The 280,866-nt window shown below is 46.8% G+C and overlaps 2 protein-coding genes across 2 annotated transcripts; both read left to right on the top strand.

The window, feature by feature from the left end:
- The first annotated feature begins 109,708 nt into the window (after positions 1–109,708).
- SERTM2 (serine rich and transmembrane domain containing 2) lies at positions 109,709–110,804 on the top strand. Its single transcript, XM_060249560.1, has one exon. The coding sequence runs from the start codon at positions 110,118–110,120 to the stop codon at positions 110,394–110,396; it is 279 nt and encodes a 92-aa protein (XP_060105543.1). The 5' UTR covers positions 109,709–110,117; the 3' UTR covers positions 110,397–110,804.
- Positions 110,805–146,000: 35,196 nt separating this feature from the next.
- Positions 146,001–278,258, top strand: ALG13 (ALG13 UDP-N-acetylglucosaminyltransferase subunit). Its single transcript, XM_060249109.1, has 32 exons — positions 146,001–146,140; positions 152,626–152,788; positions 157,210–157,348; positions 158,249–158,354; positions 159,187–159,315; positions 161,664–161,780; positions 162,076–162,134; positions 162,983–163,088; positions 179,967–180,293; positions 183,429–183,512; positions 187,107–187,157; positions 188,403–188,449; positions 210,711–210,783; positions 211,531–211,612; positions 212,896–213,076; positions 213,464–213,539; positions 215,377–215,482; positions 217,208–217,272; positions 220,182–220,279; positions 226,034–226,140; positions 228,088–228,325; positions 232,214–232,324; positions 234,818–234,974; positions 237,888–238,023; positions 239,783–239,818; positions 239,946–240,001; positions 242,798–242,860; positions 244,233–244,401; positions 262,518–262,643; positions 269,224–269,264; positions 271,003–271,186; positions 277,314–278,258. Exons 1-32 carry the CDS (start codon positions 146,060–146,062, stop codon positions 277,583–277,585), a joined length of 3,786 nt encoding a protein of 1,261 aa, XP_060105092.1. The 5' UTR covers positions 146,001–146,059; the 3' UTR covers positions 277,586–278,258.
- Positions 278,259–280,866: the final 2,608 nt, after the last annotated feature.

The raw sequence follows: 280,866 nt of genomic DNA, 5'->3' as shown, positions 1-280,866 counted from the left end.
GACATTCCACCTCGTATATCTGCAATGTCATGTTTATAAATTCTACACTATGGGAAGCCAAATCATGGATTTTGATGCAGTTTTTAATATTTACAACTTGGCTAAAAGTTTTTGCAATTTAATATAATTTTAGGGTTTTTTGTAATTGACAATGATGCTTCCATATCACTGAAAGCCAGTTTGGTATAATGGTTAAGTGTGCAGACTCTTACCTGGGAGAACCGGGTTTGATTCCCCACTCCTCCACTTGCAGCTGCTGGAATGGCCTTGGGTCAGCCATAGCTCTCGCAGGAGTTGTCCCTGAAAGGGCAGTTGCTGTAAGAGCTCTCTCAGCCGCACCTACCTCACAGGGTGTCTGTTGTGGGGGGAAGAGAAATGTAAAGGAGATTGTGACTGCTCTGAGACTATGAGATTCAGAGTAAATCCAATATCTTCAATATACACTTTTTTTAAAAAAAAATCAACTTTTTTGGTCACCTATTTTGTTCTAGGTCGAAACCCCCCCCCCCCTTTTTTTTCAACTGACTGTTTTTATTAAACTTTTAAAAGTTAACAGCAGTTGCATACTTCATATTTATAAAATACCTGACCTTTTAATCCCCTGCCCCAACAGAAACCTATACAAAAAACAGCTATTAGCCCTTTCAAGACATCACCGTACTGGAGAAACAAGACTCTACAAGTCCAGCTTTTAAAGTAATTTCCTAAAAGATGCCATGTAATCTGAAAATGCCTATGTGATTGCCAGCCTCACAGAAAATGCTTGCTGAATTTGTTATAAGACTGAAGGGTTCTTTTCTGATTACATTTTAAATAATGGGAAGGAAAATCTCATCAAAGCCATCAAAAGGGATCACGTCACTCTCAGGGCAGAAATGCACAATCCACACACACACACACCTCATACAGCCAAGCTTACGCTGAGTTACTTAACTATCCATTGTGTGGAACTGATAGCCCCCTCTTTACAAAGGGTATGAAATATATATTCTGATGACAACAGGATCGTGGCAACCGGCTATTGTCCATAGGTGGTGGGGCAGGGGTATGTAAAGGAGGGCTTCAATGAATTTCTGCCAGGCCCCAAGTCCTGCACTTACCGAATCCCAACAAGAATTGAATTAAACTGCACTGGGGAAATAGATTCCAGTGGAAGACCGGGGGGCCCTCAAAGCAACAAACATTTGGCAAGAGGGAAAGAATATCAGAAGAGGCCCTTAATGGGGGATATTATACAGTCGGCCAATATTCAGCTCACAACACTCGATGCACATTATCTCTAGGGGTGTCAGCAGATTCGGAGAACTGGAAGTTAATTAATCATCAATCTTTTAACATCAATCTATTTCATGAATTGGTTAAATCTGCATTTTTCCAAAGCCTCAGTATGGATGCTTTTTTTCTTTTTCTTTTTAAAGATCAGAGCAGGAAGCATCAGAGAATTTGCTATTCCGTTACCAAAAAAGGCATTCATTGTTGGAAGGGGAAGGCCGTGTTTAAAACAGTCTTTTTCATTCCCTATTAATAAGACATATGGCAGCCCTCCCCATTAACAATTCCTCCTCTGATTAAAGTTAGCCCTCTGTTGAATCCGAGTACCATATCAGAGAGCCAGTGTGGTGTGGTGATCAGAGGGATGGTGAACCAAGAGCTTGGAGACCCAGATTCAAATCCTTACTCGGCCAAGGAAGGTCACTGCATGACCAAGGATTGTCAACCTAAGGTGGGGGATGGAGGTCCCCCAAAATTACAACTGATCTCTAGATAGTAGAGATCAGGTTCTCTGGAGAAAATGGCCTTATACTGCATGGTATAATACTTTACTGAAGTCCCTCCCCTCCCCAAATGTTGCCCTCCCCAGGCACTGCCCCCAAATCTCCAGGTATTTTCCAAGAGAGAGTTGGCAATTCTATGACTCTGGCTAGTCATTGTCTCTCAGATTAATCTTTCTCACTTCTTTTCCCTCTGAGGATAAAACGGAAGAGGGAGAGAATGGTGTAATCTGCTTTGGCTCCCCCACCCCAGGAGAAAAGCAAGGTATGAATAAAAATTAAACAGTGGCTCAGTGGTAGAGCATCTGCTTGGGAAGCAGAAGGTCCCAGGTTCAATCCCTGGCATCTCCAAAATAGGGTCAGGCAAATAGATGTGAAAAACCTCAGCTTGAGACCCTGGAGAGCCGCTGCCAGTCTGAGAAGACAATACTGACTTTGATGGACCAAGGGTCTGATTCAGTATAAGGCAGCTTCATATGTTCATATGTTCATATAAACATCCTATATGTATAAAAGTGCTATGGTATTGACACTTTCTGGCTCTCCTATTGGTTGCCGGGCGCATTCCATAAACCATTGGCCCATCAACCGCCCCTCAAGTTCAATTGTGTGCCATTGCTTGAGTCCACTGCTCTCTCCTGCCCACTATCACTTACCAACTCTGTGGCATTTGGAAGAGAAAGCAAGCGGCAGCAGCAGGGAGATGGTGGAGAAACAGGGAACAAAGGTGGTAATGTGACTAGGTGGCAAGTGTCAAGAATGCTTCTTGCCATGAGTACTTCCATTTTGGTCCAGACTTTGTGACCTCACTGCTATGTTGCTATATTTGCTTGCTGGCTAATCAAACGTCTGTAAAACTTACAAGTAACCTTTTCTCATCCTGAGGTATGTGGTACACCTAAGCATCAAGTCCAGCCACACTCAGAGACTCACTTTTGACATAACTTGGTATAGCTGGAAATGATAACAAAGTGGAGATGGTTCACCGAAAGAGGGGAAAGGCACTTATTGCTTCTAACTTGTAATGGTCTGGACCTGATAGTATAATTGCCTGTCTGAACCTGAGGAACTCACTTCTACCAAGACACAGCCTTGGCACTGTAACATCTTCATAAACAAAATAAACCTTATATGATTCACCATCATAGAAGCCTTCCTTGGAGGGGACTGTTCAGCACTTGACAGCAAGGCCTGGCCCCGCTGGCAGCATTTCCTCAGAGGCCATGGTTGCTGCCTCTTTCTTATCACCCTCCCTCCCCTCAACCTCACTCCAGGACAGACAAGGATTGGGCCACTGGGGAAGCTGCTAGGCAGTGGCTGTTGCTAGCCAACCAAGCTTGGTTCCATCAGTAAAGGGAGAGGCCTCAGCTAAATGTCCACGCTCCACAGCTGCTATTTTCCTCAGGGGGGGAGAGATCTGTTGTCTGCAGTTCAGTTATGATACCAGGATATCTTCAGGCTCTACTGCAGATCTGTCTGCTTGCTATTGTTCAGCAGCAGCCCCCCATGACAGCCATTGTGACATAGGAGTTAGTTCTTGCTGTGAAAGCTGCCTGGGTGATTTCAGATCAATGATAGATTTTCAGCCTAACCTATCTCACAGGGTTGTTGTGCAGATCAAAAGGGGAAGAGGAGAATGATTTATGGTCTTCACTGAGGAGAAACTATTTATTTTTCCTAGGTAGACGCTGCAGGGAGAGGGGAGGAGATGGAAAGCTGAAGTCAGAGGGGGAGATAAAGGTAGCTTTATGGTTGGCTGAGAAGGAAATAGAGTTGCCAACTCCAGGTTGGGAAATTCCTGGAAATTTGAGGGGTGGAGCCTGGAGAGGCTGGTTTGAGGGGTGCGATCTCAGACAGGTACAATGCCATAGACTTCAGCCTCCAAGAAAACCATTGTTGCCAATCTCCAGGTGAGGAAGGAATGAAAGGCAAAGCCACTATGTATGAATATACAGAAATATCTTAATGAATTAACATACAATTGATACCTTTATCTTACATCTAGTACTTATACCTAATAAACAATCGCACAGTTTATGTAAGAAACAAGCACGGAACAGATGCAGCACTGAAAGGACTATCCAACTAGTAAAGTTCAAGATAGCGATACAATCACAAAATTGAGCATATCAGACACTAGGACTTCATTTTTGCCAAAGGCTTTGTCTAAGCTTCAATAATTCATAGAACTAAGTTCCTTCAAAAATTCAGTGCTTCTGACTCTTGAGTTCCTTCCAACACGTTTCAGGGCTTATAAAGCAATAAGTTTCAAGTATGATCTCAAAATGTTCTAAAAACTTTATTCATACAGTATTGAAGGGGATGGTTCTGCAATTATGTAGCAAATTAAGAAACAGAGCCCAGTTAATTTCTGAAAAGTATATATACATAACATGCATCTAAGTGGAAGTATTATACATAGCTTTCAGCCTACAACAACTGATCAGCGGTATATAGAATTCTATATCTTTAAGAATTCTATATCTTTTAAGAAAGAGATACTCAACATACAGTTGCACGGAGTTACCTACATAAAGCTTGAAAGCTAACTCTTTCCTTTAAGAAGAGTTAGCTTTCAAGCTTTATGTAGAGAGCATTGTGCCAGCAACTTTCAGAAGGCTTTTGCATCTGTTAAATAAGAGTTTCAGATCTGGCTTGCTCCTAAATTAAATACTTAAGTGATAAAAAAGAGAGCGCATTTTGCCACCTAAATTCAGGCAACGTTTGCATCTGGTTAGGTTCAAGACTGGCTTGAATACAAATTTAAACACTTAAGTGGCACTGAGAAGTAAGTTCTTAATCAAATATATAGATCTATCTATCTATCTGTCTGTCTGTCTGACTGACTGACTGTCTGTCGTAACTCCCATTCAGCTTTGTGTTGTATCTTATTATAATTACCATGGTTAATTCCAGGATGCTAATTCTGAAGGAAATAAAGAGGTTGCAGAGAGCATTTTGCCAGACAAATCCAGAAGGCTTTTGCATCTGTTTAGAGACGAAGTTAAGGACTGGCTTGCTCCCAGTACATACAATGAATTGTACAAGAGGCTGATAACTTTGAAATATATAGCAAGGGTGGCCAGCGGTAGCTCTCCAGATGTTTTTTGCCTACAACTCCCATCAGCCCCAGCCAGCATGGCCAATGGCTGGGGCTGATGGGAGTTGTAGGCAAAAAACATCTGGAAAGCTACCGTTGGCCACCCCTAATATATAGGAATACCCAAGGAAGACTTGGACAAAATGAGCCTATATCCGGGTGCTTATTAAGGGATAGACTTTTCTTTGTAATATTGTAATGTTATACTTATTTATAATGCAACAAAAGATTTGTAAGATTCTTGATAAAGTATTCTGGATAAAAGTTTTATTAAATGTGTTAGCCAGCACATCACAGTGTTTGTTTGTAAATATCCAGGCGGGGCCTGGAGACCTCAGAATTACAATGGATCTCCAGACTATAGAGATCAGTTTCCCTGGAGAAAATGGTTGCTTTGGAGGGTGAGCTTTATGGCATTTATGTCCCTCTGAAGTCCCTCCCTTCCACAAACCCTGTCCTCCCTAGGCTCCACCCCAAATCTCTAGGAATTTCCCAACCTGGAGTTGGCAACCCATTGCTTAGCAAACTTCAATGGATGCAGGGTGGAGCTAGTATCATTGCACACTTGGCATGTTGGAGTGGGAAGAGGAAACAGAAGCCATCAAAATGAAAACCAAAGCAGAAGTTTTAACAACCAGGAGCCATGGGAAGATTATCCAGTAAGCCACCCAATTTGGTTCTCTCTCTTCCATTTATTCTTGACTTAGAAAAGGCAGTGGAAATTCCTAGGCCCTCAAAACCACTAGAAAGACACATTAATCCAGTAGATTTCAGTCAACTAATAGAGGGACAAATGAGGACATAAGACCTGGAAGCAGTTGTCATTGGCTCCTAGCTTGTAGCAAACTACATCATGAAGGTGGCTTAGCAGATGTTCATTTCCTGTAGAAATGAATGTATAAGGGTAATTAGGAGGTTCCCAACCTCTGTGCATTCAAGAACTCATTTGCTCCGAGGTTCTGTAAGCATACAATCAAATGTCTCTACTAGGATTCATGCACAAAAATGGAAATTGAAGATCACACGTATACATTTGAGGGCATGCACATTGCGCAAGCAGGATATTTAACTTAGGAAAATTTCCCTCCGCGCATTCATTACTGCACTTAATTAACATCTGTACAGGCTTTGCAGTGTAAGGACATGGGCTGAGATTCCTTGTGGATGATGTTTTGTGGAGCCTTTCTATTTCTGTACATCTGAGACTGAGAGATCAGGTAGACACACAGCCCTGGGTGACACAAGACTGTCTACGAGAAAACGAGATCTCCCAGCAAAGATGCAAATCAAATTACTTTGAGCTGCTAACCCACAAACATTGTTGGCAGTTCTTGGGCGAGGCTTTTATTTTTAGGGCATTTCTGCACACCAACAGTCATAATTCATCACTAAGGACCAATCAGAATGACCCACTTAAAGCACAAAAGTCCTGAGTCATAACAATTCCTAGCATGGGCAACAGATGTCTCCCAAAAATACAGTATCCCAGATACCGTTCCAACCTCATGCTCTTATTGAGAGCCTTTTCATATACTGTATTTGCCAGCGAGTGTTCAATGGACAAAGAGATATACCAGTATATGTGCAGTTTTAAACACAGATTTGGAATTCACACTTTCCATGTTTGGGTGAACACTTTGACCCTTAAGTGGTACATCTAAAAAGCTGTACTGCATTAAGAGAATCTGAAACTGCTTAACCGCACATCCCCTGTGAATTTAAGAGAATCTAGCATAATTGCCCCCATCTGAGGTCCCAATCCATGTTTGGTGTACTAGTTTGGTTTAGTAGTTAAGTGCATGGACTCTTATCTGGGAGAACGGGATTTGATTCCCCACTTCACCGCTTGCAGCTGCTGGAATGGCCTTGGGTCAGCCATAACTCTCGCAGAACTGTCCTTGAACATCTGAGAGCTCTCTCAGCCCCACCTACCTCACAGGGTGTTTGTTGTGGGGGAGGAAGATAAAGGAGATTGCTAGCCGCTCTGAGATTCAGAATGAAGGGTGGGGTATAAATCCATCATCATCATCATCATCATCATCATCATCATCATCATCTTCTTCTTCTTCCTGCACACCTGTTATTTTTTTTAAAAAGTACTTGAGGGGTGCATAAATGGAACTCCAGGCTGCTCCTGAATTAGTGCTGAAACAAGCTTAAGCCTGCGCTTTCTCTGCAGCTTATAGTTCTGGCAAATAAAGAAAGAAATGGCTCCTGTTCTAGAGTAGAGTAAAAATATTCTGCATGGAAGTTCTCACCCTCCTTCTTTGGCTAGTACTGCTAGAAAAAGGAGTACCAGAAGTTGTCCCTCTCAGATTGGAAACTGACGGCACTGTGAAGTCAACAATAGCGTAAGAATAGGCTCCCACTGTGTTATGTGCATTTCTAGCTCTTCTTATTGTAGGGGAATAAAACCTGAATATGGTCTCTAAAAGTTCAGAAACTGGGGCACATCCCATCAAATGTCAGTGATGATGGGATGAGTTCGAACATTTAATTTTTATTCATCAGAGAGAAGTTGGAATTGGTCTGAGGGGAGTAATTCTTCACTGGTTTTCGTCTTTGGTGTCTGACTGGATTGGTCAGATTGCTATATGGCCATAGGAATCAGATCAATCCATCTACACTAGCTCCCAGTTTGTTTCTAGGCCCAATTCAAGACCTATAAAGCCTCATATGTAGGGTTGGGAGATCGGGGAGGATGGGACTTACCCAATGGTGTCCATCGCCATAGCATCGCTTCCAGCTGCATAACTAGAAGTTACATCAGTGTAGGTTGGGACACTCTAGGATTCACTGAAACCACTGTGGTTACCATAGAGGTTTGAGTGAATCCTAAAAGGTCCTGCAACATGAAGAAGACCATAGATTTATACCCTGCCCTCCTCTCTGAATCAGAGTCTCAGAGTGGCTTACAATCTCCCTTATCTTCTTCCCCCACAAGAGACACCCTGTGAGGTAGGTGGGGCTGAGAGAGCTTTCAGATGTTCAAGGACAGCTCTGAGAGCTATGGCTGACTGAAGGCCATTCCAGCAGCTGCAAGTGGAGGAGTGGGGAATCAAATCCCGTTCTCCCAGATAAGAGTCTGTGCACTTAACCACTACACCAAACTGGTTCTTATGGTGACATCACTTCCAGTTATGCAGCCAGAAGTGATGCTGTTGCACCAATGCTCCACCCATTTCACTCTCCAGCAGAAGTCAGGGGTAACAGGCAGGAGGTTGCCTGCCAAGTGTGCAGCCTGGCCTGCTTGCCTCTACGGCTTGGAACCAGAATTACTGGAGCCTACGGGGGTTTACTGGGCCTACTGGAACTGGTTCCTTTCCTCTAGTGTTTCCAGCCTCATGGAATGCACTCCCTGAGGAAGGCAACATCTTCGGAAGTTTTTAGGAGGCGCGTAAAGCTGTTTTGTTTCTGAGGGCTTTTAATGGGATTTAGCAGCCTGAATAGCCCTGACCAGCCTGAGCTCATCTCAGTCTCGCAAGCTGAGGTGGGAGACCACCCAAGAGGACCTGGGTTGCTACACTTCTGAATGACAAACCACTTCTGAATGTCTCCTGCCTTGAAAACCACACGAGGGGCTGCCATATGTTGGTTGTGGCTTGACGGCACTTGGCTGTTATTTTTAATATTTTTATTATTTTAATATTTTTTAATTTTAAACTATTGGCTGTTATTTTTAATATTTTTATTATTTTAATATTTTTCATTTTAAACTATTATTTTTAATTGTCAAAAGGGAGTTGGGAGTTAGACTGTATTAATGTTTTTAGAATTTTATGGATTTTAATTTGTCTTCAAATGTTATTATATAATGTATGTATTGAATTTTATGCTGTTAGCCGCCCTGAGCCGCTTGATCGGGGAGGGCGGGATACAAATAAAATGTGACTGTGACTGACTGACTGAATCATAAGAGTTGGAAGGCACCTTCAGGGCCATCTAGTTCAACCCCCAGCACAATGCAGGAAATTCACAAATACCTCCCCTCCACCCACACCCACCCATGTAGCGATCCCTGCAGGCTCCATGTCCAGAAGATGGCAAAAAAAACCCTCCAGGATCCTTGGCCAAATTGGCCTGGAGAAAAATTGCTGCCTGACCCCAAACTGGCAAACAGCAACTCCTTGAGTGTGCAAGAAAGAGCCACGAGAACTAAGTATCAAATTGCCCCTGTATAAATCGATGGTGCGGTCTCATTTGGAATACTGTGTACAATTCTGGTCACCGCACCTCAAAAAGGATATTATAGCATTGGAAAAAGTGCAGAAAAGGGCAACTAGCATGATTAAAGGTTTGGAACACTTTCCCTATGAAGAAAGGTTAAAACGCTTGGGGCTCTTTAGCTTGGAGAAACGTCGACTGCGGGGTGACAGGATTAGAGGTTTACAAGATAATGCATGGGATGGAGAAAGTAGAGAAAGAAGTACTTTTCTCCCTTTCTCACAATACAAGAATTCGATGAAATTGCTGAGCAGTCAGGTTAGAACGGATAGAAGGAAGTATTTCTTCATCCAAGGGGTGATTAACATGTGGAATTCACCGCCACAGGAGGTGGCGGCAGCTAAAAGCATAGCCAGCTTCAAGAGGGGGTTAGATAAATATATATATATATATATATATATAAATAAAGATAAATATAAATATATATAATAATATATATATATTATTGGCCACTGTGTGACACAGAGCGTTGGAATGGATGGGCCATTAGCCTGATCCAACATGGCTTCTCTTATGTTCTTACTTGATGCAACCCTTCCTGGCGGTTTTCTCATATTTTGCATGTTTTTAATTTTATAACTGTGTGCCAGCTTGAGCTGCAAGCAAAAGGCAGGACAGACATATTTTAATAAATAAAATCAACAAAAAGCGGCAGAATTTGGTGAATACAACACAAACAGCCAAAATGATAAGTTGTCCTTGGGCGTAACTTGCACCAGATATGCATGCGCCTTGTAATGCTGAATCAATGCGTGTCCTCAGGCAGGTAAAGATGGGTGCCAGACATTCCCCAGGAAAGTGGTGAGGCCCTGAAGAAAGGAGCCTGCTGGCAGGAGATGAGGAATCAGGAGCCGGGGTGTGTGTGGATTCCGGCTGAGCTCAGCTGCCGGGTGCCAAACACCCAGCTGTCAGGCTACATACTAGGCATAATTGCCATTCATTGGTGTGTGCAGCTCAACCTCCTTTTACCGGCAAGAACAGCTGAGAAACTAAGATTGCTCACAAAGGCTTTGACAGCACAATTTAGGGAGCAGGCGGAAAAATGGGGGCTCACTGTCACAATTTTTGCACCCTGCTTCACTTCTCATTCGCTAGGCAGTGGATATTATGGGATTTCTCTGCAAGTAACCATTCTGTCCTTCACCCATTGTTCTACCTCCCTCTCATTCTCTGTCTCTCTCTCTCTCACACACACACACACACAAACAAACTCAGGCAGACATTATGGATCATTTATCAAGGGTTGCGATAACCACCATGCAGTCTCTCCAATAAAATTCAAAGGTTAAAATACGATGCCCAGATTAAAAAAAAAAAATCCTATTGCATTCCTCAAATCTAAGGCTGTGCGCGCATCTTTGATTCGCACTGGGAACTCTGGCATTTTGATGAAATGCCTCTTTTTAAAAAAGAAGAAAAAGAGCACAGATACATTTGCACAAGCCTGATGCTTAAACAATGGAAGAACTTCCCAGCTGTATTCCCTCCTTCTAGAAAATCTTCTGCCACAGACAGCAAGGAGAGAAGGGCTTGGTTGAATCATACGGCAATACAGCCTGGCAAAACCAGGAATAATCAATAGCTGAAGCACACTGACCTCTGGCTGAGAGATGAGAATCCAGAATCGCCCTCCCCCACTAAATTGGTCCCAGTGGCCATTCAGCCCAAACTTTGCACTAGAGACTATATCTGGTGTTTGTTTTTAAATACCAGCTCAGTTCCAGTCAAGAATGGGAAAGTGGGGAGGGGGATACACTGCAAGTACCCCAAAAGATAAACCATCTTAGCTAATTCCCATCCACAGGAGTCCTTGGTGTGTGAGATTCAGGCTCAGGTGCACCTATGCAGTGGAAAAATCAATAAGAAGCTTGTGGCACCTTAAAGGGTATTCTATGAACTAAATGCGAAAATAATGGGAGGATGTACTTTTGCAAGGCATAACTGGTTTAATTGCTGCTTGTGCCCGCCCCGTCACACCAGGGACTTCCAGCCTCTTTGAGCCTGTGGGCACCTTCGGAATTCTGACACAAAATGGCAGTTTAAAAGGCTGCAACAGGAGGAGGAGCCAACCACAAAATGGCTGCCGTACCTTATCTTCAGTCACACAGCGAAGATCTGTGAGCTGTAGTGGCGGCGGCAGCTAAAGCAACGTTTTTTTTAAAAATGTGCACAGCCAATTAAATCTCCAGTGGCCAAAAAGCCCCACCTGACCCTGCCCACTTTCTAAAAACACTTGAGGGGAGCAAGGAAAGGTGTCAACCCCGCACATTTCAGAGGAAGAAGACGATGACATTGGATTTATATTCCGCCCTCCACTCAAAGGTCTCAGAGCGGCTCACAATCTCCTTTATCTCTCTCCCCCACAACAGACACCCTGTGAGGTGGGTGGGGCTGGAAAGGGCTCTCACAGCAGCTGCCCTTTCAAGGACAACCTCTGCCAGAGCTATGGCTGACCCAAGGCCATGCCAGCAGGTGGAAGTGGAGGAGTGGGGAATCAAACCCGGTTCTCCCAGATAAGAGTCCACACACTTAGCCTCTACACCAAACTGGCTCTCTACCTTGAGTTGCCAACTCTGGGCTGAGAAATTCCTGGAGATTTGGGGGGGGGGGGTGGAGCCTGGGGAGAGACTTTAGCAGGGTATAATGCCACAGAGACCAACTTTAAAAGCAGTCATTTTCTCCAGGGGAACTGATCTCTGCCATCTAGGGTTGCCAGCCTCCAGGTGGGACCTGGAGATCTCCCGCTTTTATGAGTAATCTCCAGGTGGAGAAAATAGCTGCTTTGAAGGGTGGACTCTATGGCCTTGTACCATGCTGAGGCCCCTCTTCTCTTCAAACCTCACCCTCTCCCAGCTTCACCTCATAGTCTTCAGGTATTTTCCAACACAGACCTGGCAATCTTATGTGTCATCTGGAGACCAGCTGTAATTCCAGGGGATCCCCAGGCACAACTTGGGTATTAACAACCCTATTTCCAGGGATCATTTTGTAGAAAAATAGGTGGTGGAGTTCATTAGCATAACTCATTACCACATGCCACCCCACCACCAGCCAAAAGCAACCTGATGCAAGAAAGGAGAGCCCCGGGCAAGCAAGGCTTGCTTGGGCTGGCTAGAGATCCAACCAGCCCAAGCAGGCCTTGCTCACCTGGGGCTCTCCTGGGCTGCCCCCCCGCCCCCGCCCAGTCAACTAGCCAGCAAGCCACCCACCGCCAAGAATCACAGAAGACGTGGAGAAAGGGTGGCGTGGGCTTCTCCGGGAATTAATGAGGGCTGCTGGGGGCGTGGCAAAGCCCCTGGTGACTGGCTGGCTGCCCACTCTCCTAATCCAGGGATTGTTATGCAGCTGCACCTACTATTCAATCTACAAGGTAGGTGGGGAGGAGGAGGGGGAACCCTCAGAAAGGTTCAGGAGCTGCGCTCCTGTGAGCTCCTGCTGAATCTGAGGCCTGCCTACCTCTACCCTACACCATTCATGAGTACAGGACTGTTTCTAGTCGGGGGGACAGCTGGGGAAGGGAGAAATGGGTGGAAGAAAGACTACACAACCTTTCCTTCCTTGAAAATTCCCTCGTAACACAAGACAAGCCATGGTGGAGGAGGTCAGTAGCCCATCCAGTGCAACACTCTGTACCACCCAGTGGCCAAAATTCAGGTGCCATCAAGAGGCCTATCAGTGGGGCCAGGACTCCGGCAGCCTTCCGCTCTTGCCCTTCTCACCAGCACCAAGAACACAGCATCACTGCCCCTGATATAAGAACATAAGAGAAGCCATATTGGATCAGGCCAATGGCCCATTCAGTCTAACACTCTGTGACACACAGTGGCCAAAATCCAGGTGCCAGCAGAGGGCTGCCATTTTCCAGGTGGGGGACTTCTGCTTTTGTGGGCTCCTGCCCACTGGTGGCCAGCGGGAGTAAATTGCCCCCACCCCAGAACTGATATAGGCATGCTGGTGATGTTGGTGGGGTGACACTCTGATTTGGGGGCAAAACTCTATGGTCTGAGGGTGGTTTTACCATAGAGTTTTGCCCAAAAACCAGAGCATTGCCCCCAACATCATCAGTGTGCCTATGTATCAATGTCATGCAATATCCCCACCCACTCCCAGAATGTTCCCCATCTCCCTGCCAGCGTGACTATCAGATTTGACAACTCTTTCATCAGGAGAGCCAGTTTGGTGTAGTGGTTAAGTGTGCGGACTCTTATCTGGGAGAACCGGGTTTGATTCTCCACTCCTCCACTTGCACCTGCTGGAATGGCCTTGGGTCAGCCATAGCTCTGGCAGAGGTCGTCCTTGAAAGGGCAGCTGCTGTGAGAGCCCTCTCCAGCCCCACCCACCTCACAGGGTGTCTGTTGTGGGGGAGGAAGGTAAAGGAGATTGTGAGCCGCTCTGAGACTCTTCGGAGTGGAGGGCGGGATATAAATCCAATATCTTCTTCTTCTATCTTCTTCAGGAGGCCCACCAGAAGGGCCAGGACTCCAAAAACCCTCCCCCCTGTTGCTCCCCAAGCACCATCTACACTTTGTGGCTAATAGCCACTGATGGACCTCTGCTCCATGCATCTCTCTTGAAGATGTCAGTGCTTGTAGCTGCCACCAATTCCAGCAGCAGCAAATCCTACATATTAATTACTCTTTTGGGTGAAGAAGTTCTGTACTAGCTCTGAAAGGAAAACACAGAGTTGGGGGCGCCATGGTTGTATCCTTAAGATGCTCTCCGGCCCCCCTGGTTTTCTGTAGCCATGAGCAATGAAAATTTCATATGAAGTACCATCTACAGTAGACTGAGCCATGGAAATTCAGAGGGCTCAGGCGAATAAGCTAAGCCACAAGGCACAGAAAGAGTCCTTGGCCAAAAACCAGAGAAATGTGTCTCTCAATGCCAGACGGAGGATGGTTTTCTAATATGCGCTGATCAGGGCTACATGTTTTAGCTGAACAGGGCCCTTCCCAATCCCACAAGCAGGTCCATATTTAAAGCAACTGATTCCATGAGCAGGTTCCTCCTTTACTGGGTAGGACCCTATGGCTCCATGCAGCTAATGGCAGTGCCTTGCTCCAACGCAAGAGGCTCCCTGCTCTTGAGAAAGAGCCATCTCTGGAGGAGCAGATCAGGGAGACACAACTTTACTGGCCATTCAGTGTTACTCCGCTCGAGTCCCACCACTAGGAGAATTTTCAACATTTATTCAAGCAGCAGAGCATCATGTACTGTTTCCTGCCACCACTTCCAGTCCCTTCAGGACACGTGCACCCAGGGAGGGCTGGAGCTAGGCTTGCCAATCCCCAGGTCCCAGCGGGGGTTCTCCCGCTTTCCCAGGCTCCTTCCTGCCCCCAGTCAGCTGACCGGCAGGGGGAAGTCCCGCCCCCACAGCCACCATGTGACTTTCCACCTCCGGAGGCTTCAGTCTCTGCTTGGAAAGGCTTCCTCTTGGGATGGTGTGTTTGTGTTACTTTGAAGAAGTTGGCAGCAACTCGTGAGTAGAGAGGTCAATCCCTCGCTTCGGAGTCGCCTGAAACAAGAGGAGGGGGGAGGGAAATGTCTGCTGGGCACTCCATCATTCCCTATGTGGAGATCGATTCTCATAGGGTATAATGGGGAATTGATCTGGAGGTATTGGGGACTCCGGAGGGGTTGTGTTTTGAGATAGAGGCACCAAATTTTCAGTATAGCATCTAATGCCTCTCCCCAAAATACCCCCCAAGTTTCAAAACTATTGGACCAGGGGGTCCAATTCTATGAGCCCCCAAAAGAAGGTGCCCCTATCCTTCATTATTTCCTATGGAAGGAAGGCATTTAAAAAGGTGTGCTGTCCCTTTAAATGTGATGGCCAGAACTCCCTTGGAGTTCAATTATGCTTGTCACACCTTTGCTCCGCCCCCAATATCTCCTGGCTCCACCCCCAAAGTCTCCTGCCTCCACCCCCAAAGTCCCCAGATATTTCTTGAATTGGACTTGGCAACCCTAGCTGGAGCTGGCTTACCCTCAGCGAGGGGAGCTGCCAGCCAGGGCCCAGTGTTTCTGCCAGAGCTCCTGGCCACAGAGCCTCCAAACCACATTCTGCCAGGGAAGCAATGGTGGAGTTCCTTTCTGCACAGAACGCTTGTGTTGGTCTTAAAGGAGCCACTGAACTCAGACTGTTCTGCTTTATGTAGGCACATAAGTGCACAGATAAAAGACAGCAAAAAAAACCCATTCCTGATCCCATCCAAAAATGCTGTTGGTCTCCAAGCTGCTACTGGACTTTAATCAAATCCTTGGCTAGATTATTCCTTCTGCATGGTGTTTTGCTAAGGTGTGCACATACACTCCTGTGCATCAGTAACACACCAGACAGAAGAACCTTGATGTGGTGGCCATACGTACAATCATATCTAGACTGCTTTTCCTGCAGTGTTTCAACAGGAGAAAACAAAGTACACGAATGACTAGAAGGAACTCGAACCTACAGCAAACTGCATGCCAAGAGCTCAACAGAAAATTCAGAAATAAAAAAGGGACTAAGTGGAGGCTGTCCAGAAACAAGGCCAAATACTTTGGAGCATCAACACTTAGTGATGAGCCCAGACAGTGAGAATTTTGGAAGCTATAGCATGCTGCTGTGAAGAAGTATGGGATCCTTCCAGGAAGTCACCAGGGATAACCCTGAGGGGCTCTTGCATGTATGGTGGAGGCATCAGGCATTCCAAGGGACACGGTGACTGAAGCCGTTCATTGGAATGAAACAGAGCCCAATTCAGCGTCCAGCTGAAATCAATGGGCCTTAAATGCTGCTGAGAGCATGATGGATGGCAGCCGGGAGTGGAGGGGGGCGGGGAAGGCTGACTTGCTGGCAAAGATTTCAAGATTAGTTCCCCGGAACAAGTCTGCCGCTCTCACTGGCCTCACCTTTCAGAGTTCCAGCTGCAACTACAAGGCATCTCAAGAAGGCCAAGGGGCAAGAAGGCCAGTCTGGAGAAGGAAAACCCCTTCTGGCCAAGGGGCATCGAGTTCATAAGGTGTCTCAGTCCAGCAAAGAAAACAAAGAACCCAAACCGCATCAAGGGGATGGCGCACAACAACCAACTGACTGCACCGAAGAGCCTCCCGCATGGGAAATAGGCAACTCACACGGGAGCATCTGATCGGGATTCATCTGCTCCCTTTTGAGCTGGCCTGATCCGAGACACCTTCCGGACGCCAAGCTGCCGGTCTGGACCCTGCCATGGGGTAGCTTTTCCTGGACAGCGTAAGCAATGCGATGTGAAAGCTTATAGTGCCTACTCTTTCATTCATTCTTCTTAATGTTTGAGGCAGATGACTATCTCACACCAAGGCAGAAAAGGCGACTGCGGGGACTGGAGGGAGAGGTCTTCATTGTTTAATTTTTCATTAATGCAGATGGCCTTGGCTCGGCCTATCGCTTCTGCCTCAAGCTTTGCTTACTCAGGAATCCTTCCGCAATAATGGCATCCAGTGTGAAACCAAATGGTTTTCAGTATCAATTTTTTTTTTTTTTTTGGTGGAGACAAAATTTTCAAATGCACATGGGGTTTCCTTGGTGACAAACAGCACTAAATGTAAGTGATGAGAGGCCATCCTATTATCCTAAAATATCAAAACGAAGAGAAGCCCTGCTTCAGATAGAAATCCTTCCCAAATTCACCCCATCTGAAGATCTCCCTGAATTCTGGAGCTCCAAATCATCTGGTCTCATTTCCAAAGTAAGTTGACGTGTTAGGACTTTGTCACTGGTCACTGATTCATTGATTTAACGTTAGCGATAGTCTGTCTTTCCCACTAGGCCCCAAGGCGGGCTACACAGAGAGAGTCGATACAATGAGCAGGATGAGACACTCAAGAAATAATGCAATAGGATCACAATTGTAAAACCACCCAGAAGTCTACAAACAGAACTGAAGTAAAGCATAAGCACTAACGTGACACATTAAATAATGAGCTGTACACAGTAGTATAATAAATTACAGTCCCTAATAATTTTTCTAAGTAACTTAGTCAATCATTTAGTCTTCTGCCATGTACATAAAACACACATGGTGCAATGACGTCACTTGAAATGATGTTATTATGTTGCTGATGCTACACATGACACTCTAGGTTTGGGGCAAAAACTCTATGGTTTTTTTCAGCTACAAAACCATACTGTTTGCCCAAAACCCAGAACATTATTATGCAACATCAGAAGTAATGTCATTGCTTCAGCAATACTCTTTGGGGCTGGGGTCCCCTCCCCCCTGCTGGCCAGCGGTTGGGGGGGGGCATATTACAGCCCCGAAGACTGTGGGATCCTCTTGACCAGACTGGGGATCTGGCAGTCCTAACATTGCAAGTCAGCCCTCTTGAATAATTCCCTTTTGCATCGCTTGCAGAAAGCCAGGAGAGAAACAGCCTCTTCCTGTCCTCTTCAGGCAGCCCCATTCCAGAAGGTGGGGGACACAAAGAACATAAGAGAAGCCATGTTGGATCAGGCCAATGGCCCATCCACTCCAACACTCTATATCACACAGTGGCCAGTATATGTGTGTGTATTCACACACACACACACATATACATTACTGTGGCTAATAGCCACTGATGGACCTCTGCTCATTTTTATCCAATTCCCTCTTGAAGCTGGCTATGCTTGTAGCCACCACCACTTCCTGCGGCAGTGAATTCCACATGTTAATCACCCTTTGGGTGAAGAAGTACTTCCTTTTATCCGTTCTAACCCGACTGCTCAGCAATTTCATTGAATGCCCACGAGTTCTTGTATTCTGAGAAAGGGAGAAAATGACTTCTTTCTCTACTTTCTCCATCCCATGCATAATCTTGTAAACCTCTATCATGTCACCCCGCAGTCGACGTTTCTCCAAGCTAAAGAGTCCCAAGCATTTTAACCTTCATAGGGAAAGTGTTCCAAACCTTTAATCATTCTAGTTGCCCTTTTCTGCACTTTTCCCAATGCTATAATATTCTTTTTGAGGTGCGGTGACCAGAATTGTACACAGTATTCCAAATGAGACCGCACCATCGATTTATACAGGAACATTATGATACTGGCTGAATTGTTTTCAATTCCCTTCCTAATAATTCCCAGCATGGCGTTGGCCTTTTTTATTGCAATCGCACACTGTCTTGACATTTTCAGTGAGTTATCTACCACGACCCCAAGATCTCTCTCTTCGTCAGTCTCTGCCAGTTCACACCCCATCAACTTGTATTTATAGCTGGGATTCTTGGCCCCGATGTGCATTACTTTGCACTTGGCCACATTGAACCTCATCTGCCACGTTGACGCCCACTCACCCAGCCTCAACAGATCCCTTTGGAGTGCTTCACAATCCTCTCTGGTTCTCACCACCCTAAACAATTTAGTGTCATCTGCAAACTTAGCCACTTCACTGCTTACTTCCAACTCCAGATCATTAATGAACAAGTTAAAGAGCATAGGACCCAGTACTGAGCCCTGCGGCACCCCACTGCTTACCGTCCTCCACTGCGAAGACTGCCCATTTATACTCACTCTCTGTCGGAGCGGGAGTAGCAGAGTGAGGGAGATGACTTGCCCGACACAGGGCTTCAGGAAAGAAAATCAGGCAGACACGTGCAACTAGTGCCAAAAGGTGTATTAACATATATACACAACAAGTGCTCTCTTGTGCAGTCTATACAATATCACCTCCACGGACAAAGTGCTTCGCCTACCCACCATCTCACAGGGAGAGACCTGTGTGATGCACACACAGATCATATATAGTCCAAGCAGCCAATCCTGGCCGTGCTGACTCAGCAGATTGCATCACTTGGCTTCTGCCGGCTCAAGCCGGTCTGCTGATCAGGTCACTGTGACCTAGCCTGGCAGCTAGATCACCAGCTGTCATACTGTAGCTGTCAGACTGGGTTTATGTAGATTCTTGCTCCAACACACCTCCTAATCTATTTAAACCCAGTGCACCAAAACACTTTACACAGTTTACATACATGTCCACCAGCAACATTACAGTTCATATTTACGTAGCTCGGAACCCTTTCCGGAATTCGTTCAGGAACTCATCATGATTGTAAAACACATCATCGTGTTCCTGTTCAGCCAGCTCTTTCAGACGCTTGGCTTCAGCCTCCTTCTCCCTTGCCTCGCACTCTGCCACCCAGGCTTTCCATTTCTTAGCCTTTTCTTTTAACATTTCCTCAAATCCGGGTGGGTCTGGATTGACAGTCAGAGTGACATAGGGACACTTGTACCTAGCGGGACGTTGGCCCTTGGTGGACCTGGCAGACACCCGTGGCCCTGTGCTTGGACCAGCTTTGTCTTCTTCGGGTTGCTCTGTTCCCACCTCCTGGGCTGGTTGCTCTGCCCCTGTAATTGGGTGTTGAACCTCCTGACTCTCACACTTTACCTCCAGTTCCTGCATTTGAGGCTCTGCCTCCTGACTCTGCTCGTCAGGCTCTGTGCCAGCATTCGGCTCACCTTCTCCAGCCCCACTGGGTGCCACCTCCTGGGCTGGAGTTCTGGGCTGCGCTCCAACATCGTTATCGCTACTTGGCAGCAGGACAAATTGTTTCTGCAAGGAGTGCAACCTTGGCCAGCTGCTTTCTTCATTGAACTGGGCACTCTTACTAAGTGTTATCTTGCTTTTGCTATTGCAGAAACGATAACACCTGGCCCTTGGCTTGTAGCCCAGAAAAATTAGGCTCTCTGCCCGGACATCCCCCTCCCCGCTACTCGTGGAGTGGATGCCAACCCGAGCCCGTGACCCAAAGACTTTTAAAGAACTCAAATCTGGGGTCTTGTTCAACAGTAACCTGTAAGGCACATTTTTCACAGTATTACACCAAACCCTATTTTGCAAAAAAACAGCTGCATGTATGGTTTCTGCCCAATAGGTCATTGGCAGTTGTGCATCCTCTAACATGCAATACATCACATTCTGCAATACAGCCCCATGCCCATTTTCTCGGGGCGTTGCCGGGTTCGTCAGACGGTGGGCGATGCCCTTGTTCTCCAGCCAACGTTTCATCTGGTTAGATAAGAATTCCCCCCCTCTGTCGGTTTGTACAGCCAGGAGATTAACCCCTAATTGTCTCTCCACTGCTTTGACCCACTTGGTGAATGTCTTATACACCTCAGACTTATGCACCATGGTGAAAACCCACGCGTACCTCGTGTGGTCGTCGGTGGCCACCAAGCAGTATCTCCTCCCCGACAGACTCTTTGGCAATGGGCCAATAACGTCTAAATGGACTAGTTCCAGGGCTCGTGTGCTTTCCCTTGAGCTTTCTTTAGCAACAGCACACGCCTTGCTTTTGGTCTTCTTGCAGACCTGGCAATCCAAGTAACATTTGCAAGGATTTACTTTCAAACTAGGCACAAGCTCCAGGGTTCTCTTTAACGCCCTAAATCCGCAGTGCCCAAGTCTCCTATGGAGCAAATGTATACAATTATTGTGCACAGGCTCATTCGACACCTGAGCCACCTGGGCACAATCACTCTGGACCACATACAGTTTACCTTCCCTCTTTCCTGTCACAAGCAACTTTCCCCCACCTCCCAGGATTTTGCAGCAGGTTTTCTCAAATCTCACCTGGTATCCCTGGTCAAACAGTGTGCTAACACTCAACAGGTTAGACTGCAGTGAGGGTACATACAACACATTTTGCAACATACATTTCAGTGCAGGAAATTCCACATTGCCTGAGCAAACAGAATTGGCAGTGGTCCCATCAGCCAATCTCACATACTTATGCTCAGGACTGTCAATGTTTTTCAACAACTCCTTCTCGCAGCAGAGATGGCTCGTTGCCCCGGAGTCTAAAATCCAAGCAGACCCTGTGCTCTCTACTGCAGACGTGACCAGCCGGGTTGCTTCCTCACACGGGCTGGCGGTCCTCCGCTCTCGCCGCACACGCCCCCGCCTCTTCTCCCTCTCAGGGCAAGCTCGGAGCAGGTGCTGCGACGACCCGCATCCATAGCAGCGACGGACTGCAAACGCAGTCGGCTCCACTTCCTCCACCTTCGGACGCCTGCCAGCAGCAGAAGCTGGCTCATTCTTGGCTGTCTTCCCGGACACACCGATAACGGCACGCTGCCTGGCCGACACCCCCGGACAGCTCACGGCCGCAATTCTCTCTTGGAAGTCAAGCAGGTGGGCACAGACGTATTCCATGGTCAGGGTCGCTACGTCCACCGTCTCCAGAGAAGTTATCAGGGGAGTGTACTCAGGTGGCAACGACGACAGCAAAATGTACACTCTGTCGTCTGGAGCTACAGTCTTGCCTCTTGCCTCCAGCTCAACGAAACAGTCCGTTAGCCGTTTGATGTGATCTTTCACACACCCTCCAGCCGGCATAACGGTGCGGAACATCCTCCTTGTCAAGGCCATGAGGGAACCAGCAGTGGTACTAACATGCACCGCACTCAACGCGTCCCAGGCAGCCTTGGGAGTGTCCTTCCCTCGCACATAAACCAGCTGGTCATCTCCTATAGATAGCACTATGTTGGCCAGTGCCTTATCCGATAACACAGTCTCGGCAGGAGATAAGTCAGCAGGGGGGTTACTCACGAACAGCCATTGCCCTTCACGCTTGAGGTAGTGTTGCATTCTCAGGCTCCACACCGCGTAGTTGGCTGAGGTGAGCTTCTCAACGGCTACTCCAAGCTGTTGCTGAGCCATCGTGCCGACTCCTCCTCACAGCTGGCTGCCGACGTCCCTCTGGCTCTCAAACAGAGAACGGTGGTGCTTCTGTGTCCTTCACCGGCGTTCCTCGCCTCCGGCTCTTTCCAACCTCACAGTCAGCTCAACTCTCAACTCTCTCCTCCGCGCAGCGGAACCGCCCTGGGCCCATAACCCTGTCGGAGCGGGAGTAGCAGAGTGAGGGAGATGACTTGCCCGACACAGGGCTTCAGGAAAGAAAATCAGGCAGACACGTGCAACTAGTGCCAAAAGGTGTATTAACATATATACACAACAAGTGCTCTCTTGTGCAGTCTATACAATATCACCTCCACGGACAAAGTGCTTCGCCTACCCACCATCTCACAGGGAGAGACCTGTGTGATGCACACACAGATCATATATAGTCCAAGCAGCCAATCCTGGCCGTGCTGACTCAGCAGATTGCATCACTTGGCTTCTGCCGGCTCAAGCCGGTCTGCTGATCAGGTCACTGTGACCTAGCCTGGCAGCTAGATCACCAGCTGTCATACTGTAGCTGTCAGACTGGGTTTATGTAGATTCTTGCTCCAACACTCTCTGCTTCCTGTTAATTTGCCAGTTTTGGATCCACAAGAGGACCTGTCCTTTTACTCCATGACTCTCAAGTTTTCTAAGGAGCTTTTGATGAGGAACTTTATCAAAAGCTTTCTGGAAGTCAAGGAAAACAACATCTATTGGGTCCCCTTTGTCCACATGTTTGTTTACCCCCTCAAAGAACTCTAACAGGTTAGTGAGGCAAGATCTTCCCTTACAGAACCCATGCTGAGTCTTCCTCAAAAACTCAAAAGATGTACCAGCAGTTACTGATTTTGTCCATTGCTAGGTTGGCACCGGCAGAAGACTAGAAACGGCACTGTGGGCACAGGTACTTCACTGCAAATTCCTTTCCTTCAGCTCATCATTCTTCTCCCCCCCCCGCCCTCTCCAACGTTATTAATGTCCATCTGCACGCTGATAGAACACCTCTGATTACCCAGTTCTGGAAAGGATGAATCTCCACACATGAAACTGCCTTATACTGAATCAGACTATCTGCATATCAAAGTCAGTATTGTCCACTCAGACTGGCAGCAGCTCTCCAGGGTCTCAAGCAGAGGTCCTTCACATCACCTGCTGCTTAGTCCTTTTTAACTGGAGATTTCAGGGATTGACCCTGGGACCTTTCATATGCCAGGCAGACATTCTGTCACTGAGCCACAGCCCCTTTCCTTAACCTATCGTGTTAAGGGGTACTCCTGGAAACAGAACTGGACTAGAGCCATCAGACTAGAGGTCTGAGGGCAATGAAGTCCCTTCAGAGCCAGAGTCCACGGCTGAATAGCCAAGTCGGGAAGCACCCAGCAGCAGTGAGATATATCCAGGCGGGCAGCCGTGTTGGTCTGAAGCAGTAGAACAAAGCAGGAGTCAAGTGGTACCTTTAAGACCAACAACGTTTTATTCAGAATGCAAGCTTTTGTGTGCCAGAAGCACACTTCATCAGACAATAGGATGGAATGGAAAGCAGTTCTTAATACAGAGAGTGGACAGGAAAAACCTCTGAGAAAGAAATGTCCTCATTTTAACCCAGCTTTGCTAACATTACAACAGATTTATTGCACTTCACATTTAGGATACCTAATGACATAGACATCAATCTGCTATTCTGAGGTTTATTGCCTTTGCTGTTGTTTCTACCCAGTCACCACAAGCTAGCAATCACCAGACCCCAACTTGTGATTCTTTTAATCTGCTGAAAAACATTTCCATGATTTTGCATACTAATTCACTGCCCACTCTCTCTCCATGTAGGACTGCTTTCCACTCCCTCCTTTTGTCTGACGAAGTGTGCTTCCAACACACAAACGCTTACGGTTTGAATAAAACTTTGTTGGTCTTAAAGGTGTTAGTGGACTCCTGCTTTGTTCCCTCAACAGTGAGAGAGGGGTGCCAGCTCTGGGTTGAGAAATACCTAAAGATTGTGGGTGAAGGGGCGTGGAGCCTGGTGAGGGCAGGGAACTCAGTGGGGTACAAAGCCATAGAGTCCACCCTCCAGAGCAGCCGTTTTCTCTATAGGAACTCATCTTAGCTATCTGGAGATCAATAATAGTGGGAGAACTGGAGCTTGGAAACACTAAGCAATGAGGCAGCCAGAAGCGCAGAGTCAAGGTATGGATTCCTCCCCCCCCCCCCCAACAGTTTGCTGGAGAGTTCAACTGCCCCCCCTCCCCGCACCTTTCATATTCCACTGCTCCCCAACCTGCCTCTTGCTGGAGACTGTCAGTCAGCTCAGCCTCCCTCCCCTCCTGCCAAGCAGCCTGATTTGGCCCAGTGGCTTCAAGCTGCAGATCTTCTATAGAAAAGTAGTAAATTTTTGCTTCATTGTGAAGCTGCCTGCCCTTAAGTTTTATGCCTAAAGCAAAGCCAATCTGCAAGATTTCTGCCAAGCAAAATGTTAGAAGAAATCTCAGATAGGGGGGGGGGAAAAACCAGTACAAAATTGCAGATAGGAGCAGGAACAAAATTTCTCGGGGTCCAGTTGCAGAGTCTCTGACAGCCTTACACTCAATTCACTGACAAAAAAGATAAAATATTTCCCTCCATGAACTGAGCCTCTCTGCTCTGGGAGCCATTCCACAAACTTTCTTTTTTGCACAATTCAGCATCTTGGAACAAACCAAAAAAGCCACCAGCCTAGCTGGAAAGAGCACACTGACTGGTTTTCACCGGGAAAGTGCAGGAATGACATTCAAAGAGATTATGGAAAAGATCAGTCAGCTTCTATTGCTTCCTTTGGCTTTGTCTTGGGAGTTGCGGTCGGAGTCGTGACGGACTGCAGTCCCTCTCCCAGCTAAAGCCGTGATGTGACTCTGCTTCCCATTAGCCCAACACGCAACAGGCCTTCCACGGATTAAGCAAACCATAAAGCATCTCCAGGCCTGGCATTTGAGCCTGGAGTTATATAAATTGAGTTATATAAATATAACCTCAGAAAACGGAATGGAGATCATACATACTTTCCATTCAGCATGGATGGAAGAGCCAGGCTGCATCCGAAAGGGCTCCACACAAGAATTCTGCTCCCTTCTCCTTCTCTCTATCCAGGTGGGCAGAGAGGGCAGTCTTGCACGTGGGCACTGGGTATGAGAAGGAGGGTTTCCAGATCCCTAGTGGGACCACAAGAACATAAGAGAAGCCATGTTGGATCAGGCCAATGACCCATCCAATCCAACACCCTGTGTCACACAGTGCCCAAATATACACACACACACACACTGTGGCTAATAGCCATTGATGGACCTCCGCTCCATATTTTTATCCAATCCCCTCTTGAAGCTGGCTATGCTTGTAGCCGCCCCCACCCCCTGTGGCAGTGAATTCCACATGTAAATCACCCTTTGGGTGAAGAAGTACTTCCTTTTATCCGTTCTAACCTGACTGCTCAGCAATTTCATCGAATGCCCACGAGTTCTTGTATTGTGAGAAAGGGAGAAAAGTACTTATTTCTCTACTTTCTCCATCCCATGCATAATCTTGTAAACCTCTATCATGTCACCCTGCAGTCGACGTTTCTCCAAGCTAAAGAGCCCCAAGCGTTTTAACCTTTCTTCACAGGGAAAGTGTTCCAAACCTTTAATCATTCTAGTTGCCCTTTTCTGGACTTTTTCCAATGCTATAATATCCTTTTTGAGGTGCGGTGACCAGAATTGTACACAGTATTCCAAATGAGACCGCACCATCGATTTATACAGGGGCATTATGATACTGGCTGATTTGTTTTCAATTCCCTTCCTAATAATTCCCAGCATGGCGTTGGCCTTTTTTATTGCAATCGCACACTGTCTTGACATTTTCAGTGAGTTCTCTACCACGACCCCAAGATCTCTCTCTTGGTCAGTCTCTGCCAGTTCACACCCCATCAACTTGTATTTGCAGCTGGGATTCTTGGCCCCAATGTGCATTACTTTGCACTTGGCCACACTGAACCTCATCTGCCACGTTGATGCCAACTCACTCAGCCTCAACAGATCCCTTTGGATTGCCTCACAATCCTCTCTGGTTCTCACCACCCTGAACTCTTCCAGAATGACAAGCCATCTCCGGACAACAAAGACCAGTTCCCTATCAGAAAATGGTGGCTTTAGAGGGCTGGCTCTATGGGATCACACTCCTATTGAGCTCCTCCCTCTCCCAAAACCCTGCCTGCCAGACGCTTCACCCACAAACTTCCAGGAAGTTCCCAAGATGGAGTTTGAAATCCTAGATGGGAGAGGCAAGGAGACACGATGCGACTTCACCACAGGCCAGCGTGGCGTAGTGGTTAAGAGTATCTGGGAGACCTGAGTTCTAATCCCCTCTCAGGCCATGGAAACTTATTGGGGACCTTGGGCCACTCACACTCTCTCAGCCTCGCCTACCTCACAGGGTTGTTGTGAGGATAAAATGGCAGAGAGGAGAATGTTGTGAGCCACTTTGGGTCCCCACTGGGGAGAAAGGCAGGGCACAAATGAAATAAATCAAAAAACCAAAGAGGGCTCTGTTTTATCCAGCAGCCAGGTTAGCACTACCCATTCTTTTCAGCTACTGCAACCTGGGATGAGTCAGTGGCCTCCCAGGTAGAGGTGGCCCGTCCACCAGGCAGAACCAAGCGGCTGCCTAGGGCACATGCCGGGGCAGCGCCAAATTGGGCCCTCCACCACCCCCACCCTGCCCCTGCCTCCCGGGCAACTGATCTCACCCCGGAGGAGAGGCCCTTTGGGAGCTGGAAAGAGGCCGGATTAAGGAATGTGCTATTTGCCTGTGCTCTGATTCAGTATTTGCTTAGAATAATTTCCCACACATACAATATGGTACTAAATGTTGGAGTGAGCAATTCAGTATGCCTGGACGTCACCCCAGAGTCGGAAATGACTGCTGCCTGCACAGAGGACTACCTTTACCCTTTTTTACAGCACTTTAAGGGTGTAAAAGGAGCCCCGTGGTGCAGAGTGGTCAAGCTGCAGTACTGCAGTCCGAGCTCTCTGCTCACGACCTGTGTTCTATCCCGGCAGAAGCTGGGTTTTCAGGTAGCTGGCTCGAGGTTGACTCAGCCTTCCATCCTTCTGAGGTTGGTAAAATGAATCCCCAGCTTGCTGGGGGAAAGTGTAGATGACTGGGGAAGGCAAGGGCAAACCACCCCGTAAAAAGTCTGCTGTGAAAATGTTGTGATGCAACATCACCCCAGAGTCGGAAACTACCTTTACTTTTAAGGGCGTATAGGTGTGGGATGGAATGCCTCTCTTTGTCTTATCCTGGCAGCTGCCCTCTGCCCCCCTCTGTCCTCTCACAGTCTTCACATGGCCTTCCATGGAGCCACACACCTCTTTATGTCTCTCTTGTAGAGCCAATTCCCTCCTACTCCCACACACATGATGCCAGACAAGCTGGTCATTTGTGACAGGGAAAGCACTTTTTAGTTTAGGCTTCTTTCTCTGTTTTTGACTGCAACCTGAATGTGAATTGGATCCACTTGAATGTCAGTTTATCTTTGCAATATACTTCTCAGGAGATTTATTTACAGCACTCAGTATCACACTTCTATGACTGGGCAAACACTGCTATGTTAACCAACTATCCCAATACTAAATCCCCTGATAAACTCCATATTCCTTTAAAAACCTTTAAAATCAGGTCTCTGCTGAAACTTGCTACTCATAGTTACCTCTTTAGGTAAAAGACCTCAGCTGAGTTTGATGCATTTGGAGTTCACACAGAACTGGCTTTATTGGTAACTATATCCTAAGACAACAAGGCAGGGCTTATGGGAGCCACTTGTGGGAAGGGCGGGATATAAATCTCGAATAAATAAAATAAAAATAAAAAAGGGCTTATATGCATGCAAAAAGGGCCACCTCCCAGCTTCCCGTACCAAATCACAGCGGTCAAGTTATGCGCCCTGACCACTCATTGGTTACTTTAAAAGAGTCCAGATCTCAGATGCGTTGCTAGCGTTCCCACGGTTGCCCAGTTGCCTGCGAAAGTTTCCCGCCATGCATAAGGTCCGATACATAACAGAAGAGGAACCACCAATCCAAGAAGCTGAGGCAGTTCCCTGTCTCTTATAATGTTCGGTTCCACCTTGAACTGCTATTCCTGTGTTTCAGATGAAGCTTAGCAGGGCTTTTTTTTTTGTAGCAGGAACTCCTTTGCCTATTAGGCCACACCCCTCTGATGTAGCCAATCCTCCAAGAGCTTACAGGGCTCTTATTACAGGGCCTACTGTGAGCTCCAGGAGGATTGGCTACATCCAAAGGTGTTCCTGCTACAAAAAAAGCCCTGTGGCTTAAGAAAGTGGGCTTTGAGCGAACAGCTTGAGTCGCATCAGCAGCAGCTTGTGCAGCAGCCCCCTGGTCTACTACCAGCTGCTGCCGCTCAGCATTGCTGATGAGGGGAGCAGGACCCAGGGCCTTTCCCCGAAAGGTAAAAGCAGCAGGGAGAGCCCAGGCTAGCACAACCTCTTCAGCTCTCAGAAGCTAAGCAGGGAGGCCACAAGGAAGCCCAGGGTTGCGATGCCAAGGCAGCCACCTCTGTTTGTCCCCTGCCTTGAAAACCCTACGGGGTCTCCATCAGTTGGAGGCAAATGGCAATTTTTAACAAAAGCAAACCCCTTTTGGTGGAGTGGAGGTGGGATGGTGACGGCAGCCATGGGGTGCTGAGACAAGGAAGGCGTGGGGCCAACTGTCATGTGGATGCATCACCGCAGCTGCCTTTAAACGCCTCTCAGCCACAAAAGCTAGACAGATAATTCGTCACCACTTATGTGGATGGAGCTCGATTCATGAATTTCCATTGCAATGACCACACAGAAGAAAACAGTGCCACCCTGTGGCAACTTGCAGCCTTGCAAGTCATAGGCTGTGATCACACACTCAGTAACTTTCGATTCACTTTCTACGCACTTTCCAGCGGGGCTGTATTGTGTGCACCGGGAGCCTGAAGCTTTCACGTGGGCAAAATGCCTTTTCCCCCAATGGCCTAATCCCTGTGGAGTGCAGAGGGGATTGTCAGTGTTCAAGGGAGGCATCTGTGGATTTGTGACACCGGCAACTTTCACTTGCGTTGCAGAACTATGCTCACAGCTCACAGAAACAAACTTCCCGCCACACTTTCCAGCAAGGGTCCTCAATATTTTTGAGCTTGCAGGCATCTCTGTCACTCTGACACTGAGTGGTGGGCACTGGTACAACCATACAATGGCTGCCACAAGAGAGACAACCTGGCCCAAAATCTCAGGGAATGAAGTCATGCATGACTCTAACATAGGGTTGCCAAGTCCAATGCAAGAAATATCTGGGGACTTTGGGGGTGGAGCCAGGAGACTTTGGGGGTGGAGCCAGGAGACATTGGGGTGGAGCCAAGATCAAGGCTGTGACAAGCATCACTGAACTCCAAAGGGAGTTCTGGCCATCACATTGAAAGGGACGGCACACCTTTTCATTTCCTTCCTTCCATAGGAAATAATGGATAGGGGCACCTTCTTTGGGACTCATAGAATTGGACCCCCTGGTCCAAACTTTTTGAAACTTGGGGGGTATTTTGGGGAGAAGCACTAGATGCTATACTGAAAATTTGGTGCCTCTACCCAAAAAAACAGCCCCCCCCCAGAGCCCCAGATACCCACAGATCAATTCTCCATGATTTTCTATAGGAATAAATCTCCATAGGGAATAACAGAGTTCCCAGCAGACATTTCCCTCCCCTCCCCCCGCTTTCTGACGACCCTGAAGCAGGGGGAGGGCTTCCAAACCGGGGGATCCCCTGCCCCCACCTGGGGATTGGCAACCCTACTCTAACAGTAGTTCTTCAACATTTCAGACAGAAACTCTGTTTTGTTTATTTGTTTCCAAAGACAAATCCCTATTGGAAGGCGAATTTTGGAACCCATACCGTGGCATACAAAAATATTCCTCCTTTGCCTTCGGATCGCTTAAGGCAACAAGAGTGTAAATAACTCTGGGAGAGGAGAGAGAGAACTGCTTACCGATTGCAAAGAACGATGGAATCCATCAGATCAGCCAACCAAGATCCAAGCAAGCAGAATCCCCACTGTTGGGCTGCTTCGTAGAGCCCATAACGAAGTGAAATAGGGACAGTCACCAGAGCAGCTCCATCCACCAGAGAACACAACTTGCATTTGTAGCCTCCATTATTTCCCTCTTTGGGGCAGGCGATACAGACACCCCAAGGTAGAGAAGCCTGCTGGATTTCTGCACCTGCCAGAGAGGCTTCTCTTCTCTGTCTTCAGCAAACTCCCAATATTCCCTGTAATTTGTTCACAGAAGCACAGAGCAGTAAGTAATAAAATCAACCCCAGCCAACACAAATGGAGCCCCCTTTCCTCTGGAAAGCACTTCTCTCCAGGATGCTTGAAGCTCTGTTTAATGGGATACCTCTTCATACGATTTAAAAATTCTCCAGGCCAATTTTGCCAGGGATTCTGGAGAGGGGGTGGGGGGTGGGCTTTGCCATCTTCTGGGCTTGGAGCAGGGGTCCCTGCAGGGACGGTGAATTCCCTGCATTGTGAATTCCCTGCATTGTGCAAGGGTGTTGAACTAGATGACCCAGGAGGTCTCTTCCAACTCTGTAATTCTATGAGTCTATGAAATATTTCCTTGTACACAGTTTATCTGCAGTCCCTCAAGGAAGATCCCTGTGCTGTAGTGGCAGCAACTGCCAAAGCGAATTCTTTAAAACCTGCACGGCCAATCAGACATCCAATGGCCAGTCAGTTTCAAGATGGGACAACTCTGAATATCTTTGGATGCATCTGAATTACTGTGTGAACCTCAGCTTGTAATTGGTGAGCAGGGCATAAACTAGAGCATAATTAATTTAAAGGGCTTAATAATTAATATAAAGGGCTTCCCCATACTGATGAGCTATACCACTAGTATTGGTCCAGCTTCTCCTTCTCCTCTGTTACTGTTGTTCAGTCGCACAGTCGAGTCTGACTCTTTGCAACCCCATGGACAAAGTCATGCCAGGCCCTCCTGTCTTCCACCATCCTTCGAAGTCTGCTCAAATTCGTGTTTGTTACATCAGTAACACTGTCCAGCCATCTCATCTTTTGCCGTCCCCTTCTTCTTTTGCCTTCTGTCTTTCCCAGCATTAGGATCTTCTCCAGTGAGTGCTTCCTTCTCACTTGGTGGCCAAAGTATTTGAGCTTCAGCTTCCGCATCTGACCTTCCAGGGAACAGTCTGGGTTGATTTCCCTTAGGGCTGATTTGATCTTGCAAGAGTCTTCTCCAGCACCACATCTCAAAAGCATCTATTCTTTTGCGCTGGGTCTTCCTTATGGTCCAGCTCTCACAGCCATACATTACTACTGGGAATACCATCGCTTTGACTATACGGACTTTTGTTGCAGCAAATCTGCAACTATTTCAGGATTTGCCCATATAAAAGTTCCCACAAGATGGCAGCGCAGTTATAATTTTATCAATCAGAGGGCCCCGAAATCAGGGATGGATCAAGGGTTAGAATCAAATATTTTATTTATTGACTTTATTTATAGTCCGCCTTTCTCACTGGGACTGCAGGAGGATCACACAGAGAGGTCGATACAGTCAGTAAGATGGGACAGTCAATAAACAAAGCAATAAAATTTGGGTTGTAGAACCAATGAGAAGTGTAAAATTGAACCCAATAATTTATCCAAGTTACATTGCAAAGTCTTTTATGCAGTGCTACCCTATTGCTTGAAGAACAAAATCTTTCTTTGATGAACTACGTATAAAGGCATCAAGGCACAAAACAACGCAGAACACTCTTGACACCAGTGCTCAGCACAGTAAGAAGAAGATGATATTGGATTTATATCCCACCCTCCACTCCGAAGAGTCTCAGAGCGGCTCACAACCTCCTTTCCCTTCCTCCCCTACAACAGACACCCTGTGAGGGAGATGAAGATATTGGATTTATATCCCACCCTCCACTCTGAAGAGTCTCAGAGCGGCTCACAATCTCCTTTCCCTTCCTCCCCCATAACAGACACCCTGTGAGGTGGGTGGGGCTGGAGAGGGCTCTCACAGCAGCTGCCCTTTCAAGGACAACTCCAGCCAGAGCTATGGCTGACCCAAGGCCATTCTAGCAGGTGCAAGTGGAGGAGTGGGGAATCAAACCCGGTTCTCCCAGGTAAGAGTCTGCACACTAAACCACTACACCAAACTGGCTCTCCAATACTCAGTAACAATACTCAGTACTAGTGCTACAGCTCATCAGTATGGGAAAGCCCTTCATATTAATTACGCTCTAAATACATGCCAGTTTAGTTTATGGCCTGCTCACCAATTGCAAGCAGGGGTTCATACGGCAATTCAAATGCATCCCAAGATATTCGGAGTTGTCCCATCTGTTGATTCCACTGTTTCTTTGCATGATTAGACCTGTTGCACAGCTCTCATCTCACCACCTATCTGCAGCTGCCAGGGCCTCCAATTTTTAAGAAAGCACGCAGCAAAATGGAAGAAAAATAGTATGAGATATTTTTTTTAAAATTGAGATTTACTACTTAGAGTTGCAGTACATCTTCAGTGTTGATCCAGGAACCAGTTAGCCTTGAGTTCAAGGTTCTGCGATCACTCTTGAACAGATGCTGCTGACCACACAGGCACAAAAAGGCAGGCAACAAAGATTGTCTGATGTCAGCTTTTTAAAGGATGGGTCCAGCTGTATAGACACAAGGAGATGTATTGCAAGCAATTCTGTAATTTCTCAAAGTAGATCAGTTTCACAACACTGGGACATTGCATTTTTTTTTTCTGGTAAATGAAATAATGCAGATTTTGAACTAGGCCGAACTAGGCCAGAAGAGAAATGAAAGAGGCGTGAAGCTGCTTAGCAAAGGACCACGCTCAAGGAAAACTTCACCAGGGATCATCAAGGCATAGAGGTCAAGGCTTTTGCTGTATGTTGCCTCCTGGCTCTCGGATTCAGAGGCTTGGTGCCTCCAAATGTGGAGGTTCTGAATATGTGTGTTTTCCTTGTCATGCTACGGGGCGGGGGGAGGACGGATGGCTGCTGTTGGAGGACCAGAGCAGGGAAATCTGCTACATGGAAGCCCCATTTGTAGGTATCTGGGGCTCTGGAGGGGCTGTTTTTTTGAGGTAAAGGCACCAGGTTTTCAGCATCAAATCTGGTGCCTCTCCTAGGGTTGCCAAGTCCAATTCAAGAAATATCTGGGGATTTGGGGGGTGGAGCCAGGAGACTTTGGGGGTGGAGCCAGGAGACATTAGGGGTGGAGCCAAGATCAAGGCTGTGACAAGCATCATTGAACTCCAAAGGGCGTTCTGGCCCTCACATTTCAAGGGACGGCACACCTTTTCAATGCCTTCCTTCCATAGGAAATAGTGAAGGATAGGGGCACCTTCTTTTGGGGCTCATAGAGTTGGGCCCCCTGGTCCAACCTTTTTGAAACTTGGGGGGTATTTTGGGGAGAGGCACTAGCTGCTATACGGAAAATGTGGTGCCTCCACCTCAAATGACAGCCCCCCCCCCCCAGAGCCCCAGATACCCGCAGATCAATTCTCCATGATTTTCTATGGGAATAAATCTCCATAGGGAATAACAGAGTTCCCCCCCCCCCCGCTTTCTGACGACCCTGAAGCGGGGGGAGGGCCTCCAAACCGGGGGATCCCCTGCCCCCACCTGGGGATTGGCAACCCTAGCCTCTCCTCAAAAAATTTTTTTTTAAGACTGTACCACGGGGTCTGTCACGACTCAGGGGGGTCTCACCAAGTGCTGCCCCCACTCTGGGTTAAGGGTCTCCCTTGAGAAGGCCCAGAGTCCCCTCCCAAGCCCTTCCAGGCCTCCCTTAGCTAGGCCAAAGAGGCATGAGGACCAGGCACAGTGAACTACAACAAAAAGGTTGATTTTAAGGTCAGTGCAATATAAACACACGTTCAAATGTGTCAGTGCAAAACAAGGTGCATAGAACAGTAAAAGGGGTGAAGGGAAAAATAACCAAATGCCCTAATGTGTCTGAACTTACTGTCCCTAACTGTCTCAGTCAGACCTTGGCCTACTCACCCTACCACATGGGATGAGGGTCTCTCCCTGGCAGCAGCTCTTCCTCAGCTCTGCCTCCTAGGAAAAGAACCCCCCCCCCCACTTCCTGGGCTTGGCCTTTATATTCTCTTCCCAGGCCCCACCCCTCTCTGGGCCTGTTTCCCTCCAAAACCCTGCCACCCAATCAGAGGGGCAGAGGGGATCCTGGGAAATGTAGGCTCTTCTCAGTACTCCTAAGCAGGCTTCCCTGGGGCCTGCAGGCCTCGCTAGATCCAGGATCAATTCTATGAGCCCCCAAAATAGGTGCTCCCGTCCTCCATTATTTCCAATGAAAAGGCCTTTAAAAGGCATGCGGTCCCTTTAAATGTGATTCCCAGAACTCCCTTTGGAGTTCAATGGTGGTTGCCGCAACCTTGCTCCTGGCTCCACCCCCAAAGTCTCCTGGCTCCACCCCCAAAGCCCCCAGATATTTCCTGAGTCAGACCTGGCAACCCTGGGGCCGCCCCGCCCAGCCAATCATGCACCGCCCCAGACTCTCCACTCACCCATGACGTGTGTGGATCCTTCTTTCACCAAATTGACACGAAGGAGCATCAGCTGGGTTAGAAGCTTGACTACTAAGGATCCTTTGGATGGAAACTGGCATGCCGTGAAAACTGGTCTGACTTCAGAAGTACTGATACTCTCTTTCCCCTTTGACCCCCTCCCGCCCCCGTATCTCCTCCCACCCAACATACTATTAGGATGGCCAACTCTGGGTTGGGAAAATCCTGGAGATTGGGGGGGGGGGGTAGGGTTGCCAATCCCCAGGTGGGGGCAGGGGATCCCCTGGTTTGGAGACCCTCCCCCCGCTTCAGGGTCATCAGAAAGCGGGGGAAGGGGAGGGAAATGTCTGCTGGGAATTGTATTATCCCCTCTGGAGATTTATTCCCATAGAAAATCATGGAGAATTGATCTGCGGGTATCTGGGGCTCTGGGGGGGGGCTGTTTTTTGGGGTAGAGGCACCAAATTGTCAGTATAGCATTTAGTGCCTCTCCCCAAAATACCCCCCAAGTTTCAAAAAGATTGGATCAGGGGGTCCAATTCTATGAGCCCCAAAAGAAGGTGCCCCTATCCTTCATTATTTCCTATGGACGGAAGGGATTGAAAAGGTGTGCCGTCCCTTTAAATGTGATGGCCAGAACTCCCTTTGGAGTTCAATTATGCTTGTCACAGCCTTGATCTTGGCTCCACCCCAATGTCTCCTGGCTCCACCCCCCAAAGTCCCCAGATATTTCTTGAATTGGACTTGGCAACCCTAGGGGGAGGGCGGTCTGCTGAGGGCAGGGTTTGGGGAGGGGAGGACCTTAACAAGGAATGCCATAGAGTCCACCTTCCAAACCAGCCATTTTCTCCAAGGGAACTGTTATTATCTGGAGATCCATTGTTGTACCAGGAGATCTTGAGAGGTGATCGGTTTTGATATGGGTTGCAGAACTGACAAGAAGTATAAAAACAGAACCCAACCATTTATCCAAGTAACATTGTGCAGTCTTTTATGGGGTGCTTCCCTATTCCATTAAGAACAAAATCTTTCTTTAATGAACTATAAATTAAGGCATCAGGGCACAGCCTTGATGTTACAGCCATGCAAAATAATTAACAGGTAAGTCTTGGGATGGTCCAGAAAGTGCTCTTCCTAGGTTTCCCAACTTCCAGGTGGGGCCTGGAGATCCCCTGGAAGTACGACTGACCTCCAGGCAAGAGAGAACAGTTTCCCCAGAGGAAAGGTCAGTTTTGGGGGGAGGGAGGAGTCTGTGGCGTTATCCCTGATGAGGGTCACTCCCTTCTCCAAGCCCCACCCTTCCCAGGCTCCACCCCCAAAATTTCCAGGAATTTCCCAAACAGAAATTGGCAACCCTAGTTCCCAATCCTGAATCATGACAGGAAGCCTAATGCGTAAACTTGGAAAGGGGCAGATGGATCTCAGACCTCCATTTCAATCCTGAAATGTTGCCAGACTGCACAGAGTTCGATTTCACCTCTGGCTCACTCCACTCACCAGGACTCGGCAGCCCGGTGGGATTTCTTTTAGATGTTGCCATCTAGCGTTGAGGAAGGGGAACAGCATTTCTTGTTTGGCCTTCCTGGGCAGGATAAAATATCCCAGCCGTACATTCAAACAAAGCACATTCCTGATAAGCAAGGGCTAGCAGTCAGTTGCTGCCAGCCGAGACTGGCACTCTCTTCCTTTGGGCAGCTGTCATTTCTTACGCCACCCTTCACGAAGCTTACTGCGCTGGCCCAGGAACACAGCTAGCCTTGAGCCGAGCTAAGCTTACTGGAAAGCGCTCCTTGCAGCTCTGTTTGGGAATCCAGACTTGAGACATCAGTTCAGGACAGAGCCCCGAGGACCTGGGCCCATCCCTCAGCGCACAGAGCTGCTTACCGGGACAGCTGCAGCCTCTCGCTCAGGGTTCCCTTTGGGCCCTCTGCAGCAGCCTCGAGAGTTTGGGCTGGCTGCGTAGCGACCTGGTATGTTACTCACAGTTACAATTCCCAAGCCAGCCAACAAGTCAGCTCCCTGCATGTGGGGTTCTGCCTCCTATACAGCCTTTAAGTTCAGCTACAGCAGAAAGCACCACTTATTTGGCCATTCTGGAGAATGCAGGGGTGGGCTGAAGGCCCAACAGATGTGACGCAGGTTGCCTGCAGTACGGGTCAAATCAATTCAGAGTCCTCCTCTCGCCAACTGTATGAAAAACAGAACCTGTCCCCATGTCTCTCTCACAGTTCACTTGGTCTTGACTACGGTTGCCAACTCTGGATCAAGACATTCTTGGAGATTTGGGGGTAGGGTTGCCAATCCCCAGGTGGGGGCAGGGGATCCCTTGGTTTGGAGGCCCTCCCCCCACTTCAGGGTCATCAGAAAGCGGTGGGGGGGGGGGATGACATATCTGCTGGGCACTCCATTATACTCTGTGGCAGGGGTGTCAGACTTGCGGCCTGGGGGCCAAATGAGGCCCCCGGAGGGCTCCTATCAGGCCTTCAAGCAAGTCTACTTCCTTCTTCTTCTCTCTGAGTTCCTTCTGCATCAAAGCTTGCTTTGCCAGGCTTGCTCAATCACACAGGAGCTACATAGCAATGCCTCTATTTTCTCTATCGACTGAGGTGCCTCCCTTGGAGAGGGAGAGCTTGCTTTGCCAGGCTCTCTCAATCGCACAGCAGAGCTACTGAGATAAGCTTTTCTTTCTATAGGCTGAGGCTCCTCCCCCTCCTCGTCTCCCGGGGGGGGGGGAGGGAAAGAGCCAGAACTTCTTTTGCCCAGTTCCCTGGATTGCACAGGAGAGATACAAAGAAAGCACCTTTAAAAAAAAAAACCTCTGTGTCCTTTATAAGGTTAGTATTTCTGCTTCCTGGCATTACATTTTATGACACACATGACCCAGTCCAACAAGGTCTCATTTATGTCAGATCTGGCCCTCACAATAAATGAGTTTGACACCCCTGCTCTATGGAGACTAATTCCCATAGAGTTTAATGGAGAATTGATCCATGGATATATCTGAGGTTCGGCGGGCTGTTTTTTAGATAGAGGCACCAAATTTTCAGCATAGCATCTGGTGCCTCTCCTCAAAACACTCAAGTTTCAAAAAGACTGGACCAGGAGGTCCAATTCTATGAGCCCCAAAAGAAGGTGCCCCTATCCTTCATTATCTCCAATGGAGGGAAGAAGAAGAAGATAGAAGATATTGGATTTATATCCCGCCCTCCACTCCAAAGAGTCTCAGAGCGGCTCACAATCTCCTTTATCTTCCTCCCCCACAACAGACACCCTGTGAGGTGGGTGGGGCTGGAGAGGGCTCTCACAGCAGCTGCCCTTTCAAGGACAGAGAGCGGCCTACAATCTCCTTTATCTTCCTCCCCCACAACAGACACCCTGTGAGGTGGGTGGGTCTGAGAGGGCTCTCACAGCAGCTGCCCTTTCAAGGACAACCTCTGCCAGAGCTATGGCTGACCCAAGGCCATGCTAGCAGGTGCAAGTGGAGGACTGGGGAATCAAACCCGGTTCTCCCAGATAAGAGTCCACACACTTAACCACTACACCAAACTGGCATTTAAATGTGTGTGGTTCCTTTAAATGTGATGGCCAGAACTCCCTAAGGAGTTCATCATGATTGTCACATCCTTGCTCCTGACTCCACCCCCAAAGTCTCCTGGCTCCACCCCCAAAGCTCCCAGATACTTCTTGATTCAGACTTGGCAACCTTATTTGGGGGCAGAATCTTGGGAAAACAAGGTTCGAGAAGGGGCAGGGATCTCCATGGATTGTAATGCCCAAGAGTCACCCTCCAAGGCAACCATTTCCCCCAAGGGAACTGCTCTCTGTAGTTTGAAAATCAGTTGTAGTTCTGGGAGATCTCCAGGCCCCACCTCCATGTTTGCAACCCCAGTCCTGACATACGACGCTTCTAGACTTTATGAGAACGGCCAGGGCTTTTTTTTTGTAGAAAAAGCCCAGCAGGAACTCATTCGAAGAAGAAAAAGATATTGGATTTATACCCCAACCTCCACTCCGAATCTCAGAGTTTCAGAGCGGTTTACAACCTCCTTCATCTTCCTCCCCCACAACAGACACCCTGTGAGGGAGGTGGGGCTGAGGGAGCTCTCCCAGAAGCTGCCCTTTCAAGGACAACTCTGTGAAAGCTAGGGCTGACCCAAGGCTGCTGCTGCAAAGGAGTGGGGAATCAAACCCAGTTTTCCCAGATAAGAGCCCGCGCACTTAACCGCTACACCAAACTGGCATATTAGACCACACCCCCTGACTCCAAGCCAGCCAGAACTGCATTCCTGCACATTCCTTAGGGTTGCCAAGTCCAATTCCAGAAACACCTGGGGACTTTGGGGGTGGAGCCAGGAACAAGGATGTGACAAGCATAATTGAACTCCAAGGGAGTTCTGGCCATCACATTTAAAGGGACAGCACACCTTTTTAAATGCCTTTATTCCATAGGAAATAATGAAGGATAGGGGCACCATCTTTTGGAGCTCATAGAATTGGACCCCCTGGTCCAATCGTTTTGAAACTTGGGGGGTATTTTGGGGAGAGGCACTAGATGCTGTACTGAAAATCTGGTGCCTCTACCTCAAAAAATAGCCCCCCCAGAGCCCCCAATACCCACGGATCAATTCCCTATTATTCCCTATGGGAATCGTTCTTCATAGGGAATAATAGAGTGCCCAGTAGACATTTCCTTCCCCCCCCCATGCTTTCTAAAGGGGGGGGGGCCTCCAAACCAGGGAATCCCCTGCCCCCTCCCTCTCACACACACACAAATACTTACTAGATTTTCTTCCGGAGAACTCTACTTGCTGTGAAAACGAAAGGAAAAAAAGGGAGGGGCTGTTCTCCGAAGCCCTTCCTGTTTCCTGCTTCCTGCCCAGCCTTAAAGGGGCACACATTTTACAAACGACTCAGGAGCTCTACAACAATATGAAGCCTATACGTATGTTCTCCCCCCACTCCAGCTAGGCTTCCCAACCCCCCCGCCCTGGCGGGGGACTCCAGAATTTATAGCCTCCTCCCCCGGTCTCCAAAAGTCCAGAAGCGGGGGGAGGGGGGGAACTTCATGCCACTCTCCGGAGAGAGCCTGCCTGATTCCCTGCACCCACCGAAGGCTCTGCACTGGAGTCCAGTCCTCACCCAGGCATGCTAAGCAAGAGCCGAAAAAGAAGGGAAGGGAGGGGGTGTGTGTGTGTGTCCTGTCCTGTTAGTAAAGAAGATTTGTAGAGGTGGTTGGTGTGTAAATAAACATTCCTTCCAGGCACACAGAGAGGGAGATCTAGCAAACATTTTCTCGTCACACAAACCTGCTCTGTGCCTTCACTGCAGAACAGAAAGGCATGAGGTGTTCTTGATGAGATTTTGAATGATGCATGAACTGATAAACTGCCTTGCCCTCAACCTGTCAGCAGCAACTTCTGCAGAACTTTGCAGTAGAATACTTATTGAGAACTTTTGGGGTTGTTTTGCCTTTAAGAAGAAAAGCCTCTCTTCCAGAACAGGAAGTGCAGGCAAGGAGTAGTCTTCTGACGCTGTTTTGCTCTGCGACTAAGGTGCTTTCTAAAGCTTGATTTTAAATGATTTAAGGTATCGGGTTAGAGTGCTTAAGTTTTCGTTTTATGTGCTTCTCAGCCGGGCTGGGCTAAGCGCATTCCCAGCCTTGTGTTCTTGTGGAGACTGTTTATTTTTTCATTGTCTTATCTGATTTATTGCCTCCTCTGCTTTTATTGCCTTTGGCTACCCCATGTTCAGCTTAACTTTGGTATATGCTGGCCCGGGTGTCTGGAACATTCTGAAGAAATTTGTCTTAATTTTTAAAACCTTGCTAAAACTTTGAACCCAGTGGCACCTTTAAGACCAACAAAGTTTAATTCAAGGTATATTTTTTCATATGCAAGCATATTTATTCAACTGATTTGCAGATTACAGAAGTCATTTTCACTTGAGAAAATGGGTGTTAAAACTAACCTATTTTTATTTGCTAGCATTGTTTTGCTGAGTTAATTATCCTGCTCTCCTTCCCCCCCCCCTTAAGATATAGCAGGTTTTTTATCACAACAAACACACCAAACAAACCAATCCTATAACGACTGGGGGGAGGGATTTTCCAGGTAAAGATCAGATAGTTTGACAGGAATTGTATTTTTTGTGAAAAGGAAGCAATATAGTTTATTGCATTATGAATATGTTGGTTCTAGATGACTTTTAAACATATTTTTGAGCAATGTTTCCTCTAAGCTGAGTTAGTGTGAGCTAGTTCAGTTTTTAGTCTCCAGCTCACACATTTTGGTCTTAGCTCAGGAAAAATGGCCCCACATGAAACTAATTTATGCAGGAGCTCATGACTTCAATGCCAATAGCTCACAAAGTAGATTTTTTGCTCACATGACCCCACAGTTTAGAGGGAACATTGCTTCTGAGTCTCAGGTGTTCTAAATGCAGTACTGCAGATATTGTTTTGATATTGTGTTCTTTTCTAATCCCACTAAATGAAAAGATGAATAACTGATACTTGAAAGTATTTCCTGGAATTATGGCATATCTCCAGATTACAAAGTCAATTTCTGCTGGAGAAAATGGATGCTTTGGAGGGTGGACTTTGGGAGCATTGTAATCCACTGAGTTCCGTGTCCTCCCCAGGCTCCACCTCCAAGTCTCCAGGAATACCCCAACCTGGAGCTGGCAACCCTACTCCTGCCTCTGGTCAGTGACAGGTCCTGGCAACCCTAGAGCTATTCTATTACATGATGGTAACCAGAGCTGCTTATTAGGATTTTTGGTAGGGGTGATATATGCAAACCTCCACTCCCAATTGTTAGACATAGAGGAGGACATAATATGCTCTAGTGTGCATATAAGAATTTTCTCTGGTGTGAATTATCTTAAGCTTCCAAATTGCCAAGTTCCTGAAGCATAAAGAGCTACAAATTCTTTTTTGTGGCAAAGAGAATGCAACTGAGAAATACCTGACCACAGAATTACCAGAGGTATGATAGAGCTACTTAGGCTTGTAATTGTGTTTGACCTGAGAAGACAGCAGTAACTAAGTCTTACTAGGTTGGGAATGGCTTCCACTGTTTAAGAGGGAAGCCCATATCTGTTTTGAATTAAGTGACATTATTTAGCAAGCTTTCATCCAAATTTGTCAATTAGAATCTTATCATTTGAATTGAGTCTAGCACTAAAGTCTCTCCCCCCCCCTTTAGAATCAGGTGTGCTGGAGTATCTAATAAAAGTTCTTCAATAAAAAATTCAGATTAATTACAGCACCTTGCTATATCTGATCATTTTTGCTGGGGAGGGATATATACATTTAGTATTAGAAGAGACCCCATTTTGAAGTGTAGGAGGATAGCCATTGCCCATGGGTTTGGATTTTTTAGATGGACACATTCAATTTAAGTGATGTAGAAATTAGGATTCCTAAACCCCCGTGAAGGGTTTTAGAGGTGGGGTTTGATGCAGTGTGCTGGAAGTGATATAGAGGAGTGAAGTTCAGGAAGTGACATCACTTGACCTTTGACTTGGAAGTGATGTCACTTCCTTGCTCCTGGCTCCACCCCCAAAGTCCCCAGATATTTCTTAAATTGGACTTGGCAACCCTAACTCCAGCCTTCCACCCCCACCTTGCTTCCCGATTTTTAAAGAGCGGGGGATGAGGCTGCGAACCCACGAGTCCCCCGCCAGGGCGGGGGGTGGGTGGGTTGGGAAGCCTAACATTCCTGCTTAAAAAAAAAAAAAAAGCCCTGAGAACAGCACAAGAAAACAAATCTTTCCTTGGCAAGGAACTATTTATTTAGCATGACCACTCTCTCTGACATTCTGTGGCTGGCTCCACTTCCTGTAGCAGCCATTTTGTAGCTGGCTCCACGTCCGGTGGCAGCCATTCTGCAGCTGCACCCCTACCACCCTGTGCCAGAATTCCAGAGGTGCCTTCAGGCTTAAAATGCCTGAGGACTCCTGGACTAAACTAATTCCATCTCACCCTTTTTGACCTAGTTCCCCCCTGTGCACTTCATATGCACACTGCCTGCTGATTACAAATGAAAGCAGCCTAGTTCTCTCGCAATGCCGCAAAACTGGCATGACGCTTCCAGAAGGCACATTCTTGCAAAACGAAACAAGACACAAGATGGACCACTTGAAACAGCGGGGAGGGGAGAGGCGGTCGTTTGAGATGCTCCTCCATGTTAAAAGGCTCTTGCAATCTGTAACCTACTATATTAAGGGAGAAAGTTTAGCTCAGCTAGTCAAACGACGTGCATGGGATTTGATTTCTACAAAAAAAGTATTCAGAAGCATTTCCCCCCCCCCCCCTGCTCCCTCAACACACCTGCAAGCCTGAATGTGATGCCTTTCTCCTGCATATGTCGAAACAACTCTAGGATACCACCAAATAAAAACGTAAACTTTTGTGTGCATGCACAGGAAAGCTTACGTTCTGAATGAAACTAAGTTGGTCTTAACGGTGCAATCGACTCCTATTTTGTTCTACTACTTCGGACCCACATGGCTGCTTATATCTAACCAAATAAAAAAATATTAGAAAATGATTCAAGGGCTATTCCAAGCCAGTTGTCATGGGTGCTGGGGGCCCTGCAGAGGAAGCCGAGCCTGCAGAAGAAACTGTGCCCCTGCCACCTGCACCGGTGCCCCTGCCTCCTGCTGAAGAAGATCCAAGCCCCCCTGCCTCACCCTCTCGGGTGGCTCGTGTGCGTGACCGCCTTCGTCAGGACCTCAGGGATCGGAGGAGGGCGGCACGTTCACCAGCAAGACGCTCCCTGAGCCCTGAGTTTTGAAAGGATTCTGGCCCTTCTAGGAGTGAGGATGCTTGAGTCTCAGCAGGATCCTGGCCGCCCTCTGAGTCAGCAATTAGCCCAAATGGGCAACAGACAGCAGAGGGCTATATAGCTGTGGGCTTTGGGAGGAGGCTTTGTGGAAGCAACTAGTCACTTACCTGATGCTCTAGCATCCACTTCGGCTTCTGACTCTGGCTTTTGGAATCCCTGATTTTGGCACTGACTTCTGGACCCCCTGACTTCGGCTTCTGAACCTCTGACCTGCGATACCTGGACGGTGATTTGGCTTTGGCGCTTTGGACCTTCCTTGCTACCCAGCTACAGACCTTGGACTGCCCCTGGACTTCGCCTGGCCTGGCCCCAGCCCGTGACACCAGTCTGGGCACAGCTTCCTGTTCTCCCAGGAGAGTAGGCTTTCCTCCCCTCCCCATGAGCTGGAGGGCTGATTGATTGGCAGCTCCTCCCACTTCCCCATTTTACCCCCTTTCTTTCCTGTTTTAATCCCATAATTGTCACAGGCCCCTAAGAAGGGTTGCCAGAGCAGCTCTGGGTTGGGAAATACTTGGAGAATTTAGGGATGGGGTGGGGGGCAGGGTTTGAGGAGGGGGGTGACCTCAGCAGGGTGCCATGCCCTCTCTTTCTCACTCCAAAGCAGCCATTTACTTGGGGGGGGGGGTCTGTTGTCTGGGGACAGGGGTGCCAGCTCTGGGTTGGGATTTTACTTTTTTTAGAGCAGACCAGATTTCACAGACATTCTCCTTGAGAGGCAAGAAAGCATTCTGTTCATAAGAAAGAAAAATACTTCGGACATTCTCAGGAACCTGTTGCCCTTCACTCATTTCGCAATGATTGTTCCCTTGGGGGGACATCACTCGCTCAGAGGCACTGCCAAGTTTACTTAATAGCTTTGAAGGTCCTTGTGCGGGAGTCATCACTCACTGAGTAGGGTTGCCAACCTCCAGGTGGGGCCTGGAGATCCCCCGAGCTGTGATCAGACAGGCAGGCCGGCAGTTTGGCCCGATATAGTTATTTTCCCCTAACAGAGTAAATGGGCTTGGTCACTCAGCCATATATGCCGGCCATCCCCCAGTCACACTAATCCTGTCATAAAGCGAGCTGGGGGTGCAGTAAATAGACAACAGTTGGATTCCAGTGTTAACGGATCCTCACACATTCCCTGGCGTGCGCTCAAACCGGTTTGGAAGTGTGACCCTTTAGTTCTGGTTTCATTGATCTGTTTTTTTAAAAAAGGTAGACCATATGCACGTGGGTGCTCATGTGCAAGAAACGTTTTCCAAAAAAAGGTCAACCATTTAAAAAAAAAAAAAAAAAAGACCAGATCACATGCTCTGTGGTTGGCCAGCAGCACAAATCTGAACAGTCGACCACAGAAGAAGCATGCTGTGCGGCCGGATCAGGGTGGGAGGCTGACGGAAAATCTCCATGACAAAATGCCACGGAGTAATTAGGGGTGAATCCCAACTGCCCCAACCTGTTGGTCTGACCGCAGCCCTAGCTAGGGCCTGGAGACCTCTGGGAATTACAACTATCTCCAGACAACAGAGATCGACTCCCCCAGAGAACACGGCTGCTGTGGAGGTGGATTGAGGGCCGTCCTCTCCCGCAAGCCCCACCTTCCCCTGACTCCAGGAATTTCCCCACAAACAGCCGCAGAGTGGCCTGCTGTTCTCCTCCACCCCAAATTTGCAGAACATTCTCCTTCCAGCTGCCTGGTCATCTCACCCGGCTTGGCTTCTTTTGACTTCCTACTTCCCAGCCGGGCTTTTCATTTTCCTGCATTGGTGAGAAGCTGTATTTTGACAACACACTTTCCCATCTAGCATTTTTTGAAAGTTACCTGCGGCTCGGTGAGGACAGCCATAAATAAAAGCCTCCCCCCTTTTTTTTCCAAGAGAAAGCCTCATCGTGGGCCTGGAAACTCTCAGAAATTGACCGATTTTTCTCTCTCAGGAGAACATTTCCATTTGCTTTTCTCAAATAGCAGCTATTAGCGGCAGCTGTATTGGGCAGATAAGGGAGGGGGGATCTGTCATGCTCCTGGGCTCCAGAGAAGCCTGCCTAGGAGTGGCTCGTGGGCCTACATCTCCCAGGATCCCTTCTGTCCCTCTGATTGGGCGAAAGCACTTTTGGAGAGAAAACTGGCCTGGAGGATGGTGGGACCTGGGGGGACAGCATAAAAGGTCAAGCCACAGGTAGGGAGTCTTCTCTCTGGGGAAGGCAGCAGGAAGGAATCCTCGTCCAAGGAGAGTGAGTGAGTCTATTGAGGTGAGAAGGAGGGAGTGTTTAGGTTAGGGTTGCCAATCCCCAGTGGGGGCAGGAGATCCCCCAGTTTGGAGGCCCTCCCCCACTTCAGGGCCATCAGAAAGTGTGGGGGGGGAATGTCTGCTAGGCGCTCCATCATTCCCTATGGAGACCAATTCCCATAGGGTATAATGGAGAATTGATCTGTGGGTATCTGGGGCTCTGGAGGGGCTGTTTTTTAAGGTAGAGGCACCAAATTTTCAGCGTAGCATCTGGTGCCTCTCCTCAAAATACCCGCCACGTTTCAAAAAGCTTAGACCAGGGGGTCCAATCCTAGGAGCCCCCAAAGAAGGTGTCCCTATCCTTCATTATTTCCAATGGAGGGAAGGCGTTTAAAAGGTGTGCCGTCCCTTTAAATGAGATGGCCAGAACTCCCTTTGGAGTTCAATTATGCTTGTCACAATCTTGCTCCTGGCTCTACCCACAATGTCTCCTGGCTCCACCCCTGAAGTTCCCAGATATTGCTTGAATTGTTCTATCTATACCAGGAGTGTCGAACTCATTTGTTATGAGGGCCGGATCTGACGCAAATGAGACCTTGTTGGGCTGGGCCATGTGTATACCTATTTAAGATTAGGTAGCTGAGATATATAAACTTTATAAAGGACACAGACAAACACAATTAATTAAAAAACAACAACTTAAAATACGCTTTAAAAATTAGCACTCATTGGTCTTAAACATGGTTTCTTTGTATTTCGCCCATGGGAACCAGGGAACTGGACAAAGGAAACTCTGGCTCTTTCCTTCCTTCCTCAGGGGACTGGGGGGGGGAGGCTCAGCCAATAGGAGGAAGAAAGGCTAGGCTAGGGTTGCCAAGTCCAATTTCAGAAATATCTGGGGACCCAGATTCGCGACTCGCCGCACTCCTGGCCTGCCTCCACCCTCCCCTTCTCTGATTTTACCTCAGAGGCGGAGCGGGCGATGGCGCTGCGCTGCTGCCGCCTCTTCTCGGCTTTATCTTAGCTGCTCCTCTGAGATGGGCTCAGCCTGAGCCCATCTCGGAGGAGCAGCTACGGTGAGCGGAGAAGAGGCAGCAGCCGCACAGCAGCGTCGCCCGCTCCGAGATGGGACGGCTCGCCGCGCTCCTTGGTGCCGTTTCCCCCCCCCTCCCCGCTTCCGTTTTTTGGGGGAGCGGGGGAAGAGGCTGGAAATTCTGGGGTCCCCCGCCAGGGCGGGAGGGTTGGGAAGCCTAGGCTAGGCTCAGTAGCTCTTCTGTGCAGTTTATAGAGCCTGGAAAAGCAAGCTCTGTCTTCCCCCCTTCCTCCCTAAGGGAGGAGCCTCAGCCATTGGAGAAAATAGAGGTTTTGCTTCTAGCTCCTGTGAAATTGAGCAAGCCTGGTAAAGCAAGCTGTGATGCAAAAGGAAGGAAGAGAGAGGGAGAAGGAAGCAGAAAACAGTTGCTCCAGGGCCTGATTTGGCCCCCAGGGTGCATGTTTGACACCCCTCATCTATACCATGGATGTTGAACTCATTTGTTAGGAAGGCTGGATCTAATACAAGTGGGACTTTGTGGAGCTGGCCATGTGTGTCATGAAATGTAATTCCAAGTAGCAGAGATATAAACTTTATAAAGGATACAAACACAATTTTTTTTTTAAACTTAAAATACAAACATACACCACACAGGCTTAAAACTCTTTTGATATTTTGCTTAAAATTGAAAGGTGGGGAAATAGTGGGATTTGGCAGTGCCAACAGTGATCCTCACAAACAGAGCCTGCCTGCCTGCCTACTGGCCTGCCCCTTTGCTCCAACGGTGCCAGTCAAAATGGCCAGCCACCAATGGCCTCCAACGCTTGACTTTGCTCCTCTGTCCTTCATGCTGAGGTGTGTCACCAGCCATAAAGCCACAGGCAGCGGTGGCAGCCAGCGTGCCAAGCCACCAATGGCCACTAACAGTTAATTGCACTCCTCCCTCGCTTCCCCCTACCACACCAGGGCACTCACACACAGCCACTTTCTAGTGTCCATTGTATTCCTTGTCTTAAAACAATTTATTGTAATGTATTGTAACAGCATATCATCATTTGTCGTTAAATGTTAATACACATATAAAAAAAATTTCTGCACCCCACCCCCTCTTTTGTGACCCCCAACAGTGCATGCCCCCTTATCAAACGTCCCCGTATTTTTATTTAATCTCATTTATTATAAGGTAATAAGCTCTGTTCATGAGAAAATCTTTCTCCGAAAAACTCAAAAGTTATAATCCCTCTTCATGTTATTTCTTCTTAATTATTGGGGGGGGGGGGTTATAATCCAATAATCATGTCTTTTATACTGTAATCCATATATCGTTTCTTTAAAAATTAACCATTGTCAAAGATCACCAAACGTCCTTTAACGTTCCATTGTTTTTCAATGTATTTTTGAAACTTTCCCCAGTCGTTTTTAAATTTCTCTAAATCTTGTTCTTTTAAGATTCTTGTACGTTTGTCCATTTCACTCCAATGCTTAACTTTCAAAGTCCATTTGCATACTTCTGGTATTTTGCCTTGTTTCCACATTTGCGCATATAATGCCCGTGCAGCTGAAAGCATATGCCAAATTATTGTTCTATCTTGCTTTTGAAATTTTTCCATTTGTAATCCCAACAGGAAAATATCTGGTGCTTTCTTAATATTATATCCCAAAACTTTCAAGATCTCCTGCTGAATCATTTGCCAGAATTGTTTTGCCTTTTCACAAGTTCACCACATATGGTAAAAAGATCCTTCATGACATTTACATTTCCAGCATCTATCCAACAACTGATTGTTCATTTTTGCCAATTTCTTAGGTATCATGTACCATCTGTATAGCTTTTTGAAGCAATTTTCTTTAATGTTTTAACATGTAGAAATTTTCATAGAGTTCTTCCATAGGTGTTCCCACGACTCCATCTGTATTTCCTTATTTATACTGATCGCCCATTTTATCATTTGTGATTTAACTACTTCATCTTCTGTAGACCATTTCAATAATAGTTTATATGTCCTTGAGATCAGCATTTCACTTTCTCCAAATAGCATTCTCTCCAGTTCTGTTTGTTCTTGTCTTATTCCATAGTTCTTAATATCCTGTTCAAGCAAGCGCTTTATTTGTTGCAGTTGAAACCAATTATATTTATATTTTATTTCTTCAGCTGGTTTTAATTCCACTTTGTGTCCATTGTATTTCTTGTCACAACAGAGCTTCCTGCTAGTAGGACCAATATTTTGCTACTGTTTGGGGAAGGAGGAGCCCCTCTGTTGGCAATTAGCAGTGCAAAGTATGGGTAACACACACAGAGCAAAAAATATCAGCGTAGTCTTATTGCATGAACATTTGAATCTGCTACATACAGAGGTCTGCGCTGCTGGCATTAGACCTGCGATGGTACAGAAGCCAGAGAAAGAAACAGGGAGGGCATTTATTTAAAAGGGACTGAAAATCATACCGCCAATACTGTAATGCCCTGTACAGATCTATGGTGAAACCTCACTTGGAGTACTGTATGTACCATTCTGGTCACTACATCTCCAAAAGGACGTTGCAGAGCTTGAAAAAGTTCAGAAGAGGCCGGCCAAGATGATGAGGGGGTTAGAGCACCCTCCCTATGGGGAAATCAAAAGAGTTTCCTGCTCAACATTAGGAAGAACTTCCTGACCGTTAGAGCGGTTCCTCAGGGGAACAGACTTCCTGGGGAGGTGGTGGGCTCTTCTTCCTTGGAGGTTTTTAAGCAGAGGCTAGATGGCCGTCTGACCGCAATGAAGATCCTGTGAATTTAGGGGGAAGTGTTTGTGAGTTTCCTGCCTTGTGCAGGGAGTTGGACTAGATGACCCTGGGGGTCCCTTCCAACTCTAGGATTCTATGAAAGGTTGAGTTTAGAAAAGAGATGATTAAGGGAGGGACACGATAGGTTTATCAACTACGCATGGGGTATGGAAAGCAGGTCCAACTTTCTCTCCCTCTCCCTTAATACTAGAGTTCGAGGGCACTGGAGAAGTTGATGGGTGGTAAATTCAGGACAGAGAAAAGGATTATTTTTTTACTGAATAAGCAACTAAATTGTGGCATTCATTCCCAGAGGACATGGTGATGGCCGAGGAAGGGTATAAAAGTGGGCTAGGCACATACACAGGGCTGGATTAGCAATTAGGCCAAGTAGGCATTGGCCTATGGGCCCCCAGGCCAACTCCCCCCGCCCCGCAGATTTCCCCCCTACTTGCAGCCCTCCCAGCCGGCACACACAGCCAGCAACTGAGCCGCTCTTTGCCCTACTTGCCTGGTGCACCTGCTGCAGCCGTTGCTGCCATGTTTGCCTTTCTCTGCCTCTCTCCTGCATCTTAGCAAAAGGAGCTTTTAAGAAGGTGCCTGCAGGCTGCAGTGGGGGTTGTGGGCGACGGGGCAGGTGCTCCGACTCCGGGATAATTTGCAAGGGGGCCCCCAAGATTTCAACTGCCTAGGAACCTCCTCAGATTTCAATCCAGCATTGCACATACATAGAGGACAGGTCCATTAATGACTACTAGCCAAGATGACTAATGGGAATCGCCGTAGATTCAGGCGGGGAAGCCATGTTGGTCTGAAACAACAGAACAAAGTCTGATTCTAGTGGCACCTTGAAGACCAATTAAGTTTAATTCTGGGGAAGAAGAAGAAGAAGAAGAAGAAGAAGAAGAAGAAGAAGAAGAAGAAGAAGAAGAAGAAGAAGAAGAAGAAGAAGAAGAAATCGGATTTATATCCCGCCCTCCACTCCGAAGAGTCTCAGAGGGGCTCACAATCTCCTTTCCCTTCCTCCCCCACAACAGACACCCTGTGAGGTAGTTGAAGATATTGGATTTATATCCCGCCCTCCACTCCGAAGAGTCTCAGAGCGGCTCACAATCTCCTTTACCTTCCTCCCCCACAACAGACACCCTGTGAGGTGGGTGGGGCTGGAGAGGGCTCTCACAGCAGCTGCCCTTTCAAGGACAACTATGCAAGAGCTATGGCTGACCCCAGGCCATTCCAGCAGGTGCAAGTGGAGGAGTGGGGGATCAAACCCGGTTCTCCCAGATAAGAGTCCACACACTTCACCACTATGGCTGACCCCAGGCCATACCAGCAGGTGCAAGTGGAGGAGTGGGGAATCAAACCCGGTTCTCCCAGATAAGAGTCCGCACACTTAACCACTACACCAAACTGGCTCTCCAAGCTTTTGGGATAAGCTTTTGTGTGCATGCACACTTCATCTCACTAGTTGGGTAGCAACCTCTGAATCCCAGTGCCAGCAGAGAGCATCAGGGGAAGATCTTGGTCTCTCTACCCTGTTTGTTGTTGCTCTTTCAGAATAAGAGTCGGTTTGGTGTAGTGGTTAAGTGCGTGGACTCTCATCTGGAAGAACCGGGTTTGATTCCCCACTCCTCCACTTGCACCCGCTGGAATGGCCTTGGGTTAGCCATAGCTCTCGTAGGAGTTGTCCTTGAAAGGGCAGCTGCTGTGAGAGCCCTCTCAGCCCCACCCACCTCACAGGGTGTCTGTTGTGGGGGAAGAAAATGAAGGAGATTGTAAGCCACTGAGACTCTGATTCAGAGAGAAGGGAAGGGTATAAATCTGCAATTCTTCTTCTAACTGGTTGGCTGATGTGCAACAGAGAATACTGGGCAAGATGGATCAATGGTCTGAACCAGCTGGGCACCATGTTTGTTCTTATGCCAGTATGCCGATGACACCAGTATGCCGATGACACCCAGCTCTATCTGTTGATGGGGGGCCAGTCTGGCTGCACCCTGAAAGATCTGGAGCCGGCATTGCAAGCCATGGTGAAATGGCTCAGGCAGAGTCAACTGAAATTGAATTCAGTGAAGACAGAGGTCCTGTGCCTAGGTCACGGTAGAGAGATCCCTTTGCCGGCCTTTGATGGGACACCTGTGGTGCCAGCTCCAAAGGTCAAGAGCTTAGGGGTGTTCCTGGAGCCTTCGCTGACAATGGAGGCCCTGGTAGCAGCCGCTGCCAAATCCGCATTTTACCACCTTAGGCAGATAAGGCAGTTGGATCCGTACCTGGAGCGCAACGACTTGGCAACAGTGATTCATGTGAGGGTCACCTCGAGATTAGACTGCTGTAATGCCCTCTACATGGGGCTGCCCTTGACTCAAATTCAGAGGCTGCAACTGGTGCAAAACGCAACAGCCAAGTTGTTAATGGAGCTACCTGTACGGGAGCACATTCAACCTGTGCTGGAAACGTTACACTGGTTGCCTGTGGCATTCCGGATTCGCTTCAAGGATGCTGGTCATAACCTTTAAAGCCCTAGATGGCCTGGGACCTGTCTACCTTCGGGACCGCCTCTCCCCACACGTACCCCAGAGAGCACAATGTTCAGGGTCCCAAGATCTTAAGATCCCCAGACCGAAAGAAGCTTGGCTGTCCACCACTAGAGAAAGAGAGTTCTCGGTCATAGCCCCCGCTCTGTGCAATGCCCAGCCCCAAAACATCAGGGCCCTGCGGGACCTGCCACAGTTCCGCAGGGTCTGTAAGACCGAACTGTTCAGACTTACCTTCAACATAAGAACATAAGAGAAGCCATGTTGGATCAGGCCAATGGCCCATCCAGTCCAACACTCTGTGTCACACAGTGGCAAAAAATTTTATACATAGACACTGTGGCTAATAGCCACTGATGGACCTGTGCTCCATATTTTTATCTAAACCCCTCTTGAAGGTGGCTATGCTTGTGGCCGCCACCACCTCTTGTGGCAGTGAATTCCACATGTTAATCACCCTTTGGGTGAAGAAGTACTTCCTTTTATCTGTTTTAATCCGGCTGCTCAGCAATTTCATCGAATGCCCACGAGTTCTTGTATTGTGGGAAAGGGAGAAAAGTACTTCTTTCTCTACTTTCTCCATCCCATGCATTATCTTGTAAACCTCTATCATGTCACCCCACAGTCGACGTTTCTCCAAGCTAAAGAGTCCCAAGCGTTTCAACCTTTCTTCATAGGGAAAGTGTTCCAGCCCATTCTAGTTGCCCTTTTCTGGACTTTCTCCAATGCTATAATATCCTTTTTGAGGTGTGGCGACCAGAACTGCACACAGTACTCCAAATGAGACCGCACCATCGATTTATACAGGGGCATTATGATACTGGCTGATTTGTTTTCAATTCCCTTCCTAATAATTCCCAGCATGGCGTTGGCCTTTTTTATTGCAATCGCACACTGTCTTGACATTTTCAGTGAGTTATCTACCACGACCCCAAGATCTCTCTCTTGGTCAGTCTCTGCCAGTTCACACCCCATCAACTTGTATTTGTAGCTGGGATTCTTGGCCCCAATGTGCATTACTTTGCACTTGGCCACATTGAACCGCATCTGCCACGTTGACGCCCACTCATCCAGCCTCAACAGATCCCTTTGGAGTTCCTCACAATCCTCTCTGGTTCTCACCACCCTGAACAATTTAGTGTCATCCACAAACTTGGCCACTTCACTGCTCACTCCCAACTCTAAATCATTTATGAACAAGTTAAAGAGCATGGGACCCAGTACCGAGCCCTGCGGCACCCCACTGCTTAACGTCCTCCACTGCGAAGACTGCCCATTTATACTGACTCTCTGCTTCCTATTACTCAGCCAGTTTTTGATCCACAAGAGGACCTGTCCTTTTACTCCATGACTCTCAAGCTTTCTAAGGAGTCTTTGATGAGGAACTTTATCAAAAGCTTTCTGGAAGTCAAGGTAAACAACATCTATCGGGTCTCCTTTGTCCACATGTTTGTTCACCCCCTCAAAGAAATGTAACAGGTTAGTGAGGCAAGATCTTCCCTTGCAGAAACCATGCTGAGTCTTCCTCAATAACCCGTGTTCATCAATGTGCCTACTCATTCTGTCCTTGATAATGGTTTCTACCAATTTTCCCGGTATTGAAGTCAGACTGACAGGCCTGTAATTTCCCGGATCTCCTCTGGAACCCTTTTTAAAGATGGGGGTGACATTTGCTACCTTCCAGTCCTCAGGAAGAGAGGCAGATTTCAATCAAAGATTACAGATTTTTGTTAGAAGATCTACAAGTTCAATTTGGAGTTCTTTCAGAACTCTCGGATGTATGCCATCCGGACCCGGTGACTTATTAGTTTTTAATTTGTCTATCAGTTGTAGGACCTCCTCTTTTGTCACCTCAATCTGACTCAGGTCTTTCAACACCCCTTCCAAAATTAGTGGTTCTGGGGTGGGCAAAAAGTTCTCGTCTTCCACAGTGAAGACGGAGGCAAAAAATTAATTCAGCTTCTCAGCCATTTCCCTATCCTCCTTCAGTAATCCTTTTACCCCATGGTCATCCAAGGGCCCCACTGCCTCCCTGGCTGGTTTCCTACTTCTAATATATTTGAATAAATTTTTATTGTTGGTCTTTATGTTTTTTGCAATATGCTCCTCATAGTCCCTTTTTGCCTGCCTGATCACAGTCTTGCATTTGATTTGCCACAGCCTGTGTTCCCTTTTACTAATCTCACTTGGACTGGTTTTCCACCGCTTAAAGGAGTCCTTCTTACCTTTTACAGCTTCCATTACTTTGTTTGTTAACCATGCAGTTCAGGGGCGGTGACTATTCTTCTACAGCACCGATAGTCTCACTGAACTAACATAATTGAAACCAGAAACATCAGAATAACCAGAACATCAACGTGCATCTTGGACTTTGAATGACTATAAAATCTATGGAAATGATTTTATTGTATATTTTGGTTTTTTTAATATTTTACGTTGCTTTTATTTGTTGTTAGCTGCCCTGAGGCCATCAGGGGAGGGTAGGATATAAATCTGATTAAATAAAAAAATAAACCCCCAAAAGGAACTTTCCATGTGACAGAAAAGCCCCACATACAACAGTCCCCTTGTGTTTCATTTTTATATGCCACAGAGCTTCTGTTGACTATTTTGGGGGAAAAGCCTTATCCGTTCCATTGCTAATCTGAAAACAGAAAGCTTTGTGATAAATAAGCTAAAAATAAAAGCAAAACTGGGAGCCAAATGTTTTGACTGGGGGGGGAAAGAAAGACTGGCTTGGTGTTTCTGTCAGCTGTTTGTCCAGTTGCTTCCCCGTTTCCTAGGATGGGGTGGAGGGAGTCCTGTTTGCTGGAGGGGATAGCAGCATGAACCAAAACCGCACATTCTGCAACGGACATGCGTGAAAGCCTGCCAAATCCTTGCTTGCCCCACCAGAAGGATGAAAGAACAAAACCTAACTTGTTGGCGTCGATCTGAAAACTTGTTTATTCCTTTGCTTCCCCCAGAGGCTAGACAAAATGGGACACTCAGCCAAGGCTCCTAACCCCAAGCCCCAAGGATTCAAGAGTTTGCCGGATTCAAATTGGGCCTCCGTCCATCAGGCAAATGTGGTCAATCATATGCCCTAGCTAGGGTCGCCAACCTCCAGGTGGTAGCTGGAAATCTCAGAGGTTACAACTGATCTCCAGGCAACAAAGGTCAGTTCACCTGGAGTAAATGGCCGCTTCAGAAGGTACACTCTGTTGCTGCTGGAGTGAGCAACTCAGCATGCCTGGACATTGGAAGGTGCTATATCACTCTAAGCATGTATAGGTGTTGTCTCTTTTCTTTGTCTTCACCTGGGAGCTGCCCCCTGACCCCTTGTCTGTCACTTTGTTCTCTCTCACTCACTTCACATGGCCTTCCGTGGAGCCACATGTCTCTGCAGCTGTCTCCAGCAGAGACAGTGCCCTCCTACTCCCACACGCATGATGCCGGTCAAGCTGGCCCTTTGTGACAGGGAATTAGGCTTCGGATTAGGCTTCCCTCTCTCCTTTTGACTGGAACTTGAATGTGAACTGGACCTACTTGAATAAATGTAAGTTTACCTTTTAAATATATATATATATTTCTTGGAAGATGTTTTTACTGCTCTTAGTATCACACTTCTGTGACTGGGCAAATGCTGCTATATGAACCAAATATCCCAATATCTATGGCATAAAACCCAATTGCAATCCTTCCCTTCTCCAAACCCCACCCTCCTCAGGCTGCACCCTAGAAATCTCCAGGTATCTCCAAAACCAAAGCTGGGAGCCCTGGCCCAAATTCCAACCATCTCAAAGTTTGCTTAGAAGAACGGAGATTAATCTGAGCTCTTGTGCCTTGCCAGAAAACAGCCTCACATTTTATAACTTTGCCAGGCTGGTCATCTGATCAAAGATTTGGTCATGAAGTAATATTTATTGAAGTCCAGATTTGCTGGCAGTCACAAAAATTTAGTTTTGGGACCTTGGGTGCGGTCACAATCACCATTAAATCCATCTGCAATGCGCCTCTATTATAATCCGCACAACCAATTTCCCGATCAGACAACAGCCAGGCTCCCGTTCTATCCCATGTGGGTCCCGTCGCTGGTCGATCAGAGTGCTCTACCGGACCTCGTTTCATGAGATGTCAATCTGCATTAGCGCAGGCGCAGTGATGCCCGCTATCTGCACTATCGAGCAGATCCAGCGTCTCCTCCCTTCTCCATGAGAGACCTCGCACACCCACCATGACCTCGTTCATGAGGGCGGGGATGCGCGTCGCTTTTAAATAGGTCAGCTCACTAACAGTTTTGCTAGTCCGTTAGCACTACTTTTCCAGCACGAGCACTAAGCATGCAGAAAAAAAAACAGGAATTCAAATCAGTTCGCATCTAGTTCACATCTAGTTTCAAAAGTGAGTTTTGTTTCCGGACATAGGGGCGGGTAAACGATTTATCGAGCCAACATTCGCTCGCTCATTCACTGGCGCAGCGATATCACTTGCAAGGGGCTTTGGACGGGAAGCGGTGGTACACTTCCGACGAGTCGCCTACGATGGAGCTTTGAGGAAGGAACCACTCCGACATTGTGAAAGGACTTGTCTGATATGATGGCGAGGTTGCCATTCAGCAACTGCAAATGAGAAAGTGGGACTCCGTTAGACACAAGCAGTGGACCATCTGCTGACAGTGGGTCAGTGAAATGACAACGCTTAACATTTACACATCGACACAGACTTCACAGGTGGTGTACTGTTCTTACTCCAAGGATCATTGCTTGAGCTGCTGCTGCTGTATGAAGCCTTCTTTTACTCTGTGTAATGTACTCGATGACGAGACGTGTTACATCACAAGAGGGCAAAATGCGGGCCGGGTTCCGCTTTATATACAATACCCTTAACAGCCCTCCGACTGGACCAGTCCAATCCTGGCCAGTCAAACTTCCCGCCAGAGCTCTTAATTGGCGGAGTACTTTCACGCGCTGCACCGAGTGACCAGGGGACTTCCTCTGGTCACCGGTGCCGCGTCGCTGCACAGTACTTCCGGATTTCCGTGCAAGACACAACACTCTGCAAGAGCCGTAACTTGCATGCTGAGAGTTTGGGGGGGGGGGGGGTTAGCCACAGGGCATCCAGGGAAGCTGCCTTGGGCCAGGGGTAGGCCCTGGACTGTCTACAGTCCCACCCCTGGAGGGTGAGGAAAAGAAGAGCTGGCTATAGCACATGAGCCCCCCCCCCGTCGGGGTTTGGTTATCCTGGGTGCTCACCCACCCCTTGAGCATTCCCCCTGCATGCTCACTTGCTCCCTCCAGGGCCTGGGCAGTGGCCAGTCAGTTTGGTAGCCACAGGTAGGGTTGCCAACCTCCAGACAGGAGAACAAGCAGAAGCTCCATGTAAGAACAGCTCTCATTGACAATCTCCTCTTTAAAGTTGTAACACCCAATAAACCAACCTCAGACTTCCAGTTGTCTCGATTTGTTTTTTGAGCAATAATGCCTCACGCAAGTGTGGAAACAGTCTATATCCAAATTCCAAAGGCTTTCCAACACCGATAATCAAAAGTAAGAACCAGCAGTAGTCTCTATGGTGCGACAGGTAGGCTTCCCAAACCTCCCGCTCTGGCGGGAGACTTCTGGGTTCGCAGCCTCATCTGCCGCTCTTCAAAGCTCTGGAAGCGGGGGTGGGGGCTGGAGGGGGGGGGGAGAACATACCTTTAGGCTTCATGTTGTGGAGCTCCTGAGCTGTTTGCAAAATGTCTGCCCCTTTAAGGCTGGGCAGGAAGCAGAAAGGGCTTCTGAGAACGGCCCCTCCCTTTCTTTGCTTTCGTTTTCACAGGAAGTAGAGTTGTCCGGAGGGAGATCTGATAAGTGTGTGTGTGTGAGAGGGAGGGGGCAGGGGATTCCCTAGTTTGGAGGCCCTCCCCCCCTTTAGAAAGCGTGGGGGGGGGAGGGAAATGTCTACTAGGCACTCTATTATTCCCTATGGAGAACGATTCCCATAGGGAATAATAGGAAATTGATCCGTGGGTATTGGGGGCTCTGGGGGGGCTATTTTTTGAGGTAGAGGCACCAAATTTTTAGTATAGCATCTAGTGCCTCTCCCCAAAATACCCCCCAAGTTTCAAAACGATTGGACCAGAGGGTCCAATTCTATGAGCCCCAAAATATGGTGCCCCTATCCTTAATTATTTCCTATGGAAGAAAGGCATTTTAAAAGGTGTGCTGTCTCTTTAAATGTGATGGCAAGAACTCCCTTGGAGTTCAATTATGCTTGTCGCATCCTTGTTCTTGGCTCCACCTCCAATGTCTCCTGGCTCCACCCCCAAAGTCCCCAGATTTTTCTTTAATTGGACTTGGCAACCCTAGCGACAGGCGATACCAGTCTAACTTCCTGTTTCGCTCAATTGCTTTGTCTCAGCTACAGCTTGCTCCTCCAATCGTGACAAGGCATTTCTCACTAAGATCCATAGCTTCAGTTTTTTTACAGTTCCAGATACGTTACTAATTTCAACTGTGTTGGAAAGCCTTTGGAATTTGGATATGTTTCCACACTTGCATGAGGCATTGCTCAAGGAACAAATCGAGACAACTGGAAGTCTAAGGTTTTATTGGACATTACAACTTTAAATAAGAGATTGTCGATTAGAGCCATTCTTACACGGAGCGTCTGCTTGTTCTCCAGTTCTACTTTATGTGTGACTTTTGTTTTCGGTTGCTCAACCTCCAGTTGGGGTCTGCAGATTTCCTGGAATTATAACGGAGCTGCAGGACTACATCAATCACTTCTTTATTCCCTATTAATTGAAAACATTTATTCCGCTTCTCCTGGAGAAAATGGCAGCTTTGGAAGGCAGGCTGTGCCCCAATTGAAGTCCCTCCCCTCCCCAAACCCCGCCTTCCCCAGGCTCCACCCCCAAAATCTCCAGGTACTTCCAGACCTGGAGTTGAAAACTTTAGCCCCTCCCCCCAGGCTTACACACTCCCCATCTGCTGGAGCTCGCTTCAAGCCTCAGGTGGCTCCAGGGGGAGGCGGCCCCAGTGGAAGCAGGTGGCAGAGATTCTGGACCCTCCACCTGGACTGTTGCCCAGGGTCCCAGATCAGGTTACCACCCTCAAGGTGACACCTGGAGATCTCCCACTGTTACAACTGAATTCCAGATAACCAAGATCAGTTTCCCTGGGGGGGGAAATGGCTTTGGAGGGTGGACGTGCTGAGGTCCCTCCCCTCCCCTGAAGCCTGCTCTGCCCAGGCTCCGCCCCCCAAATCTCCAGGTATTTCCCAAAGCAAACCTGGCAACTCTGGGGCTCCCAGAACCACTAAGACCATCCCTGTGTCTAGTGCTTTAGACAACTGAACTACAAATCAAGAAGGCCCTGGTCTGAATCTTACCTCCAGCAGTGAGGGACACAACATTACCCCCAAATCAGCCACGAAGTAAATATGAACATATGAAGCTGCCTTCTACTGAATCAGACCCTCGGTCCATCAAAGTCAGTATTGTCTTCTCAGACTGGCAGCGGCTCTCCAGGGTCTCAAGCTGAGGTTTTTCACTCCTATTTGCCTGCACCCTTTTTAGTTAGAGATGCCGGGGATTGAACCTGGGACCTTCTGCTTCCCAAGCAGATGCTCTACCACTGAGCCACCATCCCTCCCCAAAACATATGAACATAGGAAGCTGCCTTATACTGAATCAGACCCTTGGTCCATCAAAGTCAGTATTGTCTTCTCAGACTGGCAGCGGCTCTCCAGGGTCTCAAGCTGAGGTTTTTCACACCTATTTGCCTGGACCCTTTTTTGGAGATGCCGGGTATTGAACCTGGGACCTTCTGCTTCCTAAGCAGATGCTCTACCACTGAGCCACCATCCCTCCCCCAATGAGGCCTTTTTTAGAGTGTGGATTACATGTCAGTTGCTCCCTGAAATTAAAAAAAAAAAATCCTTTGCTGGGCATTTCAGTGGTGGGTAGGAAGCAGAAGGCAACCTGTGCTCCTGGGGAGAGTGCTCTGGAACTCTGAGGTCATAGCTTGGGGTAGCATTCAGCAGGGCCTCTGAATACAGGGTTGCCAACTCCAGATTAGGAAATTCCTGGAGCTTTGGAGGCTTGGAGAGAGTGGGGTTTGGGGAGGGGAAGGACCTCAGGAAGGTATAATGCCATATAGAGTCTACCTTTCAAAGCAGACATTTTCTCCAGAGGAACTGATGACCATAATCCGGAGATGACTTGTAATTCCAAGAGATCCCCAGGCCCCACCTGGAGGCTGGCAACCCCGTCTGGGTAAATTCTTAAAGAATGGACAGCTTTGTTCAGGAGGATGGATTCCTGGGTGTCCCCAAAGGTTGCAGTGGAGAGGCTTCAACTATGCGCTTGGAGCTCCCCATCCCATTCGCTTCAATGGAGGGGGAAATTCACTTCAATAGAGGGGGACACACTGAAGTTAATAAGGCATCCTGAATTGGAAAGGTATTCAGTGCCCATCCGAAGCTCCTTTTCCCACCAGGCCTTCTCTATTCAGTTCAGAGGAGTTAACATTTTTGGCTGTATAATCCACTCACGAGCCGGGCATTTGGCATGGCCGCTGCATCCGTGCTTGGCCCAGAGGGCATGGGTCCATTTCATTGGACTAATGTGGTGTTCTGTTTTGGCCAGGAACAGATCACAAGTCTAAATTTAGCTCTGGTCATGTCTGAAAGACCTTCAGTTTAAAAAACAACAACAACTTCTGCGCTTGTGCTGAGAATCACATGAGAAGCACATATAGACTGGGGCATCAATTCCGCTCCCATCATTTGTAATCAGGAAATACAAGCACTATTCTAGTTCCACACATTCGTTCCATAGCTTCTTGAAGTCATTTGCAAACTCATTTTCAGATATCTTGAGTCCCATCTGGAAGGAAATACCACTTTACACAGACAGTAATTAAAATGTGGGTTTCACTGCCAGAGTTAGGGTTGCCAGCCTCCAGGTGGGGCCAGGAGATCTCCAGCTGGCACACCTGGAGAAAATGGCTGCCTTGAAGGGTGGGCTCTATGGCACGGTTCCATGCTGACACCCCTTCACTCCCCAAACCCCATCCTCTCCCAGATTTACCCCCAAAGTCTCCAGGTATTTTCCAACACAGTCCTGACAACCATACTAGGGTTGCCAAGTCCAATTTAAGAAATATCTGGGGACTTTGGGGGTGGAGCCAGGAGACTTTGGGGGTGGAGCCAGGAGACATTAGGGGTGGAGCCAAGATCAAGGCTGTGACAAGCTTCATTGAACTCCAAAGGGAGTTCTGGCCATCACATTTAAAGGGACGGCACACCTTTTCAATGCCTTCCTTCCATAGGAAATAATGAAGGATAGGGGCATTTTCTTTTGGGGCTCATAGAATTGGACCCCCTGGTCTAATCTTTTTGAAACTTGGGGGGTATTTTGAGGAGAGGCACTAGATGCTATACTGAAAATTTGGTGCCCCTAGCCCAAAAAACAGCCCCCCCAGAGCCCCAGATACCCACGGATCAATTCTCCATGATTTTCTATGGGAATAAATCTCCATAGGGAATAATAGAGTTCCCAGCAGACATTTCCCTCCCCTCCCCCCACTTTCTGACGACCCTGAAGCGGGGGGAGGGTCTCCAAACCAGGGGGATCCCCTGCCCCCACCTGGGGATTGGCAACCCTAAACCCTACAGAGGATGCCATGCACCATGGGAATAAACAGTTTTAAAGGGGGATTAGATAGATTTCTGGAGGATAAGTCTAACAGTGGTTACTATCCATAGCAGCTGAGGGAAACCTCAACATTCAGAGGCACTAAGGCTTTGAATCCCAGAACCAGGAGACAACATCAGGGGGAGGCCTCAGCCTCTACGCTCTCTTGTTCGCCCTCCAGAGGAACTGGGTGGCCACTGTGTGAGACAGGATGCTGGACTAGATGGACTCTCAATGGTCTGATCCAGCAGGATTCTTCTCATGTTCTTATGAAGGCCTCAGCCTCTGTGCCGTGTTGCTGGCTGTCCAGGGGAACTGGCTGGCTGCTGTGTGAGGCAGGATGCTAGACTAGATGGACTGTTGGTCTGATCCAGCAGACCTCTTCTGATGTTCGTATGAAGACCTTGGCCTCTCTGCCCTACTGTTGGCCCTCCAGAGGAACTGGTTGGCCACTGTGTGAGGCAGGATGCTAGACAAGATGGACTGTTGGGTCTGATCCAGCAGGGCTCTTTGTATGTTCTTATGTTCATATCAGACTCCACCGAAAGCCATTAACCACATTGATTATAATTTGAAAACTTGGTGTTTGGAAAACTTGGTAGACTCAAATCCTGCTCTTGTATTGCAGACAGACAAGGCTACCCACCTGAAGCTAAAAGTAATCTTGTATACCTCCCAACCTGGCCTGAATGTCAAAACCTAAGAGGTGCCCTGCTGGATCAGACCAATGGTCCATGTAATCCAGCATCCTGCCTCACACAATGGCCAACCAGTAACTTGTGTTGGGCCAACAACAGGTATAATCTTAAACTCCCTGCGGATGACTTGCTTTTGTTGGTCTACCAGCCAATTTATTAGCTGCTGCCTTCTCTGGAAGGGCTGGTTTGGCCACAACTATTCAGATGAGATTCTGAGTTGTCATCTTACTTTTGGAAAAGTCAGAAATCCAATTGTTGCAAAGTGCAGCTGAACCTAAAAGCATGGTTGCCACGTACCCCCTGACTCCTGGCAGGGGATGGGGAGGGGTAGGATTGCCAGCCCCAGGTTGGCAAACTCCAGGAGATTTGGGGATGGTGCCTGGGGAGAGAGACCTCAGTGGGGTACAAGGCCACAGAGTCCACCCTCCAAAGCATCCATTGCCTCCAAGGGGACTGATCTCTGTCGTCTGGAGATGAGCCATAATTCATGGAGGCTGGCATCCCAACCCCAAGATTACCTCTTCCGGGATCCCCTAGGATACTTGAGCAGCTAATTTCTTCCCGTCTTCCCCCTCCCCAACTGCCTCTCATCTCTTAATATTCCATGCTCCTGAAGAATACTCAGCCTCGAGAGCTGCTTAATTTTTGTAATTTACAAAATCATTTTTTCAAGTACTCCTGGTCTGTCCAATTAGCATACAGAATCCTTTATTTTATATGCAGCTTGCCTGGCTTTGCTCCTTTTGTGATTGGCAGGGAAGGAGGGGGCAACCATTTTATTATTGGACATAATGAGATTAATTATTGGGGGATCCTTTTTTCTTTTTTTTTAGGAAGGAGAACAGTTACGGATCTTTTCTGTTTTAATGCATCATAGAAAGCATTCAAAGTGTTCTGGAAGGGAGTTCTGATGGTGAAAGGTTCTATCAGTACACAGCCAACTTATGGCAACCCCAGTAGGGTTTTCAAACAAAGAAACAGAGGTGGTTTGCCATGGCCTGACTCCGCATTGCCTGGTAGGGTTGCCAAGTCCAATTCAAGAAATATCTGGGGACTTTGGGGGTGGAGCCAGGAGACTTTCGGGGTGGAGCCAGGAGACATTGGGGGCGGAGCCAGGAGCAAGGGTGTGACAAGCATAATTGAACTCCAAAGGGAGTTCTGGCCATTTAAAGCGACAGCACACCTTTTTAAATGCCTTCCTTCCATAGGAAATAATGGAAGGGGCACCTTCTTACGGGGCTCATAGAATTGGAACCCCTGGTCCAATCGTTTTGAAACTTGGGGGGTATTTTGGGGAGAGGCACTAGATGCTATACTGAAGATTTGGTGCCTCTACCTCAAATAACAGCCACCTCAGAGCCCCCGATACCTCCAGATCAATTCCCCATTATACCCTATGAGAATCGATCTCCACATAGGGAATAATGAAGTGCCCAGAAGTCATTTCATTTCCTTCCCTCCCCCCCCCCCTCCCATTTCTGGTGACTCTGAAATGAGGGACTGGCCTCTCTACTCACGAGTTGCTGCCAACTTCTTCAAAGTAACACAGACACACCATCCCAAGAGAAAGTCTTTCAATTGGGGACGGAAGCCTCCAGAGGTGGAAAGTCACATGGGGGCTGTGGGAGCAAGGCTCCCCCCCCGCCAGCCAGCTGAGTGAGGGCAGGAAGGAGCCTGGGAAAGTGGAAGAACCCCCGCTGGGACCTGGGGATTGCAAGCCTATTGCCTGGACTTTGGTGGTCTCCCATCCAAGTACTAACCAGAGACAGCCCTGCTTAACTTCCAAGATCTGACAAGATGAGGTTAACCTGGGCCATCTGGGTCAAGGCAAAAGACCAACAGAGATGGTTGGCCATCGCCTGCCTCAGCACAGTGACCCTGGACTTCCTTGGTGGTTTCCCATCCAAGTACTAATGGGGGCCGACCCTGCTTAGCTTCCGAGATTGGATATGATTGAGCTAGCCTGGGCATCCACGTTAGGGCAGAAGGCAGTTCTAGCCATACATAATACAGTGAGAATGAGGAAGTTGACTGAAGGAGGGATAAGCTTGTAGGAGAAGCGCCTTTGCAGAGTCATGAGCACCTTGAGAAATGAGCCACCCCATTGCATAAAGCAAGGAGGCAAAATGGTCTCTCCAGGGTGTTTTTTGTAGAAAAAGCCCAGCAGGAACTCATTTGCATATTAGGCCACACCCCATTTATCAAGAAAAGAACCACAGCTGTTGTTACTAACACTCAGCTGCTGACATGTCATAACCTACATCCTGGTCCAGGGAGTATATGCCACGCCCTAGAGGCCTGCTAAAGGAAGGGGGAAACTAAAATAAAATAACTTAGGAAAACATAAAAGAATACCACGTAGGTTCTTTGGTCAGTGTGTTATCAGGTCCCAGGTCTACCAAGTAAAAGGCAAAACTTATATAAATATATAAACTTTATTTACAAGATGCAGGGGAAAGGGAAACGCGAAATGGGATGATAAAAAGCAAAACAAAAATACTGTGCACAAAGGAACACTAAACAAAACCCTAAGGTAATTTGCCTATCTCCCTACTCTGGACTGTGTGTAGTAATTGGCTAATTCCCTAGACTAATACTCACTGATGCTTTTATGCTGTCAGGCCCACAACACCAGAGAGACATCTTTAAAGTCCCGTCCTCTTCAACCTGGTTGTGCTGCTACCTTCTTCCGGATCTCCTGAAGAAGACTCCTGGCTTGGAAAAGTAGAAGCTCCATCTTTAGTGGGCACCTAGCCTGATTTTATCCAGGCTGGCTGATTGGTCAGCCAGTCGCTGACAAGATCTAATTTAAAAGCTGTCATCTAGCCTTGACTCTAGATGCTAACCTGTCAAGGGTAGACCTAAACAATCTATTCACTTGTGGGCTGACTTTGCAGGTGCATCTAGTTAGTCTCCACCTGTAACTAATCAAGTGCCTGTTATCTTTGACATACTGCTGGTGCAAACTCTGAAAGACTTAGAACACACATAGACATTGAAACTACAAACACTCAGGTGTCTCTCAGACCCTCTTAAAAAGCTTGATCCATAGCTCTCAAGCTATGATCATAGCAACTTTAAGATACAACATATAAAAGAAGAAATTGGATTTATATCCCGCCCTCCACTCCAAAGAGCCTCAGAGCGGCCTACAATCTCCTTTACCTTCCTCCCCCACAACAGACACCCTGTGAGGTGGGTGGGGCTGGAGAGGGCTCTCACAGCAGCTGCCCTTTCAAGGACAACCTCTGCCAGAGCTATGGCTGACCCAAGGCCATGCCAGCAGGTGCAAGTGGAGGAGTAGCGAATCAAACCCGGTTCTCGCAGATAAGAGTCCACGCACTTAACCACTACACCAAACTGGCTCTCCTTATAACATTGCTATACATAACCTGGACACTACATAACATTTAAAAACAAGCATGTACCCACTAAGGTGTCCAGACAAAGCATACAGGCACAATGAAACTTAACATGAGGTGTCAACAAATACATTCCCACATAAAATGTCATTAAAGTCTAGTTCTTCATCCTGGTGAACATTAACAGAAAACATACAATCGGAACGTTCCATATAAGGCTTCAATCTGTTGGCATGATCTACCACAGGCATACTTTCACCTGATTGATTTTTTACAAGCTAGTTATCCCTTTCTTGCACTTGTAGCACCTCAAAGGGACCTTGCCATACAGCTTCCAGTTTTGTAACATAGTCAGTCTTTAACACTAGTACCCTATTCTCCTCCTTTAAAACCCCGAGGCTTAGCCCTAGCATCATATCTGACTTTCTGCTCTTGCTGTGCCTCTTGTAAATTATCTCTGGCTGCTGTTCTAACTTCCTCAAGGATGCTTTGCAGCTTATTAAAATAATCTACCAAATTCCTTGGGCACCCCTCAAGATCTACGCCTTCCCAATTGACTTTCAACAGATCTAACAGGCCTCTAATGCTTTGTCCAAAAATAAGTTCATTCGGAGAGAACCCAAGACTCTCTTGTGGCACATCTCTGTACTCAAACAATAAATGTGGGAGGGCCACATCCCATTCTGTAGGATGATTTTGAGCATAAGCTTTCAACATTTTTCCTAAATGGGCTCTCTGTGAGCCCATTGGCTGACTGATGATAAGCAAGTACTGGCAAATGTTCTATCTCAGCCACCTCAGACAGTTTTTCCATTAACTTAGAGACAAAATTACTGCCTCTGTCTGTTATCAAAACCTTTGGCCACCCAAACAGACTTTCGAATTCTGTAATGGCTTTTGCTACAGTCTGAGCTGTAATCCTCAAATCCTACTGGATAACGAGTTGCATAATCCTACTGGATAACGAATTGAATAATCCACTACCAACAGGATATACCGTTTTCCAGACCTAGTAGCTGGCAAAGGTCCTAGTATGTCAGCTCCAACTCTATCAAATGGTTGTGCCACTACTGGAAAAGGACATAGCTCAGTCCTAGTTTTATCTTGTGGGTAACCTACTACTTGGCACATGGGACAGGTCTTACAAAATTCTGTTTTTGCAATATTTGGCCAATAAAAGCTTCTCTGAATCTTAGCTGAAGTCCATTTTATTCCCAAATGCCCTGAAAGAGGAATTTCATGAGCCACCTTTAGGATTTGCTCTCTGTAATGTTGAGGGACAACTAACTGCCTTACTGGTTCCCATTCACTGGGATGCCCCTTTTTAATGTATTCTCGATACAACAAGTCATTCTTCCATTTAAACCTAACAGGGTTATCAGAGGAGGACAATTCTCTATGCACCTCTGCTCTTCTTCAACATTCCTCTAGAGTTTCACATTGCCTTTGAGCATCCCCAAACAAATTACCATCAGAAGAGATATCCTCCATCCCCCATTGATAATAATCATTAGGCCCTTCCATACACTGAGATTCTATCTCAGAACTTGACCCACTGGAATTACTACATACCATCGCCTGCTGGGGGGTTACCTCTAGGCTATCCTGTTCTGCTTCTGATAACCTTTTACCTTGGGACCTTGTCTGAACTGCTTTTACACTAGCTGCCTTATATAACAGGTCAGCCCCAATTACAAAGTCATAGTCAGATCCCTCATGGACTAAGACTATTTGCTCTCCTTCCCAGTTTTTAAATTTCACATGCAGTTTCACAACAGGTAACAATTTAGAGCAGGGGTGGCCAACGGTAGCTCTCCAGAAGTTTTTTTTGCCTACAACTCCCATCAGCCCCAGCCATTGGCCATGCTGGCTGGGGCTGATGGGAGTTGTAGGCAAAAAACATTTGAAGAGCTACCATTGGCCACCCCTGATTTAGAGGAACACTCATAAGGGTCTACACGCATTAGACCTTCATATTGAATGTTCTTGCCCTCTAGAAGAGTCTGATAGAACTCAGATCTGCCCCATGTCAAGCATCGATATTTCGCAATAATCAAGCTTTTGTTTTTTAATCAAAATCTTGCTTTATTGAAACTTCATTACTTGCTCCAAGGACGGATTCCTTGGAAGTAATGATTGACAACGTACTGAATAGTATCTTATAGTACTTCAAAAGGCAGGGTTACAGATAACTTCAAAAGAATAACATAAGGATGCAAATTGAGTTGAAGGTTCAAAGGCTACTCTCTAGTATCACTTTTATGACTAAGGAATGTTAACATCTCCATTTCTCACACATTCTCTGCTAGCTGATAAGACATAGCTGTGTGAATCTGGGGGAGAGGCACTTTACACCATTAATACAAGGTTACACTAAACATCCTGGATTCAGAAGGCTTTATTATGCATCCACGGGTGGGAAGGGAGAGAAGGGGGAGGGAGAGAAGAAAGGTGTGGATAAACCAGCATTTAGAAATAGCATGCTTGACACCCCAGAGTCTTTTATACCCATGACAGTAATTTCTTTGTTGATAATGACAGACTCCATCCTCAGCTCTTTGACCCACTGACGTTGTTCCTTGGAGGTGAACTGATTTGCGTCTAGTATCTCCAACCTGTTCACTGCAACAGTCATTCCAACTCTCACTGCCAGTGTTTCTCCATCTCTGCAAGCAGCTAGTTCCTGGAACGCCTTGGGTCTTGCTCCCAAAGTATCTGGATGATGTATCACCTGCTGGAAATGACTAACAGGCTCTGTTATTTCAGCTGTAGGGGTGACAAGACTGTAGCCCTCTCTCCCATAGTTCTCACTGTTGACAAAAGACCTATTGCTGTTGTGGCTACTCCTCCAAATCAACTGTACTTTAGCTTTGCTAGAGTCCTGTTGCAGCCATGCTTCACACAAAAAAAAAGCCCTGGGTCTCTCCCAGCCAAGAGATGGATGAACTCATTTCCTGAGCGGCAGCCTGGAAAGACTTCTTCTTTGCAGGTTTCCCTTGGTTCCAGCACTGGAGTCCAAAAGCACGTACAGTCCGTGTTTGGGCCAGGCAAGCTGAAAAGTTAGGCAGCAGCAATGTGAGATTTGGTGAGGGACAGGCCAAAGTAGAAGGATAAAAGGTCGACACTCTGATCGCAAAAGTGATAGTTGGCGCCACAGCCTGTGATTCAGGATCCAAAACAAGAAGAGGAGTCCTTGCTTCCGCACAAAGATTTGCTGATGCAATAGTCCAGTCTTCCCAAACATTTGAAAACCAAGGCAGATGTTCTCTGGATGGAAATGAAAAATACATATCATGCTTATATACCCTCAAAAGTGTGCTTTTGGAATACTGAAGAGTAAGGATTACCTGACTTTAGAGGACCCCACCCTGTGTTACTGCATCAATGTTCTGGGTGTGCCTCATGATTGGAAAGCTCAGAGCAGAGTGGCTCATGCAGAGACACGAGCATCCTCTGCGATGAGCAGGCATTTTGCTGCATTCCTGAGTCAAGATCACATTTAATGCAGCTGGGAGGTGGCAGGATTGCCTCCACTAAGGCCGAGAGAGGTCAGATTGCCAAGTCATGCAGAGATGCGGCAGGACACCTCCCCTGTAGGCAATACTTTGGGCTCACAAGAGCTCTTCATTTTAAAAATGCATTTGTTTCTTGTTGTGTACACAGGCATGCCTCTTGCTGGACATTAGTATTCCTTACACAATGTGGGAGCCTCTGATGCCGTAAAACCAGGACAATTCTGTTTGGTGGTCTGTTATCTCTTTCCTGTGTGAGCCCAAGAGCCCCGATTATTTCCAGCTGCCTTTATCCTAAATCGAGGCTCCTTGGAAGCTTGTTGTCAAGTGTCAAAGTCATCCTTGGACTTCAAAATGAGCTTTTTTAAAAAATCTGAGTTATTATTCTCACAAAAGGGTTTCGAAGCATCACCAATGCAGAATGTGTGTGAGTTAGTCTGACATTTTGCAACCAGAATATGCGGCACCGTTGCTGGCACAGAGTGCCAACTGTGCGTGCCACAGAACAGTAATCATTTGTACATAAGCCAAAGGCTTATGTGCTTCTCCTGTTTGTTTTCAGCGATCCCTGCTCAGCAACAGAGACAAATGCATCCAAACACCTAGAACGTCTTCTCAACACATATGCAATTACAACTAAAAAATCCGTGAGCCCCAAAGATGGTTCAAGGTATGGCATCACCCAAGCATCTACCTGTGCCACCACTGGTCAGGATCAGGAGGGGGGGGGACAGGCGAAGCTGCAGGGGGTTGATTTGGACCCAGGGGTGCTGGTATGGGCCTGGGAAAGGATGCCAGTCACCTGCCTTGCCACTGACGTCTGGAGGCAAGCTGAGTCCCTGTGGGGCACTGGGCCCTGACTCTTGAGGCCGCCCCAAGCAGTCGCTGGAGATGGTTTTTGATGTGATAATTTTGAAAATATTTATAATATTCTTTTGCGGGGGGGGGGGGGGGATTTGATCCAAATGGCTTCCTCAGGTAACTTCTCCTAAACTTGTCTTGTAATCATGCTAGGACCTTGATTCTGGGATGTTACATACTAGAAATGCTTAATGGGTTAAATATTTTAAACTGGTTGATAACCTGTCTTCATTGACCAATCATTCACATCACTGATTAAATCAAGACAAAGCTGCTTATGGAGAAAAGTCCCATGCTTCTCTCTTTCTGAAGAGCAAGTTTGGTTTTTTGGTAGAAAAAGTCCAGTAGAATAATAGAATCATAGAGTTGGAAGGGACCTGCAGGGTCATCTAGTCCAACCCCCTGCACAACGCAAGAAACTCCCCCTAAATTCACAGGATCTTCATTGCTGTCAGATGGCCATCTAGCCTCGGTTTAAAAACCTCCAAGGAAGGAGAGCCCACCACCTCCCGAGGAAGCATATTCTACTGAGGAATCACGCTAACAGTCAGGAAGTTCTTCCTAATGTTGAGCTGGAAACTCTTTTGATTTAATTTCAACCCATTGGTTCTGGTCCTACCTTCTAGGTCACAGAAAATAATTCTACACCATTCCCTATATGACAGCCCTTCGAGGACTTGAAGATGGTGATCATATCACCTCTCAGCCACCTCCTCTCCAGGCTAAACATGCCCTGCTCCTTCAACCTTTCCTCACAGGACTTGGACTCCAGACCCCTCACCATCTTCGTCGCCCTCCTCTGGATCCGTTCCAGCTTGTCTATATCCTTCTTAAAATGCGGTGCCCAAAACTGAACACAATACTCCTTCTTAGGTCTTAACAGAGGTCTTACCAGAGCAGAGTAAAGCAATACCATCACTTCACATGATCTGGACACTACTGTTGATACAGCCCAAAATTGATCCAGTAGGAACTCATTTGCATATTAGGACACACTTCTAAGAAGACAACTGCAGATTTATACCCCAACCTTCTCTCTGAATCAGAGACTCAGAGTGGCTTAGAATCTCCTATATTTTCTCCCCCCACAACAGACAACCTGTGAGGTGGGTGGGGCTGAGAGGGCTGTCACAGCAGCTGCCCTTTAAAGGACAACTCCTGCAAGAGCTATGGCTGACTCAAGGCCATTCCAGCAGCTGTAAGTGGGGGAGGGGGGAATCAAACCCGGTTCTCCCAGATAAGAGTCCGCACACTTAACCACTACACCAAACTGGCTCTCCTAACACCATCCTAACACCACCACTGTTTCACACAGGGCTTTTTTGTAGCAGAACTCATTTGCATATTAGGCCTGATGCCAAGCCAGCTGGAACTGCATTCCTGCTAAAAAAAAAAAAAGCCCTACTGAAGAGATTATTGAAGCATGATTGAGCACAGAGGCATGCCAGAGCCAATGCAAAAGGAAGACACATCGTTGGTTAACAATGAACCATTCATCTACAAAACTTTCTGGAAGATCCAGCACAAAGTTTAAAACATGGAAAGAAAAATTACCCAAAGCTGATGTCCAGCTTGTCATTTTCAGACCAAGCATCTCCTGTGTCCTTTATGTGCAAATGGCACAGTGGCTACAACTACAACAGTGTACTTCTAGCTGATTTGCAGGCTGTTCTGAAAAAATTCTGGAAAGCAGCCATAAAGAACACCTCTGAAAAATACAGCAAGACACAACAGAGAATGTAATAATCTGCTAGATCAGAGCCAAAGGGCATTTGAGATCTTGTTTATCACCTGAGGTTGTCAACCCATCTCTGGCAACCCTTGGGAATTTTAGAAAAATCTAGAAAACAGTGTTGCCAATGTCATCACATCATTTCCAGGTGAAAACTCAGCTGTGACATCACGCTCCATCCCGTGACACTCTAGGAACCCCACAAATCTCTATGGTAAAGAGATCTGTAAGGTAGCCTGGGGTTTTGTCTGGAAATGACATCATGGCATCAACAATGTTGTTTTTCTCCACTTTTTCCTCCCATTGCTGCATTAATCTGTGGTGGGCAACTGGGTCTGGCAGTGGGCAACTTCCTGCCACCTGAAAGCTGGCAACCTCCTGCCACCTGGCAGCTGGAAATCCTATTAGCACCATCACCGCTACCCTTACATCCCACGCCCATCACAGAAGCTTGAATGCTTCTTTATGTGAATTTCTTGTAGGCATAATATATCAGCATTTGTTTTCCCGGTTGGATTAATGATTTTTGTCAAAGATTTCAGGTTTTCACGGCTGGTAACATCATTAGGGTTTGTAGAATCTTTCGGGCTCAAGTGCCGTGTTCTACTGGAGACAGTTTTTCTTCCAGACATTTCATTCTCAGCTGCGGAGAACATCCTCAGTAGCGTTGCAGCCGGAGCAGGCGCTCTGACCTTCTTGGCTGCTGTGCATTGAGTGAGGCCAGGGCTGCTGGAGAGCTGCTATTTCTAGGCTATTTCACTCAATGCACAGCAGCCAAGAAGGTCAGAGCACCTGCTCCGGCTGCAACGCCATTGAGGATGTTCTCCGCAGCTGAGAACGAAACGTCTGGAAGAAAAACTTTCTCCAGTAGAACACGGCACTTGAACCCGAAAGATTCTACAAACCCTAATAATGATTTTTGTGCTTGTCGAAGTAGAATTCAGTCCATTGATATTTATTGATACTATTTTTAATTTATCCATTTTGCCCTCGTGTTGTAGCCAGGTCCAACTTGTCCTGTTCTGTGTTTGTTTCTTCTTCAGAATAAACTTCCTTTTAAATGCTTACAAATAGCTTTGAGTTACTTGGAGATTCTCCTCCTGTTCCTCTATTTAACTCTTTCAGTTGCAGTTATCTGGCTAATTGCTTGGTTTGTTCTTGTGTTGCAATTTTGGTAAGTATACCTCTATTATACATAGTTTTTTCCCAATGATATTTTATTTATCTGTTTTCTAAAATCTGTCTCAAAAATTGAAGTGTTTTCTTTGACACGCTTATTTATAAACCCTAGAATCATAGAGTTGGAAGGGACATCCAGGCTCATCGAGTCCAACCCCCTGCACAATGCAGGAAATTCACAAATACATCCCCAGTGACCTCTGCTCCATCCCCAGAAGATGGCAAAAACCTCCAGGATCCCTGGGCAAACTGGCCTGGAGAAAAATTGCTGACTGACCCCAAAGTGGTGATCAGAATTTCCCTGGGGGTGTAAGAAAGGGCCACAAGAAGTAAGCACTGATGCAGCCTTTCTGCTCTCTTTCTCATGATCTGCCTAATTCAAAGAATCAGCATTGCTGTCAGATGACCTTCTAGCCTCTGCTTAAAAACCTCCAAAGAAGGAGAGCCCACCGCCTCCCAAGGAAGCCTGTTCCACTAAGGAACCACTCTAACTGTCAGAAAGCACTTCCTAATGTTTAGCTGGGGACTCTTTTGATTTAATTTCAACCCGTTCACTATCCTCTATATGACAGCCCTTCATTTACCTGAAGAAGGCATATCATCTCTCAATTATCTCCTCTTCAGGCTAAACATCCCCAGCTCCTTCAACCTTTCCTTGTAAGACTTCATCTCCAAACCCCTCACCATCTCCGTTGCCCTCCTCTGGACACATTCCAGTTTGTCTATATCATTCTTAAATTATGGTGCCCCAAACTGAACACAATACTCTAGGTGTCTAATCAGAGCCGATTGAGATCTGCACTTGAAAGACCCTGAAAGATCTGCACTTCTTTTCCTGCAACCTTAAGTGGTGATTCCCTTTGGTTCTTTAGTACTGTGTCTTGTGTTTTCTAAGGTTAATCAAACCAGTATATCTCAAGATAATTTATTATTTGAAGTAAATCTTGAATTCACTCTAAAAATTTGGTCAATGTCAGGAAAGTGTTTTTCTACCTTCAAATAATTCTGAAATAAATCACATAAGCTTTCTTCCAAATTTTTGGCCTCTCAGAATCTTCTGGAATTCCTCTAAAATGCAGGTTATTAGATCTGCATTGAGTTTCCAGGATTTTAGTTCTTTGTTCTGCCTTCCTGATCCAACGATCCTGCCTTTCTAAATGTGTATCATTACCTTTCTGCTTCTCTTTGATTTTAATATCTTGTTTTTGTTCTTGTAGTTTTACATTAATTTGTGATAATCCAGCCAGTATCTCTGAACACCTTTAATGTTCTTCTTCATTCTTTCCTCAGATCTTTGAATATTTCTCTGAATATTCTTTAAGATTCTTGTCTCTGAATTTTGAACTGTCTTTTAAGTTCTTACTTCAGATTGTTGCATTTGGTACATCAATGTTCACAATAACTTTCCCGCTATTTCTTCAATTCTCTGGTCTTCATCTATTTCATCTATATGCCTTTTTTTCTCTTTCTCTTTGACATGTTCCTGTTGTCATTTTCCTTTCACTCTTTTCTTTAAAAATATTATACACTTTCCATACATTATTTCCATATACTTTTTTCTATGGATGTAACAAATGCACAACAATCAAAATTTATACTATTTAAATAACTCTCGCAAGAGTGTATGCCCCTAAAATAAAGAATGGTATTATCCACAGTTCTTATTTTAGAAAAGCTAACTGTAGCAAGTAATGAATATTCTCATTTAATGCAATATAAATGAGAATGGTTACTTATCTTCTAAGCATTACGTCAGAAACATCAATGTATCATCAACAGAATATTTTTTCCCTATTAAAATTACAATTTAGTAAAGCAGAGGAGAAAAGCGATCAATGAGAGGAGGAGGGGGAAAGGAGAAAGGGATGGGGAGCAGCAAGGAAATAGAGAAAACAACAACAGCATTTTAGTTTTATTTCCCTGTAAGCTGATTCATCTAAGGTTTTTTTTTTTTGTGGGGCGGCGGAGGGGGGGGAGAACAATGTTTGCTTGTTGTTTTTCATTCTGAGGGATTTCAAAGAAAGTGTCCAAGTGGGGAAATATATAAAATAATAATAATAATACTTTTTATTTATATCCCGCCCTCCCTGCCCAGGCAGGCTCAGGGCGGCTGAGAAAGAGAAAGTGAAGTTTTCAAGGACATAATTTTCCAGTATGTGCCATCTTCCAGGGGTAAATGTAAAGTTCTGCATTTAGGTAGGAAAAATCCAATGCATGGTTATAGGATGGGGGAGACTTGTCTTAGCAGTAGTGTGTGGGAAAGGATCTAGGGGTCTTAGTGGATCATATGCTGAACATGAGTCAACAGTGTGATGCGGTGGCTAAAAAGTCAAATGCAATTTTGGGCTGTATCAACAGAAGTATAGTGTACAGGTCACGTGATGTAATGGTATCACTACTCTGCTCTGATAAGACCTCACCTGGAGTATTGTGTTCAGTTTTGGGCACCATATTTTAAGAAGGATATGGACAAGCTGGAACAGGTCCAGAGAAGGGTGACGAAGATGGTGAGGGGTCTGGAGACCAAGTCCTATGAGGAAAGGTTGAAGGAATTGGGAATGTTTAGCCTGGAGAGGAGGCGGCTGAGAGGTGATATGATCACCATCTTCAAGTACTTGAAGGGCTGTCATATAGAGGATGGTGTGGAATTGTTTTCTGTGGCCCCAGAAGGTAGAACCAGAACCAATGGGTTGACCGTTAGAGTGATTCCTCAGTGGAACAGGCTTCCTTGGGAGGTGATGAGCTCTCCTTCCTTGGAGGTTTTTAAACAAAGGCTAGATGGCCATCTGACAGCAATGAAGATCCTGTGAATTTAGGGGGAGGTGTTTGTGAGTTTCCTGCATTGTGCAGGGGGTTGGACTAGATGACCCTAGAGGTCCCTTCCAACTCTATGATTCTATGATTCCAGATTAATCCTTACATAGTGATTGCAGACCATTTTTTTGAAGATATACAAAATAAAGACCACATTCCAGAGTCGTCGTATTCTCTTGGACTTCTGGCAAGAGTTCAGATATAATTATGGACTTTAATTGATGCTAGTACACTTAACTGTGGTTTATTATGGATAATATATGTGCTAATTTATAGCCCTAAGATTTAGGATTATGTACTGAATACTGAGGATTATGTACTGTTTATGATTGTGTATAATTCTCGCTGTAGCAGGCTTGAATACTATTAAATCTTATGTGAATTGTAAAGATAAGAATTGCTGAGTAGGTAATTAATACTAGGCTTTTTATTATAGTAAGTTGTTGTTGCTAAAGTGCAATGGCATGCTTAATTCCTTTCCTGGTTGTAACCTCACTTCCTGACATTTTGTCGTTGGCTCTGACTCTCGTGGCAGCCATTTTGTGGCTGGACTCACCACCCTGCCTCAGAATTCCAAAGGCTTGTAGGCTCAAAAAGGTTGGGGACATCTGCTCTAAAGCTGGTGCTCCCTCACCAGAGATGTTCTTGAGATGGCTGACAGTGCCCACCCAGGCCTACTTCGCATCACCAAGGTGGCTGCATCACCTGCCTTTGAAACATCTCCAGGAGGGGGATAGATATTAACTAGGCTTCCCAACCCTCCCGCTCTGGCGGGAGTCCCCTGGGTTTGCAGCCTCATCTCCCGGTCTTCAAGAAGTGGGAAGCGGGGGGTGGGGGGTGGAGGGGGGGGAGAACATACCTGTAGGCTTCATTATAGAGCTCCTGAGCCGTTTGTAAAATGTCTGCCCCTTTAAGGCTGGGCAGGGAGCAGGAAGGGCTTGGGAGAACAGCCCCGCCCTTTCTTTTGCTTTCGCTTTCACAAGAGTTCTCCGGAAGAAGATCTGGTAAGTGTGTGTGTGTGAGAGAGAGAGAGGGAGGGGGCAGGGGATTCCCTGGTTTGGAGGCCCTCCCCCCTTTTAGAAAGCATGGGCGGGGGGAGGGAAATGTCTACTGGGCATTCTATTATTCCCTATGGAGAACGATTCCCATAGGGAATAATAGGGATTCATCCGTTGGTATTGGGGGCTCTGGGGGGGCTATTTTTTGAGGTAGAGGTACCAAATTTTTAGTGTAACATCTAGTGCCTCTCCCCAAAATACCCCCCAAGTTTCAAAACAATTGGACCAGAGGGTCCAATTCTATGAGCCCCAAAAGATGGTGCCCCTATACGTCATTATTTCCTATGGAAGAAAGGAATTTTAAAAGGTGTGCTGTCCCTTTAAATGTGATGGCCAGAACTCCCTTGGAGTTCAATTATGCTTGTCACATCCTTGTTCTTGGCTCCACCCCCAATGTCTCCTGGCTCCACCCCCAAAGTCTCCTGGCTCCACCCCCAAAGTCCCCAGATTTTTCTTTAATTGGACTTGGCAACCCTAATATTAACACATCCTTCAGAGACAATAAGATTCTGGCCCGCACTGGTCCATGTTTTGAAGTAATGTTTTCCTAGCAATTTGGATATAAAGGCATATTCAGGATGGAATCATATGCTGCCAGCCAGAAGTGACTCAACTGTAGAAAGAAAGGTTTACTGTAAGCTTAATCCGAAGTCGATTCAGCCCCATGACTCGGAGACAATGAGACAGTCAAGGACCAGTCAGCATCTGAGACGCTTCTGGCTTCGTTTCCTGTCAAGTCTGGGTTGATATATAGGTCGCAGCGGAGATCACAGGAAGCCCAGTTCAGAAACCAGTCAGAACCTGAAGATTCTGGTTGCCATTTGCTAAGGCTGGGGGATGTTGTTTGTATCTAATAATAACAAGCAAGAGATGAAAGGAGGATGTGTGAAGCCAGGCAGAACCAATTTGAAACAAAGAGCCCCATAAGTCGCCCATAATTAAAACTGTGTGGCTTGATGCCCATGTGACAAACAGTGGTACTACCACACACGGAAAGACTGATTATAGCCACTGGTGCAGTGCCACTTTGGCCGGCCGGCCATGGAGAAAGAACTTTCTAGCTTCTATCGTCTGGAAAAGGCGCCTTCCCCACTTCAGTGCACACAGCTTTTCCCACTGAAAATTGTATGCCAAGGGGGGAGGCGCCATTTTTCTCTCAGTTCCTTCTTCGCCATAGTCTAGAGAATGTGTGTCCTTCTAGCTCTCTCTCTTTTTTGTCCTCAGCTACGTGGTTGTCTTTGGAGACCATTGTCTGCTGCTGAAGTGAACACAAGATGGGAATTGGCCCTTGGTCGAGCTGTCCTACATTCCCTTTGGACTGTAGTGCTCACAGCCATCTCCAGGTAAGTCTCCCCATGTGGTAAGCCATCTTCAGGTAAGTCTCCATGCATGGAGGACAAAGGCAGAAAACAGGGTTGCACTTAACCTGGAACTGTAATTCATCGAGATCCTCCGAGCAGGCACACATTTCCTCCCTCCTGCCTCTCTGTGAGCCTTTTTACTCTGTTTTTTTCTGTTATACCTCTCTTGCTTGAACAGATCAGGAGGAATTTATGAGAAATGGTGTCTCCCCCCACCCCCCATGCATGATTCCGGTGGGGAAAGCCCTATGCATGTTGAAGGGAGGGGAGCACCCTTTTCAGGCTACAGAAGCTAGAAAGTTCTTTCTCCGTGGCTGGCTTGCACCCACACAGTTACAGGCAAGTGCAGCCCTATTGTCATGTTCTGGCCTGGTATGGAGCAGTGCCCTCAGCACGGAGGGGGTCAGCAGGCTGGGGAGAGGCTGACCTTCCATCCTTGAGTCAGCGAGCACACAGGTGCACAAGGATGCTTTGCCCAGACTCTTTATTCTCAGCTTAGTCTTACAAACCCAGTCCCACTCAGGGTAGTTTCCTCACTCCCTGTTCCCAGCCGCCTTGGTTCCCTCACCTTTCCACAAGCCTGCAAAACCATCTGCTGACCTTTCGTCCTTACTCCTCTGCCTTTGCTCCTTCCCCTCAGCTTTGTCCATTCTTAAATCTGTCGGGACACTTGGCTCATATAGCAGAGTTTGCCCAGTCATAGAAGCATGATACCGAGTGCAGTAAATAAATCTCTCGAGAAACATATTGCAAAAAAAAAAAAAGGAAGCTGACATTTATTCAAGTAGATGCAGTTCACATTCAGGCTGCGGTCGAAAGTAGAGAAAGAAGCCAAATCTAAAGAGTAATTTCTCATCACAAATGGCCATCTTGTCGTAAGGGCTCGTGGGGCCTGGCTGCACTGTGGTGATGGCCTCCGAGGGCCCAACTGGCTGGCTGGACTCCCAGGGCCAAGCTGCACTGCAGCAGAAGCCTCCTAGAACCTTGCTGAGCTCCTGCTGAGCTTTTGGGGTTTGGGGGGGTTTTTTACAAAAAAAAAAGGCCCTGATTGTTATGCATTGCACTATATTGTTTTCAGCTGTTGATAACAGAGACTTAAGTGTTTTTTGAAACCATGAAGTAGGATATGAATGGAGAGGACAAAATCATTCAAGCAAAGAAGCCCTGCATCGACTGGGCAGACCGTGAAGCGCATATGGCCATCCAAGAAGGACAATGAAGGGTGACGTCGGCCTGGGTCTGTCAGGAAAAGCGGCCCTGGCAGCCGTGAGCCGATAAGCTGGGAAGCTGCAAAGTTTCACTTTTAACACTGTTAATGTTACTGACATATTCAGCACATTGCCAGGCCAGGAAATGGGTAACCTGAACGCTGCTGCTCTCTCGGGGAATCTGCAGGCCTCTTTTGCCAAAGGCCTCCTCTTCAAAACACATCCCAGTGATAAGGGAGAATGATTCAGATGTCATGACAAGCCTTAACTTGCGGGGGGGGGGGCGTTCCTTGGGCTTGTATTCTACCTCCTCCCGCTTTCTCTTCCCTCCTTCCCACAACCACAGCTGTGCTAATGAAAGACGTCCGCTCAAGCTCTTCTGAGGGTCTTTCTGAAGCACAAGGGTCTGAGGTCTCCCCTGCACCCGAATTTTGGTTTAAACCTGTGTTTGGGACTCTGACTTGTGGGGAGAGCTCAAATAGTTTGCTTTGGACATCACAACTATGGCCTGCCACAATGCTGCTATTTGCAATTTTTGCTGATGGTTTGACACAAGCTGTTTCATTATCTTGCCAAGCGTGAGCAGAAGGGAATGCAGAAGAGTGAGCATATCTCAGGCTCATTCATAGACAGACAAACCCCGGTTTGTCATAATGTCTGAATTAGACTATTCAGTTCTACAGTTATTTTGGGAAGAAAAATACTGGGCTCCCTCCCTCCCCTTCCCAGTCCATTTCCGTGAACTGCTTTTCCGGCTGTCTAGAGGCAGGGTCTATAGTACAGTCCATTCAGATTAGCAATAGAGTTGTGCAGAGTCTTTAGTGACAGCAAAACTTCAGTATGGAATGTTCAGATTTGTGCTCACAGGTGAAGGAGGAAATTAGCAGCACTCAACACATCATTAGGGTTTGTAGAATCTTTCGGGATCAAGTGCCGTGTTCTACTGGAGAAAGTTTTCCTTCCAGATGTTTCGTTCTCAGCTGCGGAGAACATCCTCAGTGGCATTGCAGCCGGAGCAGGCGCTCTGACCTTCTTGGGTGCTGTGCATTGAGTGGGGCCAGGGCTGCTGGAGAGCTGCTATTTCTAGGCTGGAGGGGGTGTGATGAAAGGGCAATTGGTTTGTGGATGTGCCCATTGTTTGGTGGGGCTTCCTGGAAGGGTAGTGATAAGGAAACTGGCTGTTGAATGTGATCATTGTTCTGTGTTAATTGCTGGGAAGGTTGGAAGGGGTTTGAAGATAAGGAAGATGGTTGCCCAGGGCACATGGAAAACATGAGCGCAAGTTGTCGCTGTGCAGTGGGTATCATCAACATGGTGCCCGGGGGTGCCCCTGCTGCCTGCCAAGTGTTTGTAGAAAGTGGGCACAGTCAGATGGGGCTCTTGCCCGTCAGGTTTCTTGCTGGCTACTGGAGATCTGATTGGCCGTGCAAGCTTTTCAAAAGTTGCTTTGGCAGCAACTCCAACCCCAACGCTAAGATCTGTTTCAGTGTATGACTGAAGGTTTGCTGTGTGCATACTGGAAAAAGATTTTTAAATAATATGTTCATTTTAAAAGGCCTTCTAGAAACAGCCCTTCTATGCAAAGTGTTGAAGAGTTACTATTAGAGCTTCCGCAGCCTCATTCCATGACGTTCTGTGGTTGGCTCCGCCTCCTGTGGCAGCTGTTTTGAGGTTGTGCCCATCACCCTGGGTCAGAAATTCCAAAGGTGACCACAGGCTCAAATTCCACAGGAGGTGGTGGCGGCCACAAGCACAGCCACCTTCAAGAGTGGTTTAGATAAAAATATGGAGCAGAGGTCCATCAGTGGCTATTAGCCACAGTGTGTGTGTATGTATAAATTTTTTTGCCACTGTGTGACACAGAGTGTTGGACTGGATGGGCCATTGGCCTGATCCAACATGGCTTCTCTTATGTTCTTATGTTCCCTGGGTTAAAAGCTTGTTAAAAATTCCTGGGATGGGAAGCAAGTGCCCAGGCTGCATCCTTTCAGACTTAAGCTGGGGAGACTCCCGGATTCTCCTCATACAATGCCAAAAATTCCTTCCATGTAGAAAACTACAGGTCAGGGAGAAGGCTTCTAGCTCAGCTTAATTCTTTACTGGATGGGAGATACGCTTCTGGATAGCCGTGTGTGTGAACAAGATCTTGGGGTATGGGTGGACCGTAAGTTATATATGCCAGTGTGATGCAGTGACCAAAAAAAGGCTGATGTGATCTTGGAGTGTATCAACAGAGACATAAGATCCAAATCACAAAAAGTCATAGTCCCACTGTACATTGCATAGGTCAGGCCACACCTGGAGTTCTTGGGTCCTCACTTGAAGAAGGATGTGGACAGAATGGAGGGGGTGCAGAGGAGAGAGATGAGGATGACCAGGGGCCCGGAGACCAAGCCCTAGGAGGAAAGGCTGGGGGACTTGGGAATGTTCAGTCTGGGGAAGAGGAGGTTGAAGGAGGACATAGAGGCTCTCTTGAAGCATAGAGGAGGAGGGCAGGGAACTGTTCCTGTTGGCAGCGGAGGAGAGGACTCGCAATAACGGGTTTAAATTAAGGGTGGGAAGGTACGGGCTGGATATTAGGGGAAAATTTTTTTTACAGTAAGTTTAGTTGTGGAATCAGCTCCCTAGGGAGGTGGTGAGCTCCCCCTCACTGGCAGTCTTTCAGCAGCGGCTGGACAAACACTTGTCAGGGATGCTCTAGGCTGATCTTGCATTGAGCAGGAGGTTGGACTAGATGGCCTGTATAGTTTCTTCCAACTCTTATGATTCTATAAATGTTCCATGGGGAATGTATTTTTATATGGAGTCTGGAATGATAGCCCAGTTTACCGTCTCCATTAGATCTAGGCTTTAGTAAGCAGTGTTCCCTCTAAACTGAGTGAGCATGAGCTAGCTCACAGAATTTTAGCCTCCAGCTCACACATTTTTGTCTCAGCTCAGGAAGGATGACGCTAGAGCACACTAATTTATGCAGTAGCTCACAACTTTAATGCCAGTAGCTCACAAAGTAGAATTTTTGCTCACAATGATCCATGTGATCATTGCTCACAGTGATCCATGCAACGGTCACCTCAAGATTAGACTACTGTAATGCCCTCTACATGGGGCTGCCCTTGTACCGAACGCGGAAACTACAGCTGGTGCAGAACGCAGCAGCCAGGCTGCTAGTGGGACTACCTCGGTGGGAACACGTGTGGCCTAGGCTGCGGGAACTGCACTGGCTGCCAATTGTGTACCGGGTTCGTTACAAGGGGCTGGTTATCACCTATAAAGCCCTACATGGCCAAGGACCTGCCTACCTCAGGGACCGCCTCTCTCCATATGTTCCCCAGAGGGCACTGCGTTCCAGTTCACAAAATCTTTTGGAAATCCCTGGGCCTAAGGAGGCCAAACTTAAAACAACTAGGGAGCTGGCCTTCTCCATAAAAGCGCCCCAATGGTGGAATCAGCTACCGGAGGAGGTGCAGGCCCTGCGGGACCTCAACCAGTTCCGCAGGGCCTGCAAAACCGTCCTCTTCCAAGAAGCCTTCAAGACGTGACCAGACTGAATATTACGCTGCCTGTATAAATAGAGACTGTAGCACCACCATATAGTTTTTAGCTTTTTAATACTAATTTATATTTGTATCTGTATTTGTATTTATATTGTGAATTGATTTTACCTGTATTGTCATATCATGATACTATATCATGACAGATTGTAAGCTGCCCTGATTATTATTATTATTATTATTATTATTATTATTATTATTATTATTATTATTATTATTATTACAAGACTCTGCAGCTTAGAGAGAACATTGTTGGTAAGTATATTAAGAACATAAGAAGAGCCCTCCTAGATCAGACCAGTGGTCCATCTAGCCCAACCTCCTGTCTCACACAGTGGCCAACCAGTTCCTCTGGAGGCCAGCAACAGGGCATAGAGGCCAAGGCCTTCATAAGAACATTGGAAGAGCCCTGTTGGATCAGACCAGTGGTCCATCTAGCCCAACCTCCTGTCTCACACAGTGGCCAACCAGTTCCTCTGGAGGGCCAACAACAGGGCAGAGAGGCCGAGGCCTTCGTAAGAACATCAGAAGAGCCCTGCTGGATCAGACCAGTGACGGCCCATCTAGTCCAGCATCCTGTCTCACACAGTGGCCAGCCAGTTCCTCTGGAGGGCCAGCAACAGGGCATAGAGGCCAAGGCCTTCATAAGAACATCGGAAGAGCCCTGTTGGATCAGACCAGTGGCCCACCTAGTCCAGCCTCCTGTCTCACATAGTGGCCAACCAGTTCCTCTGGAGGGTCAACAACAGAGCATAGAGGCTGAGGCCTTTCCTTGAAGTTGCCTCCTGCAACCGGTCTGTGGAGGTTTACAATCTCTGAATGTGTAGGTTTAGAACATAAGTCCAGATGAACATCAGAAGAGCCCTGCTGGATCAGGCCAATAGTCCCATCTAGTCCAACATCCTGTCCCACACAGTGGCCAACCAGTTCCTCTGGAGAACCAACAACAGGGCACAGAGCCAAGGCCTTCCCCTAATGTTGACTTCTGGCTCTGGGATTCAGAGGTTTAGTGCCTCTGAATGTGAAGGTTCCCCTCAGCTGCCATGGCTAGTAGCCATTGTTAGACTTATCCTCCATAAATCTATCTAATCCCCTTTTTAGGCTGTTTATTCCTGTGGCATCACGACATCCTTTGGCAGCAGATTCCGCATTTTAATCACTCTCTGTGTAAAGAAGTAGCAGTACTGGTCAGGGATGATTGTGCTCAGGAGAAAACTGACAGATGACACCTGGTCAGTGGGCATAAACAGTCCCCTCCCATGTGGGAAGCAAAAATGGGATAAAACGAAATAATCTCGAATTTGATTTGCGCAAGGAAGAAGCAAAACTGGAATGGAGATGGAATGAGCTGAGACAGCCAGGATGGAAAATTTGAAATCCTCTTTTCCTTGGGCCAGTGACTGTGTCAACCTCGCAGGGTTGTTGTGGAGGTGAAATGGGAAACCGCATATGCCGTCTTGAGCTCCATGAAGAAAAGATAGGTTAAAAATCTTAGTTATAATCTTAATTTCCCCTTCAGTACCTTTAAAAAATACAAATCGTATTCACCCCCCATGTGATCATCCTAGCGTTGCCAGCTCCAGGGTTGGAACATTTGGGGAGAGTTGGGACTGGAATCGGGAGGGGGCTGGGGTTTGGGGAGGGGCGGGACCTCAGCAGAGTCCACCCTCCAAAGCTGCCATATTCTCCGAGGACCGGCCTACCTGAGGGACCGTCTCTCCACATATGAGCTCCAGAGAGCACTGAGGTCAGCAGGGAAAAACAAACTGACCATCCCTGGGCCAAAAGAGGCTAAACTTCAGAACACTCGTGCACGGGCCTTCTCCATCGCGGCCCCATGCCTATGGAATCAGCTCCCGGAGGAGGTGCGGGCCCTGCGGAGCCTTGATCAGTTCCGCAGGGCCTGCAAGACCACCCTTTTTAAGCTGGCGTTCATGGACTGCTGATTTATGGTTGTTTAATAAAGGGATCCGCCAATATGGTTCTGTCTAAGGACCTTTGTTATCATGTAAACTGACAGAAATAGCGTCAGGAACATCATTGCTACTGTCAGATTAAGTTAAGTTTAATTATGTATTGACTGGTTTTTAAATAACGTTAATTTTAAAGTTTTTATACTTATTGTATTGTATGTTTATTAATGTTTATTAAGCCGCCCTGAGCCTGCCCTGGCGGGGAGGGCGGGATATAAATAAAATTTTATTATTATATTATTATTATTATCCAGGGGAACTGATCTCTTTAGACCGGAGAGCTTTTGAAACTCAGAAGATCTCCAGGCCCCATCTGGAGGTTGGCAACATTATGTCTGGGAGGAAATTTGCAAGCAGGACAAAGATCTTCGGAGCGAAAAGAATAACAATCTAACGTCAGTTCTGAGAATCTCCCAACTCTTCCTTGCCAAATCTTGTTTACAGCCCAACTTTTGACACAGCTAGAGCTCCCAAGACATCAGAGGGCACGGCAGAATCTTGTGATTCTCACTTGAGAGCAAGGAAGAGGATTCGCATGAGCAAAAGAGGACCCCCCCCCTCAACACACACACACACTGGTCAGTTTGGGCTTGAGAGCTTCATACAGCAGCCCTGGGAGCGGATGAGCAAGAGAGGGGAAGATCAAATGGCCACATCGCGTCTTCTTCCCCTGTTAATTGCTGTCCTGCTGAACCCCTGCAAGGAAAGACTTGCGATCCAGTGGGGGGGGGGGACTTGTGGGGGGAGGCATTTAATCATTGAAAAGGAGAAAATCAATTTGCAGGAACAAGCGTGTTTACATCTGGCTGGCATTATTTGCTTTATATTATCTTTCATACGCCAGAACAAAATGAGCGCAAAAGATTAACCTAAAGTTTCTAGGGTGAAGTGGCTCACAGTGTATGAACTGCACTCAGCTTGTGCTGCGGGTTCAAATCCAACTGTCTCGCGTGCAGGAAGCCGACAGCTGGTTTGTTTTTATTCCATCCTTCTTCCAAGGAGCTGTAGCAGAAGTGCGTGGTTCTGCTTGCCCTGAAAGACTGCCTGCTCTCTTATGACCTTGCCCAGCTCCTGCAGTCCTCTTCAGAGGTCCTGCTTCAGGTGTCCCCCCCCCCCCTTCTGACATTAGGCGAGTGGCCGTGGCGGGCTGGGTCTGAAAATACTGGTTGCCAGGAGACAAGGGGGCTCAGCCACCACTATGAGGCTGTCCTTTAATTTTTATAAGAAATAAATACAATAGCCAAAAAATACATTAGTGGAAAAAAGGTACAATTAAAACTTTTGCAAAACAAATTGTATTAATTTTTTTCATTAAAATAGTAATACAACGTAAATTTTAGTTGCATTACAGTAATAATATTGGAACTTCTATTATAGGGCGTTTTCGCACTGACCTTTCGCCGGAGCGACATCCCTCTTCACCGCGCAGCGCCTGCGCGGATTTCGCACTAATTGCTCCGCAGAACCCGGAAGAGCCGCAAAGTCCCGCGGCTTTTGCGTCGCAAATGTAAACCGCCAAAAACCAGTTTACATTTGCGACGCAAAAGCCACGGGACTTTGTGGCTCTTCCGGGTTCTGCGGAGCAATTAGTGCGAAATCCGCACAGACGCTGCGCGGTGAAGAGGGACGTCGCTCCGGCGAAAGGTCAGTGCGAAAACGCCCTATAATAGAAGTTCCAATATTATTACCATGGGACTTTGCGGCTCTTCCGGGTTCTGCGGAGCAATTAGTGCGAAATCCGCACAGACGCTGCGCGGTGAAGAGGGATGTCGCTCTGGCGTAAGGTCAGTGCGAAAACGCCCATATTTTCAAGCTACTAAAAGGTCATTAACATTTTTGCCTAATGTTTAAGGGAGCCCACTTGCCATTGGGCAAGCTGACACCCAGGCCAGTCTGCCACTGACGGGTGGCCTTCTCAGTCGTGGCCCCCAAGCTCTGGAACTCTCTCCCCAAGGAGATTTGTCTGTTCCCCCCTGTTGCCATCATCCGCAAGCAGATAAAGTCTCTTGGTTTCACTTGGCATTCCCTAAATGACCTCTCCTTCCTATGTTGTAAATTGCTGGTTTTTATGTTTTAAATGTATTTCAACTCTTAAAATTGTTCTAATGGTGTGTGTTTGAGGGGAATGATTTTAACTGTTCAAAAAAGGGACTTGAGTTGGTTCGAATGATTAGAGAGCCAGTTTGGTGTGGTGGTTAAGTGTGCGGACTCTTATCTGGGAGAACCGGGTTTGATTCCCCACTCCTCCACTTGCAACTGCTGGCACGGCCTTGGGTCAGCCATAGCTCTGGCAGAGGTTGTCCTTGAAAGGGCAGCTGCTGGGAGAGCCCTCTCCAGCCCCACCCACCTCACAGGGTGTCTGTTGTGGGGGAGGAAGGGAAAGGAGATTGTGAGCCGCTCTGAGGGTGGGATATAAATCCAACATCATCTTCTTCTAAATTGGCCCTCAGAAAGGCAGGAGACAAATTTTGTAAATAAGAACCCCAACAATAACAACTAGACTTTTTAGCAGAATCTGCACTGGGGGAGACGCGACAGCTCATAGCCCCCACCAGACATGATGCTTGGTCATGTGATCCCCATCCCTGTTTAAAATAAAAAAGAAAGATGAAAGCAGCTATACCGGCTGCAATCCACCACTTGGCCTTGTCCGCAATCCTCAATTCAAACAGCCACTGAGTAGGTTTGAGTTAGGGTTGCCAAGTCCAATTCAAGAAATATCTGGGGACTTTGGGGGTGGAGCCAGGAGACTTTGGGGGTGGAGCCAGGAGACATTAGGGGCGGAGCCAGGAGCGAGGGTGTGACAAGCATAACTGAACTCCTGGCTCCACCCCCAAAGTCTCCTGGCTCCACCCCCAAAGTCCCCAGATATTTGAATTGGACTTGGCACCCCTAGCTCGGAGCCCAGCCCAGACGCCCCCTCCTCCCCGCGGGAGCCGCCGAAGGGAAGGAAGCAGCGCAAGCGATGCCGAGCCTTCCCGGGCCTCTCACCAGCTCGAAGAGGTTGGCGACGCGCCCTGCCGCCTCTTGCTGGGGCTTCCTCCGCCTGCCGCTCGCTCCAGACCGCGCCTGCCCAGACCGCGCCGGGAGCTGCTGCTGCTCCTCCTCTTCTTCCTCCTCCTCGGTCTCCGGCAGCGCCTGCCTGCGCAGCTCCCCCCCGCAACCGCCTCAAGGCCCGTCGCGACATCCCCAGGCCGCGGACCTGAAGCCAAGCCAGAAGAGGACACCGCGGACCGGAAGCCAAGCCGGAAGAGGACCCGAAGGAGACAACTGGTTCTCCTTCACCGAGGGAGCAAGGCCAAAAGCAGCCAGAGGGCGGTCAGCCCAGGACAAACGTCGCTGGAGCGTGGCCCCTGCCTCTCACCGGGCCACACTCCTTGGCGCCGTTTCCCCCCTCCCCCTGCTTCCGTTTTTTTGGGGAGCGGGGGAAGAGGTTGGAATTTCTGGGGTCCCCCGCCAGGGCGGGAGGGTTGGGAAGCCTAGTTTGAGTATTGTTTCAGTCTTTTATAAGAGACCATGAAGACAATTTGATTAAAATGTGGGCAAATGTTGATTTAAATGCACTGAATGGACAAAAAGACAAGAGGATGAATCGGCTATGAATTCTTCTGTTGGTGGACACAGGCCTAAGTCCTGGACGAATAAATGTGTCTGCAAAGGACTGAGGCACAGAGGCAGGCCTATACATGGTTCAGGAGCAGACATCCACGAATCAAACAATGTTGACTCCTGCTAACAGCTGGCAAATAACTCAGTACTCTCCACTCTCAGTGTGGCTCAGGTGAGGAAGGCCCACATTCCCTATTGCTCCAGCAGAGTGGAAAGCAGACTGGGCATCTCGGGATGTCCAACCAGCTCGCCAGTTACAGCGGCTGCCGGTAGATTCAGATGGGCAGCCATGTTGGTCTGAAGCAGCAGAACAAAGTTTGAGTCCAGTGGTACCTTTAAGACCCACTGGGTTTCATTCAAGGTATAAATAAGCTTTTGTGTGCATGCACCCTCCCTTAGATACAATGAAATGGGATTTAACAGCCAATATATATAGGCAGAGGGGAAAGGAAAGGTCCCATGCAAGCAAGCACCAGTCGTTTCCGACTCTGGGGTGACGTTGCTTTCACGTTTTCATGGCAGACTTTTTACAGAGTGGTTTGCCATTGCCTTCCCCGGTCATCTACACTTTCCCCCCAGCAAGCTGGGGACTCAATTTACCGACCTCGGAAGGATGGAAGGCTGAGTCAACCTCCAGCCAGCTACCTGGAAACCCAGAGGGTGGGCAGCAAATTAGCCTGCAACATCAATCACTAGTCTCAGACTTTGTTCTAGTGGATGCAGAATCCTTCCTGCTCTCCGGTCACCCTCCTTCCCAGTTCATCCAGTGATGTCAACAAGAGCTCTGGGGAGGGGAATTACGCATCGTGACAGATTTGCATCGGAAAGGCCACATGTATTAGCTGGCACTGTTTGTTCCCTGTGAAATCTGTAGGCTTTGGCTTTCGAGCCTCTGAAATCCTTCCAGCCCCTGAGCTACACCTCGTGATTGCATGAAGAGGGTTTCTTGGGGGAGCCCCGGACTGTGGCCACAGAATATGCTGCTTGGTGTGCTTTTAAGGAGTGCTTCCATTGCCACCACTGAGACTTTGCCTCGTGGTCCTTTGCCCTGACCTGGGTGACCCCAGCTAGCCCCATCTCATCAGATCTCAGAAGCTGAGCAATGCAGAGGCAGTCAACAGCAAACCATCTCTGAACATCTCTTGCTTTGAAAACCCTGCAGGGCGGCTGTGACTTGAAAGCACTTTCCATCATCGGTTTAGAGAAGCGTAGCCTGTCATGTGAAGGAGGCATCCTGCACTGTTGATGCTGCAGCTCATGGTGGTTTTCTGAGACACATGAACCCCTGTGTGTCTGGCAGGTCCAGGTGCTTCTTGTAAGGTCTAAAGCAGGGGTGGCCAAACTTGCTTGACGTAAGAGCCACATAGAATAAACGGTAGATGTTTGAGAGCCACAAGGGAGGGAGGGAATACATAGGGAGGTGGAGGTGGAAAGAAAGCAACTTCAAATGCATTCTCCAAGCCGCCAGCCAATGGGGCAGTAGGGGCTTCGAGAACCACACAATATGTGTGAACGAGCCACATGTGGTTCCTGAGCCACAGTTTGGCCACCCCTGGCCTAAAGCAAAGCTGTGTTCCCCAATTGATAATGTCAACTAAAATGTTTGATCTTTCAAATGTCAATTTTTGGTGTCAGGAGCCAGGATGAAATCACACACACTAAATAATCCACTTTCAACGCACTTTCGAACTGGATTTTACTGTGTGGACTGGCAAAATCCAGTTGGAAAGTGCACTGAAAGTGCATTATTTAGTGTGAGTGATCACAGCCCCAGTGTAGTGTAGAGGTTACAACGTTGGTCTAAGAGAGGGGAGACCCAGATTTAAATCCATGCTCAACTGCGACACTTTAGGCCAATCACTCTGGACAGAATCTATAGAATTACATAGACAGAATCATAGCTGCCCTTGTGCATTTTTACTGTTACCCTTTGTGGTTCCGTCCCTTGCTTTTCTTTGGCTTTGCAGCTAAGAACTCTTTGAGTATCAGGGACCCATTTCACCACATCTCAGGCCCCCGGTCACGATCCGTGCTGGGCATGCGGAAGAAGAGACCCTCCTGAGCTGTGTCTGTGGGGATCCAAGAGGCCCAAACAGGCTCCTTGATAGGGTGGCCAGCTCTGGATTGGGAAACACCTGGGGATTTGGGGGGTGAAGTCTGAGGAGGGAGGGGTTTGGGAAACAGAGGGACTCCAATGGAGCATAATCGTGAGGGGAGGGTCAGTGGCTCAGTGGTAGAGCATCTGCTTGGGAAGCAGAAGGTCCCAGGTTCAATCCCTGGCATCTCCAAAAAAGGGTCCGGGCAAATAGGTGTGAAAAACCTCAGCTTGAGACCCTGGAGAGCTGCTGCCCGTCTGAGAAGACAATACTGACTTTGATGGACCAAAGGTCTGATTCAGTATAAGGCAGCTTCATATGAATAGTCCATATGAATATGAATAATGTCATAAAGCAGGCGTGTCAAGCTCAATTCTTATGAGGGCCGAATCTGACATAAAGGACACCTTGTCAGGCCAGGCCATGTGTGTCTGTCATAAAATGTATTGTCGTGTGTGTGGCACACCAAGAGGCGTGGCGGGGGGGGGGGGGAGGAGATCTTTATTCTTCTTCTTCAGCTCCGGGCAGGCTGCAGATGGAGGACAGAAGCCCTCAGCCTCTCGGGCACTCTGAGAGGGGTGTGTGTGCGGGGGGGGGGGGGGGGAGTCAGTTGCTGGCAGGCCAGATCCAAGCCCTGCAGATGCCGGGTGTCCTGTGGGCCGCCAGTTTGACACCCCTGCTGTACAGCTCATCTTCCAAAGCTTCCACATCCATCTGAACTGACCTCCGTCACCCAGAGAGCAGCTGTGCGCCCAGGAGATGACCAGGCACCACCTGGAGGTTGGCTACCCTGTGCTTCATGTTTGGCTTCCAGGGGGTTCATTACAAGGACTCTTTTTTCAGAGGATCTTAGGTCAGATTCTTTGGGCCTTATTGCTTCTTTCCTGTTTTATTTTTAAGCTGTTGCCACATTAGAGGTTTTATTGGGTTATTTCTGTGTCGGAAGCTCCATCGGTATATTGTTAAGTTTTATCTGCTTGGTTTTTATTGCTGTGTTTTGCTGGTTCTAAAGGGGTCTTAAAACTTTATGGCTTTTTAGGCGGCTCGTAGTTTTTGCAGCCTTATGCCCGTTTCAGTTTTGTTATTATTAATGCTTCAGTTTTGAAGGGCCCCGAGTATTTCATAGAAAGGTGTGGTCTGAATGAAGTAAACAAATCCATCTCAGGAATGCCAACTGGTTCCTAACAGACGGGGAAAGATCAGCATGCCGTGTACGACTCTCTGGGCACATCTGTTCCCCACTGAACATCTCAAAAGCCTCGAGTCTCCATTCTGAGAAGCCTGAAAGAACAGAAATCTTTTCTTCTGCCTCTAAAAAAAAGCTTGACGTGCTTTCTGGGAGAGGACTTTTGAGAGCATCGCTGCCCAAGCCATGTCTGCAAAAGATGGCATGCATAGGGCCAAAATGCGCAATATGAATTCCGCAAGTCAGGACAGGGGCTAAGAACATAAGAAGAGTCCTACTGGTGTATCCAGTATAGCATCCTTCTTGTCTCACACAGTGGTCAACCAGTTCACCTAGAGGTCCAACAACAGGGCATAGCCGCTGAGGCTTTCGATGGAACACAAGAGGGACCCTGCTGGATCAGACCAGGGAGATTCCATTTAGTCCAGCATCCTGTCTCACACAGTGGCCACCCAGTTCCTCTGGACAACCAACAACCAGCGGCGGACTGGGTCTGAAAATATTGGTTGCCAGGAGACAAAGGGGGCCCAACAACAACTATTGGGCTGTCATTTAATTTTTATAAGAAATAAATAACATTTTCAAAAAAAACACATAAGTGGGAAAAAGGTGCAATTAAAACTTTTGCGAAATAAATGTATATATATTTAGTAATTACAATGTACAGATATTGTACATTTTACTGGCAGTATGCAGTAGATATTAAATGTAGATATTTAATATCTACTGTACATTTTAGTTGCATTACAGTAATAATATTGGGACTTCTATTATATTTTCAAGCTACTAAAAGGACATTAACATTTTTAACGTATTGCCTAATGTTTAAGGGGTCCCCACTTCATCAGGGGCCTACTCACCATTGGGCAAGCTGACACCCTGGCTAGTCTGCCACTGCCAACAGAGCATAGAGGCTGAGGCCTTCTGCTTATGGTGGCTCCTGGCTCCGGGATTTAGGTTTACTAGAATCATAGAATCAGAGTTGGAAGGGACCTCTAGGATTATCTAGTCCAACCCCTGCACAATGCAGGAAACTCACAAACACCTCCCCCTAAATTCACAGGGTCTTCATTGCTGTCAGATGGCCATCCAGCCTCTGTTTAAAAACCTTCCAGGAAGGAGAGCCCACCACCTCCCAAGGAAGCCTGTTCCACTGAGGAATGGCTCTAACGGTCAGGAAGTTCTTCCTAATGTTGAGCCGGAAACTCTTTTGATTTAATTTCAACCCATTGGTTCCAAGCCACAGAAAACAATTCCACCCCATCCTCTAGATGACAACCCTTCAAGTACTTGAAGATGGTGATTATATCACCTCTCAGCCGCCTCCTCTCCAGGCTAAACATGCCCAGCTCCTTCATTTTTTCCTCATAGGACTTGGTCTCCAGACCCCTCACCATCTTCGTCGCCCTCCTCTGGACCCGTTCCAGCTTGTCTATATCCTTCTTAAAATGGGGTGCCCAAAACTGAACACAATACTTCAGGTGAGGTCTTACCAGAGCACAGCAAAGCAATACCATCACATCACGTGATCTGGACACTATACTTCTGTTGATACAACCCAAAATTGCATTGCCTTTTTAGCCACCGCATCACACTGTTGACTCATGTTCAGCGTATGATCCACTAAGACCCCTAGATCCTTTTCGCACATACTACTGGTAAGTCTCCCCCATCCTATAACCGTGCATTGGATTTTTCCTACCTAAATGCAGGACTTTATATTTATCTCTGCTAAAATTCATTTTATTGATTTTAAATCAATAAAAGTTTTCCAGCCTGTCAAGGTCATCCTGTATCTTGTTTCTGTCTTCTTCTGTGTTTGCAACCCCTCCCAATTTAGTATCATCTGCAAATGTAATACATTCCCTCTATTCCTTCATCCAAATAATTGATAAAGATGTTGAACAAAACAGATCCCAGGACAGATCCTTGAGGCACTCCACTTGTCACTCTTCTCCAAGAGGATGAGAAACCATTCACAAGAACTCTTTGGGTGCAATCTGTCAACCAGTTACAGATCCACCTAACGATAACAGGATCCAAACCACATTTTATCAACTTGTCAACAAGGATAGTATGAGGAACCTTATCAAAAGCCTTACTGAAATCAAGACAAACGATGTCTATAGCATTCCCCTGATCCAGCAAGGTAGTCACTTTCTCAAAAAGAGATCAGGTTAGTCTGACATGACTTGTTCTTGAGAAAACCATGTTGGCTCTTAGTAATCACATCCATTCTTTCTAAATGTTCCAGGACCGACTGTTTGATGATTTATTCTAAAACTTTTCCAGGTATAGATGTCAAGCTGACGGGTCAGTAGTTACCCAGATCGTCTTTTCTCCCCTTCTTGAAGATGGGGACAACTGCCTCTGAACGTGGAGGTTCTCCTCAGTCACCAGGGCTAGTAGTCACTGACTACCTCATGGTTATTCGAGGGGCCTCTCCTTTGAAAAGGCTCTCTGAGTGCAAGGGGCACAAGGAAGGGAAGGCCTTGTTTGGTGTAGTGGTTAAGTGTGTGGACTCTTATCTGGGAGAACCGGGTTTGATTCCCCACTCCTCCACTTGCACCTGCTGGAATGGCCTTGGGTCAGCCATAGCCCTGGCAGAGGTTGTCCTTGAAAGGGCAGCTGCTGTGAGAGCCCTCTCAGCCCCACCCACCTCACAGGGTGTCTGTTGTGGGGCAGGAAGGTAGAGGAGATTGTGAGCCGCTCTGAGACTCTTCGGAGTGGAGGGCGGGATATAAATCCAATATCTTCATCTACCTCACAGGGTGTCTGTTGTGGGGGAGGAAGGTAAAGGAGATTGTGAGCCGCTCTGAGACTCTTCGGAGTGGAGGGCGGGATATAAATCCAATATCTTCATCTACCTCACAGGGTGTCAGTTGTGGGGGAGGAAGGGAAAGGAGAGTGTGAGCCGCTCTGAGACTCTTTGGAGTGGAGGGCGGGATATAAATCCGGTATCTTCATCTACCTCACAGGGTGTCCGTTGTGGGGGGAGGAAAAGAAAGGAGATTGTAGGCCGCTCTGAGACTCTTTGGAGTGGAGGGCGGGATATAAATCCAATATCTTCATCTACCTCACAGGGTGTCAGTTGTGGGGGAGGAAGGGAAAGGAGATTGTGAGCCGCTCTGAGACTCTTCGGAGTGGAGGGCGGGATATAAATCCAATATCTTCTTGTTGTTTTGGGCTTCCCTCCCACTACAATTTTGCTGCTGGAAATGACATGGGGGTGTGTGTCTGTTTTTTGCCCCATCTTCTAGCTCTCCTTGATCCTAATCTGGTTCTCTAACCACTACACCACACTGTGATACCTTCCCCTTCCTCCCCCACAAAAGACACCTTGTGAGGTGGGTGGGGCTGGAGAGGGCTCTCACAGCAGTGATACAGTGGAGGTGAGCCGCGGCCGCACAGCGTGGAGTGGGCCAATAGAGCCGGCCCGGTGTAGCGTCAGACTCGGGTCTGCGAAACCCAGGTTTGAATCCTCCTCCTGGCCCGGGCCTTTGCTGGGTGGCCTTGGGCCAGTCACGCACTCTGAGCCTGGCCTACCCCACGGGGCTGCCTGTCAAGGGGGAGAAGAGGCAAGAGCAGAGGGCCACGCCGACAGCTTCCATTCCCACCCACCCCCTGGGAAGGCAGGAACAACCATGTTCCCTTCCTCTCCTCACAACAGACACCCTGTGAAGTAGGTGGGGCTGAGAGAGCGCTGAAAGAGGTCAACCAGCTGGCTTTACATGGAAGAGTGGCGACTCAAGCCCAGTTCTCCTGCTTAGTCTGCTTCTCTTACCTACTATACCAAACTGGCTCTCAGAGGGAATTCCATCATTTTGGTGCCATGACAGAGAAGGCCCTTTCTGACCACCTGTCTAGCTTCAGATGACAGAAGCACCTGAAGGAGAGCCGGTTTGGTGTAGTGGTTAAGTGTGCCGACTCTTATCTGGGAGAACCGGGTTTGATTCCCCACTCCTCCACTTGCAGCTGCTGGAATGGCCTTGGGTCAGCCAGAGCTCTCTTATCTGCGAGAACCGGGTTTGATTCCCCACTCCTCCACTTGCAGCTCCTGGAATGGCCTTGGGTCAGCCAGAGCTCTCTTATCTGGGAGAACCGGGTTTGGTTCCCCACTCCTCCACTTGCAGCTGCTGGAATGGCCTTGGGTCAGCCAGAGCTCTCTTATGTGGGAGAACCGGGTTTGATTCCCCACTTCTCCACTTGCAGCTGCTGGAATGGCCTTGGGTCAGCCATAGCTCTCATAGGAGTTGTCCTTGAAAGGGCAGCTGCTGAGAGAGTCCTCTCCAGCCCCACCCACCTCACAGGGTGTCTGTTGTGGGGGAGGAAGGGAAAGGAGATTGTGAGCCGCTCTGAGACTCTGTCCTTGAAAGGTCAGCTGCTATGAGAGCCCTCTCAGCCCCACCCACCTCACAGGGTGTCTGTTGTGGGGGAGGAAGGGAAAGGAGATTGTAGGCCGCTCTGAGACTCTGTCCTTGAAAGGGCAGCTGCTGTGAGAGCCCTCTCAGCCCCACCCACCTCACAGGGTGTCTGTTGTGGGGGAGGAAGGTAAAGGAGATTGTAGGCTGCTCTGAGACTCTGTCCTTGAAAGGGCAGCTGCTGTGAGAGCCCTCTCAGCCCCACCCACCTCACAGGGTGTCTGTTGTGGGGGAGGAAGGTAAAGGAGATTGTAGGCTGCTCTGAGACTCTGTCCTTGAAAGGGCAGCTGCTGTGAGAGCCCTCTCAGCCCCACCCACCTCACAGGTTGCCTGTTGTGGGGGAGGAAGGGAAAGGAGATGGTGAGCCGCTCTGAGACTCTGTCCTTGAAAGGGCAGCTGCTGTGAGAGCCCTCTCAGCCCCACCCACCTCACAGGGTGTCTGTTGTGGGGGAGGAAGGGAAAGGAGATTGTGAGCCGCTCTGAGACTCTGTCCTTGAAAGGGCAGCTGCTGTGAGAGCCCTCTCAGCCCCACCCACCTCACAGGTTGCCTGTTGTGGGGGAGGAAGGGAAAGGAGATTGTGAGCCGCTCTGAGACTCTGTCCTTGAAAGGGCAGCTGCTGTGAGAGCCCTCTCAGCCCCACCCACCTCACAGGTTGCCTGTTGCGGGGGAGGAAGGGAAAGGAGATGGTGAGCCGCTCTGAGATCTAGAGTCTAGGGCGGCATATAAATCCAACATCATCTTCTTCTTTTGAAGCGGGACCCCTGAAGGGGTTAAAAGCCGAGGCGAAGCTTTGCAGGCCGCCTCGCTCCTCCTCTCCCCTGGGGCGAAGCAGGGCCGGGGGTGGGGGGAGCCCGCCCAGCTGCTCTGCTGCCGCCGCCCGCTGCCGCCTCGGTGGCCGGCCCAGCCCCAGCCCGCGCTCCGCCCGCCCGCCCCGCGCCCCAGCTTCTCCCTCCTGCCTGGCTGCCGCAATGCCCCAGCCGCCGGCGGGCTCCTTCCCGGGGAGGCGGCAGCGGGCAGGGCGCTGAGGCTGGAGAGAAGCAGCAGCAGCAGCAGCTCGCCCGGCGGGTCCCAAGCGCGGGCAGCCCAGCGGCGGCGGCGGCTTCTCGGACTCCCCTCGCCCAGCCAGGAGCCCGGAGGAGGAAGGAGGGCTGCAGGCAGGTAATGCAGAACCCGCGGGGGCTGCTGGAGGAAACGCCGCCGTGGCCGCAGAGCGGGCGCTTCGGAGAGCAAGCGGCTCCCCTGGGGTTTCCCAAGGGGGGTTACTAGGAAAGGGCCCGGCGTCCCCGGGCTGGGGACCGCAGCAGCTGCACAAACTCCGCCGGCGCCGGCGCTGCTGAACGGAAGCCCCCCTCCCCCCCAGTCACCTCCTGCCTCGGTCGCAAGAGCCTCCCGCCCCTCGCCCCCAAAGGGTCCCTTTCCAGCTTCGGGAACGGGGGCACCGACCATATGGCCCGGGCCTGAGTTAGCGGCTCTTGCAAACGCGCCGGGAAAGTCGAGGGAGCTTTGCAAAAGATGCGCCCAGACCCACTTGTGGCCACCAGAAGGCTGTTTACTGCAGTTGCCTGGCTGGCGGGGAGTTTTGTAACCGGGCTCTGGCGACTGCATTCCCTTCGCCTTTCTTACCTGGGAAAGCTCCGGGCCGGTTAGACTATTAGGGAGACTTGCAAAGGTCTGGAACTCTTTCAATACTGCTGCCTGTAAAGAAAGCCAGAGACATTGGGTGACTTGGTACGGTAGTGTTTGTTCTTTAATTCAGATCCCGGGGTTGAGGATTGTAGCATTTAGTATTTCGCAGTATTTCCTGTGAGGAGCAGAGCTCTGGAACTTCTGGATTTTATTGTGCTCTTTCTTTCTCCCCCCCCCCCCTACTTACATCTGGGCTCCCTTGTTCAAACCCTCTGTGAGAATTTTGCTGGACTCTTACGATTTGACAAACTTTCTAATCCCCCCCCCCACAAAATTGGGGAAATAACCAAAAAAATATGAAGCAGATGGAAATCTTCCTCGTGCCACATAGGAGAAAGCAATTTCAAAAGTATGATGGGAGTAAGGCTTGATTTATTTATTTATTTATTTGTATCCCGCCCTTCCCACAAGTGGCTCAGGGCGGCTTCCAGAAATTAATCAAACATACAATTAAGCAATATAAATATATAAGCAATTAAACATTTAAAACAGTTAAAACCTTAAAAACCAGTAAACGTTCCAATTACATATAGAGCAGACGTCAAGCAAGCTACATTGAGTTCTCATCTTAGCTAGGTGTAGGCTAGCCGGAAGAGGGTCGTCTCACAGGCCCTGCGGAACTGAACCAGGTCCCGCAGGGCCCTCACCTCTTCCGGCAGCTGATTCCACCATGTAGGGGCCATAACGGAGAAGGCCCTTTCTCTGGTGGATTTCAAGCGGGCTTCTTTTGGCCCAGGGATAGTGAGGAGGTTTTGTGTTCCCGACCTCAGTGCTCTCTGGGGAACATGTGGGGAGAGACGGTCCTTCAGGTAGGCAGGTCCCAGGCCATATAGGGCTTTAAAGGTAATAACCAGCACCTTGTACCGGACTCGGTATATCACTGGAAGCCAGTGCAGAGTCCGAAAACCCGGCCGAATGTGTCCCCACTTTGGGAGACCCAATAACAGCCGGGCCGCAGCATTCTGCACCAGCTGCAATTTCCGAGTTCGGGACAGGGGCAGCCCCATGTAGAGGGCATTGCAGTAGTCCAACCTCGAGGTGACCGTGGCATGGATCACTGTTGCTAGGTCGTCGCGCTCCAGGAAGGGGGCCAGCTGCCTTGCCCGCCTATGATGGCAGTTATAATTCAAGGAGCATTTTAAGGTAGACGCTGAGCTGATGTAATTAGTACACCTTCGGGTGATGTCAGGGGTGCGTGGCATGTGCCAATGAGTTCTGCTAATGAGTTGTGCTAATGAGCTCTGGCACCTCTTCTTTCATGAAACGACCCCTGATTATTTCTGTCGAGGGAGGGGCACGACCTGCATCTTTGCAGTTTAATTCAGAACCAAACCACGAACCAGTGTTAACCAAGAGGTTGGTTCATGAACCAACCTGATTCGTAGCGGTTTGTGACCCCTGCATTCTGCGACCTGTCATGTTCACAAGGAGCAAAAAGAAGGGGTTCTCCCCCGCCCCAACAGGAGCAAGGAACAGAAAGCAGGGGTGTTACATGGTTCAGAGCTTGCTTTCTGCTCCCTACTGCCCAGTTTTATCATCTTCTGATGGGGTCTTTCCCTTCTTCCCCAAATAAAATGTATTCTGAAACCACACATCCCCCGAAAGCTGCCAAAAGACAACCAGACTTTTAAAAGACCTTGCAAGGTCTTTGCAAGATGCTCTGTCTTGAAAATAGAAGTCTGCACACAGGGAAGGAGTTCTGAACATATATAAGTGACCATACTCTTTATTTATTTATTTTATACCCCACCCTTCCCCCCAGGGGGCACTCAAAGAGGCTCCCATCATTCTCCTCTCGTCTGTTTTATCCTCACGACAACCCTGTGAGGAAGGTGCAGCTGAGAGTGTGTGGCTGGTCCAAGGGGTCACCCAGCAGGCTTCCATGGCATGAGTAGGGATTTGAATCCAGGTCTCCCAGATCTTAGTCTAACGCGGAACATTGGGCCTGTGCGCTGAGGAAATGGCAGGTCCAGCCGGGGACCTTGCTGCTTTAGCTGGAACATGGCTGCCCCTGTGGTATGCAAACCCCAAGTTTCCTAACCGTTAAAGGATGAAAACTTTTAAAGAAAGATATTGGAAACAGCTGATGAGGCAAACAGTGGGCTGGACAAGCCACAGAGCAATGTTGAACTGGGTGCTGCAAAGCCGCTGTGGCCTACACATCGTTTTGATTCTGTTTGAAAACACACAAACGTGCATTCCCATTTCCTGGCGGCTGGCGGAACCAAGAATTCTGTCTCTCACCACAAAATCTGGGGTCACTTTGTCTCAGTAATCACAAGCTTCTGACTGTGTGTTAATTGTTGCAGATTAGACACACAGTGCCAGGTCTTGGAACCACTTTCAATAATGACTCTCCATGGGTGCAGGATAAGTGTTTATTGTAAGATAGCACGAGTGACATTGTTCAATGCCGTGTCAGAACTGGGATGCAACTGCAGGTGTGCTAGATATATACGTTCGTTGTGGCCGTTACAGATGTGCCTTTTGTGTTAGGCGCAAGATTAATTCAAAATAGGGTTGTCAAGTCCAATTCAAGAAATATCTGGGGACTTTGGGGGTGGAGCCAGGAGACTTTGGGGTTGGAGCCAAGATCAAGGCTGTGACAAGCATAATTGAACTCCAAAGGGAGTTCTGCCCATCACATTTAAAGGGATGGCACACCTTTTCAATTCCTTCCTTCCATAGGAAATAATGAAGGATAGGGGCACCTTCTTTGGGGGCTCATAGAATTGAACCCCCTGGTCCAATCTTTTTGAAACTTGGGGTGTATTTTGGGGAGAGTCACTAGATGCTATACTGAAAATTCGGTGCCTCTACCCCAAAAAACAGCCCCCCCAGATACCTGCGGATCAATTCTCCGTGATTTTCTATGAGAATAAATCTCCATAGGGAATAATAGAGTTCCCAGCAGACATTTCCCTCCCCTCCCCCCGCTTTCTGACAACCCTGAAGCGGGGGGAGGGCCTCCAAACCGGGGGATCCCCTTGCCCCATCTGGGGATTGGCAACCCTAATTCAAAAGCAAAAAGTCCACACAAAATAATTACATTTGCTTCTCACACTAGGAAGCAGCGTATGAAATCACCACGTGATAACATACGGGAGTAACCTTGAAGGCTAGGCTGGGAAGGAGTGAAGGGGCCTCTCTTGTGGAGTGCTTAAGTTTTGATTTCTTCTAGACAAAGCAAGCATACATAATAACAAATGGCAAGGGATCTTGACACAAAGGATCATTAATTCCCTTTATCACACAGACAAATAGTGGCAATTCGTTTTTTACATTATACCGAGTACAGCAACGGGAATTTACCTTTGGGATCTTTGCATGGCCCGGAGGCTGACCCCGAATGGAACCTGATCCTACTTGGAGGTCTTTCTCCTTGGGGCTGGTCGGGGTTGTTCCGAGCTTCTCAGATTCGGCTGCGGAAGGGCCTCTTCTGTGGTGAAGCCCCCACCCCAAACCTGGCATACTTTCATCTCCAGGTGGAGGCAGGGAATTCCCTGGCTTGGAGGTCCTCCCCCCACTTCAGGGTTATCAGAAAGCAGGTGGAGGGGTTGAATGTCCACTGGGCACTCCATGATGCCCTATGGAGGCAGTGGGAATCTTGGGTTGGGGGGCTGCTTTTGAGGTACAGGCACCAAATTTTCAGCATAGCATCTGGTGCCTCTCCTCAACCCTCCCTCAAGTTTCAAAAAGATTGGACCGGGGGTTCAATTCAGTGGCCTCCAAAACTAGATGCCCCTCCATTTAAATGAGATGGCCAGAACTCCCTTTGGAGTTCAATTGTGCTTATCACTGTCAAGCATGCGGGTTCAATGACGAGTCAAAGTTGATACAAAGACTACGTTTATTGATAGACCAATACTTTGGTATAACAAGTTCTTGAGAAGAATGAAACTGATACATTGATACATCCCATTCCAAGGGATGGGGCTGCGGGGTAGCATTCACACATAAACTATCATAAATGTCTAGGTTCCCATACCGTTATCAGGACTTCGTCCTTGCTTTCTCCAGATGGCCTATACTCCCTTCACGGGATGCCTGAGAAGGTGCTGATTACTTGGTTTCAGTTCTCAGTACTTCTAATTACTAGCCATAAAGCGGGACAAGGGGGAAGGGAAAGAATAATAAGGCAACAAGGTTGAGCCCTCCATGACACTTTCCAGACCAGGCTTAAACAGGACCCTAAAACAATCAATTAACAATGGGATTTTACCATGCTTGACAATCACAACCTGGCTCCTGGCTCCACCTCCAAAGTCCCCAGATGTCTCCTGAGTCAGACCTGGCAGCCCTGTTCAGGTGCTAGGTTGCCCTCGGAGCTCCCATCCCTGGCCAGAGGGGGACCGGGCAGCCCTAGACTGTCTTTATGCTCATGATGAAGTTTTTCTTGCTTTGTGTCCACTTTATTTTCAGCGGAGTTTTTCATGAGTTTCATTTCTTGCTGGGCTTTGGGCCTTAAAAAAATTATTTGGGGCCTTTTTCTTTTTTTCTTTTTCAAAGGGAAAGTGGAATATAAGCATCAAGTAAGTGACCAACTTCTGCCACCCCCCACAAACACACTGTTGAAAAACCACCACCAACGTGACGAAAAGCCACTTGTCTGACTGTTAAGTGTTGGACACGCCCACATTAGGGTGTGTGGCTACATCAGGGGGTGTGGCCTAATAGGCAAAGGAGTTCCTGCTTCCTGAGTTGTTGAATCGACTCAGCTGGGCTCTTGCAGCCAAAACAAAGATGGTCCAGCTGGACCTAAATCCGAACTAGGCTGAAAAGGTTTCGTTTAGGGGCTAGTTCTTAAACAATTTAGGGGGAGGTATTTGTGGGTTTCCTGCATTGTGCAGGGGGTTGGACTAGATAACCCTGGAGGTCCATTCCAAGTCTACGATTCTAATTGCAAAGGGGGCAAATTTAAAGAATGCAGCCTAGATTTGAAAGAAGGCTTAAAGGCAGAGGTATTCTGCTGACTTGTGCTGACCTGCTAAAAGCAACATAACCTCATAAGAAGAGCTCTTCCTCTGTCAGGGAGAATTAGGCTCTTGAGATAGTGTGTGTGTGTGTGCGTTGAGTGCCATCAAGTCACTTCTGATTGACGGTGACCCTATGAATTAACATTCTCCAAAATATCCTCTCCTTGACAGTCTTGCTCAGGTCTTTCAAGTCGGGAGCCCATCCATCTCACGTTGGGTCTCCTTTCCCTGCTGCCTTCACCTTTTCCAGGGACTCTGGTCTTCTCATAACATGACCAAAGTTTGACCATTTTAGCTTCTAGGGAGAGTTCTGGCCTGATTTGATATAAAGAGGTCTGAGAGGCATCAGGTTATATACACTGGGAGATTATACCCATTTTTCACAACGTTCACCCAGTTGTCTCTGATAGCACAGAACAGTTGCCTCTCTGGCTATGCAGTTGGAGACGGAATCCTTAAGGAACAGAAAGATGGGTCTGCAGAGGGCGTTTGGACCACAGCGTGTCTTGCCTACCTGGGATGAAGGTGGCAGATGCTATCCCGGTCATATGTGTGCAGGAGGGAATCACCCTGGCACTCACGGGCATCAGCAATGTCGGGAAATGTAGTCATGAAGTCCTGGAAGGAAATTTTTTATTGCTAGGCAAGAGGTTAGTATCCAGGACCTTCTAAGTAGCATGTTCAAGAAAGGCTGGTCATTCCACAGGTGAGGCCAGCTAGATAGGCAATTAGGTGTCTCCAGGCATAGATGAGATGGTACCACTGGGAGGAAGGGTTTAGATACACCAATGGTGTGTTGCTGTTGTTTATACTTACAAAGCATCTGCGGGGGGGGGGGAGTGGGAAAGCAGAGATGCCAGCCAATGGCCAACCATTGCTGTCCTCAACCCGAAGCCTGGTGGAACATTCCTACCTTACAGGCCCTGTAGAATTGCATAAGGACCCAACAGAACAATGTTTTTGCATTTGAGGTTTACCTCCCTCATTATATTCTATCCTGTCCACTCTGCAATGCCCCCAGAATTAAATTTCTGTCTGGAGCACTAACCTTCTTAAAAACACGTTCAGAAACTGAAAAGATTATATTTCTGCTATCTGACAATGATGCTCCTGTGTCCTATAAAGCAGGGGTTCCCAACCCCCAGGCCGTGGACCAGTACCGGGCTGCAAGTTGTGTAATTATTTCATTATATATTACAATGTAGTAAAGACAATAATAAGACAGCATTGGATTTATATCCTGCCCTCCACTCTGAATTTCAGAGTCTGAGGGGCTCACAATCTCCTTTACCTTCCTCCCCCACAACAGACACCCTGTGAGGTGGGTGGGGCTGGAGAGGGCTCTCACAGCAGCTGCCCTTTCAAGGACAACCTCTGCCAGGGCTATGGCTGACCCAAGGCCATTCCAGCAAGTGCAAGTGGAGGAGTGGGGAAGCAAACCCGGTTCCCCCAGATAAGAGTCTGCACACTTAACTACCACACCAAACTAATAGAAATAAAGTGCACAATTGTATCATCCCGAAACCATCGCGCCCCCCCCCCCTCTGGTCCCTGGAAAAATTGTCTTCCACAAAACCAGTCCCTGGTGCCAAAAAGGCTGGGAACCACTGCTATAGAATCTCTTTGTTTGTCCTTGCAACTAAGAAGATAAGAGCAAGAGTAATTTCAAATGCTGTAACTTTTTGAGCTTGGCCTTTCTGGGGAACTTTTAAGGTGTTAATTTGAAGCTTTGTTGTTCGGGTTCTGTTTTGTTTTGTAACGGCCAATGGCTATAAGTTTTTGACTGTTTTTGATAAGTTTTTGACAATAAAGTTTTGACTGACTGACTGGCATAAGGTCCTGCAGGACCTTGATGTCATTTGGCAGAGAGTTCCACCAAGCTGGGGCCAGCACCAAGAAGGCCCTGGCTGAAGATAGCTGGACCTCCCTTGGGCCAGGAATCACCAGAGAGTCTTCCAGGGACATACCAGAGGAAATGGTCCTGGGGATACATTGGTCCCAGACTCCTCATGGCTTTGAAGGTCAAAACCAAAAATCTCAAATCTGACTTGGTACTCCACCAGGAGCAATTGTAGCTGGTGCAACACTGGTTGCGTATGTGCTGTCTGTGGCATGCCTGTCAGGATTTGGGTGGCCCCATTCTGGGCTCCCTTTGAAGTGCTGGGGAACCAGGCTGCTGGTCTTAACAAAGAAGTCGTCACAGAACAGCTTTTAAACTGACTTCTGGGGGGAAGCTTGGTTCATCCGCCTTTTGGCATTATTTGAGAGGGCAAGGATGACCTGGAAGACAAGTACTGTGACTTCCATAGTCAGTGAGATTTGATAAACTGGCAGCAGTTGTCTCTCATAAGCAGGAACAGTTGCAGAGAGCGGAGTTGGAGCACCTGGGCTCTGTTTCCGTTCAGTTGGTTGTGTTTTCACTCCCGAGTCCTTTCTTCTGCAGCTGTTTCATCTAATAAAGATGGGGCTGGTGTCTAATCCCCAAAGGCTAATAACATTATATGAATAAAGGACATAATTTCTGGAAATTAGGTAGTGTTAACTGGGAGTTCAAGTATAATAATCAATTACAAATGAAGCGCTCCAATTAATGAGCCTCTACCGGGCACTTAAAAATAAATGGGAAAGTTTAGAAGGGTGGAGATAATTTAAAAGATGCAGCATAGCGGCTGACCTCTTTCACCTCTGGCTTGAGCATATCCCCATATCCCTAGGGGGTAGTGATGCTGTTATAGAGCTCCACACACCCACACCCACGCAGACAATGGCTGTCTTGTTGTCTTCTAGGTTGGAGGATGTTTTTTGAAGACGATGAACATTCCTACAGCTCACAGAAGATTATGAGAAATTCTACACAGAAGCCTCCTCCCAAGCAGGGCCTTTTTTGAGCAGGCTTGGCATCAGGAGGTGTGGCCTAATATGCAAATGAGTTCCTGCCGGGCCTTTTCTTTTCAAATGTCCTGGGAATCTGTCAGAATTAATATCGATATTGGCGGGAGGGGGGGAGGATGAAACCACCCCAGTTGTTGGGGCAGAGGAAGAAGTAATGGTTGGTGCTGGATGGACAAGGAAAGGAGCAGGGAAATCTCTTGCCCCGGTTTCCAATCCAGAGTCCTTCTTCAGCCCATACCATGAGCTGTACTATGGCTGGAGTCACTGACCCCTGTGACCTTGAAGGACCTTCATTTTTCATTGCAGAGGTTTGCTATTATCTGTATGCCAATTTGCTGCTATGCACACATCTGACCAAATGCATGGTCCCAATCTTAGCTATATTTATTGCTCAGTTATCCTGACATTAATTAGCCCCTCTTATATGTAACATTGGAAGAAATCTGTTTCAGTGTATCTGAAAGGGTGTGCATCAACAAATGCTAAATCTCTTAGTTCTCGCTTATACCTGTAAGAACATAAGAGAAGCCATGTTGGATCAGGCCAATGGCCCATCCGGTCCAACACTCTGTGTCACACAGTGGCCCCCCCCCAAATTACCGTATATAGTTTTAATCCAACTGCTCAGCAATTTCATCGAATGCCCGCGAGTTCTTGTATTGTGAGAAAGGGAGAAAAGTCCTTTCTCTACTTTCTCCATCCCATGCCTAATCTTGTAAACCTCTATAATGTCACCCCACAGTCGATGTTTCTCCAAGCTAAAGAGCCCCAAGCGTTTTAACCTTTCTTCATAGGGAAAGTGTTCCAATCCTTTAATCATTCTAATTGCTCTTGTCTACACTTTTTCCAATGCTATAATATCCTTTTTGAGGTGCGGTGACCAGAATTGTACACAGTATTCCAAATGAGACTGCACCATTGATTTATACAGGGGCATTATGATAATGGCTGATTTGTTTTCAATTCCATTCCTAATAATTCCCAGCATGGCGTTGGCCTTTTTTATTGCAATTGCACACTGTCTTGACATTTTCAGTGAGTTATCTACCACAACCCCAAGATCTCTCTCTTGGTCAGTCTCTGCCAGTTCACAACCCATCAACTTGTATTTGTAGCTGGGATTCTTGGCCCCAATGTGCATTACTTTGCACTTGGCCACATTGAACCTCATCTGCCACGTTGACGCCCACTCACCCAGCCTCAACAGATCCCTTTGGAGTACCTCACAATCCTCTCTGGTTCTCACCACTCTGAACGATTTAGTATTATCTGCAAACTTTGCCACTTCACTGCTTACTCCCAACTCCAAAACTGAACTTTGTTGATCGTGGAGGTGCCGCTGAACCCAAACTTGGTTCTCACATCTCTTTGTTAACTCCTGTATTTGTACGCTAATTTACTGCTGTTCACAGTTCTTACTAACCACTTTAATCCAATCTCAGCTATACTTATTGCCCAGCTGCTTATGCATCTTAAGTCTAACTAGCCCTTCCTGACGGCGGGAACAAACAGAATTATAAGGGAAGGAGACTGAGACATGATAGCGCTCGGCCCCCTTCCAGTCTGCGTCCCATCCCGATGGTGGCAGGCTAGAGGGGTCAGGTTGAATTACTCGCATCTGTCATTGGTGTTATGTAATGCCAGGTCCATAAATAATAAGGCCTCAATCCTTCGGGAGTTCTTGCTTGAGCAGGACGTGGACCTGGCGTGTGTGACTGAGACCTGGGTGCGAGATGGGGAGACTGTAGCTCTCTCCCAGGTGGCTCTCCCAGGATACTCAGTCTTTCACCAATCACGGACTAGCAGGTGGGGGGGAGGGGTGTCTGTAATCATATGAGAGGCTTACTCCTTCTGGGCTCTCCTGGCCCCAGAGATTAATGGCATTGAATGTGCCAGTCTGGCATGGGACGTTGGGGAGGGGTTGGCGATCTGGCTGGTGTACCGTCCGCCTAATGCACCAGCCGGCACCTTACTGTCCCTGATGGAGGCCGTAACAGGCTGGGCATTGGAGTACCCAAGGCTTTTGATCCTGGGTGACTTCAATGTCCATGCCGGTGACGCGACCTCCAGTCAGGCGATGGACCTAGTGTCATCCATGGCGACACTGGGACTCTCCCAACTTGTTACAACGCCCACTCACCAGGTGGGGCACATGCTAGATTTGATCTTTGCGGCGGGAGTTTTAGTGGACGGTACTACTGCCGAAGCAGTGCCGTGGTTGGACCACTATACCCTCAAGGCTCGAGTGGATGTCCCACTCCAAGCCCGTTCAGGCGGTGAGCATATTTTAGCTTGCCTGCAGAGCCAGATGGACCTGGAATGGTTCCAAATGGCTCTATGGGATTCCTGGCCCCCTGGCGATTCCCTGGATGACCTGACGGAGTCTTGGTATGACAGACTCTCCAGAGCCATCGATGAGATCGCACCTCGGCGTCCTCTGCGCCCTCGCTCTAAGCTAGCACCATGGTATAACCTGGAGTTGTGGCAGATGAAACAAGGACTCAGACGGCTAGAGAGGCAATGGTGGCGTACTCGAGATGAAGCGACTAGAACATCTTATAGAGAGTTTATGAGGTCCTATGAGATGGCAGTCAAAGCCACAAAGAAAACTTACTTTGCGGCCAAGATTGCGTCTGCAATTTTGTGTCCAGCACAATTGTTTAACACATTTCGGACCCTTACAACACTGCCACAAGGCAGGCCAAATTCTAAGGAATTGGAGATTGGCTGTGAGGCTTTTGCGAACTTTTTTGCAGATAAGATCTCGTTGCTGGATGGCTTAGGCTGAGTAGATTGAAGCTTAACCCAGCAAAGACAGAGGTCCTTTGTTTAAGTCATGGTTGTCCGGGAAGGGAAATTCCCCCTACCGGCCATTGATGGTGCGCCACTGGCAATGGCACACAAGGTCAAGAGCTTGGGGGTACTACTGGAGCCTGCCTTGACAATGGAGGCCCAGATAGCAGCCACTGCTAAATCTGCATTTTTCCATCTTAGGTGGGCAAGGCAGTTGGTCCCCTTCCTGGAGCGACCTGGCAACAGTGATCCATACAACGGTCACCTCGAGGCTGGATTACTGTAATGCCCTCTACATGGGGCTGCCCTTGTGCCGAACCCGGAAGTTGCAGCTAGTGCAGAACGCGGCCGCCCAGCTGTTATTGGGGCTTCCCAGGTGGGAGCACATTCAGCCGGGATTACGGGAACTGCACTTGCTGCCAATAGTATACCAGGTTTGTTACAAGGTGCTGGTTATTACCTTTAAAGTCCTATATGACCTAGGACCTGCCTACTTTAGGGACCATCTTTCTGCACATGTTCCCCAGAGAGTACTTAGATCGGGATCACAAAACCTATTAGTAATCCCCGGGCTGAAGGAGGCCCGATTGAAATCAACTAGAGACAGGGCCTTCTTAATTGTAGCCCCTTGCTGGTGGAACCAACTGCCAGATGAAGTGAGGGCCTTGCGGAACCTTGTGCAGTTCTGCAAGGCCTGCAAGACTGTCCTCTTCCAGCTGGCATTCAATTGACTAGCACCAGTACTTAAGAGAAGTGGAAGAAGGCCATCGCCATTAGAATAGCACCAACTCAATATGTTTTTTCTATTTTAACTGTTTTAATCATTGTATATCTATTTTATTACCGAATGTGTAATTTTAATACCTATTAATTTAATTGTTTCTGGGATTTTATGCTGTAAGCCGCCCTGAGCCTGCTTCGGCGGGGAGGGCGGGATATAAAATAAATAAAGAAATAAATAAACAAACTAACTAACCCCTCCCCGTCAACTATATGTAATGGTTGAGGACATCTTGTTTTACTGTAACTGAAGAGTGTACCTGCACATGAAAGTGCATAATAAAATGTTATGCACATGAAAGTGCATAATTAAAATAAAATAAATGAATGAGACTTGGCTGGTCTTAAAGGTGCCACTGAACTCAACCTTTGTTCTATAAGCACTTTTTACAGTGGAGCTATGGTTTATGACATTTCCCTCTTCTTCCCCCTTCTTTTTAGGAAGACAATATTATCTACTGATTCTGCTTCTTGTGGCATCCTTTAAAGGTGGGAAGTGGAGATGACCTAACTCTGGTGGCTCTTTGGGTAATCTATGCCAAGTGACTGCTATCATCCTGGGACAGGCCAAAGAATATTACCAGAATCAGCTGACACCAGAAACTGGTCATGGATTCTTGATCTTTTTGGCAGAGCATTCGCTCCAAAAAAGAGAGTGCTGTAGAATATCTGGATCTTCCTGAAAACAATGGAAATACTTTCCACCCACAAAGTATCCGAGAGAAATACCTTGAAAGCCCAAGGGGAATGTTCATTCGATTGGCTCCTCCAATCAGCTGTGTAAAGAAATGGTTCATGCAGTGAGAACTGCTTTACCATGCAAGGGGGGAATCTGAAAGTCAGGCAGAATCTGTCTGCGCATGAATTGATGCCTAGGAATCCTCAGTCGAAGAAGGCTCAACTCGTTGACGAGCATCTAGAGAAAATGGATGAAAGTTAACCTGCATGAGAAATGACTGAGGCCGATTTCAAATTCCGTGGAAATCTTACTGGCCGCGCCCACCCTCCCACTTTGGCGACAGCGACAGACACGACGGCAGATAAGTATGCCAACTTGTACATGTACGTGGGGCTCTTTCTGACTCTCCTGGCCATCCTTCTCATCCTGCTGTTCACCATGCTCCTGCGCCTGAAACACGTCATCTCCCCCATCACAACGTCGCCAGAGAGCACAGAGAACGTCCAGCAGTTCACAGATGTAGAAATGCACAGCAGGATCCCCAGCGCTTAGAGGGTTCGAATCAGCCGCCTGCAACAAAGATGCCAGCCAGGGGGGGATGTGGGAATGGAAGATGCTGTTTGGAATTCTGGACCAAAACATGGATGAATCTGGATTTCTGGACCAAAATGTGGGTGGATGGTTTGACCTGCCTGGGAAATGACAATCAAATATCCCGCACATTTGGACAGCTCCAAGGAGCTGCAAGTAGCACGTGGGGTGGTATTTGGTTACGATCCTCCTATGTTAATAAGGCACATAAACCCAGGAGGCCACATTCTGGTCCATTTGGCCCAGTGCTGTCTATTCAAAATGGCAGCAGCTTGCTGGGATTTCAGCCAGATGGATAAAACTATGCAAGGTCTACATCAAACCAGTTTCTTTCCAGGAGAAAATGGGAAATAAATGCAGTAAATAAAAGCAAGTGGGACTTTCTTTCGAGGAGTTAAAGAATCCTAATGACAACATTAATTACAAGGAGATGTTTAGGAAGGTTTAACTGGTTGCCAAACTTTGCCTGGCTCCAGGGCCCAAAACGTAAAGCAAATGAGCTAAATAGTGGATTGTTTTTTAAACGTCATTTATCGGTCTGAGGACAACTTGTACCTATGCAGAAACACCAACAAGTTTAGAAGTCACGTGCTGTTCATCCCCATGGAAGTAAGTTCTAAATGCTTTGTTTCCCCACAGGTATGCAAACTCCAGTTTTCCTAAGAATATGTTTGCTTACAAAGTGAGCACAGTTATCCCAATCCAGCCTTCTGTTCTGGGTGTGGGAACTCAGATGCATCTAACAAGCTTCCCTATCTAGAACAGTGACCCCTTTCGCAAAGAGCCAGTCTTCCTAGGCACGGCTTGGCTTCTTTGCTTTTCTTGAATGGGGACTGCTGAAGGCATATGGTAGAGATCGACATGTGTATTGTTGGAGCTGCAGTCAGGTCTTTTGGACGCAGATCAATCAAATCACTGAAGTTTGGACAACCTCTAAGAAAATTTAAAGTGTGGCAAAAGGGGAATCATTATTTCCTAGAAACCGGAGGATGCAGCAGGGGCTCAAACTGCATTTCAGGTTCTGTTGCAAAAGCTAAGCCTCCGAGGGTTCAGGTGTGAAACAAGGAAATCATCACCACGTACCAGTAGCTAGAGGTTTCCAAGCCAATTTTGGCTTCTATAAAGCAAGTATCTGCCCCTTCCTGTTGTTTTAGTTGCCCCCATGGAGTGGGAGAGCTACTGTTGGCCCAGCTTCAGTGTCACTCCTGACTGTGGAAATTTAACAAGTGAAGCTTGTCCTGTGATTAAGTGAATTAACATTAAAGGAATCATTAGGGTTTGTAGAATCTTTCGGGATCAAGTGCTGTGTTCTACTGGAGAAAGTTTTCCTTCCAGACGTTTCGTTCTCAACTGCGGAGAACATCCTCAGTGGCGTTGCAGCCGGAGCAGGCGCTCAGACCTTCTTGGCTGCAACGCCACTGAGGATGTTCTCCGCAGCTGAGAACGAAACGTCTGGAAGGAAAACTTTCTCCAGTAGAACACGGCACTTGATCCCGAAAGATTCTACAAACCCTAATGATGTTACCAGCCGTGAAAACCTGAAATCTTTGATTAAAGGAATCATTCTTCATCTGCTAAATTTCTGAAGCTGTTGAAAACATTTCAGCAGAAGCAGGGGCTAAAAGGCATCAATCCTACCTTGAAGCCATATGTTGGTCTCATCTGAAGTGTGACAGTAAATGCACCCATTTGTAAGGAACGGTCTAAAGACTTCTCTGCAGGCTACAACATGGGCAGCCCCCACGCCCTAACAATAATCTTTCTGTCTTTGAATGACTGCAAAGGTAGATGAATAGGACAAGACAGTAAAGCCACCAAAGTGGGTGTCAATGTGTAGGGGTTTCTGGGGATGACAGTGCAATGTGTAGGGGTTTCTGGGGATGACAGATAGCCTTATATTTTTATATTCCCAGAAAATCTTCCCTCCACCTTTGTAGAAGTCCATCAGTGGCTACTAGCCACAAGGTACAGGCAGGACATTCTGTCTGGGGCAGTGATGCTCTGTGTTCTTGGTGCTGGGGGGCGGGGCAAGAGTGGGAGGGCTTCTGGAATTCTGGCCCTGCTGATGGACCTCCTGACGGCCCCTGGGTTTTGGCCCCTGTGTGACACAGAGTGTTGGACTGAATGGGCCATTGGCTTGATATAACATGGCTTCTCTTATGTTTGTCAGACTGTGCTTAAGTTTTCCCAGTTCCAGGTTTGGGTGGGGGGCTGGGCAGAGAGTTCCAGGGCTCCCCGTGGCCGTTACCAGGCCCTCTTGAATGAATGAACTTTTTATTACGGTCATAGACCAATATAAAAATTATAACACATCATGTAAAACCCCTCCTAAAATACATAAAATACAATAAAATACTTAAAACTTTTCCGCACCTATACAGGTCGGGGATAACTAGAATATAATTTAACCAATTTTAAAATCCAGAATCAGTTCAAATTAATATAAAATCCTTTAAATCCGAATATATAAAATCGTTTATAACCTAAAATTCAAACAGATCATACAAAACCTACCCTTTCTTGTTTCTTAGTATGGAACTTCACCAGGTAATGGCAGAATTTAGCTATCTGTCTAGAGATAGACGGACTTGCATCCACCAAAAGTTTCTCCAAACACCAGGCCCTCTTCTTGCTTACCTGTCCATGCGCCCCTCCCACGCTTGTGTATTGCTCCTCTGTCAGTTGTAAGCTGCCCCCCGCTGGCTGTGCTCATTGCTGTCCATGCCACCTGAGTGCCCTTTCCCTGAGGCAGCTGGGAGGCTGTCTGCTGTGAGCACCATCCCCCCCCTCCCAGCCTTCTCCAGCAACACCAGGCAGCAGCTGGATCACGAGTGATAGAGCCCTCATGATCAGGCAGGGGAAGGAGATTCATCTGGGGGTCAGAAAATGTACCGTTATCAGCAGCCGTGTGCTCACCAGGAGCTGGTGGCCATGGTAGCTGCCCCACCTCGAGTTTTCCCTCTCTGCTATCAAAGTTACCTGAGGCAGACAATACTGGTACTGAGAAGACTGCTAAATATATCAGAAGGGCAAGTGGAGAGCCAGTTTGGTGTAGTGGTTAAGTGCGCGGACTCTTATCTGGGAGAACCGGGTTTGATTCCCCACTCCTCCACTTGCACCTGCCGGAATGGCCTTGGGTCAGCCATAGCTCTGGCAGAGGTTGTCCTTGAGAGGGCAGCTGCTGGGAGAGCCCTCTCCAGCCCCACCCACCTCACAGGGTGTCTGTTGTGGGGGAGGAAGGGAAAGGAGATTGTGAGCCGCTCTGAGACTCTTCGGAGTGGAGGGCAGGATATAAATCCAATATCTTCATCTACCTCACAGGGTGTCTGTTGTGGGGGAGGAAGGTAAAGGAGATTGTGAGCCGCTCTGAGACTCTTTGGAGTGGAGGGCAGGATATAAATCCAATAACTTCATCTAGCTCACAGGGTGTCTGTTGTGGGGGAGGAAGGTAAAGGAGATTGTGAGCCGCTCTGAGACTCTTCGGAGTGGAGGGCGGGATATAAATCCAATATCTTCATCTAGCTCACAGGGTGTCTGTTGTGGGGGAGGAAGGTAAAGGAGTTTGTGAGCCGCTCTGAGACTCTTCGGAGTGGAGGACGGGATATAAATCCAATATCTTCATCAACCTCACAGGGTGTCTGTTGTGGGGGAGGAAGGGAAAGGAGATTGTGAGCCGCTCTGAGACTCTTCGGAGTGGAGGGCGGGATATAAATCCAATATCTTCTTCTTCATCTTCTGTGATATTTATTGAAATCCACTGGGAGTGTGTTTCGGGAGGTGGGGGGGAAGGAGAAATATGGACAATCTTTGCCCGCCAAAAGATTTCTGCTGACTGTGGAAAGCAGTTTCTAAAGTATGTTCTATTTTTATAACAGATGACTTTAGGCCCAAACTGCTGTATGCGGGCAGCAGCCTGCAAAGAGATTTCATGGCAAGATCACCAAGGCCAGGATAAGAAGGAATCCACAGTGGATTCTAAACTGCAAACCTAAAAATTATCAGTGGTGTCCACCTGGACAGACTCCCAGTTTCAAAAGAAGAAATGTGCTCTTCTCGTTTGCAAGTCCATCCAGGGCTGCTGTGCAGCAAATGGATACAGCAGGTGGAGGAGGCTTTTCCGACAGCCATGTAAAACAATCGAGGGAAGGATTCAGAAAGCGACCTGTGGGAGGGGAACAGGAGCCTGAAAATCCTCCGTTGTGCCCCCGTTTTATCTGTGAACTGTTGGCCAAAAGGCTGATTCCTTCCACATCAGTTGTGTTTCCTCTGATCTTTTAAGATCTTAAACCTTGACTAAGCAATAACAAAACCCATCGGTACGGCTGAGTGCTTATGAATTACGCTCATTAATCTGCTACTCCATATTCAGAGCGAGAAAGAAATGTGTGCAGCTCAAATTAGGCTGTGTTTAAAAATATTATGGCAGAAGGAAATTCTGAACTGCATGGTTGGCAACTTGAATTGCTACATGAACTTACAGTACTTTTCCAATATACGCATATCAGTGCACAGCCTTCAGGATCTATCAATCTGAAAAGTGTTGCTCAACTATTATCTAGTGCTGTGTCCAAGAAATATTATATTGGACGGCTACTGAACGATCTCTACTGTGCGTGTAACTCTCTATAGATGTAAACTAACCTCTCTCACCTCCAGCCTAGCCTTGAAATAACTTCCCAAGGGATACCCGGCCTATATAACATTCACCTTCCAATTCCCCTTTCTCCACAGGCCTCAAAAGTGCAAATTCCCCAAACTCAAGCTGTGCTAAAATTAGCAGTTAGATGACTTTCATGGCTTACAACAATAACAAGAGCTCGTGCACCCCGTGCATTAGAAACTGTGGACATTTAAAAAAACAAAACAAAACATACATACACTAGGTTTTTCCCGCCATATGACTTTGCTTCACTTGGGAATCTGGGCTAATTCTGTGTATGAGAAAAAGAAACATGCTGTAAGGACACTGCTCTTTCAGTCGGTGAAATCTCCCCGTCTTAGCATGCAGATCACTTGTAATAAACAGTTCCATGTGTAAACTCCATCTCCAAAGCATTTTAAGAAAACCACTGCAGCCTATATTTTCTGGGCAATATTCCTCTCCTTCCCTACCCTTCTTCCACCAAATTCAGCCTTAGCTCTTGGAATGCCCTTACTGGACCTAGATTGTTTGGCACCCTGTGCAAGGCTAACTACTTGCACATCCACCCCTCTGATAACCAATTATATCCTGTGGGCCCATAGGATAGAATAGAGTTTAAAACCCCTTCTATGGCATCGCACCGCAGTGGCAGCCCAATCTCTCCATTCTATCCTATGGGCCCATAAGATATAATGCAGGGTTTCCCAAACTTTTCTCTCCTGTGGCCCAGTTATTTTTACACTTCTCCTCCGTGGCCCACTAAAATTTGGGGGTGGAGCTAAGAGACTTTGGGGGTGGAGCCAGAAGACAGGAATTATGTCATTTCCTGTGGTGTCAAGGGCCAAGTGATGTCACTTCCGGGGCACACTAAACCAAAACTCCACCTTTTCCTGTGATGTCCCTTCCAGGGCACTCCCCCAAACCTGCCTCTTCTTCTGAAGTAAATTCATTTTCAGAAAAATCTCTCTGAAACTCATGCTGAGCCAAAATGGGGGTGGAAAGTGGGCGGTCCTCTTTTTCCACTCCCACACCTGCATGCACCTATCTGTTTGTGTGTTCTTCTCCAGCTTGCAAGCACTCCAAATGCCCATGTTCAATTGCCTTAACCACCTACACACCCCTTCCTCAACAGCACTAGCCAGTGTATGCAGTTGGGAGTGCTGTTGCCATTGCCATCAGGAATGACAGCACTGTGTATCACACTGGGCCCTGGCAGCTGCTCTACCTCAAAATATGCTGAAACATTTAGTAGGCCCTTCCTTCAGCTGCTACTACTGGATCCCTGACTCAAGCTATAATCAAGTTTGCTTGGTTTCAAGAAAATCTTTCAACAGCTGTTTTTCATACTTTTCTTTGGCTGAAACACTGGGAAATGCTATGAAAGGTAGCAGAGAATTGTACTGCAATTAATGAATTAATTTCCAGTTATATGAAGTTCATACAAGCTTTTCTGTAGTTATCCCAAAAAGGATATTTATGAAGGGCCTGCAGTTTTTTACTGACTGTGTTTCCCATGCCTTTAAAAGCAACCTGTTTTGCAGATATTTAGCCAGTGAACTTCTTTCATCCTTTTTAATATCTACAGGAGGAGTTTAATTTCGGTGTCAGACAGCTGTTAAAAGCAGAACCGGTAAAATGGTGCCAAGTTCATAGTACCATCACTTCCAGTGCTTTTGAAATATACTGCAGTAATCTCCAATAATCTCCCACACCTCTCTCACTCTCACTCACTCACACAGAAATCTCATAGAAAAGCCAGCTGGCTACAACTGGGGGTGCCAACTTTTCATTGGCAGAGCTCTTATGTCTGCGACAACAGTATGATGAACAGAAAAGTTTCATCCAGTAAAAATGGAAGGAAAGAAAGAAAGGGAAAGAATGAAATGGAAGGAGAGGAAAAGAAGACATGGAAAGAAAGAACATAAGAGGAGCTATGTTGGATCAGGCCAGTAGACTATCCAGAAGCCCTCCCACTGTTGCTTCCCCCACCAAGAATACAGACAGCATCACTTGCAGGGAAAGAAAGAAAGAAGGGGGGGGGGAGAAAAAAAAAGTCTTTCTCACCATCAGATGACCCCAGCCAGCAACAATTCTGCTCAGGGGTCATTTGGTAAAAAAAAATTGCTACTGGAATGCCCACTCCCCGCCCCTCCCGGCTGAAAAAAACACACACACCCTTCTTTTCCACCCAGGCCTCCCGGGGAAATCTCCCCAAAAGAACATACTGCAAGGCACATGAACGCTCATACTTTGCAGAACACTTCATGGGTCTAAAGTGCCAGTGGACGCCAGCTTTTCTCTCAAACACTGTGTGTGTGGGGGGGGGAGAAGGAGCGCAGCCCAGCTGCTCTCTGCACAAGACAGAGACGGGGGAAGGAAGGAAGCCAAACAGAGCTCAGGTTTTGCAGCCTGTGCCAGTCTTCAAAGCTAGCTTTCTCTCCACAACAGAGAGACAGGGAAGGAAGCAGAGCAGAGGTCATGCTTTGCTGGGGACGGGGCTAGCTTTGGCTTTTCTTGTGACCTGGTAGTGAGGCTTCTGTGGCCCGGTACCGGGTCACGACCCTGCAAATGGGAAACACTGATATAATGGACTCAATTCCATCCTATGGGCCCATAGGATATAATGGACTCCATTCTATTCTATAGGCCCATAGGATAGAATGGAGAGATTAGGCTGCTACTGCAGCCCAGCCCCAGAGAAGGGGTTGCCCCACCAGCCCATGCCTCTCTGAGACTTTGAGAGGCATGGAGGGGGACATCTTTTCCCTGCTTTTGCACCCGAGTGCAAACCCGTTGGTCCGGGGGGGGGGGGGGTCCAATTCTGTACCTCTGGACCAGTGGCACCCTAGGTGATTGCCTGTGTTGTCTAAAGCGAGGTCCAGCCTTGACTATGGTATGAGAAAGAAACACATACAAATCTGCCTTATCCTGAACCAGACCATCTGTCCATCAAGGTCAGTCTGGTCTAGTCAAATTGCCTTCTTCATGCCAGGCACATGCTTTGCCTGCCACCGAGTCATGCCCCCACCCCTGAGTTATATACTTCCCTTTTGTCATGATGGCTTATTACTGTCATTGTATTTACTAGGACTTCAGCATCTCAGGGCAACTAGAATGTGGCACCTCTAACAGTGCATCCATAGGAGAGAGGAATCTCTTGACAGATTAGTTCTATTCAACTACCACCAGCACCCGGCATCCTAATCCACTCATACGGCTTCCATCACAGTAATAACCTGGGGAATCAGGAGCCTTTATTCTTTATTTCCATGGCCATGATATCTCTTATGCTGCTATTACTGTTGGCAATAGTGGGACCCAGGAATGGACAGGTGACCAAAACTCTTGAGGTCAGGCTTGTGCTAGGGCCAATCTGGCCAATCAGTCTCTCTTTCGCTCTCCCAGAAACTGCTCTATTTGTCATTGCTGGGTATATTTCAAATGAGGAGGAATCCTAGCTCAACAGAACAGGCATGTGCATTTTATTTATTTAAGACATTAGCTGTCTTCCTTCCTTATGGAGCTCATGATAGCGTAGATAAAGTACATAACATAAAATATGCAATAACATTAAATAAACCAAAGTTCAGGACTGTTAGTTCACTAAATGCAGTCCTAAATAAAACAGCCTTCAACTGCTTCCTAAAGTTCAAAAGTGAGGGGTGGGGACAGGTGAACATATGAAGCTTCCTTATACTGAATCAGACCCTCGGTCCATCAAAGTCATCAAAGTCAGTATTGTCTTCTCAGACTGGCAGCAGCTCTCCAAGGTCTCAAGCTGAGGTTTTTCACACCTATTTCCCTGGACCCTTTTTTGGAGATGCCAGGGATTGAACCTGGGACCTTCTGCTTCCCAAGCAGATGCTCTACCACTGAGCCACCGTCCCTCCCCAAGAAAGATGGGGTATAAATGGAATTAAATGAATAAATAAACCGGCTGCCTTCTGTTATTCCCTCTTCGCTGTTTATGAATAGTCTTTCCCATCCACAAAAAGGAAGGATTTTTCCTTTGCTTTTTCATCCAAGTGTTCCTGCGGAGAGGGAGGGACTAGCTCTGGTTACACAAATGCTCTCCGGAGTCTCAAACTGAGGTTTTTCATACCTATTTGCTTGGACCCTTTTAGTTGAAGATGCTGGGGATTGAACCTGGGACTTTCTGCTTCCCAAGCAGATGCTCTACCACTGAGCCACCGACCCTCCAGATGCTCCCACTGAGCCACCGTCCCAGGTGCACCTCCCTGGGAAGGTTGTTCCATAATTGTGGGGCTGCCACCAAAAAGACTCTTTTGTGTGCCCTCCAGACCAGCTTCTTTGATTGACAGGCCAGTCAGGAGGGCCTCTCCCTGTTGGTGTAAAATAGTTTAGCATCCTAACAGTGGAATCCAAAACAGAGTTATACCAGCAGGCTCACAAGGATGTAACTTAAGTCCTACAACTTTAATGGAGAGCAAGTCCCCCGAATCCACTGAGATTTGCTTCTGAGTATGCTTGGAATTGCATTATCAGTCCCTGAGAAGAATGTTGCATTCATTGTTGGCTGAATGAAAGACTAGAGGCAACATCTCCACACTTTCATCACCTTCACGTAGTGAGCAGCCTGCCGTTCTCTGTGGCTTCCCAATGATGCTAGCAGAGATGTCCCAGCCGTGGGACAACTTGAGAAGGTAGACTGACACAGCAGGAGACAGGCAAGCTGACCCACAGGGACTTCCAGTTCAGAATCACTCCAGCACAAACCACATGAGCTTTCTCATCCCATACTTAATAGTTTTTTGCTGGGCAACTATTGCCAGGCAATGAAGAAAGCAGCCCTGTCTCTTCTAGAAAAGAAAGCAGGAGATGCCACAAAAGTTTAGGTGTCCCAGGCTAATGCCTATTTACCTGTAGAGCGGAGATCACTTTGCAAAGGGCTGCTGATGGAAAATGCCATTGAGTTGCAGCCAAATCAAGGCAAGAGTTGGGTGGCCATTGCTTGTCTCTGCGCAGCAACCCGTTGGTGGTCTCCAACCCCGCTTAGCTTCCAAGATCTGACGAAACTGGGCCAGCTTGGAGCATCCAGGTCAGGGGTGCAAAGTGAAACAATGCAGGAGTCCAGGAGCACCTTTAAGACCAACGAACTTTTATTCAGAATGTAAGCTTTGATGTGCAGGCACACTTCTTCAGACGAGGAATGAGATACAGTGAGCAGAGCTACATAGAGCTGGTGGGGTTTAGAATGCAAAGTGGTACAAAGTTAAAATCCAATAGCAGAATAGTAAAAATAACAAATTCAGAAAACCTTTGATCTGGGTTGCATTAGCATGGGGAACCAATAAAAAGTGACGTGTCAGAATGTGGGAATGTCTGTTAATTATTCTATTGCTAATAAGCCTGGGTCCAAATGAGGAGTGCAAAGTGTTAAGGAGTGTCCCCAGTCATCAGGACAAATGGGGCAGATGCAATCTGAACATTGATCGAGTAGTTGCTGCCTGACCCCTGAGGGACCAACAGAGTGCTCTTTTTAGACCTGTGCTTCAGCCTGTGATTACAGAGATGAAAGGAAAGGCACTTTGCTTTCACTTGCTTTATCCTGCCTTGGAAGGGCAGGCTAGAACGCTTTAACGTAAACACAGCTGCATTCTGGGAGCTTGTGAGCAACTGACGAATGGGGAAGCAGCTTCCTGCTGCTCGGTTATTGTCTGGAATATGCGTCACTGATTATTGTGTCAGATGACTGAGTTTGGTCTACTCTAAAGTATAGCAGGTGGCAATTTGCAATTTGCAGGCAAAATGTTTCCCAAATGCTTAAGCAGAAATGTTAAACAAGGAGGAAGGGCCACTGCCACGAATGCAGGGGCCGTTTTGTAGAAAAATCGGTGGTGCAGCTCATTAGCATAACTCATTAGCATATGCTGCCGCCCCCAGCCCAAAGCAGCCTGATGCAAGAAAGGAGAGCCCCGGATGAGCGAGGCCTGATTGGGCTGGCTGGCTCACCTGGGACTCTTCTGGGCCACCCCTCCCCCAGTCAAAAGGCCAGCAAGCCACCCAACTACCCAAAATCACATAAGAAGTGGAGCAAGGGTGGCGTGGGCTTCTCCAGGAATTAATGAGGGCTGCTGGGGGCGTGGCAAAGCCCCTGGGGGCTGGCTGGCTGCCCACTCTCCTAATCCAGGGATTGTTATGCAGCTGCACCTACTATTCAATCTACAAGGTAGGTGGAGAGGAAGAGGGGGAACCCTCAGAAAGGTTCAGGAGCTGCGCTCCTGTGAGCTCCTGTTGAATCTGAGGCCTGAAGCCACCACTAAGCTTTCTGTGTATAAAAGCCCATGTTCAACCTGGTAATATCAATTTGATAGCTGGGGGGCACAGATGTTTGGGGGTGGACCTTTGAAGAATATTCTGAAGAATTGTCCCTTCTCTGCTCTCTCTCAGCCCTTTGGGATGGGTACCCTGTAAACGGGAGACAGATGCAGAAAGCAGAGGGCAAAGGTGGCCTTTCGGCCTCCAATCTGTTGCCGCTGTCTCTACTTTTATCTAGAGAGCCTTGAAACCAAACTTCATGGATTTGGATCGTGATGCCGGGCCAAGGGAAGGGTTAACAGGTACTTATGCTCTTCCTCTGACAGATAGCGTCTTCCTTGAGCTGCTATTAAAGGAGATTTTAAGCTGCTCTGAGACTCTGATAACATGTAACCAAAGCTTCAATATAAGGTAGCTTCTTGCATTCTGTTGTATTCTAAAATGGGGCAAAAATGAATTTTTACTGGGAGTGAGTGTGTGTGTGTGTGGATTCTAGCAGTGATAAGCTTTTATCAAAGCCTTTTATAGAACCGAAGACTTGTGTTGCAGAAAGTGTGGAACTGGCATGTCTAATAATAGTTGGGGAAATTAGTATTTATGGCTTGGCCCTGATGCCAATAAATGTGGAGGAAAATCTGAGCTTGAAGACAATACCTCTTCCTGTTCAGGACCTGTGGAAATGAATGAGAGGCACAGAGGCTTACCAGCAATGTTCCCTCTAAGCTGCAGAGTCTTGTGAGCAAAAATTCTACTTTGTGAGCTACTGGCATTAACGTTGTGAGCTACTGCATAAATCAGTGTGCTCTGTGAGCTGGAGACTATCTGCGAGCTAGCTCACGCTAACTCATCTTAGAGGGAACACTGCTTACCAGGTGCCCACTAAGGATGGGCAAATATGCCCTTTGATGCTTTTGGTTGGCAAACAGAAGCCAGCAAGCAAAACAGAGATGTGATCTTTGTTGCATCGCAGCGATCTCACTTCCAGTGTGACCTGGAACCTCCAGCTTCATCCTGGTGCGATGTGGGCACTTCCAAGGTTGTGTCAGAAGGACCTCACTATGCAGTGATGAAGATCATCTCCCTCACCTCCCAAATGCAGCTGTGCTTTTGAGCGGCTGCTGTCCCTTCTAGAGTGACCACTGCACTCTCACTGACATTCTTGGATTTGGGCTTAAATTCTGAACACGAGGTGAATACAGGGATAAAATAAACTATAGTAAATAAAAAAGTTCAATTTATATTAAGCCATGATTACAGTGTACAATATACAATGTATATGTAATTTACAGCTACATAATTATCACTGGGAACTCTAATTACTAATAGTTCCCTTTTCAATATATTAAGAGCCCCGGGGCGCAGAGTGGTAAAGCTGCAGTACTGCAGTCCTAAGTTCTGCTCACGACCTGAGTTCGATCCCCGGCGGAAGCTGGGTTCAGGTAGCCGGATCGAAGTTGACTCAGCCTTCCATCCTTCCGAGGTCGGTAAAATGAGTACCCAGCTTGCTGGGGGGAGAGCGTAGATGACTGGGGAAGGCAATGGCAAACCACCCCGTAAAAAGTCTGCCATGAAAACGTTGTGAAAGCAACGTCACCCCTGAGTCGAAAACGACTGGTGCTTGCACACCTTAACCTTTAGAGCCCTGTGGCGCAGAGTGGTAAAGCTGCAGTACTGCAGTCGGAGCCCTCTGCTCATGACCTGAGTTCGATCCCAGCAGAAGCTGGTTCAGGTAGCCAGCTCAGGTTGACTCAGCCATTCTTCTGAGGTCGGTCAAATGAGTACCCAGCTTGCTGGGGGGAAAGTGTAGATGACTGGGGAAGGCAATGGCAAACCACCCTGTAAAAAGTCTGCTGTGAAAATGTTGTGAAAGCCACATCATCCCAGAGTCGGAAACGACTGGTGCTTGCACAGGGGACCTTTCCTTTCCTTTCAATATATTGCAGTTTTGGGTATGTTCACAAGATGATTGGAGTTTTGTAAATTACTGTGCAAGGGGAGCTGGTGAAACTGTATGCTGGAAATGACTCCTGCACACATTGGGATAAAATGCCAGTCTTTGGTTAGATGCTTCCAGAACGCCATTTGCCGTAGGACTGCCCTGCCCCCCCTGGCTGCCACGGTGGGGTGCGGAGGTAGGATTGCAAGCTCCAAGTGGAGGGACCCAACTCCAGGTTGGGGGTGGAGCCTGGGGAGGACAGGGACCTCGATGGGGTACAATGCTGTAGACTCCACCCTCCAAAGCATCCATTTCCTCCAGGGGATCCCCAAGTGCCACCTGGAGACTGACTTGCCCCTTAATCAGCAATTGCACTGGAGCTGTTCCTCCTGTAGCTGCCTTGAGCCAAGAGGAAAGGTGGGGTGTCAATGTTTTAATTAATAAATAAAATGTTCACTTCTGTTCCGAGACTAGGAGGGGGGGAAAAAAAATCAATTGCAGTGGGAAACCACCATTTATTCCCCTCACCCAGTCATATGTCTAGTTGCAGAGATGATGTATTTAGAAAAAATATATTTTAAAATAGAGGTATTTTTGGTACAAAAGAGAAAAAAAAAATCCAGTCTTTGGATCAAAACTATTTACGACTGAATGGATGTCCACACGGACTTTCTTTAGCCTTCAATAACTTTATGTTGTTTTCAAGTGGAACGCCCATCGTCTCCCATCAAGAAAGCCATTTCTCTGCTTTGCATAGCAGGGCTACCCGGCTCAGAACAATACGGAAATGGAGGCCCATGAATTTGTGCTTCTGATTTTCCTGCTCTTTTGCATTGTCATTCAAACAGAGCAACACTGAGGAGCTCTTGGGTAAGGGCCCACCAGCTGAGGTTCATCTCTGCCCATGAGGGCAATCCACCGATGAGATTTGGGTTTTCTTTTGGCTCAGAGTCCGCATTGGTTTCACCCCCATTCCATTCCATTCCGGCACTGTTTTCTTCTACTGTCTACTTGCTTCTGGAAATAAAATGAAAAACGTTACAAATTTGTGGATGCTGCCTCTTTTTGTTATCTCATTATAATGCTTAGTTGTTTCTCTGTTTACAATATTGACATCATTCTGCCTTTCCCACAGGGAATCAATGCAGATTACACTCTGAGTCAAGACAATCAAGAGGATGGGACATTCCATAAATAGCGAAATAGGATTTGGATTGTAGAACAAAGAGTGTGCAAAAATCAGTGGTCCTCTATGAACGCAGTCAAGGTTTGCTCGACTCCAGTCATTTTTAGTTCTAGAACAAAGACTTGAGTCGAGTGGCACCTTTAAGACCAACAAAGTTAAATTCTGGGCGTAAGCTTTTGTGTGCATGCACACACAGTGTATCTGATGAAGTGTGCATGCACATGAAAGCTTATCCCCAGAATTAAATCGTGTTAGTCTTAAAGGTACCACTGGATTCAAACTTTGTTGCATTGCTTCAGACCAACACAGTTACCCCCCGCCCTGAATCTGTTTTAGTCCTAAAGTACAGTATGTGCTGGACTTGTACTGTTCTGCATTCATTCTGTTTAGAGTATATAATAATCCTATACTGTAATATATCTGTACTGTAATATATTTAGGCGATGACCCAAAGCTCACTATTAGAAATTCTTATTTTTTAGGAAAAATTCCAGGCATTTTCTACATGAGTTATTTGCCGCAGTTGGGATGCAGGGTTGGTTTTTTTTCCTGATTCTTCACGGCATCATGGAGAACGTTGCAAGTTGACTCCTCAGTGCTAAAAGCATTTTGGGTTAAAACAAAGATGCACACAAGCTGTCAAGACGTGGAACTTCAAACAGAGATGGATCATAATGTTGCATAATTAATCCATTTATTTGAGAACAATCAGTTTAGTATAGGAACAAGTTGAGTTTGATAACTTTCAAGTTTGAACCTTGCCTTTTTGTGCATTTCAGAGAGAGGAAACAATAGAGCATTTTCACACCCTCAGAGACAGTCGGCGCTTCCCATACTCCCTTATCTCTCTCCCAGGAAGCTACCCACTAGTTACCTTGAATATGCTAACTTCAAAGGCCCAGAAGGCTTTTAGACCGAGTGTGAAATTCCTCTCCTTGCGGTTAGGGATTGCTTTGGGGAAGAATGCATGTTGCTGTTCTCACGGTTAGTAAAAGCAGGAGACATAGCATAGCAGAGTACAATATGGCGTTAGTCATGTCAAGTAGCTACACTCTACAAGTTACAGTACTATAGCTAAGTTACACGTCTGACAAGCAACCTGTACCCAAAGGTGTTTATAACATACAAACTAGGAGCTACCTAATATACAAACCATCTATCCTCCCTTTTGTCAAAGAGAGCAGAGGAGAACTGAATGATTAAAGGTGGCCTAGCAATTTGGCAAAGGATGCTCTGGTCCAAAACATTTTATATCAGGGTTCCCAACATGGTGCTCATGAATGTCATTGCATGGCATGGCACCTTTTCTGGTCCTTGCCAAGCATTTTTAGGGTGTGGGTAGAACCAGGTAGTGGCCCCGCGGCGCAGAGTGGCAAAGCAGCAGTACTGCAGCACTGTGGTCTGAACTCTCTGCTCACGAACTGAGTTCGATTCCGGCGGAAGCTGGATTCAGGTAGCCGGCCCAAGGTTGACTCAGCCTTCCATCCTTCTGAGGTCAGTAAAACGAGTACCCAGCTTGCTGGGGGGAAAGTGTAAAAAAGACTGGGGAAGGCAAGGGCAAATGGCCCCGTAAAAAGTCTGCTGTGAAAACGTTGTGAAAGGAACGTCACCCCAGAGTCGGAAATGACTGGTGCTTGCACAGGACTCCTTTCCTTTCCAGAACCAGGTAGGGTTCTTGTCCAACAAGGCTTCTGATAGCCCATTGGAGATTTGACTGGATGTCCACAGCACAAAGATTTGCACTATGTTACTGAAGTTAAGTTGTGGCAGCCATTTTGTGGTCAGCTCCACTCCTGCTGCAGCCATTTTGTGACAGTCATTTTGTTGCTGTGCCCACCCTGCCATGTCAGAATTCCAAATGTGCCTGCGAGCGCAAAAAGGTTGAGGATCCCTGTTTTATACTTCACTTATGTTAGGGTTGCCAAGTCTAATTCAGAAAATATCTGGGGACTTTGGGGGTGGAGCCAGGAGACTTTGGGACAGAGCCAGACTTTCTCATTTCCAAAATAAATGAAAAGACAGCAGTGCAGTTCACCTGAATAGTCGTCATTTCCTCATCCCCCCAATAGCTGCAATTCTAGTAAATGAAAGTGTAAGCACACAAAAAGCAGCCAAAATGCACAGAGTTCGCAAGCTCACATTTTTGTGATCTCACTGGGGCTTTACTCACAGGAACTGCTGTTCTTCAGCCTAACACAGGCAAACAAAAGAGAGAGAGGTGGAGTTTTCCTCTGTCCCATAAACAGGCTCCTATACAAAGACTCTGAAAACAATGCAAAACAAGCACAGAGACACACACACACTGTTACTGCCTCCCCTACAAAGACTTCTGAAAAGTACTTTCTCTCTCTCTCTCTCACTGGGTCTGGTTCCTCCACCAGGACATCTGACAATTACAGGGGCTACGCTGCTCTCTCCCACACACGCACACACTCTTACTTACTGTGAAATGAAAGCAAAACAAATGGTGGCTCTGCTTCTGACCCTTCCCCATGAAGTACTTTCTGCTTCCTGCTCAATTTTAAAGGGGCACAAGTACACAAAGAGGCATTTTAAAATAGGACCTGTTTGCAGGTTTCTTAACCTGCAGGAGATCTAGAGGTACTGGTGGCCGTGGGGGCGTGGCTTCCCTCTGCCCGCCAGCTGGCTGGGGGCGGGGGGGGGAGCCTGTAAAACTGGGGGATCCCCCACTGGGACCTGGGGATTGGGAAGCCTATATGTTGTATTTATTCACTTGACACATATATATGCTGCCTTTCCACCCAAATAGGGTCCCCAAGGCAGAGAACGTTAAAACATTTCAACATTAAGACTTAAAGTATATATGAAACAATTCAATAAAAACATATGCATACATTAGCATCAAAACCAGGGAGAATTATTTGGGGTGGGGGGGTGGGGCGCGGTATGCCATAAAGAAGAAATAAAAGATCCATTCCCCAAATGAGGCTAGCTGCTTGTTGCTTGAATTGACAATATATTAGTGAGGAGATCTTACACAAACTAGGGTTGCCGAGGAGGAGGAGGTTAGGCTTCCCAAATCCTCCGCCTGGGCGAGGGACCCCCGATTTGGAGCCTCCTCCCCCGTTTGGCAAAAATCCAGAAAGCGGGGGGAATGGCGGCCCTTCCCACGCAGCCTAGAACCCAGCAGCTGCTCCTCTCCCCTTCCCACCGATCCCTGATGGTTCTCCTCCTCCCTTCCCTTCCCTTCCCACCTCTGATCGCAGCAGCTTCTCCTTGCCCCTCCCCTTCCCACCCAGCTCCATCGCAGCAGCCGGAGCTTTCCCAGGCTGCTTCCTGCCCCGCCCCAAAGGACCATGTGCCTTTGCACCTCCGGAGGTGGTGAAAGGCTTCAACTTTCTGTGTCTGTGTCTTTGTTACTGTGAAGAAGCTGGCTGGTGAGTAGAGAGCCAATCCCCTACATCAGATTTGCGAGAAGGGGGAGGGGGTGTGTGGAGGAGAGGGAAACGTCGTCATTATTCCCTATGTGAAATATTTCTCATAGGGTATAATGGGGAATTGATCTGGAGGTTTCAGGGGCTCTGGGGGAGCTATTTTTTGAGGTAGAGGCACCAAATTTTCAGTATAGTATCTAGTGCCTCTCCCCAAAATACCCTCCAAGTTTCAAAACGATTGGACCAGGGGGTTTAGTTCTATGAGCCCCAAAAGAAGGTGCCCCTGTCCTTCATTATTTTCTATGGAAGAAAGACATTTTAAAAGGTGTGCTGTCCCTTTAAATGTGATGACCAGAACTCCCTTGGAGTTCAATTATGCTTGTCACACCCTTGTTCCTGGCTCTGCCCCGATGTCTCCTGGCTCCACCCCCAAAGCCCCCAGATATTTCTTGAATTGGACTTGGCAACCCTAGAGGAGGTGGAGTTGCCATCTCCATGTTAGGAAACTTCTGGAGATTTGGGGGTGGACCCTGGTGAGGACAGGACCTCAATGGGGTACAACGCCCCTCCAAAGCATCCATTTTCTCCAGGGCAACTGATCTCTGTAATTCCAAGAGATCCACAGATTCCACAGGGAGGCTGGCATCTCTAACACAATGTGAAATTAGTATTGTAAGTGTCTTTATTTATCACGTCCTAATTAAACTACACCTTGGTAAAGGTCTTAATTTTGTGGTTTCCTTTCCATCCAAAGTTCCACCCAGCGCAAGTGTAACATTTTTAGACACAGTCAACAGGACTTTGTTCCCTCAAAATCCCACCAAGAGAGTGAAAAATCAGATCCTCTTTGTGCTGCCTGCTCTCCCTCGGTGAAAACAGTTTCTTCTGTCTCACTTCTACACAGAATAGTTCCATGTAGTCAGTGGTTCCTGCCCCGTTGTGGGCTCTGGTTGGCATGCTGAGAAGGGTATATAATTGGTATTAAAGATTTTTACGGTTCCTTGGGGGAATACTTTCTTTAAAGAAGGATGGCTTTTTCAGTGTACATTTTGCGCCGTAATTAGACAAAACGATGGGCTGAACCCCCAGTGGAAAGTAAACACTGTAATTGGCATCTCATTTGTGTCGAATAGATCCATGGAGACCATCTCCCGGTTCTTGACATCACGGCAGCTTTCAAGAAAGAGGCTGCTGTTGTTATGGAGTCTCTCTCATGGAATCAACTATATTCTTTGGGGCAGAAGGCTTCTCTTTCTTTCTTTCGTTCTTTCTTTCTGGGCTGCAAGGTTTAAGCAGCTAATTGGCTCGATTAATTTTGATCTGTTTCTCTCACAACTAGGAGGGAATGCCTCTTCCAAGAGGATGCCTGACATAGAATATACGTGCACTATCAGAAAACAAAAAAACTGCTCCTTTTTGCTTCATTTTGACCTCTATACAACAGTGATCCATTAACTAAAGTCCCACTGGATCAAATAAAATACATTTGATTGTGTGACGGTCCTAATACTTGCTCATTAGTATCATTGGAGCCGGCTACCTATGCTTTCCAGTATCAAAAACTTTCACTAGGAAAAAATGGATACATAAGAAGAAAACCTTAGGGGGAGGCGTGGGGCTCACGCGCTTGAGCCCCCAGACCCCACAAAGCCTGAAGACAGAAATATGGGTGGATCATGCATTTGGCATATCGGCCTGAGCCGCCCACGTTGTGTCTGAAAGGCTAAAGGGCGCAGACATCTTACACTCGTATTCTTGCTTCCGTTTGCTGACACAAGAACACAAGATTCTTACACCCGTGTTCAAACTATATGTTTACGGTCCTCAGATAAATCTATTCCTGATAACTGCTGAGCTGGTATTAGTTCCTCTAGACTATGAAAACACGACCTCATGGACAGATGACTTCCTGTTAGGGCTTTTGTCTGTTCGATGCTGTAAGCTATTTTTATTCTTGGCGCAACTGATGCAGAGATAAATAAACCCTTGCTCAAAGAAGCAAGGCAGACGCATTCTCCCCTCAACACGTGTCGAGAGTCTTAATTCCTACAGGGGGGAGAGGGGACGAGACTTAAGACCTCCGGCGATAGAGCTAACTGTACTATCAGGCAATGGGAGCAGGCCTCTCTCAGGCACCAGATCTTAAGGTGTCGTTAAACAGCAACAAACAGTCCCTCGCTTACTTGAAGGTGTGTGGGTTTTTTAAACCACCACAGAGACACCATTCAGATTTTCTGCCTCAGGCACCTAGATTTGTGGATAGTGGAGCAATCATTTGAGACAATAAATCCCGGTTAGTTTTCCCTGCTAATAAAACATGTCAGCTGTTCACTGATTAAATAAATAATTAGAGGTGGCTTTATAAAGGATTAGATAAATTTACGGAGGACAAATTGGCCAACAGCTATTAGCCATGGTATCTAAAAGGAAGCTCCATGTTCAAATTTAGCATTCCTCGGATTCCCAGATACTGTGGGCGTATAATAGAGGAAGGCACTTATCTTCCAGCTTTACTTGATCGTCTCCCAGAGGCACCTGGCTGGCTGCTGCTGAGAGCCAGATGCTAAACTTTACCTCCTTTCTACCTCCCCAAGGGTTTGATCCTATGAATCCATTCCTGTAGTGGTGGTGCTTTCTCATGGCAGGAAGGGACTTGTCCAAGGATCGAAAGAACACCTTGCATCGGGAAAAGATTCCCTCCAGCAGAGAAAAGCAAATCCAGTAGCTGAACAGATCCACACACTCCAACTCCTTGTTTTGCTCTTAAGAATGTCCGATAAAAATGATTAGTACTGGACAGCAGTGGAAAAACTCCTCACAGAGACACTGATAGATCTAGGTGGTCTCAAGTGCCTGTAAAGAAGCAGAATTTGGTTAAGTATCCTGTGACAGCCAGATGAGGAGTTTACCTCAGAGAAATAGTGTGTTAGTGACTTGTGATGGGAAGGAGGGAAACAACCTGAGGGACAAGCTATCACTACTTTCAGACAATGCTCCCTCTAAGCGGAGTTAGTGTGAGCTAGCTCACAACAGGGCCTTTTTTGAGCAGGAACGTACAGGAATGCAGTTCCAGCTGGCTTGGCATCAGGGGTGTGTGGCTTAATATGCAAATGAGTTCCTGCCGGACTTTTTCTATCAAAAAAAGGTTGGTAAAATGAATCCCCAGCTTGGGATTGGGGGGAAAGTGTATATGACTGGGGAAGGCAACGGCAAACCACCCTGTAAAAAGTCTGCCATGAAAATGTTGTGAAAACAACGTCACCCCAGAGTCGGAAACGACTGGCGCTTTCCTTTTCCATAGTTTTTTAGCCTCCAACTCACACATTTTTTGCTTAGCTCAGGAAGGATGGCCCCAGAGCAAGGTAATTTATGCAGTAGCCAAATTACTCCCTTGCTCACAACTTTAATGCCAGTAGCTCACAAAGTAGAATTTTTGCTCACGAGACTCCACAGCTTAGAGGGAGTATTGCTTCCAGATAGATGAAGATGAATGGCCATGTTAGTTTGTCTGCAGCAGTAGAAAAGAGCAGGAGTCCAGTAACATCTTAAAGACAAAATTTGTAGCTGGGTAGGAGCTTTACCATCTGAAGGAGTGAGCACAGTGACTCACAAAAGTCATACTGCCACTGGCTACATCCAGCATCTTAGGAGTTCTTGGTTTAGTGAATCATTCCAAATACAATCCATCCATCTCTCTCCAACAGAAACAGCGAGTTATTTCCATAACTCTGAGTGTGTGAAAAAGCACCGCTTGGGCTCTCCTTGACCATAAATAGTTACTACTTTGGTATGCCCCTTTCCTTGCCCACCAAACCACTCATGTTAAGCTCATATAGAGAAAAGATAATAAATTTATTCCTGTGTTGTTGAAAGATGGTGTCAGTGTGAATCACACCAGGAAAGAGGAGAGAGAAAAGGAGCAGAAATCCTCAGACACCTGCCATGCCCCATCTGTGACTGTACCACATTACCCAGCACGGTTATTTTCACAGTTCGCTTTATTGACCATTCACAAACATGCCAAAAGACAAATGGCACTGCAGTGTGAAAGCTTTCAGCAGACATGGGAATGCATGCCACTCTTATGCCAACCACTTGGCCTGAAGAACGGGTTTCCTGGGAAAAGGACAGGCGTAAACTATGACCTAGAGCCAGGCCATTAATATTCCTAGAGAACAGAAGCTGAGATTGGTTCACGCCTATGTTTTGATCAGCTTACCCACTGAACTACAGACTCACATCTGTCTGTAATAAACTGCTCAGAGAGAGTCAATAGCCAATAGCAGAAAGCATACTAAACAGGCTGGCTAAAAGGACCTCAGACAGAGTTGGGGAAGAGATCCTGTGACCCCGTGTTGCAGGCGTGTGGCTTTGGTTGCAGCACAGCTCACTTCCTCTGGTGCTCATTTTTCCATTTACTCCACAGTTTTCACACCAAGCAGTTTTTCCATTTACTCCACAGTTTTTCCATTTACTCCACAGTTTTCACACCAAGCAGTTCCCAAAATTCTCTCCTCTGTTTAATGCTCACAACAACCCTATGAAGTAGGTTAAGCTGAGAGTGTGTGACTGGCCCAAAGTCACCCAGAGAAGCTATCATGGCGGACAGATCAAGAGCAGGAGCACCTGAAAGACAAACAAAATTTGGGGCATGAATGAGCTTTCTTGAGTCCTTGCTCACTTCTTCAAATATCATGGCAGGGTAAAGATTCAAACCTGGGTCACCCAAATCCTAATCCATCAGTATTACCACTACACCACGCTATCTCACTCTTTGTGTGAGGGCTCACCAGGACTTTTTTTAATAGAAAAAGCCCAGCAGGAACTCATTTGCATATTAGACCACACACCCCTGATGGCACCATTGCTTCGCACGGTTTTGCAGAAGAAGCCCAACAGGAACTCATTTGCATATTAGGCCATACCCCCTGACAGTAAGCCAACCGGAATTGCATTCCTGTGTGTTCCTGCTCAAAAGAAGCCCCGGGGCTCACTAAAAACAACGGTTGGTCTTGTGCAAACAAAAGAATGAGCAGCAAAGGAACTGATCCACGATGCGGCCAGAGCAAAGTACCCGTGGCGTGGAGCCACAGGGTCCAAGCCTCTCCCTTTTTTTAATAGAGCAGACAGAGTGGTGCTAGACAGACAGATCACCTGGCAGCGTAAGGACATTTCCACATCTATTCAGAGTGCATTTGCTGCAATCTGGAATCAATTACAACAGCCAATCAGTGTGGTTTATGTGCATTGCTTGTATTCTGCTTGCGATGGGGGGAAACTTAACCAGGTGTGTGTGTACCATGGATGCAGGAAGCACACTTCCCTGCAAAAGCTCAAGATGCACCATTGCAGAGCTTGAGTTATTGTGCACAGCCATACAAGGATCAAGGGGCATCATGCTCAAGAATTAACTTTCAAGAGCTTGACTGATGAGAGTTCAGCTCGTGACTGGAGAACAAAAAAGTGAGCTCCAGAAGCCTTTGTAACCAACATGTCTGTCTGTCTCTCTCTCCCCACCCTCCGCTCTGAAATCTAGGATGCTAATGACTTAGATCAACTCACCTTGACCACAAATGTATCTGTATGGAAAAACACAATGGAAGGTATTTGTCTTGCATATGTAATACCTGCTCTTTAATTAGCACCTCGGGGCAAGTTGCTTATAAACAGAAAACAATGAAGAACATTAACCATATCCCCAACAGTCCCCTGCATTGCATGTGGCTGATCTCCGAGTTCAGCGAGACTTTTATTTGCTACATCTTTGACCTGACTTGCCTTAAAGATACAAATCAGTCCCAGAGAATCAGAGCGAAGCTATCTTAACTGTGACAAATAAAACACTTTCAAAGATGGTATCTGAATTTATTTGCTGTCTTTTTGGTTCTATTGCAAGAGGTTTTTTTCCCTCCAAACCATCCTTCACGCACACTGGGGAGGGGGGGAGGTGAGAAAGAGAGACTAACTGTATTTAAAAGGCCAATATCATTGCAATAAAAAGGTAAAGGTAGTCCCCTGTGCAAAGCACCAGTTGTTTCCAATTCTGGGGTGACGTTGCTTTCGCAACGTTTTCTCGGCAGACTTTTTATGGGGTGGTTTGCCATTGCCTTCCCCAGTCATCTCCACTTTACCCTCAGCAAGATGGGTACTCATTTTACCGACCTCGGAAGGATGAGTCAACCTGGAGCCGGCTACCTGAACTCAGCTTCCGCCGGGATCGAACTCAGGTCATGAGCAGAGCTTGGACTGCAGTACTGCAGCTTTACCACTGCGACATGGGGCTTAAAGACTCCCCCTCTCCTGGCCCTTATGGGATTTCCCAGCTGGAAATCAGCTTCAACCATGCATCGTGCAAGAAGCTGCCTATTACTGAGTCAGACCGTTGTTCCATCATGGTCAATCTTTCTCCACGCAGCCCCTCTCCAAGGTCTCAGGATTAAAGACTGCTGGGTCCGGTTATTTAATTTAGTTTATCTGCATGCTGATGTGGGAAGAGATTCCAAAACTGCATACAGCAACTGTAACTGACCGCCCTGTTGGTTGTAGGGTTGCCAAGTCCAATTCAAGAAATATCTGGGGACTTTGGGGGTGGAGCCAGGAGAAATTAGGGGCGGAGCCAAGATCAAGGCTGTGACAAGTATGACTGAACTCCAAGGGAGTTCTGGCCATCACATTTAAAGGGACGGCACACCTTTTCAATTCCTTCCTTCCATAGGAAATCATGAAGGATAGGGGCACCTTCTTTTGGGGCCCATAGAATTGGACCCCCTAGTCCAATCTTTTTGAAACTTGGAGGGTATTTTGGGGAGAGGCACTAGATGCCATACTGAAAATTTGGTGCCTCTACCCCAAAAAACAGCCCCCCCAGAGCCCCAGATACCCGTGGATTGATTCTCCATGATTTTCTATGGGAATAAATCTCCATAGGGAATAACAGAGTTCCCAGCAGACATTTCCCTCCCCTCCCCCCGCTTTCTGATGACCCTGAAGCAGGGGGAGGGCCTCCAAACTGGGGGATCCCCTGTCCCCACCAGGGGATTGGCAACCCTAGTTGGTTGATATCAGCATTAATTAGGGCCTTTTTTTTAGCAGGGACGCAGAGGAATGCAGTTCCAGCTGGCTTGGCACCGGGGGTGTGGCCTAATATGCAAACGAGTTCTTGCTGGGCTTCTACAAAAAATAGCCCTGGCATTAATGCCGACTGTACTGTGACAGACTATATCAACGACTCCAGAGGAGATTAAAACAGTGGCAACACGCAGCTCTTGGAAAAGACATTTGAAAATGGCCTGGGGAACTAGCCCACTGTTGGATCGAATGTTTATCGTTATAGACAAAGAGAAACTTACAGAAGCTTACAGAGAGTAGTTGGGACCATTATTTATTTGTTGAAAATCTGTGACATTTTGAGAATTGCATTTGGTATCACTATTAATTCATTAATACACCATTGTTTTGTATATTTGGGATTTGGCAGTCATATTTGCACAGAGCTTATGTTGTTTGGCTTTTGGCTTGTATGTGTAATTGTATCCCCTCTCCAAATGTCCGCAGGGCCCTCTTCCCACCCCTTTGCACTTCTTATGGCCGGCAGTGAAGGCTCCATCGGCAGCCTGAAGGCCAAACCATCACCCAGAGCAGTTCCCATGACTCCCAGCTGCCTCCACGCTGGCCTTTAAGCAGCTGAGAGAGCTGGGGAGCAGGGGGCATAAGTCCCTGGGTGCAGGGGTGGAGGGAATTCCAGCAGGGAGATGGCCACATGAGCAATGGGCATAAACCCTCCTGTGCAGAAGCACCTAATCTAGGCAGGAACAGCCCAAAGTGGCTGAGCCTGACCCATATCGTTTTTGTAGCCTTATCATGTCAGAGAATGGTGGACAGAATTACTCAGGTATCCAGGAGCATGTCAGAGACCAGGCAGAGAGTGGGACACAAGGGTAAGTGGGTGGGAAAGGGGGCCCCTGGAACCCTCTGCCCCAGGGTCCCCAAAATCTGGAACGAGCCCTACATGTGAAAAAGAGAAGAGGAGATTGAATTTATATCCTGCCCTTCACTGCCCAAAGGAGTCTCAGAGCAGCTCACAATCTCCTTCCCTTCCCCTCCCCACAACAGACACCTGTCGGGTAGGTGGGGCTGAGATGGGTCTTTCGCTAACTGCTCTTGAGAGAACAGCTCTGCGAGAATTGTGACTGGCCCTAGGTCACCCAGCAGTTGCGTGTGGGGAAGTGAGGAATGAAACCTGGTTCTTCCAGACAAGAATCCACGCACTTAACCGCTACACCAAACTGCCTCTCTGTGGTAATGTGCATGAGGTTTCCTACACAGGCGTGCTGTAGCTCAGAGAGGGAAGAGGAGAAACAGATGAGAAGGGGTGATTTAGAGGCTCCAGAACTGTGGGAAGAGAAAGCCACCGTTTCATTATTTTGCGTAAGCATTCCCTGCAAGTGTCCTTTGGGGCAACTCCCTCCCTGTTACTGCCAGTTCAGCATTTTCACCCACTTCAGACTTTCAAAAAAACACATCAACAGCTAATCTTTAATGGATGGCGATTTGCTTGTTCTAAATTGCCTTTGTCAGTGTTGATTCAAGGCTTAAAAGGCTGCCCTGTGACAAGAACAGAACTTCCTCCTTTCACATCCATAGTGAGCAGGACAGATCTTGCAGGGTCTCTTAACCCTTCTACTTTCTGAATGAAATCCCCCCCCGCCCCCGTGTCCCTGATATATGATCTCACGCATTGCACCCTTGGTCTTAAAAAAGTGTCTATATGCTGAGAAATAGGCTCCAGCAATGAATCATTGCTGGAAACTATTGGTCTGTGTGGAGGGGGGACGTCCACCCTTGTGAATTTTCGGTAAAGTATATAAAATTGGTGTCCTAGTATTCTCCCTATTCAGAAATTTTTGCACATCTTTGCCAATATAACCCATGAGCTCTGCCTTGTCTAGGACAATTTTAAGAAGTTTTGCCACCTCATTGGTGGGATCGTGTCCCACTGGGACGTAGGTAGGAGAATCTGCCAGCTGTCTTTCTATTTCAAACACACAATCATTTCTGTCCTGTGCCACAATACCCCGCCTTTATCCGCAGGCTTAATAACGATTGAAGTGTCAGACTGTAAGTTCTGGAGGGCACCATATTCCTCCCTAGACATGTTACGCCAGTCCCTCTGATTTTTCTCCTCCACTACTCTCAGATCCCTTAATACAGCCCTCTCAAAAGCATTTAATATTTTGATATTTTTTTATCTTGATGTTTGTAATTGTAATAATAAAAATACAGTCAGATGTTTTTTTAAATAATGGAAACTGAATTAAAACAAGTGTAATCACAAGGATTTAGTTAGATGTTTTTAAATCATGTGAACTGAATCAATACATGTGTTACATAATGAAGGCAGGATACAGCTGATACCTATTAGGCGTTAATGTATTTAGACTGTGCGTGTTCCAAGAGCTTGGTCAGAGCGTTTTGGAACGCCAGCTATTGACTCTTGAGAATTTGTATCACCAGGGTAAGTGTTTTCCATGGGCCATTGTTGGTTTCAGTGCATAGATATTATCTGAAATTATCTTTTTGTTGTGAATCTGTAGTTTGGAAGTCCCTGGAGGACGCATGCGCCTGATGAAGCAAGCAGAGAAACAGATACTTCCCGGTGTGCTGTTGCGCTGGTGTGTCCCACGGTGGACTTTGGGGCTCTTTTTGGACTTGCTTTAAACTTCATTTGGATCTTATTTGGACTATGGTGGAATTTTATGGAGCCTTCATTGAGCCTTTGGAATCTTCAATTAAGAAAGAAAACAACAGAGCGTATGCTCCACACACAGTATCCAGTACTCAACTTGAGGGTGTTTAGTGAGTCAGTATGTCTAATAAATATCACGTTTTGTTATTGATTGTTCCATAATTTTGCAGCAGACGTGCCTTTTGGCTTTTTGTGGTACTTTCGTACACAGCCTCCGTTTGGTGTGGCTTCTTCTATGCAAGCAGTGCCCTCTAGTGGACACATTACATCACGTTGCTTTAATGTTCTAAATGCCTTTATGTGCCCTTCACAGAAATTTCATTTTATTGTAATGGTTTCGTTGTTTCTTTAGGTTTACAGATGGACAGCCAACAAGCATTTGCAGGTTGTTTTATATTGTAGAAGGAACCAATAAGGAGGGAGGGAGGCTTCAGAGGGTTTTTTACATAAGACTTTTTTGTTCTGCCTTTTGACTATATGATGACCTGATATTAAATATCAGTGAGCCGCTATAAGCAGAAGATCTACATCATTATCTCCTACACTGAAAAATCTATGCAGCTTCTGAGGAAAAAAGCTTTTGATCAAATTATTGGCCAAGATGACGGGTGTTGAAATCCTGGAGAAATGACCCAAGCCTGTTGAGTAGCTGTGACAAAAGCCAGCATGATGCAGCATTAGAATGTGAGGCTAGGCTCTGGGAGACCAAAGTTCAGAGCCCCGCACAGCCATGGATGCTTGCTGAGTGACTGTGGGTCTCTTACCCTAACCTACCTCACAGGGTTGTTGTGAGGCCAAAGGGGAGAATGCTTTGCGTCTCCATGGAGGGAGGAAAAAAATTGGGCTCTGGAGCTCCTCAAACTCTTTGCTTATTTCCCCAACAGAAGTCTACCATGATAAGAACACGAGAAATAAAAATGACTTTCTAAAATATGGCATGATGATAAATGTTCACGGGGAAATCAAGGCTTGGCAAGATATCGAAGAGTAAACATTCAATGGCTGCGATATTATCAATCAGCCTCAAGACTACGGGAGATCCTGAGCACTGAAGGTGGAGCTCTGAGAGATGCGACTGAATTTGAACCGCGGATCACAAAACAAAAAGTGCACCTACTACGATAGATGGATAAGATCTTAAACAGGAGATGAACAAGTGAAAAAATGTATGATTAAACTTCGCAGAACAGATATCTATGCAACAGTGAGAACAACTATGAGGAAAAGATAGCCAGACATTAAGAGAAAATTAGTATAAAATGGTTTTTAGATAGTATATAACTCCAAAAGTCAATGAGAAAGAAGTTTAAAATTACAAGGGAAAATGCTAGAAATGTCAAGAATAGATATAGATGGAACTTTCACATTTGGTGGATTTGCAACAAAGCAAAAGAATTCTGGAAAGAAACACATCAAAAAATGGAGAACATATTAAAGTTTGAATTCCCGATGGAAGCTAAGAGCATGCTATTAGGTGTTCTATACACGATAACAGCAGCTAGAACTAGCTACGCAGCAAGATAGAAATTAGCTGTCTGTCCACATTTAGAATAATGGGAAAATAGACTTGCTGAATATGCATTAATGGCAAAATTAACAGCTTACCTGAGGAACTGATCTGTTACAAAATCTGAGGAGAGATGGACTGTGTATTATATCCACTATGTTAAGCAGGATACAAATTTAGATCAGATGTATCTTAAAATATCATGTATATAGTAATTACAAAAGGTGACGGGCTGTGAAGTCACTACTAAAGTCAAATATCTTGGAATAGACATAACAATGAAGAATATTGATTTATTCAAAAATAATTATGAAAAACTGTGGTGTAAGATGGACAAAGATTTGATGAAATGGAATAGGCTTAACTTGTCCTTACTGGGCAGGATAGCTGCAATCAAGATGAATATTTTGCCAAGAATAATGTATTTGTTTCAAACTATCCCGATTGTAAAAGATGCCAAACAATTTAACAAATGGCAAAGGAAGATTTCTGACTTTATTTGGGCCGGAAAGAAACCAAGGATTAAGATGAAGATTTTAATAGATGCTAAAGAGAGAGGGGTTTTTCAACTTCCGGATTTAAGAGTGTATCATGATGCAGTTTGTTTGACATGGATCAAAGATTGGATAATGCTGTTAGATAAAAAACCTTTATGGTTAGAAGCCCATGGGAATAAATTCGGCTGGCATGCGTACATGTATTATGGGAAGAATAAAATGGACGTTTTTTTCTCTCACCATTATATCAGGAATAGTTTACTAAATACTTGGATAAAATATAAGAAATATGGGGACGAGAGAAAACCGCTATGGATAGTGCCAGCAGAAGTAATAAAAATAACAGCTGAATCCAATGAAGAAAGAGAGATGTCATATAATCAACTGCTCAAGATGCAAGGAGACAAAATCGAATTAAAATCCTCAGAAGAGTTAAACAATAAGTACGATTGGTTTCAAATGCAACAAATCAAAAGCTTGATGGAAAATGATATAAAATCGGAGGGAATCAGACGAGATCAAACAGAACTGGAAAGGGTCCTGCTTGGAGATAATGAAAAATTGATATCAAAAGTATATAAATTATTATTGAAATGGTCAACAGAAGAAGAAGTAGTAAAGTCTCAAATGGTCAAATGGGCAATCAATGTGAATAGAGAAATACAAATGGATGCATGGGAGCACCTTTGGAAGAACTCAATGAAGATCTCAACTTGTCAGAGTATAAAAGAGAACTGTTTTAAGATGATGTATAGGTGGTATATGACTCCGAAAAAACTGGCTAGGATGAGTAAGAAAATGTCGGATAGATGTTGGAAATGTAAAAAACATGAAGGTTCTTTCTTTCAAATGTGGTGGACTTGTGAAAAAGCAAAAGAGTACTGGAAGATGATACAACAAGAAATCTCCAAAATTTTGGGTTACGATTTCAAGAAAACTGCAGAGACGTTCTTGCTTGGATTACAATTAGAAAAATTTCCAAAGGAAGACAGGACTCTAATCTGGTACTTGCTATCAGCTGCTAGGACATTGTATGCGCAGCTTTGGAAGCAAGAAAAAATACCAGAGAAATGGGACTGGACCATGAAAGTTCATCGTGGAGTGAAATGGACAAACTAACTAGAACGCTAAGAGACTATGTATTCAAAAAGGAGTGGAAGAAATTTAAACGATATATGGAGAAAGAGTGGAATGAAAAAAGACATTGGACAATTTTTTAGCATTAAAGAGGGAAAAACATATATATATTGAACTTTGATCAGTTAGTAGTACCTTTAGTATTGAACTTGAATCTATAACTTCGGGGAAGTCAACATTGGAGGGAGGGGGGATTGAAATGCCATATGGGTTAGTACTGAAAATTTATAATTAAGATTTGTAACCATATGTTATCAATAAATTGTTAAAACACGAAAGACAAACAATGTAATTTAAAAAAAAAAATGGGGAGGGGGGGAATGGAGCCTAATCCTCTCAGCTGCTCTGCTTCCCTTACATAGATTCACCTGGACGCCTCCCTATCTGTGGTCCTGGCAACTGTACAGCTAAATTGCCTAAAGAGGACAAGCAAGCTTAGGGACTCTTTACATGCAGGGCATCTGTTTAATGAGGGAGTACCTCAAAGAACTTCGGCAACCAGATGGTTTATTCATCAAGAGTGCCTCTCTGCAGGGACCTGTTGTTCTGTGATGCTGCTGCCTTGCCCCGAACAGGAGGCTTGTAGCGCAAGAGTTCTTGAGTTGCAAAGGGTAAGGGCTCCATCTCATCTCCTAAACATCAAGAGCAAAAAAAGGGGGAGTGCAGACTGAAGGTGTCTGCTCCATTCATGCACTTACACTGGTGCAGAAGTGTGCTCCTTTCATGGCCATTAATATCACAGCCGTAGCTTTTCAGGCAGGTTCTGATTTACAGCAGTAGAGCGGAGAGAAACCACTGCCAGCTCAAACAGCAGGGAGTGTTTCAGTCCGAGAGGTCACCTGATGCTCCCCAAACTTCTGAGAGCTGAGCCACGTTGTATTTCAAAGTCAGCAATGAGAAGCCTGCTCCGCTTGTGCATTTGAGAAGGCAAGTGTGTGTGAAGGCCAGGCTTCCGCATGAGTCACAGGTGAGAGTAGGGTTGCCAAGTTCAATTCAAGAAATATCTGGGGACTTTGGGGGTGGAGCCAGGAGACATTGGGGGCGGAACCAGGGTGTGACACGCATCATTGAACTCCATGGGAGTTCTGGCCATCACATTTAAAGGGACAGCACACCTTTTAAAATGCCTTCCTTCCATAGAAAATAATGAAGGATAGGGGCACCTTCTTTTGGGGCTCATAGAATTGGACCCCCTGGTCCAATCCTTTTGAAACATGGGAGGTATTTTGCGGAGAGGCACTAGATGCTATAATGAAATTTTGGCACCTCTACCTCAAAAAAACAGCACCCCCAGAGCCCCCGATACCCACGGATCAATTCCCCATCATTCCCTGTGGGAATCGTTCATGGAGGTGCATAATGGCTGTGGGGGCGGGGCTTCCCTCGCTGACCAGCTAGCTGGGGGAGGGGGGAAGCCTGTAAAACCGGGGATCCCCCGCTGAGACCTGGGGATTGGGAAGCCTAGATGAGGGGTTCTTCATTTTGAAGGTTTGTCGTTTTTGCTGCTCCCTGGCAGAGCTTTCCCATTTTGCTCACATTTTGACATCATCATTTCATTCTGCCCATCGTCTCACTTCGTGAATTGAACGTTAGCCAGGTTCATTGTTCCATATATGGAATGGGAAAATCCAGCCAGACTGTTCAGTATTCAGCCACTAGATCATACCCAGGGCGTATTTTGCATCAGAGCTAACAAATGCTACCCCCTGGTGCTGAAACGTTTGTATTTGTGTATGGGAGATGTGCCTTTAAATAGTGAATACAATGGATGAGCAGGTGTGTGATGATCAAGGAGGTAGCTTTTTACATGGCTCACAACAAAGACAGTGAATGCCATTTTCAGAAGGATATGAAGATAATTTGCAGGCATTCCAAGGAGAAATGAAAACAAAGTCATGAAAGTGAGAGTGAGTTAATAATGTGACACATTTTATTTACATATAATTGGTTGCCTAGTATGTAATACTTGTGGCTGAATATTATGGAGAAATGCTTGTTCAGTTTGGCATACTTTACAGCAAAAATTACAAGAAGCACCACTTACCTACTGAATCAACAATAAAGAAGACAGTCCCAAGAAGAAGAGTTTCTGCACTCGAAACAATATTGGACTGGTCTTGGATATTGTCAGACTTGTATCCCATATTTTTTCTATGGGACATTGATCCATCACACAGTAGGAGCAGCGGGTGCTTTCGGTTCCGGAGGGATTTTGTGTTGTATAACTATGTTTGTTTATATTATGTTTGGCTATCACTGTAAGCACAGTGTTTGTTACTAGTAAATACTGGATAAGTAGGAATAGTAAGGAGTATTATTTTTGTTACACAGAGAGGCTTTGAGGTGTTTTCTTTTACAGTAACCTCCGTGGTCCCGGCTTTGATTGAGAGGTCAGCTAAAAGCAGCAAAATACTCTACCGCTAATTAATAATAGGAAAAAAATAATAGGATACTATTTTGCATGCTTAATCACTGCCCACCAGCTATATGTAGAAGAAGATATTGAAGATATTGGATTTATATCCCGCCCTCCACTCCGAAGAGTCTCAGAGCGGCTCACAATCTCCTTTACCTTCCCCACCCCCCACAACACACCCTGTGAGGTGGGTGGGGGTGGAGAGGGCTCTCACAGCAGCTGCCCTTTCAAGGACAACCTCTGCCAGAGCTATGGCTGACCCAAGGCCATGCCAGCAGGTGCAAGTGGAGGAGTGGGGAATCAAACCCGGTTCTCCCAGATAAGAGTCCACACACTTAACCACTACACCAAACTGGCTCTGCTCACTGTAACCCATTCCTCGTCTGAAGAAGTGTGCATGCACACAAAAGCTTACATTCTGAATAGAACTTTTTTGGTCTTAAAGGTGCTACTGGACTTCTGTTTTGTTCTACTGCTTCAGGCCAACACGGCTGCCCACCTGGATCTACCTATGGGGCGGAAGAGAGAGGCCTTCCTTTCTCAAAACTGACTGCAAAGGGGTAGCCATTGGAGCACTGGCTCATGAAAGCTCATACTTTTAATGTGATTTTATCATATATATTTGACATGGCTAGCTGCTTAAGTGGCACTTATAAAGACCGAAAGGCAGGATACAAATTTTGTAAATAAATACTGAAATAAATGTTGGATTCAGCTGGGTAGCCATGTTGGTCTGAAAAAGCAGAACAAAGTCTTAGCCCAGTGTAGGGTTACCAGATGTCCTCTTAGGTAGATCCAGGTGGACAGTTGTGTTGGTCTGAAGCAGTAGAACAAAGCAGGAGTCCAGCAGCACCTTTAAGACCAACAAAGTTTTATTCTGAATGTTAGATTTCATGTGCATGCACACTTCTTCAGACAAGGGAATGGGGAATTATCTGAAGAAGTCTGCATGCATACGAAAGCTTACATTCTGAATAAAACTTCTTGGTCTTCAAGGTCCTCTTTTTAGAGGACCTGCCCTCTTCTTTTGGTGTCCCAACCTCTTTGGGGCTCTTTTTAAAAAAAAAACAACTGATGAAAATGTTCTCTTCTGGGGTTGGAAAGTTCAAAATATTCCTAGTTAGGAGCACTGATGTCAGATTAAATAGCTGAGGTATTTAAAATGAGATTTGTCAGCAATCACTTGTTTGAAGTAGTCATTTGGGAAATACGTCCTCTTTTTTGCTTTTCAAAAATACGGTAACCCTAGTCCAGTGGCACGTTTAAGAAGTTTTATTCGGGGTGTAAGCTTTTTGCGTACAAGCACACTTCTTCAGATACCCATAAGGACGCTCAGGCAGTTAAGATACCTGAAGAAGTAGGCGGGCGCACAAAAGCTTACACCCTGAATAAAAATGCGTTGGTTGTAAATGTGCTACAAAACTAGGAATACCGTATTTTTAAAAAAAGCAAAAAAGAGGTCACGTTTCCCAATTGACTATTTCAGACAAGCAATTGCTCTGACAAATCTCATTTTAAATACCCCCAAACTATTTAAGCTGGGATCATTGCTCCTAACTAGAACCACTCCTTAACTTTCCCACTTTGTTCTGAAATACATGCTGCTGGTTAGTGAAGGCGCTACTGGACTTTTTGTTTTGTTTCCCCAAAGCTGTGATTATCACACCTGCCTCGCTTGCCAGTGACTGGGGGCACGACTAGGGTTGCCAAGTCCAATTCAAGAAATATCTGGGAACTTTGGGGGTGGAGCCAGGAGACATTAGGGGTGGAGCCAAGATCAAGGCTGTGACAAGCATAATTGAACTCCAAAGGGAGTTCTGGCCATCATATTTAAAGGGACGGCACACCTTTTCAATTCCTTCCTTCCATAGGAAATAATGAAGGATAGGGGTACCTTCTTTTGGGGCTCATAGAATTGGACCCCCTGGTCCAATCTTTTTGAAACTTGGGCGATATTTTGGGGAGAGACACTAGATGCTATACTGAAAAATCAGTGCCTCTATCCCAAAAAACAGCCCCCCAGAGCCCCCAATACCCGAGGATCAATTCCCCATTATTCCCTATGGGAATCGTTCTCCATAGGGAATAATAGAGTTCCCAGCAGACATTTCCCTCCCCTCCCCCCCCCCGCTTTCTGACAACCCTGAAGTGGGGGGAGGGCCTCCAAACCAGAGGATCCCCTGCTCCCACCTGGGGATTGGCAACCCTAGGCACGACTGACAACAGCAGGTCGGGACACTGGCTGTGGAGGGTGGAATGCCCCAGGGTGGGGACGGGACGGTGGCTCAGTGGCAGAGCATCTGCTTGGTAAGCAGAAGGTCCCAGGTTCAATCCCTGGCATCTCCAAAAAGGGTCCAGGCAAATAGCCCTGAAAAACCTCAGCTTGAGACCCTGGAGAGCCGCTGCCAGTCTGAGAAGACAATACTGACTTTGATGGACCGAGGGGGGGTCTGATTCAGTATAAGGCAGCTTCATATGTTCAAATATGTCCCTCCCCCCAAGCAAGCAGGCTGGCCACAGGGCATGGGCAGGTGAGGGTGCTGGGAGACTGGGCAGGACATCCCTTTTCTCGAGGGGAACTGCTCCCCGCAGCCTGGAGAGGAGCTGTTCTCCCGGGGGTCCCGCCTGGAGGCTGGCATCCTCGCAGGGCAGGGGAGCCGCACTCAGAGCAGCGGCGATGCCGAGAGATTCCCGGGCTCCTCCGCCCGGCGGCAAGCGCTGCTGGCTTCGGAGCTCTTCTCCCGGGCAGGAGTCCTCGCGAAGGCGAGCCGGGCTTCTCGCAGCTGCAGCAAACGCGGCGCTTCCCTTCCCTTCCCTTCCCGGCGGCTGCTTCTTCCTCCGAGCCGCCAGGTGTCGCTCGCGGCCCGCAGCGCCGCCCGCCGCCATGAAGACGGCCTTCGTCACGGTGGGCACCACCAGCTTCGACGCTCTCGTCGCCGCCGTGACGGCCCCGGAGGCTCTGCAGGTGAGGCCTAGCCGGCAGGAGAGGGAAGGAGGGCGGGCCGGCGGCACGGGCCTGCAGGCCTCCGTCTCTAGGCAGCCGGCGCGGGCGCAGGAGCCACTTCCGGTGGGTTGGTGTGGGTTTCCCCGTCGCCCCCCCTCCCTCCCTCCCCCGCTGCAAAGCCCCTTCGCCCTCGGCTTCGGGAAGGGGACCTTCTAGGGCGGGCAGGGAGGGGGTGGGGCTAGGGTTGCCAATCCCCAGGTGGGGGCAGGGGATCCCCCAGTTTGGAGCCCCCCCCCCCGCTTCAGGGTCCTCAGAAAGCGGGGGGAGGGGAGGGAAGTGTCTGCTGGGAACTCTTATTCCCTATGGAGATTTATTCCCATAGAAAATCATGGAAAATTGATCCACGAGTATCTGGGGCTCTGGGGGGGGGCTGTTTTAGGGGGTAGAGGCACAAAATTTTCAGTATAGCATCTAGTGCCTCTCCCCAAAACATTCCCCAAGTTTCAAAAAGATTGGACCAGGGGGTCCAATTCTGTGAGCCCCAAAAGAAGGTGCCCCTATCCTTCATGATTTCCTATGGAAGGAAGGCATTGAAATGTGATGGCCAGAGCTCCCTTTGGAGTTCAATTATGCTTGTCACAGCCTTGATCTTGGCTCCACCCCTAATGTCTCCTGGCTCCAACCCTATGTCTCCTGGCTCCAGCCCCAAAGTCCCCAGATATTTCTTGAATTGGACTTGGCAACCCTAGTTGGGGCAGGGGTGGCCAAACTGTGGCTCTTTCATGCATGTTGCATGGCTCTTGAAGCCCCCACTGCCCCGTCAGCTGACTTGGGGAAGGCATTTGTCTCTTGAAATCACTTCGCCAAGCTGAGCCAGCTAGTGGCTTGGAGAATGCAGTTAAAGTTAAAGTTGCTTTCTATCCACGTCTCCCTCCCTCATCTATTTTCCTTCCTTCCTTCCTTCCTTCCTTCCTTCCTTCCTTCCTTCCTTCCTTCCTTCCTTCCTTCCTTCCTTCCTTCCTTCCTTCCTTCCTTCCTTCCTTCCTTCCTTCCTTCCTTCCTTCTCTCAAACAACTGACTTCATGGCTTGCAGCTCTCAAACATCTGACGTTTATTCTGTGTGGCTCTTACATTAAGCAAGTTTGGCCACCCCTGGGTTGGGGGCTTCACGCCTTGTGCCTGTGGTTTGTCATTCCAGACCCAGAGCAGTCTATCTGGGTCCGGAGACATTGGCTGAAAAGCCATTCCACATTTTCATTGACATGCAACTTTACTCGGAAGGTTCCTGCGCTGAGCCCGTGGGAATGCTCCCTGGTGAGCATGCTTGTGGGGCTGCACTTGGGCAGAAGGAACGGTTACCAGCCTCCAGGTGGGGCCTGGAGTTCTCCTGGCATTGCAGCGGATCTCCAGGCGACAGAGATCAGTGCCCCCAGAGGGAATGGGCCCTAGAGACTAGGAGAAAGACTTGCATCGCCTCCATTGAAATACATGGCAGCTCAAAAAAGTTGCAGTGAAAATGGCAGAATAGGTTTTTCATGAATGTGTGGGACTAGAATGACAGCCCACTCTCCCTTCCCCCCGCCCTGTAGAATGACAGCCTCCAGGAGTAGCAGAAGTGTTCTGGGTTGGAGTGACAGCCCCCCCCCCCCAAATGGAACTACGACCCACTCAGTTTTGTAGGAATGTTCTGGGGCAGGAATGACAGCACAAATGTAGTTTGTCATTCCAGTCCCAGAGCAGTTGATCTGGGTCCGGAGACATGGATTGAAAATCCATTCCACATTTTCATTTACAACTTTTTTAGTGTGTTGCAAGCCTCGGATTCAGCAGGAGCTCACAGGAGGGCAGCTCCTGAACCTTTCTGAGGGTCCCCCCTCCTCCTCCCCACCTTGTCCATTGAATAGTAGGTGCAGCTGCATAACAATCCCTGGATGAGCTCCACCACCTATTTTTCTACAAAGCGACCCCTGGTGTAATGTATTTCAACAGAGCCCATCCAAGTCAATTGGCATTCCTTGCTCCCAGTATCTCATTATATGTGTGTGCGTGTGTATTACAGGGTTTTAAAAATATTTTTATAGTTTTTGTATAAACTTATCTGTGAACCATACAGAAGCTGAGGCACTGTTTGCCTTGAAAACTTTGATTATGTAGGGAATATATGAGCCTCCTTTATTAATATAGGTCTATAAACTCAGCTTTCTCCTAGCAAATCAGGCCCAAGGTCCTAAGGCAGGTGTGTGTGTGTATAGTACCTCAGCTTCTACTCTGTCTGTATATACCTCCGCTTCTGTGTGTGTCACAGATACGTTTATACAAAAACTTCTGCCCCTTGGAAGCAGTCCAGTCTGAATGCCTCAGAAGCATATTTGGTGTTCCTTGCCGCACACCAAAAGCAATTCTTAGAACAGAACTGGGGCAGGTGTCTCTTGAAGCCCACACTTGGTACCAAGTAATCTGCTTCTGGTTGAAGCTAAAACTCCACCCAACTGGATTAATCCCCCTCCCCCCTGTGCTTTTGGATACCTACTGTTTAGACTGGGTGGATGCAGTTGAGAATAAATTACAACTTCTTGGCTTCTCCCCTTTAGAAATATGCCACCTTGGGTTCTTGGGAGCTAAAGAAATGCTTAAACAATGAATCCGGGGCATAGCTCTTCAAGCTGATAGAGCTTGGTCACATCTCTATGTGGCGGTAGGGAATCAGCCGAAACTTTGTGGCAGTGAAATATCTTCATGCTCTAGAACAGGGGTGGCCAATGGTAGCTCTCCAGATGTTTTTTTGCCTACAACTCCCATCAGCCCCAGCCATTGGCCATGCTGGCTGGGACTGATGGGAATTGTAGGCAAAAAACATTTGGAGAGCTACCGTTGGCCACCCCATGCTCTAGACTTTCTCCAAATACTGCAGAGCTTTCACATTGGCCTGTTTTAATCACTTTCCCTCAATGCTACTGGAAGGGAGATACTTATGCATTTCCTACTCCTAACATCTGTGCTCCTGCCAACTGAAAACAGTTGAAATAACACAACGTGTTGTTATTACTGCCTGTTTTATAAGGACATTTATTCCACATGCTTTCTAGTTGTTCCCAGGAAGATCTGATAAATTCTATACGTATCTCCTTCTTGGTGGCCAGTGTAATGGGACCGTCTCTAAAGTGGCCAAATTCTGGCTGAGGCTTTGACCATAACAAAGCAGATATTCCAAGCCTTTTAATAACTTATCTATAATCAGTTATACCCAGGGCTTTTTTTTGAGCAGGAACGCAGTTCTGGCTGGCTTGGTGGTAGGGGTGTGGCCTAAAATGCAAATGAGTAGAAATATGCAAATTTGTAGAAAAAGCCCTGCTTGAAACAATGGTGATGTCAGGGGGTGTGGCCTAATATGGCGTAATATGCTGGGCTTTTTCTACAAAAAAACCCCCCTGGTTATACCAATAAGGTTATGAATTTTACCTTTGTATTTTTTAATTTTATATTTTTATGTAAACTGGGCTGGTAAACTGCTTGGCTGATCTTTTATCAAAATAAATGTTGATGACAGTAATAATAAAAGGATCTGTGTGTCTATGCATGTGTCTCTTTGTGGCAATCATAAGTCATCATCAGACAGTAAAGCTAAGTGTTTCAAAGTTGGCCACTAGTTTTTGGATGAATGACTGTGGGAGTTGAAGTGCTAGAAATGAAGGGAATGGGGATCTTCTGGCCCAGGTTGTCTCCAGCGTGTCCCTCTGCGATGAAAGCAGCTAAAAGGTGGAAGCAGCACAGGGAAGAAAGCTGCCGAATGTCCCACTGGGCACAGAACCTATAATAGAATAGTGCAGGTGCAGTGACCCGTGGGGTTGGTGATCAGGGCAAACGGGGTAGTATTTGAAATATAACTCAATCTCATTGTGTGCGTGTGGAGATCCCCAGGTGCAAAAAGCCATTCTCATACTATTAAAGGTAAAGGTTTTAAAACCCCTGTACGAGCACCAGTCGTTTCCAACTCTGGGGTGACATCATAGCATGACTTTTCTTGGCAGACTTTTTACGGGGCGCTTTGCCATTGCCTTCCCCGGTCATTTACACTCTCCCCCCCCCCCCAGCAAGCTGGGTACTCGTTTTACGACCTTGGAAGGCTGAGTCAACCTTGAGCTGGCTACCCGAACCCAGCTTCCGCCGGGATCAAACTCAGGCCGGCAGCAGAGAGCTTGGACAAACAAAACTTTACTCCCACAAGCTTGCTTGGACTATAGCTTGCTCCTTCAGATGTAGTGAGAAAACATGGGCTCTGAAAAGTCCATTTGCCAGATACCCTTAATTTTTTGTTTTAGGGAATTGAAGCCTTTTTTTTTGGCTGTCAAATTACAGCCTGCGTGGCAAGTGTAGGAGGTTTCCAAGGCAAGAGACATTCAGAGGTGGTTTGCCATTGCCTTTCTCTGTGTCACAACCCTGGAGTTCCTTGGTGAGCCAGTTTGGTGTAGTGGTTAAGCGTGTGGACTCTTATCTGGGAGAACCGGGTTTGATTCCCCACTCCTCCACTTGCACCTGCTAGCATGGCCTTGGGTCAGCCATAGCTCTGGCAGAGGTTGTCCTTGAAAGGGCAGCTGCTGTGAGAGCCCTCTCTAGCCCCACCCACCTCACAGGGTGTCTGTTGAGGGGGAGGAAGGTAAAGGAGATTGTGAGCCGCTCTGAGACTCTTCGGAGTGGAGGGCGGGATAAAAATCCAATATCTTCATTGTCTGTTGTGGGGGGGGGGGAGGTAAAGGAGATTGTGAGCTGCTCTGAGACTCTTCGGAGTGGAGGGCGGGATATAAATCCAATATCTTCATCTACCTCACAGGGTGTCTGTTGTGGGGGAGGAAGGTAAAGGAGATTGTGAGCCACTCTGAGACTCTTCGGAGTGGAGGGCGGGATATAAATCCAATATCTTCATCTACCTCACAGGGTGTCTGTTGTGGGGGGGGGGGGGAGGGAAAGGAGATTGTGAGCCGCTCTGAGACTCTTCGGAGTGGAGGGCGGGATATAAATCCTATATCTTCATCTACCTCACAGGATGTCTGTTGTGGGGGGGTGGAAGGGAAAGGAGATTGTGAGCCGCTCTGAGACTCTTCAGAGTGGAGGGCGGGATATAAATCCAATATCTTCATCTACCTCACAGGGTGTCTGTTGTGGAGGAGGAAGGGAAAGGAGATTGTGAGCCGCTCTGAGACTCTTCGGAGTGGAGGGCGGGATATAAATCCAATATCTTCATCTACCTCACAGGGTATCTGTTGTGGGGGGGGAAGATAAAGGAGATTGTGAGCCGCTCTGAGACTCTTCGGAGTGGAGGGTGGGATATAAATCCAATATTTTCATCTACCTCACAGGGTGTCTGTTGTGGGGGAGGAAGGGAAAGGAGATTGTGAGCCGCTCTGAGACTCTTCGGAGTGGAGGGCGGGATATAAATCCAATATCTTCATCTACCTCACAGGGTGTCTGTTGTGGGGGCGGAAGGGAAAGGAGATTGTGAGCCGCTCTGAGACTCTTCGGAGTGGAGGGCAGGATATAAATCCAATATCTTCATCTACCTCACAGGGTGTCTGTTGTGGGGGAGGAAGGGAAAGGAGATTGTAAGCCGCTCTGAGACTCTTCGGAGTGGAGGGTGGGATATAAATCCAATATCATCTTCATCTTGGTGGTTGACCTTGCTGAGCTTCTGGGATCTGATGAGATCGGGCTAGCCTGGGCCACCCAGGTCAGGGCTGTCGTTTTACTGTATGGTAATTAACTGCCCCGTGGCGCAAAGTGGTAAAGCTGCAGTACCGCAGTTGAAGCTCTCTGCTCACAACCTGAGTTCGATCCCGGCAGAAGCTGGGTTCAGGTAGCCGGCTCAAGGTCGACTCAGCCTTCCATCCTTCTGAGGTCGATAACATGAGTACCCAGCTTGCTGGGGGGAAAGTGTAGATGACTGGGTGAGACAATGGCAAACCCCTCCGTAGAAAAAGTCTGCCGTGGAAACGTCGTGATGCGACGTCACCCCAGAGTCGGAAATGACTGGCGCTTGCACAGGGAGCTACCTTTACCTTTAATTATCTTGGAACACCTACTCCTCCGCCTCTTCAGATCTGGACCCACCTCTCGCCCAAATCCTCAGTGTGCCACCACTTTTCATTCTTTGAAAGGTGTGTGCCCATCTTTCTCATCTCAGTGTTGCTTCCATTTTTCACCTTCCTTGCTAGTAGTGATCCATTGGCCTACTAAAGAGCCATATAGCTGCAGTCCTGATTGCTGCTACTAGCATCACTTTTAACTTGCCCCAAATGAAACTCGAGGAAGAGCCATGCTTTTGCCACACTTGGGCTGCAGTCCTACTTACTTTGGAGAAGTCCCACTGAACTCACTGGAACCTGTTATGAGTAAACAGTAATCTGTATCAGCTCCCCAGCTGGGCTCACGTGGCAGGGCAAAGGAATTGGTTTCTGTGTGTTTTGCGTTAAACTGAAGGCAGAAGAAATCTTAATGCAAATTACTCTCGACAGGTTTTACAGGATCTTGGCTACAGCCGACTAGTCCTTCAGATTGGCCGGGGCGCAGTGGTTCCAGATTTGGTCAGGGAACCTGCATTTACCCAGGAAGTATATAGGTACAAGAACTCGCTGGTGAAAGATATTCAGGAAGCAGATCTTGTCATAAGTCATGCAGGTAACGCTTCTCACATTTGAATTAGCAGGCTCCTGTTTGTCAACCAACGGGATGCCCAGTGGGCAAGCTCAGGCAAACTCATTGTTTTGTCCTCTCTGGGTTTTTGGTTGGGCACTGCATATCGCGAGTGAGCTGTCAGCAGGATCCATAAATAGGAAGCACACAGTCTGGGGACCTTGCTATGTAGATGAAGAGGAAATGGCTGCAGGGGTTACACTGACTTTAAAGAATGTCACTGATCTTCCTCTGCTTGAAGGAGAGGGTGCAGTTTTATTTTTAGTCCTTCTGGAAAGCCATTGCAGGGATCAAGCTGGGGTTCTGTGCTGATTTTTTAAAAAGTGCATGCCAGAGTACACACATTCTGATATTTTCCATTTTGATCTTTAAGGTAACATTGCATTACAGTTTGGGTCTCTTATCTGTAGATTAAAAACAGGTCATGGGTTGTTCAGAATGTAAGCTAAGAATGATGTCTTCGGTATACAAAGCAAAACAAGTCCAGGGCACTTTAAAGGCCAATGGCATTAATTCCACCATGAGCTTTCATGAGCAAAGTTGCATTACCTTTCCTTGCCTCCTCCCTACCAGTGTTTGCAGAAGGCTCAAGCTGGAATTCCAACTTACAGCATCTCTTTATGGTGCAAACATCTTAAGTATGATTGTGGCCTCTCAGTATTCAAGACACATCCCTCGCTTACGTTTTCTCTTGTCCTTGAAAATGGATGCAGGATTTGGGACTAGAATAAAGGCTTAAAACATAGGACCTTAGCCTGCTGCCAGATTTCATTCCAGTATTCTAGCATGCAAAGAAGATATAGTATTGCAAACTAAGCTTGTGGAGCTGGTGAGTTGAATGGCTGTGCAGCAAATAATGTGTATGTTAAGAACATAAGAGAAGCCGTGTTGGATCAGGCCAATGGCCCATCCAGTCCAACACTCTGTGTCACACAGTGGCCAAAATTTTATACACACACACACACACACATATATATATATATACACACTGTGGCTAATAGCCACTGATGGACCTCTGCTCCATATTTTTATCTAACCCCCTCTTGAAGCTGGCTATGCTTGTAGCTGCTACCACCTCCTGTGGCACTGAATTCCACATGTTAATCACCCTTTGGGTGAAGAAGGACTTCCTTTTATCTGTTTTAACCCGACTGCTCAGCAATTTCATCAAATGCCCACGAGTTCTTGTATTGTGAGAAAGGGAGAAAAGTACTTCTTTCTCTACCATCTCCATCCCATGCATAATCTTGTAAACCTCTATCATGTCACCCTGTAGTCAACGTTTCTCCAAGCTGAAGAGCCCCAAGCGTTTTAACCTTTCTTCATAGGGAAAGTGTTCCAAACCTTTAATCATTCTAGTTGCCCTTTTCTGCACTTTTTCCAATGCTGTAATATCCTTTTTGAGGTGCAGTGACCAGAATTGCACACAGTATTCCAAATGAGACCGCACCATCAATTTATACAGGGGCATTATGATACTGGCTGATTTGTTTTCAATTCCCTTCCTAATAATTCCCAGCATGGCGTTGGCCTTTTTTATTGCAATCGCACACTGTCTTGACATTTTCAGAGAGTTATCTACCACGACCCCAAGATCTCTCTCTTGGTCAGTCTCTGCCAGTTCACACCCCATCAACTTGTATTTGTAGCTGGGATTCTTGGCCCCAATGTGCATTACTTTGCACTTGGCCACATTGAACCTCATCTGCCATGTTGATGCCCACTCACCCAGCCTCAACAGATCCCTTTGGAGTTCCTCACAATCCTCTCTGGTTCTCACCACCCTGAACAATTTAGTGTCATCTGCAAACTTGGCCACTTCACTGCTTACTCTCAACTCCAAATCATTTATGAACAAGTTAAAGACCATGTGACCCAGTACTGAGCCCTGTGGCACTCCACTGCTTACAAGAGGACCTGTCCTTTTACTCCATTACTCTCGAGCTTACTAAGGAGCCTTTGATGAGGAACTTTATCAAAAGCTTTCTGGAAGTCAAGGTAAACAATATCTATCGTGTCTCCTTTGTCCACATGTTTGTTCACCCCCTCAAAGAAATGTAACAGGTTAGTGAGGCAAGATCTTCCCTTACAGAACCTATGCTGAGTCTTCCTCAATAACTCGTGTTCATCAATGTGCCTACTCATTCTGTCCTTGATAATGGTCTCTACGGACTTTCCCGGTATTGAAGTCGGACTGACTGGCCTGTAGTTTCCCGGATCTCCTCTGGAACCCTTTTTAAAGATGGGGGTGACATTTTTACCTTCCAGTCCTCAGGAACGGAGGCAGATTTCAATGAAAGATTACATATTTTTGTCAGAAGATCCACAAGTTCAACTTTGAATTCTTTCAGAACTCTTGGATGTATGCCATCCGGACCTGGTGACTTATTAGTTTTTAATTCGTCAATCAGTTGTAGGACCTCCTCTCTTGTCACCTCAATCTGACTCAGGTCTTTCAACACCCCTTCCAAAATAAGTGGTTCTGGAGCAGGCAAACACTTTTCATCTTCCACAGTGAAGACGGAGGCAAAAAATGCATTCATCTTCTCAGCCATTTCCCTATCCTCCTTCAGTAATCCTTTGACCCCTTGGTCATCCAAGTGCCCCACTGCCTCCCTGGCTGGTTTCCTGCTTCTAATATATTTGAAGAATTTTTTTTGTTGGTCTTTATGTTTTTTGCAATATGCTCCTCATAGTCCCTTTTTGCCTGCCTGATCACAGTCTTGCATTTGATTTGCCACATCCTGTGTTCCCTTTTATTAATCTCATTTGGACTAGCTTTCCACCGCTTAAAGGAGTCCTTCTTACCTTTTGCAGCTTCCATTACTATGTTTGTTAACCATGCAGGCCTTTTCTTATACCTGTTTGTGCCTTTCCTAACTTGTGGTATATATTTTATCTGAGCTTCTAGGATTGTAGTTTTAAATAGCCTCCAAGCTTCCCCAAGGGTTTTGACCGTATTTACCTTGCCTTTCAGTTTCCTCTTCACATGCCTCCTCATCTCAGAGAATTTACCCCTTTTAAAGTTGAACGTGGTTGTGCCGGTCTTTTGGGGCAACTTTCTATTTATACAAATGGTGACATCAATAACGTTACAGTCACTGCTCCCAAGTGGTGCGATCACTTTTACACCTCTCACCAAGTCTTGGGCATTACTTAGGACCAAATCCAGGATCGCCCCACCCCTGGTAGGTTCAGAGACCATCTGCTCCGTAGCACAGTCATTGAGAGCATCAGCAGGGCCACACACACTTAGTCCTGTTTGATAACAGTAAGCCGGACCTAGACACGCCATGGCCAAAAGTGTGTTTTCTCCTCTTCCCCGTTGCCCTGAATTGCAAAATATATTGTCACCCACTGCAAATTTCATTCCCATTGGCCTACTTCATTAGCTGCTACGGGGAGGGGACTTGTAAAACGAAGACATCACATCCTGCATTTTTCATGACGACTGAACACATTGAAGAGGAGAGCTTGGAATTCAGAACTGCTTTTGGCAACAGCCATTTGTCCATTATAAGGCGTGGCTGAGGGGGCGGTATCCCAATTCAAAGCAGGAAGTCTGGTGTTGGGTTCTTTTGACTGACACTTTGCTTTTCACATCATCATCATCACATTTTATTTGTACCCCGCCCTCCCCGCCGAAGCAGGCTCAGGGCGGCTAACAACAAGAATTCAATACATACATTGTACAATACAACATTTTAACTACAATTAATTCAAATCTATTGAAATTCTAAAACAGTAAAATTAATATTTTTGTGCTATGACCTAGATGGCAAACTTGACTTAGCAGTTCTAGTCAGTGAAGGCCCTTCGAAACAAGATGGTCTTGCAGGCCCTGCGGAACTGTTCAAAGTCCCGCAGGGCCCGCATTTCTTCTGGAAGTTGATTCCATAATTGTGGAGCCATAACAGAGAAAGCCCGAGTGCAGGTACTCTGGAGTTTTGCCTCTTTTGGCCCAGGGATAGTCAGCAGGTTCTTCCCTGCTGACCTCAGTGCTCTCTGGGGTTCGTGCAGGGAGAGACGGTCCCTAAGGTAGGCAGGTCCTCGGCCATATAGGTCCTCGGCCATTTTGACTCCTGTGTATTGAATGCGAACACATTGACAGTTCATAATTCTTAATAAGGCTGCCTTTTGGGTTAGGCTGAGATTCTCACTGTTTCCTGGGAATAACAGAATGGGATAAACTTTTGAACGAGTCTTGTGTAGGATGAGAAGGTATGGTGTGGAAGGTATAGGAGTGTGGCTCTTTGACAGCAGGTGAGAGAACAATGCTTTTGACAAAAACAAGATGTAATTGGCATTGCACTTTTAGGTTTGACAGCCATTGATATGCATGTTTGGCTTTGCTGCTAAATGAAATGGTCTGGCTAATACTCTTCTGTACTGCTTTATTTCTGTAGGTGCAGGTAGCTGCCTGGAGGTGTTGGAAGCAGGGAAGCCATTGCTGGTGGTTGTAAATGACAACCTGATGAACAATCATCAGCTGGAGCTGGCAAGACAGCTGCACAGGGATGGACATCTCTTTTACTGCACGTGCAGGTATGCTTCCCCTTTGAACACCGTCAGGTATAACAGCCATGTGTGTGCAGAGGTGTGTGTTGAAAGTTGACACCTACCTACTGCAGCTGAAGAAGAACTCAAATCTGTCAGAGGCAGGCCCGGTCCCTGGGAGCCCCCCCCCCCCCCCCCCGCTCACACTGTCCCTGGGCCTCGGACTCACTTCCCCTCTGCAGCGCTATGGAGGGAACCTGACCAGTGTTTTTTCTTGGCTTTAACTCCCCCGACACCTTAGAGCCAAGAAAAAATGGGGCTTCTGCTCTCCAGTGCCTGTCAGACTGGAGGGGGGATATACCGGGGTAGGGGGGCACATTGGAGTTCTGCCTCGGGCAACAGAACCTCATATGCCGGGCCTGCTCAGAGGTACTTAAAAGACAAAAGTGGAAAGAAGTCACTACTTGAATTTGGCACATGGAATTCAGCTGAGAAGGGGGGAGATTGCAAACAGTTCTTATGTGCTTGTCAATTTAGGGCCAGATGAGTGAATTAAGGCTTAGAGTGAATTAAAGCTGAGAGTTTACAGTAAAATGGCAGAACAGCTCCAGGTAGTCAAAAAGTTGTCTCTCCAGGGGTTTTCCTGCAAGGCTTATTTAGTAAGTTCTGTAAAAGACTTTTAACCTGCCTTGCGACTTTGAAGAACTCAAGCTGACGTACAATGTAACTAAAAAAGTTGGCTGCATTCTTACATATTTCAGCTTCAGCCTTAATATCTGGGTCCTCTGACTCATGTTCTTTCAAGGCCGTGGGGTCTTAGGTTCTAGATTCTGGTTGCTCTTATTAAAATCACTGGGCAACATAGAAACAGGATAATACCATCGAGTTCCTTGGGAGAAGGGCAAAACGTGGACGTTATTTTTTGTTCCTGTTGTTTGGTTTCTGTAGAACTCTCATCCAGACTCTGCAGTCAATGGACTTGTCAACTCTGAAGCCTTTCCCACCTGGGCAACCCGAAAAATTTGCTGCCTTCTTGGACAAAGTCGTTGGGATTTAAATAAATGAACTGTAGGAGGAAGCTCCCACATTCGGAAATGACTTTATTTGTACAGACTGCTATGCATCTGGTATACACGTTTTAATTATCAAATTATACTTGTGTCTGACAGTGTGACAAAATATAGCAGCATTCATTTCTCTACTGCTGGGCCACTGAGGGGACAAACCTGTAGACCTTACCCCCCGGCATTTTCAGATCTTCCCCTGTGCACCTATGCAGAAATGCTGCTAACTCATACCAATGTATACTGCCGTTGGCAGTGTAGTGGTTAGTTGCTGGACTGGGGAGACCTGGGTTCAGATCCCCACATACCACGGAACTAACTTTGTCACCTTGGCCTTTCCTTCTCACTCAGCCTAACCTACCTTGCAGCAGCACCTTTGTGACCAACGAAGTTTTATTCGAGGTGCAAGCTTTTGTGTACTACTTCTCCAGATACCAGACTGCAGGACATCCTCCCGCTTGGCTATGGCTTGTCTCCAAGGGCTACAGAGCAAAACAAGAGAAGTGGGGCTGCCCCGGCGCTTGGAGGGGAAAGCGAAAGACTGGCCCTCTGAACTGGCCAGACTGAGGTGCCACTTCCTTCCCCAGCAAGTCACGTCCTGGCTGCACGTGAAATGGTCTGCCTCAGAGGCAGGGCATCCTCCGGGAAACTCCGAGGCTCCTTAATGGGTCACATCCTGCAGGATGCCACCGAGCTTCTCTCCTTGAATGTAAATCTCACCCCCACCCCGATATGGCTTGTCTCCAAGGGCTACAGAGCACAGCAAGAGAAGCAGGGCACCCCAGCTCTTAAGAGGGGGAGGCCTCTTCTCCTTCATTTTAGATTGTCCAGGAGACCTTCGGCCACCTGGTGGCAAAGCTGGCCGTCTCCCTGGCCGACCCAGAGGCTGGCATCCGGGAGAAGGCCCGGGAGACCCTGGGCCAGCTCTCGCCATGCTCCTCGTCCAGCGGGGTGAGTGGGCAGGGCAGGAGGAGTCCAGCGTCCCTTTGCTGCAGCCAGCCGTCTCCTTTCAGATCCCCCCAGCCAACCACCTCGGGGGTTAGGCCTTGCTGGGCACCCCTCCCCCCTGGAGGGCTTCAGAGCACCTTCTGCTGTTGTCTGGCTCAGGTTTTTCTCTAAAGCTGATTTCCTCCCCCATAGGCTGCCTTTCTTGCTGGTACTCAGTGCAGTTAGAGCAGTATGCTATATTCAGGATACCACAACAAAGCAGCATTCAAAGGCTGAAGAGGATGGCAGTGGAGCACATTACACACAACAGAGGGAGTGAAAACCTCAACGGACAAACTCCCAGGACAGTGCTTGAAATGAGCCACCCTGGGGCAAGGCAGAAGCGTGCGGTCGGGTGGGCAGCATGTGGGAAGTGGGTGGAAATTCCCTGGCTGTGGAGCAAGATGGCAGCTCCTTCCCTTCCCCCGTTCCACAAAGCCCCGTGGTGGGTGTCTGCCTGCTCACTGTGGGCAAAGGGCAACCCGAATGAAGGCTCTCTGAAGGAGAAGCACTTGGGGGGCCAGGCCAACCTGCCTCACTCAGGGACAGGAGGTTTCAGCCTGAGGCCCCCCTTTGGAAGGCTCCGAGTCCGGCTGTGCCATTCCGTGGCCCAAGATGCTGAGACTTGAGGGGCTGCTTCCTTCCACATCAACTCACAAACTGGCTGCATGTGAAGTGGCCTGCCACCAGAGCCAGGGTGTCCTCCTCAATGGCTCACCTGCTCCACGATGCCACCAACCTGATAAGGTAAGTCCCTTGCCCCCAACTGGATAGGACATGTTGCTGGTTTTCTCAGCGGCAAGGTTAAGGCAATCCCCTTAAAGCCCAGGGGCCTCCTCCGGAACTCCAGACATTGTCCTGTCCCTTCACAAGATGGCCCCAAAGCCTCTCGGAGACCCTTTCAGTTCCGCTCCCTCTCTGATCTCTCGGCCCAAAGTAGGAGGCCAATGTGTGTCTCAAAGAAAGGCCTGGGAGTTGGGGAGCCCTGCCGCATGGATCCCGCACTGGCCGGCAGCTGTCCCATACCATACCAAACCTTTAATGGCATAATAGATTCAAATAAAAATACACAGAATATAAAAATTTAAACATTGGAGATAAAATCAGAATGAAACCGAGCTTACAGATGCATTCAAACATGGTCAGAATTAAATTTAAGGATGTCAGCCAGAAATTTTGCCACAGCCTCACTAACCCCCTCAGTGTCAATAAATAATAACAGGGTGGCAGAATAGACAAATCTGGGGAAAAAGAAAGCTTGCCAAATAAATCTTTACGGAGGTTATGGTAAAAAGAACAATCAAGCAATATATGCTGGATTGAGTCAGGGGAATTTGCTCCACAGGAGCAAAGTCTGTCGGCTAAAGGGACTCGCTGATATCTCCCTTGTAAAACTTTGGAGGGAAACGCGTTTAGTCTAGCCAACATAAATGCCCTGCGATGACTTGGAATGGTTAAGTCTGATAGATAATTGGGCATTTTGCCACAGAAAGCATAGAGACCTAAGGAAGCTGGAGAGCAAGTATAAGGGTCTGTTGGCCGTAATTTCGTTTCCTCCGATTCCCAGTCTCAATTTAATACATCTGAAGATATATGACTCATCAGAGGTAGAAAAATCATCTACCTCTAACCCCAATTGATTGAGTTTGGACAGAAGCACTGCTATCCAGGATGAAATATATGGGTCTCTTTTCATACGATCAAGAAGGCTGTTAGGATCTGTTCTAAAGTGAATTTTGAGCCAGAATTTAAACACTGCAACCCAGGCTTTTGTCTCTGACCCACTTCAGAGCAAAGAGCAAAGTAGGACACACATTTTGGCAAACCAAGAATTTGTCTAAAGAATGAGGCTTGAATGCCCTCCACATTCCTGGCAAAAGCTGGGATCCATATAGGGGTACCATAGAGAATTTGGGCAAGCGTTTTGGCTTTGAACACTTTAATTGCCAGCAGCTGTCCCAAAGAGGGGGTGGTGGTGGCAGGAAAGGGAAGGGGTTCCCAGTCCCCTGGGCCACAAAAGCCCCCCTGCTGGCCCCTTGGCTCCCAGCCGGCCTCCGTCTGTCAAGGATGCTGAGTCCTCTGAGCGGCCTTTGAGGCACTGCCCGGAAGCCACCAGAGCAGGCTGGATGTGATCGGCCACCAAGCAAGCAATCCTGGCTGGGCCGGCCTGACTTGGAGGGCCGGAGCAGCCACAGCCTCTTTGGGAGTAGGGACCGGCTCACTTCCAGCCAGGCCTGGCTGCTTCTCCGTGGGACAGCAGGGACTCCACAGCCTCCTGGCCAGGCTCACAGCCTCCCTCTTGCTGCTTCCAGGGCCCCAAAGACCAGGTGCCCTTCCTGAGGGCAGTGTGCGGAGCCTGCAGGGCCCAGGGGAGGGGAAGGAAGATGGTGCTGCCCTTCCTCAAGGAGGCTGTGGCAGAGGAGATCAAGGTGAGTGAGACTCGGGGGCCCCGGGATGGGTGGTCCCAGGACTGGGTTAGGGCTCTTTCTTCAGCCTGATGTTTGGCTGCTTTTCCCTCCATTGTGCTTCTGGCATGCTGAGATCTTGCACTCAGATTACCTTGGAAACTCGGGGTGAAAGGCAGGGGACAACCACTCGCATCCCCGCCTACCCTCCTTCCTGCTCTGAGGACTTGCGTGCAGCTCTCCGGGAGGGGGCAGGAGCAGCCCTGCCAGAGTCCGAGGCCCTCCGACCTCCTCTCTTTTGCGCCTTGGTCTCTCTCAGGACATCATGCTGGATCCTTCTTTGGCGTCGAGGCCAAATTCCTCCTGGCCATGTGGGCCGTGAGGTAGGGTTGCCAAGTCCAATTCAAGAAATATCAGGGGACTTTGGGGGTGGAGCCAGGAGACATTAGGGGTGGAGCAAAGATCAAGGCTGTGACAAGCATCATTGAACTCCAAAGGGAGTTCTGGCCATCACATTTAAAGGGACGGCACACCTTTTCAATTCCTTCCTTCCATAGGAAATCATGAAAGATAGAGGCACTTTCTTTTGGGGCTCATAGAATTGGGGAGAGGCACTAGATGCTATACTGAAAGTTTGGTGCCTCTACCCCAAAAAACAGCCCCCCCCCTGAGCCCCAGATATCCGCGGATCAATTCTCCATGATTTTCTATGGGAATAAATCTTCACAGGGAATAACAGAGTTCCCAACAGACATTTCCCTCCCCTCCCCCTGCTTTCTGACAACCCTGAAGCGAGAGGAGGGCCTCCAAACCGGGGGATCCCCTGCCCCCACCTAGGGATTGGCAACCCTACCGTGAGGGAGCTCAGGTACGGCTTGGGCAGAGGGAACTTTTGTGCCCAGCAGTCCGAGGTGAGGGGAGCTCTGCGAAGAGAGGGTGCAGCAGCCAGCGTTGAGGTCACAAAAGCAGCCCCATGGAGAGATGCCCAGCCAGAGCTGGAGGCTCCCCGAGGTCACCACTGCAGTCTGCCTCACCCCAGGGAGACACGAGAGAGAGCGTCCCAAGCCTGAGCGAGGCCTCTGGAGACACTCAGCAGCTCCACCCCAAATCACCCTCATGCCACTCTGTGCTGGGGCAGTGGTCAGTTCTTGGCCTGAGGAGGGAGCACCTGGAGGGCTGCCCCTCCCTTACGGTACGAGGTTAATCCTTCCCCTTCCATCCTGCAGCAAATTCCAGCCTCCCCGGAGCCCAGAACTGCAGATGTCCATCGTGGCCTGGGCCCTGGGGCTGGTCCTCAGTGGTACCCCAGGCCATGAAACCACTGACAGCCAGGTGAGTTAAACCCCAAATGCCTCCTGGAGTGTGGGGCCAACAGGCCTGCCGGTCCTGTCTTCTCTGGCCGGGGGCAGCTTTGGGGACAGCTGTTTCCCCCAGGGGTGGCAGGAAGAGGCCCAGGAGACAGTGCCCCTCTTTGGGTCCTGGATCCAGCAGGAGGAGGGGCTGGCCTTCGGGCCTTTCTCTGGGAGGGGGAGTCAGCCCCCAACACCAGCTCCCTCTTCCCTCCAGGCTCTGCGGCAGAAAAGGGAGGAGGGCCTCCGCCACGTGCTCCGGGCCCTGATGAAGGACCCATTGGCAGACCAGTCTTTAAGCTCTTTGTCTCCCTCTCAGGTCTCAGCCAGAAGAGGAGCACCATTTCCTGGATGGGGGAGCCAGGAGGGCCAGGGAGGGAGGGCTACTTACATCTTGTCTCTCTGGCCAAGGGAAGTAGAGCCTTCTGTGGGGCTGGAGAGGCAGCCCCTCCAAGAGGTCTCCTTGGGCCTCTTCCTCCTCTGCTCCCTCCTGGGCCAGGCACAGGGGTCGCTGGAAGAGAAGGAGGCGAGGGGGTGGGGGAGGCAGACATCCCGGCCATTTGCTGAGATTCAGAAGAGGACAGGAAGCATTTGGGGCATTTCCCCAGGTAGAAGATCTCTGGAGAAGCCTCTCTACCCACCTGGTCAGTCTCTGAGGGGGCAGAGAGGTATCAGCTGCAATCCAGGCACTCCTGCCAAGGACAGGCAACGTCCCTCTCCAGGGAAACGGGTGGGGATGGAGGACGCCTTGAGTCTGGCACTCCCGGGAGGGAGGGAGGCCTCATCCTCCTCTGTGCCCCACTGGGCCTGGCAAGGGTGCTGCTGGAGGAGGAGGAGGAATTGAGCAGACAGGATGAGCGAGCATAATGGGTGGTGGGGGGGGAGGCAAGGCAAGCATCCCCAGCTCTCTGCTGAGATTGAAAAGAGGACAGGAGCCATGTGGGGCATTTCCCCAGGTAGAAGATCTCTGGAGAAGCCTCTCTGCCCAGCTGGTCAATCTCAAGAGGGGCAGAGAGGTTCCAGCTGCAATCCAGGCACTCCTGCCAAAGACAGGCAACGTCCCTCTCCAGGGGAACAGGGGTGGGGATGGAGCCATGAGAGGAGCTGAGCCTCTTCCTCCTCCACTCCAAGGCCCATCATCTCCAGCCTCAGCTGGTCTGGAGGAGCCTGGGGGCCCCTCTTTTCCCAAAAGGAGGCTGCAAGGGACCTCCCAAGAAGAGGCTGGGTCTTGAAGTGGCAACCGTGCCCCAGGGCAGAGCCTTCTTCCTGAGGAAGTCCCTTCAGACAGGTTCACCTGCCCACTTTGGGAGGGCACCCCAGAAGCTCTTCTGCCAGCTCTTGCAAAGCGGGTCTTTGGGGGTGGGGGAGAGGCCTTGTTGCTTTCAGGTGTTCCAGGACAGACACAGCAAGCAGCAGAGGCTCTCCTTCCAAGAGCTCCTGCACAGCTTACAGTCCAGCCCAAGGGAGCTGACCCGAGGGCCGGCCTGCCTTCCTTCTCTTCCCTCCAGATGACCTTGAGGGGAAGGAGACTCGGGAGGAGTGCCCCTCCCCCCTTGGCCTCGCCTCTCCCCCTCCTCTATGTCTTGTGGGGCGGGAGAGATGATGCGAATGGCACTGGGCAGAGTGGTAGGGTCTGTCTTCACAGAAGCCACCCAGAGGTCCGATGAGATTGGCAGAATGCTCTTCCCCCCGCCTGCCTCTGGGTCCGTGAGGGACACTGAAGTGGTCTCTTGATTCTGGAAGCCAGAGTGGAAGGGCTCAAGGGGAAGGAATTGTGCACGGCGGAAGGAAACACAAATATCTCTCCACATCCGCTCTCCCCTGAAGGGACCCTGCTGAATTTGTTGCTGGCTACCTCAGAGGCAAGTGTAAGATCACCCCCACCCCCACACCCCCAGCACTGGGCCTGCTCCAGAGAGGCAATGTCTTTTAGGCATCCCCGGACCCACTCTCTTGCTGAGTCCTCTCGCCCAAGGGGCACAAAATGTCCTGTCCCAGAGAAGGGCCAGGCACAGAGAGATCTGCTGGAGTGGCCAGCTGCCCTGCAGAAGGTGCCTGCAGCCCAGGGAAATGGCTGCCCACACAGAAAGGAAGAGGACCTGGAGCTCTTCTTGGAAGGAGACGGGCTGCCAGAGTGCCACTGTCTGTGGAAACACTGAGGCAGGGCTGGGAGTTCGGCCCATCTGAGCTATTCCTGTTGGGCTCGGCTGTGGCCACTCAGTCCCACTCTTCAGAGCCCCTTTTGGGACAGGGGCAGGCCCAGCAGCAGCGAGACTGGCCCCCTCAAACCGTGGATTCTTCCGGACCTTCTCCTCAGGATGCCTCGGGATGCCTGTGATTCTCCTTGGCCAGCTAGCAGCCTGACTCCTGCAGCTTCCTGAAGGCCACCGATGCTTTGCACCTGGAACGTCAGAAGAGACGGTGGGAGGAGGCTTCATCTCCCCTTCTCCGACGATGCCTGAGGAAGGAAATACAGGGGACTGCGACCCAGGACCAGCCTTCCAATAGGAATGTGGTGGGTGGGGGACCTCAGGATGGGAGGGGAGCCCTGCTTTTCTTTCTGCATCCTGTTTCATGACTTTTGAGCAGGTGGTGTGATGTCACTTCCAGGGTGAAGCCATAGAGTTTTCCCTGGAACTGATGTCACACCATTGGTACAAAGGCCATCCCCCTTCCCACTGCCACTCGGAGTGGTGTCAGAAGTGGAGTGGAATGCAGGGAATCCTCTAACCTGCATGATAACCCTGTTACACCCCTGCCCCCTCATAAGAACATAAGAGAAGCCATCTTAGATCAGGCCAATGGCCCATCCAGTCCAACACTCTGTGTCACACAGTGGCAAAAAAATTTTTTATACACACACACACACACTGTGGCTAATAGCCACTGATAGACCTCTGCTCCATATTTTAATCTAAACCCCTCTTGAAGGTGGCTATGCTTGTGGCCGCCACCACCTCCTGTGGCAGTGAATTCCACATGTTAATCACCCTTTGGGTGAAGAAGTACTTCCTTTTATCCATTTTAACCTGTCTGCTCAGCAATTTCATCGAATGCCCACGAGTTCTTGTATTGTGAGAAAGGGAGAAAAGTACTTCTTTCTCTACTTTCTCCATCCCATGTATTATCTTGTAAACCTCTATCATATCACCCCGCAGTCGACGTTTCTCCAAGCTAAAGAGTCCCAAGCGTTTCAACCTTTCTTCATAGGGAAAGTGTTCCAGTCCTTTAATCATTCTAGTTGCCCTTTTCTGGACTTTCTCCAATGCTATAATATCCTTTTTGAGGTGCGGCGACCAGAACTGCACACAGTACTCCAAATGAGACCGCACCATCGATTTATACAGGGGCATTATGATACTGGCTGATTTGTTTTCAATTCCCTTCCTAATAATTCCCAGCATGGTGTTGGCCTTTTTTATTGCAAACGCACACTGTCTTGACATTTTCAGTGAGTTATCTACTACGACCCCAAGATCTCTCTCTTGGTCCGTCTCTGCCAGTTCACATCCCATCAACTTGTATTTGTAGCTGGGGTTCTTGCCCCAATGTGCATTACTTTGCACTTGGCCACATTGAACCGCATATGCCATGTTGACGCCCACTCACCCAGCCTCAACAGATCCCTTTGGAATTCCTCACAATCCTCTCTGGTTCTCACCACCCTGAACAATTTAGTGTCATCTGCAAACTTGGCCACTGCTCACATCCCAACTCTAAATCATTTATGAACAAGTTAAAGAGCATGGGACCCAGTACCGAGCCCTGCGGCACCCCACTGCTTACCGTCCTCCACTGCAAAGACTGCCCATTTATACTCACTCTCTGCTTCCTATTACTCAGCCAGTTTTTAATCCCCAAGAGGACCTGTCCTTTTACTCCATGACTCTCAAGCTTTCTAAGGAGCCTTTGATGAGGAACTTTATCAAAAGCTTTCTGGAAGTCAAGGTAAACAACATCTATCGGGTCTCCTTTGTCCACATGTTTGTTCAGCCCCCCAAAGAAATGTAACAGGTTAGTGAGGCAAGATCTTCCCTTACAGAACCCATGCTGAGTCTTCCTCAATAACCCGTGTCCATCAATGTGCCTACTCATTCTGTCCTTGATAATGGTTTCTACCAACTTTCCCGGTATTGAAGTCAGACTGACTGGTCTGTAATTTCCCGGATCTCCTCTGGAACCCTTTTTAAAGATGGGGGTGACATTTGCTACCTTCCAGTGCTCAGGAACGGAGGCAGATTTTAATGAAAGATTACAGATTTTTGTTAGAAGATCCACAAGTTCATCTTTGAGTTCTTTCAGAACTCTCGGATGTATGCCATCCGGACCCGGTGACTTATTATTTTTTAATTTGTCTATCAGTTCTAGGACCTCCTCTTTTGTCACCTCAATCTGACTCAGGTCTTTCAACACCCCTTCCAAAATTAGTGGTTCTGGGGCGGGCAAAAAGTTCTCATCTTCCACAGTGAAGACCGAGGCAAAAAATTCATTCAGCTTCTCAGCCATTTCCCTATCCTCCTTCAGTAATCCTTTTACCCCATGGTCATCCAAGGGCACCACTGCATCCCTGGCTGGTTTCCTACTTCTAATATATTTGAATAAATTTTTATTGTTGGTCTTTATGTTTTTTGCAATATGCTCCTCATAGTCCCTTTTTGCCTGCCTGATCAGTCTTGCATTTGATTTGCCACAGCCTGTGTTCCCTTTTACTAATCTCACTTGGACTGGTTTTCCACCGCTTAAAGGAGTCCTTCTTACCTTTTACAGCTTCCATTACTTTGTTTGTTAACCATGCAGGCCTTTTCTTATGCCTATTTGTGCCTTTCCTAACTTGTGGTATGTATTTTATCTGAGCTTCTAGGATTATAATTTTAAAAAGTCTCCAAGCTTCCCCAAGGGTTTTGACCGTATTTACCTTTCCTTTCAGTTTCCTCCTCACATGCCTCCTCATGTCAGTGAATTTACCCCTTTTAAAGTTAAACGTGGTTGTGGTGGTCTTTTTGGGCAACTCCCTATTTATACAAAAGGTGAAATCAATAACATTATGGTCACTGCTCCCAAGCGGCGCAATCACTTTTACATCTCTCACCAAGTCTTGGGCATTACTTAGGACCAAATCCAGGATCGCCCCACCCCTGGTAGGTTCAGAGACCATCTGCTCCCTAGCAGTCATTGAGAGCATCAAGAAACTCAATCTCTCTCTCTCGACCAGAACACATATTGACCCAATCAATCTGCGGGTAGTTAAAATCACCTATTACGACACAGTTTTTACGTTTAGCCGCTATCTTTAAGCCTTCCATCATATTATAATTGTCTTCTCTCTTTTGATTTGGTGGGCGATAACAAACTCCCATAATTAAATTTCCTTTTGGGCCCTCTATTTCAACCTAAAGCATTTCTAAAAGTGAATCTAATTCTCTGACCTCAGTCTTACTGGATCGTATCCTCTCTGACATACAGAGCCACCCCACCTCCAACCCTTCCCTCCCTATCCTTCCGATATAACTTATATCAAGGAATCACCATGTCCCACTGATTCTCCTCATTCCACCAAGTTTCTGAAATTCCCACAATGTCTATGTTTTCTCCCAACACTAAACATTCCAATTCACCAATTTTACTTCGAACACTTCTAGCATTTGCATACAAACATCTATAATTTCCCAGGCAAGCTAGGCCCGCCACCTTCCTTATGCCACCTCGAGACTCTGGCAGACAGTCCATACTGTTTGTCACCATCACAGTGGACAACTCTGATCCGTTACCCAGTAGAAAAATAGCAGCCAACCCTTCATCTCTTTGAGACGAGTCCTCCCAAACCAGAGACATTTCATCTCCTGTCGGCTTTCCCCCAAGATTTAGTTTAAAAACTGCTCTGCCACCTTTTTGATTTTAAGCGCCAGCAGCCTGGTTCCATCCGGGACAAGTGGAGACCGTCTCTTTTGTACAGCTCCCGCTTGTTTCAGAAAGCATCTCAGTGCCTAACAAACTTAAACCCTTCCTCCTTACACCATCGTCTCATCCACACATTGAGACTTCTAATTTGTGCCTGTCTCTCCTGCCCTGCACGTGGAACAGCCTTCTCAGAAGTGCTACCTTGGAGGTCCTGCCCTTAAGTCTCCCGCCTAGCAGCCTAAATTTTTCCTCCAGGACCTCACGACTGCATTTCCCCACATCGTTGGTGCCAATATGCACCACGACCACAGGCTCCTCCCCAGCACTGTCTATCAGCCTATCTACTACACGTGTAATGTCTGCTACCTTCGCACCAGGTAGGCAAGTCACCATACGGTCAGTATGCAGTTTCGCCACCCAGCTGTCTACTTGCCTAAGGTTCAAATCACCAACTACCAACCCCCCCCTCCCCCTGCCCAGGGATGGTTCCTTGGCGCGAAAGGATTCCCGCTCACCAACCGAAGAAGAGGTCCCTTCTGAGGGCGCATTCCCCTTATCCTCAGCACGGTGCCCTGTTCCCTCTCGACCCTCACGCTCTCTGGCAGCAACGGGGCTGCTACGTTCAGAGCGGGGCTCATCTAATACGCCCCCCGGGAGTCTTCCCCAAGTGCTTAACTGACCGTCTCTGCTTCCCCAGGGCAGTCACCTCAGCCTCAAGGGTACGAACTCGTTCCCTGAGGACCAGGAGCTCCTTGCATCGAGCACACACCCAAGACTTCTGTTTTTTGGGCAGATAGTCGTACATGTGACACAGTGCAAAACACTGGAAAGCCCACACCCCCCTGCTGGCATTCCAATATATATATATAAGGGATCTGGGTTCCTGGTCGTTAGAGAGCCCCTAGGCGAAGAGCCACAGGCCAAAAGCAGCTTAAAATGCAAAGAGGGTGGAGCAAAGGCACTCCTAAGCAATCAGCAGCAATCACTCTCAATCTCTTTCACCTTTAGCCCACTCAACCAAACAAAGAGCAGTTCCCCAGCTATCACAACTCAGAATTTTAGGCCGTCCCACAAACCTCAGAATGAAGTATTTCAAAACTCAAATTCTCAGCAACTTCTCCAGCTGTCTCAGCTATGAGAGCTGCTGTGCTCTGTTCCGCTCCTCTCAGACCTCTGTGAGATGTGCTCATGTATCTTCAGACATGTAGTGTATATTTCTGTGTATGTACTTTCATGATATAAGTGCAAAGTGATCAATTTTTCGGAGTAAACAAAAATAAGCATAACAAACTAGTATTTCTTGTGAGTAACAGTTATATGCGTTGGCAGATTTAACACTTTCAGCACGGTTTTCCCCTGGTCTCCAGCTTTCTGTGTTTCTTCCCCTTTTGTCAACCTCCAGGTGATGGCTGGAGATCTCCTGAGATTACAGCTGATCTCCAGGTGACAGAGATCAGTTTACTTAGAGAAAATGGCTGCTTTGGAGGGTGGACTCTATTGCACTGAAGTCCCTCCCCTCCCCAAACTCCAGCCTCCTCAGGCTCCACCCCAAAAATCTCCAGGTATTTCCCAACCAGGAGCTGGCGACGTTATATGTGACTGAATGTCATGTTAATTATGGCTCGCCCTTGGGTAGAAAAGTCGGAATGAATAGACTAAATAAAAATATAATAAATGAAAGACACATTCTTGTTTGTCAAGAAGTCAACTGTGATGATTCTCAGAAGCTCTCGCTCCCCTCCCCGCCCCGCAGCAGTTCCAAGACAAAAAGGGCTCCCCTGGATCTTTAAAATAACATTCCCTGTAGCTGCTGTATGGCTGTTGGAAAAGAGTGATGGGTTTTTAGACTGCCCAACAGAGACTGCCTAGGAGCTGATCTTGTGGGGAGAATTCAGCTCCTGGGGGGGGGGGGGGCTCTGTTAGGGAAGTTCAGTTTAAACCAGCAGAGCCCCAGTCAAGAACATCCCCCCGCTCCAGGTTCAGTAAACCTCACCCCCAGATATCCAAGTTTACTGATAAAGTTCTATCATTAAATTCATCCCGCCTGTTTTTAAAAAACAAAACTTTACAAGCAAGCACCAGTGAAGGGGGGGGGGCGGAGATGGCAGACGGAAGGTGCAGAGCGGGAGGAGCAACGACCTTGATGTGGGTGGGGGAGTAGCTTCTGAGGGGTGGGAAAAGATGGGGGGGGAATCGGTTTGCTTTTGAATACCCTTTGGCTTTGGAAGTGAAGCAAAGGAAAAATCTGAATGAAACCACTCTAAAAAACCGGGGAAACAGCAATCAGAAAGCAAACTTAAGGGGTGAAAATCAATGCAGAATTAAAAGTAAAACCTGACAGATATGGGATGAGAGGGGAGGGAATGCAGAATGAAAAAAGAAAATGTGACAGAGATGGGCAGTAAAAGTGAGGGAGATCACCGGTGTATAAAAGACCAATATTAGCTCCTCTAGCCAGAACCTTTAATTGTTTTTAAACTCTAGAATTCACAAAGAGCCCAGAAATGCCAACAGCAAACATGCCCCAAGGTGTCTTCTTGGGCCTTTTGTTACTTTTGGTGCTACCTGCCTGCATGCCCGTCCCTCAAGCACTCCACTTCCTGCTCTCCTAGCTACCTGGGCTGCCCGGCACTACCCAAAGGTGTGGATGGGGATGGTCACAGCAGTTACCCTCCCAGTGTCGTTGAGGCAAGGGCCCGCAGGGGGCTATGGGAGGAGCCATGAGTAGGCATGGGAAGGATGCACAGGAAGTTGCGGGCAGGAAGAGAGGTAGGAGCAAGGGTCCTGACAGGAACAGGCCTGATCCCTCTCTCTCCAGGGCCCATCAAAGCCTGAAACCAGCCCTCGCCCAGGACGTTGGTGACAGCCAAATCCAAAGCCACTAATTTCTCCCAAGGGCTTTTATGCAAAACTGAAATGGCACAGGCAACTGAGCCAAGGCCCATGGAACCCCACAGGTCACATTGCCACACCCGTGACAAGGAGTCATTTATGCCAATCCAAAGAACAGTCGTTGAGATCCGCTTCTGTCTCCAAACGTCTCAACAAGTGGTCCACCTTAATCCAAAGACGGCTGATGAACATATGAAGCTGCCTTATACTGAATCAGACCTTTGGTCCATCAATGTCAGTATTGTCTTCTCAGACTGGCAGCGGCTCTCCAGGGTCTCAAGCTGAGGCTTTTCACACCTATTTGCCTGGACCCTTTTCTGGAGATGCCAGGGATTGAACCTGGGGCCTTCTGCTTCCCAAGCAGATGCTCTACCACTGAGCCACCGTCCCTCCCCTGCTCTCCAGGGTCTCAAGCTGAGGTTTTTCACGCCTATTTGCCTGGACCCTTTTTTGGAGATGCCAGGGATCGAACCTGGGACCTTCTGCTTCCCAAGCAGATGCTCTACCACTGAGCCACCATCCCTCCCCTGCTCTCCAGGGTCTCAAGCTGAGGTTTTTCACACCTATTTGCCTGGACCCTTTTTTTGGAGATGCTGGGGATTGAACCTGGGACCTTCTGCTTCCCAAGCAGATGCTCTACCACTGAGCCACCATCCCTCCCCTGCTCTCCAGGGTCTCAAGCTGAGGCTTTTCACACCTATTTGCCTGGACCCTTTTCTGGAGATGCCGGGGATTGAACCTGGGACCTTCTGCTTCCCAAGCAGATGCTCTACCACTGAGCCACCGTCCCTCCCCTGCTCTCCAGGGTCTCAAGCTGAGGTTTTTCACGCCTATTTGCCTGGACCCTTTTTTGGAGATGCCAGGGATTGAACCTGGGACCTTCTGCTTCCCAAGCAGATGCTCTACCACTGAGCCACCGTCCCTCCCCTTGATGAATCCAATCGCTTGCCGGCATTGAAACCAAGACCATCCGTTCAAGCCACCAGCTCTAGTATCGAGCAGCTTCCTGAGCCACACAGCTGCTGAAGGCACGCAAACCCTTTTGGAGGGGATCTCTTCTAGGATAACCCTTTGATTCTGGTGCTTGCTAAAGTGGGAGCGGGGGGTGGGGGGCAGACTGAGTCACAATTAGAGCTGACCATATTCCCACACCCACTGTTCCTGCAATTACTCCATTAACCCCAGAGCTTGGTGGACAGCCCAACAGCACCTGCTGATATTTCAACCTCCTGTTGCCATTAAGGGGACCTAAGCCAGGTGAGGTCATTTGCAGGAGGGATGGCAGCGTTTTATCTTGGTATTTTAGCATGGCAAGAAGCCTGCGAGTAGGAGGAGCACCGAGATCGTCCAGTGAGCTTCAAGGCCATGTAGATTCCACCTCAGTCCTCCCCAGCCTGAGTCTATCCGTTGTATAGTAATCATATGGATTCAAGGTATTTGTCTGAAGCAGCAGAACAAAGTTATCAGTCCAGCGGCGCCTTTAAGACCAACGAAGTTTAATTCTAGGCCTAAGCACATATGTGCACGCACACAAAAGCTTATACCTAGAACAAAACTTGGTTGATCTTAAAGGTTCCAACATGGTTCCTATGGATTCAAGAGGGTGGTCTTCCAGATCAATCACAACAGAGTTCAAAGGGCATGGTTTTGGGATAAGAGCCACAGAAACGACCCCCCCAGAAAGTTAATTGTTGGCTGGGGGGAGGGCCGCAGCTGTGGCATGGAGTGGTGAGCCAGCCAAGATCCCTCCTTTCCCCCTCCCACCCCCTGCCCCGGCTGGCCCCCTCCCAGGCCGTTAGCAGCTGTCTGATTTGGGAGGCACCAACAGCTGAAGTTCTTCGCAGCAGCAGATAAGCTGGAGCACCTGATGAAGCTGCTGTCCAAGGAAAGGGAGGGGAAGCCTGTTAGCGAACCCACCTGGGAGCCAGCAAGCAATATGGAACCGGGTGGGACCTCCTTCCCTGGAGATACAGAGAATCAACAGCAGGGCTAAAGTCCAAAACATACTGGGGTGTGTGTGTGTCACTGTATTCAGCAGGGCTTACTTGGGAGTCACTTTTGATGCACGGCGGTTCAATAGGATTTTAGGATTAAGAGGCATTTGCCTCTCTACCTGGTTATCAAAATGGGAAACGTGTCAGGCTATCTTTATTTTTTCATGAAGTGTAACTTTTCGTAGGCCGGGGATTATGGGATGCGCTATTTGTCTGTCCTAGATTTTAAAATGGAAACATGGCAAGCTGTCTTTTCTCAAACTCCTGCCCCCCCCCCCTCACCTTTTAGGTGCCACCTCTACATGAAAGCTTTATTTACCCCTTGCAGACTCAAAGATATTTTCTTCAGGTGCTGAGGACAGTATTCTGACTGGTATTGGCTCTCCCCCACCCCCCCAAGTGGGCTACACGTTGGCCTGTTGTAACAAGAAGAAAATACCGATTCCTTTGACACCTTAAAGAACTGCGCTGGTCCCAGCAGCTGCTGTGTGTGACATGACAGGCTAGTGTTCATGCACATGAATTTATACCTATGTGCTCTAGAGAGGATGTGTACAACTCTTGTGCCATGCAGTGCAGTACCTGCCATTTCCTACACACAGCTGTTGGGATGCACTCTGAACAGCCACACAATCTCTGCTAGGTCTTCAATCAAAAGTCAAAATTGTGCCTTAGCTTTCAAGTCAGTGGGTGGGGACTGGGCTTTTGCAAAGCAAATGAATGCAGGAGGACTTCCTGCCATTGTCTGGATGAAAACTGCAACATGCTTTCAACAGCTTAATTAATCCTCATAGCAAAGACCTCTGCTCAAGTATCTCCTTCCTTGTATGTGCCATGGAGACCTTTCCTCTGCCTTCGTTTACTCTGCCGTTGCCCCATCTTTCACACATTAAAAATCTAAGAGTGTGTTCCTCCCCTTGGGTTGCTTTAGGGGTCTGAAGAAGTGAGCCGTGACTCACGAAAGCTCCTCCCCTGCCACAAATTTTGCTAGTCTTCAAGGTCCTGATGGACTCTCGCTCTTCACTATTGCTACAGACAGACTAACACAGCTACCCATCTTGAAAACTGCATGTCATCTCAGAAAACAATTCAATCTTTATGATTTTGGTGCTTCGCCTTGCATAATAGGAGAGCACACTACTCAAAACTCGACCATTTCGCATGACTACAGCTATACGGGTATCTGCTCCAAAATCTAGGTTCCATATCTTGAACAACTGTGCTGGCATTAGTTTCACAAAACGGCAACCACATTTATTGAAAGGATCAATAAGTGTAACCTTCCCTTACACGTGGTTGGTGGTGGGAAGAGCCATCAAATCACAGCTGATTTATGGCAACCCTGAAGGGCTTTCTAGGCAAGAGGCATCCAGAGGTGGCTTGCCATTGCCTGCTTCTGCACGACAGCTTTGGAGTTCCTTGGAGGTTTCCCATGCAAAAGACTAACCGCAGCCAATCCTGCTCAGTTTTCAAGCTCAGGCTAGGCTGGGCTATCCAAGTCTGCCAACGTTTTAGCAACTGTATACGGCCAATAATTTGAAACAGATTCAGTTGATATGTTCAGCAGTGAACTGTCCAGGAGTTGAACAATCAAGTGGAGAATGTTGTTGGGTGGAATTTCTGCCTGGAGGCTCAGGAGGCCATCGACAAGGTACAAGGCACAAAATAAACCTGCCCACGGCTGGCACAGGAGGAGTCGACAAGCTGCCGTCATTGGCAAGGCCGACCGACACCAGTGTGTGCGTGGGGATGGATGGATGGCCGAGTGCTGAGCATTGTGCTCTAATGGGGACAGCCGTAACGCCACAAGATCTCCAGGCCCCACCTCGAGGTTGGCAGAAGACGAGTAGGACAAGCCAGTAAAGCCACCAAAGTGGGTGTCCTCCACCAGAGCAGTGTGTAGCGGTCTCTGGGGATGACAGATATCCTTACATTCCATCCCCACCCACCCCGAAATGTTTCCTCTGCCTTTGTAAAAGTTCATCAGTGGCTACTAGCCACAAGGTACAGATGGAGCATTCTGCCTGAAGTCCAGTAGCACCTTTAAGACCAACCAAGTTTTATTCAGAATGTCAGCTTTTGTATGGTACATAGGATGGTTCATTTTGCATGCTTAACCACTGCCCACCAGCTATATGTAACTCTGCTCACTGTACCCCATTCCTTCATCTGAAGAAGTCTGCATGCATTCCAAAGCTTCCATTCTGTGTTGGAAATGTAGAAAACACGAAGGTTCTTTTTTTCCACATGTGGTGGACTTGTGAAAAAGCGAAAGAGTATTGGAAGATGATACAACAAGAAATCTCCAAAATTTTGGGTTATGACTTCAAGAAAACTGCAGAGACTTTTTTGCTTGGATTACAATTAGAAAAAAATTTCCAAAGGAAGACAGGACTTTAATTTGGTACTTGCTCTCAGCTGCTAGGACATTGTATGCGCAGCTGTGGAAACCGGGAAAAATACCAGAGAAATGGGACTGGATTGTGAAAGTTTTATCGTGGAGTGAGATGGACAAATTAACTAAAACTTTAAAAGGCTATGATCTAGATATATTCAAAAAGGAGTGGAAGAAATGTAAAAGATATATGGAGAAAGAATGGAATATAAAAAGTCATTGGACAATTTTTTAGTAGTAATGAGAGAAGAAAAATATTGAACTTTGATTGGTTAGTGGTACCTTTATAATTGAACTTAAATTTATAACTTCGGGGAAGTCAAATATTGGAGGGAGGGGGGGGTTGAAATACCATATGGGTTAGTATAGAAAAGAGACAATTAACTACTGTAACCATACGTTATTAATAAATTGTTAAAACACCCAAAGCTTCCATTCTGAATAAAACTTGGCTGGTCTTAAAGGTGCTCCTGAACTCCTACTTTGTTCTATTACTTCAGACTAACAGGGCTAGCCACCTGGATTGTTCCACCTGAGGCAGTGATGCTGCATTCTTGGTGCTGAAGGGGACAAGAGCAGAGTTTCTGAACACAAGAACGTAAGAAAAGCCAATGACCCATCCAGTCGAATACTCTGTGTCACACAGTGGCAAAAACCCAGGCACCATCAGGAGGTCCACCAGTGGGGCCAGGACACTAGAAGCCCTCCCACTGTTGCCCCCATAAACACCAAGAATACAGAGCATCACTGCCCCAGACAGAGAGTTCCAAAAAGACACTGTGGCTAATAGCCACTGATGGACCTCTGCTCCAGATGCTTATCCAATCCCCTTTTGAAGCTGGCTATGCTTGCAGCTGCCGCCACGTTCCGTGGCAGTGAATCCCATGTGTTCATCACTCTTTGGGTGAAGAAGGACTTCGTTTTATCTACTCTAACCCAACTGCTCAGCAATTCCATTGAATGCCGAGGAGTTCCGGTATTGTGAGAAAGGGAGAAAAGTACTTCTTTACCTTCTCAATCCCTGCATATCCTATGAGGAAAGGTTGAAGGAGCTGGGGATGTTTAGCCTGGAGAGGAGGCAGCTGAGAGGTGATATGATCACCATCTTCAAGTACTTGAAGGGCTGTCATCTAGAGGATGTTGTGGAATTGTTTTCTGCGACCCCGGAAGGTAGGACCAGAACCAATGGGTTGAAATTAAATCAAAAGAGTTTCTGGCTCAACATTAGGAAGAACTTCCTGACTGTTAGAGCAGTTCCTCAGTGGAACAGGCTTCCTCGGGAGGTGGTGGGCTCTCCTTCCTTGGAGGTTTTGAAACAGAAGCTGGATGGCCATCTGACAGCAATGAAGACCCTGTGAATTTAGAGGGGGAGGCGTTTGTGAGTTCCCTGCATTGTGCAGGGGGTTGGACCAGATGACCCTGGAGGTCCCTCCCAACTCTATGATTCTCTTAGGAAGAACTTCCTGACCGTTAGAGCGATTCCTCAGTGGAACAGGCTTCCTCCTTGGGAGGTGGTGGGCTCTCCTTCCTTGGAGGTTTCCCAAGAGAGGCTAGATGGCCATCTGACAGCAATGAAGACCCTGTGAATTTAGGGGGGGAGGCGTTTGTGAGTTTCCTGCCTTGTGCAGGGGGTTGGACTAGATGACCCTGGAGGTCCCTCCCAACTCTATGATTCTCTTAGGAAGAACTTCCTGACCGTTAGAGTGATTCCTCAGTGGAACAGGCTTCCTCCTTGGGAGGTGGTGGGCTCTCCTTCCTTGGAAGTTTCCCAACAGAGGCTAGGTGGCCATCTGACAGTAATGAAGACCCTGTGAATTTAGGGGGGGAGGCGTTTGTGAGTTCCCTGCATTGTGCAGGGGGTTGGACCAGATGACCCTGGAGGTCCCTCCCAACTCTATGATTCTCTTAGGAAGAACTTCCTGACCGTTAGAGCGATTCCTCAGTGGAACAGGCTTCCTCCTTGGGAGGTGGTGGGCTCTCCTTCCTTGGAAGTTTCCCAACAGAGGCTAGGTGGCCATCTGACAGCAATGAAGACCCTGTGAATTTAGGGGGGGAGGCGTTTGTGAGTTCCCTGCCTTGTGCAGCGGGTTGGACCAGATGACCCTGGAGGTCCCTCCCAACTCTATGATTCTCTTAGGAAGAACTTCCTGACCGTTAGAGCGGTTCCTCAGTGGAACAGGCTTCCTCCTTGGAAGGTGGTGGGCTCTCCCTCCTTGGAGGTTTCCCAATAGAGGCTAGATGGCCATCTGATAGCAATGAAGACCCTGTGAATTTAGGGGGGGAGGCGTTTGTGAGTTCCCTGCATTGTGCAGGGGGTTGGACTAGATGACCCTGGAGGTCCCTCCCAACTCTATGATTCTCTTAGGAAGAACTTCCTGACCGTTAGAGCGATTCCTCAGTGGAACAGGCTTCCTCGGGAGGTGGTGGGCTCCCCTTCCTTGGACGTTTCCCAACAGAGGCTAGATGGCCATCTGACAGCAATGAAGACCCTGTGAATTTAGGGGGGGAGGCGTTTGTGAGTTTCCTGCCTTGTGCAGCGGGTTGGACTAGATGACCCTGGAGGTCCCTCCCAACTCTATGATTCTCTTAGGAAGAACTTCCTGACCGTTAGAGCGATTCCTCAGTGGAACAGGCTTCCTCCTTGGGAGGTGGTGGGCTCTCCTTCCTTGGAAGTTTCCCAACAGAGGCTAGGTGGCCATCTGACAGCAATGAAGACCCTGTGAATTTAGGGGGGGGGAGGTGTTTGTGAGTTCCCTGCCTTGTGCAGGGGGTTGGACCAGATGACCCTGGAGGTCCCTCCCAACTCTGTGATTCTCTTTGGAAGAACTTCCTGACCGTTAGAGCGATTCCTCAGCGGAACAGGCTTCCTCGGGAGGTGGTGGGCTCCCCTTCCTTGGACGTTTCCCAACAGAGGCTAGATGGCCATCTGACAGCGATGAAGACCCTGTGAATTTAGGGGGGGAGGTGTTTGTGAGTTCCCTGCATTGTGCAGGGGGTTGGACTAGATGACCCTGGAGGTCCCTCCCAACTCTATGATTCTCTTAGGAAGAACTTCCTCACCGTTAGAGCGATTCCTCAGTGGAACAGGCTTCCTCCTTGGGAGGTGGTGGGCTCCCCTTCCTTGGACGTTTCCCAACAGAGGCTAGATGGCCATCTGACAGCAACGAAGACCCTGTGAATATAGGGGGGGAGGCGTTTGTGAGTTCCCTGCCTTGTGCAGGGGGTTGGACCAGATGACCCTGGAGGTCCCTCCCAACTCTATGATTCTTAGGAAGAACTTCCTGACCGTTAGAGCGATTCCTCAGTGGAACAGGCTTCCTCCTTGGGAGGTGGTGGGCTCTCCCTCCTTGGAGGTTTCCCAACAGAGGCTAGATGGCCATCTGACAGCAATGAAGACCCTGTGAATTTAGGGGGGGGGGGGGGTTGTGAGTTCCCTGCCTTGTGCAGGGGGTTGGACCAGATGACCCTGGAGGTCCCTCCCAACTATGATTCTGGAGTGGGGGCCCCGTCGGTGGCCTGGCTGGGCCCCTGAGGGCGCTCTGGGCGCCGTCTGCAGGAGGAAGGCCTCTCCCCGTCGCCCTCTCAGCGGGGGTGGCGCGCCAGCGTGGCGCCAGGCCCCCTCCCGCGCTCCGCCCGGCCCCGCCTCCTCCTCCTCCTCGGGGCTCCCCCGCCTCCCCCTCCCCTCGGCCCGCGCCTGCGCGCTGCGGCCCCTCTCCAGGCGGAGGCTCGCGCGCCCAGGTGTGAAGCGCTCGAGGCGCAGCCGGGCTGCCTCCTGCTGCTGCTGCTGCTGCTGCTGGGCGTCGTCGCCGAGCCGAAGGGAAGCCGAGCGGGGGGTTGGGGGGCCGCTTTCCCTTCTCTCTCCCCCACGATGCAGAAAGGCTGGAAGAAGTACTTCGGGCAGAAGTCCCTGAGCGAGGTGACCATGGACGAGTACCTGGGCAGCCTGGGGCTCTATCGCAAGCTCACGGCCAAAGACGCCTCGTGCCTCTTTCGCGCCGTTTCCGAGCAGGTAAAAGTGACCCCCCCCCACCTTCCTCTTTGCAAGCCTTTTCCCCCCTGCCCTGGCTCTTTGGAGTGGGGGGCGTCTTGGGCCACCCCCCCCCCCCTGCTGCCCCCCAGCTGACTCCTCCTCCCTGGGGCAAAAGAGAGAGCAGCGAGGCCAGGCTTCAGGGAGGGGGTCGCTTGCCCCCTTCTTTGCAGCCTCGCTTCCTGCCCGGGGTGGCTTCGCTCCAGGGGATGCCCAAGTTAGCAGGGAAGGGAGAGGCAGAAGCGCCCAGCCCGCTCGGAAGGGTGTGTTGCTTTGCTGTCCTTACAACGCTGCTGCAAGGTAGGCTGGCGCCCCGGGCTCAGCGAGCGGAGAGCAGAGCTTGCGCTTAGACACGTCCAGTGAGATTGGAGCAGGTGAGATTTGAACGAGGGACTTTTTTTTGTCTCCCAGCCTGGACGCTCAGCCTCTTCGAAGGGACTCGCTCTAGCTGCAGCCTGGGTTGAATGTGCTTGGCCCCCTTAAACACGCAAGCCTTTTTGAAAGCAAATTCTAGAGCAGGTCACTTGGGAGAATGTAGTTATCAGCAGTATCACTCTTGCACAGGAGTTTTTCACATGCAGCATCGTGTTGACTGCAGCTGTGTGAGGCTGGTCACCATGCACTGAAGAGCTGATGGCCAAGAGTTGAGTTACGTTAAGGTTGTTTTTAAAGCTCATGGTGGAGGAGGAGAGCTCAGTGAGAGAGCAGCATTTGGGAGGCCGCAGGTCCAATCCCCAGCACCTGTTCAAAGACCTGGCAGTAGGAGATGTGAAAGATGCTGAGGCCCTGGAGAGCCACTGTCTGTCACTTCTAACGCTGCTAGAGCAGTGGTCTGATCCAAAAGGGCAGAACAAAGCTCGAGTCCAGTGGCACCTTTAAGACCAACATACACGCGGAAGCTTAGACCCAGAATAAAACTTTGATGGTCTTGAAGGTGCTTCTGGGCTCAAACTTCGTTCTGCCGCTTTAGACCAACATGGCTGCTCCCCTGAATCTATTGATATAAGGTAGTTTCGTCTGTGGCAGGAGAGATTTGAACGCAGGGCATTTGACTCAACAATTTTCTAGGACAAAAATGTTAGCTGCCGTTGACTGCGGTTAGATCCAAGTAGCGGCCCTTTCATCCTGACTATATCCCCACAAAAGCAAGGTAAGAATTACAAAGCTACTGTGCTTGTTCCCTACACTTCTGTTGTGTGCTCTGGCTTTTTGCAGAAACCTTCGAGTTGGTTTTGAGAGCGTTGCAGACATAAGAAATTACTGGTTTAGGGGCACAGTTTTGGGTCTCCACATGTAAATCACTTTGAACTGACACGCTTGGCCTTGAGGACTATTTCTGAGGGGCAGCTGGTAGGGTAAGCTCTCCCTTGAAAAGTTCTGTGTGGGGTGGGGGCTTCCTACTTGGAGCATTTATATGCAGGGCACTGGAACCCTGTTGAGATTTTGCCTGCCAGCACCGTTTCTTGTTAAATAGAAAGTGAAAGCCAACATTTTTAATGCAGAGTGTAGGTAAACGGAATAATAAGTCACTGGGAAAAGTTTCATTCATCTTTATCCAAAACCCAGTGAGAAGTATGTCCCACTCAGTGTTCCCTTTAAGCTGAGTTAGCTTGAGCTAGTGCATAGATTTTTAGCCTCCGGCCCACACCTTTTGTCTTAGTTCAGGAAGGATAACCCCCGAAAACACTCATTTATGCAGTAGTTCACAACTTTAATGCCAGTAGCTCATAACTTTAATCCCAGTCACTCCCAAAGTAGAATTTTTGTTCACAAGATACTGCAGCTTAGAGGGAACATTGGTCCCACTGACTTTAGCGGGAGGCAGTAGCCAGGTTCTAGTCATTCAGTCATTAAGACTGTCAGAAATGTATTTAACAGAGATTAGAGGGACTTGCTTCCAGGTAAGCTTGCAAAAGGGTACTGTTGTGTTCTATCCCCAGAACAGTAGCCATGTTTGTCTTTGGGCAAAAATAAATAAGGCTCTTGTGGTGACTTAACAAGATTTTATTCTAATATGAACTCATGTGGAATAGACCCCAATCTGCCAGAAGCACTGTATGGATCCTTGCAAGGTAGTTAAGTCTTTCTGAAAAAAAACAAAAAGGGGGGGAATGTAAATAGTAGAATTAAAGAGCAATGAAATACAGGGTGAGAAGCAATCAAGGAAAATACAGAGACCCTTTACAAGAGCTGTAATTGACAGTCTCCCTAGGTTAGTAAAACTGGTCTGTACCTGTAATGGGGAGGGATCACAAGTCTTAATGTCTTGAAAGACAGTATTGGATTTAGTGAATTCTGATTTAGCACTTTCACGCTGGAATCTCCCTTTGAAGTTTCATTGATGAAGGAGTGACCAGCTTCTGATTAATTGCCATTTTGTATATCAGATTAAAAGTCTGTGGATTCTTTTGCATTAAGACATCCCTGTTTGTCTTATGTCAAGAGCAGAAGGGAACGGTTGATGCGTAATGGCCTATTGCATAGGATGGAGGATGCTAGATATGCTCAGGGTGGTGTAGCTGGTGTAATTAAAGCCTGTAATATCACTGGCTGAGTGGATATGGGGACAGACTTGGCCTCTGGGTGTGCTGCAGGGTCTGATCTTCGGGCAGGTGGTTCTTATGATTGGTAAGAAGTTGTTTTAGGTTGGGTGGGGGCTGCCTGTAAACATGGAGAAGCCTGCTGCCCAAGGTCATCTATTCTCCAGTTGGCTCTGAAGCATGGGGTGTTTTCAGGAACGGGGTGAGGGCCTGCGTTTCCAGCAGAGGGTCTCTTTCCTGTTTTTGCTTTTTTAAACCAAGCAGGATTCCTTAAGCCAAAGAAACCTGGCTTCTTCTCTACTTGTAGGTGACATATATAGTGCATAATTTATTTTCTCTGTCTTCTCTGCACAGTGGTTGTTTCTTTTTATGAGAAACTTGAGGAAAACAGAAGACAGTGGTTTGCAAATTAGAGCCATGGCCCTATACATGCCTACTTGGAAGTGAGCTCCTCTGAGTTTGCAGATTACTTCATTCATGGGATTGGGCTGCAGAGCTAACCCTCTAAGACTTCTTACTCAGAGTAAATGCATAGAATTGCTGTTCAAGTTTGTAAAGAATTTTAATTTTTGTTTAGGTATATGCTTGCCAGATTCATCATATGGCCGTCAGGCAAGCTTGTGTTTCATTCCTGCGGAAAAACCAATCTAACTTTGAATCTGTAAGTATATATGTATGTGGTACAAAACTCGAATGTGTATAGACTTGGCAATTGGGGTACAAACCTCTCCCCCCCCCCCCGACCTGTCTCTGTATAGTGATAATCTTTGCTTAATTTTTACTTAAATGTATGGCCATAATCTTGTATCCCCTACCCCCCAATGCAAATCAAGGGGGAGGCTGTCTCACTTGGAAGCTGATGCAGGCTATGGCTGCCCCCTGTCAATCAAGAATTCAGCAAAGTGGTGTGCTATGATCTGCTGCTCACATATCTTAGCTTTTGTCATATGAGAAAACAGGAAAAAATAAATGCTGAAAGCGGAAAACAAATTATACAATACATATAAGGTAGTGCATTATCTGGACGGAAACTGTCTTGTTGCTGTAGGACTAGTGGCATATTTGGATATCAAGTTACAGTTTATAACATTGAAAATAACATGTTAAATAACTCTTAAATAACATGTTATCATAATATGCATTATAGCATAGTGTAGACAGAATCAGCCACATTGAAACAATAAACATATTCTTGAAAACATTTGTATGGAAGTCTTGATGCCTCATTTGAATAGAGATGTGAAGGCATAGGGGGAGGGGGGGGGGAGAGAACAGGGGAAAACATTTTTTCACCAAAGGATACAACCCCCTCCCCCCTGTTTTTTCCAGTGGACAGATTGGGAAGTTTTGGGGCATTTTAAAAATAACTTCTGTGATTAAGGTGTCTCCTCTGCCAGGTGAGAGGAGATGCAATATTAAGAGATTTAAATTGATTGATAGTTAAAATTATAGAACATTTCTGTAGTTATTCTCTTTAACTTTTTATGGCTGTATATCTATTAGTTATTACATGACAGTGTAAAACATAAAGTTGAGAAATACGTTTTTTCCTCCTTTTTTGTTCCTTGCTTAAAAAAAGGTAAAAGTGGTCCCCTGCGCATGCCTTCTTATTTAGTCCTACAGATAGGAAACAATTAAAATATATTATGTGGAAGTATAGATTGTTTTACTACAGTGTGACTTGTCATGCTATATTTTCATATTAAGCAATGGCCTTAAAATGTGTCTAACAAATGACACTCTATGCCTTTTCTTTGCACCTTCTTTCAATTCTGTATCCCCTTAAATGGCAAAATAAAAATATATTTTAAAAAAACTTCTGTGATATATTTTCTCTTTAAGTGAAATGCTGTTTAAGACAAAGTTTTTGATACTGAAAATGTATAGCATTAAAACTCTAAAGAAAAAAAAACTCCCAGTGATTCATGTTTGTCTTTTTGAAGTGAATGAAAGACAAGAGTTTACTGAAAATGTGTAGCATGAATATTTTGTATATAAGATAACTGACAGCATTAGTTATAGTTAATCTTTATGTGTACTGTAGATGTATAAAACATTTTCAAAAATATTTGTCTACCTGTAAATAATTTTGGCAACAGTGAGTATGTTATAGTTTGTTTAATAACATGTTAAAGAATTTGTTGTTCAGTTTAATAATTACCTAATATGCTGGTGGTTCTACCCACTGAATACACGTAAACGTTTATGCTCAAATAGTACTTTCTTTGATTTACTGCAGAATTTCTACATTCATTTTTAATTTTGTTTTCTGCCTGTCGTATGGCAAAAATGAAGATAGATATACTATGGTGGCATAAGATGCTGCAGTTCACCACTCATTCTCAAGTGCTGTTTCTATGTACAATTTTTCTTATAGGAAACTGACATTTACATTTTCACATTCCATAAATATGCCAAATAATACAATTTTATGTGTTAAGTAATGAATCATGCATTTTATGTTGTTATATCAGTTTTTAAAAAGTTGGGGTTGAAAAAGAATCTAATTACTGCATAATTTCCGCCCCCCCTCCCCCCAGACCTTCCCACCCTGCATGGCTTTAAACTCTCCGAAGTGACAGCCCAATTTAAAGAGGGTACTCCTGGGCTGTGGTCCCGATTCTTCAGGAGTGTGAATGCCACTCCATCTGGAACAAGATTGCATACCACGGCTGATGTCAGTGCTGTGCTGAGTGGGCGTCAACGTGGCAGTTGAGGTTCAGTGTGGCCAAGTGCAAAGCAATGCACATTGGGACCAAGAATCCCAGCTACAAATACAAGTTGATGGGTTGTGAACTGGCAGAGACTGACCAAGAGGAAGATCTTGGGGTCGTGGTAGATAACTCACTGAAAATGTCAAGACAGTGTGTGATTGCAATAAAGAAGGCCAATGCCATGCTGGGAATTATTAGGAAGGGAATTGAAAACAAATCAGCCAGTATCATAATGCCCCTGTATAAATCAATGGTGCGGTCTCATTTGGAATACTGTGTACAATTCTGGTCACCGCACCTTAAAAAGGATATTATAGCATTGGAAAAAGTGCAGAAAAGGGCAACTAGAATGATTAACGGTTTGGAACACTTTCCCTATGAAGAAAGGTTGAAACGCTTGCGGCTCTTTAGCTTGGAGAAACGTCGACTGCGGGGTGACATGATACATGTTACATGATTATGCATGGGATGGAGAAAGTAGAGAAGTACTTTTCTCCCTTTCTCACAATACATGGGCATTTCATGAAATTGCTGAGCAGTCAGATTAAAACGGATAAAAGGAAGTACTTCTTCACCCAAAGGGTGATTAACATGTGGAATTCACTGCCACAGGAGGTGGTGGCGGCTACAAGCACAGACAGCTTTAAGAGGGGATTGGATAAAAATATGGTGCAGAGGTCCATCAGTGGCTATTAGCCACAGTGTGTATGTGTGTGTGTGTGTACACACACGCATATATTGGCCATTGTGTGACACAGTGTTGGACTGGATGGGCCATTGGCCTGATCCAACATGGCTTCTCTTATGTTCTGTTTGACCAAAAGAATGCCCATTTTGTCTGGGTTCAGTATCAGTTTCTTTGCCCACATTGAGCCCTGTGTGGGTTGAAAGTTTTGATTCTTTCTCTGGGATCTGAAGCAAAAATAGAGTGAACTGAATTATGCAATGTGTGAAGGTTTTCAATTTATCTGTCTTGAATATCCTGCAACTCAGTTTCACTGGATGATCTACTTCAGGGGTGGCCAAACTTGTTTAATGTAAGAGCCACATAGAATAATGTTTGAGAGCTGCAAGACATGAACGTCAGGTGTTTGAGAGCTGGAAGGAAGGAAGGCAAATAGATGGGGGAAAGAGAATGGAAAAGAAAGCAACTTTAAATGTATTCTCCAAGCTGGCGAACAGGGTGGTGTGGCTCCTGAGTCACCATTTGGCCAGCCCAATTTAGTTCTAGCACTGTGAGTGAGAGCAGCAAATTTCTCTCTGATCCTTTTTTTTAAAGTCTTGTATAATTTTATGAACCAGAAATGTTCTTTTTGGTGCTTTTCTGGGGCCCATAAAATGGAATGCCAATGCGACTTCTGTGCTGGATTCATAATGCACAACGGTATAAACATTTAATGCTTCTCTACTGTAAACTTGCAATGGATAAATTTATAATGATATTTTACCCAAACTGAATGCAAAAAAATCTTTTAACTGGGCATATTTTTTAAAGATGAACCGCTGGTTAAATCTAATGTATTCTCCTTTTCTTGTCAAAGTATGTGGAAGGGTCCTTTGAAAAATACCTGGAACGGCTTGGAGACCCCAAGGTAAGTCTGAAATATTCTGTCTCCTTTGGAATTGCACTGAAGTATTAAGGTAAAAGGTAGTCCCCTGTGCAAGCACCAGTCGTTTCTGACTCTGGGGTGATGTTGTTTTCTCAACGTTTTCACAACAGACTTTTTTTTTACGAGGTGGTTTGCCATTGCCTTCTGCAGTCATCTACACTTTCCCCCCAGCAAGCTGGGTACACATTTTACTTACCTCGGAAGGATGGAAGGCTGAGTCAACCTCAAGCCAGCTACCTGAACCCAGCTTCTGCCGGGATCAAACTCAGGTCGTGAGCAGAGTTTAGGACTGCAGTACTGCAGCTTTACCACTCTACTCCACAGGGCCCAACTGAAGTATTACCACTGTACAAAAATTGAAAGTATTGTATTATTTGGTAAACTTAATCAAAGGCTCAGTCCTTTAGAGGCTAGTTAGATACCCTGAAGAAACCAAAGTGAGGAAATATCTTGACAAGCCATTCCTATGTTGAAAATTTATTTTGTAATTGGCTGCTTTTGCTACAGTATATTGTAAAATTTCTGCCAGGAATTGTAACTAAATGTCTTAAGAAGTTATGTTTTGGGGTCTACTCAAGCTGTGTTGGAGTGGCACCATACCATAGAACTTAACATCCTTGTAGCCGTCTTGAAAGAATCCTGAGGGTTCTGTTGCTTGAGGTGTGGGGGTCAAGGGTTGTTGTGGTGGGACATCTCTTAACCTGCCGGTGATCAGAACCCATGTGGTCCCAGCAGGAGTGGGAGATTGACCAAGAGTAAGGATAACTGGCCATATCATCCAGAAGATGCACCTGTCTTGAAGGGAGTAGAGTGCCATTCCTTTGTGTTTCTTGTAGTCTTGACTATATGGATCAGGCTTAAAAGGGTCAAGCTGGGCTCCGTTGGCCAGGAGGGGATACAGTGCTGTCATGAAGAGACGATGTGCTTAGTACGGGCCCACTAGAAGGCCTCATGTCTACGGTCCCCCACACCCTGAGGTGGGCCATCCAGTCAGCTTGCTGTTTACAAGGGTATTTAAAAAGGGGGAAGATTGTAAAGTGACTAAAGACATTGGTGCTTCTAAGGCCTACCTAAGATAATATTTTGGACTGCCTTGGATTAGATGAAATTGTCTAACAAGACTGTTCAATTTACAGATGGTGTTGGGACCTTTATTAAAAATGTGAGTTAGTACAGAACTGTGTTAGATATCTGATCAGTCCATTAACGTCCCTTCTGTACAAACAGGAAAGTGCTGGACTTCCTGAAATCAGAGCCTTCTCGCTGATCTATAAGTAAGTATTCTTTCTGATGTCAGTACTTGAGCTGTTTCAGTTTTTTAGGCGAAACATCCGATGATACATACTTTATTTGATTTATATCCTGCCCTCCCCTCCGAAGCAGGCGCTCAGTAAGTGAGCTCAATCAAAGGTTGCCTGTGTTGCATGCAGAAAGGTCTGAGTTCAGTCCTTGGTATCAGGAAAGACTCTTCTCTTCTTGAGGCCAGTCAGAACAGACTGAACTAGATGTATTTATGTACCCAGTGGTTTGGCACACGAGTCAACTCTATGGCTCCGCACATTTATCATCCCTTCAGTTGCCCCCGCACAGTAAAATTCCCTCTTATTGCAGTATTTAATAAGGTATAACATATATATCTCAAACTATAGCGTTAAGATGCGATGAAAGATACAGAATGCTGGGAGTTTCAAATGATTGACTGTAATGAGCAGGGATCTGCACCAGTTTCAGAACGGCGCAGCATGGGTTGAGTTGGAATTTATTAAGTTAAATTTGTTGGAGTTTATTAAGTTAAATTTGTGTCTGGATTCTGTCTGATCTGTTATGAATTTCTTTCTGATTTGTTATGAACCCTGGGCTATAGAAATATCTGGGTATATTTATTAAAGTAAGTTATATGCCACTTTTTAATATTAAGGTTCTGAAGGCAGTGGGGGAAAAACACACAACTGATGCATCCAGTCAAGACCCCCCATAAAACCAGCTACAGAGCATTACAATAATAGCCACCCGCAGTTCGTTTGGGAATACAACTCAGCAGTAGATAAAAACATCACAATCTACAGCTAAGCACAATAAAATGGGGGATGTCATTGTCGCTGTATTTAACAGAAGTGACAGTTTATAGCACATGCTGGGAAAGTGAAACTGATGTGCTAAGCTAGATCATCTAACTGACAGGCGGTGGCTGGTTGCCAGAGGTTGCATCAGCCTAGAGCTTGCATCAGCATGACGCAGCAAGATGCTGATTGGTTCCTCCATGTATAAATGTACAGAGATACTTTGGTATGTGTGGGTTAAGAAAGTTGGAGAGCAGCGGAGCGTATTGTCGGATTGGAGAGTGACTGGAGTGTAAATAAACTGTATGTAGTGGTTTTACAGCTGCTGTGTGCAACCTTCATTCCTGCGTCACTGAAGGTCACCCCCTTGGACAATAAGCGCATCGACAGTCATTTGCAGTAGAAAAACCATGTTCTGTGGTCCAGTCAGTAACTTGAAGAGTTATTAAAAAGAGGAAGTGAGCCTGCTAAAGTGTAAAAAAAAAAAAATTCTGAGAGCACGGGAGAATAAAAACGTTTTCACTTTGTGCAGGCTAGTCAAATATTACTGTGTGGGTCATTGCTTGGCACACTGTGCCATAATTGCCAGTGCAAGTAAATCCTCTAGCCTGTTTGCTCCACGCAGTGCACCATGATGTTTAGTAGGAGTGTGTATGACAAAATTTCCAAGCTGTCTTCTACTGTATTTGCAACTCCTCCCAATTTAGTATCATCTGCAAATTTCTTCTAAACATCACTCCCCTTACCTATAGCTTGGTGGTTCCCAAACTTTTTCAGAACACCACTCCCTTATTTGCATAAACTCATTCCTAGTACCCCCTATTCTATAAAAAGTATTATTCAGAACGAATGGATCCAACTGGATTCCAGAATGCTCTGTTGAATCCAATGCCTTCTTTTGATGAGCTGATAGAGGACTGGAACTCCCAGCTTTCTGATTCCATCAATGAAATTGCACCCTCCCCCCCCTCAATATCTTCTCCATCCCTGACAGAAAACATCCTCCTGGTATACTGTGGAAATCAGGAGAATGAAACAGGAACTTAGATGACTGGAACAATAGTGATGATCCCTCAAGAGCATTTTATAGGACGTTTATGAAATCCGATGAGATGATGGTGAAGGCTGCTAAAAAGATTTTTATGCGATCTCCACCATGTCTTCTAGCTCTTGCCCAGCTTTAATTATTAAGGATAATTCAGTTTTTTACATCCCAGTTTTTTACCCAGAATAATAGTAATTTGCCTATAAACTGAGGCATTTGCAAACTTTTTTTTGCAGATAGCCTTTGTGGCGGAACCGGCCCGATTCTGCCTTCAGGCCCGGTCCCGTCAGCTCCCTATCGAGTCGCCAACTCCTGGAGGGAGCTATTTCTCCTCCTGCCCCTTGGGCTCGCTGCCACCACCTGCTCAGTCCCGGGGTCCAGATTGAGAGGAACAGGACTCCCAATCCCCCTTTCCAGCTGTGAGGCTAGGCCTCCAGGTCCTCTGCCACCCTGCACTTGGGTTTCACAGAGACCTCAGCACTTCTTTGGGGCACCCCTGGAGGTTTGGCACCTTATCCAACTGCATGCCTTCCCCCTTCCCCGGGGCCCCCTTCTCAACACAGCGTGGTCTAAAGCGATCTGGGGATCTAGGTGGTACAGAGATTGATTGCCAGCATTTAAACAGTAAAAATATATTTATTTAAAAAGAGAAAAAGATAGGAAAAGAAAAACAAACCAAAAACAGTTGCCTTTAAAAAAAGTAGCACCGCACAGCAAAGCACAGCAAACAGCATAACAAAATAAAGGTGGTTTTTAAACGCATCGTCTTGTCCCTGGTCTATACTTGATCTGTCTAAGAAAATGACTTACTTTGTCTGCCTGCCTGGGGGCCCCCAGGCAGGAGCCTCCATTGCTCACCACATGCTTGCTCGAGCGCTGGCTCAAATCTGCCCTCTCTTCCTGCCCAACACATGGCAAGAACAACAGCCCTTCCTGCCTCTCTAGGAGACTTTCCCCCTAGCGTTGTTGGTTTGGCTCTGGAAGGGAGGGGGGGAGTGAGGGGAAGGCTACAAAGCCGGCTGAATGGATTTACTGATCCCTGCCTTTTTGGATGAAGCACCAACACTCTCAGATGGCGTTTCTCCACAGCCTTGTTGCTCCACTGCAGTTTCCCAGCCTGCTTTGAAGCAGTACATAAACTGGAGGCCCCTTGGCCGTCTTTGGATTCAGTTTTTGATACGTTCAGCTGGTTCTCCCAAGCTGATGTTAACAGGACTCTGGGTGCTCTTAGGCCAACCACCTGCCTCTTAGATCCATGCTGGTGAAAGCCAGCGGGAAGGGGATATAACACCCTCTGGGAGGTATCAACCTATCCCTGGAGTCAGGAATTTTTCCAGTAGGGCTGGAGGAGGCAGCAGTTACCCTGCTCTTGAAAAGATTGAACTCAGACCCTATAGATCCAACCAATTACCACCCAGTTTCCAATCTCCCATTTCTGGGTAAGGTAATTGAGAGGGTGGTGGTGGAGCAGCTCCAGAATTTCCTAGGTGACACATTGGCATTGGGTCCCTTCCAGTCTGGTTTCTGGCTCAGCCATGGGATGGAGATCTTGTTGGTTGCCCTCACAGATAACCTCCAAAGGCAGCTGGATTTAGGGTGGGTTGGCACTGCTGATATTGCTCGACCTTACAGCTGCATTCAACACAGTTAATTATCAGCCAGTATCATAATGCCCCTGTATAAATCGATGGCGCGGTCTCATTTGGAGTACTGTGTGCAGTTCTGGTCGCCGCACCTCAAAAAGGATATTATAGCATTGGAGAAGGTCCAGAAAAGGGCAACTAGAATGATTAAAGGGCTGGAGCACTTTCCCTATGAAGAAAGGTTGAAACGCTTGGGGCTCTTTAGCTTGGAGAAACGTTGACTGCGGGGTGACATGATAGAGGTTTACAAGATTATGCATGGGATGGAGAAAGTAGAGAAAGAAGTACTTTTCTCCCTTTCTCACAATACAAGAACTCATGGGCATTCGATGAAATTGCTGAGCAGACAGGTTAAAACGGATAAAAGGATGTACTTCTTCACCCAAAGGGTGATTAACATGTGGAATTCACTGCCACAGGAGGTGGTGGCGGCCACAAGTATAGCCACCTTCAAGAGGGGTTTAGATAAAAATATGGAGCACAGGTCCATCAGTGGCTATTAGCCACAGTGTGTGTGTATATATAAAATTTTTTGCCACTGTGTGACACAGAGTGTTGGACTGGATGGGCCGTTGGCCTGATCCAGCATGGCTTCTCTTATGTTCTTATCTGCTGTTGACTCACTGCCTTGCCGCCGTTGGGATTTGTGAGGTCGTCCTGCAGTGACTTACCTTATTCCTTTATGGTTGGAGACAGAGAGTGGTGTTGGGGAGGGGAAGTGTCTCTGACGTACCTGCTGGAATGTGAGGTTCCTCAGGTTGCACCCCTCTCCCTGATGTTATTTAATATCTACATGTGCCTCCTTGCTCAGCTAGCGTGGGGTTTTAGGCTTGGGTGTTATCAATACGCCGACGACACCAGCTGTTTCTGCTGATGGGTGGCTGGCTGGATGCTGCCCTGTGAATTAAGCTGAGGGTTTGGAGGCCATTGTTGGGTGGTTAAAGCAGAGCTGGTTGAAGCTGAATCTGGGAAAAACAGAGGTTCTGTGGATGGGGGAGCTGGGACTGGGTTGTCATATCCCAGCTCTTAACAGGGTGCCCCTATCACCAGTCCTGAATGTCAAGAGCTTGGGCATGATTCTGGATGCCACCTTGTCTATGGAGGCCCAGGTCATGAAGGTTGTCAAACTGGCATTTTCCGAACTGCACCAGGTTAGGCAACTGGCTCCCTACCCGATCTAGCCATGGTAATCCATGCAGTGGTCACCTTCAGGATAGATTACTGTAATTCGCTCTACACAGGCCTCCCCTTGCTGACTCGGAAGCTCCGATTCAGAATGCAGCTGTACGGGTCCTAATTGGGGCCCCTCATATGGCACACATACATCCCATGCTGTTTGAGCTGCGCTGGCAACTAGTGGAGCATCGGATCTGGTTCAGGATTCTGATTTTGACCTTTTAAGACCCTCAGTGGTCAGGGACTGCCTCTTTCAATATGTCCCAGGAAGAGCGTTATGATCTGGAAATAAGAACCAGGTCCCTGACCTGAGAGATATCTGGCAGTCTTGCCTAGGGGAATCCTCTGCCGGAGAACATCTGCACCCTATGGGATTTGCTACCTTCCGTAGGGTTGCAAGACAAAAATGTTCTGCCAGGCATTTGGCTGAGAAGAGTGACCGTCTGGCACTCTCATATCCCACCCTTTCCCTCCCGTTGTCTTATATCTTACTTACCCAGGGGGGAAGTGAGTACTGAAAATGGGTTGCAGTCTTGGGCAGTATATTGTTTTGTTCTGGCTCTATGCATTTTAATGCTGTTTTAATCTTGTATTATTGTCCAAGGTTGCAACCAGTTTTCAGTACCCACTTGCCCCCTGGTTCACCGAGCCCTGCTTGCAGGGAAGGACGGCCAACAAGTCAAATTTAAGAAATAGTAAATAATTAAATAAAACAGAAACAATTGCATATTTATTCAAAATCCAGTTAAAACCTTTTAGTTTAATCTTTTCAACAAAATTGATGGACTTGATTCGATGATAGCAGCTTTTCAAAGTCTTACAGTATTTAGCCTGAATCTTAGTACATTTAGTAACCACTTCACTGTTCAACAAGTTCTTAATGCTGGTCAATTGACCATAATAAATTGGAACTGGAATGTTATAGAAGGGCTTGATGAAGTGGTACCAGGTTCCCAACATCTGGTTTAAAGTCACTGACCAGGAATCCTAAATCACCACAGTTAGTAATCTGGAGTCAATTTCTTTGTTTGGAGAGAAGCTGGTTGACCTCACCAAAACAATGTTCCACCAGATATGATGTTAGAAAATGGAACAAAGAACTTCTTAAACACTGTCCATAGTGCTGGATAGTGATTAGAAATTTCCTTCTGTGACCAGAACTCTTGGTACAGTTTCTTAAACTTTGGCTTCAGTTGATATCATTTTGTAGTTCAAATAGTTCTTCTCTTCTGCCCCTCCTCACTATCTGAAAATGGATTTATCACCCAAGCTGGAATTTTTGTAGAAAGAAAATCTTCAAACTGCTCAGGCGTCTCTTCATGCAGCATATCCAAATGGTCACAACAAAACTTGCAGATCATCATCTTTTATCCCACCTGTCTCTTCTAGCTCAGACAGACTTGGCAACTGGTATAGCTTATGACAGCACATATTGTGTTTGAATGGACTTAACTTTGAAATATGTATAGAGATGACAGATTTGGGCTTCATAAGATAAACTTCATGTTGTTGCAACTGCAAATTCATTTTATTGAACTTTGCAAATTGTTCTCTTATATCAGCAATATCATGCCTGATCTCTTTGAGTTCATCACTGCACAAAGCGGTCGTTTCTTCAGAGCAACAAGAACTCCACAACACTTGTCAAAAAAGGTTGTAAGAGGCATCTCACACACTAGCCTTCCGAGAGCCAATGGACTTCAGTATAAAACAGCAAATGTTCAAAGTCATTCTCAGGGCAGAGTTTCTGAAATAGATCACTGAGACACGAGCTTCAGTTTTATTCACTACAGTAATGGCAGTCTATAATGACGTACGCAGGCGATGACTGGGTTTTTTGCAACCAGATATAGGCAGTGAATGACACTGAATGGTAAAGACATTTGGCAGTGCTGGGCAACACACGCCTGATAGCAACCAGTCAGTGATGATCCTCCATCAGTTTCACACACGAGTATGTTAGTAAAGGGAATTTCCTGGTCTTTGAAGAACAGGAGATTGGATTTATACCTCGCCCTTCACTACCTGAAGGAATCTCAAAGCGACTTACCCTTCCCCTCCCCACAGCAGATACTCTATTAGGTAGGTGGGGTTGAGAGAGCTCTCCCAAGAACTGCTCTTGAGAGGAACAGCTCTGCGAGAACTTGTGGCCAGATTAAGGTCACATCAGCAGGTGCACATGGAGGAGTGAAGAAGCAAACCCAGTTGTAGATAAGAGTCCACACTTCTAACCACTACAAACTGGCTCAGAACTGCTCAACAGTACAAAATACTGACTCTTTAGCATCTGTTCTTAGTAGCTTTGCAAATAACAATTCTTGAGGCCAACTTTAATCTTGTATAAAGTGCACTTAAGCAAGAAGCAAATACTTATTGCCTAGCAAAGTTGACTCATTCAGTTGCAATGCAAATTTTGTCATCCTTAATGTGCTGCACAACGTATCTTCCATATTTCATCTGTGCATCTTTGCATATATTGTTGCTGAGAAGAATAATCATAATTATATGGTGCCTTATGCAATCAGAACTCAGAACCTCACCAGTTACTGGTAGTTACTTCACCAGTTGCATGTGGCTTTCCAGACTTAGTCAACAATGAAATGTTGTATGATGCACACAAACCATCAGTGTTTTGTTGTGAGCTATTGCAAAACATGTTTGACAAAGCTGGCCGCTTCTGAAATTTGTCACAAAGCAAATGCAAAAAAAATTCACTTCTTGTCTCCCTTGTCAGGAAGTGCCTTCTTCTAGATGACTCTAGATTAGATGACCCTGGAGATCCCTTCCAACTCTATGATTCTTCAAATAGTCAATTTGGAATGCTTCAGTGCTTCATTAGAAAAGAGCTTTCGCTTATTAGGCACACTGGCAGCTCCTGGATTGTGAATGTTAGTATAAATCAGTACTTCAGATATTCTAAACTATATTGTCTGCATTTCTTATTTGTCTGGCAGCCAGAAGATCCTACAATTGGCATCACATACCATCATACCCATGGCATAGTGACTTGTGCTCAAACAACATTGAAAATTAGGGTTTGTAGAGTCTTTCGGGATCAAGTGCCGTGTTCTACTGGAGAAAGTTTTCCTTCCAGACGTTTCGTTCTCAGCTGCAGAGAACATCCTCAGTGGCGTTGCAGCCGGAGCAGGCGCTCAGACCTGAAAATGTAAAGCTGGTATTGACCAATGTCCACAGTCCTAGAATCACAGAATCATAGAGTTGGAAGGGACCTCCAGGGTCGTCTACTTCAACCCCCTGCACAATGCAGGAAACTCACAAACACTTCCCCCTAAATTCACAGAATCTTCACTGCTGTCAGATGGCCATCTAGCCTCTGTTTCAAAACCTACAAGGAAGAAGAGCCCACCACCTCCCAAGGAAGCCTGTGCCACTGAGGAATCGCTCTAAGGGTCAGGAAGTTCTTCCTAATGTTGAGCCGGAAACTCTTTTGATTTAATTTCAACCCATTGGTTCTGGTCCTACCTTTCGGTGCTACAGAAAACAATTCCACACCATCCTCTAGATGACAGCCCTTCAAGTACTTGAAGATGGTGATCATATCATCTCTCAGCCACCTCCTCTCCAGGCTAAGCATGCCCAGCTCCTTCAACCTTTCCTCATAGGACTTGGTCTCCAGACCCCTCACCATCTTCGTCGCCCTCCTCTGGACCCATTCCATCTTGTCTATATCCTTCTTAAAATGTGGTGCCCAAAACTGAACACAATACTCCAGGTGAGGTCTTACCAGAGCAGAGTAAAGCGATACCATCACATCACGTGATCTGTACACTATACTTCTGTTGATACAGCCCAAAATTGCATTTGCCTTTTTTAGCCATCGCATCACACTGTTGACTCATGTTCAGCGTATGATCCACTAAGACCCCTAGATCATTTTCGCACATATTACTGCTAAGACAAGTTTCCCCCGTCCTTATATCCATTATTGGTTTTAACCCAGTTTTCCAGCCTGTCAAGGTCATCCTGTATCCTGTTTCTGTCTTCTACTGTATTTGCAACCCCTCCCAATTTAGTAAGCATTACCTCTATTCCTTCATCCAAATCATTGATAAAGATATTGAACAAAACAGGTCCCAGGACAGATCCTTGAGGCACTCCACGTCACTCCTCTCCAAGAGGATGTATGTGGAACCTTATCAAAAGCCTTACTGAAATCAAGATAAACGATGTCTTCATCATTCCCTTAATCCAGCAAGGTAGTCACTTCCTCAAAAAAAAGAGATCAGGTTAGTCTGACATGACTTGTTCTTGAGAAACCCATGCTGGCTCTTAGTAATCACATCCATTCTTTCTAAATGTTCCAGGACCGACTGATGATTTGTTCTAAAACTTTCCCAGGTATAGGACTTCCGGTTTCAGCCACCCGATCTAAGGAGCAACTCGAACCGGCGCGTCCAGAGCCGCTCCTTAATCGAGCAGTTGAGGGGTCTCCCCTTTCGGGAGACTCGACTCTGGGACCCAGGAAGGGTCCCGGAAGGCAGACAGCTTGAGCCGTGGATCAGGGCTAACGGCGGCTGTCTCCTGATCCCGCTCGCTATGAGCCTCACTGCCCCGATCACCATTTTTAAATGGCTTCGGGGTTGACTGCCGGACTTCTTTTTTCTTCAATCAGCACTTCTGCATGAGTCGAACAAGCTGCATCATTATTATGAAGACTGTAAGTCTCTATCTTCCTTTAATGTCAAGCTCTGAGGCACTATTTCTTTAAGCAGGGGAACTGGAAAGCTGGGACTGAAGTGGAACACAGAGAGAGGCAAAGGCTGAGAAAGGGGGGGGGGGGACTCTCTCTCTTTCTCCGAGGCTTCCAAAAGTTCCTGCCTAACTTGGTGGCTCTTACAATCTTAACATGAGAAAGATGAATCACACCAGTTTCTAAAGATAGAAAAGGCTTGATGGCTGAATTGAACTGATCTGTTTTAAACTTCTTTCTGGAGAAAGACTTGGCTTTTGGAAAATTGACTGTAAGTATATATGGATGAGAAGGACAAGCTGGTATAAGAAGGAGTTTGAAGTTTATGCTGAAGTGCTCTGAATGTGAGTTTTAAATAGACATTTAAGCTCTTGTGGGATTTGTATACTGGATTATAAAGTACAGCTATATTGTTGGCTGATGGAAGAATACCTGTGAAAGCTTTTAAAGTGGATTATTAATTCCTGATGGTGGATGTTATGGATATAACCTTTTAATTTTGGTCTTATTTTTTATTTGGTTTGAATACTTTTGACTTTTTATTTTTATATATTCATTTTTTTCTTCTTCCATTTTCCCTCTTTTCCATACCTTCTGTGGAATTTTTTATCTTTTCATTTTTATCTTGGAAATATTTGGATTGCTTGGTTTTTGTTTATCCTATTTTTTCTCTGGGCTACTTTTTAATTTTTAATTTCTGATTTTACTTGTGGATTACAAATGGGGCATTTAGCCCTGGATTACAATTTATAACTTGGAGCAGTTGGATGAGTTTGTTAAGACTTGGACTTCATTGAACTATTTGCTTTAGAAAAGACGTCACAGCGAACTGTTACTGTTTCTGTTTCAGTGAGTTGAACTGTTTTGGCTAGGTGGTACTATAGTTGATTATGCTAAAAAGGTTTTGTTTAATATAAGTTTTATCATTGTTTTGGGTTTGGTAAATTGTTGATAGAAGCAAGAAGGCTGCCTTTTTAAGATCTCTGTATAGTATTGTACTGTCTGACAGATACTAGCTTATCTAATATAAACAAGAATGCTGAGTTTCAAAATAAATTACTGAAGAGGCAACGCATGGAATTGGTGGTGGTGAGTTAAATATACTAATAAGGATGGAAAATATAGCTGCTACTGGCTTTAAAGAGACAATTAAAAAAATATAATCGAGAAGGTAAACCACCAATCCCTTCACCCAGCTCTTCGTCTGGCCCAGGGAAGTTTACGACTATGCAGGGAGATATGAAAGAGATGCAAAATACTCTACTAATTGCCATAGCACAGTTGACTGGTAAAGCAGATAACATAGGAGAGCAGATGGCAGAGATCAAACAAGAGCTTCAAGAGAACAGAAAACAGATAGCAGAGTCTAATAAAGCCTTAAAGGTACTAGATGAACAGGTGACGGACAATACACAAAAGGTGAAACAACTGGGAAAAGAACAGAACGTACATGTCAGCAGACTTCTACAGCTGGAAATAGATAGAGCAGCCTATATGCTGAGGTTTCAAAATGTACCAGAAGAAAAATCTGAAGATTTACAGAAAATACTAAGTGAGGCTTTGGCAGAAATTTTACAGGTGACACCTGAAAGGATGGAAGAAGAGTTTGATAAAATTGAGTACCATCAAGCTTTATGAGACGGAATAAATTGCCTAGTGAAATTCATTTGAAGCTTACAAGAAAGAAGACTAGAGATAATATCTTGAAGCAAGCAAGAGACAAATCTGTGACGATTGCAGGAAATATGGTGAAAATTTTGAGAGAGGTACCATGGCCAGTCAGACAAAAGAGGAGAGAATATCAAACCCTTCTTGAGAGAAAGAGAAATACCCTATACATGGCTAATGCCGGAAGGCTTACTTTTTACTTACGAAGAGAACAGATTTAGGATAAACTCTATCTTCAATGCTCAGAATTTTCTGGAGAGAGCGAAAGAAAAAGAGGGGAAGGAAAAGAGGAAAGATGTAGAGGAAGAAGAAGGCTCTGATGAAGAGGATCCAAACGAACCACGGAAATATCTGACAAGATTACAGACCAAAAAAGATAAAAAAGATAGTGATAAGAAAAATTCATAATGGCATCAATAATCTCTATTAATGTGAGTGCACTCAATTCTCCTGTAAAAAGGAGGAAGACCTTTCGATATTTGACAAAATTGGAAATGGATATAATTTGTTTACAAGAAAGCCATATTTTGGCTAAAGATCAACACTTTTTGAAAAATAAACTTGGCAACTTGTTTACAGCAACAGATGTGAATAAAAAGAAAAAGGGACTGGCAATGTATGCTGACAAATTTAATCCACAATTACACTATGCTTCTGAAGATGGAAGAATTCTATTAGTGGAAGTCATGGTGGACAATAAAAAAAATCTCACTGGCAAATATTTATGCACCGAATGATCACCAAGAGAAATTTTTCCAGGATTTACATTTCAAGTTGTCAAACTTGGAGTATGCAGAATACTGCATAGTAGGAGATTTTAATGCAGTTTCATACGGACAATTGGATAAATAAACACATAAGTGTACTAAAATTAAAAGTCCTCAACTACCAACAAGTTTTTGGAAGGTAGTAGAAGAACTGGACCTGGTTGATGTATGGAGAACAAGATATCCAAATTCGAAAGACTTTACATATTATTCTGCCAGTCATCAAGCGTGGTCAAGAATTGATGTGTGTTGGCTCTCTACAAATTTGGTTAAAGAGTTGAGACAGAAATCCAAACAAGAGTTATATAAGATCATAGTCCTGTAATGGTAAAACTCAAAGGCACACGAATGAGAAGAATGTGGAGGTTAAGTACTTCTATTTTAAAAGATGAAGACTTTTTTAAAGAATCCAAGGCTGAAATGGAATCTTTTTTTAAACAGAACATAACTCAAGATGTAAAGATGCAAGTAGTTTGGGACACTGCTAAAGCATATTTCAGGGGTCTTGCAATCAGACATAGTGCAAAGAAAAAGAAAGAAAGAACTGAAAATTTTCAAAAATTAATGTTGCAAGCAGGAGAAGCTGAAAAGAATTTAAAAGTACATCTGACAAGACAGGAGTTCCAAAATAAGGTTAAAGAAACACAGCATCAACTTAATTTACTACTTATAGAGGAGACGGAGAACAAACTGAGATTTGCCAGACAAAACTTTTTTGAACATGCTAATAAACCTGAAAGGTGGTTGGCTTACGGAATGAGAAAAGAAAATGCCAAAAGAATAATACCGGTTTTGAAAGATGAGAATAATAAAGAGAAAGTTCAAAGAAAGGAGATACGTCAAATTGTGGAACTATTTTATAAAAAATTACATGAAGACAAACAAGTTCAAAAGGCAGACTTAGAAGCCAAAATATTCTTAACAAATTTACAGGAGAACAACAAACAATTTTAAATGAACCAATAATAATGAGGAAAGTGAGAGACGCAATGGCATCTCAAAAGAATGGTAAAGCTCCGGGTCCAGATAGACTACCTGCTGAGTTCTACAAAGCCTATGAGGAGCCTTTACTGTTGCCATTCAAACGTCTCCTTGAAAGGATTCAAGAGGAAGCCTAAATACCAGTTTCATGGCAAGAAGCTAAAATATCCTTAATTCCAAAAGAAGTGCAGATTTGAAAGATATAAAAAATTATCAGCCAATTTCTCTTTTAAATGTGGACTATAAAATTTTTGCAGCAATACTGGCACAACGCCTGAAGAAGATCCTACAGTCCACAATACATCAAGACCAGGCAGGATTTCTCCCTAGAAGATACAATGTTAGAACAGTATGTAATATAATGGAATATTATGAGAGTCACCCAGAGAAACGATTGGCATTAATCTGTCTGGATGCAGAGAAGGCCTTTGATAATGTTTGTTGGCAATTTACGCTGCAACAACTGAAGGGAATGGAATGTGGTGAGAATTTTTTGAGAACAATAGAATCAATATATTCTTCGCAAAGGGCAAGAGTGATGGTGAATGGTGAACTAACAGAAGCAATTGACATTCGGAAGGGTACAAGACAAGGTTGCCCATTGTTACCACTCCTTTTTGTCTTGTGCTTAGAGATATTGAATAACCAAATAAAGATACAAGTATTAAGGGAGCAGTGATTAAAGGTGAACATATCCCTAATGGAAAGAATAGCTTCAATAAAGATGAGCATTTTGCCAAGACTGTTATTTTTATTCCAAACCGTTCCAGTACTCTTTGAATTCCAGTACTCTTGTCCAAGAATTGAACAAGATGGTTTCTAAATATATTTGGCAAGGCAAAAAACCAAGAATTAAACTAAAGATACTGCAAGATTCTAAACTGAGAGCAGGCATGGGCCTCCCAGATTGGCAACTGTATTATAAAGCTTCTGTGCTCTTGTGGGTAAGAGACTGGGTACTATTGAATGATAAGAGACAGTTATTGCTAGAAGGACATGATCTCAATTTGGGCTGGCATGCGTATTTATGGTATCAAAGATAAGAAGGACATTCTTATTTTAAGAACCACTGGTTCCGGAAATCTTTGTACCACACATGGTCATGGTTAAAACCGAGAATTTACCAGAAAATTCCAAGATGGGTATCTCGAAGCATTCACTTCTCCAAAACTTTTGAAACCCAATCAGAGTTATAGATATGATGACTTGCTGAAAAACGATAACCAGTTGAAAACCAGAGAAGAGCTGGAAAACATGGACATTAAAATGAGTTGGTGGTTGAGAATGCAAGTTGAATCTAGGTTTGCCAAAGATAAGACAACAGACTTTAACACAGAGCAATATCCATTTGATAAAATCTTTTTAGGTCCTCAAGAAAAGCTAATTACTAAGCTATATGCATACCTATTACAGATAAAGATGCAAGATGAGGTAGTAAAAGATTGTATGGTTCAATGGGCGAAAAACTTGGGATGTAACATCAGGTTAGAAGAATGGGAAGGCTTTGGAAATTCAATATTAAACTAACTAAGTCAGTAACCTTTAAAGAAAATCTGTATAAGATGTTTTATAGATGGTACATAACTTCACAGAAATTGTGTAAGATGTATACTAACATGTCTAACAAATGTTGGAAATGTACTAAACATGTGGGATCTTTCTATCATATGTGGTGGTTGTGAGGCGGTGAAAGACTATTGGAAAAAGGTTCATTAACTATTGCAGAAAATTCTGAAGACACAGATCCAACTTAAACCAGAACTGTTATTATCCTGAGGATTATTCCAAAGAGATGAGACATTTGTTGGCATATATTAACACAGTGGCCAGGATTCTTCTGGCACAGAGATGGAAGCTGCAGGAGATTCCCACGAGAATGGACTTGATGGGGAAAATTCTGGAAATGGCTGAGCTGGACTACTTATCCCAGTTGTTGGCTGGGAAATCTAAAGAAGAAGCAAGAAAATATTGGTTGAAACTACATATTTGGCTAGATACTCAAGACTCTTAAGATTTTTTGGTGCGAACTTATATTTCCTTTCTCCTGTATTTTTTACTATAAGACTGCCTTTGCTGGAAATGTCAACTTGAATAGGCACTTCAGCAAGAAGACTTACAATATAAATTATCAAAATGTTGATGATTTAAAGTTAAGAGATGATAATATGTGACAATATATGTATTCTAAGAAAGTATATTGGATGCAGACCTGTATTCTAAGAAAGTATACTATATGCAGACTAAGATATATAATTTTCTATAATTATAATTTTCTGTTTCCTCTTACCCTTTAGCCCCAACCTTTAGAAAACTAATAAAACTTTTAAAACAGTAAAACTTTCCCAGGTATAGACGTCAAGCTGACGGGTCGGTAGTTACCCAGATCGTCCTTTATCCCCTTCTTGAAGATGGGGACAACATTCGCCCGCCTCAATCTTCAGGCACCTCTCTGTTTTCCAAGAATTCTCAAATATAATAGCCAGAGGCTCAGAAATTACATCCACGAGCTCTTTTAGAACCCTTGGATGCAATTCATCTGGCCCTGAGGACTTTGTTTCATTTAAAGAAACTAGGTGTTTATGTACTACCCCTATGCTGATCCTAGGTTGGAACTTCATAGCCTCCTTATATGTTCTTTTTTTTTGCCATGTTGAGCACCGTTTCCCTCAGAAGAGAAGACTGAGGAAAAGTAGGAATTGAGCAGTTCCACCCTCTCTTCATTAGCTGTTATAATTTCACTTTCTTGCCCTCACAATGGGTCTACCATGTTTTGCTCTTTTTCTTACTCTGAACATAAAAGAACCCTTTTTTATTGTTTTCAGCATCTTTGGCCATACTGAGCTTTAGCTTTCCTAACTTTTTCTCTACAAGCACTGGTGATTTGTTTATATTCATCCTTGGTTGTAAGGCCCTCCTGCCAATTCCTAAAGGAGTCTTTTTTATTTCTCAGGTCATTAGAGAGCTTTATGTTTATAGAGCTCACTCAGCTTGTCTAGGCTTTTTCCATTTTTTCTTCTCATAGGAACCATTTGTGATTATGCTTTCAGTATTTTGCTTTTAAGAAACTCTCACCCCTCCTGAACCCCCTTCTTCCTAAGTATTTCTGACCATGGGATTTTACCCAGAATAGTTCTAAGTTTATCGAAGTTTCCCTTTCTGAAGTCCAACCTATAAGTCTGACTACATATAGCTTTTCTCTTCTCCAAGACTGTAAATTCCAAAATCACATGGTCACTACTGCCCAGGGTGCCCACTATTTCCACTTTTTCAATCAATTCTTCCTTGTTGGTGAGAATCAAATTCAAGATAGCAGATCCCCTTGTTTCCCCTTGCTTGGGGATGGGACGGTGGCTCAGTGGTAGAGCATCTGCTTGGTAAGCAGAAGGTCCCAGGTTCAATCCCTGGCATCTCCAAAAAAGGGTCCAGGCAAATAGGTGTGAAAAACCTCAGCTTGAGACCCTGGAGAGCCGCTGCCAGTCTGAGAAGACAATACTGACTTTGATGGACCCAGGGTCTGATTCAGTAGAAGGCAGCTTCATATGTTCATATGTTCCTTCTTCACTTTCTGGAAAAGGAAGTTGTTAGCAAGACAATGACATCCACATAATCGTAGTAAAATTTGGGGTGTACATGCTGTCAATGTTTACAGACCTCCTGCAGTTTTATGGCCAGTACATGTCCTATCAACTAACTGTCATCCTTCTGTATATGCTAGTGCCTTAACAGCCACTATGGAAATTGGTTAATGATAAGTATGGTGAGTCACTTGTTGACTGGGCTGAGGAACGTGGCTTGCATCTTGTTTTCTATGCTAAAGACAGAAGCCCCTTCAGATCAGCAGCATGGAATAGAGAATCCAATTCTGATTTTACATGTTTCATCTTACCAGAGAAGTTAGCTCTTGCCTATATCCACACATGTTCTTAACTCAAGGTCAACATCGACCCGGAATCCTTGAGCTAGGAATCCAAATTCAGGTTATCAGGTCTTTCCCTAGACCACGATGGAACTTTAAGAGGGTGAATTGGAAAGGCTTCAGTGAAGATCTGGAGAGATTCTCTTTGAGAACTGCTCTTGAGAGAACAGCTCTGAGAGAACTTTGACCCAACGTGCACGTAGAGAAGTGGGAAATCAAACCTGGTTCCCCAGATTAGAGTCCGCCACTCTTAACTACTACACCTAAGTGGCTCCCTGGAGCTTGGAGCCTGTTGAAAAAATTAGGTGCAATTCCACTCATGCTCTGAAGAAACCCGGAGGTAACTTCAAACCTACATGACTGTTATCTGTATCCAGTATTTAGGGGGATTACCCAGTCGGTCTGCATACCCACTGTATCAACGTGGTTCCATATTTTATATTGTTCTATGCCTTCTATGTATAACTCTGCCGTATGATAAATAAATAAATATTCTTTATGTTTTTGCTTCTCCTATTTCTATGCTGAAACAAAGAATTTCTTGATTAAATTTTAACGAAATGTCAAAATAAGTGCATATGCTTCATTAACATCACCTCCAACTTAAAAATAAGCAAATCAAGAGAAATCTGGACGTCTGGTGAGGTAAAATGTATACCACTGTCAGGTACTAAAGAAATGTTTGAATTTGAAATGGGAGAATTTTCACGGAGTACTTGAGTTTATTAAAAGTGTAGCATGTCCTTGCAGACCCAGTTTGGCCCACTCCCTTTTAAACTAAGAACATAAGAGAAGCCATGCCGGATCAGGTCAGTGGCCCATCCAGTCCAACACTCTTGTCACGAAGTGGCCAAAAAACACAAGTGCCATCAGGAGATCTATTAGTGGGCCCAAGACACCAGAAGCCCTCACCCTGTTTCCTCTCCCAAGCACCAAGAATACAGAGCATCATTTGCCCCAGACAGAGTTCCAACAATACGCAGTGGCTAATAGCCACTGATGGACCTCTGCTCCATATGTTTATCCAATCTCCTCTTGAAGCTGGCTATTCTTGTAGCCACCGCCACCTCCTGTGGCAGTGAATTCCATGTGGTTAATCATCCCTTGGGTGAAGAAATACTTCCTTTTGTCCGTTCTAACCTGACTGCTCAGCAATTTCATTGAGTGCCCATGAGTTCTTGTATTGTGAGAAAGGGAGAAAAATACTTCTTTCTCTACCTTCTCTATTCCATGCATAATCTTGTAAACCCCTATCATGTCACCCCTCAGTCGACGTTTCTCCAAGCTAAAGAGCCCCAAGAGTTTTAACCTTTCTTTATAGGGAAAGTGTTCCAACCCTTTAATCATTCCAGTTGACCTTTTCTAGACTTTTTCCAATGCTTTTTGAGGTGCGGTGACTAGAATTGCACACAGTATTCCAAATGAGACAGCACCATCGATTTATACAGGGGCATTATGATACTGGCTGATTTGTTTTAAATTCCCTTCCTAATAATTCCCAGCATGGCATTGGCCTTTTTTATTGCAGTTGCACACTGTCTCGACATTTTCCGTGAGATCTATCACAACCCCGAGATCTCTCTCTGTCAGTCTCCTCCAGTTCACACCCCGTCAACTTGTATTTATAGTTAGGATTTTTGGCCCCAATGTGCATTACCTTGCACTTGGCCATGTTGAACCTCAGTTGCCACATTGATGCCCACTTGCCCAGCCTCGACATATCCCTTTGGAGTGCCTCACAATCTTCTCTGGTTCTCACCACCGAACTAGTACCAGATCCGCAAAATGGAAACAAAAGAAACTTGGAATAAACACATTTGTCCTTTCCCTCCTCTAATACAGACTCTGCTAGACGTTGTGAGCAGAGGAGGTGCAATAAATTTTATAAAGTTGCCAGCTTGGCTTGTAACCCTTCATATCACCAGAGTGGTCTGCAGCTTCCCAACAGGCTGCCCTTGGTCTCCCAAAATGGCCGCTTTGCAGCCCAGACCTGCCGAAGGTCTGCTCTCCACCTTTCTTTCTCAATGGGGGATGCCGTCCAACTCTCCTTCCCACCCAGGAACTGGTCACCTTTATCCTAGAGCACTCTGGGAAGAAAAGCTCCAAAGCATATCTAGAACTTCCTGTCTTCATCCTGCCTCTCTGGCAAATAACTTCATCCTCTGTGGTTAAGAAGGGGAGGGGGAGAAGAGAGAGCCGTCTTCTGCCCTTGTGAGCTCACTTCCTTTCAGAGAATAAAACCAGCCCCTTCTTAAAAGAGTTCCGGCAAGGAAGACATTTTGTCACAAAGTAATTAGGTAAAATTTTAACTGGTATGAGGGCTATAGTGTCTTCTTAAAGAAATGCCTCCTTTTAATTCTGTTTTCTTTCATTTTATTACTCCAGTTCTGAATAAAGACAATGTGTTATATTTTCTTTATAAATATTTGTTATATATCCAAATTTCCTCCCGTATCTATACATATTTCAGTAATTTTTCTTCTTATTACCCAAATTTGTATTATCTATACCTTAAATTTTCTCTGTATTACCCAAATTTTGCTTTCTACACCCTATTTTCCCCTTAAGAATCCCTCCCCCCCTTTGAGAACAGTTACTAAGAAATTTTACCTCCTTATGTAACCCCAGTTTTTCCCACCAAGCCCAGTTGCGGGACCTGGATTGGTTAATGCATGGGGATGGTGCATCTAGCAGGAGGGTATGCGAAAAAGAAGAAAAAATTAAACACAACTCCCAGATCCTCTAATCACCTGTAAGCGCAGAGGTCATAAAGATGCCACTGGACTCATACACCAAATCAAAGAGACAAGAAAGGTCCCCTGTGCAAGCACCAGTTGTTTCCGACTCTGGGGTGACATTGCCTTCACAACATTTTTATGGGGTGGTTTGCCATTGCCTTCCCCAGTCATCTACACTTTCCCCCCAGCAAGCTGGGTACTCATTTTACTAACCTCGGAAGGATGGAAGGCTGAGTCAACCTCTAGCTGGCCACCTGAAAACCTAGCTTCCGCTGGGGATCGAACTCAGGTCGTGGGCAGAGCTTAGGACTGCAGCTTTAACACTCTGCGCCACGTGGAAAGAGAAGAAAGGTTTAATTCAATAGAGGGAATCGAATGCATAGGCAGAACTCGAATCTAATCACCAAAGAAGTGATTGGGGTCTTTTACTGTCTCTGAGACATTCTGCAGATCTCTCACATTTTGTCTGCTGCAGCTTAGTGCTGCTTCTGCTCTTTAGGCTTCTTAGGGTTGCCAAACTCCAGGTGGGACCTGGAGCTCTCCTGAAATTTTAACTGATCTCCAGGTGACAGATCAGTTCCCGTGGAGAGAATGGCCGCTTTGCCAGAGCACTGGCCGAATGTGAGCCTGTACAGTTGGTTACCATCAGCATCCATGCCACCTCATTCTGCACCAGCTGCAGTTTCCGGGTCAACTTCAAGGGCAGCCCCATGTAGAACAAGTTACAGTAATCCAGTCTGGAAGTGACCACTGCGTGGGTCACTGTAGCTAGGTCCCCAGAAGTGAGATAGGGAACTAGTTGCTTGACCAGCCAAAGATAAAAGGCTGACCTAGTGACCGTACTGGGCCTCCATAGTGAGGGAGGAATCCAGAATAACCCCAAGACTCTTCACCTTTGGTGTCAAGGGTTAGGAGCTGGATTCCCAATCCCAGATCCCCGTGGCCCAGGTACAGGATTTTCATCTTCATTGGAAGCTCTGTTTAAGCCATCCTGCCACAACTTGTGATGCCCTGGTTAATGTCTCTGGGGCAGAGGCCGGCTGGCCATCCATCAGCAGATAGAGCTGGGTGTCATCAGCATACTGATACGTTGTTGTATCAGTTGATGACAACCCAGTCCATACTCCCAGACCAATTGGGCAAGGGAGAGCATGTAGATGTTAAACATCCGGGAGGGGATTGTCCCCTGTGACACACCACGTTCAAATGGTTGTCGCTGGGAATCTTCCTTCCCACGTGCCACCCTCTGTCACTGTCCATATAGGAAGGAGGAGCGCCAATTTCAAGGCAGACCCCTGGACCCCAACGTCAGCAAGGCGGTGGGTCGAAAGATCATAATTGACCTATTAAACGCTGCTGTTACATCCAAAAGCTACAGCGGCACATGACTTGCCTTGATCCAGATGTCTCCTGAGGTTACCATGTGGGTGACCAGACTGGAATGGATCCAGGATAGTAGCATTATCCCAGAAAACCTGGAGTTGATCCACCACTGCTCTCTCAGCCGTCTTGCCCAGAAATGGTAGGTTCAAAACCTACCATTAGTTAGCAAGGACCATAGAGTTCAATGATTGCTTCTTCAAGAGTGAATGCACCACTGCCTTCTTTAAACCAGCCAACGAGGTCCCTGATGATAGGGACAGATGAATGATATCTCCCAGGGTGGTCAGAACACTCTTCTGGGAGGCCCTGACCAACCAGGAGGGGCATGGATCAAGGAGGCAAGTGGTGGGCTTCACAGCTGGCGGGATCCTTGTCAGCCTCTTCTCGAGAGAACTGTCTGGACTGATCCAGAATCAGACCTGAAGATGGACAAGGGAAAAATTGCTGCTTGACCACAGAGTGTCGATCAGCATTTCCCTGGGTGTGTAAGAAAGGGCCATGAGAACTAAGTACTGATGCAACTCTTCCTGCCCTCTGTCCCATGATCTGCCTAAGTTCACAGAATCAGCATTGTTGTCAGATGACCATTTAGCCTCTTTTTAAAGTCTTCGAACTGTTCTCCCCCCGGGAGGTGGTACCACTCACTTTGGGAACGAAAGACTAGCAGTTGTGGAGGGATGCCTTTTAGCAGAACAAACATATATCTGGGAAGATTTGTTGGTTGGAAAACAACCATTGTGTGATATAAAATACTCTGGCCCTTAAACAGTAGTTCCTGGAAAAATGGGAGCACTGTTTTGTTGTGCTCAAGCACCGAAGGCTTGTGAAGTGTTTTGTGCCATTTTGGGGTGGATTTTGTTTGCTGTGGGTGATCCTTGAGACTCAGTTTGAAATTGCAGTGGACTTTTTTTTACTTAGCTGCCTGCACTTGTTCTCCGTGAAAATAGAACAGAATATCATGTCAGTACTGCAGACAAGGTGTGTTTTAGGGCCTTGTGAATGATAATTTTAGATTTTTGGGAGCTGCTCAGTGAGCCCAGCATTAAGCATTCTCATTTGATGGTTTTGCCAGCCCTTTTCCCACTCTTATGTTGACTCCCTCTGCTCCTAGGATACTTTATTTGATGGAAATAGGAGCACAGACAAGGCCCTGTTGCGTCTGTTCGGTCTTCTTGCACTTCCTCCTCAGAGGATTGGCAGTGGTACCATAAGGTATCTGCCAGATTTTATCATCACCAGAACCCCTGTAGACAGTTAGGCTGAGAGATGCCTTTTGCATTGGCCTTCTGGTACTGACTGCAGCAGATCATGTTGGAGCTTCCACACAGCTTCGTGGCCAATTGGTTCTCATGTCGCCCATTTCCCCCCATGCTAAGTGATCAGCAGCAAAGAGTGAAAGATGAGCTGAATCTTATTTTATAACTGTTCTTTACCTTTGGTTACCTAGTCGAGACTTCATTCTCTATCGACACCCCGGAAAGCCACCTTCCTATGCTACAGACAACGGTTTTGAAGATAAGGTAAGGGAGGTGAGGAATGAAAACAATCTCTTAAGCGCACCTGTCTCAAGCGAGCGTGTTCTTTGACCAGGCTATTCTGCAGTGTGTGGTAATTTGTACAGCCAAAGGGCTGCCATCAAATGTAGCTTTTGACAATGTGACATGGGAGACTATTAGTGAGAGTGAGAAATCCTTTTTTTTTTTTTTTGGTGATTATTTTAAACGTAAAGGAGAAAAATTGTTCACCTCAGATCATGTCATTTTAACAGGGGTACATGGCTATGCCTCTTCCCCATAGTTATGATGGACACTTCTCTGAAGCCATTCCAAAGTTGTCCATTTGAGCCCTTTAAAAGATGTGTGTGTATGCTGATTGCTTTCCAAATTTGGGCGGGGGAGGGGAAATCCCCATGTGGAAACATCCACTATTAAATATATAGGACCCAAGCAGTTGGGTGCTTCATGGTTCAGAACCAGAGCCCTGAGTTGTTTCCAGGAAATGACCAAGAAGTTATTAGAGTTTTGTTTTATTAAAATGATATATGTATTGTTTTGGATCTTGAAACAGACTTGTAAAAGTTGAAACAGACTTGAAAATGGGACCTGCAGTCCTGTTGGCTGTGAAGCTGTTGGTTTCCCAAGGTCACACCTGGTCACAGAAACATTCTGTTCAGTTCATGGTGTAATGAGGTGTGTGAGAGAGCTCTTTTATAAAGAAATACATGAACAGATTTGAAGATCTTTGATTCAAGATTTTTTGTCTTTCAGATTCTGCTGTGTTGTTCTAGTAACGGCCATTATGATTCCGTGTACACCAAACAGTTTCAGGCAAATGCTGCAATTTGCCAGGGTAAATAGAAACATTCCCACTTTTCTCCTAGACTCTATATAGCTTTTGTAGCTCCATATTTGTTACAGGCTGGTGCTTGACTTGTAGTCACCTTGAGTTCTGAGAGGGGACAGCTACAAGATGCTCCCAAGAGAATATTCTTCTCCCCTATGCTTGTTAGCAGCTCTTCTCTAGGAAGTCAGATTTGTTTTCTCTCACCACAAAATGCCAGGTGTGAGATGGCCTGGCTCATCCTAGTGCTTGGGAGAGCTTCATCATTGATTATTTTTTTACTGATAGCCAGCAATTAAGGTATAAGATGCTTAGCTTTAGCTCTGTGTGTGTGTGGATTCGGGACACAGCGGATGGGGGTTTAGCCTGCTATTTCTGTTGCTTGATCATTGCTTATTAAAATCTCCTTGTAAGCAAACCTGAATTGTGTATGTTGTGTCCTTGGGATTTCTGTGAACCTGGAGCTCCTGGCCAGAGCCCCAAACAGGCTCCCCAGTTATCTTAAAATAAGCAGCAGCAGACAAAAGCATAGGCTTGAGCTGGATGGCGCAGGTTAGCCTAGTCTTGTTAGATCTCAGAAGCCAAGCAGGGTTTGCCCTGCTTAGTTCTTGGATGGGAGGCCACTGAGCAAGTGCAGAGTTGCTGTGCGGAGGCAGGCAATGACAAGCCACCTCTGTTCATCTCTTACCTTGAAAACCCTAAGAACATAAGAGAAGCCATGTTGGATCAGGCCAATGGCCCATCCAGTCCAACACTCTGTATCACACAGTGGCCAAAAATTTATATATATACACACACACATATATATATACACACTGTGGCTAATAGCCACTGATGGACCTCTGCTCCATATTTTTATCTAACCCCCTCTTGAAGATGGCTATGCTTGTAGCCGCCACCACCTCCTGTGGCAGTGTATTCCACATGTTAATCACCCTTTGGGTGAAGAAGTACCTCCTTTTATCCATTCTAACCTGACTGCTCAGCAATTTCATGGAATGCCCACGAGTTCTTGTATTGTGAGAAAGGGAGAAAAGTACTTCTTTCTCTACCTTCTCCATCCCATGCATAATCCTGTAAACCTCTATCATGTCACCCCACAGTCGACGTTTTTCCAAGCTAAAGAGCCCCAAGGGTTTCACCATAGGTTGAGTGCAACTTAGAGGCATTTTTCACCAGTCAAAAGAATTAAAATTAGCACATTAGAGATGCCTCTCGTTGATCTTGAGAACGCGATAGCATCGAAACTGGGATGCAGATCTTTATTTTAAAACTAAGTTCTGTTTTCCTAGCGGTGCTGTACGAGATCCTGTACAAAAACGTGTTCCATGTGCCTGAAGAGGAGCTGAGGACTGCAGTTGAGATGTTTCGAAGCGGAGCCAAGAAAAACAGAAATAGTACATCTGTTGGAAGCGAAGATGCCAATTTTGACTGCCTTCTGGAGAGATCAAACAAGAATTTTTCAGAAAAGAGGTGCTTTTTGAAGCAATGTGCCTTTGGATTATTCAGGCGTCAAAATGTGGCATTTCCTTGTGTGAACTTGCTCTGTGATCTTGAGTGCTCATTCGTCCGAAGGGCTTTGCCTGTTTTACAAGCCCCAGCTTCGTTTTGTTGTATGGGTTTTGTATTGGGTAGGTGACGATTTTCAAATGGGACAGTTAAGTTTGCCGTATCGAACGTTCTGAAGTGCAGTTGCATGTCACAGTTATAATTTCACCACTTGGTGGTGCCGTGGTGCTTCTCTTTTTGTATTGCAAAACTCTGGAAGAGATACACCTCTCTCTCTGTCTCTCCCCCTTAGCGCTGAGCCAAGGCTGTCTGTTGCAGTGCTGAAAATCTCTTGTGTTTTCCATTACCTAGGGTGGAAGACTGGGAAAACTATGAATTGGTTACCCTGCCGGCAGAAAAATGCAAGCAAGGTGCTGAAGAAGCGAAGGTTTGACATCTTAAAACAAGAGATAATCCTGTGTGCCTGAGAATCCCTTCCATGGGAAACAGGAGAATTTCCAGGATCTCCTTTTGCTAATCTCTCTTCTCCCTCTCTCCGCTTTTTTTTTTTTATGTCCTGCTATTTTTCTAAGAACGTACAGGCCTTCTGCTTCGCTAGGTGAAGAAATCAGAAGCCTGTAGGGGAAATAACACTTGGGCTTTGAACATGATATTTGTCTCAAAGCTGCACTGAAGATACCATTCACCATTTGGGGCAGCACATGCCTTTGGTTTCAGTGAACATCTTGTGATGCGCAGATACTTTGTTGCACCCTCCTTTACAGGGGTCATTTTGTAGAAAAATAGGTGGTGGAGCTCATCCAGGGCTTGTTATGCAGCTGCACCTACTATTCAATGGACAAGGAAGTGGAACTCTCAGAAGGAGGAGGTGGAACTCTCAGAAAGGTTCAGGAGCTACGCTTCTGTGCGCTCCCACTGAATCCAGGGCCTGCTCCTTTATCCCCACCCACTTCATCATCTTCTGTCAGTCAGAATCCTTTCCTGTTTTTTGTTGCTTAAAATCTCAAAACACATTTTGAACCTGAATATACATCTAGCCAGAAATACAGAGCCAGAGCTGTTTTCAGATACATAAGAGCTGTATAGATCTCCTCCATTAGACCTTAAGTCCCATTGCTGTTCTTTTTCTCATACAGTGACCCACAGTGACCAGAATCCAAGCCTGTAAGGGTGGGGTGGAGAGGAGGCCGTAAGAGAATTGTCCTGTTTCTGTGAGCCCACCATCTGCCATCTTTAAGTGAAAATCCAAACAAACTGGAAGTCAAGAGCAAGATTTGCCTTGCTTGACTTTACCTAACAGCCCTGGCTTTATCCAGAAATCACTTGACCTGTCTCAATTGACATTCTCAAAGTCAAAGCCTGTCAAGTTCCAGATATAAGCTGCCAGTATATAACTCTTCATTGTTGCCGCCACGGTTTATGGCTTTGCAGTCAATCTTCTGGTATTTCACGCTTGATGCTGACTCCCATATGTGGCACTCTGCAACTGCTGTTGCAGTGAAAACTAATGCATAGGTCTGTTGGATTCTAACTAGGGATGATCATAAATTCTATTATAGGACTCTCTTGATCAAATCCCCCCTCCCCTTCAGATAAAAATCTAGGGTAGGGTGATCCTACAGTCAAGAGGGCCTCATATTTTGGTGGTTTTTACCATCCCTCCTCCCTGAGTTGATAGAGACTGTGGATTTTGGGTGGAGGGTGGGGAGGTAAAGCTGTGGAATTCTCTCATCCTGAGATTTAAGAGTTCCAGAAAAAAAGCATAGCCAGGTATTGCAACACAGAAATAAAAAGATAATAAAGCCACCTTTTGAGAACAGAAAACAGAGTTAGAACAGAGTTTCTAATTTTGTTGTTACTGCTGCAATGCATGGGTTTTTCTGTCCCTGTGTTAAAAGGTCTCTTTATATATAATTTGGTGGTGCATCAGATTTTATGATTGGGCTCCTAAGTTTAGCATTATCTCAGCTGAAGCTCTGAAAGTGTGCACTGAAAGTGTGCACAAGTGTGCACTCCTGGGGCTTTTAATAAATCCTCAGTCTCTATGAACACAGGTGAAATGGGAAAGAATATGCTCACTTTACTCTTTGGAATCCTGTGAAAGTCAACAGATCATCACTGGAGTGAAACTCTTGAGTACAGGGAATCCCAGTTGGACTGGTGCCGGGCATTCCCATCATCCCCAATGATAACCTCTGTTGGAAAGGATTACAAGTGCAAGAAGTCATGCCTGCATTCTAAACTTGTCCATTTTAACTTTGCAGCCTTCTGAAAACCCAAAGATGCCCTTTCCTTACAAGGTGCTGAAAGCCCTGGACCCTGAGATCTACCGGAACATAGAATTTGATGTGTGGTTAGACAGCAGAAAAGGTATCTTATGCTAGCTAGTACACAAGGGCAGTTCTGCACATTGGGGCAGCTCTATTTGGTTGCTGCAGAAAATTGCAGTGTTTCGTTGGCATCGTGTGCAGCAATGTGGGGATGTCACGTGAATGTACATTACATGCTACTCTGGAAGACCAGGTACATCACATATGACATGCATACACCAGTGTGGTAGTTGAGGGAATAGCTGCAAATGCATACCACCATTAGATTAGGAAAGTGTGGAACTGGCTGGCAGAGCAGCATACCCCCAACTCTGTCTATAATGTGCTCCACTATTGACAGAGTATGACAGTCATGCTCGAACATCCACAGGCTAGATGGCCATCTGACAGCAAAGAAGATCCTGTGAATTTAGGGGGAGGTGTTTGTGAGTTTCCTGCATTGTGCAGGGGGTTGGACTTGATGGCCCTGGAGGTCCCTTCCAACTCTTCTATGTTTCTAACAGGCTTCCTCCTCAGGAGGTGGTGTGCTCCCCTTCCTTGGAGGTTTTTCAACAGAGGCTAGATGGCCATCTGACAGCAATGAGGATCCTGCGAATTTAGGGGGAGGTGTTTGTGAGTTTCCTGCATTGTGCAGGGGGTTGGACTTGATGGCCCTGGAGGTCCCTTCCAACTCTTCTATGATTCTAACAGGCTTCCTCCTCAGGAGGTGGTGTGCTCCCCTTCCTTGGAGGTTTTTCAACAGAGGCTAGATGGCCATCTGACAGCAATGAGGATCCTGCGAATTTAGGGGGAGGTGTTTGTGAGTTTCCTCAGTGAAACAGGCTTCCTCAGGAGGTGGTGGGCTCTCCTTCCTTGGAGGTTTTTCAACAGAGGCTAGATGGCCATCTGACAGCAATGAGGATCCTGCGAATTTAGGGGGAGGTGTTTGTGAGTTTCCTGCATTGTGCAGGGGGTTGGACTTGATGGCCCTGGAGGTCCCTTCCAACTCTTCTATGATTCTAACAGGCTTCCTCCTTGGGAGGTGGTGGGCTCTCCTTCCTTGGAGGTTTTTAAACAGAGGCTAGATGGCCATCTGACAGCAATGAAGATCCTGTGAATTTAGGGGGAGGTATTTGTGCGTATTTGTGAGTTTCCTGCATTGTGCACGGGGTTGGACTAGATGACCCTGGAGGTCCCTTTCAACTCTGTGATTCTGTGTGCAAGGATGTCTGACTGCATTAAGCCTCTGTGCATGGTCAGAGTGGGTTAATTTTGGAAGTAATGAGGAAAACTCTATGTTAAAAGGTTTCTTTATATATAATTTGGTGGTGCATCAGATTTTATGATTGGGCTCCTAAGATTAGCATTATCTCAGCTGAAGCTCTGAAACAGAATGGGTCCCCCATATGGCGCCACCAGCACCTTTCCTGCCATTCACCAAGAGACTTCAGAAAGTGGGTGGGATCAGCCAGGGCTTCTATGCAGCAAGACTTCTGGTTGGCCAGTGGAGATTTGATTGGCAGTGCAGATTTCTTTAAAAATGTGGTTTTGGGAGCAGCTACCCTCAAAGCACAAGGATTGTCATTGTGTGACTGAAGGTAAGTGGCAACAGCCATTTTGTGGCTACTCTGCTTCTTGTGGCAGCCATTTTGTGCCTGCACTCATTGTACCTGTAGGCGCAAAAAAGGTGTGTGTGTGTGTGGGGGGGCACATGTGCTACAGCATCAGTTTGGAAACTGCATGTCAGATATTCGGGTTAGGTTTTAATTTTTTATTTATTTTGTAGAACTGCAAAAAACAGATTATTTGGTGTTCGCTGGAAGACAGTATTACTTAGGCGACAAGTGTCAGGTGAGATGATGTGATAAAAGTTCGTTCAAAGCAACTGCTTAATAATTTGTTATAATTAAGGGCATAAGATTTAAAAAAAGGGTTTTTCTTAAGCCTGAAACAGTCACCTGAAGTAATATGAGTGTCCCCCTCAAGCTTCTGTTTATGCATAATCAGTGCAATAAACCACCAGGCAAGAGGACGGGAAACTTTTACAGATCTTCCTACAGAACTGTAAACTGTGAAACTTTCTACTCCTGCTCTTTTCCCAAACGTGGAGAGCCGGTTTGGTGTAGTGGTTAAGTGTGCGGACACTTACGTACCTGGGAAAAACCGGGTTTGATTCCCCACTCCTCCACTTGCACTTGTTGGCATGGCCTTGGGTCAGCCATAGCTCTGGCAGAGGTTGTCCTTGAAAGGGCAGCTGCTGGGAGAGCCCTCTCCAGCCCCACCCACCTCACAGGGTGTCTGTTGTGGGGGAGGAAGGTAAAGGAGACTGTGAGCCGCTCTGAGACTCTTCGGAGTGGAGGGTGGGATATAAATCCAATATCTTCATCTACCTCACAGGGTGTCTGTTGTGGGGGAGGAAGGTAGAGGAGATTGTGAGCCGCTCTGAGACTCTTCAGAGTGGAGGGCGGGATATAAATCCAAAATCATCTTCTTCTGTTTATTGGCTTTTCACAACCTATACTTTGGCAGGCTGGACTCAAGATTTCCATCCCCTTTCTAAATTGACACCAATATCATATCTTTGTTCAGGGCTCTCCTATCCATTCCATTCTCTGAACTGGAAGGTGATCTTTTTGACCTGCAGGAATCGCGGTTGACTGGGCGTGGTGTGTTCTGGGATCCTGCAAGACTGGGGAAAATAGATCTTTGGCACATTCTTCTATTCAAGTCAATCAGTACTGTAGATTATTTTAAAATCTCAGCACAAGGCTAAGCTTTGCAAGTTGAGAAAAGAATACAGGAAAAAGTTAACTTGAATATGAGAATGGTTTTGGCCCCCCTTCTGGTTTTCAGGCTTTGTTTCCTAAAGTGGTTCCAAGCGGGCAGCCGTGGTGGTCTGAAGCAGTTGAACAAAGCAGGAGTCAAATCGCACCTTTAAGACCAACCAATTTTTATTTAGAACGTAAGCTTTCGTGTGCTCTTAAGTGAACTTTCCTAAAGCGGCATTTGATTTCATCTGACCTGTGTTTAACTATGCTGTCCTGCAGTTCTCCTGTCTTAGCAAGAGCAGATCTTGCTCTTCAGAGCCCTGCTCAGAGGTGGCTTACATATAAAATCATCCTAAGTTACCAGTGTGAAAACAAAGTAAGCTGGGGACAGCATAGAATTATCTATGGAACAGACATCTAATAGAGGTAGGCCACAAACACAGCTAAAAAGATAACCCCTAATTAAAGCCTGGGTGAAAGGAAATTTTTAGGTCTGGTGTCTAAAAGGCATGCACCAGACAAGCCTCAAGGGAGAGGACATTCCACAAGCAAGGTGCCACTACTGAAAAAGCCATGTCTCTTGTTGACACCCACTTCACCACGGAGAGCAGGGTTTGGGAAGGAGATCTTAGCCGTCAGGCTGGACAGTACAGGGGAAGGAAAGGCAGTCCTTCAGCTATGCTGTATCCAAGCATTTAGGGCTTTAAGGGTAAGAACAAGTACTCTGAAATGTGTCCAGAAGTGCTTGTCTTCCAGATGATACATGCCCTGTAAAACAAGCCCCAGCAGTGGCCTGGCCGCTGCATTTTGGAGCAATTGCAATTTCTGGACGGTGTGCAAAGGCTGCCTCTCATTGAGCTAATTACCAGTAATCTAAATTGGATGCGATCAGAGCATCACATCCAAATCATCCAGGGGCCATCTTTAGCTCCAGTTTTTAAAAAGTACAGATGTTGTTAAATCTTCAGCATGTGTGTCGACCTCTGATCTTGTTCTCCCCTCCTTCATGAAGTGGTGGCAACCATCGACCCAGTTGTGTTTCCCAGTTTCTGTGTCAAAAACCCGGAGCCAGCTGCTTGAGCTGAAGTGAACAGGGTGTCCAAAGCTTAAGCCATCACCAGCAGATGTTCACCCGGCATTAAAACAGACCACAGTTGCCTCCAGAAGCTTCTTCCACTGCCCGGTCGTGGCATAACGTTTGAAAATGTCAACATTGCTAGCTGGTATAATGTATCACGCTGGGATTATATCCCTAGTATTCAAGGCCAACATCACACATGAAACTATTGGTCCATCAAGGTCAGTAGTGTCCACCCAAACTGGTAGCGGCTCTCCAGGGTCTCAGGTAGAGGCCTTTCACATCAGCTATGGCCTAATCCTCCTGGAAGTACCAGGAATTCAGCCAGCTTGGTGGTGTAGTGGTTAAGAGTAGTGGACTCTAATCTGGAGAGCCGGGTTTGATTCTCCACTCCTTCACAAGCAGCCTGCTGGGTTCTCTCAGTCCCATCTACCTCACAGGGTGTCTGTTTTGGGGGGGAGGGGAGGAATGGAAAACGATTGCAAGCCACTCTGACTTCTAGTGAAGGTGGGGTATAAATCCAACTTCCTTCTCTCCCTCCTCCTGCTGCTGCTGCAAATGTGATACTGAGCCATGGCTCTTCTCTACTTCCTAAATAGAATCTCATACAAATTGCTTTTGAGGGCCCAGGGACTGCTCTTTTGAGAAGCACAAACCGAAAGTCTAGTTGGACAGGGCTGGAGGGCTTTTGTGTGTGCTCCTTGAGAGTTCTAAATGGGTGTGGTTTGCTTTGTTTCTTTTTAAAGTTTGTAATCTATTACGGTGCTGCTGTGGTGGCCTGTGGCAAGTTCATAAGTCCTTCAGATGTTTATTCCAGCTCTGAGCTCCTTCGGCAGGATCCGGTTGGGGAAAGTAGATTGCCAAGGATTGCTTGCTGTCTTGGGGTTTACCTTGGGTCTCTTTTCCCCCTTCAGGTACGCCTAGAGACTGGGGGGAAATATTACAATGCCCACATACAGGATGTTGGGCAGGATACTATGGTAACGGTCTTCATCGAGGAGCTGGCAGAGAAGTATGTACAGTTCTCTCCCCCCCCCACCCCGCTTTGTTCGTTATCGGTTCATCCAGAGAACTCCCCCCCCCCCATCAAGTTGCAGCTGACTTATGGTGACCTCATGGGCTTTCAAGGCAAGAGACGTTCAGAAGTGGTTTGAATATATGAACATATGAAGCTGCCTTATACTGAATCAGACCCTGGGTCCATCAAAGTCAGTATTGTCTACTCAGACTGGCAGCAGCTCTCCAGGGTCTCAAGCTAAGGTTTTTCACACCTATTTGCCTGGACCCTTTTTTTTTTAGAGATGCCGGGGATTGAACCTGGGACCTTCTGCTTCCCAAGCAGATGCTCTACCACTGAGCCACAGTCCCTCCCCTGACCAGCAGTGGCTCTCCAGGGTCTCAAGCTGAGGTTTTTCACACCTCTTTCCCTGGACCCTTTTTTGGAGATGCCAGGGATTGAACCTGGGGCCTTCTGCTTCCCAAGCAGATGCTCTACCACTGAGCCACCGTCCCTCCCCAAAACATATGAACATATGAAGCTGCCTTATACTGAATCAGACCCTGGGTCCATCAAAGTCAGTATTGTCTACTCAGACTGGCAGCGGCTCTCCAGGGTCTCAAGCTGAGGTTTTTCACACCTCTTTGCCTGGACTCTTTTTTGGAGATGCCAGAGATTGAACCTGGGACCTTCTGCTTCCCAAGCAGATGCTCTACCACTGAGCCACCGTCCCTCCCCCATTGCCATTGCCTGCCTCTGTGTAGCGATCCTGGAATTCCTTTACTTTCCTTTGTCCAATAAAAGCTCTGTAATTCAGTGTCTTGAGTATTATAACAATCTGAAACTTCATTTATAATCTGTTTATTTCCCAAAAGACAAAAAGGAATAATTTTTTTTTGGGGGGGGGGGGCATCCAAGGTTATATTAGGATTTTGATCTGAGAGTATTTTATATGGAGTGAACCTGGTGTTCCTTGGTGGTCACCCATCTAAATACCAACCAGGGCTGACCGCTTAGCTACATTGTTTGGCTCCTGAGATCTTACGAGGTTGGTCTAGCCTGAGCTGGGCTTCATGGAACTAGGATGGATTAAACTCGAATACCAGGATTTAGGTGGAATTCTAGCAGGAGCTCCTTTGCATATTAGGCCACACACCCCTGATGTAGCCAGTTCTCCAAGATCTTACTCTCAAGTCTGCTTCAACTCTGGTCAAGTCTGTATTCTGTCTTTGCTTCAGGGGAAAGCATTCTGGGTAAAAGCCACACTGTATACCAATGCTGCTAGCTCAACCTCTCCTTTCCCCCCCCTCCCTTCCTTTGTTATGTAGCTTTGCTTTGAAATGGGAATATGTGAAAGAGATTATAGTGCCTTCTCAGGCTGGGCACCGGATGGAGGTTTTCGCCCAAGGCCAACGGGCCTGAGAACGAATTTGTAACATCAATGTGTGAATGTGCCCTGCATAGTACCCCCTCCCTAAAGAATCCCTTTGAAGTATACCTTATATGATTACACTTTACTGTATGATCTTCAGTCTTTCAATCTCTTAGCAGTCGAGAACAATGATATCAATAAACTAGAAACTTTTTATCAAGAAGGTCTCGTTATTGAATCAGCCGACTTGACACTTACAAGGTTTTTTTTTTGTAAGCTCTTGGGCGTGTGGCCTAATATGCAAAGGAGCTCCTGCTAGAATTCCACCTCTGGGCAGACCTCGATGGCCCAGGCTAGCTCAGCTGGTCAGATCGCAGAAGGTAAGCAGAGTCCATCCTGGTTAGTACTTGGATGGGAGACCACCAAAGGAAGTCCAGGATTGTGTCTTTTGCCTTGATAACCCCATGAGGGGTCTCAATAAATCTGCTGCAATTTGATGGTGCTTCTTTCTCTTTCACTCAAGCCCCCACCCCACCCCCAATTAGTACGCTGTGTGTTTTTACAGATTCACTTGATGTGGCTGCTTGTCCTCTTGAACGTTAGATACAGATGGAGGGAAACTTCTTATTTACTGACCAGTTCAGTCCTTTGGGACTGTGGTTCAGCTGCTTGAAGTTGGCAAAGCATGTTATGATTCAAGCTGTTTTGCCAGTTGAGAGTATCTTCTGCTCCCCCATCCCCGTCAGAATCAATTAAGATGGGGGTCATGACTGTTGGCAGAGTAATTAACAGCAAGGGTGCACAACTGATTAAAGAGTAGATGAAGGTTTATTTAGAAATTAATATCCTTGATAGGAAAGAGTAGAGACCGAGACACATTCCTAACTACATCTCAGGCTGAGAGAGAGTGTGTGTAGACAAGGAATGTGGCATTTCCAGGAAGAAGGAGGAAACTGCCCCTAATAGTGCTAATCTGGGGCGGACAAGGAAGGACACTTAACAGGAGAGAAAGTGTTTACCTCACTATTCTAATTGTCTTCTTGCTGCCTGCTGCAGGGATTTCTTCTCTTCTTCGTTATTTTATTTTATTTATTAATTTATTTAGTAGGCTTATATTCCACCTTTTCCTGTAAACAGGCTCAGGGTGGATAACAACGTACAATAACAATAATAAAAACCTACAGTTCAGAGTTAAAATGATACATTAAAATTAAACAAGTAAGAACAATAAAACAAAAAAAATAAAGTGCACCACAGGCGGGAAGGGCACATCATACAGGTAAGCAGTTATAGGCCCAGATTAAATGATGGCAGTAGGGTTGCCAAGTCCAATTAAAGAAAAATCTGGGAACTTTGGGGGTGGAGCCAGGAGACATTGGGGGTGGAGCCAAGAACAAGGATGTGACAAGCATAATTGAACTCCAAGGGAGTTCTTGCCATCACATTTAAAGAGACAGCACACCTTTTAAAATGCCTTTCTTCCATAGGAAATAATTAAGGATAGGGGCACCATATTTTGGGGCTCATAGAATTGGACCCTCTGGTCCAATCGTTTTGAAACTTGGGGGGTATTTTGGGGAGAGGCACTAGATGCTATACTAAAAATTTGGTGCCTCTACCTCAAAAAATAGCCCCCCCAGAGCCCCCAATACCCACGGATCAATTTCCTATTATTCCCTATGGGAATCATTCTCCATAGGGAATAATAGAGTGCCTAGTAGACATTTCCCTCCCCCCCCCACGCTTTCTAAAGGGGGGGAGGGCCTCCAAACTAGGGAATCCCCTGCCCCCTCCCTCTCACACACACACACTTACCAGATCTTCCTCCGGACAACTCTACTTCCTGTGAAAACGAAAGCAAAGAAAGGGAGGGGCCGTTCTCAGAAGCCCTTTCTGCTTCCTGCCCAGCCTTAAAGGGGCAGACATTTTGCAAACGGCTCAGGAGCTCTACAACATGAAGCCTAAAGGTATGTTCTCCCCCCCCCTCCACCCCCCACCCCCGCTTCCAGAGTTTTGAAGAGCGGGAGATGAGGCTGCGAACCCAGAAGTCTCCCGCCAGAGCGGGAGGTTTGGGAAGCCTAGATGGTAGTAATAGCAGGATAGCACTGCAGTAGGACACAATGTCGCCACAAGGGAGGCCAACTGTGATAGGGTAATAGCTGAAGTAGGACGCCCGCTGCCTCAGCCCGGCGGAATAGCTTTGTCTTGCAGGCCCTATGGAATGGCAGTAGCTCAGGCAGGGCCCGGATCTCCATGGGGAGCTGATTCCACCAGGCAAACATGGTGGAAAAGACGATGTCTTTGGTGCACCAGACATGGCCTTTTCCAGCACTGAGTGCTAGCCTGGTTTCCTCTCGGTGCTTTTTGATTGAGCTGATAATTTCTCAGTTACAGATGAAGAGCCACACCAGGCTTGAAAGCCTGCAGAGTCACTGATGTGAGGAGGGGGGGCAGCAGCCATGTTGTAGCAGCCCCTGTGCCATTCTGGCAATGCCCAAAGGTTGGGGAGTATGGGGTGGGCTCACAGAAGTGTTCAGAATGTCACTGGCCTGTAAGTCAGTGCGGTGTTAGCACAGAAAGAGCCTGTGTAGTTTAGTGGTCAGAGTTCTGACTTTGAAGAGGGGGTCCCCAGTGTGGTGCCCATAGGCACCATACTTCTTGCCAACACTGTTCCTGGCACCCGCCAAGGGTTGTAAGAAAGTGGGTGGGGCCAGGAGGGACTCTTGTTTAGCAAGGCTTCTGATTGGTCATTGGAGATTTGATTGACTGTGGAGATTTTTTGAAGATGTTTTGGCAACAGCTGTCAACACAGCACAAGGATCTTCACTGTGTGACTGAAATTTATTTAGTTATTTATTACGTTCAATTTCTATCCCGCCCTCTCTGCAAGCAGACTCGGAAATGAAGCGGTTGCAGCCATTTTATGGCTGACTCCACTTCCTGCAGCAGCTGTTTTGTGGCAGCCATTTTGTGGCTGCACCCACCATGTTGTGACGCAATTCCAAAGGTGCCCAGATGATCAAAAAGGTTGGGGACCCCTGGATTGGATCTGGGGAACACAGGCTCAAATCCCTACTCTGCCTTGGAGGCTCTCTGGGTGACCTTGGGCCAGTCACACAGACTGAGCATAAGCTGCCTTACAGAGGTGTTGTGAAGATAAAATGGTAGAGAAGCGAATCACGTAAGCCCCTTTGGATCCCCACTGAAGAGAAAGGCAAGGGGGTATGTGAGAAGTAAATAAACAGAAACAACTTTTTTTGTAGAAAAAGCCCAGCAGGAACTCATTTGCATGTTAGGCCACACACCCCTGATGTCACCATTGTTTCAGAAAGAAAAGAAAAAGCTCATCAGGAACTCTTTTGCATATTAGGCCACACCCCCGATGCCAAGCCAGCCGGAACTGTGTTCCTGTGTGGTCCTGCTCGAAAAACAGCCCTGAACAGAAAGCTGTCCTCTAGGGACAATTGTGTCTTTTTTCATTGTGTGAACAAATCTGAAATTATATGTCACTACCAAACCCAGCATCTCTCAGAGGGTTGAACGGCTTTAGTAGCAGAAACCAGTGCAATTTTCTGCCAGCTTTTGAGTGGGGCAGAGGGTGGAATTTCAGGAATGGGATATGTTGGTGTGGATCATGTGCCTAAATGTATTACCCGTATAGATGCAGAAAAGAAGCTTATCCGGACCTCTCTTGTAGGAGAAAAATTTGCCAATTATTTCAAGCCCTGTGTCAAACGCAGGGCTGCATGTTTGGAAAGTAGTTTTGTTAAAACTTTTACTCTGTGGTAATGGTGCTCACATCAAATCACAAGCATTAAGAATGTGCGCATTTAAAATCTAAAACCTGTTAAATAGTAGAAACAATGCTTTGTAGGGATGAACGTAACTGTTGCATTTAAACCTCATGGATAGGTGTCCTTCCAAAAATCAGAGCTTGGTTGCTAGGTCATCTAGCTAGTGGGACTGCCAGTGCTTTTATGTGTCATTCTGTTGGTCTTAATAAAATGACTGTCATAGGCTGTGTCTTTTCTTCACTTTTGGATTCACAGAAGAAGCTGGAAGATCCTTCTGCCCATTTCCAAAGCAGTCAGTTCCTTAGAAATTAACTATCAAACTACTATTATTAGCTTGCGTTTAATGAATGTAATGCCTTGCTTAATAGCTCTTCTCAGGCTATTTAACTTAATGAAGTGCTATGTGTTTTCTGTCCAAGCAATCTTATAGGTTACAGCTCGTTTAAGTTAATACTGAAAAAAAACAGTTTGCATTCTCACTGTTAGAATCAATTTTCCTCCCTAGGGGTAGTCTTGGGGTCATATTAACCAGAGCCCCATCTGTGGTGGAAGGTTGGTCTAATAGGACATTAAATAATCCTCATTTATTTTTATTTTTGATAGGCATGTTGTTCCGTTGGTGAATTTGAAGCCTGTGACGCAAGTCACCCCAGTGCCTGCTTGGAATGTGGTTCCTAGTCGGAAAGGAGGAAACTATCAGAAAATATCAGGTAGGTCCATCGTGGAGGAAAGATTGTGTCTAGAAGTACAACGGGGTTATCTGTCTGCAAAATTCAAGTCTGAACTTGGAATAGAATAAAGTAAATGAGTTTGGTTTTAACAAATGCTACAAATCCTTTTTTAAAAAATAACCTTGAAAGTTCCAGTGCTATTTTAAAATTCTGCTGTTTGTTCTTTGTAGTAGAAATTGTGTGTGATAGATGCAAAGAATCTATCAGGTTCCAATTTCTCCATCAATGCAAGACCTAAGGAGATGATGACCACCCAGTCCATTTCCCCCTCCCCCCCCCCCGGTTATGATGTCAGAGTTCACAACTAGAATCCTTGAGACAATCTATCTGTTGCTTTAGATGTCAAGATAATAAGAGATGTGGACAAGGCAGCATCATATGGACTCAATGTCTGTCACTCCCGAATTCAAAGCTACCCTTCAATGAATGCTGATTGCTGTCCAGGGGCTTGTGGGGTATTAGTCATTTTGCACGTTTGTCTTGCACAGCAGCGGCTGCTACCCCAAGTGTCTTTCTCTGATGTGGTTGGTAGTTCAGAGGTATTTGTTATATCTCCTTTCCCGGTGGGTTGTATTGTCTTATGCCTCTCACACTCCCCTCCTGTCAATCATACTCTGTTCCTACTTCCTCTTTCAGAATTTCTCTTTTCTGGATTCCTGAGCTATTCCTTTCTTCCCCTCTGTACCTCCCTAAAGGCAGCGAACAGTCTTCCTACACTTCTGCAGAAACCCCAGGAGGTAAAGATGCAACATTTTTTTTTAAAAGCCACATGGGTCCTGTCTCCCTCCCCAAGCACAAAGATGGTACCCTGAGCGAGAAGTAGCAACAAGGGTGGTATTTCAACTACTGTTTTTTAAAAACAAAAATCACATAGGAAAGCTGACACACAAATGCTTCAGTGTGTAAAAATAGGCCAATCTGCTGGTTCGTCTGAATGTGTAAAATGCCTTCTAAGACAAAAGCAGTGCTGTGGAAGGGCTTGGTTTTTCATAATTCAGAAAGGGTGCTTTTGTGGCTTGTTTTATTTTTTGTATACAAATTTGTCATCTTCTCTGGACATACTCAAGGACGGTGACTCACACAAAACCAAACCAAAGACAAATAGCAATAAAAAACACCAGTAAAGCAGGTTCCCCAATGGTTGGGGACTCCATGGATGCCATGGCACCCTCTGTTTCCTTCCCTCACAAGTGCTTTAGGAAGTGGGCGGAGCCAGTTGGGGCTATTACCTAGCAGGGCTTCTGATGGGCCATTAGAGATCTGACTGGCTCTGCAGATTTGTTTAAAAACGTTGGCTCGGCAGCAGCTGCCACCACAGCACAAGGATCTTCACCACGTGACTACAGCAGCCATTTTGTAGCTAGCTCTGCCTCCTGCGGCAGCCATTTCGTGGCTGTGTCCACCACGCTACGTCAGAATTCCAAAGGTGCGTGCAGGTTTACGATGGTTGGGGAACCCTACAGTAAAGCAGTCCAACGCATTTGGGGAGATGGAAGGGGGTCAGCACACCCAGAGCGCAGCGGATGAGCCTCCCCCTGGTAACTTCACTTTCATCATCACAGTATCTCCCCTGCCAGGTAAGAGGGAGCGCTGAAGGAGTCACTCTGCTTCCTCTTTTTAACAATCTTATTTCAGACACTTAAGGTGCGGACTCTTTCGGTTATGAATGTCAAGGCAAGGAATTATTTTCTAAGTCCGCATACTTTTTAAGGTGAATATTTTAGCTTTCATTCATGCACTGCTTTGCCAGATGTTTCTCCAGGGGCTTTTGTTTCTAAAATGTTGGCCTTCCTTGAGTAGTTGCTACATTTGCTGGTGCATAAGCACAGGGGAAAGGCTGGAAAATTACGTCAGAATCGACAGTCATGGACTAGCGTTGCCCACCCTTCAATATCTTTTTTCTTCCTTCTTTAATTACCGTTGTAGATATGGATATAAAATCACGGAAGAAGCTGTTTAAAAAAGTCCGTGGGAAAGAAGTCTACATGACGGTGGCGTACAGCAGGGGTCAGCCCGTCCTTCCTCCCCGCCTACATCACGGCATTCCAGCAGGACGATCGACTCCAATTCATTGCTCTCAAAATGGAGGGCATATGGCTCCTTACGAACATTACCACCCTCAGAATCCCCAGAGGTCTGGCAGGGGGTACGGAATGCCCAGGTGGTAAGCCTTGTTAGTCTACGAGATCTACTTTCTGTTCTCAACACAAGAGTTGTTTGTGATCTGCGCTGCTAAGTTCCAAGTCAGACTAACCAGAGCTCTGTGCCATGGAAGATTCACACTGGCTTCCTGGGTTTGAATGATAAAACCTTAAACTGTTAGGAGTTTGCTTTGCACTGTGAAAGGGAGATGCTGCTTTAGAAATGCAGTTCATGAGACTTCTCGCTTTAGAATGGGATAGAAGCTGCAGGAAAAGGCACTGAAGATCCGCCGGAGACAAGTTCTGCCCAGAACTGCAGCCTGAGGGGAGGGGAGGCTCCAGCCTTCTCCTCCACACCATTTCCCCTGAGCTGAAACAGTCATAGTGGGAAGTCATTGCCTAACTTTGGAGATGGTTTTGGGATAAACCCAAATCAGGCAAATAGCTCCCTGTTGGGGTCATTTACTCAGGGAGTTAGTTGGTGGTGAGGGTCAGGGGGTATCCTGGAAGATACATCTGTCCTTGACCCCTTCCAGTCTGGCTTCCATCCTGGTCACAGGGTGGAGACTGCTTTGGTCACTCTCACGGATGACCTTAGAAGGCATCTGGATCAAGGCAGGTCAGTGCTGCTGCTACTGTTAGACTTTATTTGACACGGTCTATTCCAATCTAATGACCCATCACCTTGCCGACATTGGAGTTCAGGGGGTAGTCTTACAGTGGTTTCCCTCCTTTCTCTGTGGTTAGGGACAAAGGGTGGTGATTGGCGAGTAGACCTCCCAGCGTTATCCACTAGAATGTGGTGTTCCGCAGGGAGCTGTTCTCTCGCCAATGATGTTTAACATCTATATGCGCTCCCTTGTCCAGATTGCCAGAGGTTTGGGGCTGGGTTGTCACCCAGCTCTATGTGTTGATAGATGGCCATTCAGACTCCACCCCAATCCATTTGACCAGGGCGTTGAAAGCAGTGGTTGGTGGGTTACACAGTTGAGCTGGCTGAAGCTTAACCCAGTCAAGACGGAGGTCCTGTATCTGAGCCGTGGGGGGCAAAGATCGGGTATCCAACTTCCTACGCTGGATGGTGCACCTCTGGTGCCAGTTCAGAAGGTGAGGAGTTTGGGTGTGATGCTGGATGCCACCCTTTCTATGGAGGCCCAGGTCACAGCAGTTGCACAGTCTGCCTTTTACCATCTTCGGCAGGTCAAACAACTAGTCCCCTATCTGGCTCCCCGGGACCTAGCCACAGAGATCCATGCAACGGTCATTTCCAGGTTGGATTACTGTAACTCTCTCTACACAGGCTTGCCCTTGGGAGTGATCCGGAACCTCAGTGGGTGCAGAATGCAGCAGCACAATTGTTGACTGAACTGCCTGTATGGGCAGGCAGTCTGCACTGGCTACCAATTGAGTACCGGATCTGTTTCAAGATTCTAGTACTGACTTTTAAAGCCTTACGCAGCCTGGGACCTACATACCTGCGGGACCATCTTTCCCCATACAAGCCCCAGAGGCCATTATGATCGGCCTACTGATATCTTCTGACTATCCCTGGCCCAAAGCTCCAGGACATTTTCAGCCCTGGCCCCAACCTGGTAGAATCAGCTCCCCAAGGAGATTCAGGCCCTCCCGGATCTTCTACCATTCTGAAGGGCCTGCAAAACGGAGGTGTTCCGACAGGCTTTTGGCTGAGGCAGGTGGGTGTCCTCATACCATCTAATCGACCTCCTTGCACTGTCTGCATCCTGTGTCTCAATCTGTGAATGATGTTTATACCATTGACACCTTCTTATTTCATTTTTATTTAATGGTTTTAACTGTTTAATTCTTAACTGTTTTATTGTGTGCTTTTAACTGTTTTATTGTGTTGTAATCCACCCTGAGCTCATCTTGGGAAAGGGCGGACTATAAATTCGCAAAAATAAAATAAAAATATTTGTCAGGATTAGGCTTTTTCAGATACAGAATTTCAGTTCTGAAAAACACCACAGTCCCAAGCAGAATTGGATGCCTGCAGACTTTACAAATTCCTTTCCTCAAAACTTCTGTGTGATTGCAGGGAAAACAAGTTGGGTTTGGGAAATCCCAACACAACTCAGCTCCAAAAATGTAATGTGTAGTTTGCTACTAAGCTAGGATGGAGAGAAACTGGAGAGACCTCATGGAGGTTAGACAAAGCAGGAAGAGGAGGAGTTAGCTGGAAGGAAGGAACCCCTAAGGGAAGAATTCTGGTATAAGAGAGAGCAGCAGAGCAGACAAGAGGGAAGGGTAAAGGAAGAGCTACCCTTCCTAGCTCTGTTGCTCATTCTAAATCATTGGCATACTGTGTACGAAGGCACACTGCATAATCCTTTATTTCCAGCATAATAAACTACCTTGGTCGAGGTTGTGTTTTAGGCAGCCTTATCCCTCATAATCCTGGCCAGTCATTGCAGGCCCTCCTTTTGGTGCTTCTGATTTTGGGAGACAGGCCTCTGGCAGCTTGTTGTGTCTTATCTGGGGAGCAATGTTCCCTCTAAGCTGAGTTAGTGTGAGCTCACAGTTTTTTAGCCTCCAGCTCACACATTTTTGTCTAAGCTCAGGAAAAAAGGCTCCAGAGCAAACTAATTTATGGAGTAGCTCACAGCTTTAATGCCAGTAGCTCACAAAGTAGAATTTTTACTCACAAGACTCTGCCGCTGGGCAGGCACCTGTGCCATGTCCTTTTCTGTTCTCTCCTTCACCAGTGCATGGTTCCCCACTCCTCCACTTGCATCTGCTGGAATGGCCTTGGGTCAGTCATAGCTATAGCAGGAGTTGTCCTTGAAAGGGCAGCTTCTGGGAGAGCTCTCTCAGCCCCATCCACCTCACAGGGTGTCTGTTGTGGGGGGAGAAGATATGGGAGATTGTGAGCTGCTTTGAGACTCTGATTCAGAGAGAAGGGTGGGGTATAAATCTGCAATTCTTCTTCCTCCATTGATTATCTTGCTATTATGGCTGTTTGATTTAATTGTCCTTATTTAGCTTTTTCATAGTTCTCACTTTTTTTAGTTATTAGCTTTGTAAACTATTTTGGGTGAAAAAGCAGGATAAATACTGGAAGCTGATCCCTGTAACTTGTATACACTGTGTGAATAGAACCAGTTTGAATATTATGGCTTATTCTCCACAAGTCTGTTTGGTTTCTCTGAACCCCCAGAGCTTTGCAGAATTCCAAAGCCCTGACCTCTGCTTACTGGATGGTCAAGCATGGGTCATCTTGGGCTTCAGAGATTACACCAGAGTATCTTCAAAGCCATGAAGCACAAGCTCTCGGCCAACAGCCCAGGGTTTCTTTCCATGTCTTGTGTGATTGCAGAAGAAGAAGAAGATATTAGATTTATATCCCGCCCTCCACTCCGAAGAGTCTCAGAGCGACTCACAATCTCCTTTACCTTCCTCCCCCAGAACAGACTCCCTGTGAGGTAGATGAAGATATTGGATTTATATCCCGCCCTCCACTCGGAAGAGTCTCAGAGCGGCTCACAATCTCCTTTCCCTTCCTCCCCCACAACAGACACCCTGTGAGGTGGGTGGGGCTGGAGAGGGCTCTCACAGCAGCTGCCCTTTCAAGGACAGAGTCTCAGAGCGGCTCACAATCTCCTTTCCCTTCCTCCCCCACAACAGACACCCTGTGAGGTGGGTGGGGCTGGAGAGGGCTCTCACAGCAGCTGCCCTATCAAGGACAACCTCTGCCAGAGCTACAGCTGACCCAAGGCCATTCCAGCAGGTGCAAGTGGAGGAGTGGGGAATCAAACTTGGTTCTCCCAGATAAGAGTCCGCACACTTAACCACTACACCAAACTGCAGAAGTGTAGCTTTCAGTGCTACTTAAATGGTCCCTTGCAATGTCTAAAATTGCTCTTTCCTCACTCTTTTATCGTTTTGAAACGTAGGGGAGCAGACCGGTTTATAAACAGAAGCAACATGGTCGGGCCAGAAATGGCATATGCCAATCCAGGCAAGAGATACTATCACAGCTACGATAATTTCTCTTACAGATCTCGGTAAGCCACTGTAAATCATCCTGTGAATTCTGTGTTTGGGTTTGCTTCTTTGCAGCATTTTCTCTTTTGCCTTTCTACTTTAAAAAGCCCCCCCCCCCAGGGTGCTTCACAGCAAATAAAGCATGCTCTCTAAATGCTATTTTAAAAAGTCTAGAATCCAGTCAAATATAGAATAGAGAATCAGCAAAAACAAATCATACAGTTGCAGCAGTGAGCATCTGACTGAACAGAGCCCTCAAACGCCATAGAAACAATTCTTACTAAAAGCTATTAAAGTCAGCAGTTAAAACATGGACAACCACAAATTGTTGCGGCTTTTTTCTTCCGGTCTGAATCGGGCAAAGGCAGGATTCTGGGTTTCCCCCTGTATGAAAACATATGCAGATAGAAAATGCATGGACATCTGCAGGGATCATTTTGTAGAAAAATAGGCGGTGGAGCTCATTAACATAACTCATTAGCATATGTTGCCCCCCCAGCCAAAAGCAACCTGATGCAAGAAAGGAGAGCCCTGGGCAAGCAAGGCCTGCTTGGGCTGGCTAGAGATCCAGCCAGCCCAAGCAGGCCTCACTCACCTGGCGTTCTCCTGGGCCGTCCTCCCAGTCAAAAGGCCAGCAAGCCACCCGCCACCCAAAATCACATGAGAAGTGGAGAAAGGGTGGTGTGGGCTTCTCCAGGGGTTAATGTGGGCTGCTGGGGATGTGGCAAAGCCCCTGGTGACTGGCTGGCTGCCCGCTCTCCTCATCCAGGGATTGTTATGCAGCTGCACCTACTATTCAATGGACAAGGTAGGTGGGAAGGAAGAGGGGAACCATCAGAAAGGTGTGCTCCTGTAAACTCCTGCTGAATCTGAGGCCTGGACATCTGGCACAGCCTTATTCTGAAGTCCCCACCCGTTTTTAAAATCTAGTTCCTGTATTTTCTCCGGGCAGCAGGTCTTCAGGCTGACAGAGGCCTTACGGAGGCTGACAGAGGCCTTGTGCTGTGAGCTGCCCTGAGCCACCTTGGTGGGAAGGGCGGGATATAAATCCAAGCTTTTGTCTGGAGTGGGGGGGGGGCAACAGTGCTACTTTGCCCATAGATTAGATTCTTTCAACTCAAAATGCCAAGTCCTGAATCCAGGACGCTCAGTATAGAAGGATAGGTGAGACTCCCCCTCCCCCTTTTCAATTTTGAAAAAAAAAATACTTTGGAGAATTGGCTGCAGACAAGCCGAAGGCAGGCAGGTGATGGGATTTTTACATCTGTCTAGCTCTTTGGAGTAGCAGAATGTCTCGGTTCAGAAGCAATCGGCCTGAGGCAGACTTTCAATTTCTAGCCCAAGCGATGACTCCTCCGTTCCTAGATTCAGATTGGAATTTGCTTTCCCTGACCTGAAATATATGCAAGTGATACATGAATCTAAAACTTAATTCTCATTGCGAGCACCAGAATATCTCAAGGACTGTCTGGGCTCATCTGAGCTTGTCTCGATTGCTGCTGCCCTCTTCAAAGGCCCTGCTTTGGGGTTCTTTGCTCCTGAGAGGAAAACTGGGTGGTGGTTTCGGCTGTGGCAGTTCATTTGTGGAACTCATAAGAGGGAAGCTGTGGCAAAGGATGTGTTTGATTTTGTTAACGCCACTCTACTGATTTGGGTTTCAAAGGGACTGCAGAACTATGGTTTTTACTACTAACTGTTTTTTTTAGGCTTGAGTTTAATGCTGTGAGCTTTTTTTTTCTAAAGAAATTTTTATGTTGCAAGCCACCTTGAGAATATCCACTGGACTGTATTTATAGATGAAGATGATTTTTTACTGTTGTTGCATTGGCTTTATTGTGTTTAATCAGTTTTTATTATTTCTTTTGTCCTTTTTATTTTGTTTCAGTGTTTTATTCCTGCCGTTAGCTGCCTAGAACAGAGAGGCGGAAGCTCCTAAATACATGCATTAAATAAATAAAAAATGATTATCTAGCTTTAAAACACAGATTAGTCAAGATAGTATTTATTAAAAGATCTACGGGCTGCATTTTCTTCTCCCTCCTCCTTCCTGTTAACGGGGGGATTTTAAATGAAAATAGTTTCAGAGGGTGGCCATGTTAGTCTGCAGTAGAAGAGCTAGATTCGAGTCCAGGCACACTTTGGAGACCAGCAAGATTGGGGGGGAAGGGGGGGAGTTTTCAAGAGTCCTTTAAAGGGAGTGTTGACTTTTAAAAATGTTATACCCTGAAGACGTTGTTCTCAGAGGTGCTGCTGGACTTGAAACTACGCTTTGAATGTTGTGTTTTGTTGAAGTCATAGTGTTGTTTTGGTCCAACGGCCTCTTAAATCTAGAAAAGTTCTAATTACATTAGACCCCAGCTTTCTTTCATCACAGACCTCTAGGCACGTACACACAGGGTTCTCTGGAGAACTCCCATCCAGGCATTGTGCATCTGCCATGCCATGTTCTCCAACTTTATGAGTTTTGTGTTTTTTTTTTAAAGATAACCTATTCCTTTATCCTCCCTTGGAAGGTCATACAGCCGCAGTCGCCGGCAGATGCAGTGTGTAAACAAAGAATGCCAGTACGGGTTTGCGGCTGAGAATGGTGAGGAACCTCAAGGCTTGGAAGAAACCATCACCTTCTATGAAATTGAAGAAGGAGATGACACGACTTTTCCCGTTCCACCTGTAAGTCACTGAGCTGAAGAGGATTAAAAAGAAAAGTGATAAAATAAGATGGGGGTAGCCAAACTTGCTTAATGTAAGAACTGCATAGAATAAACTTCAGGTGTTTGAGCTCCGCAGGAAGTAAACAAATATTACAACATCTTTATTAAAACTCTCAATACTTTCTTTGCACAGAAAGATAAAATACCTGTGTATGCACTTTACAACACGGCCATGCTAGAAGGAGACTTAAAAAAAAAAAAAAAAGCTGGGACTAACAGTCCCCATAAGACCAGCATAGAGAAAGGTTAGGGAATTATTTTTTGGCACCAATGGGAGAAGAAAACACACATATACCATGTAAATCACTGACCACCGTTTCCATCATTATGCATCTTTCTTTGCCTTAAAATCAAGGTTAGTAAATATAGCTCCTACAGGAGTTATGAAGGAAGGGGGAACCCTGCACTGACCTTTTAAATTCCATCCCTCCTTCTAGTGGCTCCCTTGGCTCTTGTGCTCTTTCCCCATTCTAGGTCTCCAGGTGACCTCTGTGGTGGAGAAGAAAAGCTTGCAAGCCTGCCTATTTTTCCCTCATTTCCTGCTTCACAAATGGTAGAAATAGTTGCCTGCCTATGGGACGGTGCTCAGATGCTAATAGAGGTCCTGATGCTAAGCATGCTTTCTTGAGAGTAAGCCTGCATTAAGTTCCTCCTTGACCTCCAGGAGCCACACAATATGTGTGAACGAGCCTCATGTGGCTCCCAAGTTGCAAATTTGGTCACCCCTGAAATGAGACCTCTACAGATAACACTGTGTGAGGACAGAGCCTGCAAACTCTGGAAGGGCCAAGAAAGGGGCGCTTTTAAGAACATGTGTTTGTCTCTTAAAATCTGTTCCATATAATATACAGCAGTAGACAGATCAGTTCAGAATTGATGATGAAATCCTTGTTTAAGCATATAGCACATGAAGCTAAGCTCTACTGAATCAGAGCACTGGTCCATCAAAGTCTGCCTTGTCTGGTTATACTGGCGGTGGCTCTCCAGGGTCTCCGGCACAAAGAAGCGTTTCACATCACCTACCGCCTGATCCTTCCTGGAGGTGCCAGGGATTGAACCTGGGACCTTCTGCATAAGATGCCTGTAAATTGGCTGTGCAAATTAAAATAAACCTTGTTTTGGTGGTAGCTTACACCGCTGTGTTGGTTTTATTCTCTTTCGCTCCCCTTTCAAGTGTACTTTTTAAAGTTACTTCCCTTGTCCTGTGCACTTGGGCTTCCTTTGTGTGTGGCTGCACCTCCCAGGATGGCTATTTTGTGGTTGTGCCCCCCCCCCCCCCCACTACTTGTGTCAGCGTTCCAAAGGTGCCCAAAGCTTCAAAAAGCTTTGAACTTGTGCCATGTTTCCTCTGTGAGCATACATCATAGCGGAGTCAGTTGTGGTGTGTGTCTTCTATTCCCTGCAAATGTGGGGCGGGAGAGAAAATGGATCTCTGTTGATTCAGTGCCAATCCCTACACATGTGTATTACGATGTATATTATGCTGGGGCCAACTGAGTCGCCAAACTGTATTGTTCACTTTTATTGGTTTTAACTGTTGTTTTATACTGTTTTTAAAATACTGTTATCTGCCCTGGGCCTGTTTGGGAAAGAGTGGAGTATAAATTATCTGAAAATAAATAGATAGATAGAGAGATAGAGAGATAGATAGATAGATAGAGAGATAGATAGATAGATAGAGAGATAGATAGATAGATAGATAGATAGATAGATAGATAGATAGATAGATAGATAGATAGATAGATAGATAGATAGATAGATAGATAGATAAATAAAGGTGCTCGTTCTGCACAGGGAGGCTTTAGACCTTCGGTTGCGGAATGCTGCTTGCAGCTTTGGGTGACCGGCACTGCGTCGCCTAGTGGTATTCTGTTTTTGCCATTCTGAAGCTTGTTCTTTTATCAGTTCGCCCCTTTTGCAGCTGCTCCTTTCAAGATGGGTCACCCTGTGAATCTCTCTGCAGTGGTAGAAAGGAGCCAGAGTCCAGCAGCACCTTAAAGACTTAACAGAATCTGTGGCAGGGGAGGAGCTTTTGTGAGTCACGGCTCACTTCTTCAGATACTGCTGTGTGAGTCTACCTTCCCTTATATCTTGCTGTACCCTCCAAGAGATATGAGGACAGGTGGGCTCACATTCTAGCTGTATCTGAAGAAGAAGAAGATGATGATGATATTGGATTTATATCCCGCCCTCCACTCCGAAAAGTCTCAGAGCGGCTCACAATCTCCTTTCCCTTCCTCCCCCACAACAGGCACCCTGTGAGGTAGATGAAGATATTGGATTTATATCCCGCCCTCCACTCCGAAGAGTCTCAGAGCGGCTCACAATCTCCTTTCCCTTCCTCCCCCACAACAGGCACCCTGTGAGGTAGATGAAGATACTGGATTTATATCCCGCCCTCCACTCCGAAGAGTCTCAGAGTGGCTCACAATCTCCTTTCCCTTCCTCCCTCACAACAGACACCCTGTGAGGTGGGTGGGGCTGGAGAGGGCTCCCACAGCAGCTGTCCTTTGAAGGACAACCTCTGCCAGGGCTATGGCTGACCCAAGGCCATTCCAGAAGATGCAAGTGGAGGAGTGGGGAATCAAACCCGGTTCTCCCAGATAAGAGTCCGCACACTTAACCGCTACACCAAACTGGCTCTATGAGCAGTTTGATCATATCCTGAAAATCTCTGAGGTGCTGCTGGAATTGACTCTCCCTGCTCTACTGGAAACCAAGGTGGCCACCCTCTGAAACTGTCCCGTTAAACTCTTTACTTTCATTCCTGCTGTTTTTCCCGCTTTGTTTACTAGTTCCCCCTTTTGTTTTAGCACACGAGGAGAGCCCTGCCAATTGCAAGTGCTAACAAAGCTCTCAACTTCTTCCGCAGAATCAGGGCAACCCGCCTCCAATAGTTTCTGATCCTGCTGGATTCTGGGTAGCCAGAAGGGGTCCAACTCCCATCCCGTCTAACAAGCCGGCTCTGAATTCCTCTGAGGAAGAAGTGGATGAGCCCAGCGACAATGGTAAGGGTTCCAAGTGGCTGCAGTTGCAGGATCCTTTGCCTGCTAAACAAAGCAAAAGCCTTTTCTCATGTCTGAAACGCGGGTCCCCAGGCTGTTTGCAGTGCCTCATTGATGTTCAGGTGGCTGGCAGAGCTGGATTAACAATTAGGCCAACTCTTTGCCCAGTTTGCCTGGTGTGGCTGCTGCTGGAGTCATTGCCAAGTTTGCCTCTCTCTGCCTCTCCCCCGCAGCTTTGTCAAAGGGGCTTTTGAGAAGGGGCCTGCAGGCTGCAATGGGGGCCGCAGGTGGCAGGATGGGTGCTCAGACTTTGAGATAATTTGCAAAGGGGCCTCCAAGATTTTGACTGCCGAGAGGCCTCCACAGGGTTTAATCTGGGGCTGGTGGTTGGGCATGACTCATTAGCTGGACTTCACCATACCTTAAGGTGCATTGGCCCAGTGTCACCATTTTAGTTCCTTTCGTAAAGTTTTTAAGGGTTCTGGAAGTGAAGAGACAGACATAACAGAAATAAATGGTACAACGTTTGAATCCAGTGGCACCTTTAAGACCAACAAAGTTTAATTCTGTGTATAAGCTCTTGTGGGCATGCACAGTTCTTCACATGCCTTGAAACGAGACTTCCTCTCCCCATTACATATAGATGTGTGCGGAGGGAGGGTTAGTTGCCAAGAAAGGCTAATTGGAGTCAAGATGCATAAATAACTGAGCAATAAGAATAGCTAAGATTGGCTTAAAGCAGTTGGTAAAACTTGTGAATAGCAACAAAATAGCCTACAGATAATAAAAGAGAACAAACAGATGTGAGAACTGAGTGACTTAGCATGCGTAATGAGATAAGAACCTGATATCTCTGTCGAGCCCTGGAAGTTCCATTGTCCTGAGTGTTGTAACAACTTGTAATTTGGCAATCTCCCATTCCAGACTGTTTCTAGAAATTCCTTTGCAGTAAAGCAGCTACTTTGAGAGTTCCCCCATTGAATGTCCTGGGAGGTTGAAATGGCCTCCTGCAGGTTTTTCATTTTTTTTGTGATTCTGGATGTCAGATTTGTGCCTGTTTTTCCTGAAGGACACTGTTGGCGTTTATTGGTATATGCAGTGTTAGAAGATGAGCAACTGAATGAACCTGAGGTGGTGCAGTTGAAATGAATGGTGTAAGATTCATAGTTTAGATAGGTGTTAAAGATAAGTTCTGGCTCTGTAAAGGCAAAAGGTATCACTCTACCCTTTTGCCAATTAAACAGTGTCGATGGTAGGATAGAAAGGGGGATTGGCCCATGTTCAAATGCACTGAATATAGACTAATCCTTTTCTTCATCTTGTGCTCATATGTAATTTTCTGATTCTGCAAATATACACACAGCTTATAGATTCACACTCATCAGCCCATTAAACTCGATGAATGGCAGTAGAACCGCTTCACTGTCAAGTATATCGGTGGCATAAAAACTGCATCGCAAAGCAGAATTCTGTCTTTCAGTAGATTAGCGTACTCTGAAGCTGTTGACACTTGTATTTCTTCCTGTAGCTTGTATTTACAGATTAATCAAGTACTAATTTGCAGACGGCGCTTCTTCACAAATCCCCTTAACATAATCTAAAATCTCTAGAGTTTGGATAATGCCATTCCATGGGGAAAATGAGATTTGGGGTTTTTTTTTTCCTTTGAGAATCAAATCACTTCCTCAAGATCTCTCACATCAAATGAAAAGGAAGTTCTAATTTCTTTAAGCCTAACATGACATTTCCTTTACTTTCCTAGGGGAATATCACGAGGAGTACTTGTATAGCCCCCCAGGTCAGTAAAACAATGTTGTAGACCTAACTGTTGTAGACTTGATTTCTGCATCAGTTGGATTGTGTGAATTTTTTGAAAAAACACTAATATTGGTGTGTGCAAGCTCGTTTTGATTTGTGTCTTCCAGATCCGGACTGTGATACCCCAACTGTATTTACTACAGCTGAAGCTGTAACAAACTTGGTAAGTGCTTGTCGAGATGTTCCGTAGAATTGTTAGGGAACTCTAGAAATAAATCAATGAGGTAGGAATTTTTTATTAACTTACAAAATTTATATCCCTCCTGCCAGTTTGGTGTAGTGGTTAAGTGTGCGGACTCTTATCTGGGAGAATCGGGTTTGATTCCCCACTCCTCCACTTGCACCTGCTAGCATGGCCTTGGGTCAGCCATAGCTCTGGCAGAGGTTGTCCTTGAAAGGGCAGCTGCTGGGAGAGCCCTCTCCAGCCCCGCCCACCTCAGAGGGTGTCTGTTGTGGGGGAGGAAGGGAAAGGAGATTGTGAGCCGCTCTGACACTCTGTCCTTGAAAGGGCAGCTGCTGTGAGAGCCCTCTCCAGCCCCACTCACCTCACAGGGTGTCTGTTGTGGGGGGAGGAAGGGAAAGGAGATTGTGAGCCGCTCTGAGACCCTTCGGAGTGGAGGGCGGGATATAAATCCAATATCATCATCTTCTTCTTCTATCCTCACAAACGCCACCAATGAGGCTAACAGATTGAAGTGTATATAATAAGATCACAATTTAAAACCAACCCCCAACAAAACACACATCTCATTAAAGCAATTAAAAACGGGACCAAAATGCATACAAAGTCATAAAAACAGCAACTGATACCTCACTGGTCAGGAAGAACGGGGAGGTCAGAGGGAACAAAGAGGCAGACAGCAACAGAAGGGGGCAGACTGATCTCTCTGGGGAGAGCATTACAGAGGCTGGAGAAGGCCCTCTCGAGGCTTGCCACCCAACTGACTTCAGAAGGCATGGCCACACAAAACTGGGCCTCCGTAGATGACTGTAGCAGTTGGGTGGCCAAGTACTTTTCTTATTTGGAGGTACCAGCTCACAGAAGAGCCTTTACATTGGCTCGATGCGCAGCCATGCCCTCAAAAGTGTTAGAAGGGAAATATAGAAAAGTTCCGTATGAAGATCGACGCTGTTCTTGTGCTATGGGAGAGGTGGAGTCGATGATTCATATGCTTTTTCGATGCCCATTCCACCAAGCATATAGGGACAGGCTTGTTTCCCCGTTTGTAGTCAAACCAATAGCGGATGCCGACGGGGCGTGTTTGGAGAAACTTTTGGTGGATGCAAGTCCATCTATAGGCAGATAGCTAAATTCTGCCATTACCTGGTGAAGTTCCATACAAAGAAACAAGAAAGGGTAGGTTTTGTATGATCTGTTTGAATTTTAGGTTATAAACGATTTTATATATTCGGATTTAAAGGATTTTATATTAATTTGAACTGATTCTGGATTTTAAAATTGGTTAAATTATATTTTAGTTATCCCCGACCTGTATAGGTGCGGAAAAGTTTTAAGTATTTTATTGTATTTTATGTATTTTAGGAGGGGTTTTACAGGATGTATTATAATTTTTATATTGGTCTATGACCGCAATAAAAAGTTCATTCACTTGGGTGGGTTCAAGGGAGCAGGCAGTTCTTCAGGTGTGCTGGTTCCAAACCATATAGGGCTTTGTAGGTCTACATTGGAACCTTGAATTATGCCCAGAAGCATATTGGGAGCCAGATTAATCAAACACCAGTTTGGTGTATCGGTTAAGAGTGGTGGACTCTAATCTGGAGAACCCAGTTTGATTCCACATGAAGCCAGCTGGGTGACCTTGGGTCAGCCACAGTTCTTTTAGAGCTGTTCTCTCAAGAGCAGTTCATTCAGAGCTCTCTCAGCCAGCCCCACCTACCTCGCAGGGCTTTGGATGAGAGAAGTGAAATCTTCATAAGGCTTAGTTTAGGAATAGTCATGTAGCATGCAGAAGAGGTTAACAGGGACTCCTACAAGGCAGGTATCCAAGGAACAACCTCTGTTTGCTTTGAACAGTTTAGTGGTTAACTGTGTGGACTCTTATCTGGGAGAACCGGGTTTGATTCCCCACTCCTCCACTTGCAGCTGCTGGAGTGGCCTTGGGTCAGCCATAGCTCTTGCAGGAGTTGTCCTCGAAAGGGCGGCAGCTGTGAAAGCTCTTTCAGCCCCACCCACCTCACAGGGTGTTTGTTGTGGGGGAGGAAGGTAAAGGAGATTGTGACCGCTCTAAGGTGGGATATTAGTCTAATATCATCATCATCTTCTCCTCCTCCTCCTTCTTCTCCTTCTCCTCCTCCTTCTCTTTCCTCCAAGGAGTTCAGGTTGATGTATGCGAGTCTCCCTTCCCTATGTTATCTCCACAGCTGCAGTGGCTGAGACCGTGTGAGGTTCATGGCAGATGGAGGGTTTGAATTCTTGTCTCCCAGAAGCTCTAACCAGCAAAACATACTGCCTCAGCTAGGCTGTGCACACATGCTTATCCTGCATGGTTGCTTCCTAATATCTACAGAAGTTGTCTTGCTCTCTGTAAAATACCACCCTGGCTTCTTTTTCGTAGCTCTTGTGCTGAGCACTCCTCTCTGATCTGCTTCAGTGCAGGTGAATAACCAATCAAAAAGACATCAGGTCGTTTTTGTCTACAATTTAGGCAAAGCTGTATGAGACCCATTTATAGCAATCAGCCCAACTCACAAAAACATGCTGTATTGCCAGTGTTCCCAAAGCAGAGCTTTTACATTCAGGACCTGTTAAGCATCTTTCTTCCCTTGAATAAATATTTATGGGTACCAGGTTGGAAGTTGTGCCTCTTAAACTTCTGATCTTGAATCTTCATCTTTTTGGAGAGTCTTGCAAACACCTTTTTCTAATATCCTCTTAGGACTGATACCCACAGTCAGTAGAGGTTTTGCTTTCTAACTATGCTGTATCTAATCTCTCCAGGATGGGGGAACAGGTTCTGTCTCTTCTCAAGAAGGAGTTGCTTCGTACAGTTACTCCCAGAAGGTAAATGTGCTTCTAGTTTCCTGGGAAGTGTGGCTGGCTAGAGGCACTTCTCTGTTAGAATGAATTGTGAAATGTCACCTATACATAATACATGGTTTGTACATTCCTGAGTACGTAAATCAGGTCAGGGGTTCCCAACCTATGGAAAAGTCAGATGCAAGTTGAGGATTCTTTGTATTTCCCTTGCACAGTACCGGCTTTGTTTTGGTGCCCCGATTCATGCAGAGAAAGGGTTGATCTGTTTTTCTGACCTGGAATTGTATTGGGGGAGGAACTCAAACTGGATGAGAGCCAGTTTGGTGTAGTGGTTAAGTGTGTGGACTCTTATCAGGGAGATCCGGGTTTGATTCCCCACTCCTCCACTTGCACCTGCTAGCATGGCCTTGGGTCAGCCATAGCTCTGGCAGAGGTTGTCCTTGAAAGGGCAGCTGCTGTGAGAGCCCTCTCCAGCCCCACCCCCCTCACAGGGTGTCTGTTGTGGGAGGAGGAAGGTAAAGGAGATTGTGAGCCGCTCTGAGACTCTTCGGAGTGGAGGGCGGGATATAAATCCAATATCTTCATCATCTTCTTCTTCTATTTTGCCTGTTGGGGAAACCTGTACATTCATGGGATACATACAGGCTTGCCCAGCAGGCCAGATAGCACCTCCTGGGGCCATTCCAAGTCGGGAAAACTGGTATGTTCTTCACAATCCTGTTTCAAATGGAGCACTATATGCCTGGGAAACAAAGAGAACCTACAGGTTCCATCTGGCTGTTCCACAGGGTAGGAGCCCAGAACCTTGAGATGTACTCCACAATGTGTTGATATTCTGTGGTGTGTACACATGCTAGGCTGCCCACTACACAAGAAGGCGAGGGGTGTCAGGAGACCCGCAACCCAACTTGTGTCACACATATCATGTAATGAGGAAATTGAGGCCATGGACAACACACGCCTTTCTCAGTGGAACACCTAAGAATGTGCAAACCTGTGGGAACAGTGGTCTTTTGATGGAGAGCTGTGTTACGGGAATGCCTTCACTTGCCATTGATTAGCTGAGATTTTTGAAAGGACCTTAGTGCATTAATTCCCAAATAAAGAAGCCCTTTGCTTTGATCTGTCCCTCTTCGTTTCAGTTCTGTCATTTAGAGCAAAAGACAGCTTGAGGGCGTGATGATGGAGGATTATAAGGTAGTGGAAAGAGTGGACTGAAGCACAATTTTTGCAATAACATAGAGTCCCATAATACTGTTGAGCAAAGGCTTGGAGAATTTCCTTGAGCAGAAGGGATTTTCACTCTGGGTGTGTGACTTTGCCACCCCCCACCAGATCCTCACAATGTGTGCTCAGTTATCTTCTCTCCTTTCCCCCGCCTCTTTTTGACTTGCAGGTCATGCTGAATTCTGCCGTCATCTCAAACTCTTCTTGTGACAACCAGGCTCCAAGCGCTGCCTTTCCTTCCAGCCTGCCCGCTACCTCTCAAGTCAGTGGGGCCGCCTCTCCCCCCCAGAATGGAGTGCAGCCCATCTTGGTGTCCCCTTCGACCATGGGAAGACCAGGTGGAATACTGATCTTATTTCATTTCTCCTTAAAACTCTCCCCAGAACATTTGCTTCTCTTCTAAAAGATCAAGCTAGCATCCATCCTCACAAGCAGATTCTCACCCCCGCCAAGAGCCAGACTCTTCCCCTCCCCTGGTGGCCCAAGGTCTTTGTAGCACTTCCCAGAAACAAAATGTGGGTTTTTGGGGGTGGGGGGAGGTAGAGACAAGCATCATGGTGATGCAGGAAGAGGGTTTGACCTATAAAAGTCTATTTAACTGAGCTACAGGGATATCTTCTGCTCCTCTCGTTTATCTTGGAGGTTACCTTCTCTCAGCATAGCTGTTTGTGGTTCCATGGAGTTAGGAGGTGGAAAGGTCAGGGTCCATGAGAGACAGAGGAGATAAACACAGATAAACCTGGCCACAGAGGGACAGCCAGAATCTCACCCAGCTTTTTCTTAGCCGCCTTTGGGAAAGTCTTCTGAATCCTCAGAGCCTGGGTACTTTCCACAGAATGAGTAGCAGGGTAGGGCTTCCGGTTTGGTCCTGACAGGGCATGGGCTTACTCACACTACACACGCAGAAGGAGAGCCAGTTTGGGGAAGTGGTTAAGTGTGCGGATTCTTATCTGGGAGAACCAGGGTTGATTCCCCACTCCTCCACTTGCACCTGCTGGAATGGCCTTGGGTCAGCCATAGCTCTCACAAGAGTTGTCCTTGAAAGGGCAGCTGCTGTGAGAGCCCTCTCAGCCCCACCCACCTCACAGGGTGTCTGTTGTGGGGGAGCAAGATAAAGGAGATTGTAGGCCACTCTGACACTCTGTCTTTGAAAGAGCAGCTGCTGTGAGAGCCCTCTCAGCCCCACCCACCTCACAGGGTGTCTGTTGTGGGGGAGGAAGATAAAGGAGATTGTGAGCCGCTCTGAGACTCTGTCCTTGAAAGGGCAGCTGCTGTGAGAGCCCTCTCAGCCCCACCCACCTCGCAGGGTGTCTGTTGTGGGGGAGGAAGATAAAGGAGATTGTAAGCCGCTCTGAGTCTCTGATTCAGGGAGAAGGGTGGGGTATAAATCTGCAGTCGTTGTCTTTTGAGTCAAGACTGGCCTATGAAGCAGTCCTGCTGGTTGTAAAGGACTGTTTGGCATCTACACCCCTTTCAGCAGGAGCTTGGGCTCCAAGTTTTTTAGAGCTCTGTTGCTGGCTTGTCTTATCCTCCTTATGCCATCTGGCTACAGCAGAAATTAACATAAGAGACGCCATGTTGGATCAGGCCAATGGCCCATCCAGTCCATCACTCTGTGTCACATAGTGGCCAAAACCCAAGTGCTATCAGAAGGTCCACCAATAGGGCCAGAACTCCAGAAGCCCTCCCTTTGTTGCCCCCCAGGCACCAAGAACACAGGGCATCACTGCCCCAAACATAAGAACATAAGAGAAGCTGTGCTGGATCAGGCCAGTGGCCCATCCAGTCCAACCCTTGGTGTCAAGCAGTGGCCCAAAACCCAGGTGCCATCAGGAGTTCTACCAGTAGGGCCAGAACTCTAGAAGCCTTAGGAGAGCCAGTTTGGTGTAGTGGTTAAGTGTGCAGGCTCTTATCTGGGAGAACCGGGTTTGATTCCCCACTCCTCCACTTGCACCTGCTAGCATGGCCTTGGGTCAGCCATAGCTCTGGCAGAGGTTATCCTTGAAAGGGCAGCTGCTGTGAGAGCCCTCTCCAGCCCCACCCACCTCACAGGGTGTTTGTTGTGGGGGGGGGGAAGGTAAAGGAGATTGTGAGCCGCTCTGAGACTCTTCGGAGTGGAGGGCGGGATATAAATCCAATATCATCTTCTTCTTCTTCTTCCACTGTTGCCCCCCAAGCACCAAGAATACAGCATCACCACCTCAAAGTGTTCCATTTATAGCTGGTGGCTTATAGCTGCTGATGGACCTCTGTGATGCATGTTTGTTTTCCAGAAGAGGGACCTGTTGTGTGTCTGCAGCATCACAGTGGGCCCCTCCCTAGCGATAAGGAGGATGGCTCTTAAGCTGATGCTGGAGGGGGTGTGTGGCTGCTTTGCCTACAGGCACCAGTTTTGCATCAAGACTCCGCCCCCCTCAAATTTCTAGTTGATCTCCTGGGTGCTAGAAAGTGGATTGGCTGCTGTTGAGGGATGGGTAGGGAATTCCCTGCTTCATCTGCCCAACGGGAGTGGTTCAAAGGGGTTCTCTTCCAATGAGAGCTGAAGCAGCCTTTATCAGGTGTGTTTGGTTCCCTGTTGGGGTGGAACTGATGTCAGCTACGTGCCCCGGGACTCCAGATTTGCTCCTTGTCTGAGGCTTGTTTTCTTGAAGTCTGTTAAAATAAAAGAAAAGCTCTGCTGGCAAGTGGCTCACCAAATGTTTGTTGTGCCAGTTTTTGCATGTTTAATTAGATGATGATTGGGGGTACTTATGGCATTTTCTGGTTTGTTTGCCTTCCCTCTGGGGCTCAGACTGCTGCAATCTGTAATGGCATTTCCTTTCCTTTCCCTGTAACTTAACAGCCTACAAGCCATACGTCGGAATGTTTTAGAAATGATTTGTGACTTGATAGATATAATGCCTAAGTCACATGTGCATTTTTTAAACCTTGCGTGACGATGATATCTTTAGCTTCTTTTGTTCAGAAATATTCTGAAGGTGATCAGTCCAGGGAGTAATAGATGAGTTACAAAGTGAAATATAAGGGGGGGGGGGGGAGAACAGGTAAGAAGGGAGAAGGGCAATTGAGCCAGCTTGAGCCTTACAATAAATACAGAAGCATTTCTCAGAAGGGGTTCGGCTGAAGCGGCTCTTCGTCTCAGTGGAAGGCAGCACCTTGCATTTAAGTAATAGGAAAGAACATCAGTATTTTGGAATTGTTAAATACAAGAGATATATAGGTAATTCAGACATTTTCTGATAAGATAAATGGAAGTAAATAGGAGAGCATTTCCAGTCTGTTTTGAGTTTTAGCATAGCCCAATCTTTTTAAAATAACCGGCTTCGTACAATTAACAAGGATTTTTCCAGTGGGCCCCTGGAATTTAGGCTCTGATTTAATATAGCAAGCTTTGATTCATAGAATCATAGAGTTGGAAGGGACCTCCAGGGTCATCTAGTCCAACCCCCTGCACAATGCAGGAAACTCACAAACATCTCCCCCTAAATGCACAGGATCCTCATTGCTGTCAGATCCAGATCCATTGCTGTCAGATCCAGCCTCTGTTTAAAAACTTCCAAGGAAGGAGAGCCCACCACCTCCTGAGGAAGCCTGTTCCAATTGGACTAAGCCAAGTTCCCAACCAGGAAGCAGCTGCTACTGCTTCTTGGCCTTTTGGCTACGATCAAGTGTAATGGTAGTTAAAAACTAAACTAACTTTTTCTATACTACATGCAGCAATTCCACCCCCCCCCCCCCAAATGTAGAAAATGGCTTCACTAAATGAAGATTTTAACTTTTTTTTAATGAGGTGACCATAACAGTCAAATATGTCATTTCAGAAATGAAATTGCACCATCTGCTGATATTGTTGGGGCAGCGGCCAGTGTCATTGACATACCCTCACACTGCAAAATACTTTCAGAGGGTGGCCATGTTGGTTTGCAGTAGAACAGCTATACTGGAGTCCAGGAGCACCTTACAGAGACCTTCAAGATTTCCAGGGCATGCGCTCTCAAGAGTCAAAGCTCCCTTTGTCAGATAGGAGGAGGAATGGAGCTCTACATCTTTTTATCCCAATCAAGTGAGCGGGGAGGGTGCTGCAAAGAAGGAACTCGGGATACGAAGAGAGAGTGCATATTGTAATCGGCTTGATTGGAGTCGAGGCTTTCCCCTCTGTTCTAAGCAAGCTTACTGCAGTGGGCATTGTGCCTCTGAGTACCTTCTTTGCAACATCCTTCCCACCTTCTGGCAGCGATATAAAGATGCGGATCTCCATTCCAACTCGTATCTGAAGAAGGGAGCTTCGACTCTCAGAAGCTTTATATCCCAGAAATCTTGCTAGTCTCCAAGGCACTACTCGACTCGGATCTAAGTATTGCAAACACCAGGCATCTCCCTTCCTTTTGCTTAGCTGTCTTTGGTGAAAGAGGCGTAGGTCCTTCTGCCAGTAACCCACAAAACAGCTTGTTTTCATTTAAACCAGGGGTGTTGAACTCATTTGTTATGAGAGCCAAATATGACATAAATGAGACCTTGTCAGGCCGGGCCACGTGTGTACCTATTTAAGATTAGGTAGCAGAGATATAAACTTTTTAAAGAACACAGACAAACATAATTAAAGATTTTTTTAAAAAAGATTTAAAACAGCATTCGGTCTTAAAGGAGCTTTCTTTGTACTTCTCCCATGAGATCCAGGGAACTGGGCAAAGGAAGCTCTGGCTCGTTCCTTCCTTCCCCAGGGGGCCAGGAGAGGGAGGAACTTCAGCCAATAGAAGGAAGAGAGGCTTGGCTCAGTAGCTCTGCTGTGTGATTGGGAGAACCTGGGAAAGCAAGTGCTCCCCCCCTTCCTCCCCAATGGAGGAGCCTCAGCCAATGGAGAAAATAGAGGCTTTGTTCTGTAGCTCCTGTGCGATTGAGCTAGCCTTGCAAAGCAAGCTGTGATGCAGAAGGAAGCAAGAGAGAGGAAGAAGGAAGCAGATGAAAGCCAGTTGCTTGGGGGCCTGATAGAAGCCCTCCGGGGGCCTGATTTGGCCCCTGGGCAACATGTTTGACATCCCTGATTTAAACCATAGCGTCTGCTAAGTCAATTAAGTTCACCCAAAAGACTGGTAACAACATCATACAAGATGGCACCCAAAGCAGTTGATGCACACTGAACATAAGAAGTGTCCTGCTGGATCAAACCAATGGTCCATGTAGTCCAGCAGCCGGTTTGGTGTAGAGAGCCAGTTCGGTGTAGTGGTTAAGTGGGCGGACTCTTAACTGGGAGGACCAGATTTGATTCCCCACTCCTCCACTTGCAGCTGCTGGAATGGCCTTCGGTCAGCCAGAGCTCTGGCAGAGCTGTCCTTGAAAGGGTAGTAGACACTCTGTGAGAACTCTCTCAGCCCCACCTACCTCACAGGGTGTCCATTGTGGGGAGGGGAAGGGAAAGATGACTGTAAGCCGCTCTGAGGCTCTTTCAGGTAGTGAAGGGTGGGGTATAAATCCAATCTTTTCTTCCTCTGTCTAACACAGTGGTCAACCAGTTGCTCCATAGGGTCAACAAACATGTCCTAGAGGCCAAGGCCTTCCCTGATGATGCCTCCCAGCACTGGCATTCAGAGGCTTAACAGAGTTGCTTTCTTCAAAAAGTAAGAGGATGGCATGAAAACATTCATTCTTGGCATGAAGGAAAGGCTGTTTTCTTAGAGAAACCATATCCAGAAACCACTGGAGAGCCAGTTTGGTGTAGTGGTTAAGTGCGCGGACTCTTATCTGGGAGAACCGGGATTGATTCCCCACTCCTCCACTTGCACCTGCTAGCATGGCCTTGGGTCAGCCATAGCTCTGGCAGAGGTTGTCCTTGAAAGGGCAGCTGCTGTGAGAGCCCTCTCAGCCCCACCCACCTCGCAGGGTGTCTGTCGTGGGGAGGAAGGTAAAGGAGATTGTGAGCCGCTCTGAGACTCTTCGGAGTGGAGGGCGGGATATAAATCCAATATCATCATCATCTTCTTCTTCTTCTTCTTCCATTGGCATGCCTGAGTTTGAAGCCCTCTGGTTTCCAAAGAGGGGATTAATGTGCCTTCTAGCTGGTCATAGGAAGGGAATTCTTAACAAATCCATTCTCATTTCAGTAAAGGAAAAATCACTCCACAGAATGCATCTATCAGTCTGGAAAAAAGGCACAGGCAGACATCATTTTGGGTGAAAATACATTTAAAACCTTGCATAAGTTTATTTAGAAGAAGATGAGATTGGATTTATACTCCAAGACTTCACTTGGAGTCTCAGAGTGGCTTGCAATCTCCTCCCCTTCTCTTCCCCACAGTAGACACCCTGTGCAGTAGATGGGGCTCAGAGAACTCTTTTGAGAACTGCTGTTAAGAGAACAGCTCTGAGAGAACATGTGATTGACCCAAGGTCACACCAGCTGGTGAATGTGAAGGAGTGGGGAATCAAACCCAGTTCTCTCAGATTAGAGTCCATGCTCCTAACCACTGCACCAAACTGGCCCTCTTTACTTTGAATTTCGGGTTGCTGCTAGTCAGTAGTCATAAGGTAGAAGCCTTGACCGTTGCAATTTGAGTGAGCACCTTTCTTTGATGTTTTCATGATCTTGGCCCCAGATTCCTGAAGCTAGAAGCAATTCAGCTGATGATCTTGTGGCCTGTTAATGATATATCTTGCAGATCTCAGGAGGATCTCATTAAGGGGCCTAGCATAGATAAAACTCAAAACTTTGGGACAGTCCCCCCATGTCATCTCCCAAGGGGATGCTTCAGCATCTCCTTATGGCAGCATTTTGTTACTTTCAGTCATTTTTATCACACCGATAGCTCAACAGTGCTGTCAAGTGCCGATATTTCCCAATAACAGAGTTCTTTTGTTTTAAATCAAAGATAGGTTTATTGTAAGAAACTCAGGAGCTTTGCCGAGGACACAATGCTTGGGAGTAATGGGGTACAAACAGTTACACAGTTGCTATATAGGATATCATCAAAGGTTAGTTCCACGACCTTCTGCTCGGCACTGCTCAGTGCAGGTCGCTCCCATTTCCCACTGGCTCTTCTTCCCAGGATTCTAATCCCAGTTTGTCGATGACGATGATCTCCTCTTCCCGTGGGGTTGCAGATGCCGAGCTGCCCTTCGCTCGTCCCTCTGCTGTCTTCAGAGTGGGGCGGGGGGGCTCGAGGCCTCTCGGGGCAGTTTGCAGCCATGTGGTTAGGGTCTCCTCATCGAAAACAGTGCTGGGGGGTGGGTGGTTTGGATGCTCCCCTGGACTGGCCTGCCTTCCACCCTTCCGCCTTTGCCCCCAGCCAAGACTCACGTCCCCCCCTTACTCCCTTGCTGCTGTTGGCGCTGGGGAGCCACTCTCTTCATGTTGGTCTCTGGTTGGAGAGCCAGTTTGGTGTAGTGGTTAAGTGTTCAGACTCTTATCTGGGAGAACCGGGTTTGATTCCCTACTCCTCCACTTGCACCTGCTGGCATGGCCTTGGGTCAGCCAGAGCTCTGGCAGAGGTTGTCCTTGAAAGGGCAGCTGCTGTGAGAGCCCTCTCCAGCCCCACCCACCTCACAGGGTGTCTGTTGTGGGGGAGGGAGGGAAAGGAGATTGTGAGCTGCTCTGAGACTCTTCGGAGTGGAGGGCGGGATATAAATCCAATATCTTCATCTACCTCACAGGGTGTCTGTTGTGGGGGAGGAAGGGAAAGGAGATTGTGAGCCGCTCTGAGACTCTTCGGAGTGGAGGACGGGATATAAATCCAATATCTTCATCTACCTCACAGGGTGTCTGTTGTGGGGGAGGGAGGGAAAGGAGATTGTGAGCTGCTCTGAGACTCTTCGGAGTGGAGGGCGGGATATAAATCCAATATCTTCATCTACCTCACAGGGTGTCTGTTGTGGGGGAGGAAGGGAAAGGAGATTGTGAGCCGCTCTGAGACTCTTCGGAGTGGAGGACGGGATATAAATCCAATATCTTCATCAACCTCACAGGGTGTCTGTTGTGGGGGAGGGAGGGAAAGGAGATTGTGAGCTGCTCTGAGACTCTTCGGAGTGGAGGGCGGGATATAAATCCAATATCTTCTTCTACCTCTCCCGCCAGTTGCACCCACCCCACCAGTAGGGCGAGCTTGTTGGAGGGCTCAATCCAGCACGCTTGCATTCTGGCCCCTCTGGAACTGCTCAATTTTCATCTGTTCACTCCAGCCCCGTACTTTGGTGGTGTTGGCCCAAAACTCTGCTGCATACTCTTTACCGCCTGGGCCCCTGTTGTAGGTTTCTCAGAGTCGTCAGCACTCGGGTCTCTTGTAAGGGGTCTTCGTATCTAGCTCCTGGCTTCGGGTTTCATGGAGGCTCACGTACCATCTCTTGGCAGCCCCTTTCAGTTCGGATCCTAAGTAATCCACTCGGTTGAACTCATCGGGGAAGGTGTGCCCCGGTAGTACATGAAGCTGCTAGCTTGTATCGAAAAATATTCCACCTCTTCGGGGTACCCGTCGAAGGTGGCATCCGACTCTCAGCCCCTACCGTAATCTACTGGCCTCGGTGGTGGTGGTTGGGGTTGCTGAGGTTGGGGTTGTGGGGGCTGTTATGGTTGTCCCCCCCACACACACACCAGCGCTGGTTGTTGCAGCACTTGATCGAGCTGCCTCCTCACTTCTTGAGTCATGAAGGCATTGTTCGCTCGCATTTCCTCCCTGAGAGTTCTCTACTATTTCGAACCTCATCATTTGGAGGAAGTCCCGTGGGTCGGGATCTTGTTCCTCCTCTTCCTCGTCTGGGATCGGATCGGTACCCCGATCTTCTCGACCGTCACCCCTGCTTGCCTCAGATGTGCCTTGATTGCTGTCGTCCCCCATCTGTGTGTGTGTGTGGGGGGCAGTGCTAAGATCACTTCCCTCCGGGCGGGTGCTTCATCAGGCTAGTAGACCTTCTGGGACCCCAATCCTTTGGGGTTATGAATAGTCGTTGTATGTGCAGTGAGAACCCTCTCCCAGCCGGCCTCCTGGCATCGAGTATGTGCCACGGAGGTTGCCTTGGGGCTGTGTCAGGGCCTTGATCCTCGCCAACCGGCAGTTCTGGGTTGTCAGGGGCCTCTCTGTTATCTTGAGCCCTCTCCGCCATCACGGTAGAAAGTTTCCACTTTGGTTAAGTCCCCAGGTGGGATTACTCCCAAAATGTCAATCGCTGATATTTCCCAATAACAGAGTTCTTTTGTTTTAAATCAAAGACAGGTTATTGTAAGAAACTCAGGAGCTTTTCCAAAGACACAAGCCTTGGGAGTAATGGAGTCCCAACAGTTACAAAGTTGCTATATAGGATATCATCAAAGGTTACATTACATATGCATACTTGAGTCATAGGTTCAAAGGTTACTAAGCAACTATCTATTTTATTACTAAGGAATCTTAGGCTATTGAAAACATCAAACCTCACACTTGTCTGTGAAGAGATAAGAGTTGTCTGTGTGAAACCAGGGGTGGGAGGCGGCTTGGAGATACCAGCGGCCAGCCTCTAGTATAAACATCCCAGGGCCAGATGTTTTTGCTACATGCCCTCTGGGTTGTAAATAATGGGGAAGAGCTGGAGAGCTGATGGCATGCTCTCTACATAGTAAAATGTGGTCCAGAAATGAGCACACTTGACAAGTGCTCTGCACAGAATCACCTCGCTTTCCAGGTACCTCAGCACTGTGGCATGGACCACCATAACAAAGGCTGCCAATGGATCTTAGAACAAAAGAGACACATTCCCTCTAACCATCAGAAAACAGAGGTTGTCCATCAGTACCACTAGAGCTGTTTCTGTCCTGAAGCCAACCTTGAAGCCAGACTGAAAACTGTCAAAAGCAGATGTCTCATCCAAATATTTTTGGAGTTGCTCTGCCATTGGCTGTTCAGTAGCCTTTTCTTAAAAAGGGAAGGGCCAAAAGAGGTCTGTAATTAGCCAAGATCTTTTTATCTAAGGATGCCTTCTTGAGTAATGACCGCCTTGTCCACGGGACTCAGACCCCTTCCATTAGAGGGACATTTGTGACCTGGTGTCCCCCTGTAAGATTTTGCAAGCCAAGAAAGGTGTGGATCTAAACAAGTGGCCATCACAACTCCCAGAATCTTGTCAAGGAAACTAAACTGAACTGATCCATACAATTGTAACTAGATGGTGTCACAGATAGTTCTATCACTTCTTCAATTTTGCATCTAGTTAGAATGAATCTGAGAGATCTGTTGATGAAGAGCTATTCAGCAACATCACAGCTAAATACTCAGATCACTGATGTTTGAGGACTTCCTCCTAGGGGCTGCCAGTTGCTTAAATAATCTAAGAAACTGTGCTGGCTGTGATTGTTGTGGTAGCAAAGAACATTGATTTCTTGCCTGCTGCCACCACCACCTCATGGCCTCCATTGAGGGTCAGATTCAGCCTGAGCTTACTCACCCGCAACCAGACATCTACTAGCCCATTTTAATACAGCCAGTTCTTCTGCCAGTGCTGGGATTCTTTTCAAGGGAGGTGTGAAGGATGCCAGGAGATGCCCGTCTGTCACAGCTGGCAGAGCTTCCTCTGGACTTTCCACAGCAACATCCATTAGGTGGGCTCCTCAGGCCTCCAGAGGCAGACCAACCTGATCAGTCTACTACCCTTGCAAGGGTGAGGTGCCGCCATCAGCCGAGCCTTCCGCAGTTGACCATGGCACAGGCTGCTGCATTTCCAAAGGCTTGGTTCAGAGCCCCAGCAGTCTTCTCCATGGTCATGGCGGAGAGTGAGCTGACTTACTGTGACCACCCCCCCCCAGGGTTTTCAAGGCAAGAGATATTCAGAAGTAGTTTGCTACTACCTGCCTCTGTGTTTTGAACCTGGACTTCCTTGCTGGTCTCCCATCCAAGTACTAACTAGGACTGACCCTCCTTGACTTCCAAGATTGGGCGAGCCTCCTCCATTCAGTAGACTAAATCTGGCATGTGACTTTTTCCATTTGAGTTTTGCTTAGTCCCCAAACTCCAGTCATTGCATCACACCAGCTTTCAGTTTGGTGTAGTGGTTAAGTGTGCAGACTCTTATCTGGAAGAACCAGGTTTGATTCCCCACTCCTCCACTTGCACCTGCTGGAATGGCCTTGGGTCAGCCATAGCTCTCGCAGAAGTTGTCCTTGAAAGGGCAGCTGCTGTGAGAGCCCTCAGCCCCATCCACCTCACAGGGTGTCTGTTGTGGGGGAGGAAGGGAAAGGAGATTGTGAGCTGCTCTGAGACTCTTCGGAGTGGAGGGCGGGATATAAATCCAATATCTTCATCTACCTCACAGGGTGTCTGTTGTGGGGGAGGAAGGGAAAGGAGATTGTGAGCCGCTCTGAGACTCTTCGGAGTGGAGGGTGGGATATAAATCCAATATCTTCATCTACCTCACAGGGTGTCTGTTGTGGGGGAGGAAGGTAAAGGAGATTGTGAGCTGCTCTGAGACTCTTCGGAGTGGAGGGCGGGATATAAATCCAATATCTTCATCTACCTCACAGGGTGTCTGTTGCTGTGGAGGAAGGGAAAGGAGTTGTAGGCCACTCTGACACTCTGTCCTTGAAAGGGCAGCTGCTGAGAGCCCTCTCAGCCCCACCCACCTCACAGGGTGTCTGTTGTGGCCTGTGGGGGAGGAAGATAAAGGAGATTGTGAGCCGCTCTGAGACTCTGAAATTCGGAGTGGAGGGCGGGATATAAATGCAATATCTTCTATCTTCTTTCAGCTTCCATTCAAGTGTGAACTTCTGCTCCAAAGATGTTAACTATATTTAAGATTGCAGAAACACGAGTGCAGATCTCTTGAACTGTGGCATATCCGCTTGCTTTGTGGTCCTCATCTGCAACTTTTTGCGTGTGTGTACATCACACCAATGAGTTAACCACTTGATGGTGCTGTAGTGATTTCATTGTTAGATTTAACAAGATTCAGATCTTAATATGCATGCTTAAGCAAAATAGGGATGATAGTAAAATCCTGTTAGGGTGAATTTTTCAACTGAATTGTAGTCTTCCCACATCAGGTTGCTCCTTGGAGCAAGAAGATCCGTGGGAGATCTGATAAACAATCGCAGGATGGATTTGCGCTCCCCAATATCTTTGATTGTTCTGGTGTTTGTGTCAGTTGTGAACATGGGGGGATTTTTCTTTAAAGTCCCGTAAGCGCATGCTTCTATGCCCCCCATTCAAGGATCCCAGGAAAAACTCATCCATGCACTTTAAAACAGGAACAAAAACCAACAAAGAAATCCCTTCAGAACTGTGCTGAGAAGCATACTGTGTAGTATAGAAAGGAACTATGGCATGAAAAAATGTACACTTTCTGCAGTACAAGCAAATATAATTGAGGTGCCTTTTAACCAGCCTGAACAACATTTTTAAGGTTCTTTGACACATAAAGACTACTTTCAAAAGTGCTTCTATTTCATCGGTGCATTACGCATGTACACCTTCCTGCAGATTTTTAGAGCAGGTAACCTTTAATCTTGACTTCAGATTCTGTGCCTGCCTTAACACCACTGTTTTTCCTCCAGTGTATTTATTCTGCAGCTACAATTTTTAAAATGCACTTTTCTAAATCAGGGTAGGGTGTCATTTATGATGTGCGGGGGGGGGGGGGGGGGTCCAAAGGTTTTTTAAAAAAATAATAATCACACAATTGCCCCATCACAGCCGCAAAGTAGCGTCTAGCAAGCACCTTCTGTTTAAACCCTCATGGTTCAGGTTTTGTATATGCATTTTAGTGTTAGCTCAATGGAAGGGAACAGAAGAGAGTGCAGGCAAAGGGAGAAAACCCCATGTTGAAGCTGACTAGACTTTTTAAAAAAACCGACAAGCAGCTGTGAAGTCCCACTTTCCATATTGCTGAGCACCAGGGGGTTCTCGACTGTGTTATTGGCCACTGTGAAAAATGGGGGAAAGTCACACAATATTTTGAGTGTACAGAATACAAAGCAGATCCCACTGACGCTGGCATTGCAAGCTGTGATTGGTGGCAGTGTGCATCTGTGCAAAGTTGGCTGCAACTCCGCTATGTTTGCACAGGGCTTCAGTTTGTATGGGGGAGGAGTCCTCTGACAGAAGTGCTGAGGAACTCTTTTAGACGCGTACCACAAAATTGGAAAAGGGGGGGTATTTTTGCCAGTGCTGTAGTGCAGCTGCATAGTAACGTTAATTTCTTGCTCTTCCTTGCAAATTTGTGTGGTTTTCTCGTTGTAATTCTTTAATTTAAACCTGCACACCGGTTGTGATCTTAGCAGTTTTTTTAGAGCCTGTTCTGTGTGGATTGTACTCTGTCCTCCAAATGGATGGATTCCAAGTGATTCTTAAATTTGGTGATTTGCAGATGGTCCATGTGGCTCAGTCACCATTTTAATGTTAGGCTTTCCGATATTGCCAAACTGCCCCCCCCAAATCCCCCCCCCCTTAATTCACTAAAGCTTTAAGGGGGAAAAGGTTTTCAAAGCTTTAGGCTTTCCATCCCAGTCAGTCTCTCTGTCCCTCTCTGCCTCTCTCTCTCCATCTCATGTCAATTTCATTCTGTGCTGATGATCCCCCCCCTTTATTTTATGTTTGCATGCAGCCCTGAAATCCCCTTTTTTCTTTTTCTTTTGCACTGAGGGTGCTGCCATTTGCCTCCTTTCTGATTCCCCTTTCAAGTCAGTACCAGCAGGGAACTAACCCTCACACAGCTCTTTTTAAACTCCCCCACCCTCTTTAATTTTTGTATTCAGCATTCCAAGACTAGCAATAGTCTCATATTGCTAGACTCACGCCCCTTGTTAAAACCATTTAAGAACTGGGGGGAATGGAGCTTGCACACTGATGAAGTAGGGAGAATGGCAGAAAGAATGGAACAACCTCAGTGTGGGCAGGGGAGTGACCTTCTGGGGTGGCAAAAGGGCAGGGGGAAATCTGAGGGGATCTGTATACTTTTAAGTTATCTTTGGCTTGGAAGTGAAACAAGGGACAAATTGGCACAAAAGCACTCTCAGAAAACCCTGGGAAGCAGTGACCAGAAAGCAAACTGAGCACTGAAGGGAGGGAAATAAATGCAGAATGACAAAGGACATGCATGGTGAAAGTGAGGGAAAACACCTGCGCATCATTGTGTCAGAAATGCTTAACCCGTGGGACTTAAGATTTTTCTTTCCTTTGTCCACGGGCGCTGAGGGAATAGGCAGCAACATCTTCCCTTCAGTCATGAGGTCTGCTCATCAGAGTTTTGTGAAATTTGTTGGAGCAAAGCCCCCCCCCCCTCCCCCGGGTTAGGAAAGAAAACATTCCTCACTGGAGCTGAGCTGAAGGAATCTGTTCATCTCTGCAAAATATTTACAGATTGCCATTCATAGTCATTTGCTGACTTCCCTTGTCACTGCGGCAACAGCCTCATGTTCCTTCGTATTTTCTGTCTCCTCTGTCAGTAACGAACCTGCAGTAATTAATTTCCCACTTTTTTTGGTGGTGATCTGTACCTCTTGCAAGGATGGGAAGATGGCTTCAAACTTGTACAGCTGCCTTTCTTGGCGTTGAACTCTGCCCTTCTCAATTCCAAGTTGTATACTTTGTCCCCTGAACAATATAATCATATTGTGACCATTGAATTTGGTCACAGGGTTGATGCTGTGATGCTGTGAACCTGACCAAGTGCACAAAAAGCACAATGAACTCTAGCGCTGCTACTTTCTTGGGGAAACCTTTTATCTTCCTGTAAATGCACGCAAAATCTGACCTTTTCTTTCCATCTAAAAGATGGGCAAGGCAAGAGATAATTGTAGGGGAATTTTAGGGGTTCAGGCCTCTGCCCCATTAGGGTTCTTTTCTGTGGGCAGATAGAGTCTGGCTAGGGAACTCAGACTTCCAGAGGGAGAGAAACACAGAACAGTTGCTTAACTAGAAGTATTTATTAATTCTAATAGCACACACAAGTAATGCTCAGTAGCATATACTCAATATCAATACCCCATAACAAATCCCAATATCTGATATAATGTGCATGTCAGAAAGAACAAGGAATATTCCTGGACTGTGGACCAAGACCTCACTCAGTCTAGGTGGGCTATTGGCCAAACAGCCTTGAACAAAACCCAACGTCTCCTTTTTATACTCTTTTCAGCCAATAGGAATCAAGTAAAAATGTACCAACCCATCCTAAGTTGGTAAGATGAACCTTGGCTAGCATGAACTTTTGCCCATTGTCTTTTTTAAGTAACTGAGATGTCAAAAAGACCTAGGCAGGCATGTTTTGGCTTTGGAGCCTGGCACTTGGAAGGCTGTGGAATGTCAGATATGAATGCAGGCCAAAGGTCCATCTACAGGGCAAAGCTTTAGTTTTTACACCTCGGCTGCCAGCAAAAGTGCAAAAGCTTATGGGCAAAGAACCTACCAGCAAATTCAGACTAATATACTGGAATACAGAAAGACAGAAATGGCCTCGGCTCGCTTATAATTCTGCCTCAATAATCATAATAATCACAGCTTTTAAAAAAAATGAAAAAGCTATAATAAAGTAAGCAGAAGTCATTGGCAAACACAATTATGTGGTATGAACTTTTAAAGTGCTCCTGAAAACAAAACCAGTTTCTCTCTGCACCTGAATTCTGATAGTCTTGAAGCGTGGAGACAGGTGACTGCGGAACTGCGGGAATCGTAAGGGGGTGAGGCAGCCACAGGTATAATAATCTGGTTAATGAGAAAATTAGGTACCCTGTGTCTTCCGAGTTGGCGCTCTTCCTTGGGGGCAGAATTAAAATCCACGGAAAGCAAATTCTTCAATACATGGAGGAAGTTCTCATAGCAAACCTGAATGGTTTTCCCCATTCCTCTCTCGAGAGTGCCTTCCCACAAAATTTAGTTAACCAAAGCTGTGGTGCCAGTGGATGGATATTTAAAATAGTTCTCTGGTGCTTTCAGATAAAAGTGGGTTTTAATTTTTTTGAATCTCTGTATGCTTCATTCCAAGAAGATTCTGAGGCAGTTTGCAATTAAACTGTCTGTGATGAAAATGCTGTTATTTTAAGCTCTCAGTAAAGAACATTATCAATACAGAAAAATCATCAAAAAACATAGAATACTCCCCTGCAAGGTGGAAATTAAAAATATGTTTTAAAAAATCCATTATCCAGTGTTCTGGGGTTGTTGTCTACAGCTGCCCAAGATGCAGGTACCAGTGGTTTTGTGGAGTGAGTTAGAACATAAGAGAAGCCATGTTGGATCAGGCCAATGGCCCACCCAGTCCAACACTCTGTGTCACACAGTGGCCAAACCTCAGGTGCCACCAGAACTCCAAAAGCCCTCTCACTGACGCCCCCCAAGCACCAAGGATACAGAGCATCACTGCCCCAGGCAGAGGTGTTTCCTTGTGGCTAATAACCACTGATGAACCTCTGTTCCATATGTTTATCCAATCCCCTCTTGAAGCTTGTAGTCGCCACCTGCAGCAGTGTATCCTAGGTACTAATTACTCTTTGTGTGGAGAAGTACTTCCTTTGATCTGTTCTACCAGTGTTGCATGGTTGATGGGTATTGTGGAACAGGCCTGGTCTCTTACTCCACCCCTCACCTTGCCCCTTGGTGTAAGTGTGGAGATACACAGAGAAAGGCCAGGCCTCTACAGAAGAACTTAGCTGCCAGGCTTATTTGTATGGAAGCAAGCAGCCTTTTAAACATTCTGGCCTCAGGCTGTTCAGTGGTAATTGGATCTGAGAGCAGACAGACAGCCCATGCTAAACTAGTGAGAAATACCTGGCTACCATCCTTTGCACCAACTGAAGCATTAAGGCACTCTTCAAGAATGGCCCTACGAAGCACCAGCCGCCGCTCAGCCTGGGTGCAGTTGGAACTTGTCCAGGCAGTCATCTCTTGCCAGTTGTGGAACAGCCATAGCTGGTGCACCAGCCAGAATTAGGGAAAGGAACTAGATGCTACAGACACCAAAACCTCAGGCTGTTGGGATGGATAGAGCAGTGCCCTGCCTCCCCCCAGTGTTAACCTGCTCATGCGACTCAGATCAAAGGTTTGCTCAATTTGTTAATTTTATTATTGTCATTGTAGCATTTTACATTCTAAATCACTGCCTACCAGATAATTTTACTTCAGTGTCATCGGTTCTTAAATTTGTACCATGCTGCATTCTGGGCCACTGCCTACCAGCTATATATGGCTTTGCTCACTGTGCTGGATCCCTTGTCTGATGAAGTGTGCTTAAGAGCACATGAAAGCTGACGTTCTAAATAAAAATTGGTTGGTCTTAAAGGTGCCACTTGACTCCTGCCTTGTTCAACTGCTCTAGGCATATTGTAGGCAAGAGCCAGTTCCTTTCCTGAATCCCACCCCAGTGTGAACTTGGCAGAGAACTCGGACAGTGGCAGGTTCGGATCTTAATGTCTGAGGTCGGCTCTTGCCTCAGGTGCTCACCTTTGCTTCCACCTGTTTGAGCAAATAGCCATCGTTCCTTGTTATGGGGAAGAGGCATGGAAAAAAATCCTGCTTGCAGTCCGGTAGCTCAGCCGCCCCAGACAGCAGTCTCATTTCTCACACCCCCATCATGTGAAGTCAGTTCCAGTGGGTGGGGGAGAGTAGTATTTTATGGAAGGAAGGAGGGAGTGGAGCAGTGCTTGAGCATGTCTCTCTCCCACCCTGGCCTCAGCACCTCTGAAGCGGGCAATCCAGCCGGTGCTTCTTTGGCCATGGAACCCCCCCTATGGCTTGGCTGGCTGCTACTCTCTCAGTTGCTTGCCCAACCGTGTTGTGGACCCAGTCCCTTCATTTGTACTGCTTGGGCGCCCGTTTCATTTCAAGGTGAAAAGGGTCAGCTTGCTTTATTTCAGGGGAAGCTGTTGACTCCTGCAATCTTCTCCACCAAAAGGGCTTGTGAGTTACTGGAGACTAGGCAAACTGATCGGCCGCCATTTTGAATGCAGTGTCTGACTGAAGGGTCAGAAATGGGTTTTTTCCCTTCTTTTGGGGGCAAAAAGCTGTGTAGGTTTTCTAATGGGGGTGGGGAGAGGGCAAGGTTTGTAGAACTGCTCTAATTCTGTCCATTGTAACAGCCTGAATACAGGGTGAGGGAGGAAATGGGTTTGCTCCTCCCCCTCTGTTCATCGCTGCCCTTGTCAGAGCCAGAGGTATGGTAAGTGCTGCTTCTCTGCTTGAAGAGTGGGCGTGAGTAAAGCTGGGGGGAAAGGCTGGAAATACCTTCTCAAGCAGCATGACAGATAGTTTTGCCAGTCTCCAGGTGGGCCCTGGAGGTCTCCTAGAATTACAGTTGACCTCCAGACTGTGGCGGTTAGCTCCCCTGGAGAAAGTGGCTGCTTTGGAGGGTTAAGTCCACTGGCTGAGGGCATTCCTGCCCCCAAGCCCCACCCTCCCCACCCGGACCTGGCAACCCTAAATTTGGCACCGTGGGCAACGTGCTTTGTGTGGACAGGCGTAGACTTCAATGCACTGTAAACCTGACTCAATCCTTCCCTGGCTTTTTCCAATAGTTGTGATCCCTTCAGTACCGTACCCGTATCAGTCGGCTCCCCTTCCTCCTGGCAGCGATGTGGGGGACAGCGGAGGTGTTACTCCTCCTTATTCCTGCGATCCTAGTGGGGGTGACCTTCCTAGAGGTGAGTAGCCATTTCCCTTGGATTCCACTGCAGTTTGAAGTAGAAAATGGGGGGGGGGGTTCTTTCCATGCCTCATATTGGGGCTTCCTCTTCTCTTGTTACTTGTGAATGGTGACCGATTCCCCACTTGCCTTACGCCGCTCTCAGGCTCTTCTTCTTAGCGGGCCTTCCGTCTGATTTCACACTATCTGCCCCGGGGCAGCAACTAACTTTGCCTTTTTCGTGCGGCAAACAGAAGCTGGTTTTTAGAGGTTTCTGCTTGCTGTGCAAAAAGGGCAAAGCTAGTTGCAGCCCCGGGGCAGATAGTGTGAAATCAGACAGAAGGCCCCGCTGAGAAGAGGAGCGTGAGCGCGGCGTTAAGGTGAGTGGGAAATCGGTCGGTGTTTTGTGCATTTCTAGGGGTGGCCAGGAGGGGGAAGGGTTCAAACTGATGTAAACACTGAAGAACGAATAAAATGAATTCTTCAAGTGTGGGGTGAAAAAGCAGCCGGCCTCCAACCGTGGCAGGATGGATAACTTCATCCCCTGCTGAGAACAGAGTTGAGAGGCTGGTCTTGATCATTGCAAATGAATGATTCAGGAATTGGACAAAGCCTGAATTAGTGGCCCTTGTTTCTTGTAGGGGAGTTCCAGTGAATATTCCTGTAAGAAATAATCAGAGTCTCCTTCTTTCCTCACACCAGACATCAACTTCTGTACAGTTTCAGTTTTCATGCAGTGTCCTGAACCTCAGTCTGTCATTCCTCTGCTAGGAAGGAAGGGTCAGTTCAGTCCCCTTCAGCAGGAGGCCTCTGTTCCCACAGGTTCTTGTCAGCCCCCACTGCAGGAAAACACGGGCACCGAAACATTACTGGTATGAATTAAGTGGTTAATTGAAAGGCACTGCTGCACAACACACTACCAAAGCAGGACTGCAAACACGTTATATATGAATACATATGACCAGGGCTTCTTTTGTAGCAGAAACTGCTTGGCGTGTTAGGCCACACACCCCTGATGTAGCCAATCTTCCAAGAGCTTACAGTAGGCCCTGTGCGAAGAACCCTATAAGCTCTTTGAGGATTGGCTAAGGTAGGGTAAGGTAAATTTATTTTTGTATCCCGCCCTCCCCCGCCAAAGGCAGGCTCAGGGCAGCTCACAGACATGGAACAACCATGATTTCAATAAAATACAATCAATACAATACAATAAGATAAATTAAAATACAATTAAATTACCATTATAAGTTAGGATAAAATTAGATAAAACAGCTGTTATATGTTAATAATTAATAATTAAGGTGCTACAATTCACAGTCATATATAAGATGGTTAGATGGCAAGAAGTCAGTTTAGCCGGGTTCTATCTTGAAAACGAGCTGAAAGAGGGTGGTTTTGCAAGCCCTGCGGAACTGGTTCACGTCCTGCAGGGCTCGCACCACCTCTGGCTACATCGGGGGGGGGGGGGGGTGTAGCCTAATATGCAAAGGAGTTCCTGCTACCAAAAAAGCCCCTGCATATAACAAACATATGCATGGGTATGACGCCATCAAAAGGATTTGTATGGATGCAGCAAATAATAAAGGGCTACATAAACCGGGCCAGTTCAGGGCCAAAAATGTACCAGATTAACAGGGTGCAGCTTTCCAGTGCCAAACAAGAGCCACCTTTGCAGTCAATAAAGCATTCAACAGTACTTTAGTTTTTAATAGGGATGGGCACAAACTACATTTTTGCAGTTCGGTTTGTGGTTCATGGCTACACCATGAACCAAACCACTAACCCGTACAAGCCAGGAGGTTGGTTTGCACACTGACCCAGTTTATATCAGTTCGTGAGCCATTTAAAATTTAAACCTTGCTTTCTGCTCTGAGTCATTTGAACCAAACAGCTTTCTGCTTTTCACAAACTACTATGCACCACAATTCATGGAAGTTCTCCAGTTTTTAAACATTGCTTCACAAACTGGCCAAAGTTCATGATGAACTTCAGTTTGTTATTGGTTCGTGCCCATCTCTAGTCTTTAGTCTTCCAAATAATTCATAATTAAAATCAAATCAACTTTCAGCTTTGATAGGCAACACTTGGAAATAACTTTGTCTGGATCCGGTGAGTTGGAATGCTGGGTTCCTTTTCTACCGAGAGATGATTGACTTGACATTTCCAGCATTCAGATCTATCAGTGTTCAGAAATCTCACTGAACCTTGCCAGAGTCAAATACCAACAACTGTTGGTACTGAGCTTCCTTTAAAGACTAGGCATCAGTTACATATTTTGCACTGAGCAGTGTTCAGAATAATAATTCCCAAATCACTGGTGCACAAGTGCTCCTCTTTTTTCATCTAGGTTGAGGATAAATTTATATGTTCAGAATTTTCCATGGTTTATTTTCTGTACACATCTCTATCAATTCTTCAGAAGGCAAACTTCCATTCTTTAGTTCTTATAAAACAAAGTTATTTGCTTTAAAATATTGAAACAGTGGGAGTGACCAGCCTTTTGGTTTCACCCCGGTGATTTTTTCCCATATTAGAAATCTACCATTAATCACTGAATACTTTAATTTTACCAGTGTCAGTTTTTCTCATTTACATTACTGAGCTTCTCGATCATGCTTTTAATATTCCAGAAAGAAAGAAATGGAGTTGATTCTCTCCATTTTTATTGCAGTGTTCAATCACCCAACATTGCACATCAATTTCATCTTGGATCTTTAATTTGCCAATTTATGTTGTCTTGTACTTTCATTAACCATTCTCTTGTTCCTACCAATGCGGATTTTTCTCCCAAGGAAAGAACTGTTCCCGTTTAACTTGTAATATTTTATGACTAAAACTAATCCTGTGATTTCACTCCTATGCTGATTTCAGCAATAAAAATGGAATTACTGCCTCTCTTATCAAGATAGGGGAGACTAATCAAAATGATTTTTTGTTCTGACTTGTACTAAATCTCCTTGTTGTCCCCGGGCCAAAGGAAGCCCGTTTGAAAACTACAAGGGACAGGGCCTTCTCCGTAATGGCCCCTTCCTGGTGGAACCAGCTGCCGGAAGAGGTAAGGGCCCTGCGGGACCTTGCTCAATTCCGCAGGGCCTGTAAGACAGTCCTCTTCCGGCTGGCCCACAACTAACCGGCACTGAATTTGAACTGAGTGTAGCTGTAAGATTGCTGTATGGTTTAATGTTTATGTATATAACTGTAACAAATGTCTAGATTTTAACTACGTAAATTATGAAATATTAACCTTTTATGTTTAATTTTATATTCTATGCTAGTTTTTATATGTTAGTTTTTATATGTTGTAAGCCGCCCTGAGCCACCTGGTGGGAAGGGCGGGATATAAATTACAAATAAATAAATAAATCATGCATTTGGATAGCCACTGTTATAACCAGAAGACAAGGAAATGTGGATGTGCTCTCTGTATTGACTTCTATATTAACCACAGGGCATCTTGCTAGCCCATAGAAAATTGCATTTTTTGCTGGCTTTTTAATTGTTGAAAGTTCAGTTCCAGAGGGAACCATATACAGAAGTTTGGGCAATTGGTTGCATCAGTTGTTGAGTGACAATCTATGGCTTCTTTGGTAGTTGTGATCAATATTGCTGGAGCCAAGAGCATATTGGTTTTCTTGGCCATGTACGACCAAACTGTCTGATGGTGACCCGAATTTTTGTCTTCCGCGAAGATATGTATCGGGAATCAAATATGCCAGTTCCCTTTGTAGCTAGAAGTTGGACTGCAGAACTCTAAGGTGGAGTAGAAAACTTCAGCGCTTGTTGCAGTGATGACCTGTGATCTATGTATGTGGAGATTTTTCCTGTTTGTCTCATTCTGCATACCCTCAGCTGAGAGTTGGCTCTGATCAACAGCCAGGTCAAATAACTTGTATCCTGAAATCAGAACTTTCCGAGAATGTGTCCATTGCTTTTTTAAATAGGTGGCTCCATTTTATTCTGTTGCAAGCTTTTCTTGCAGTATTTATGACATATTAGCCATTAACATTTCTGGCTAAGCTTCTCCCTTGAATCAAACCATCTGGGCAGGGAAAGTGCTGCATATGTATAACTTAAAAGGCAGTTGGCTACAATTCCCATCAAAATGGGATTGTTTCCTTCAGTGAACAAACTGCTTTGCAGGTCTCAAATAATGCTGTGTCTGAAACTTGTGAGGAATGTGGGAGTTTTTCTTTCAGTCAATTAAGACTTCATTCCTTGTGTACATCCTCAGAGGCTTCTCTTCTGATGTTTTTCGGAAGAGAACAGCTAAATGGATAACACTCATCTTTTTTACCTGGAGCATCCATCGGAGCTAAGCGGGGAGGTGGACCCTGAAAAGGCAGTTTAGACTTGAGACGTCACACATGATTAATTATCCTGCGCTGCAAGTGAGGCCAAGCAGGCTTCTCTGCCCCGGCTCTTAAATTGGAAGTGTTTCTATTTCTCTTTTGGGGGTCTCGAATAGTAGAATTATATTAGGGACCGTCTCTCCCCATATGTTCCCCAGAGAGTACTGAGATCGGGTTCTCAAAATCTCCTTACAATCCCCGGGCCAAAGGAGGTCTGAAGTCAACTAAGGGCAGGGCTTTTTCGATCACAGCCCCTTGCTGGTGGAACCAGCTGCCGGAAGAGGTGAGGGCCCTGCGGAACCTTGGGCAGTTCCGCAAGGCCTGTAAGACAGTCCTCTTCCGGTTGGCATACAACTGACCGGCATCTGAATATTTTAAGGAAGACTGTGGGACAGCACGCTGATGAATTGTGTTTATTTTATTGTGTAAATTATTAATGTATTTTAATTCTTAATTTTATTGTTAGAATTTTTGTGTTAGCCGCCCTGAGTCCGCTTCGGTGGGGTAGGGCGGGATATAAATCGAATGAAATAAAATAAATAATAATAATAAATAAATAATTATGTTCTGGAATTGGATTCTGCATAGTTTGCCACAACTACAGTTTACCTCTCCCCCATATTGCTGAAGTGCTTGTGTGCCATGCACTGATAGAACAACAGCAAAAAGGCAATTTTATGGGTTGATGCATCAAAATGCTTCTGGATTGGCGGTTTTGTCATGTGTATTTGTATACCACGCTGGAAGCTGCAGCAAGTTGCATGAATGTGATGTTCTGTGAAAAATCTAGGGGGTTTTTTTGTTTTGTTTTAATTCCAAATTCCACAAAATTCTTGCAGAATTAGAAAAAAATGGGATGACTCAGAACTCCAGAAACTGGGGAGAATTTTGGAAGCATCCTTAGTTAAAGCTTAGGTTGTTTCAGTCTCCAGTTTGTTTATGTTGCTCACATCCCTGCAAGTAAAGGTAGGGTATGCAATTTTAAAAAATGGTATTTTGGTGTTTGGGTCTGTCCTGATCCTCAGGCTGTCTTCTGCAGTCCCTTTAAACTTTAACAGGACTGCAACAGAAACCTGATGGACAGCTGAGAGGTGGGAGGAATCTGCTTTTGCCACTCCTCTGTTTTTGGATCTACTGGTAATTCTTGAACGTATCCAGGATTTTTTTTCTGGGATTTTTTATTTTTATTTCCCCAGGAAAACCCAGATACATTTGGGATGCTGAAATATTTTTAAAAAATGCCATTAAGATCTGGGTAGACTAAAATACACTCCTACCAACAAGTTAGGACTTGCATTCCATCCAGAGTTTTGATGAAGAGCAAACTGTTGGCTGCTTGGGTTCCTTACATCAGCAGAATTGTGACCCTGCTTCCGTGGAGCTTCTAAGTTTGGCTCTTTGGGGGAAACATCTAAGAACCATCGCTTAAGGCAAACTCTGCCCTGGACGGCTTCCTAAGAGACCAACTTACATGAACAGCAAAACTGCTTGGAATACAGGGATTTAACCCACTGCTTTGAAGGCAAGCGAGAGTCATTTTCTGGCAGCCGGAAGCTTAATTTGCAGGGAAGCCAGCCCTGCTGTCTCAGCTACGTCCTGAGGTGGGGGAAGGGGGCTGTAGGTTTATACTCACTGTCTCCAGAGGCAGACCAGTCTGCACACAAAAGCAGGCGTCAGGGGGAATGCCTTTCCCCTTGCAGTTGCCCATGTGCCTGGCTTCATGTGTTCCAAGTCCCTCATCAGGTGCTGAGTTGGCCCATAAAAATGAAGTGAAGCTGGAACTAGTTAGTGAAAATATTGTTGCTGAGTATGGAACATTTTGCATAACTCAATCTTGACTGTGTTTGTTCGGTAAAGTTTCTGATATATGACGCCTCTCACCCAATCTTATTTTGTGTTTGTGTCTGATCTGCAAAGTCCTGTTGTATTAAAAATAAAGCGTGTGTGTGAGATAACTAGATAAAAATTTAGATGTCTGACTGGGACAACTGACCAACAGGGTTTTCATCCTTCATGATGTCCAGTCTTTGGGTACGGTTAACCTTACTCAAACTCATTTTGCTTCGTCGTTGTTGAGCAAATAGAGTTTATGTATTTCTATGCAATTGGAAAACCCAATTTGTGTGGGAAAGTCTTATTTCTGAATCCATTGGGCAAGGCTTTCCTGTGCATCCAGAATTTAAGCATTAATGTTGTTCTTGATTGGCCAACATAGTAGGAGAAGAATAATCACTGCTACCTTTTTCTTTTCAGATCCAAAGATTGTGCAGTATTATTTCAATTTGGGTTTGCAGGTAAGTGGTATTCTGAAACCCCTTGACTAACTCATTGAGGGAGAACTGTCATCCCTTTCAGAGGCCCCAGCTGTGGCCTTCTGATGTTCTGCCTGGACCGTTGCATGCGTTTGCACTTGGACAGCTAAAACCCTCACTTGGGCCTTTGACAAAAGCCATGGGTCAGGGAATCCTGACTCTCTCCACTAAATCTTTCAAAAAAAAAATGTATTGCTTCATATTGTGCTTTGTGGCCTTGTCTGCTTTAACTGCCTTGGAATTTGGAGAGAGGACTTTGCCACTCCTGAGTCAAAACTGGATGGAAAGAGACAGAATATCACAAGTGCTCAGCTGGATCACACCAAAAAGTCCCCTCTAGTCAAATGTCTTCTTTCCCATAGTGACCCTGATTAGACCCCACTGGAAAGTCTTCAGGCGGAACATAGTGGTCAAAGCCTCTTCTGTTGACACGAGGGTGCCATTTTGTCGTCATGGCCAGGGCCGGCCTTCCCGCTAGGCAAACTTAGGTGGCTGCCTAGGGCGCCGGGAGGGTGGGGGCACAAAATTGGACTCCCCACCCCCTCCCGGTGCCCCAGGCAAGCACCTAGTTTGCCATTCACCCCCCGCTGCTACTGTCGCCTGCCCCTCCATTCCCTCCCCACCCAATGCCTCCCCACCGCACCTCCTCCTCCTCCCCCTCCCTCTGGACCCTTTCCCACCCTAGTGTGTCAATTTCTACGCCGGAACCGGCTCTAGCGCCGTGTTCCAGCTCTCTAAAGCCACCCCCCCCCGGCCCGGCCGAACTCTCCAGTCGTGGTTAAAACCGCGCCGCAAGGCCAGGCTGCGCTCACCGTCCATCCCTCAGGAACATCATCCTGAAAGGGTGACCCCACTACAGCTTAATCCTCCCCTCCCCACTTCCTGGATGAGAGGGGAGGAGTTCAGCGGGGGTTGCCCTTTCAGGACGCTGTTCCTGAGGGACGGACGGTGAGTGCAGCCTGGCCCTGCAGTGTGGTTTTAACCGCGACTGGAGTGTTCGGCTGGGGGTGGGGGGCTTTAGAGAGCTGGAACGCAGCGCTAGAGCTGGTTCTGGCGTTGAAATTGATACACCAGGGTGGGAAAGAGTCCCAAGGGAGGGAGGAGGCATTGCGGGGAGAAAGGGGAGGCGGGGAGCCACGGCAGGGGGAGGAGGTGCAGGGGCTCTTGGGGGGCGCCAGGCAGTGAGACTGCCTAGGGCACCGGGCCACCCCTGATCATGGCTAATAGTCCTTGATAGTGTGTGGCTCTTTCATGTGTGACCAAATGGAGTTGCATATTATAGCAGCACTCTGTCCATTTTAGCAAAGGGGGAAAACACTGTGCATCCCCCTCCCATTGGTTTCCAGTAGCCATTGAGTAACTCTCCTGAGACATCACAGAATGTGGGTCAGATCCAGATGAAATTTTCCCTCAGCAAAATGGAACTGTCTTGCCTCCCATCTCCCACAGCAACTCACAGATCTCCATGAAACACTGTTCCTGGAGATAGGAGACCCTGAAGAACGGCACAAGGCAGTGGGGGAGGGGGGCAGTGGGAGGGACGGGCCTTCAACAGGAAGGGGCTATCAGTCAAAACTGCCAATTTAGTCAGGATCCAACCCCTGCATTTCTGGTATGGAGCAGAACTTGCTGGCCAGATTTCACTACCTCCTGTTTCATCAGGCTGCATGAAACTCTCATTCATCCAAACCTTTTCTCCCCCCCCCCCTTCCCTGGTAAGTATTACCACCAGACCTGTTGGAACCCAATGATGTATGTGCAGCCAGTGCCACCGTCCCCACACATGGAGGCTTACCAGGCATACACAGAGCCTGTCCCTGTCATGGATCATTCGATGGCACCAGCGTACCCTGAAACCGGGAGGAACGACGTGCGCCAGATGCCCACGGATGCCTCGGCAAATGGTTAGTATCCGAGCTGAGCAGATGACATATTGCTTGCTTTTTTGGGGCACAGCAAATGTACTTTCTTTGGTGTGTTTAGATGCAGCCCTGCGCTTTTGTGGGTTTAAGGGCTCGACTGGAGTTACTAGGTGTGATCTAGCGCCGGAGGGTCTGCACCGTGGCATGCCATCGATTACTGGTAACCTTGGTTAAAATCAGGCTTCGAATTCAGCAGGAGCTCACAGGAGCACAGCTCCTGAACCGTTCTGACAGCTCCCCACTCCTCCACCCCACCTTAATAATAATAAATAATAATAAATTTATTCTTATATCCCGCCCTCCCCCACCGAAGCGGGCTCAGGGCGGCTCACGTGACATGGTTTACACCATGATTACACTAAAATCCATCAATCCATTAAAACAATTAAATACAGTATTTTTTGCACCATAAGACTCACTTTTCCCCCCCAAAAAAGTGGAGGGAAAAGTGTGTGCGTCTTAAGGAGTGAATACTGCAAAAAAATCACACAAATACCTCTAAATTCACACAAACGGCTCTAAAAACTAGGTGCGTCTTATGCTCAGGTGCGTCTTATGGAGCGAAAAATACGGTAGTTAAATACAATTCAGATTAAGTTAAATAACAATTAAAATTTATAAAGTGTAAATTAAAGTGCCACAGTTCAGAATATGTATAGGATGGCTAGGTGTCATCTCCGGGTGCCATCTTAAATGCGAGTTGACAGAGGGTGGTTTTGCAAGCCCTGCGAAATTGGTTTAGGTCTCGCAGGGCTCGCACCTCCTCTGGTAGCTGGTTCCACCGTTTGGGAGCCATTGTGGAGAAGGCCTGCTCCCTTGTTACTTTCAATCTGGCCTCTCTTGGTCCAGGGATTCGTAGTAGGTTTTGGGAACTAGATCTCGGCGCTCTCTGGGGAACATATGGAGAGAGGCGGTCCCTAACCTTGTCCATTGAATAGTAGGTTCAGCTGCGTAACAATCCCTGGATGAGCTCCACCACCTCTTTTTTCTACAAAACAGCCCCTGATTAAAATGAAATGCAAAGGAACCTTGTGGAATCTCTGAAGACTGGTGGAATTGTTGTGTCATGGCTCGGTGGTAGAGGAGGGGCCATGGCTCGGTGGTAGAGCATCTGCTTGGTGTGCAGGAAGTCCCATGTCCAATCCCCAGCAGCACCTCCTGTAGTAGATGATGGGAAAGGCCTCTGCCTGAGACCCTGGAGAGCCGCTGCCAAGCTGAATAAACCATACTGACCTTGATGGACAGATGGCCTGATGCAGTAGACGGCAGCTTCCTGTGTTCATGGATTAGAGTTCACTTCATCATACTCTTGGCAGATAAATATACAACAAGCATAGGAGGGGGAAAAAAATGTGAGCAGTGGGGAGATGAAACGCCCAAAGTATGGTCTGCAATTTCTGTGGAAAGAATGAGCGTATCTAGGATAAGAGCAGTTATCAGCAACAGTAGGGACACCAGCAGTGGTAGGGACAGGATATCTAGAAATACTAATGGGTGCGTGATTAGGGTTGCCAAGTCCAATTCAAGAAATATCTGGGGACTTTGGGGGTAGAGCCAGGAGCAAGGTTGTGACAAGCATAATTGAACTCCAAAGGGAGTTCTAGCCATCACATTTCAAGGGACCACACACCTTTTAAATGCCTTCCCTCCCTTGGAAATAATGAAGGATAGGGGCACCTTCTCTGGGGGCTGATAGAATTGGACCCCCTGGTCCAATCCTTTTGAAACTCGGAGGGTATTTTGGGGAGAGACCCTGGATGCTGTGCTACAAATTTGGTGCCTCTACCTCAAAAAACAGCCCTCCCAGAGCCCCAGATACCCACAGATCAATTCTCCATTATCCTCTATGGGAATCGGTCTCTGTAGGGAATAATGGAGTGCCCAGCAGACATTTCCCTCCCCCCACCCCGCTTTCTGATGACCCTGAAGGGGGGGGCAGGGCCTCCAAACTGGGGGATCTGGGGATCGGCAACCCTGAGTGTGATAGAGGAAGCCTCTATGACGTTTGCGGAGTTTCAGGCATCTCAAACAAATTTTGATTGAGCAACACAAAGACTGGAGTCGACATCCTGGGATGATGCTTTGGTGACTTGAAGGGGACAGCAAAAGGGTGTCCTCGGAGGCTCAAGGATTCTGCCTCCAGCTTCTGGGTGTTGCAGTGTGGCGTTTCTTTGGTGCTCTCTTATTCTTTGGGATTAGAAACTGACTTGCATGTGCAGTGTGGGCATTGTTGGCATGCGTGGCTGTGAATGGCCCCTGGACTGATTTTTGAACATGTTTTGATTTTCACATAGAAATGTCAGACTGCCTCATGCATCACATTGTCTTTGACAACTCCCTGTCCTCCCCCCCTGCTCCTTTACACGCACACTGTTTGCAGAGTCTGTCTGTCTCAGCACAAAGAGAGATCTCTTTGCCAGTTGAGGGTACACCGTGCATCTGATGAAGCAGGCCTTAGCACTGTAATAAATCTGTGCGCATTTCATGTGCTGCAAGACATCGTTGTTTTGCTCTAATGTGGCCGCCCCTCTGGAATTTGTGAACGGGGCTTAAAATGGGAGGTTTAATTTACTCTAGGTCGACAGCTGGAATTAAATTGTACCATTTATGTGCTTTATAAATCGTCGATGCCTCTTGGGCCAGACTAGCCTTCTTTTTGGAGTAAATCTGGCAGTATTTTCAGGAGAGCCATAATGAGACATGTTTGTGTGCACGCCCATGTAGGTTTTCAAAACAGCCTGCGGTGCTTGCTGATAAAGTAAACGTAGAGCTGGCCAAAGACAAGGGGAGGTGGTGATCTCAGGAGGATCTGGGGAAGGGCAGCTGCTCTGGCCACATCCTGCTCAGGAACTAACATTTAGTTAAAACAATTCTAAGGCCACCTTTCTACCTGATCAGGATCCCTAACGCAGCACACAGAAAAATACTAAAACTTTTGAACCGCTACAAACAACATTTAAAATGATAAAATAATTCAATAAAGACACCACCAGAACCAAGGAGGAGGGCAAAAACGGTGGAAGACACCAGTAGAGGGAGACAGACACATTTTCCCTGGAGAGGAAGTAACAAAAATTTGGTGCCACCACCAAGAAAACCCTTTCTTGGGCTGCCGCATGTCCAGCCTCAGATGGTGCTGGCAGCTGAGGCAGGGCCTACAGAGATGAACAGAATGAATGGGCAGTTCCGTATGGGAGAAGGTCAATACCAGCCCCTTGAATTGAGCCAGGAAGCAAATAGGGAGCTTTCCTGTTCTATTCCCCAGGCATTCTTTTAGAATATTTGATGTAACCTTTCCAGGAAACCTGGAACCTTCAGGCACAGTGTGGCAAGTCATTCATGCGCTGTGTTTTCACAAGAGTTCAGGAAGCCCTATGGGGCATGAATGGCTTCCTGCACTGTGTCTAAAGATGCCTGAGAGATGGAGAGAGGAAGAGTAGGGTTGCCAACTCCCATGTTGCCAACCATGGAGAGTTGAGGGGTGGAACCTGAGAGAGTGGGTTTAGGGAGGGGAGGGCCCTTGGTAGGGTATAATGCCATTCCACCCACCTTCCACAAGTGGACTCTCATGTTCTCCAGGAAAAGTAGAATAAATGTTTTAAATAAGTTAGGTTGTAATTCCAGGAGATCTCCAGCCCCTACTTAGAAGTTGACAACCCTAAGGACAGGGCATTAGCTACTCTGGGGCTTATCGAGGGGTGAGGAGAGGGAAGAGGTGGTCATTAGAGAGGGGTTGTGGCCTTAAATGGCTCCCCTTGTACACCTGCCACTGAGCTGACTTAAGAGATTTTTGTGCCAAAGCAGAAAACTCAAAATAGTATGTCTTCTTCCATTCTGATGTATGCACTTGTTTCCCAACTGACTGCTTGAAAGTTCTCCTGTGTGAGGTCAGTGCAGTGAAAGACAGCTGCTCAAGGTCTGCTTTTGCAGCCAAGGGCGAATCACTGCTTAAACACCCCACCCCCACCCCCAATTTCCCAGGGCTTTAATCAGGCCTGCAGGGCTGTTTTCTCCCCCCTCCTCCCTGTCCTGTCCTCACCCTTTGAAGCTCTGAAGCTGCTGAAGTTTCCTGCTCTTGTTGCCTTGTCTTCGCTGGCTGCAGCAGGAAGCAAAGCTGCAAAGAAAATGTGACGTGGATTTTCCATTAAGGTCTATATGCCCTTGTTATGATCTACGTATTTATTTTATTGGATTTATATCCTGCCCTCCCCTAGGCTTGCCAATCCTCAGGTCCCAGCGGGGGTTCTTCCGCTTTCCCAGGCTGCTTCCTGCCCCCAGTCAGCTGGCTGGCAGGGGAAGCCCCACCACCAAAGCCACCATGTGACTATCCCCCTCCGGAGGCTCCAGTCTCCGCTTAGAAAGGCTTCCTCTTGGGATGGTGTCTGTGTTACTTTGAAGAGGTTGGCTGCAACTCGTGAGTAGACTTTTGCTTTTGACATGTACTGGCTGCAACTCGTGACTCACTTCAGAGTCGCCAGAAATAGGGGGGGGGGGGGGCGGGGGGGAGAACGTCTGCTGAGCACTTCATTATTCCCTATGTGGAGATCGATTCTCATAGGGTATAATGGGGAATTGATCTGGAGGTTTCAGGGGCTATGGGGAAGCTGTTTTTTGAGGTAGAGGCACTGAATTTTCAGTATAGTGTTTAGTGCTTCTCCCCAAAGTACCCCCCCAAGTTTCAAAACAATTGGACCAGGGGGTCCAATTCTATGAGCCCCAAAAGAAGGTGCCCCTATCCTTCATTATTTCCTATGGAAGGAAGACATTTAAAAAGATGTGCTGTCCCTTTAAATGTGATGGCCAGAACTCCCTTAGAATTCAATTGTGCTTGTCACACCCTTGTTCCTGGCTCCGCCCCCAAAGTCTCCTGGCTCCACCCCCAAAGTCCCCAGATATTTCTTGAATTGGACTTGGCAACCCTCCCCTCCCCGCCGAAGCAGGCTCAGTGCGGCCTAGAGGCCTAGTGCAGCCTAGAGGGCAGAGAGAAGGCTACCTAGTAGTGGCTCATGGGCCTACATCTCCCAGGATCCCTTCTGTCCCTCCAATTGGGTGGCAGAGTTTTGGAGGGAGAACTAGCCTAGAGGGAGTGGGACCTGGGAGGAAAGCATAAAAGGCCAAGTGTGTTCTCTCTGGAAAAGGCTGCAGGAGAGGAGAGGCGGCAGCTGGAGAGAAAGATCCCTCACCCTAATGAGATGGCTTCTAAAGTACTAGTTTTGCAAATTAATTTTAGGAATTACAATCATACGCATGGTTTAATGAGCCATGCATGCAATAAGGTTTATGCCTGGCTCAGCACCTATTGCTTGGCATTTGCGTACACACACATTTTTGAAATACTGAGATGAGAATTGCTAAAAAGTTATTGTCTGCACAAATATGCGGCATTGTGCAGTGCATTGATTGGTATATAAACCTATTAAAACTTGATTAACTAGGGCACATTTTAAGTTAGAGGGGGCCAGTTTTAATCAGTGGGGCTAATTGTTTAGGGCATATCTTTTTTTAAAAGTTTTTTTTTTGTGATAAACACACAAAGTTGCTTTCTCATGAATCAGGACATTAGTCTCGCAAGGTCAGTGTGGTCTACTCTTGAGTAGCAGCAGCTCTCTGGAGATCTTTCACATCACCTACACCCTGAGCCTTTTAACTGGAGATGCCGTGTGTGTGTGTGTGTGTGTGTGTGTGTGTGTGTGTGTGTGTGTGGATTCAAGGGCTTCCTCCTGCCCAGCAGATGCTCTGCCACTGAGGCCCAGCCCCTCCTTGAATTGTTTTGCTGTAATTTGGAGTGGGGAAACAAAATACCATACTTGAAATGGCCTGGTAGTTCTTCTTCTTACATTTGTAACATCTCATATTCCTTGTCTCACAAAGGCACTTATAATGAGGCTTTGTTAATATGCAAATGCATGTAATTAGTTAAAAGGCAGGTGATTAATCAACTAAAAGCTCTTTAATCAGTTGACTGCTTTGGCAAGCCTTGCCAGATTAAGAACAGCTTTCAGGTTCCTCCCCCCCCCCCTTTATTCGAATACTGGCCTTTAGAAAAAGGTTTGAAAAATCAGCTAGTGTGTTGTCTGATGATTTCAAGCCAGCGTTTTTCCCCCCTCAGGTACGTTATCCATTGGAGACCCACCTCCTCCCCACGGTACAGTTTATTATCCGGTGGTAACAGATGCCTACAGCCAGCCGCCTCCACCTGGTTTTGACACGTGTGTCCCCTTGGCTCCTGCCTACCACTACGTTAGCCCCTGGTATCCGGTAAATCTGCCCTACGGAAATTCTTCACGAATCCACAATGCTGCGAATCCAGCCCATTTCCATCAAGTCAGCTACATTACCTCGTCAAGTCCTGCACCGCATTATGTAGCTCAAAGTATGTAGAACAGAGAGAATTGAATCACTGAAGAATTCCTGGTTTATCTGTTTGTTTCCCCCCACCTTAATTATTTCCTTCACAAGATGCTTTGGTTTGTTTTTCCACTTTTTTTGAAACATAAATGTTGATTTGTAAGTGGCGGGGGTGTGCGTTTAATATTTTACTAGCATGTATGTAGGACACTGTGTGACATTCAGGTTATATGTGTGATAGCTAATTGCTGCTGAAGCAGAACCACTTTTGTGGTTTTCCCAAGAGTCAGATATCAAAAGGGTTGCATGGCATGTTGTCTTAATCCAAAATATTTTGAGATTATGCAAAACTGATTGCTTTTTGCATTCGGGCAGTTTAATTATAATTCTGGTACGTCTCTCCCTCTGCCCCTTTCAGTGAGAAAACAGAAGATTCTTGGGGTTCTGAGGACAGTAATTTCTGTATTCTCCCAGCACTTTCTAAACTTTCCAGGTGTAAGCCACCTAGCATATGACTCTGTAGAACATTCTCTTGTTTTAGTGTGGCCTTTTTTTGAAGTGGGGGGGGGATGTCTTTGGCTGCTAAAGTCTGTCATCTGTGTGACATTCAATTTATAAAAGACACTTTTGCACTGATGGTTTCTATGGAACGGTTGGGGTTTAACTGGACACAAACTGCACTCAATAAAAACAAATTGACACCTTAGTCCTGATCTTTTATTGTCTGTCGTTCTTCGAGGGGAAAAAAACAAAGTTTGAGTCCAGTGGCACCTTTAAGACGAAGAAAATTTAGTTCTGGGTAGAAGCTTTCATGTGCATGCCCACTTCAGAATCTTATACTTGGAACAAAGCTTCAAGGTGCCCCTCAAACTTTGTCCTGTTCCTTCAGACCAACATGGCTGCCCATTAGAAGAAGAAGATATTGGATTTATATCCCGCCCTCCACTCTGAAGAGTCTCAGAGCAGCTCACAATCTCGTTTCCCTTCCTCCCCCACAACAGACACCCTGTGAGGTAGATGAAGATATTGGATTTATATCCCGCCCTCCACTCCGAAGAGTCTCAGAGCGGCTCACAATCTCCTTTACCTTCCTCCCCCACAACAGACACCTTGTGAGGTAGATGAAGATATTGGATTTATATCCCACCCTCCACTCAAAAGAGTCTCAGAGCGGCTCACAATCTTCTTTACCTTCCTCCCCCACAACAGACACCCTGTGAGGTAGAAGAAGATACTGGATTTATATCCCACCCTCCACCCCAAAGAGTCTCAGAGCGGCTCACAATCTCCTTTACCTTCCTCCGCCACAACAGACACCCTGTGAGGTGGATGGGACTGGAAAGGGCTCTCACAGCAGCTGCCCTTTCAAGGACAACCTCTGCCAGAGCTCTGGCTGACCCAAGGCCATGCCAGCAGGTGCAAGTGGAGGAGTGGGGAATCAAACCTGGTTCTCCCAGATAAGAGCCCGCACACTTAACCACTACACCAAACTGGCTCTCCTTAAGAAAAGGAACCTGCAAACTAGAGTCAGGTGTGACTGTTGGCACAGGGAAGAAGAGAATCAGTGTTATAGTGAATGTCTCTGCGAGCTGAACTATCATGGCTGAAATTCTCTTTCTGTGTGATAGTTTATTTTTCTAGATGTAACACGAGAGACCGGATGAGATAGAGCCTTGCCTTGCATATCTATCTCTATAACCTCGGGCCATTTAAATGTCTGTCTGATCACATCAGCCACATTTAAGCAGTTCAATGCATGCCTGGTGGCGTGTCGGGTATTTGCATGCCAGCACAGCACCCATCCAGACTACAGTAAGGAGTACCAAGCTAGATGAAAAAAGCACTGGCCAGGTGGAACACGGCACGTGCAGACTGTCAGGGCATGTGTCCCTTCCTCTTGGGCAAACATCACGACTTCTTCAAGCTTTACTGCATCCTGACTTCCGCAAGCTATACTTCTTCATGACAAGCAGCAATTTTAAGGCCTTGTCTCAGAACCTTGTATTAAATGCTGAGCCGGTATGTAAATCTGAAATGGTGCTGATCCTGTGTTCTGGAGCAGGCGTCCCCAACCTTTCTGAGCCTGTGGGAACCTTTGAAATTCTGACACAGCTTAGTGGGCACAGCCACAAAATGGCTGCTCCAGCATACCTCCAATCACACGGTGATGATCCTTGAGTAGAAGTAGAGAAGATTGGATTTATTCCATGCCCTTCTCTTGGAGTCCCAGAGCGGTTTACAATCTCCTTTCCCTTCCCCTTCCCACAACAGACACCCTGTGAGGAAGGTGGGGCTGAGGGAGCTCTGAGAGAACTTCTCTTGAGAGAACAGCTCTGCGAGAACTGTGACAGACCCAAGGTCACCCAGAAGCTGCATATGGAGAAATGGGGAACCAAACCTGGTTCTCCCACTACACCAAACTGGCTCTCTTGTGTTGCAGTGGCAGCTTGCCACCTGAGCAATATTCCTAAAAATCTACACAGCCGATCGGAAGCCTTCCTCTGTCCACTTTCTAAAAATGCATGGCAGTCCTCAGAAAAGGTGTCACGAATGGTTCTTTTGGGCACCACACTGGGGACCCCTGTTCTAGGAGGAAGAAGCAAAACACGGAGGGCCCCCCACTGAAAACAGAAAAGGCAGCTGGTCCTGCTGCCTCTGAGGGCAGGTGGGAGGCCTGCGTTCAGCGGCTGGACGCGTGCTTTGCTCTTTCTTGATTCCCGGCGTTTCTGACGGCTTCCCACCAAGCAGGCAGCTCGTAATGCATCTAAAATATGGTAGCAATAAAACGGTCCAAACGTGCTCATAAAGCAGCTATAAAAAAAATCCAAAATCTTAAAACCAAACACAGAGCTATAAAACAAGCTGGAAGCCCGAGACGGGCCTTCTCCTAAGCAAGCTGGAGCCTCATTTAAGGCATCGCATTAAGCAGTTGATGGAAGCCACATAGAATAGTTGTCCCTAGCGGTCGGAGGGCAACCCCATTTATTTACTTATTAATGAAAATGTTTATAATCCCCATCAGGAAGCAGCAGCCTTTGAGAACTAAATGCGGCATTCCCCCCCCCCCCCGCCTTTCTTAGGTTTTGTAGTTTACAGTAGAACGAGATGCCCACGCATAAATCCTACCATAGGAAGACTTGCTCCTGTTTTTTGTGTTCTGCATAGAGAAGTATGGCACTCGTAATGTTCCCATGGGTAAACTCCCTCAATTTCTCCCCCTTGTAAACTTGGATTAGTAGTCCCTCGGGCATACATTTGAATCACCCCGAGTCAAAACTTCTAATTTTTCCCTTTCTGTTGTTTGAACTTTTCTG

Source organism: Heteronotia binoei, chromosome 11 (assembly GCF_032191835.1).
Source record: "Heteronotia binoei isolate CCM8104 ecotype False Entrance Well chromosome 11, APGP_CSIRO_Hbin_v1, whole genome shotgun sequence".
NCBI lineage: Eukaryota > Metazoa > Chordata > Lepidosauria > Squamata > Gekkonidae > Heteronotia > Heteronotia binoei.
The sequence above is the reverse complement of the archived record's forward strand: the minus strand, read 5'-3'. Positions and strand labels throughout refer to the sequence as shown.

Excerpts from the sequence above, each read along its gene's own strand:
- ALG13 (XM_060249109.1), top strand. The coding sequence starts at position 146,060 with ATGAAGACGGCCTTCGTCACGGTGGGCACCACCAGCTTCGACGCTCTC. Across the intron at positions 152,789-157,209 it reads TCTTGTCATAAGTCATGCAG|GTGCAGGTAGCTGCCTGGAG; the intron begins GTAACGCTTCTC and ends TTATTTCTGTAG. Across the intron at positions 213,077-213,463 it reads AAGAATTTTTCAGAAAAGAG|GGTGGAAGACTGGGAAAACT; the intron begins GTGCTTTTTGAA and ends TCCATTACCTAG.
- SERTM2 (XM_060249560.1), top strand. The coding sequence starts at position 110,118 with ATGACTGAGGCCGATTTCAAATTCCGTGGAAATCTTACTGGCCGCGCC.